This window comes from Podarcis vaucheri (assembly GCF_965113315.1).
Source record: "Podarcis vaucheri genome assembly, chromosome: 5".
Classification (NCBI taxonomy): domain Eukaryota; kingdom Metazoa; phylum Chordata; class Lepidosauria; order Squamata; family Lacertidae; genus Podarcis; species Podarcis vaucheri.
The window spans coordinates 56,988,270-57,193,804 of record NC_138763.1 but is presented as its reverse complement, the minus strand read 5'-3'; the positions used below and the strand labels follow the sequence as shown (position 1 = coordinate 57,193,804).

The window sequence follows — 205,535 nt, the reverse complement described above, 5'->3', positions numbered from 1 at the left end:
GGCTCATGTTCTTGTGAGTTTCTGCAAAAAAAAATGAAGGAATATTGTTCATCCACAAACAGTCCACTCATTGCAAAATCATCTGGGGATATGATCTCTCCAGCTTTTCCATGGCTAAGAAACCAGAGGAGATTGGATCCTAATCCATAATGTTTGAACAACGCAACCAAAATGCACTGGTTCCTTTCTTTGAACATAAGCAGACCTGCTTACCAGTTATAATATAACATACATTTAATTGAGTAAGCTTTTTAACACAATCTTTGTATTGTTTACCTTGACAATAGCACTATATGGGCAAGTGTTATCCTCATTTTAGAGATGGAGAACAGAGGCTGAGTGATTTCCACAAGACTACTCCTTGAGTCTATGGCAAAGTGTATGGTGGATTCTAAGATCCATTTCAAACACCATGCTATGGACAACATTCTCCGCCAGCAGAGAATATCATAAACACATAGGTCCACTCAAGTGATCTGTTCCACAGTCAGATGCTTCAGTGGGCACATGGAACTCTGTTACCCACAAAAAAATCCCATTAACTTCAATGGAAGAAGCTGATCCCCATTTAAAAATATGAAGCTGTTTATAAATGCTTATTTATAAACAAACAAACAAACAAACAAACAAACAAAGCCTATTTCTTTGTGTGCACAGGTTGGTCTGTTCCTGCCATCAAAAGGAATAGTTCAGTCAGCAGAGCTGTGTGTACATTGGGAGAACACTCAGGGATCTGGATTCAGGTGGCTGTGATTTGGAACAATTACTGGGAATGAATAAAGGAATTGAAAATCCAAAGCATGTCCCCCGTTTAAAATGACCACTGATCCCAGTTTTTATTATATTGTAGCTGCACATTGCCCATTTGCAGTTAAAAGCATAAGATTTGTAAAATGTCACCTCTAGAAGCGCTGTGGTTCAGATGGGCTGGCTGCTTCACACTTCTTGATGCATTATTTGTTGCTGGCATTATATTCCTTGCATTACCTGATCTGGATTGTGCATAGCTCTCTCTCTCTCTCTCTCTCTCTCTCTCTCTCTCTCTCCTTCCTGCACATTTCCATGATTTATACAAATACTTTTGCAGCTATATTGTATTTTATTTTTATCTTTCACATTTTATTGGCACCAAACTACTCGTGCATTTACAGTGCTCCCATGCGTATTTACCTATTTATTCCGTGATTATTTATTGAAAGCTATCTCATGCTCAGTTACTTTCCTACTTTCTTTTGCTTTAAACATTAAACAGATGCTGTATATTTTCATATCATTTCAACATAATACGTGATGAGCGAATTCTCTCTCTCTCTCTTTCGCTTTTGCTGTGTCAGTGGTTTAGTTTTCTGGAGTGTTTGCTTCTTTCTGTGCAATCATCATAAACAAATTGTGTGAAGTCACAGGCAGGGAAAGTAAAGCCAGCTGTCTGTCGTAAACAAACCAATGTTTCTGTTTATCAGATAAGTGTATTATTTTGGGGTTTGCTAAGCGGTTTCATTTCATCACAGGGGTGTTGAAAGCCTGCATGACTTTTTCAAACAGATTATTAAGACACTGGAGAAAGTCAGGCCTGCCAACATTCCACATATGAAAGCAGGTACCTGCTTGAAGCACCTCAGTCCTCATTGTTGCCTGAGTCTACCACCACCAATATTACTGCATTGGCTTACTTTGAACTTGAGAAGAGCCCGGCTGGATCAGATCAAAGACCAATCAAATTCAGCATCCCATTTTCACAGTAGCCAACCCAATGCCTATGGGAAGTCTGCAAGCAGGACATGAGCACAACTGCAGTCTTTCAACTTCTGCTCCCTTACAACTGATACTCAGAGGCATACTGCCTCTGACACCAAACATAGCTGTTTTGAGAGCTTTATCTTCTGTTAATTTCTCTAATCTTCTTTTAAAGCCATCCAACTTGGTGGCCATCATGATATCTTGCAGGGAGCTAATGCCATAGTTTAACTGAGCACTGCATAAAGAACTGATTTTACTACCTTTTCATCTGTCTTGAATCCATAGCTGTCAACTTTTTCTTTGTGAGGAATCCTATTCAGAATAAGGGAATTTCCCTTAAAAAGGGGGAAAAGTTGACAGCTATGCTTGAATCTTCCAACATTCGTTCACTGGGCACGAGTTTTTTTGAGATGGGGAGAAATACGTCTCTCTCTCCACTTCCTCTATACCATCAGCTCCCCACTCTCCCTCTCCCTCAGCTCCCCACTCTCTTTGTGTGCACAGGTGCACCTACTCACATGCAACAGTACACACAAAAGCACCTCTTGATAGTAGGCATGGCTGAGTTAGTCAATTCTGCTTTTTCTCAGCTTCTTTTCCCAATCTTAAGTTCAGTTCTCTGCCTTTCCACACGAGTTCATGATTCATCAGCGTTTTAGTGCAATATCCTCCCAATATATGCATTTTTAATAGCAATTTTGCCTTATTTACGTATGTTTACTAAGCAATCTCCCCCAATCCATGGCATTTTTGTGTGGCATTTGAACGATTGTGCATTTTTTTAATGCACACTTTGCCTTAGTGTATGCATTTTTGTACATGTTACTTGGCTGGAGGACTGCAATGCAGAATTCAGAAAATGCGAATTTTGAAAAATGGCTGTGTTTTGGTGTTTTCAGAAAGTGGGTATTAGGTTGATTCCCTTTTAAATGCAAACTGAATTGCATATGGCTCTAATCTGACCTCTTGTGAAATGTGGATGGTAATTTTGACCCAATAGTGATTCTTCTGAACATCCATAGGCTGTGTCCTAGTCTGTATCCCAGTAATGAGTATCTCAATATCATGCATGTCTGCAGCCTGGAAAATCCAGAAATGTATTACATAGAGATGCTTGGTTTGGGATACCCAAACTGCAATCCTATGCACACTTTCCAAGAGCTGAATCCCACTGAACCCATTAGGGTTTACTTTGGAGCAGACATGCATAAGATGGTGCTGTTAATGGGTTACTTGGTCCCAAACACCACCCAAATACTGACTCCGTTATATCTATATAAGGCATCCCTGGGAGAGAGAGAAACTTGGAGCTATTTACAGAAGAAGACTTATGAGCCAAACACAGCTAATTCTCAGAGGGCTCCTGTCAGCAAAAAATACTTTGGGGATTGGAGCCTAAATCTCATTGAAATTCACGCTGAGACTTTCAACAATGTTCCCCTTAATATTTTTGAAGGGTTCTTTGGGGAAATACAGCTGTTTGAAACTAAAACTAAAGATTTCATCTTACTTTATGATACCAATATTTCTCATCAGCAGTCACTGCAGAGTGACAATATTTTATTGTTCACCGGGCACTGCTCCTGAAATGTGACTTTCTTTATACAAGTCTCCAAAGAAACAAATTTCTAAAACTGTATATTTCTTGGGTGGGTGGAAGGAAGGTCTTTCTTGAATTCACTTATACCCTCTTCTTCCCAAGTACCACACAAGCACCCTTAATGGCCATCTAAGGGACGATCCTGAACACATGAGCAGTTGCCTCCTGATTTAAAGGGACTCACAAGGATGTCTGAGGTGGCAAAAAGGGGACACCAAAGACAGATGTGAGTATTTATCCATCTAAGGAAATACAAAAGGAGGGGGATTTCAGCCAAGGAAAAGTGATATGAAGGGGGCTTTCAGAGATGAAAATGAATGCATTTTCAAATTGGAGAGGGGAGATAACTTGCACACTCACCCTGCCAAAAGAATCACTTGCACACTTTTATACCTGAAGGAGCGTATCCACTCCCATCGTTCAGCCTGGACACTGAGGTCCAGCACCAAGGGCCTTCTGGTGGTTCCCTCACTGTGAGAAGCCAAGTTACAGGGAACCAGGCAGAGGGCCTTCTCAGTAGAGGCGCCTGCCCTGTGGAACGCCCTCCCACCAGATGTCAAGGAAATAAACAACTATCTGATGTTTAGAAGACATCTGAAGGCAGCCCTGTTTAGGGAAGTTTTTAATGACAGAGGTTTTAATGTATTTTTAATCTCTGTTGGAAGCCGCCCAGAGTGGCTGGGGATACCCAGCCAGATGGGCGGGGTCTAAATCAGGCATAGGCAAAATCTGGCCCTCCAGATGTTTGGGACTACAATTCCCATCATCCCTGACCACTGGTCCTGTTAGCTAGGGATGATGGGAATTGTAGTCCCAAACATCTGGAGGGCCAGAGTTTGCCTATGCCTGGTCTAAATAAATTGTTGTTGTTGTTGTTACTCCTACTGCATAGTTTGTGACAGGATGGAAATTTGTCAAGAACCAAAAGCCTTTTTGGTAAACAAACAAACAAACAAACAAACAAACAAACGGGAGAGACATGTGCTAACATGCTGTGGCCTGTGGGGAAGCCAAATCTCAGCCAATCATCCCTGTACCTCTACCTAAAACAAAACAAGCATATATGCTCGCAGCTTGGGGGGGGGTCAGCATTTTTTGTCTAGTGCCAGGAGGGGCTAGTTCAAAGGGGTGCAGGAGAAGGACTTGTAACACCTTGTATCTCATGTCACTGATCCCAACCAATAGATGATACTAGTGTGGTAACTTTCCCCCCAAGCAAAAGCATGCTAGAGTCTCAGTTGGCAGAGCAAATCGCTTACTAGCCACTTGGAAACCTGATTTGGACACTGCCGTGTCAGTTGTGATTCTGCCCCAATGGGAGCGTTTGCTGAAATGACAACACCATCTGATTTATTACCACCACCCCACCTCATATTACAACAACAGCATTTGGAAGACTACTCCCAATTATTATTACTTTTAAAGTCAATGGGACTTAAGCACTTCAGTCCCATTAACTGCAGTGTCTCTTAAACCTCTTCTGATTGTGCTACCGAAGTACAAAATCTATTGTTCAGTATGATGTAAATACATTGTTTGCTACATTCCCCCGCCCTCCTGTACCCGTCAGTTTCAGCTGATGAATGAACAAGTCTACAAGTCATGTCTCAGCGAAGAACTGCCATGGAGCAACAGCAAGAAGGAATACTTAAAAGAGGCACCCTGAGCAGAAAATGACAGCGTTCTGCTCTATACTCTGTCAAATGAGCCAATGTGTTCTCAAAAGTTTGTCTAGGAAAAAAGGGTTCGCCCTCTTAACTCTGTTTTTACGATAGAATATATGGTGTGAATTTAATGTTTTTGACAGCTGGAAGGTAGGAGCTGTACAACATTCACAGACACCCTAGAACTATGCACATAACAAGGGCATTGCAATACAGACAGACCCTTTCTGGCTTAATCAAAGCGTTGTCACAAGTCACAGCGGAAGAAAGCCATAACTAGTGTTTAAAAGGAAACAATAATGGGCCGAGCTGTCATTGCGGATCTCTTCTCTCAACTACCTCAGTCGTGCAGACAAACCTGCTTGTGTTGGTTCCCAGCGCACAGTCACAAGTGTGTTAAGTTTTAGACATGCTGCTGAAAATATTGCTCTTTGAGTGAGGGCTATGTTCTCCCTTTGCTATCAGAGGCAGGAGGGCTCTGGGCACTAATTGCTGGAAATCAAAGCTGGGCAGAGTGCTTTTGTGCTTGAGCCCTGCTTGTAGACTTCCCAAAGGCATCTGGTTGTTCACTGTGAGAACAGGATGCTGGACCAGCCAGGCCTCTGACTGATCTGGCTAGGCTCTTCTTATCTACTTAGGAGTATGCCCAAATCAAACCCCTGCACCCGTTTGCTGATCCTGAAATATACTCGGAGTCGAGTGTGGATTTCATGCTTTTTATTCAGCTCATAGCGGTGAGGAGGAATGGAAGTTCCCCCAGAATGTCTGCTTTATATACATTATTTACACAAGGGGCCCCATGTGATTGGCTAATTCCGGGATTCTCCTGTAGGGCAATCAGGTTGTGGATTCCCTTCCACCTGGAGCTGAATTGGGTGGCTCCTGTGGATCAATCAGACTGCTGCATTCTGGATCCTATTGTTCTAGGACTAATCAGACTGCTGCATTCTGAATCCTATTGTTCTAGGACCAATCAGACTGCTGCATTTTGGATCCTATTCAACTTAGTACATAACAGATCTGCACAGCCATCTCACCACAGGCAGAAGTGGATGGACACCAACACGAGGAAGGCATTTTCTGTAGCTGCAGCATGTTGTTGTGATTGGGTGGCTAGGCTTGGAGGTGGGACACAATCCAGGGAAAATGAATCCTGCTGAGCTCCTTCATTCAAGCATGCCCCATTGGCCTGTGTTTCCACTGGGAACTTTTACCTTTAGCAATGCATGGTGATACAGTCTCCCCTCTTCCTCTCCTTAGCCTGTTTGGTGTTTATCTTTCAGAAAAGCTTATTTCCTTGGCATGCAGAGGCTCAGGAGATGACATCATCAATAGAGATGAGGTCATTGCCCCTGCTGTAGAATAAGTGGTAGAGCTTTGTGTCTTGTGCCCTACACTACCCACAGTCATCCAGAGAGATAATCCACTTCCTGGAGGACAATCCAGTGATAGTTTTGTGTATGTACAATGTGCCTTAGATTGCAAGCTTATGCTCACTTACTTGGAAGTAAGCCCCATTAAACATGATGTGTCTCACTTCTGAGTAAACGTGCATAGGATTGGGCTGTTGAGGGCACAGTTAAGCTCTTTGGTTCCAGTGATTCCAGTGGTATTTATGGAAGCCTAAGCAGTGGCGGAGTTTCATGCTCCGGCACCGGGGGGCGGAGAGCAGGTGGGGGCGGGGCTGGCGCGCATCCTGGGGGCGTGGTGCACTGCCCACAGGGGCGGAGCATGCATCCTGGGGGCATGACGTGCCGTCTGCAGGGGCGTGGCACCCAGCGCAGGCGGGACGGCAGCTGCAATGGCACCCCACTGGGATTGCACTGCCGGGGGTGGTGCACTCCCCCCACACTCCTCTTCCTCTGCCAGTGAGCCTAGGTTTTCAGCTGTTTCAAGAGACTTCCAAATAGCCATTTAATTTGCAGATTGCTACAATATTTTTGGAGAAATTTTATCACATGACATCCGAAGCACATTCATTTGGAATTAAGTAGAGGTTGGGACAGGTGGAATTGACCTGCATTCCAAGTAATGGAAAGATGAAAAAGCTGTATGGTTTAAATGGCATCTTGATTTTGGAGCTTAAGTAATAGGCATTGGGTTCTCTCCCCACCCCCAATAGACTTTATTGTTGTTTAGTCATTTAGCTGTGTCCGACTCTTCGTGGCCTCATGGACCAGAGCATGCCAGGCACTCCCGTCTTCCACTGCCTCCTGCAGTTTCATCAAACTCATTTCAGTAGCTTTGAGAACACTGTCCAACCATCTCGTCCCCCAGTAGACTTCGTATTCTGCTAAAAATGCATTTATTTATTTTTTGGTCCCTTCTGAGGTGCTGAACTAGAAGTAGTCACTATATTTGATTGTATTTTATATGAAGTAAAACTCACGGGTTTTAAGGTCTTCAGTATTTAATCCAAGTACAGATGAGACATTTAAATTTTAGTAGCACTCAGTTACATACCTGACATAGAAAAATGGCTGCAATCCTTTTTATCAGATCAGAGAATTGGCATTAAATGACAAAATATTAGTCAGGCGATAGATCCACAAAGCCTATAAGTTCTGAAGCAGCTTCATTAAATCTATTTCTTTTTTAGGGGACAGAAGGGTATTGTCTGATGCTGCCAGTTATTTGAGGCACGGGGAGTGGTTTTCTTTCTTTTTTTTGAAAGAATGTTGCCAGATACTTTATCCATCTGTCCATTTTCATATTTATTGTTTTCCCAATCACTTTATCCATCCATCTGTTCATCTGTGTAAACCCATTTTTTAAAAATTTTAATTTTTATTTATAGACTGACCTTAATAAACTCTCTTCAAGTACCGTGTGTTTATCACTGTCATGGATGAAAACATTATTAATGACAGGCGAGTCGAACAGGGAAGATGACTACCCTTTAAATTCCTTTTCAGCTGACTGGGCCGGAGCAACTCAGCTGGTTAGAGGTGGCTCCGATCGATAAGGTCAGAGTTCAGTCACTGTTCCCATCACTTCTATCATCCCCATCATTGCCAGCTAACGATGCCTGCAGGTGGAGCGTTGCAGCTTTCTACATTTATGAATTGCCTGGCTTTCATACTGAAGTCTCATCAGCCCTGCAGGATTTAGAAACATACACGAGCACACACACTACATATTGCTATAGATACTTATTTTGAAATGTGTACAAGTAAAGACATAGAGGTCAATAAAGAGGAAGAAGAAATCCAGTGTGTTAGAGGGGGGAAAGGTGTACTGTAGTAGCTTGGAAAGCAGCAGTAATTGTACTTTGGGAAAAAGTACAAGAAAACTCTGGTTGTTGTATTCGATGAAATTCGGCAAGATTCATTTAAGTTCTCTACAGGATCAGGCTAGGATCCACAAACAACCCTGACACCTCTGGGCTTCCCCCAGACATCAGCTTTAAAGCAAGCAAGCAAGCAAACAAACAACAATTCTATGGCCATGATTTGGAGCCCCACCACAGAGAAGGAAGACAGAGGAGAGAAAGCCAGTGCTGAAACTGTGACTTGGGGAAGAAGAATGAGATTGGCTGTTATAGGGCATTCCTTCCTCAGCTCTGCCAGAGATCCATCAGATGTGTGGCTCTGTAGCTGAGGGAAGCTGTATGAATGGGGTGATGGTTGGGCAAAGCAGTAGCAGGGAGGATGGACTTCCCTGCACTCCAGGGAAGGCTCCTCTTTGGAGTTTTCCTTCTGCTGTCAACCAACTCCCCCTGCCTCCAGCTTCCTATTCTCCATGTGGGTGGGCTCCTCGCCTTCTGTATGGGATGGGAGTTCTGATTGTGTCTCCACTTTTTAATATCTTCTGGGTTTCTTTAACTAAAAGAAGCATGATGTTTCATAATTTCACACTGTATCTGTCAGGGGTCCAGGTTCCCAGCTTGATTACACAGTTGTTGTTGTTGTTGTTGTTGTTGTTGTTTAGTCGATTAGTCATGTCCGACTCTTCGTGACCCCATGGACCAGAGCACGCCAGGCACTTCTGTCCTCCACTGCCTCCCGCAGTTTGATCAAACTCATGCTGGTAGCTTCGAGAACACTGTCCAACCATCTCATCCTCTGTCGTCCCCTTCTCCTTGTGCCCTCCATCTTTCCCAACATCAGTGATTACACAGTATGCATAGCTAATTAAAAAGGAGGATTTATTGCAGAAACAAACAGCTAGCTCTGGACAACTCTAACAAAGCCTCCAGCATCATTACTGAAGATGACCCTTCTGAAGATTTCTTCCGGTTTCTGCGGAAGATATTGAACTTTCGCACCTTATGTCTCTTGTTTTGTTTCCTGTCTAACAGCCCTCCCATTCGCCAACTCTTCGGACTTATTGGACCAGCTCCAGCCTCTTCCTGTTCCGAGAGACTGTCTCTGTGCGTTCCTGTTGGAACTTCCTGAGAGCTTTGGCTGTGTTCCAGCCTGCTCTCAGCTACTGCTTTATCAGCCTGCTCGTCAAGGTCAGGAAGAGCTGAAGTCTGCAGCTGCTGGCTCTCCCCTGCCTAACTAACATCTAAGCCTCTCTGTTCCTGGCTGCTCTCTGCAGTTGGCTGCAAACCTTCACTAGGAACTGGCTCGTTCCTGACAGTATCCCTTGGCATTTGAATTTGAATTTCAGGACAGGGGGTGTAATTAAGATAACAGTAAGGTTAGGGTTCCAACAGCACAAAGGGTTTTCCTTTTGTGGTGGAGCCCTCTCCCCCTTTCCACCCCCTGCACACACCCATAATCCATACTGTGTGTTCCCCATACCCTCTAAAGCAGATCTGGGGAAGGCATGAGATGTGCATGGGGAGAGAAGGTAGGGAATTCCCATTGCACTAGCGAGAATCTTTGTGTCTTAAATAATTCTTGATTTTTATTTTTATTTTAAATTTTGCTTATATACACCATGACTCTGTTCCTCTTTCCTGGGAGAAAAACATCATTGAGCAAGCACACGTAGCATTGCACAGATGCGAATGGCAGCATTGACTATATCAACCTGAAGATGATGATGTTCCTTTGTCTCACAGTGTGCATTACAGGGTATCCATACATCCATATAGCTGTGTTTAATAGGAACTGACATTTTGGAGTGCCCATTCTTGTGAAAGTTCACAGGAGCCAACTCTACATTTTTCAAACTGCCACTTTCTCTACCAAGCTTACCACGAAATTTCAGATATGACTATAGTAGATGTTGCTTTTTTATTTTTACTGAAAGAAACTCTAATACAATAGCTCATGCAAAAGATTTGTTTCACTTCCACCACTGCCAAGAGGTGACTGGGGCTGCTGTGAGATCAACTCTTCAGCATCCAATTCTTACGGGGAAGCATTCTTTTACTGTAGGCAAGTTGCAGAGAGGATTGGTTATTTGACACTTGAGGGCATCTTTATATTTAAGCATTAGCCTGGGCAACAAGGACTTGCATGCAGGGAACAGGTTGATAGAGTAACTCCATCTCTCCTCTCTTACCAGCATAGAAACTAAAGAGGATACAAGAAGGGGGAAGCCCCCTCTTTGGTGCTCAGCATAGATATGGACCAACTCTCCACTCTCAGGCTCACAATCTACAAAGACACTACACATGAGGAAAAAGGAATGGGAGGGAGGAAGGGAATGCAAGCTCTTAAAGCTGCACCAATTTCAGGGGCAGTTTTGGCTGTTCTGCCTTTGATGAAGAGCAGTCTTCTCCCCTAAAGGACCTCCTCTTCCCCAGATCTGATTCAGTGGCAGAGCTGGAGACAATGTCCAGGCCAAGCTGACAGAGCAGTTCCTGCCACATGGTTCTTCCCTCAGACAGCTGACTTGAGGGCAGTTAGACTCCACACAGGAGGGGACTTGATGCAGTTACCCTCCTTCCTCCAGATACCAGTGACTTTTGTGGGCTTATTTACAAGGCTGCCATCAGCTTAAATTGCCATCAAAACTCTCGTCATTTTAAAAGGGGCCTGTGCAAGCTTCCCAGAGGTTGATGTACAAGGGTGGGGTCCCTGTAACCTTCCTGGTGTTGCTGAACTACAACTCCTGAGAGCCAGTGTGGTGTAGTGGTTAAGAGCAGTAGATTCGTAATCTGGTGAACCGGGTTCGCGTCTCCGCTCCTCCACATGCAGCTGCTGGGTGACCTTGGGCTAATCATACTTCTCTGAAGTCTCTCAGCCCCACTCACCTCACAGAGTGTTTGTTGTGGGGGAGGAAGGGAAAGGAGAATGTTAGCCGCTTTGAGACTCCTTCGGGTAGTGATAAAGCGGGATATCAAATCCAAACTCTTCTTCTTCTTCCTTTCACATTGAGCATGGTTGGGTGGGGAACCTGTGGCCCTTCAGATACAGTCAGACAGCAGTTCTCCACCAAGGCAGCCAATGGCTAGGGATAGCAGTCGTAGTGGCAATCTAAAGGGTCACATGTTCCCCATCCCTGTTCTAAGTAGACCAGCTGATGGGATGTTTTGCCCAGATTTTCTTGCCTAAAGCAGGTTACTGAAAACTTCAACTCAACAAGTCAAATTGGAACTTTCCCCTAACCCAAGGCAGATTTTCTGTTTTCATATTTTTCTTATCTAGCCCCGCCTCTTGACAACATTCAAAGCTTGCCCACATGGTGTTTCTGTAGATCAACAGATAAGGTCCCATGTAGGTCCTGTAGGATAATGATGGAATAATATATGATATTCTGGTAGGCAAGCTGACTGAATCACAACTGGTTTGTGGATATGGACGCCCAACAAGCTACATATCCTGGGGTAATCCTATAGACATCAATGAGACTATACCAGAGTAAGTTGTTGGTATAAGCTCCTGGGTATGCCCCGCAAAAAAAAAAGGATAAGTGACACTAGACCTACTACTTAATTACAGGCAAAAAATATATGCTGACAAAATATATCTCTGTAGCACCTTAGGAATTGTAGTAAAAGTCACATTAATTTCAAAATCATACATTTCTGGGGGGAGCTGAGTTCAGATTTATGGGAGATAATGGTTAAAAGGTGGCTATAAATGCTTTATGAGTTCAGTAGGTTGACATAAGAGCCAACCTTGCTGGGGAAAAAATTACATTTTTTATGCAGGCGGCTTCAAATAGGTTTGACAAATATTTGGTGAGACAACCTAAGCCTTGTGTTTTATCTTTGGGTGGTATAGTTGGGGACTTTATTTCCTGTTGTGGTGACACTGTTTGATTATTCAAGATATTGTGTGTGTGTGTGTGATGTTGTTTGATCCCAAGTTGTAGAGCAATCATTAGAATGCTGAGCTTCCTAGCATAGATCTTAATATTGGCAGCCGTGACATAAAAACTGAGCCCCAGACGTATTTAATCTAATATCTATAATTCTGACAGTGAAATAAGCAACACAAGTGCATATGATAGTTTGTGACACACAATTTTAACTTCATTCAGTCACTTTGCTCTTGAGCCATGGTTACCTGCAGGATAGGGTGATAAAACAAGGATGTACAAGAATGTGTCAAACGTAGGGCTTCCCTAAATTACACTCGGAGGCACAGATTAATACATTTAATACATTCCAGTCATGAGTGAAGTACTTATAGCAGCGGCAACGTGCTCCTTCAGTGATATCATTCATGGGAATGAACTACAGCTAACAGTGACAAGCTGGAAAAATGCCCCCACTTTTCAAACTGTACAAATGGCATTTGGACACAGTAACTCAAAACTGGACACTTCATTTCAAGTTTAAAGCTAGTGGCCCAGTCAAAAGCTATTACTCCATCTTCTTTATTTGTAGTCCATGCTTTTGTGCTCTTTAAGAATCAAATAAATACTGGTGTAATGGTTAGCAACTGCCACTTCGACGAAAAATACTGCTAAATTCACCAATAAGTCTTCTTTCTACACACTCAAATTTATGACACTGAGAACTGGAGCCGTTCCTATTACGATGTCTGGTTAGGGGGGGCCTCTTTTTGAATGCAGAAGGAGGCTCATTTTAGTGATAGGGTTTAAACCTGATCTACTTTTTCTTTGCTTCCTTATAATACATCTCTCCCCCCCCCCAAGGACTGTGAAATAAACAATCAATACCTGCAAGCAAAGGCATACAGAGCTAATCCAGTCTGCTTTGAGGTTTAGTAAGAAGCACATCATTTCATTGTTGGGATACTGGTTTCCTTGCCACCATCCGTATTTACGATTATTGAAAGGGTTCATTATTATCCCAAACACAGAGCTTTGAATCGGCCATCTAACACCACCATCGTTTTGCAAATATATGAACAATACACTGATGAGGAGGTGTTTTTTTAGCATGAGGACCAGAATTCATTTTAGGCAACCTTCTCAGGGTTGGAGGGATGTCACTGGTGGCCGTAGCCAGAAGCAAAAGTGGGTGGAGAAACTACAGCTAATTAAAAAATTAGAGGACCCTCTCTGTCCTCTGTCCAGGTAAGCAATTTGCATTAACAGAGGCCAAAGACACATTATAGCCAAGCATAAACACTCAAGGAAGATGCCAAGCAAAGCTGGCGAGGGGTATGTCCTGAGGAGAAGGTTGTGTCTGGGGAGGGCTTGGAGAGAGTCCTGAGGTTCAGATGGAGAGGCCCAGAGGACACTATTGGTCCCCAGGCCTGAGGTCTCCCATCCATGAAGTAGTAAGTAGAAAGGTGTGTGCACTGTTACAATTAACACTATGGTATCATGTTTTTGAGTTTTACCTGCATGCACCAACAGAGATGAGTCTGGAGACATGAAGCAGCATCCGAGTCTGTGTCATAATTTAACCAAGCAGGCTTGTTCCCTTTACTTCCATTGCTCTGTAGTTGTAGATGTTGGCCTACTTTGCCACACAGTTGAAAGCTAAGGAGACAGCAGAGTTGTAATGATTTTGAAGTATTTGTTGATCATAAAAACAGAAGGTCCTTCAGTGGCTTTCATGTACTCAGAATTAATCAAAGACATGCCGTTGTGAAGGAGCAGGTCAATACTCAACTATAAAAACCCTACATTGTGGAGAATACTTGGGAATAGAGGCACTTAGCTTGAAATTCATGGCGTGAATTCATTGATTAGAGAAGAAGGAGGGGTGAAAGGGTGGTGGAACATTACAAAATGTGTTGACATTACATGACTAGTATCTTCTCCTTAGTCTATGCTTGTACAGTGGTGCCTCACAAGACGAAAAGAATTCGTTCCGCGAGTCTTTTCGTCTTGCGATGTTTTTCGTCTTGTTAAGCACGGTCTGTCGCAACTGCGCCTCTTCAAGCGGCTTTTTAAAAAAAGCGCAAGACATTTTCGTCTTGCGAAGCAAGCCCATAGGGAAATTCGTTTAGCGAAGCAACGCAAAAACGGAAAACCCTTTCGTCTAGCGAGTTTTTCGTCTTGCGAGGCATTCGTCTTGCGGGGCACCACTGTATATTCAAACTTACCTCGTCCTACACATCAAACACATTTCTGCTTAACAATTCTCCCTGGTAATTGTAAGACAGTGAACCTGGTAAGCTTCTGAAATTTTTGCATCCTGAAAGGTGTGATGAAAAATGACCATCTTCTCCATTATTTCTCCAGCAGGTAATGTTGGATAAAGAATAGCAACTTGTTTGGAAAGGGATGTGGCTCAGTAGTCAAGCATTCTTCCATGCAGCTGGCCCCAGGTTCAGTCCTAAGCATCTCCAGGTAACATTGAGGAAGAAGGTCTCCTTATCTGAAACCCTTTAGAGCAGTGTTTCCCAACCGGTGTTCCGCGGCACACTAGTGTGCCGCGAGGCGTTGCCTGGTGTGCCGTGGGAGGGAGGCGGGTGAGTCGGGGGGCGAGAGGCGGGGCGGCGGCGGCGAGGAGAGGCCGCCCAGCGCGGGGCTCTCGCCGTCTGCCTGCCTGGCTGCCTGCGTGGCGCTGACGTCACGGGGCTGTAACGTGCCCCACATAGGCACACGCGGGGCGGCGAGCGAGCTCCCTCCCACATCCCATCGCCGCTCGCTTCGGACGGCCTACTGGGCTGTCGCAGGCGGAAGGCCTGCGCATGCGCGAGGTTTTCACGCCTTCGGGATTCCCTTCACGCCTTCCTCCTCCCGGGTCCTTGAGAACGCGGGAAGCGGCAGCGCGAGACCGGCGTTGAGCCTGGTAGGTATTGCGCTTGCCAAGGCAGTCATTTGGGAAATGAAAACTTGCAAAGCAAGCAACCAGTTCAATCTGAAGTACGTGTATGCTTAATATCCTGTATCTGAAACCTGTTCTGCCCCCTCCCCCACACTTGGTGCCATTTTCATCTACACATGCAGCAGAGTAAGTTGACCCAGAATAGTACCAATTCAGATGGCAGATGGGAGAATGACAGTGCTGAATGCTTTCCCATGTAGAACAGTCCCTGCAAATAAAAACCTAGCATATTTGGAAAAGGGATGCTAGCCTAACCATTACCTTCTATGCTGTTACTATTTTTTTATTTTTTTTACATAAGTAAAAAGTGACCTTTCCCCATCTGGCATGGTGGTGTGCCTCGAGATTTTTTTCATGAAACAGGTGTGCCTTTGCCCAAAAAAGGTTGGGAAACACTGCTTTAGAGCACAAGTCTTTGTAGCCACTATTGGATTAGATGAACCAATGGTCTGGTTCAGTATAAGGCAGTTTTCTGTGTTCTATGTTCATCAGCATAAGTATTTGAAAAGCTTTTTTTAAGTGGAGGGTCAGCTACCCATTGGCCTGAGGCCGTCTGGCGTGTTCTCTGGCCCAAGCTAAATAACCATTACTGAGCTATGGTTATCCCCTCTCCCCAGTTCACACTGGAACTGAATGGTTCATTCCATGGCATACTTAGTTTCACCTAACAGCAAGTCCAGCTTAACTCTCAAAGCAAAAATCTATGGATTTGCTGCGGCATATATTTGTAGTTATATGTGCAGCAAAAATCAGAACATGGTTTTTACTTTGAAGCTAGTCAGTCACTTGCAGTATGAATCCTGTCTTTGCAGGTTGATAGTGTTAGAATATGAGCTCTGGAAAGATTTGTGTCACTTGCCATGAATTTCACAGGCATTAGGCACCAGGTGAAAGCGTTTCTCTATAAACCAGGCCTTTGGCTGATTAAACAACCTACAGACCTTGAATTGTGTTACTGGTTTGTTGGTTGGTTTAGTTATGTATTTTCTGTTCTTGTTTTGTATTTTTTTGTTGTGAACTACCCTGTGATCTTCAGATGAAGGGTGGTATACAGATAATGATGATGATGCTTATCATCATCATCATCACATTTATTTCTCAGCTTTCTAGATAGTGCTCCATTGAATTGGTTGTGTTAACTGGACTCCAGCAATGATGCATCATGGTTTGAGTACTACAAAAGAAAAAGAAAATAGATTTCTGGAATAGAGGTGCTTTTCTGAGGAAAAAGGTACCTGGTCCTCATACCACACACAAGGAACAGCTGTACATTTGCTGCAGTATAAACTGGAAAGGCCTTTAGAAGTGATATGTGATAACTATAAGAGGAGAAAGATAAATCTGAAAAAGGAGAATGCTAAGCCAGGTTGTGTCAACCCATTTTGTAATGCTCTTCTACCTTTCCCTCTCATCTTAGGTAAGCAATGAATTCACATCCTGGATTTCAGATGAAGTGCTATAAGCAGTTTACAAGTATAAAACCAATTACAATTTTTTTTAATATAAATACAAATTCCACGCTATTCACTCAATTTGGGCTTTTTATAGTTGAGTATTGACACTTTACAATGGCATGTTTTTGATTAAGAAAGCCACTGAAGAACATTCTGTTTTTGTAATATACTATTACATTACTTAAAAAAATAAAAAAGGGACTATGTCACTACTGTCTCTTTTTTACCTGTAACGTAATTGTGACACCCTCACTCAATACCCAGATGCGTTTCACCTCATCTTGGGCCCACTGTGGAAAGTTTGAGAATAATTTATTTTTTCACACAGCATTTTGAAGTGGCATGACATTGTTTAATAGCTGTGCTACATTATGTTTTGTGATAGATGTGTTAGCTTTTAATCGTTGGCCTGATCCTGACATTTTCTGGGTTAATAACTGACCTTAGGCATACGATGAAAGCCTGTTTTTAAAATGGTATTTATTTTGTTTCTTAAGTAAACTGTTTCCAGTCTCCGCCATTAAGCATGATGCTAAAATAGCTGTGACTATGTTTGTTTTTTTAAAAATGGTTTTTTTAAAAACAAAAATTAGGATGATTTATTAGGGTCCAATCCTAAACGTGGCTTACTGCCTGGTGGAAGATAAAAGAGTGTTGGAGCCACAGCTGCCTCTGCAAGGTGGGGGGTGATTAGTTTGTTTGGGACAATAGTAATGTGCTATGACCAGCCTCCCATGTAACCTGTTTCTGAGAAAATATGCGCTGGATCATGCTGCATTGTTCATGAAGTGTAGGTGGGTTCCCACAAGGCAAGATACAGTGATAACAGCAAGAACCTGTATTGAACTAGCAGAACTGGAAAACAGGGGCAAAGCAACTGCTTATATACATCTCTGAAGGCCTGAGCCACTCCCACTCCCAACGTGACTGGCCGTCTAAACTTCCAAGCTGCGAATCCTGACTCAGAGTTTAAGGGCCAATGGCAGAGGCCCAAATCCTGAAATGTTCTGTGATTGGATATCATGTATTGAATCAGAACACAGGGGCTCAGAATCCTTAGTCCAGACTCAAGCTCAGGCAAACGCAGACCACTGAATACATAACAGTTCGTATCTGTGCTAAGATTCTCTACATTTCTAGGTGAGGCAGAACACAATGGCTTTGCATTGTGAAGTCTCACAATGTGAAGAGAATCTTCTTATCATCTCATTAACAATGTCCATTTGTAAATGACGCAGATGCTTCTGCGCTCTGACATCTTAACAGCTTTTTAACTGCAGCTAAGGGCATAACACTAACTGCCCTCCATTCTTTAAAAGCATAGATCCCTTTTGTCTTCCTCGCCCAAAGGCTGGTTGTCTAAAAGGGCCACTGACTATGAAACAGTATCTGAGCAGCTTTGATCCCAGACTAGTTGAGGGCAGTGCTTTAAAATTGCACCATCCTGTCAGACCTTGATGATGCCATCAGAGCCGTTTTCTCCCGCTTTCACTCTGAATGCTTCCTCTCACCTTCCCTCATTGTCTTCTTCTCTCTTGCCCTGGGGTTAGGATAGTTATTGTGTATGGCTGAGCAAAAGAAGTTCTGGCTGAGTGACTGCATTCAGCAGTTGAGAAATCAGACGCAAAAGAGAGGACTAGGAAAATGAAAAGCCACCTGCACTGCGCCACACACACCTTGGGGAATATTATGAGCAAATGCTGTATTGGGGATAAATCTGGGAATATCCATGGAAATGCTACAGCAGAAATGTGTCTGAATCAAGAAGAAAAATACATCCAGTGTCTAATCTGGAGAGATTTCTGGCAGAATGTAAAAATAAATACATGAGCACATGAATTTGTCTATACAGTCTCTCTCACAACTGTGTGTCTTTATATACAGTGGTACCTCGGGTTAAGAACTTAATTCGTTCTGGAGGTCCATTCTTAACCTGAAACTGTTCTTAACAGTTTAGCTAATGGGGCCTCCCGCCGCCGCCACACAATTTCTGTTCTCATCCTGAAGCAAAGTTCTTAACCTGAGGTACTATTTCTGGGTTAGCGGAGTCTGTAACCTGAAGCGTCTGTAACCTGAAGCGTTTGTAACCAGAGGTACCCCTGTATTTTAGTTATATCTTACCATTTCTCCATAGAGGGCTAGCTTGCACCAGCTGCCAGTTTGTTTCTGAGCCCAATTTGAATGGCTGGTTTTGACCTGTGAAGCCTTGCATGAAACACTGTGGACCATCTCTACCCATACAAATACAGTATATCTACACTCTGCCAACATTACATCTGAGGCTCTTCTCTGGGTGTCCCCTCTAAGATATTTTGGAGGGTGTCACTGAAAACAGGCCACCCTCACCCCCTGGTCAATTGCTCCCCAGGGAAGTGTGCCTAGTGCCAACTTTGTCATCCTTCTGTTGCTGAGTGAAAACATTGTTATGCTCCTGAGTATTTGGACAGCACTGATGCCAAGGCTATTTGCTGGCTATTGTGAGTTCATCCTATGTGGTAAAGGGACCCCTGGCCATTAAGTCCAGTCGTGACCGCCTCTGGGGTTGCGGCGCTCATCTCGCTTTATTGGCCGAGGGAGCCGGCATTTGTCTGCAGACAGCTTCCGGGTCATGTGGCCAGCATGACTAAGCTGCTTCTGGCGAACCAGAGCAGCGCACGGAAACGCCATTTACCTTCCCGCTAGAGCGGTACCTATTTATCTACTTGCACTTTGACATGCTTTTGAACTGCTAGGTTGGCAGGAGCAGGGACCGAGCAACGGGAGCTCACCCCATCGCGGGGATTCGAACTGCCGACCTTCTGATCAGCAAGTCCTAGGTTCTGTGGTTTACCCACAGTGCCACCCGCGTCTCATCCTATGTGGAGTGGGGCCTATTTTGTGCTGTTTCAGAAGACTATTTCTTTGGATGAGCACTTAATACATCCAAAGAAATAGTTAACTACATTTAACAAACAATATGATTAAATCTCACATGGTAGCTTAACACTGGATGGGGGCAGCACTTGTCTACAGGAACACAGGGCACAGTGAGGGGAGGTTTAAGCTAGAAAAAAGCACTTTTGGGGAGGCGTGGTTCACATAATTTGCAGACCCAGATGATGGCATCCTAGATTTGTCCTGCATCGTGATGGAAGTATGTTGGTTCAATCACCGCCATCTCCACAAACAGCTGGGAGAGAGCGCTGCTGAAGGCTTAGAAAGACATTGCCACCGATGGGCCAATGGATAAGGCAGCTTCTTATATTTTCCCTGTTTGCTAAGATCATTAATGTCATGTGTCATCAGGTCCTCAAAGATAGCCACCGGCCCCAAAATCACCCACTGGGTTTTATAGCTGAATGGTGATTTTAACTTGGGTCTCTTTCTAGTCAAAGCACTACATTAGGGGTAACTGTCATGGTGCCTTCTGAATGTTGCTGGGCAGGCTACAACCGCCATTAGCCCCAGCATGTTGGATCTCTGATTGGCAGTTTTAAAACACATGGTTTAATGACAATAACAAAATTAACTTGGTCAATGCACTTAACCTGTTACTTACTGCTAGTTGGACTGACTACTTTGCAGTGTGGCATCTTTCCTTTCCTTTGCATCACTAGAGGATAATTTTTTTTAAAAAAATGAATAACAACTTCAGATTTTGGGTTTCTCTAATCCTAACTGAGAAATAGAATGAATCAATATGCTTTCCAAAGTTATGCTAAAAGAGGTTTACTTTTGAAATGTGACACTCTTGAGAGACCAGTAGAATAATTTTAGAAAGTACTCTATGCACATTGATGTCTTTGTAGGAAATATACATTTGAGAATAAATTGATAAAATAATTGGATTTCATGCACAGAAATACAGATTTTGAGATAGTGAAGGTGCTCCCTCACTACTGATTTCTACAGAGAAGTCAGGTTTTCTTTGTTCGGTAGTCCTGAAGAGCTTGTAGTGCTTATTTACATATGAAAAGAGAAGTTTATAAAAGAGCTTTCCTCTTTTAAATTATTAACTATTAGATGGACTAAAATCTGCCACCATTATCATCCTATAGATTGACACAAACGGCATATGGATCATTTTGAAGCTGAGGGTTAGTTTCTTTTTAAAGAGAGAATTGTTTTAGTTTTTGCAGGAAATTAATCAGGGGAATGGGCTTTGTAGTGCTTGGAGCACATCTAATCTGTCCTTTGTTCAAATTTGCCTTGCTCCAATTCCTAGCAATTGTAGACAACATCGCCTTTTGTTGGCGAGCCACTTGTTACATGCATAATTAGAGACCTCAGTAGCTGTGTTTAAAGAAAAACTGTTTTCCAATGTAATGTGTGATCTTGATAATAGTATTTTCATCAAAGGTAGCAATTACATTCATTAAGCCAGGACTGGCATGGCAGCAAGGAAATTAAGTGGAAGGTGAATAAAAAGCTCTCCCATTTCTTTCTTCCTTTTTTCTTTCTGTCTTTCTTTTAAAAAAAACACAAAAAACCTCTCTTTATAAGTTGAAATGCACCATGTTGAGCTGTTACTGCAAAATACATACTGAATATGGCAAAAAATAATAATAAAGTCCCCTTAACCTTTCTGAATAATGATCCTGCAGATATCTCAGGGACATCTACTATAGCCGCACTTTTCAAATGAAAGGGCTTGAGTCTACATTAATTTCTTATGCAAGTTTTAAACGAGCTCAACATACGATGCAGGTCTTTAAAGGCTCCAGGGCTCAGTAGGATTAATTCACTGTTCTTTTCACACATAAATTAATTGTTTTGTGTTCTCAAAAACCGCAAACAGCACATAAATCAACCAGTTTAGAAGACAGGCAAGGCTTTCATTATCTGTTCAGAAATTATTATGGGGTACCTTTTAAAAGGAGAGAGGACGGGGAAACCAGAAGCACTGCAAAATTAGGCCTTAGTCTGTATTAATTAACTCTATCCTGAATATGAAGCAATAGCCCTGAGAAATTGAGCTCTGGAAAGGAAATGTTCTAGAACACTGATGGAAAACTGGACTCAGATAAACATGGAAGACTTGATGCTTCCTTTCCTCCCCAAAGGTAACTCAGGGTGTGGGGCCACATGGCTGTCCCCCAGCATATAGACAGAAATGGGCACAATATACACAGATTGGAAGAGGATTAAAGGATACTTACTTGGTGGCTAACTCCATAAACATGTTTAATGGAGCTGAGCACCATTAAAAAAACCAACAAACAAAAAAATAGCGAGGGGGAGATTTCAAGCAGTGAAGTGGTAGGAGAGGGTTTTCATTTTTTGTTTTACTTGCCCTTCAGCCATTTCTCTGCTCCAAATTGCCTTGTAGACACATCGTTCTCCCCTGTGAGTTTCAAAGCACGCATTGACCATCGGTGTGGATCCTGCAGCCTTCCAGATGTCATTGCATTTAAGCGCCCATCAACACTAGCCAGCAAGGCCTGGAGTGATGGGAATTGGAGTCTAGTGACATCTGGAGGGCAATAGTTTCCCCCATAGACCTGTGGTTTGAACTTTGCAGTGGTGCTGGAGATGTTACAACAGTTCCTAACTTTGTTGTGTGTTGAAAGGATGCCATGTTACAAGGGCTTTGCTCGGTCAAGCCTATGTAGACCTATGCAGCAAGATAGTTGTCAGAGGGGAGCATCTGATGAAGCTGCTTCTTCACGGGACACGGTTCTCTTGAATGCAACTTGACGGCACATTAGGCGTTTGATAGCCAGTCTCTCTTCTCCAGGGACACCTGAAAATGGCATACCCTCCAAGTGTCCCAATATTCCAGGGACAGTCCCAGAATTGTGAAAGCCACCCCGGCTTCTAATTTGGTCCTGGAATGTCCCTATTTCCCCTGCCAGTGCTGCTGCCACTGAACTTGGGGTGGAGGATGAAGAGAAGAAGAGGAGTTTGGATTTGATATCCCCCTTTATCACTATCCGTTCCCTGTGGAACGCCCTCCCACCAGATGCCAACTTTTAGAAGACATCTAAAGGCAGCCCTGTTTAGGGAAGCTTTTAATGTTTAATAGGTTATTGTGTTTTAGTGTTTTGTTGGAAGCCGCCCAGAGTGGCTGGGGGGACCCAGCCAGATGGGTGGGGTATAAATAATAAATTATTATTATTATTACTATTATTCACCCTTCTTCTTATAGGAAATGCTTGGAGGGGAGGGCATAGGGAGGGCCGAGGAGAGTCAGTTGTGGGGGAGTGAGAAATGTCCCTCTTTTCATCTGAGGAATATTGGAGGGTATGGAAAGATAGTTGAGGGTAGGTGGGCTGGAGTTTCAAGGAGAGTCATAGGAGCCAGGTGAGGGGGCCCCTGGGTGCTCCAACCCCCCACAATATTCTCCATGAAGGGGCCGAGCACCCACATTTTTTTGAGTCAGGGCCACACGTCATGGGGGCTAGCACATGTGACATCAACACACCTGCCGACATGCGCACCCAACACTGCAGGGTGTGCTGACATCACGCACACGTGCTGATGTCAGATGAATATGTGCATGTGGTGTGTGTGGCCCCAGGCACCCACGGTCCCAGGGCCAAGCTGGTGGGCCTGAAAAGGGTTCGCAACCAAACTACCTTCTGATCCCACAACTGTACCCTTGAGTTCTGTTTTGATGTCCAAATGCAGGCAGCTGTTAAAGTGGGAGTCTATCACTGAAGTTCTGCATAGCTCTTTAGGTAAGTGCTAAATTCCCCATTAGAATATCCCCCCCCCCCCCGCAAAGGCAAACACGGACAGTGCGTCACAGTCCCAGCCATAGCAATATCTGGCCCTCTCCAAATGTGAATTGTGTTTGCTTTATTATTTTTGTTTTATTCCTACAGTAGTGCTTTAGTGCAAAAATGAAATTATTTTTTAAAAAAGAAAGAAAGCAAACAATAGGTGGAAAATAAATAAATAGGGAAAGGACTATTTATAGGGCATGCAATGATACAGCTGCAAGATAAATCAAGTTAAAATGTTTGACAGGAAAGTATGGAATCTAGCTCTGTATCAAAAGAGTTTTGTATATTTTAACCTTTTTTTAAAGTCTTCATGGATTAAAAAAACAAGTAACGGTAGCAGTACAGTCAGGAAATGTAGGTGAGCCCATCATCAGTTGTGTTCTGAATCACTCTTTTGTTCTAGCTGATGTTAAAGAGGTGGGATAAAAATATATAAATGACCCATATCTGGTTTGACTGTAGGATGGCTCTAGTTCTATTCGTGGGACACTCTGCTGCAAGGAGAGAAGTGATTTCCATCCTTCTTTCTATGCGTGGCACCTTCCTAAAAAGAGAATTGGAGGATCTTCTGAAACAAAAAGGAAAGTGATGTGGGGGAGTGTTTGTGTGCATATAAAAACTGGTGAAAATTACCTTCTCTCCTTTTTCCACTGAAAGCTTCTACTGGATTGGAGTTCTTTTCAAGGTGTGTCTACATGCAACCCTATATATTGAATAGTTACAGTCAAAAGTCTTCTGTATTTTCAGGGGTCACCCTATTCTCCAAGAGCTAGCAAAATGAAATGTATTTAATGTATTTAAATGAGGTTTATTCTGCTCCTGACAAGTGAATTTGCATCTTCCTTCCTTCCCTACTTCCTTAAAATTTGACCTCCAGGAGTGAGATGTGGGTATCCAACCTGCCTGTAGTCTGCTCTTTTATTGTATTTTCCATTTAACAAATCACATTTTTTGAAGAGATGGCTATTCAGTTAACAGGATTTGTTACCAATAAGAGCAGATAAGCCCACATCTACTGCTAAATCAACTAGATAGGAGTAATTGATACAGAAGACTTTGCTTCTGGGTGAAAGCAAGTTGGACCAGATGGCCTTCAGAAAATTTGTAAGTTTATGCAATTGCCTAGTGAGATACGAGGTTCTAGCTTAGTGGTCTGTTGAGCACATGCTTTGCACACAGATATAATCATTGTTACCTGCAGGTAGGGCTGGGAAGGAAAGGAAGTACTGAGATAGACAGAGTAATGGACCAACTCAGTTTAAACCAGCTTCCTATGTGAGAGATGGAGGTGGGGAGCACACTTCGTCTCTCCCCTTCCCAACCCTGGAAGGGAAAAAAACCAGCTGCATTTTGGTCCTAATGAAAAACTGAAGCCTAACAGTAAGAAGAGGCATAATGAATGAACACTTCACTACATAAAAAGTCAACTTGCTCTGGTGCCAAAGAGGACTTACTGTTAACCTTAAAAAAAGGGAAAGGAATACATTTAATTATTTCTACACTGGCAGGCTTTCTTGGCATACTTTTCCACATCTTTCTCCCTCCGGTATCTTTGATGTGACAATGATTTAGGCATTTTTTTATTTAAAAAAATTGGCCTGTATGGAAGAGCTCCTATGCCCTCTACTGTATAGATTTGGATATGTTCAGCCTGTTTTCTGGTAGATGGATGTCCCTCTAGTGGCTGGCTTAAGACGGGGGAAAGGTAAGCAATCACACTCGAAACTAAAAAGTCAAGATTGACTCCAGTACATCATTCATGCTTATGCAATACCTTTTACAAACCATCCCATGAGGGGAAAACGTGGGAATGCTACATTCAAATAGGCTGCCGATGCAATTTGCCTCCCCTGCCCCATAAATAGACAACTTTAGGATCAGAGGTGAGGAAAATGTCTGCATCTGAAAATATTTATTCCACGTAAGTTGCTAGAGGCAATTTGCCACCCAATTTTGAAACCAACGTACAACCAACTTAACAAGTCCAAAATGACAAAACTGCCGAAAAAACAGTCCTAATGGATTTACTTTGTTATAATCATACATGCACCTGAAAAGAGTCAGCATTATTTGTGAATAAACAGGACTTACAGAACTATCTAAATGCCATAGCCAAGTCCATTTCCATTATTATTGCTTAGCTTCTCATTCTGAACCAAGATCACAAATGTATCCTTGCTGTTCAGTTGGTTTAGTATGAAAACATTTGGTCTCTTGTGTTAACATTACTCATAATCCTTTTTCTTGACTGTGACAGAGAGTAGAGTATTTTCATTTCATTTTTTTTAAAAAAAGCTTTTGGGGTGCCTTTAAGGGTACCTTAATGCCAGACAAAGAAAGAGTGAGCAGAGAAGAAACTAAGAGAATCCCATATGTGTGTTCTTGTCCGGGTGCAGAAAGCGATCTTGTATGAATTGCAAAAACCTTCCAATGTCAGCCTATGAAAAAATTAGGAAAGCAAGAGATAGCAATGTGTACCAGAGAAAAAAGGAGAGAGAGAGACAGTGAGGAAGGCATCTAGGCCTTACTGTGCCACACTAGATCATGCTTCAAGTACTATCTCCATAGAATGTAGTTGTAGGGTAGATGGATAGACAGCACACACTACAGTCAGAAGACATTATCATATGTTTTGTTGATTGAGAAGAGGATTTTACGTGTACGGCATTCATCAACCACAATCTTATTTTACAGTTTTATTCCACTTTCACTTAGTAGATGCATTTGCATTTAATCACTTTTACAGCCACTTTGTGGGGTGTACAATCATGGTAGAAGACATACAAAAATATTTGTAACAATGCACGCAGTAAGCGTGCTGTACAAAAATACTTCACGTTAGATGCTCTTTATACAAACTGTACCTTTAACTTGAAATACTCACCAAGGATTTTCCTTAATGTTTGGTTTAGAAGGAATCGGATTCCGATCAGCTGCACACAGCCCAAAGCAGATATAATAAACACACGGTTCAAAGTGATAAAAACTTGTATGCTAGATGCTTAATGCAAAAGCCATTTCAAATAAGGGTTGTAACATTCCCCCCCTGCTGAAAGTGGATTTCTGCTTTTTAAAAGCTGCCTCCTAGCTAGAATTTAAAGAAAGCTTTCCCAGGCATGAGTTGTTATGAGGAAAGTTGTGCCTGCTGAATCTGTGACTGACATGCAGATGTTAAAAGACCCAGAGCCCCTCAAGAAAAGAAAGAGGCGAATGTAAGTCCTGTAACAGGTATATAGCAAAAGTATGTTGAATCAAGTAGCTAGACAGTATTCATGAGCAGCATTGTACATTGTATAACTGGACTATGTGGCTATACTTATTCTTAACCCACAAAGGTAGCTCAAAGGTAGCCAGTGTGGTGTAGTGGTTAAGAGCGGTAGTCATGTAATCTGGGTAACCGGGTTCGCGTCTCCGCTCCTCCACATGCAGCTGCTGGGTGACCTTGGGCCAGTCACACTTCATTGAAGTCTCTCAGCCCCACTCACCTCACAGGGTGTTTGTTGTGGGGGAGGAAGGGAAAGGAGATTGTTAGCCGCTTTGAGACTCCTGAAGGGGAGTGAAAGGCGGGATATCAAATCCAAACTCTTCTTCTTCTTCTTCAAATGTAACAAAGACAAGCTTTCCATATTTTTTAATACAGCTAGATTGATTGAAGGCACAGTGGGGACCTTGTCATAGAAATGTTATAGCCAATTACTGCCAGCTTAAAGAGTAATGCTACCACTTATTACTGGGGCTGCAATGTTTTGTCAATCAGATTACTCCATCTGAAACATTTTAATAAATTTAAAAGATGGTTCTATTAAACTTTCAGATCTCTGCAATTATTTTTTTTAATACAAGCATTCATTTAAAAAAGAATACAGGCAGCACTCCCAGGCTGTGGAGTGAAGGCACATGAGGCCACCACCTTGTTGAAGCCAAGTAGGTCTGGGCCTGGCTGGTGGCCTGGAAACCACATGGACTCTGCCTTGGGTTCCATAAGAAAAGAAAGGTGGGAAATAAATGAATCATTGAAGAGAGATCACATCTTCTGTCACACAGAGGATATGCCTCTTTTAAGATGGCAGAAACATAAAATTCAACATGTGCCTGCTGGATTCCTGGTTTCTTCCCTTTTTTGGGGGGGGGGGTTGCCTTTTAATGTGTTGTGCTTCTTCCAAAATGTGTGCAATACCTAACAAACAAACTAGGCTTCCTCCCCCTGCTTCCTGCCTCCCCCAGTCATTCGCTCACTTCAGAACACTGCTTATTCTGTTCCAGCACTACTTCTGATTAAACCCAGCAGTATCATAAGATCTGAGCATACAAGGAAATGCAGTTGCCTTAACGTCCCCGTGCATGATCTACAATTTAGCCTCAGTATTTTTGCAGCTCAAGCTGCATTCCGCCGCTTGGACTCAGCAATGTTTCTTCCCCACATACACAGCCAAATGCTTGCCACCGACCCGATCTGATGGATGAACTAATATTAGTAACAGCAATATTTATTATGAGGGTGCTTTTCAAATGGGCATTTTCTTCCACTAATAGAATGGAAAGAAGTGTGTGTGTGTGTGTACAGTGGTACCTCGGTTTACAAGCTTAATCCGTTCTGGAAGTCCGTTCTTAAACCGAAACCGTTCTTAAACTGAGACGTGCTCTCTCCCTAATGAGGCCTCCCGCCGCCAGTGCCCTTCCACCGTTCGGATTCCATTCTTAGACCGAGGTAAACTTCTCAAACCGGGACATTCCAGATCTGCGGAGTTTGTAAACCAAATCGTTCTTAAACCGGACTGTTCTTAAACTGAGGTACCACTGTATTCAAGTTTCAAATACGGCACAAATAAAAAGAATGCAAGATCACCTTGGTTGGGTACTCTTGTCTGCAACAGTTTCACCCAATGAGGTGTGGAAACAAGGTGATCACACTTTACATGTATGTGACTTTGGCACAAAAATTAAAAATTGCAGTCTAAAAGCCAACAAAGAAAAAGGAGTTTAAAGGAAGCTGATAAAAACCCCATTGGCTTCAGTGGAACCAGCACCACTTTCTCACTTAATCACTTGCAACCCTGCACAATATTTCATGATACTGTAGTGCCACAGACACCAGAATCTTATCTTACCTTTTTATGTTCCAGTGAAGCAGTTCTATGTAAAATACCTTCAAGTGCCATGGAAATGAACATACTCCTGGACACATTGCAATAGCCAAGATTAACAGGACTATTCAAAAGCAAATGTCTTACTTATTGCTGTCTCTGAGGCCTGCATGCATTTTTACAGGATGCCCAGAATAAAGCATGAAGTACTAACTTTTAACCATCCTATAGAAAAAGCCCTGTATTAATTAGTTCCTTCATCGCCATCTTAACAACCATAGGACAAGTCTGTTCCAACTCCCCAAGTACAGCGTTGCAAATCAATCAAAGAGGTGGGTTATTCTGTCCATTATTATCCTGTTTGGGCCATGTTTTCAAGCACCGACCACTGATACTTGTGTAGTTCACCAACATGTATGGGTTGTAGGGTATTTTTTTTTAGTGTAGCTTCATTACAGCTCCCATGTGATCAGGGCCATCACACTTGTGTGAATAGAATTTCAGAGATTTCTTGGATACTTAGTTCTTTTTCACAGTTTGTATATTGGTGTGTTGGATCTTGATAAGCAGGTGCAAAAGTTCAAAGAGCCCACATGGTAAAGCAGAGAAGCCTTGATAGTCCAGAATCAACTGAAGTTATCAGTTCTACAAACCCCAACGTGTAGATACAAAAGAAGGTTGATTTTAACGCCCTGTATCATTATAGTTGGGAAAATTAGTTATTATGGTACATTACTGAAGTGTAACAGTCTAGTCACTTATGCTGCAGTCTTGTGCATATTTAAAATTACCACATTTTTTCTTATTTTGTCTTAGAAATTGGACATGAAGAAGTAGCCCGTGATTCACACCAGTACTGTAGCGGTAATTAAATCTCTTGATTTTCAGTATTCTCAGTATTCTTGAGCAATGCATTTTGCGATTGTGTTAAGCTGGATATTTGAAGTTCCTTCATATATGGTACCTGAAACAAACCATCAGGGTGGGGGAATAAATGAAGCAATAATATAAACAGCGATAAACAGTGATTTAAGCAAGTTATGGTAAACATTAGATATGAGGCAAAGGTATGTAACAGAGGCAGAGTGAAAAAGGTCTGATAATGCAGCGTCAAGTTCTACCGCTGGAGTATTTTTTGTTGCGATCAGTGCAGTATGTTAAACAATTTAGTAGAAACTTTGAATGTGGTGTGGTTTTATTACAAAGGAAGATGCAAGGGCAAGCTCACAAAAGTTATGGATTGACTCCAGCGGTGACCGTGTGCTTCCATTTGCAGAACAGGACTTTTGCTTCCTCTCCCCTTTTTCTGCAGCCACCCACACAATTGCTCTGAGGGACTGGGGGCCCCTCCAATCCAGATTTGGGAGGCACGTGGAGGCTGCAGGAGGGAGGTATAAGAAGTCCTGTTGTGCAAGCAGAAGTCTACTCATGAATGTTCAATTCCACCCTATAACTTGTATGTGTAAAGTAGATATTGCTTTCATATCCTCTAGTACATATTTTAGTGGAGAAAGTCCATTATGGTGACTGATGAGACTGTGATATCCACACAGATTTGTACAGCCTAACATAGATAGGGCTGGTCATAATTTTGCTGAAGAAAGCACAATGCATTTCCTAACAGAAATTAGTCCCTATATCTTCCACATCCAGAGGCATGGGGCCTGCTTTTCACTCATGCAATTCTGAGCAGCTAAGGATTGGAAGCGAATAATATAGCCGCATGGTGGGGCAGGTAGCATGGATTTGCCTATGCAGCCGTATGCGAAAAGACTATCAGATCTACATTCTGGGTAATGAACAAACTAAGGTATCTAATCAGTTTGCCTGTAGGTAGCTGGGACAGTGAAGAGGGTGAGGAACCTGGTGTGGCTAAGATTGTAGATCAAAACTTGACAAACAATCAGACTTCCAGATTCTTATAGACTTGCCACTCAATATCCATATCAGGAGATGGAGAACGGCAAATGCGCTTTGTTGATATCTTTCTGATCATTCAATAAAAATGCTACGTTTTCATTTTCAACAGATGATCTATAAGAAACTGCTACTTACCAATCTTGCAATCCCTGTAATATTTCTCAATAGGATAATCTTTTGTGAAGCCAACTCCGCCCATCCATTCAATACATTTACTTGTTGTTAGAGTAGCAACCTGCAAAAAACACATGAAGCATGCTGTGACTTTTGCTCAATTCAAATCAACACTATCCTGACCGTCAGAATACTGACATCACGTTGGTGCCTTCACTGTACTCTGTTTGTCAAGCCTATTCAGACATGTAAAGGTAAAGGTAAAGGTAAAGGTAAAGGTAAAGGTAAAGGTAAAGGTACCCCTGCTCGTACGGGCCAGTCTTGACAGACTCTAGGGTTGTGTGCTCATCTCACTCTAGAGGCCGGGAGCCAGCGCTGTCCGCAGACACTTCCGGGTCACATGGCCAGCGTGACTAAGCTGCTCTGGCGAACCGGCACCAGAGCAGCACACGGAACGCCGTTTACCTTCCCGCCAGTAAACGGTCCCTATTTATCTACTTGCACCCGGGGATGCTTTCGAACTGCTAGGTTGGCAGGCGCTGGGACCGAGCAACAGGAGCGCACCCCGCCGTGGGGATTCGAACCGCCGACTTTTCGATCGGCAAGTCCTAGGCACTGAGGCTTTTACCCACAGCACCACCCACGTCCCACCATTCAGACATGTAGAATGTTTCAATCCGGTATTTAGCTTATTGCTGATTGCTAAAATGTTTAAAATGCTGTTTTTAATGGGCGATTTTCTTGTTTCATTCTTTTTGTAAGCCACTTTGAGGTTGCATTACAATCAAGCAATATATATATCTTGTTCTAAATTGTGTATATGATTGTTTTATATGGGCAAATGTTTTAATTGTATTTATAGGCAATTGTTCCATATATGTTTTTATTGCAAACTGCAATAATAATAATGTCTCATGATAAGCTATCTGTAATAATATAAAGCCATAGTTCAGTTATGTTTCATTTAAAAAGAAAAGGCAAAAAAACCTCAAATACAGCTTACCTCTGCTGCATAATACTTGGCCATGCTGGACTCTTTTATAAATGGCCTTCCGCTTTCTGCAAGTCGAGCTGCATTGTAGGTTAACAATCTTGCAGCTTCTATCTGTACAGCCACTTGCGCAATCTGATGTTGCATTCCCTTGAAAGAAACAAGTTCCATGTAAAACTAAACTTGCAAGAGAAAATCATCCTCCCTTCCTCAGCTGCCAGATATAATGCTCAGTTCCTGATCCTATGAGTGACCGATATAGCAATTCTTTGTTTGTTTACTCAAGTGTAAATAGAACTGTATTCATTTCCAGGTAAGAAATGAAGTCTAAAGTGCAAAAGACTAAGCCAAAAACAACCAAAAAAGCAAGGGGAAATCATTACTATAATTACCATTTTATAAACACATCCTATGGCAACCACAGTGAAATATAATAATGCAAATATTACAGCAGTTAACCAAATTGTAGCTTGAATGACAAATTACAAATGAACTTTTAAACAATTCTACCATGATGCAAGAAATAACTGCATCATGGTAGAATTGTGTAAAAATTCGTAGCTGAAGGAGTTCTCACTCAAGTTATAGAAAGTTCTGCCACACAGAAAGTCAGAAAGGTATTACTACTTAAAATGTTTTCTTCACATTTACTACTGACAGGTAATCCTTCAAACAAAACGTGGCAGTGGTTAAGAAGTTATAATACTGTGGCCGACAAAATATCAGCTGTGATAAGCATTTCTTTTTGTTTTTAGACCCATTTTACAGAATGCACTCATCGCTACCTGAAAATCAAATGTGCTTTTTCCAAATTGGGACCTCTCCTTTGTATATGGGATGGTGTGGTCAAAACATCCTTGTGCTAATCCCAACATCTGTGAATGAACAACAACAAAAAGCAAATGTTACTAATGTGGTTGGAAAAGTGTCACAGTCCTCTTTAAAAGGGCAAGACAAGCTTTGTGACAATTGCCAAGATTGAGTTTGGTTGTTAGGGGCCCATAAGACAACAGCAGGATTGGAGAGCTTTTATATTCCAGAAAGACTAAAAAAACCCAATCAAACCTAGTTACATTCAGAATTCAAAAGGCAGTGAAAGAAGCTAGAAGTCGGGTATTTCTAAGAGCATCTCATCGTCACTTTCATTTTACTCATTTAATTTTCAATGTCCCATCACACAGCATAATAGTACCTAGTCAGTCGCCGGCAGTCCATTTCACTGCTTAATATGGAAAGTGATAATCTAACAACATTAATGTGTAATGCCTTGATAAGGTTACTTACTTATTAATACTGTTCTCTTAAACTTAATAGCTCAGGGTGGGTTTTTTTTTTCATAAAATGCTAATTAAATTCTAAATTAAAACCAGGTTTTTAATGGGGGTGGGGAGAGGAAGGGAACCTGGGTTTTAGCTCATGACATCTCTCTTTACTTCAAGATGTTGGAACAAAGTATTTTGTTAAGATACTCTTGGTGTGAGTGGCGAAGGGAGGCTTCTAAAGAAGGAGACTGAAACTGTGGCTAAAATTCAAAGAACTATGCAACTACTTCCATGTGCCCAAGGACACATAGAAGAGCAGCCTTCATTACAAAGCATTTCTGAAACCCAAGGGGCTATTCAAAAGCAGCTTGCGATATCACGTGGAAACCTCTTGTTCAAAGAAAAAAAGGCAAAACATCCCATTGGGCATGGCCAATAATTGTTGGGTCCGAGCCTATGTGCTTAAAGAATGTTAAGCCGTGATGAGGTGCACTTTACAGTGGTACCTCGGGTTATGTACTTAATTCATTCTGGAGGTCTGTTCTTAGCCTGAAACTGTTCTTAACCTGAAGCACCCCTTTAGCTAATGGGGCCTCCCGCTGCTGCCACCGTGCGATTTCTGTTCTCATCCTGAAGCAAAGTTCTTAACCCGAGGTACTATTTCTGGGTTAGCGGAGTCTGTAACCTGAAGCGTATGTAACCTGAGGTACCACTGTATTTCTCCAAGAGAAAGGAAGGACTGGGAGTGTGTAGGTAGGGAATTATGCACTCCAGCAGCCAGCTCCTAATATCTTTAACTACAGTTGTGGAAGACTTTTTAGCCATATTCAGGCTTTCAACCCCTCACATGATTACAGCTGGGTGAAGGGGAAGCGTGTGGCCCCACATTCTCTGCCACATTTTGAAGGGCCCAGCCCTGCTGCAAATCATATAATGGGGGGAGTCATGGGTTTTAAGTATACACACCTTCAGCCACAGGGTCTGGACAGTGGTGGCTCTCCTGATTCAGGTAATTGTAACTTGATGACACTTAAAAGGGCTTTTGTTACAATTCTGCAACATCCTTTTTGAGATCAGGACTGGTGGGGGGCAGTCAAAACTGTATACACTCTGTGTTACATCTGCACTGGACCTAAATACTTATAGCCATACTTACCTGTGCAGCTATTCCTATTCTTCCCGTATTGAGCATTCCAATGGCATACTTATAGCCCTGCCCAACCTGCCCAAGCACGTTGGTCACAGGAACCTGAGGAATTAAGCAAAATCAATTAATTGCTAGTAGCCCTTTACTTCCATCTCCACATTTATTTATTTAAAAAATATAGACCACCTTTCGAACATAAATGCTTCCCAAGGCGGTTTACAAAAACGCACACAGACAAAGCAACAAACCACAATACGACTTCAAAACCCGCAACCTCACTGTGCTGCTTCCATACAACTGCAGAGCCAAACGTGTATTTTACATTCAGTTATGAGGAACATAAAAAAGCAAACTACTGTATGGCTTTTGGTTGACAATTTTTTTGTAAATTTGGAGCAACCATAAATCCACAGACTGTGTTCGTGTATGATTCAAATCTAAATTTGCTATATTTCTAAAAGTGTTTTTTTTTAAGCCAACCTCCTGTGAGTAATGCACCATTCATCTTCCAAACGCATGCTAATTTATGCAACTGCATCCCACTGAGTTGTTTGTATTGAGTACAGTATTGCAACGACTTAGCCAAATTCCACAGCTTTAAAAGGACTACTGCACCTTCACATTTTCAAATGTTACAGGACATGTAGATGTGGCTCTGATTCCCAGTTTATCCTCCTTCTTTCCTACATGTAGGCCCTCTGTATTACGGTCTACTATGAAACAGGTAATTCCTTTATAGCCCTAGGAAGGAAAGACATATGGAAAATTAACTGTGCTGATAATAAGGACAGGGTGGAAATTCAATTCAGTTCACGTTAAAAGCAGATATACCTAATTCACACATTCTGAAAATGCAGCAATCTTTTGAAATCTGCACTTCTCTGATTTTTCAGGGCAGTTTTCCAACCAAGTAATGTAAGGTTAAGATTGCATGAAAATGCATATATTAGTTAAAAAACAGAAGACAAAACTCATTATATTAGGCAGTATTCCATACAAAAAAGGGTGTAATGAAATAAAATACTAGCACATGTTTGTGAGTACCTTTAAAAAAGAATTAGGAAACTTATGTAGAACTGTGCAGAACCAAACTTAATATTGGAAAAACGAGAAGCTGCGAGAAACCAGAACTCACCCTTCCTAGCTTGGGGCTGGACTCCTGCCAAGGCTGCCCAGTCGACTCTCTAAACCGTTCAAAAAACAAGGCGCAGTTTCTGATTGGCTGCAGGAACTTCCTGCACTCAAGCAGAAGCCGCGTCAGATGTTCAGCATCCGAAAAACGTTTGCAAACCAGGACGCTTACTTCTGGGTTTGCGGCGTCCGGGAGCCGATTTGTCTGGGAGCCAAACTGTTTGAGTACCAAGGTACCACTGTATATAAATAAATGTTCTGGATTGCTGGTTGTGCAATACAGTGCCTAATCATGAACAGTGCAAAACTGTACAACAGCTGTGTAATCACCTTTCTTTGTCTGACTGCATCCTGACTGCCCAAGAAGCTCAGTGGTTTAGACCACAGGACCACCCGCACCTTTACCTTTTTACCCACTAGTATGGATACTCCAGAGGGACGCGGGTGGCGCTGTGGGCTAAAGCCTCAGCGCCTAGGGCTTGCCGATCGAAAGGTCGGCGGTTCGAATCCCCGCGGCGGGGTGCGCTCCCGCTGCTCGGTCCCAGCGTCTGCCCACCTAGCAGTTCGAAAGCACCCCCGGGGGCAAGTAGATAAATAGGTACCGCTTACCAGCGGGAAGGTAAACGGCGTTCCGTGTGCGGCTCTGGCTCGCCAGAGCAGCGTTGTCACGCTGGCCACGTGACCCGGAAGTGTCTTCGGACAGCGCTGGCCCCCGGCCAATAGATGTGAGATGGGCGCACAAACCCCAGAGTCTGTCAAGACTGGCCCGTTCGGGCAGGGGTACCTTTACCTTTACCTTTTATGGATACTCCAGACAGGGCTTCTCAGATGCAAATAGGATAAGAAAAACACCAGAGCAGGCAGGAGGGATTGGGGGGCAAAGAGAAAGAGAGATCAAGGTTCCTAACTCTGCTCTTCTGCTGTTCTTAGAAAATTTCCAAAGCCGAAGAAATTCCTTAAATTGAGGATACAGGAAGTAAAAAAAGAAGACTGCCAGTATAAGCAAGGTACAAGTCTAGTTTATACCTTGTAATTAATCTTGATGCAATGCCTTAGTAAAATCAAGCGATAACTGTTTTAGCTACTTACTGCGGAAGGGTTGGCATTTGCCATCACCAAAAACACTCCTGCATGCTCAGCAAAGCTAATCCACATCTTTGACCCACTGATGATATAGTAGTCCCCCTTCTTTTCAGCACGAGTCTTCAAGGAAAACGCATCGCTGCCAGAACCAGGCTCTGAGAGGCAGAAGCTGCCCATCTATCATTTTAAAATAAAGTCAAGTCACTAGATATATTCACTCTGCAAACATTTTGAGAACATAGGTACAGCAGGGTAATCAAGTAAGAAAGGATTTTTTTTAACCAGTGACATATTTAATTCACAAGACAAGAAAATCCAAGTATTTACGCAATATAGTCTCTCAAACATTTTCGCACCACTCCAACTAGAAAAACACCCAACGCTTTCCTGGATGGCACTGGTTGGAAAACAAAGAAGGGCTGTTACTACTTATTGTTTCAATCAGAGCAAATGGTTTCCTAGAATTCCACAATCTCATTCATCCTGAGCATAGCAGTGCTATGGAGGAAAGGGGGAACAGCTGCTGCAATAACAGGGACACTGTTATGCTGTACATTGGCAGTGAGAAATATACAAAAAGCTCTACCACAGGCCAGTTTAGTGGCCTCTTTAAGGGTGATGAAAATAAACAGTTTAACTCCAAAAACTTTGAATGATTTGGCTGTAAACGTCTCTTTTACCCAACCGAAGACTCACATGAGTCAAAATAAAAAAAATTCCTTCCAGTAGCACCTTAAAGACCAACTAAGTTAGTTCTTGGTATGAGCTTTCGTGTGCATGCACACTTCATGCACACGAAAGCTCATACCAAGAACTAATTTAGTTGGTCTTTAAGGTGCTACTGGAAGGAATTTTTTTATTTTGACTATGGCAGACCAACACGGCTACCTATCTGAAACTTCACATGAGTCAATGAGACACGAATATGCCTAAACTCAACTGGTTTAGTATAACTAGGGCTAGGCTGTGGATGGAGCTCTTAGGCTGCAATCCTATGCACGCTTACTTGAGAGTAAGCTTCAATAAATTGGTGGAACTTACTCCTAAATAAATCTACATAGGTTCCTGCAGTTCGTTCCTTAAGGTGGAAATTCTGCAACTGCATATTAAACTTATGTGCCAATATACTTCACCTACCATGTCTTTTGCCAGTCTAGGCAAATAGGTTTGCTTTTGTTCTTCTGTGCCATACGTCGTGAACAATTTATTGGTTAAGGTATTCTGGAGTTCACACATAAGCGATACTGATGGATCAACCTTGGCCAACTCCTCAACCACCAGAATAGTGGAAAAAAAGGAAAATCCAGTTCCTCCATATTTGGGGTCAAGATCAATACCCATCAACTGAAAAAAGAAAGAACAAGCTGTTGTTAGGAGTGGGTGGAGAAACCTTATGAATTCTGACTTCTACTCAACTTCCATCATGTTTGCTAGAAAGAAGAGCTATTGGGGTGGTATTCTACTAAGTTTCACCCAGAGAAGGCCCAATGAATTTAACAAACATGACTCATTTCAATTAGTTTCAAAGGGTCTACTCTGTGTAAAATTTAGTTGAATACCATTCACTGATTCCGAAAGGAATTTTCATGTGTACCCTCCTATAATCACAGCCTCCCACTGAACTCTAAGGAAATGTTCACAAGATTTGGCTATCAGTATGCTCAAGTTTGAGATCCAATACTGTGATCCTACAGATTTGCTTGTGCTGTTGTACTCCTGAAACAGCAAATTTTAGAATCAGAGTTGCATAATACTAAAACATTATTGTTGCTTGTGCCTCTTATTTAACTAAAGAGTAATCAAAATGCCCCAAAGTGCAATCCTAGCCATGTCCACTCAAAAGCAACTCCTTTTGAATTCATTTGGGCTTGCTCCCATGTAAGTGGGGTCAGGATGTAATCTTAGTCACCAAATGTTTTCCCCTTAAATCTACCTCCAATGAAACAACTGCATAAATTTTCTATCTGCTAAGAAGAAGAAAAGCTACAAATATTTACAGAAAAACAGAATGAAAGCTAGCAGCCAGCCCTGTGACCATTTTTCAATTATATCATTAATCCTTTTGCTTATTGTTTTATAAATGTATACGTACAGTACTCAGTGTGCAAAGGGAAGAAGCTACATACTGCATTTAAAACACCAAAATATGTACAAACCCCTTGTTCAAATAGCCCTTGTACAATAGAATCGTCCATTTTTGCATCAGCATCCATTTTCTGTACTAATGGTAGCACTCGCTCATGAGCAAACTTTTTCACTATAAGGAAGAAAAGATATAAAGAATCTCATTGTTAGCCTTAAGTTGCAGTGAAGCCAGAAATTTAACAGATATAAAATTCACAAATGTAAGTAAGATAGCACTAGTGGCTACAGTTAGATTTAGGTCTTTTGGTTTACGTTTACCATAGTGGAGTGGGGGAAAGGTAACAGTATTTATCCCCTCTGCCTAGAATGTAACAGAGAATTGCGTACATAGACTTAAACCGGTATTTAATTCTTCAAAACATCAATTTTTGAAAATGAGCTAACCATTTATGGGTGGGGGTGAATTTCTTGCTTACAGAAGTGATTCGTTCTCTTCAGTGCATTATTATAAATCGCATGCCATGTAGAAAATAATTGATTTGGGCAGACTTTGCCCATAGAGATAGAATTCAAATACATTACCCATTTCTTTGATCATGATCTCCTCTTCTGTAAATGTCTGAAGCGGAGCACAAGTTACTCCCTCACTGGTTAGGTTTGGTAAAGCCTCAGATTTGGAAGATTTAAAGAAACTGGGTTGCCTCATGCAAAAGTTTATGCATGGAGGCATATTCCATCTCAGCTGTGGACAAAACATATTTTAAGAAGGAGAGAACAATACCACTAGAGAAAATAATCTTAGCCTGAAACTACAAATAAGATATTTCCATGAACTCTCAGGGAGCAAGGGCAGACTCAGACCAAAGTGACTAATGAGGACATCATCACTAGACTTTGGTTGTGAGCAAGGATGGATATTATAATTTGGATTACTGGGGAAAGAAACTGCTCCCAAGTGAACAAAAGTGTCCTACAAGGATGGAAGTCAGCCCTCTATCAGGAATAGTGCTCTCTGGAAGTTTTGGGTTCCTATTCCCATCAGCCCCAACTAGCAAAGCCACAGTCAGGGGTGATGGGAATGTGCAATAAAGTATCTGGACTGCACCATGTTGGCTATCCCTGCAATACAGTGTGCCCTTGACATGTGGGGGTTGCTACAGATGTTGTGGAAGTTGTCTCTGTCGATCATGTTAGATCTTTTGAGTCACACATACAGGTTATCATTTGATTTGCTTTAGTAATCAACTGATGAGCATGCACATGAACAACTTCAAGATCTTATACGGTGAAACAACATTTGCATAGTCCAAGACTGTAAATTCTGATTTTCATTCTTTGTTTTAAGCAATCTTATTTCTCTGGCTTTGTTGCTGAGAACACAAGTAAGACCGCTCCCTCCCCAATGTTAAGAACACTTAGGAAAGACACCTTTCAACAGAAATCTGTTTAGGATTATCGTGCAACAATCCTTTGACTTGCTTATATCTAACAGCATATGTGCTTAAATTTAACATTGAAACAGACCAAACTTAATTTCAGGCAGAACAGACTGAAAGGTAATTTCCATTTTGTTAAGGTAACTTCAGCCTTTTTGAAAAAACTAGATTATAAAGAATCTACATAGATTTTTGTTTAGTTGCTCTGTAAAGTGATGGTGCTATATAAAACTACAATAACTATAATATAAAAGGGCTTAGTACTGGAGCCTAGTGGCCTGATTTATGTTGTTAGGTCCTATGCAGATTTAAACACATTGGATACATTTAGATTCAATGCAAATGGTTTGTTTAGTTTAACTGTGGCTTGCTTATACATGCAAACCTGTTTCGGTGGGCTTAGATATGAGCTAAGTACACAGGATTGGGTTTTAATTTGCAAGTCAACCCACCTTCACATTAAACAAATTCTTGCTGACAGGCAAGTAGACCAAGATTGCTCTCACTTTATAAAAAGAGGCAACTCCCTGTAATGCTCTCTTCCACTATAAAATTTACAATGGGCAATATACAGAAACATTTGCAAATAACTCCTGAATTATGCAGAAAGTTCACACTCTAGGGTTAGGCCCTCGAAAGGGGTTGGCAAACATAAAATAAGTATACTGAAGTATTCTACAGCTCTCTTTTCAAAAATAGTGAAATTTGGGCTACCAAGTTCTCTTGTTCATTCCTACAATAAAGGACCTACATGAATGAAGTTTTATTTCCTAAGTCAATATTGAACAGCTAGTAGTGCTGGACTTAGTAGCTTTATAGTAGTTCCCTCTTTAGTTGGCAATGTGTATTAATTTTCTTCAGAAGGTGGTAAGCCAGGCTTGATGCACCTACCAGGGGGGCATCCTGCTTATTCTACACTTCTATCTCATAGTGCTGCCCTGATGATCACTGAAAGGACCATGCTTACACCTAGCTTTGCAGCAGAGTTATATGCATTTTCATTCAGAAGTCAGTGTTCAGTGGAGCTGACACCTTGATGTTTAGAACTGTTGCGTTAGGCTTATTATTATTACTGGCACATCTTAACAAAGGGTATGCAAATTTAGCCTACTCCACAGAGTGAAAAGGGGTGTGGGATGAAGGAGAGATCACTTCATGGCTCCCCTGCGCACAAACACACCCTTTATCCATTTCTAAAGAGAGTGAGAGGTGCCAGAACTCAGCAGCATCTGGAAATCCCGTTCTCCGATCTGGGAACTGTGCCTCCTAAATCCCAAAACGCATGGACGCCCTCTTGTCCAAGTAGAGTTTAACCACCTTTTCCCGTGCATCTAACAAGGGAACCTTTCTCCGTGGCTGGATCTGTGCTTGGACAAACCTCACCTCTACAGGTGAGGTTTACAAAGGACTCTCCCTCTTACCAGGGGCCAGACTACCTTGCACATCTGGACTACGCTCCTCTACTCGCACTGGCTTCCCGACTCATTTTGACTCAAGATGCCGGGATTCTAACCTGCGACCATCTGTTTGCAAAGCAGCCGATCGACCAGCCCACCTGCAGCCTCCACCTGCCACCTGCGTCCTGGATCTGAAAACAGCCCCCCCGCCCCGAGCTGAGCGCCCTGGAAAACAACGGCGACATTTACCTTCCCGCAGCGCCTGAGCGAAGACAGAGCCCCTGCCGCCGCCATCCCTTCTGCCGCCGCAGCTTCTCTCCCCGAAGGCCGAGCGGACACCGAACTTGCTGGAGGAACCCAAAGAGGGAACTTCTGCGCACCTTTACGGAAAGCCTGCCGCGCAATGCACTTCTGGTTCCCAATGGAACCCTCCTCCTGAGGGCCGGGAGTGTTTAGAAGCGGAACGACTCTCGTTCCCCAACTCCCCGCTTCCGATAAGGAGCAGCGCCGCTTTGATTTTTACAGGCGTTTGCGCATCCCCTTCGTTCTCGCCCCCGCACATTAAAGGCGGGAGCCCGACGGTATGCGACTGGATACCGGAAGTTCTACAGAACTCAAGAGGAAAATAAAAACAAGCAAACCACCCGCTTTGGAGAAAGAGAGAGCGAGAGCGCGCGGCTTCCCACGCCTCTCTTTGAGAACGGCGCGCGCCGGCCGCGCCTGTTGGCGGAGCTGGCGGAGCTCTCGCGGGATTTCGAAAGGGGGAAGGACGCGGGTTACGCCTGGGCTCCGGGAGACACAACAAACATGGAGGCGGCGGCAGCGGTGACGGCGGGAGTCGGGTCCACCTGCGGCTGGCAAGTGCGGCGGAGGTGAGGCGGCGGGGCAAGCAGCGTCCGGGGGGCTCCCTCTGCCTGGGCGGAGCAGGAGGAGACCTCGTCGTGCTCCTTCCCCGCTGGCGCCGCGCTCTGCCTGCCTGCCGAAGTTGGGAGCGCAGGAGGAGTGGCGCCGGCGAAGCCCACTTCGCCGAGGGTCGGTCGGGGAGGCAGCATGTCGGGAGCGGCGCTCCGGTGCGGTCGGGGAAAAGGCTGCGTGCTGCCCAGGAGGTGGGTCCGGTGGGCAGTGGGAAGCTGCCCCCCAGCAGCCCCCAAAAGGGGCTTGGAGTTTGGCTCTCTGTCAGGGTCGCGGGAGGAAAGGTGGCCGCAGGCAGCCTGCGCTTTGCCCGGGAGTCGCTGGCAGCAATTCTTGCCCTAAGGAAAGCAAGAAGAAGAAGAAGAAGAAGATGCCTGGGCTCCTCATGCATCCTACAGTTGTGCAGAAGAGGGGGTTTTCCCCAGCAGGTGCCGCTTGCATGACAAGCTGGCTCTGTGCACATCTCCACCTCTGCGCAACTATTAAGGGGCGGCTGGAACAGGAACACCCAGTCCGGCCTTTCCCCTCCTGGCCGCCCTTGCCCAGCGAGGGAGGATGAAATTGCCTCTTCCCCACACAGCTCTTAAGAGGGGCACACCTCTCCTGCGTTGCTTCTCACCACCCTGGCGGCGGGCTGCCTAGAAACAGTGCACACTTGGAAGGGGGGGTGGGTGTCCAGAGGCAAAAGGTGGCTCACTGGATTGTTATGGAGCTGACAGCTCTTTTTATCCTAAAACTTACATCCTCGAAGGATGCTAGCTGCTACTGTTGGGTACTCCTTTAGCACTACCTCTCGGGCCGCACAGGGTCTAGAAGTGACACTGTTTTTCTTTGTGATCACTCAATAAGCGACACCACCGAGTGGGAGATGTCTGACTTGAACTGCTTGGAGATGAGAAGAGTAGGTAATGGAAGCGGAAAGCTGCAAGTTGGGAGGTCTTTGCATGGGATTGAAGAGATGGAGGGCCGGGAGGGTGGTGTGCCATAGGCTGTGTGCATGGAGTTCTGTGGAATGAAAAATCTGAGTTCTATTCCAACTGCCTTCCAAACATGAGTTCCCTCTTACCGTCTCCTTGGTTTAATTCTTTAGAGTAATTATATGAGCCATAATGTTTAGGATTAAATAGGCAAAGTAACTGGGAGCAAGTGTTAAGAGATGAGAAGATAAAGTGGCATCTTCCAACAAGATTGGATCATACTGTATTTGTATCATAGTACTCTAGGCCGCTGATTTGCAGCATTGGACAAAGTTGCTGAGAGTTCTTCAGCTCTGCATCCCTTCAAGCCTCGCTGCTCTGATCTGCAAGGATGGGGAGATGGGTTAAGTGTTGCCAGAAAGGGCAAAAGTGACAATATACTGGATGGAAATTATTGCTCCCACAGTGCGGTTAATACAGTATAGCTTTGCTGCTGGTGAAATAGCAAGCTCTGTAAAGTTACTTCCTGCATTCTCAAGTTCTTCCTATGGTTTGTGTCCCAGTGCCAGTGGGAGCAGAGGTACAGTGAAACATTTTAGCTGAATAATATGGCTAAGTCTCCTGTAGAGTATGTAGCCAGCTCATTTTTGCTGTTGCCTTCGGGGTGAAAGTTGGCAAGTGAGAATAAGACAACAAATGCATGGTCATTCAAGGCTTTCTGGTGGCTGAAATGTTGATCTTCCTCCTTATAGCACTCATGTTCTGCCTCTTGCACATTTTAATGTATAGATTTTGCATACAGGTTTTGTCATGTTAACTTTTATGTTTGGCAAAAATCAATCTCTCTTTTGGACAATGTGGAACTGTGAAAATGTTAAGGTGTTATGTGAGCAGACTTGAGAAAAGTCTCAAATTTTTCTTTCTTCCTTAGATTTCTTATATATGAGCGTCAAATGTCTGTACTGCACAGAGCACACAAATGTGGCATGTACATAAACAGCTGAACCACCTGTTTCAGATATGTAAAAACAGCATAAAAAACTTTAGCATTCAGGCAATCCAGCATCTGGATTGTTTCCTGCATCTATAATTCATTGTGAATATCCTAAATGGGGCTTTGTACAGCAGTGTCAGCTAGAAAAAGAAAAGCATATCCTTCTTACATAGGAAAACTATTGCCTAGGTTTATTCATGTAGATGCTGTATTTTACAGAAGATAATTTTTTAGCATTAACTTGGTAAGGATTTTGGTAAGGGAATTATATTACTTAAGCATGAAATGTGAGTTATAAAACTAAGGTTTTATGGCTTTCCTTAGGTATAATGTACTCTGTGTGTATTTTTAACACTAAAGCAACACCATTATCAGGCTTTGTTATTTTAAGGCAATGGCATCTAATTTAACTCAGTTTGAAAATACGGAACTTCACATTTTGATTTCCCTTGAGATTGCTTCAAAAACAATATTGAGTATGCAAAATTATGTCTTTTTTTATTCTGCAGTGTTCAACTAATGGAACCCAAGTTAACTTAAATCTATAAGCTGATGACTACAGAAAGAAGGTAGGCAAAACTATTGTATAAAGGAAAATTTGAAGCAACTGTCGCTGAGAATGACACTAGATCTTGCTCAGCACTAACCTAGTGATACTTTTATTGCTTTATTTTTTTGTAAACAGCTTTGATGGTTTTTCAACCGATAAAGCAGTGAATAAATTTTATGAAATAAATAATAAATAAATAACCCAAGAACAGCACTGCTGGATCAGACTGAAGGCCTATCTAGCATCCTGTTCTCACAACAGATGTATATGTGAAGACCACAAGCAATCATGAGCACAACATCAGTCTGCCCTAGAAAGATATGGCTGCATAAAGCCTATTAAGGTTATTGTCTTGGTCATACGCTAAACCATATTGTTCCCCACTTAGAAAATAGCAAGAAAATGCCATGGCAGCACTACACAACTTGTGACCCATGAAAATGATCACATCTCTACTAGGATCTCTGCTCCTAGTAGCCTTTGGAGAGGGATGTTTCTGGGGTTGGTGTGTTCTCTGCTCTGCTGCCGCTCCTGAGACTTTGAGGCAGACATTGCCAATGCCTTCTGGCTCCCTGTTATGGGCATTGGGCGAGCTAGTCTGTAGTAGACGAGAACAGGGTTTCCCAAACTTGGGTCTCCAGCTGGTTTTGGACAATTCCCATCATCCCTAACCACTGGTCCTGCTAGCTAGAGATGATGATGGTAGTCTAAGAACAACTGGAGACCCAAGTTTGGGAAAGTCTGGAATAGAAGATGGACAAGCCCTCTCAGCCTGGAGACTGGCAACAGAAATTTTTGTAAGCAGCCTTGAAGACTTAACTGGTGGAAATGCTTTTTAAAACCAATGTGTGCCCTAATCTCATTTCCTTGTAGACTAGAAAGGCATTAATCAGAGAAGTGTATTTAATACACGATGGAACATATATTTCAAGAGTGGATTTTTGATGTCTGTTTCACTGATTTGAAGTTGATTTGGAAGATTAAGGTAAAACTGCTGCACACGCATTTTAAAGATCTCTTAAAAGTTATGTATCTTCATGTGTCAGTAAACTGTAATGAGCTACGCTTGGGTTTTTTGTCTGGAGGGAAGTACGGTAACGAGGAGGTTGTTGCAATATGCAGTGAGAAGCTAAGTCGGAATAAGGGAGCTAAGGGTGCAAGTGGGAATCCTGGTAGTATTACTATTTCTGAAGGCAGCACTGTATAGGGAAGCTTTTTAAAGTTTTATTTTGTTTTTATATATGTTGGAAGCTGCCCAGTGGCATGGGTACAAATAAATTATTATTATTATTATTATTATTATTATTATTATTATATGGGGTAGAGTGGGCTATCTGGGAAGAAGGAGTCTTAGAAGACTACTAGTTCTAATTACATTCTTATTAAATACTGTGGGTGTTTTTGAGGAATAATGAAAACAAATACTGTTGCTAAGCCTGGGTAACTGTCAATAAAACTCACACTTCAAGAGTTTGAAAATCTACCTTTGTCATTCCTCCCCTCCCTTCCCCACGAGTAATTTCAGTGGCAATGAGTCCTTCCAGTGCAGTCCAAAATATAATATTAATCTCTTTCCCCTACTCAGCTGAAAAGCAGAACAAATATACTCTTTTATAAGCCATTTTTTCCAAACATTTTAGACACTCTTTCTGGGTCACACCATTCAAAAACCTTTGACACCCATTTATAGGCAGGAAGACAGGATTTGTTGTCTTTGTTACTATTTTAATTTTCTCCCCAACCTGAACATAAAAGACTATGCCAGACTATTAATTTGACCATAATTTGAAACAGAATACTTGAATAGATAGGTCTTTTCATCTAATCCAGCAAAGTAATATGTGTATTTTCATTGCTTGCCTGGTGTTTACTGCAAAATTTTACAAACTAAAATTATTTTTCCTGGCAAGATTGAACAAGTATGCCTGTTCAAATATCTCTTAAGTTTTTAAAACTTCCAGGTGACTAGCTGCCTTACTGTGATGTCAACCAGTATGTGTAGAAATGTTTTGTATGCTGTCAGCCTTCAGAGAAAAATGATTTTCAAATGTGATTATATATACCACTGGTAAAGCCTTAACAGGACACAGTAAAAGGGATTTAAGATTGGGGTGAAAAGGTTGTTTTCAGAACAAAGTCTGTAAAATGGGTAACTGAAATGCTTCTGTCAGTTTTATATATGATTTTGATCTACCATTCCTGAAGCTTTCTTAAATTAGTTAATAAATGGTTGAATGTTTTCCCCCTTTCTTGTTGATAGGGAAAGTGGGACATGTGTGCTTTATTACTTATCTAATATCCTGAAGAAGAGTTCAAAATGTTTTCTACATAAAAGGAAAAAATTCAGGTATGACATGTCTGTAATGATTTTTTGGGAAAAGGCTGCAGTTCTTAGAACTTGCCTTTAAAAGTTTTTATCCACATCTAATCATTTTGCAGCAGTAGGTTGTATGCATCTCTTTTCTTACAGCACACCAATAAAATGGAATTACAGACATATTTGGTAGAGGCCAATGAAGTCTAACATGAATTTTTAGTAATACGTTATTAAATCTTGTGTAGTGATAAAAGACACCACAAATTGCACAAAATCATCGTCTGGTTAAGATTACATATCAAATGGATTTGATAGTCATTTCACTTTATTCCTTAAAAAAATAGCCAAGTGAAAGACTGGGTGTGAGAACTAGGAATTTGCTAGACTGTGATTATCATATATAAATCAAAGAAATATGATTATAATATTAATCTAGTGAGCAGAGTGATCTAAATTCCATCTGGGGAATGGTGCAGCCACTGTTATATCCAGTGTTTTATTGCTCATGCCCACCAGGGTAGCAGGGAAAAGGTAGCTTTTGATGCTTATTTGTTAAGGGGGGCAAATTGGTGGCAGTAGGTGGGCATGCCTGCAGAACCCTAATCCCCTCCACAAGTGTGGGTGAAGGGGTAGTGATTCCCCCCCTTGCTGTTCTGTGTTTGTCATTTTGTTGTATTGTATATAAATGTTTAGTTTATATTATGTATAAGCTTCTCTGAACATTCCTTTGGGGGGAAGAAGCAGAGTAAATCTAGTGAGTCAAAACAGAACCTGCATTTTCATCAGCAGCCCAAGAGAAAAATTTACATGGAGTGGAGACACAAAAGCGGAACCTTTGAAGTGAGAGGTGTCTTACTGAAGTTTCCAATCGCCAGTGCTTTGAGTATTTGTAGATTTCACAGTTCCACAGGCTACCTTCTTTCCCTTGCCCTTGTGTTGCAAAACACCAAATTCTAGTTACCAAGATGGTTCCTTAACAATATAAAATGAGCCTTGCTGGGTGAGACAAAGGGCCTATCTAGTTCAATATCCTGTCTCCTATGTTGGCCAACCAGATGTCAATGGGAAGCCTGCAAGCAGGAGTTCTGTGTTTTGTTTTTAGCTTAGTATCTTTTTGAACCACAAAAATTTAAACTCTTGGTAATGGATAACTGCCTCCTGGAAACCTACTTTCTGTTTTTTGAAGGCCTTGATGTAGCATGAGTAGGTTTGTTGATATGAACAGTATAGGACTTGGGCTTTTACTAAATATTAGACATCTTCACACAGTGAAACTTGATATGGGGAGCCCTAATTGCTTCCCGATTCTGCTTTGATGGCTGGCATTTTCAAGTCACCATCTACCATCCTAGCCTACCTCATGGGGTACTTGCAAGGCTAACATGCTGCTCTTCAAGTGAGAAATCAGTAATGATTTTCAATATTGTGTGGTTTTTGTTTGAATCTTAAGTTGGTTTTTTATTTTAGGCCCACAGGATTGTGAAGTTGTAGTATGAATATGGGTGAAAAGAAACCAGAACCTTTGGATTTTGTAAAAGATTTTCAGGAATATCTGACACAGCAGACTCACCATGTGAACATGATTTCAGGCTCTGTTAGTGGGGACAAAGAAGCAGAGACTCTTCAGGGAGGTAGGTTCACCATGGTACAATTCAGCTTTCACTTTATTTAACTGAAAGGCTGGTTATTGTAGAGGGGAGCTTCTTTCCACCTGTCTCCCAATAGCCTGTTATAGTATGCAAACTAAGTACAAGATAAAGGAAGAAACTTATTGGCGTTTCCCTTCTCTTTTTACAGCAGGGACAGAAGGTGATCAAAATGGACTAGATCATCCTTCGGTCGAAGTCTCACTGGATGAAAACTCTGGAGTGTTAGTAGATGGGTTTGAAAGAACTTTTGATGGAAAATTGAAATGTCGGTATTGTAACTATGCCAGCAAAGGAACAGCACGTCTCATAGAACATATCAGAATTCACACAGGTATGACTGAGTCTGCAGATTTTGTATCTCTCTGCTGGTGGTATATATACCTACACAAGCTTTCTTACTGTGTTAAACACGTGTTTTCCAGTCAGGAGAATTGTATCTATCTGTTAATGATAGATTCTATTTTTCCAGTAAGCAAACTTGATTCTTAAAATTTCAGCTAAATGTAGGAAAACCAGACTATATGAAATAACCTGTGTGACTGTCTAGGGAAATGGTTTTGCCAGCTCTAGATACTGCTTACACTTGCAATGTTGCTGATTCTTTTACTTGTTCACCTTACCCTATGTATCTTCCAGCATTTACTGGTCCTAAGACATGAACCATAAAACTGATCTCTTTCATTTGACTATTGTTTGTCCCAGCTAATTCTGTCCTGGTTTCCTCGCTGGCCCCAATAGGACTAATTTAGCCAGCTAGCCCTGGTGATCATCTAATGTTTATTGGATGGATTTCCCCCCTAAAATGATTTTTGAATTCTGACTTTATTGTTATTCACGTTTTATACTGTTTTATGCTGTTTTTGTTCCATCAATTAAGCTCTGAGCCCGGTTTTCTGAACTGGGAAGGGCGGAGTATAAATAAACATTTATGTTTTTTAACTATTATTAAGGATTTTAAATGGTAGCTTTAGATATTGTCGTGCTCTGTGACCCAACTCTAGCCACTCTTCTTCCATTTGTTTCTTGCAAAACGCATGGTATCAATACAATAAAATCTTGTATTCCTTCAGGTGAGAAACCACACAGATGCCACTTATGCCCCTTTGCATCAGCATACGAACGTCACTTGGAAGCTCATATGCGATCGCATACAGGTGAAAAACCTTACAAATGTGAATTGTGTTCATTCCGCTGCAGTGACAGAAGCAACCTGTCTCACCACCGCAGGCGCAAACATAAAATGGTGCCTATAAAAGGTACAAGGCCTTCCCTTAGTAGCAAGAAGATGTGGGGTGTCTTGCAGAAGAAGACCAGTAACTTGGGGTATAGTCGAAGGGCGCTAATAAACTTGAGTCCACCTTCCATGGTGGTTCAGAAGCCAGACTACCTTAACGACTTCACTCATGAAATCCCAAACATTCAGACTGAAGCATATGAAAGTATGACAAAGCCAACAGAGACTGGCGGGTTACCAAGAGATCCACAAGACCTTATGGTAGATAACCCTTTAAACCAGCTATCTACTTTAGCAGGACAGTTGTCTAGCCTGCCCCCTGAAAACCAAAACCCACCCTCTCCTGATGTTGTACCGTGTCAAGATGAAAAGCCTTTTATGATGCAGCAGCCGGCCGCGCCAGCAGCCGTTCCAGCAGTGTCGACCAGTATTCCTCAGAGTTCATCCCCTACAAGTCCTGATCCTCGCCCTGCACATTCTCAGAGAAACTACAGTCCAGTCGCAGGTCCCAGCAGCGACCACAGTGCTCATGCGAGCACCCCGAGCATAAGTAATAGCCAGCCAAGTACTCCAGCACCAACTCTTCCAGTTCAGGATCCTCAGCTTCTGCATCACTGCCAGCACTGTGATATGTATTTTGCTGACAATATTCTTTATACGATCCACATGGGATGTCATGGCTTTGAGAACCCTTTCCAGTGCAACATATGTGGTTGCAAATGTAAAAACAAGTATGACTTTGCTTGCCATTTTGCCAGAGGCCAACATAACCAGCATTGATTGAATATAAGTTATACCATGCATTCATTTATCTGTGTTTGTTTAAACACATTGCTGTCTGTCTCTTCGTTGCTACTGGAGAGGTTGCATGCCCTTTTGGAGGAATCCAGTTAAGCAGATTTAACATCAAAGGCAATTACCTTTACACGCTTTCATGATTTGCTAGGGACGTGCTTGTTTACCATGGCGGCATTCTTTACATGGTTCCTAAAATAAGAATGAGGTTTGTAGTGCAATTATTATTATTACTATTAATGGAATCAGTGCAACACAATATATACTGACCTAACATAATGTGGATCTTGTCGATCAACACTTGTGTCCAAGTACTTAACAAATACTTAACATTAAGCTGAGCTACTGGAGTAGCCTTTAGTTTAATTCCGTCATACATAATGTACTCAGATATTTTCAGTGTAGAAGCTATATGCAACTGTGTATAAACTGACCATCCCGTAAACTGCTATAAAATATTGTGTAAAGAGTAAACAAAGATAAAGTTGATGTCTGCAACAAAAGTTAAATCTAGGAAAAGTTTAATTGCTGTGAGGCCTTTAATAAAGCTCCTGTGGTAATAGTGAGTCATGATGTGGAAAACTAGAAGAGTAAAAATGTGAAATAGGGAACAAAGACATCCACTTTCCATTACTGCCGACCCCCTTTTAAAGGAATACAAGGAACCAGTGCCTAGTATTAAATGTCTGTAATTTTAAAAACTGTGTGCAGAAAGAAAACATTGGAAGAAAATGGGTAATGTGTTAAAATACTGTACCATAATCTTCATACCTAGCTTGCATTGCATTGCAAAGAACTTCATTACCATTTAAATGTTTATGTGTAAGTTGTTTTGTCTTTACCTTCTGGTAGTAATGTTTTTACCTGAAAATGAAGTGGCAAGGAGGTTATGAGATTATGATAATCCATTCAGATTTCACATGGGTCATTTTATCTGTGAATGATGAATGTACTTCTTGAAAAGAGTGTCCTAGTCCAGGTAAACAGCAGTCAAAAGAAAACATTCCATACTAGGTTTTTTGTTATAGTTCTGGACTTGACAAAGCAAAAAGTTTATATGAGGAATCACTGACTAATTACAGTGGATAAAAACTCTAAGACATAGCAGTCAACTGTTTCTGCCTTGATCTAGATAAGTGAATAGGCACTTTAAACGAACTATGCTAGCAAAAACTATGGTGCTAGCTTACAGCACATGAATCCTTAATATACAGGGGGAAACACTTTGACATGCACTTTTATTGTATATCTTCGTTATTTTATTTTAAGAGAAAGAGAGGACTTTATACTGCTGTCACTTGCATAAGAAGTAAATATGCACATGCACATACAAACTTACGACAGTGTGCTTTTATTGGTTTTGCATCCCAAAGTACGTGCCTTTGTGTGAATAATGGTCAAGTATACCCCTGTCCATCTGCAGCTCTTTTGTTACAGGAGCGTTCTTCTGATAGCCAAAATAGGAGCACAGATTAGAAAGGTCCTCTTGAGTCAGTTAAGTCATCACTGGTCAGTGCAAAAGAAAAACCTTATCAGTAGGATCCTATCTCGTAAGATGTAAGAAATCTTACGCCAAAGTCTACTTGAGCAGTTGGGTCCGTCCCGTTCCCCCCCCCCCACTCCTGTAGCCACATGGCACCACAAAGGTCCTAAACTATAATAAGGTGGAGGATGCACAGTATTTACTGAGGCAAACAACACATAGTTTGAGCAGGATAGGCTGCTGGCACTGTACTTAAAGCAGACTAAAAAACTTACCTTCCCTTGTTGGAATTTTTTGTCTCTTTAAGTTTAGATTCATTTTTCAGAGGAAAAGCCCTCTTAAGCAGCTATATTTAAGACCTTAATTTCAGTTCCTGACATTCTCTTAGGTATCTTTCTCAAAGTTAATGTTCAGTGTCTTAATACATTTGTGTAACCGTACTCAATGTTTGCATTCCGACGTATAGAAGTATTTCACCAGAATATTCTTGGAATTGCCTTCTGCCTCTCTAAAATGGCATAGCACCAAATTAGTCTTGCAACTCTAGTGCCATATATGTTGCACTCAGGAAGTCAGTGACAAACTTATCATTAGTCTTGTTTGATTGGGATTGCATGCAATGACAGCGGAGAACCTAAAATATACTATGTATGTTTTAATTACAGTGCTGGGTATGTTGAATGGACTAACACAGCTAAATAAAGGCTGCTTGTAAAAATCCTCACGTATATCTTAGCTGGGTCTTTATGAAATGTCTATAAATGATCTGATTGAATGAGCTGTTGTAGAGCAATGGACAACACCTGGTGGCAACTCCACTCCCAGCCTGTTCATGTCTTCCCTGGCCAAAACCAGACCAGCTGGTCTTAGCTGACCATGAAAGGGCAGCCATGCTGAGAAGGAAGACAAAGAGGCCGATTGACAGCATAGATAGGGCAAGAAGTGGCCATCAAATAAGGTCATGTTGAATAAGTGAGGGAAGGAGAAGCTTTATTGGGACATCTCTACTTTTTCCAGTGTGTTGGCAAACTCTGAATATTACTGTGTACTAGAAATACAAAATATTCTTTTTGCTGAATGTTACTGTGTACTATAAATACAAAATAGAATTGAGCCATAAAGGGCTATGGTCAGGGTCATGGCTTCTATTTTTGTAGAGTTCTTGTACTCTTTAAAATCAGGCAGATAGTCAAGAGGTGAGGCTTGGAAACATGTAGATAACCTGAGCAATTGCTACAGGTCATGGCAGCTTTTGAAAACACAAGGCCACTGTTATGGTGGGCAGTGGAAATGGAAACCCTGTGCACTACTGTTTTTTAGAGACCTTTCAGCCAAAGAGCTTGTAGCGACACCTGATCTGCAGCAGACACTTAGACTTAAACCAACAAGAAATGAGCTGGGACTAAAAGCAGATGAAGGCTCACAGATGATGTCACTTACCATTGGGATCTACAACGCCAAAATGCTCAGGAATGTTAGTACAAGGTATACTAAGTACAATAGAGCCTTTACTGCTTCCACTAAGTAAGGCATAAGGATGGGATGTTGCAGACTCTGGCTTTACCACTGATACAGAGCAGCTCGTTTCAGTAACAAAACATGCAGGACTGGTGTTTTGAAAAAGCATATTAGCCTCATTCTATGCCTCAGCATCAAAATTAATTTCTAAACAACATTTTCCACATTCTTTCCCCATATTCAGGTCCCAAATAAGAAAAAATTCAATAAGAACTCTTATTAATTAAAGCAAAACAAAGCCTTCATGTTATAAGGAGCTTGCATTATGTTTTAATAGTTTCTCCAGATGAATTTCAGCTTCTGCATTCAGATAAACGACAATGTGTGAGAGATGGTGATTGAAACCACAGCCCATAACCCACTTATTTTCGAATTGTCAACATGGCTTCAGTGCCTCTGTGGATTGTGGATCGCTGCCTTACTAGGTTGCTCTATTACTACTGTTAACTTACTATTTTAAACCCTTTGTTACTCACAGCACTGAAAACAAAACGTGATATACAGTCATACCTTGGTTCACAAACGCCTTGCGAGTTGAACATTTTGGCTTCCGAACGCCGCAAACCCAGGAGTGAGTGTTCCGGTTTGCAAACATTCTTTGGAAACCCAAACCTCTGATGCGGCTTCCAATTGGCTACAGCAGCTTCTGACACTTCCTACAGCCAGTTGGAAGTTGCGTCTTCATTTCCGAACGTTTTTGAATTCAAACAGACTTCTGGAACGGATTCCGTTCGACTTCCGAGGTACCACTGTACCTTTGATGGAAACAATTCACAAAATGTGGAATATATAGCCGGAAGTACTATATGCATACCCTTTGTAAATAAAAATGAAACAGCAGTCTGGGAAGCACTAGATGGAACAAATATGGAAAGGCACAATCCTTTTGATTCTGATGTTCTTTAATGTACAGTATTTTATAACAGTGCTAAAGCTACACACACAACTCAGCCAAATTGGTAAAGAAAAAGTGATTTATATGCATTGCATATGCAATATAACATTGTGCCACCAGACTGCACTGTAGAGTCCTGTCTTTATCTACAGTACTTGTTTTCCCTATTTAAATTTACAACGCTTTTAACTGGAATGCTTCTTTAATGTGTCTAGATCCAGCCATTGTTTGCCCACCATGCCCCTTGCCCTCCCAGTTGTTGGACTACAACTAGCATCGTCCATTAGATCTTCAGCCATGCTAGTAGGGGCTGGTGGGACTTTGAAGAATAATTAACATCTGGGTCAATGATCCTGGCTGCAGACATATTTCAAATTATAGCAAGGGTAAATTTCGCTGTATCTTTCTTCTCCCTATGGATCCTGAAGCTTCTTGGTACAACTGGTATTTTTGGCAGGCAGTCTGAACAGAGAGAGTGAGGGAATTGGCTCAGTTTTTTCCAATGAGACATCAGATGCCAAATCTCAGCAATATCTAGTATTCTTGCCAAACCCACATGCCACAGCGTTATATCCCCCTTCACTGAATGTATAAAAATGCTACTACTTCTCACTTAAATATTTCTTAACAATGCCATCTGCCTGTTGGCTGAATAAAGAGGTTACATTCATATTCAATTGGTTATTTTTCTCATTTTCTCTATGCCTCAAATCTTCCAAAAATTCCACTTTCAGCATATTTAGTTCATCTGCCAAGCTCTTCATCTTCTTTGGGGTAAGGTTATTATCTAGGGAAACAAAATATACAGCACATGGTGATTTACCTACTGTTATATTAAATTTATCTTAAACCAGGCAGAGGGCCTTCTCAGTAGCGGCGCCCACCCTGTGGAACACCCTCCCATCAGATGTCAATTAAATAAACAACTATCTGACTTTTAGAAGACAACTGAAGGCATCCCTGTTTAGGGAAGTTTTTAATGTTTGATGCTTTATCGTGTTTTTAGTATTCTGTTGGGAGTTGCCCAGAGTGGCTGAGGAGACCCAGCCACATGGGTGGGATATAAATATTATTATTAATTATTATTATTATTATTATTATTATTATTTTAAAGGGGAAGGAAGATCAAAAGTTTAAGAGGTTTAAGCAAAGCCACTATTTTTTTGAAAATGAATAGAGGCTTACCTCAGGAGTGGGATCTCCAAAAGAGGAATCTTCATAGATAAAGGACAACTGGCATGTATAGGGCCTTTGTGCATAAACAGTGTCTTTAAATAGTAGTCATAAACCGCTGCGCATGTATGGTTTTGTTGCACTGTGCCTTTCTAATTTAAGTGCATGCAAAGCAAGTTAAGCAACCTCTTGCAAATAAGCATACCTTTAGCAGTCTTCATGGTCTGAGAGACAGCTCGCCTGACAGCCTGGTCTGCTTGATGAAGAACACTGGCTGCACAAATAGCTCGATCCATTTCCTGGCCACAATCAACAACAAAAAATGTTTTTAGAACTGGGCTCATATATATATATATATATATATATATATATATATACACACACACACACACACACACACACACACACACATGCAAAGAGGAAGGTACACAAAGCTCACCCCAGTTACTGCATGTGCTCATAATGCCCAAATTTACCCTTTGAAGATATAGATAGATAGATAGATAGATAGATAGATAGATAGATAGATAGATAGTGTCAGGGAACTGACATCAGAGGGAAAGGAGGTGGTAGGGCTCCCAGAGACTGGGAGAGACTCAACAGCCAAAGCAGGGACCAGCAGGGGGAGCACGGGGTCTCTGGAGGGGAATCTCAGTAATACTGAGAGAGACGCAGCAACGCAGGCAGGAAGCAGGGGAGAGAAAGGGGTGAGAGACACTTCCAGCGAAAATAGTGGGGAGGTGTCAGAAGCAACTGCAGGGAGACCCATGCTTCGTCGGAAGCTGTCACGTCGTGAGTCCAGGAGACGTGTTTCCGTTAAGGAACTTCTTTGTTGGAGGCGTTTCCGCAAACAGCCACTGTCGGACTCCACCAGTGACTAGAGCAGACATGTCTGATGAGCTCTGTCACACACAGAGGCTTGTGGAGCCGCACAAACTCTGAAGGGGCACACTTTTAAGCACAAGCAGCTAATCAACCCCCTTGACAGCAGTCCGACAGTCTTTGTACGCTGCCTGTGCAGGAGAAAGCATCATGAGCGACCCAGCAGGAGCCGGAGCCGGAGGAGCTGGTCCAAGCTTGGAGGAAAGATACCGAGCATTGGAAGTCCAACTTGCGCTGCAGACGGCGAGGCTGGAGGAGAGGAGGGCGCAGGATGCTGACAAGAAGGGGAGAACCACTCAGTTCCCCAGAAAGGTACCAGGATTGGTGCAGAAGTTTGGGGGGGACCCCAAGGACTATCATGCCTTTAGGACAGAGATGCAATATGCCCTGAATGTGCAGTTTGATGAGTTCCCTGATGAGGAATCGCGAGTTGCTTTCGTAATTGGGCATCTTGAGAAGGGCGCGCGTGATTGGGTTCGGCCCCTGATGGCAACGCACAACGATATCCTAAAGGACACTATGAAATTCTTTCGTGCAATGGATATCATGTTTTCCAGCGATATTGAGGAAGGGGTGGTGCGCAGACAGCTGATGGCTTGCAAGCAGGGAAGCAGATCTGTCCGTGAGTACTGGACTGAATTTACCATGCTGATTCACAGATTGGGGTGGGATTTATCGGCAGCACCCATTCAGATGCTGTTTGAAGAAGGTCTTTCTTCGGCTGTGAAAGACGAGCTGTCCAGGAGCCCCAGGGCTGTGTCGATGGATCAGCTGACCAAGTCTGCGCTGACCATTGGAGCGCGCCAGGAGGCAAGAGCCTTGGAGAGGCGGGAAGGGAGAGGGGAACGTTGGAAGGAGTTACGCATTCCAGACATTCCTGAGCCAGCTTTCCCGCCGGCAGAGCCGATGGAAATCGGAACAGCCCGCGCGCGCGCAGTTTCAAAGCCCAGTGAGGGGGCGAAGAAGGAGGGAAAGGGAGCCCGGAAATGCTATCTCTGCCAACAGCCAGGCCACTTTGCCAGAGTCTGCCCCCAGAGGAAGGAATGGCAAGGGATGGTGGGCGCAGTGGAGGGAGGAGAGCAGGGAGAAACGGAGCAAGTAAAAGCCAACGCCTGGTTGCCGTCAGGGCACTGCAACCAGGCTCAAGAGCAGTGAAAGTGCCCGTACCAGAAGCTCCTCGACCTGCCCTAGTGATTGAAGTGTCGCTAGAGCTGCAAAATGGACACCCCCTACAAATAAAGGCGCTGTTGGATTCCGGCAGCTCTTGCAATTTTATGAGCAAGGAGTTTGCTGCTGAACATCAGATACAGACTATCCCTTTAAGCAACCCCCTGCAGGTGACCACAATCGATGGCAGGGAGCTGTTGGGAGGAGGAGTCAGCTTGCAGACCGTCCCAATGATAATGAGGGTGGCAAGGCACACAGAACTGATAGCGTTTAATGTGGCCACCTTGGGAGGCGCTCCCATTATTTTGGGAATGAGCTGGCTAGCCCTACATGATCCGCTGGTGGGCTGGCATCAAAGAGTGGTTTCCTTCGGTTCAGCACATTGCTTAGAACACTGCAGGGGGGAAAGGGGTTCAGCAGGGGCCCAAGCCACCCTGGCAGGGACTGAAGTAATGGAGAAAGGGAAGGTGCCACCACAGTATGCTGATTTCAACGACGTGTTCAGCGAGAAGGAAGCTGATCAACTACCCCCGCATAGGCCCTTTGATTGCCAGATTAATCTACTCCCTGGAGCCCAGCTTCCTGTAGGCAAGCTGTATGCCATGTCAGACAGGGAGATGCAGGAGTTGAGAGCGTTCATTGACAAGAACCTGAAGAGAGGCTTCATCAGGGAGTCTAAGGCAGCGGGGGGTAGCCCAGTGTTTTTTGTGGATAAAAAAAACACGGACAAGCCGAGGCTGGTATGTGACTTTCGACAGTTAAATGCAGTGACTGAGCCTGCGGCTTTTCCCATGCCCAGGATTGATGATATTTTGACCAGGGTGCGAAAAGGAAAGATTTTTACAAAGCTGGACCTGAGGGGGGCGTACAACCTGATACGTATAAGGAAAGGGGATGAATGGAAGACCACCATGTTCACCCCTTTGGGGGCATTTGAATATCTCGTGATGCCTTTTGGATTACAAACAGGCTCCGCGTGTTTTCAAAGTTTTATGAACCACGTGCTGGGGCCTTTGCTCTACAAGAATTGCGTGGCCTTCCTAGATGACGTGTTGGTGTATTCGGAGAACGAGGAGCAACATGTGAGAGACGTCAGGGAAGTGTTGAGCAGGCTGCAAGCCAACAGACTGTGGGTGAAACTGGAGAAGTGTCAGTTTCATACCAAGGAGGTGGAATTCCTGGGGTACCGCTTGTCCGATAAGGGGTTGGCTATGGACCCCAGCAAGGTTCAAGCGGTGCTGGAATGGAAAACACCCAAGACCAAGAAGGATGTGCAGAGGTTCCTAGGGTTTGGAAACTTTTATCGTAAGTTCATCCGGAACTTCGCCCACCTGACGGCGCCCATCACGGACTGTCTCAGCGGCAAAAAGAAGTTTGTTTGGACGGGGGAGGCGGAGAGAGCGTTTGAGGAACTGAAAAAGGCCTTCGCCTCTGACGAACAACTTCTACATGTGGATTTACAAAAAAAGCTGAGGGTCGAAACAGACGCGTCGGACAGAGCCATAGGGGCGGTGCTTCTTCTGCAGCCGGGGAAGGAGGGGTCAGAGTGGCGACCGTGTGCCTTCTTTTCGCGAAAGCTGAACAAATCTGAGAGGAACTACACGGTGTACGACCGGGAACTTCTTGCCATTTATGAGGCCTTCCGGAGATGGAGGCATCTACTAATTGGTGCACAACAGAAGGTGCAAGTGTGCACGGACCATAAGAATCTAGAGTATTGGAGAACTGCGCGAGTGCTCAACCAACGGCAGTTGAGATGGGCCCAGGAGTTCTCCAAATTTAACTTTGAGATTTGTTACGTACCAGGCCCGGAGAACGTTAGGGCTGACGCTCTCTCACGCAAACCTGAATATTTGGAGGGAGAGGGTGCACCCGAGGAGACCCATGTCATTCCCGAGGACCGCTGGGTGTGTGGGGCGGCATTGGTGGGGCAAAGGGAGCTGGTAGAGGGAACGGTGCAGGATGAATACGCCCAGGACAAACTCAGGAGTCTCAGGAGGGAGGGAGACAAACCCGGGGGTTTTGAGGAGAGAAATGGGGCATTGTACTACAAGGGAGCGTTATACATACCTGAAGGGGAATTGAGGGAAAAGGTACTCAAGCAACTGCACGATAACCCCGCAGCCGGGCATTTTGGGCAACACAAAACCATGTGGCTGGTCACCAGGGAATTCTGGTGGCCCAAGGTCAGGGAAGATGTGCGGGAATATGTGAGAGGGTGTGACAGATGCCAACGAGCCAAAGGGGAGAGGCGGGCACCGGCAGGTTTATTAGAACCACTACCCACGCCGGAAAGACCCTGGGAGGCAGTGGCAATAGATTTCATGACTGATCTGCCCAGGTCCAAAGGGAAAACAGCCATCATGGTGGTGGTAGACCTGTTAACCAAGATGGCCCACTTTATAGCCTGCTCACATGCGGTCACAGCAGAAGAAACCGCCAAATTGTTTGTGGAAAATGTGTTTAGGTTGCATGGCGCCCCCTTGAGGGTGGTTTCGGACCGAGGGAAACAATTTACTTCCAGGTTCTGGAGGAGGCTCATGAGCTTATTGCATGTAGAGGTCAATTTCTCTACTGCCCGTCATCCCGAAACCAATGGGCAGGCGGAAAGAGCCAATGGGGTCCTCCAGCAATATTTGAGGTGTTATGTTAATGACAGAGAGAATGATTGGGTGGAGAAGCTGGCGTTGGCAGAATTTGCCTACAACAATGCAGAGAACGTGTCCACGGGGATGAGCCCCTTTTTGGCCAATCACGGGTGTCATCCCCGAGCCTTCCCAGGGGGGGAGGGGGAGAACTGGAGCGTTCCAGCCGCAGAACAGTTCGTTGAAGAAATGGAAGCTATCCACCGCCAACTTCAACTTAATTTAAACCGGGCGAAGGAGGAATATAAGAGGCAGGCAGACAAAACCAGAAGGGAAGGGGAAAGCATTAGGGTGGGGGACCAGGTGTGGCTGTCCACCCAAGGGTTACCGTTTAAAGGAGGTTGTAAGAAGTTAAGACCCAGAAGACTGGGTCCATTTGAAGTCACGCAACAGGTCAACCCAGTGGCTTTCAGACTCCGGTTACCGAACCACATGAAGTTGCACCCAGTGTTCCACAGATCGTTGCTGTCACCGTATATAGGGGACAGAGAGGGGAGGGTCAATAGGGGACCAGCGATGGAGGAAAAAGAACAAAGCTACCATGTAGCGGAGATTCTCGATTCCAGGTGGAAGGGAGAGCAAGTAGAGTACTTGGTAAGGTGGGAAGGGGAACCGGAGTCGGAAAACACCTGGGTCAGGGCAGAGGATGTAGATGACGAGGTTCTGATTGAAGCCTTTCATCAGAGATTCCCTCGTAAACCCCAGCCAGTGGCGAGGTTCCGGAGGGAATACTTCGCCACCACCGACGAAGAAGAAGAGTTGGAGGGGTTCGCTGAGTCCGAGGTGGAGGAGGATTCAGCGAGTCGGAACGAAGACCGATGGAGGGAAATGTTCGAGACGTCTGAAGATGAAGAGGATTCGTTTCGGGGTTTCAGCTCCTCACCGCCCAGAGGAGAGGGAGGGGGCGGGGGGGAAGGGGGCCCTGGAGGGGAGGTGGATGTCAGGGAACTGACATCAGAGGGAAAGGAGGTGGTAGGGCTCCCAGAGACTGGGAGAGACTCAACAGCCAAAGCAGGGACCAGCAGGGGGAGCACGGGGTCTCTGGAGGGGAATCTCAGTAATACTGAGAGAGACGCAGCAACGCAGGCAGGAAGCAGGGGAGAGAAAGGGGTGAGAGACACTTCCAGCGAAAATAGTGGGGAGGTGTCAGAAGCAACTGCAGGGAGACCCATGCTTCGTCGGAAGCTGTCACGTCGTGAGTCCAGGAGACGTGTTTCCGTTAAGGAACTTCTTTGTTGGAGGCGTTTCCGCAAACAGCCACTGTCGGACTCCACCAGTGACTAGAGCAGACATGTCTGATGAGCTCTGTCACACACAGAGGCTTGTGGAGCCGCACAAACTCTGAAGGGGCACACTTTTAAGCACAAGCAGCTAATCAACCCCCTTGACAGATAGATAGATCTTCAAAGGGTAAATTTGGGCATTATGAGCACATGCAGTAACTGGGGTGAGCTTTGTGTACCTTCCTCTTTGCATAAAGGGAGGAGAGTTGAAGCTTCCAAAAAAAATTGCACTTTCAGACAAGTGTGAAACTACACAGAGGGAATTTCGGTACAGAGCACTCTTGAAGTTTGCCATAAGAACCCCTACTGAACATTCTCCACTTTTCAGAAATGCTGTGACACAAGAAAGCTTACAACCATAAGACATGTGAAGACACTTTGATTCAATGAAATGAGGTGAAAAAAGGCAGACTTCCCTCTTGTCTGCTACAGAAGGCTAGCACTCATTTCCTTTGCCATCCATTGTTGACAATGGGACCTGATGGTTCTGGTACTTCTCTCAGTTACAGCCACCGAATTGTCGCATTCAGAGTAGACCAATTGAAATGAATAAAGTTAAGTTAGACATGATTATGAACTTCAGTGGGTTTACTCTGAGTTAGGACTACCATTGGGTGGGATTCATCTAATGAACCCGACTAGCGGAAGCCCTGCATAATGACTTCCACTTGTGCAATGAGCCTTCCCCTATACCCCATTGGCTGAGGGGGGTGTCAGGTGAAGCCCCAGAACTGTGTGACAGGGGGAATTATTCCATCTGGAAAACTGATGTGCTTGTGCAGATGGAGTGTTTGTAATAGCACGACACTGAATTCCACCAATTGTCTTTACAGCACAAACTCCTTCTTTATGAGCAGAAAGTGAGTCTTAGATTTCCTGTGTAGGAAACGCTCTCCCCCGATGTGGAAAATTCTCCACTGGTGGATTATTTTCAGAAGTGCCAGGCATCAAATGTCTATTTTATAACCTATGTAATAGCTCCATATTACCTTTACTTCTGTATTCTCTTCCAGGGGTTTCACTGGATTTTCCAGAGCAGTAGATAGCAAATCAAGCACTTGAAGACTGAAAAAGTCAAGAAAACAAACATGTTAAAGAAAGACTAACTATGCACATGCAATGTAAGCACTCGCCTAAGGATGAGACACTGGCATCACAGAAGTGCCCAAGGCAAGAATTTTGCTGAGATCAATGAGGTTGGACAGCAAAGAAAAGAGTGAGCAAAACGTAAATTGGGATGTAATCTTGGATCTCAGGGTGAGCAGCAGTAGATTGGCAAGGGTTTCTTTTGTTTTCTGATTCTCTTTTTTATATTAGTTTTATAGTTTTATATTAATTTTTATTAGTTTTCAGTTAGAGTAATCCAATGGTAGCCTCATTATAACATTGCCAAATTATAATACAATTACTAATCCCAACCATTCAGATGCCGAATTATATAATTTAGATGGCCTCCCACTTGCTAGAATTGATGGTTTGGTGATTTACTTCATAGTTCTGTGTTCCAAAATTTTATTCATCTCAATTGCAATCCAGTCAAAATAACAATCCCTTATACAACTGTAACATTAACAACATCCATTTGTCACACAGGACACTGCCTTGCACTGAGTCAGACCATTGGCTGATCTAGTTCAGCTTTTGTCTACACTGACAGGCAACAGTTCTCCAGAGTTTCAGACAGCCCTGCCTGGAGATGCTGGGGATTGTACTAGGGACCTTCTACATGCTCAGCATGTCTACTATCACTGAGCTATGTCCCTTTCCGCAGCTAGGTGCCCTGCAAATTCCAAGGCAAATATCAATGAACAGAGAAGCGCTGCACAACTCCAGAGTTCTACACTCTGCTAGGCCCACAGATGTCTGTGAAGCCTCCATTTAATTCAATGTAAATAATTGCTTTCATACATACTTATCTTCTACTGAACATTCTGTAGTCTTCAGAATGAGGCTGTTCTGCTCCCAGGCGTATTTCTCTGGATTTGGAACTTCCATTTTTTGCACCATTGCATGGATGGTTTCTTCAGGTAATGGTTGTTTTCTCCGACTGTTTCTCTCTAAACAAACATCAGCCTGACAATCTAAGAACAACTGACAGAAGCCCAGGGTATCTAGACAAATATAAAAATATTCCTGGATGATAAGAGGGTAATTTTAATCTCACCATGGTTTCTGAAAAGTGTAGGCATAACACGCACACAGGAATTTTGCACAAAATGTGGTCTTCTGCATCACCATGAAGTAAGGATGTGGGATCCTAAGTATTTCAGAGTTAGTATTCATTATAAATAGAGCTTGCACAAGACTATGTAACACAGATTCTCAAAGACCTGTTGGTTGCCTATTTGCCACCAAGGCCAATGGGATTCCCTGAAAAAATAATGACATAGGCGCCAGGCAAAGCTGCCTGATGAGAGTTTTCCACAAGAGGGCACTGCAACTGAAAAGGCGCAGGCAGCAGCAGCAGCAAGATGTTATTGTCCAGGTGGCTGCTATGGTGGCAGGTAATCCTCCAGGTATCCTAGCCCCAAGCCATTAGGGCTTTCTAGGTAAAAATTATCACTCTGGAAACAGACCAGAAGCCAGTGAAGTTATTCAAACACTTTTGAAATGTGATCCCAACTTCTGGTATGAGTTAGCAGCCCGGCAGCTATGCTTTGAACTAACTTGCAATTTCCAAACTGCCTTCTGTAACACGTTGCAGTAATCTATTCCGGAAGTTACCAGAACTTGGACTGCTGTACATGTCCAGAGGCAGGTGTACCAGCCTCAGCTTGTGGAAGGCACTCTGTGCCACACAGACAAACTCTTGTTCTTCCGGTGACAAAGCTGGGGACAACAAGCACCTCAAGATGCAAACTCAATCCTTCAAGGAGAGGGCAGCTACATCTATAACTACTGAGCACCACCTTCCCACACAAACTACCCACCAACAGTACCTCAGCAATCCAGTCCATTACTGAGCCCAGACACCAGTTCAACGCTCATCAGAATCAGATGTAAAAGAAAGATGGTGCATATGAACTCCCAACTCCAAAATATTGGATGCCCTTGCAGTGATTGATCTAAATATTAAAGGGGGGGGGGGAGATGAAGCCCTATGGAATGATATAAAATAAATGTACCAAGAACCCAAGCTGTCATTATCCAGGACCACTTTCTGAAATTAGCTACTCAGTTAGGAACTACGCCATTGCTATTCAGGGCCTCCAGTTTCTAAACCAGCTACCCTGTTCAGGAGGCAATAGTCCAGAAAACAATTGAAAGTTCCAGACAAATTGGCTTGGTTCTATTCTCCATGTCTCGTTCCTGGCATTGGTCATGGCAGGTGGAAGGAAACCGACATCTGCAAGGAGTACAATCCCAGCTTCACTACCAATGCAGAAATGGCCAGTTCTGTATCACAAGTTGCTGCCCGGAATGCTATCATAGTTTAGGTGTTTTATGTAGCAGATTATTAATCTTTGGGACAGATAGGAATCCCTAAGAAACAACAAGAGAACTTTGTTCTCTGCACAAGGATAGGAATCCCTTTTAGCCATAACATCCCAAATCATGGTTTGCACTGCTGAGTCATAAGGCTGAGCTGCTCTCTTAAAATATAATATCAAACTTACACTGGCGAGCTAACTGGTACACTTCATATCTCATACTCCGATAATAAAAGTTGTCATCTAAAATAAAATATATTGGTCTGAGAGGGATAAAATCTATTAAATATTGACAAGATGCAGAGTCTTCAGTTCCTGTTCTTGGATATATTAATTCTTGTTCTTTCAGATAGCAGGCAAACCTTTTCCATGTTGTTTCAGTTCTGTTTGGAGGAGGAGAATAATGGCATCCTTTAATAAAATTTTGAAGGAAATGTTCAAGATACAGCAATAATTCATGACGATACAATCTCCAGTGTGACATCTATAAAGTAAAAAGACAATTATTAATGGTTAGAGTGCAAGATATTGGATAAAAACTGAAACCATTAACAGCAATGAAGGTTTTGCTATTGGCTGCTGTGTAAAATGGACAGCATTTGTCCTCTTCATATTTTAGATGATTTGCTATTCTTTCTTAGCATCAATCATGCCTATAATTCTCTGCATGGCCCACCCATGCCATTTTAACCAAAACTCTTCTCTCCTTACAGGCATTGTGCTGCAAAATCCCAGTTTAATATAATATGCTGCTACCAGTCTTCCCAACTATTAGTGTAACTACCACAAAACAATTGTTACTCTTGCAACAAACATGCTAACCCCTCTACAATGCATGTAAGTAGTAACTCCAGCAGGGTAACCATGTGAAAATCAAATAGTAATAATTACACACTATTAAGTTTTTATATACTACCACAGATCAACAACAGATTGAGTAGTACACTTTCTTTTTTCTTTTGGTGCCTTAAAGGCCAACAGATTTATAGCACAACCGTAACCATGCCTACTCAGAAGGAAGTCCTACTGAATTCTCCCAGGTAAGAGGAGTTAGGATTGCAGTCCTATTGCAGTGTAAATTTCATGGACTTCACTGAAGCCACAGGAATGTTCAAGAAGGGCTTATTTTGCAACAAATTTGTCTTTAAGGTAATAAAAAACTCTTGGTTGTTTCTGCAAATGAATATTAAGTAATTTCACATCTTCTAAACAGCTTGTGTTAGCAACAAATGCCCAGACTGAACTGACTGCGAAATACCACCACCACCACCACTGGTTTATTTATGTATTGCCTTTCAGCCCAAAGGGCCCTGAACCAGCAACCAGCATACTGAAATACTGTAAAACAAGACATAACACTATGCTGGTTTATCAGTCCGTACAGGAGGATCAAAACAGCAAAATGTTAAGATTCAGAAAGGGAACTTTCAGCAGAAAATAATAGGAAACAAGATGCCTTTTAAAAATATGCAGGCAAGTCTTGCTTAACTTCATGTTACTAAAATATACATAGATGCTTTAAAAACGAGCTCACTTTTCCTGATGCAAATTGAAATACGCAAAACCTTCTGTCGGCAGCTGGAGCGAATCACAGCCAATTTAGAAGAATGGTAACTTTTGTCATTTATCGCTGCCATGCTACAGCAGATTACTTTAATAAAGGATGTGGGTGGTGCTGTGGGTTAAACCACAGAGCCTAGGGCTTGCCAATCAGAAGGTCGGTGGTTCGAATCCCCGCGATGGGGTGAGCTCCCATTGCTCGGTGCCTGCTCCTGCCAACCTAGTAGTTCGAAAGCACGTCAAAGTGCAAGTAGATAAATAGGTACCGCTCCGGTGGGAAGGTAAACGGCATTTCCGTGCACTGCTCTGGTTCGCCAGAAGCGGCTTAGTCATGCTGGCAACATGACCTGGAAGCTGTCTGCGGACAAACGCTGGCTCCCTCGGCCTAGAGACCCCAGAGTTGTCCGTGACTGGACCTAATGGTCAGGGGTCCCTTTACCTTTAATAGGCTCCCTCAATACCCAGATTTTTTTTTACTATTTTAGCAAACTTGGTGAGCGCCTACTCAAGGCAAACCCCGCAGCTGACCCTAAAGCAGTAGATCTTCTAGCTGGATTCAGCTGCGAGGCGTCAGAAGGAAAAGGATCCTTGGCAATGACAGCGGTAGGAAGCTCGCACAGCGGCTGAAAATTAAAGCTGGGGCGCATCCTGCTGCCCACCTGGAGCTGCTGTGCTACCACTGAAAGATCCCGCGGGCAAGAGAAGACCTTTCCCTGGCCAATGAGAATCGCAAGACCACACTGGCCAATAAGGAGCAGGGGGAGGAGGCTACTGACCAACGGCTGCTGCTCGCGCTGCCCCGAGCTCTCCTTTGATTGGTCGAACGCTTCCGGAGGGATGAGGTCGTCGTAAGCGAGAGGGACACAGCGCCACCCTTTGCGCTCCCTCAGGACCCGGCTCAGGGCCTGTGCCGTCGTCGTTTTACCCGCGGCAGGTAAACCGCAAAGCAAGCACAGCCCCAGCTGGTGGCCTCCGGCGCGCTGTAGCTCTTCCGCCATGAGGCCCTGCGCTTCGTGCCGCGGGTTAAAACTCCCGTGCCTGGAGGGGACCGACGGCTCTCAGTTCTGCGCTTGCGCAGTTGACTCCGCGCGCTAGCACTGCGCAGGCGCGCTGAGGAGGGACTTCGGCGCAGGGAGTTCTAAAGAGACAGGGCTTCCTCCTACTTCCGCGCACCAGACTTCCGGGTTGCTTTCGACGCTGGGCTCTAGAGGGGTAAAAGCGGCCGTTGCACGTAGGAGACAAGCGGGGAGCCCCGGCACCCCTTTGTCGCTTGCAGTGATTGGGCAGCAGTTTAGGGTGGCCACATGCAATAGAGGACAAGGCAAGTTGGTTCTGATTGTTGGTTGCGCTGTGAGTTGCTTTTAATGAAAACTGCTAAACGGTATTGATAGAGCAGGCATATCGATCTATTGTATGAAAACAAATTACATTTCTAATGATTTTTCAAAGAGTTATTGCTTTTAAATATTACCAACTTGCAATAAAAAAAACACACGTGCAAATTAAATAGCAAAGTATTTTATTTCTTACAAAATAGTTCACGGAGATTGCCATTGAAATACAACTGTGTAAAGTACCGGCATTTTCCTGCCGGTATTTAATAGCGATTTGTGCAAAACTGCATATAAAATGGTTATAGGTATTGGAAAAAGTAGTAGTTGAAAAGTATTGTTAGAAGTTTGATTTCTGTTGGCATTTTAGAACCTGTAAGCAAACCTTACAGCCCTCATTCTCAGAAAAATGAGCTGAACTGTGGGGGTTAAAACCCCATGTTGGGCAAACGATTCCTGCATTACAGAGGGTGGGATAGATGATCCTTGTAGTCCCTTCCAACTCTGATTTGGCAGACATCTTCATTAAAGTGTTTTAAATGTCTGCTAAAACTTTCAGCAAACCTATCTGGGCATATAATTTCATTGCGTATTACTCATTTTTAAATGCAACTGCTTTTATCTATTGCTAATTATTTTATTGCTTTATATACACCACTTAGATATATTTTTTTTGAGCCAGCAAAATCTTATATTCAAATAAATACCCGTACAAATAATTTACTGTTTCTAACAATATAGCATTCACAGCAATTGGATTGTACATTCATTCACCTCCAAAACAAAAACACTGTGGAATGGGTGTGATTAGGTATAATTTTGACAGTGTGAGCTGTTCCTACAATATTGTAACCAAGATCTAAATTCCTATATATTAAAATTAAATAAGGAGGATGCATAATTATGCCCCCTGCCACAGGTTTGGAATATAGAAATGGAAGACCAGACCATTAATTTAGGAGTACTTTGCCTACTTTAGTGCAAAAAGGCATATTGAAAAATATCCATTTACAGTATTTTGGAACTTAACAACTGTGAACTTGGGCAATACCAGCTGAGGACAAACAACATTGGAATCAGCTCTTATTCTCAAACAAATTAATGTCCGCTTTGCCAACCATGTAATTAGCACTCAGGGTCTGTAAAATCCTGCCCCCGACCCAATTTTCAGTATCAGTTCTACCTCCATGCACTTCCTTTGGTTCTGCACTCTCAATTCCATGCATTGGCCACCCCCTTAGTGAATAACTCAGAAAATGGTTCCCCCCCTTCATTGTTTTTCATTCACAGTTTGTTTTATGTTTAAAGCAGCTGAATTTTAAGGAACAATTATTCACAGAAAAGCTGTGGGCAAAGCTAGATGCAGCATTAAGTGCATCATTAGAACTCGTGTCATGTTTTAAATATATATAAGATGGGCGTGTAGGGGAGTGATTTCCATCAGGATTGCAGTATAGTGGAGGATAGGTTTCACCTCTCTTTCCTCAGCTATGAAAATAGCCTTAGGGCAGGCGTCCTCAAACTCTGCCCTCCAGATGTTTGTTTTTTTTTGAGACTACAATTCCCATCATTCCTGACCACTGGTCCTGCTAGCTAGGGATCATGGGAGTTGTAGGCCAAAAACATCTGGAGGCCCGAGTTTGAGGAAGCCTGCTTTAGGGTGAAAGCTGCCTTTGTCATCAATGAGAGCTTTTTTCTAAGGCTAGCAGCTGTGCCTTAGGTGTGTTTTGTGTGCAAGCTATTTTAATCAAGACCTCCATTTCTTGTGTGCTGCAATCCCAGTGGTAAATCAACCCTTGTGCATCCTTAAAAAAAAAGATATTAAAATTTGGAAACCTAAAATGAATTCTAATTACACATTTAGCATTGCATCAGTTTGGCCCTGTGTTAGGAGGGATGTATTTATGTAAATGTCCTGATGGCTAATGTGACACAACACAAACAGTATTCTGCTGTCTAATACATGAGTTCTGAGACTGGTCCATGGACCACCAGTGGTCTACAAACTTTGTTTAGGTGGTCCGTGTGTCGGTATTAAATAATACTGATTTTAGATGCATTTTTATTGCTTCTTTAATTTCTTATATTGTATTTTAGTGTATTGTAATAGAGTAATGCCATAAAATACAATAGAAGAAGCAATAAAAATACAATTTAAAAATCATACAGCATCTAGCACAGCACATTACCATCATTATAACAGGCAAAAAAATAATCATTCAATGGGCCATCAGCACCCTCAGCAATTTTCAAGTGGTCTGCAGAAAAAAAATGTTGGGAATCACTGATCTAATGATTAAGGCAGTCTTAGTCTATCTAGAGATTCAGGGGGAAAAATCCCATATTCTTTTGTTACCGTTCCAACAGTTTTTTTAGAAATTAAAATGAGGTCTTCACTTGTATATCGATAAAAAATAATACTTTCAAAAATATGTAACAGGTTTAGCACTGGCACATTTCTGCTACCCTCTTAGATGTTTAATGTGTCCATCTAACCCTCTTGAGAATTTCTCAGGATGGAGTTGCGTAAACAGGTCTGGGTGGGATTGGTGGTCGTAAAGGAGGTCTTGATGGACGTGGCCCAAGGTTTGCTTGTATGGGTGGCCTAAAGGAGATAAAATGCAGTATTAGTAGTGTGTGTTTGGTGGCATATTTCAGAGGCTGGTCAATAGAGATAGACATTCTGGAAACATAATGAATACTTCTACCTCCCTCCCTCCCTCCTTCCTTACTTATTTTGACAATATCCTCTGTATGAATGACAGCTACTCTGCCAGAGTTCTACCCCTTTATGCCATGGGTAGGCAACAAGGTACCCTTGTTTTAACCCCAACTCCCATCAGCCCCAGCCAGCATAGCCAATGCTCAGGGATGATGGGAATTGTACTCCAATAACATTCTGGAATGAACCACGATTGGTTACCACCTGATTCACGTCAACTGTGCACTCTTTGCACAAGTGAAGCCACAGATAAATAGAGGTGAACAGGAGAAACGGGCAAAATACTGCTGAAGCCCTTGCTGATATTCCCACCAGGGAACCCAGGATTAAAGAAACCTTTCCCTGGATATTGACTCTCTGAGAAGGGATTCAGTGGGCAGTTCAAATGTTGCTGAATCTCCAGTCTTTGCTCAGTTTAAATGTTTGCCCCGATTGTAGGCACAGATGCCTGTAAAATTATGCTAGAAAGATTTAAAAGTGCAAACCTTGGAGCAGGGAAGTGTGATATCGTAAAGATTCCAGAATTTGACGTTGTAGGCTGCAGAGGGAAAAGAAATATATCGTAAGGAGAATTAATGGTTCTTACCACAGCAGTGAAACTTACTGCATCTTTTCATTCTAGCAAAATACCATGCACTGTTGTAATGTAACTGATCTAACCTTCTGCAGAATTGCATTTCTGAATGGAAAATCATTGTCAAATTCACAGCGCCTATGGAGAGCCGAAACATTAGCCCAAACTTCATTCATCAGCAGTAACTTCAAAGAAGACATTGCGATGAAAAAAATAAACATTCTTACCCGCCTATTATTTACTGGTGGCTTTGGTCCACCTGGAGTGCTGCTTTGTCTTGTTTGCCGTGCATTTTCAGCCCTTAAAACATAATGTAAACAGGTAGGTTAAAATAATACATGTCTTTCTCCATTAAAATTCAATTTGGTTCTGGTACACACAATCTTCTGGGAGAAGGCAGTCCGAAGCCCTGGGGCCACAACTGATTTTCATTATTTTAGGTACAGTATTTTGCTGCTGTTCACTGTTTTAACACTGCCTGTCTTAACCTTGTCACAGATGCAGCACACATTTCTGGTTTTTAAAAACCGATCTTATTCTTTTCATACCTTTGGCGTCTTCTCCGTCCTCTGAAAATACGTCTTTTAATTGCATCCCTCTTGACAATTGCAACCGCTACTATAATTAGCAGAGGCAACACAAGCAGAAAAAACACCAGCAGGCCATCACGAAGTGATGTATCTAAAGGAGAAAAGGCAATGAAAATTTCTTGTTTTGCTTTTAATTTAGGATTAATGTCATGGTGCAGCAGAAGAGAAGGTTCCGCATCCAGCAGCACCTTCTTCATACCCAGCCTAATCCCTATGGCTCAGGGATTCCAAAATTTAGGTCTCCAGCTGTTTTTGGACTACAACTCCCATAATCCCTAGCTAGCAGGACCAATGGTCAGGGATGGTGGGAATTGTAGTCCAAAACAACTGGAGGGCCAAGTTTGGGAAACCCTGCTCTAGCTCATACTTACCTATGTGAGTTGGGCCGCTGTCTATGCTACCACCGTATCCAGATTTGTCACAATAAGGAGGTGCCCATCCAGGATCACAGTGACAATTGCCTTTGTTGTTACATACCTACAGGAAAGAAGGACCAAAAAAGAGGTGAAGAATTAGGCTAGGGATGGTGAAGCTGTTGGTCAGGGATGATGGGAGCAGAAGTCTAGGAACAAACAGAGGATTCTCCACCCCTGCATTAGGCACCATTATGTTCTGACTTCCTTGAGGAAATGCTATGATGAACAGCTTTCCTTGACTTCGGAAGAAAAAACGCAATGAGTACAGCCAGAGCAAACGACAGATATGTATGCTATGGAATAAAGAGCACGGGCCTGATTTAGTGATATGCCATTTCTAAATATGTTCCATGATGCTAACATTGTCTGGCTCCAGATTGTGTCTGCTGAAACCAGCAGCATGCATGATAGTTCCCACGTACAAAACAGGTGGGCTGCCAAATATTTTAATGGTTCTTAAATGTTTCTAATTGTTGCTGCTAATCATTTTAATATTTCTTGTAAGTGGCTTAGAGATTTTGCTATAATCAAGTTGTATATAAATTTTGTTAAATAAAAAACAAACTGTTTTCTTATTTTATTAAATTTATATCGCACCTTTTCTCCCAAAGGAGCTCAGGGTGGCATGTTTGGTGCTACTGTGCAGATACATGGGAAAAGAGCACCAAAACAGGTTCAGAATTACGATTCTGTATAGTGCAGAATCCTGATTTTGAAACTGGTCTGAAAGCCATACTAAGAGGGCTTCACAAAATTGATGGCGAGATGCAGGAAATAGCTATTCAAACCACTCTTTTACAGCAATTGTTTCTGGTGGCAATAAAGACTGCAAGAAAATCTTCTCAATAGCTGAACTGTTTTTATAGCCAGAATATTGGAATATTTTTTCTGCTCTACCACTGGAATAATAGGATCATCATTTTCTTACTTACTGCACGGTCATTGCATGTTTTCTTTACATCACAATTGTAGCCAAGCAGGCTTGCATTGACACACTTGAAATCAACACAGGCCTGAAAAAAAGAAAAAGGAACGCAAGCTTTAAAGTTGGAAAGTATGTCTTTAAAAATACCAAAGTGTAATGCAGAAACAACGGGCAGGCTCAGACTTCACGCTAATGGATGTAACACTAAACCATAGCTTAGAATTACCTGCACGAACCACAATAAACCTTGGGCTCACACCATCCCTCCTTCCCCTGAACAACTCTTTTGCAACCAAGAAAAGGAGAGCAAAAGATTTCACATTCAACTATTTATTTATTTGCTGCATTTACATCCCACCTCTTTACTCTCCAAGGAGCTCAAGGTGGTATACATGGGTCTTCCTCTCCTCATTTAATCCTCACAACAACCCTGTGTGGTAGGTTAAGCTGAGAGGCAACGACTGGCCCAAGGTCCCCCTGCGAGCTTCATGGTGGAATGGGGATTTGAACCCTTGTCTCCCAAGTCTTGGTCCAGCACCGTAACCACTGCGCCACACCTTTGTGTTGGAATGTGAGGAAGTCTGGATACTTTAGTTGGTTCAAGCAAGCTAGAATCACATCACGGTTTAGGATTCTGATTTGTTTGGGTAGCCAGTGTTTTAACTAACCAGAGTTTGGGCACAGTGGGAGACTCTGCTAAGTTTAAAGATGGAAGCGGATGCTTCAAATCTCATCCTCTGGTGTGTGCTAGAGAGGGAAGGAGGCTGGGTGCCAGCATGAGGCTTGCTGCAGCCTGTGCATATAACTCTAACAATGGCTTAACATTACAGTGGTACCTCGGGTTAAGAACTTAATTCGTTCTGGAAGTCCGTTCATAACCTGAAGCTGTTCTTAACCTGAAGCACCACTTTAGCTAATGGGGCCTCGTGCCACCGCCGCACAATTTCTGTTCTGATCGTGAAGCAAAGTTCTTAACCCGAGGTACTATTTCTGGGTTAGCGGAGTCTGTAACCTGAAGCATCTGTAACCCGAGGTACCACTGTAGTTATAATAACAAAAGTGTGGCCAAAACCCAGATACCTGCAATCAGGTAACTTGCCAGACAGGAGATAAACAACGCACTCAGATTTCTGTTGTGGACCACCTTTTCTGTGATGTAGGTATGATGTATCTGGGGTGGTGGTCTTGGGCTACACCCCAAGGTAACCCGAGCTACCACTGTACATCTGAAACCTGAAGCACACAATTAAGGAACCGGTTTCTGTGGATGGTTTATTATAAGGTTTCCATGAGATACAAATTGGCTTTTTGTTCCCAGGCATGGCATCTGTGTCTTCTAAAGCTATATGGCAGGTAGCAGGTGAATAGTGGCAACTGTGGAATTGCTGCTTGTCAGGGGATAGGGTTAGAAAAAAATGGTTGGCAATACAAACAATACAGACAGGCAGTTTTGGAAATACAGACATAACTCGGACTGTAATTGAATCCTGTTTGCAGCTATATCCTCGAGCAGGGAGTTGGTGATGTGAAGGACACTCTCTTACCTTCCCTTCTGCACAAGCTGTGCCTCTGTTAACCAAAGCTGGATCGGGAACATCTGATCCCAGAGCAAAATCAGTAGTCACACACCTAACACCATTTTGAATCTGGCTGTATATCTGGGATGGAAGATTCTGTTGACTGACAGATGTGCAGTGAATCTTGCCACATAGGCTATTGCTGCAATAAAAGTGAAATACAAAAATTAAGAAAGTAGGGAACACCAGAGTAAATATCAAAATACCCCCCATCTTCTAATGTTTATACAAGCATACATGCTTTTGTTTGCTCCAGTTTTTAAAATGCCACTAATCACATGTTTGTACAAACTAGATGATCCATATTAGCAGTTTAACAGCGTAAAGTCTGGACCACATGTATCAGCTTCAGAGCAGCTATCCTGCATGGTTTATAAAGCTGTGGGAAAGCCCTGTGGCCATGTGTTTCTTCTTCCCATTGTGTGCCAGCTGCTCGACAGTCCTGCATTAATCCAGAGTTCCCTGTTACATCCAAACTGGGGGACTCTGGCTTAATATCATTTAGCTGATCAGGATAATAAACCAGGATTGTATTCCGATTTGTTAACCAGCATTAAGCTGGGGTCCCCTGCTTTAAACAGAATGGCTTGATGCCAACTAGAATCTGTGTCAAAACCAATGCATGATGGTAAAAGGGGAAGTGTGAGAGATGAGCATCAGTGGTGAACTTTGGGCCCTGTGTGATGCTAAAATTCAGCACCCCTGCCTCTTGCACTCCATTCTAAAAGCATTATTTTGTCACCCTCTGCAGCGTGGCACCCAGTGTGACTGCACCAGTCAAACCACCTAAAACTGCCTCTGGTGCTTGGCTACAGTTTCATAAACCATGGTTTATGAAGCCATTGCCTATCATCCATCAGGGTTTCAGCTTCCATGAAGCAACAGAGTATAAATATGACTTCCTGAGTACTTACGCTTGAGAACATTTAACAAACTCTCCTTTTGACATTCCACAGTTGCCGAGCCTGTCTCCATTACTATTGGCCGTTTCAAAACACGCATTTGGCCCTTTCTTTGCTCCTATAAAAACAACAGAACCGTATTTGTCAAAAAATAGTCTGTTTTCTTAATGTGTAACATAGCTGTTTCTGCTAACAATATCAGTTGTGTTACACGGGCTATAAACTGTTTAAAACATACCCTTTCCAAAGAGGGATTCACACTGAGAATCATAATTCTGACAAATTCCAGCATAGCAATAGTCTTTCATATTGTTGCATGGGTAGCCATCCATGATATACACATCATCTGGGCAGTTGGGATATGTTCCATTGCAATACTCGGGGAGATCACAGGCATTCATTTTTGGCCTGCACTGCACTCCTGCAACCTTGAACTAGAAAACAGAATTTTTTTTATTTCGTTTGCTTGGTAACCATAACAAAAATGCTATAACAATACGTGGAACTGACACGGGAGAAAGAGGAGTAAAAATGCCTGTGACAGAAGCTTGTAAAAAGGGAGAAGAGGCAGGAACAATTCCTTGTGCTCAGCTTCAATAAAAGGGTAAGTTGATAGGGTTGCTAGCTATACTGAAGGAAATATGGCAGAAGGTGCTGTTGTTCCAACCATGGCAAAAGAAAAAAGAAAAAGGCAAGAAGCAGGGCCAGCCCAGTAAATTTTGCTGCCTGAGGGGAAGAACAAGATGGAGCTCTCTGAACACTTCCCACTCCCACCAATTCCATGTTCTGAAACCAGGGATGTTGGCGAAATGCAAGCAGAAATTGCAGGTGTTTGCTTATTCATCCTATATCTGGAACAGAAATTGATGCAGGATGCAATCAGTATTCGCCATTGGTGCTGTTTTCAATGTGCAAATGGTATGTAATTTATTACCTCCATGCCTTCCATTTGCATTGTTTCCTTTGCAATGAAATTAATGGTGTAGAGTAACGTAATGATTACAAATGAATTATGTAAAATTTCACCATAGAGGGCACTGAAACGAATAGCATTGTTTTTGTCAGAAGCCAAACTGCAGTGGAATGGAAACAGCACTGCATAGGACAAGTACAAGGCGGAACAGAAATCAGTGCCTTCTTACATTCCTCACTGAACCAGCAGCTCAATGTTGCTTCAGCACTGGTTATGGGTCAGCACCCTCCACCACACTTAAGCTAGCTTAGGGGGAGCAGGACATGCAGGGTGACACACACAGCTCTGTTCGCTAACACCTCATGGCTGCTCCTTGCCCTCCAGTGGGCTTGCTTCTGGGTAAATAAGCATAGCATTGTGCTGCATGTGTACAGAAAGGGCAATCTAGCTTACTTGACACTTCTCACAGCACAATCCTTCAGCACACTCTGATCCAGCTTTTAGTTTGCACGTGGCAGCATCGCAACAAGGGTTGGTACACTCCTGTTAAGAAAAAAGACTTCAGTTGGACACTTGAGTGCTAAATTGTCAAAAGCAACTTATGTTAGTTGCCCACTGAATTCCTCCTTAGACAGCCCCCTTCAACTGGGGGGCGCACATGTGTCTTCTGTTCTTTTTAGAGGCTTTGATTGGAGGGCTACAATTCTAACCCCCCATTTTTCAGGTAGAAAGCCCCATTAATTCACTAGGACTTGCCTCTGAGTAGATCTGGTCAGAATCACGCTATGCGTGTTTTAGTTTATTGCTTGGGAGGGTGGGCAGAGAATTTGGGTGGGCATTTCGCCACACCAGTTTCCATTGCAGTGAACCAGTGCTCTGTAGGAATCTTTTATCTTGCTCCAGGGGCTTAGAAAGGGAACCAGGGGTGTGTGGATGTGAAGAGAGGGTGGTTTTTACTTGTACAGCTCTCTTTGTCTCAGGTGCGCAGGTAAGGTGCCTCTACCCCTTACACAGAACAAGGCAGAAGATGACTGAGGCACTGAAATTAAGGACTGTGAGACTAAAGATTTCCGGGGTGGAGGATGCATGCCATAATTTGGATGCTAACTAAAGCTGTGTGCATCGAGTAAACTAGCTCAGTAGGTGGAGGGAAAAAATCTGTTGCCCTGCTGTACTAGTCAACTACCGTATTTTTTGCTCTATAAGACTCACTTTTTCCCTCCTAAAAAGTAAGGGGAAATGTGTGTGCGTCTTATGGAGCAAATGCAGGCTGTGCAGCTATCCCAGAAGCCAGAACAGCAAGAGGCATTGCTGCTTTCGCTGCGCAGTGATCCCTCTTGCTGTTCTGGCTTCTGAGATTCAGAATATTTTTTTTCTTGTTTTCCTCCTCCAAAAACTAGGTGCATCTTATAGTCTGGTGCATCTTATGGAGCGAAAAATACAGTAATTGAAGGGACACAGTTCGACTTTTAAGCAGATCCTGAGTGGAGTCTGTATAGCACAGTCCACATTTATTCAGGCTGTTTACTGCCTGATGTGTGGAGCTGCTATTGATGTCGTGTCGTCAGAGTAGACAGCAGGGCCAGCTTACTTCCAGCTGTGGTGACACACATTGACATCTAAAGGGTGTTTGTTGAAAGTTGAGAAAATTGCCACTAGCAATATATCACAGTTTCTATAGCCTACATATAGTAGGAGTATTTAAAATGAGAGTCATCATAGTGTTTTGTAGTTAAAAGTGGAAGTTGGCAAATGTGTCCTCCTTTTTGCTCTTCAAAATATGGCAACCCTAATTTATCTCCATCTAGATAAGGGAGGTGTAGAAACCCTATTCCCTCCTGAAGAAGCATTATACCCATTGTCTCACCGAAAACACATATTCTTCAGCAACTCTTTATACATGCAAATGGTGCTTACAGGACCAGCTATGGCCAGTCAACTATGAATAAATAAACTAGTCTGACAAATTTAGCAGTTTCTTCTACTACAAACTACAGTACTGATGATACAAGATTAAAGTCTCAGTTGGTACCTATGAGCATCACCTGCACCACCCCCACCCCATTCAGTGTTATAAATGGCAGTAAAACTTCCTGTTTCGTGATCCCTTCCTTCTTGATGTGATTATTAAGTATTTACCTTTTGTTACACATGGATTCCTCCTTGTTCTCATAACCCTTTCCTCTATCCATGCCTAACAGAGCAGGTGTGAGGGAGAAAGGAGAAAGAAATGGTGCACATTGCCTAGAGCAGTGGTAACCTCCACATCTGTCAGGGTGACGGGGTGGTCAAACAAGATACAAAACCTCCTCTCCCCCTGCCCTATTCTTTGACTCTGTCTGGAGTAGCACTGGACAAAAAAATTCACTAACTCACTGTTGCACTACACCAAACACAGGGTGGGGGTAGTGGGAGAAACAAATTAATACACCAAATGCTATATCTAAATGATATTAATTCAAGAAAAACCTACTTCTGGTGTACCACAATCACATTCTTCGTTTTTATCCACAATGTTGTTGCCACAGGCGGGCTCTGTATAAATATCACTTGGCTTGGGAGGATTTCGAAGACAGGTTCCTCGGCCTCTCAAGATGAGGTCCTCAAAATCATTGGCGCTGCAGCTGCTGAAGTTCTTAGACCCACTAGAAAGCACAAAATTGCCTGTGTTTTGCATATCTATTTGTCCAGACTATGAAGTAGTGCATTTTGACACTAGAAATCATCGTCTTCTCAGTACCATCTACTTCCCATTTTAAGGAATGAAAACTGTGTGTGCTTTTTGCAAAAGAAAGGAATAGAGCTGGGCCACCCATAAGGCCCACCTGAGAAGAGGGATTGACTGTTAAATCACTCTGAAAATCGTAGCTCTGTGAAGGGAATAGAAGTCTCAGCAAATCACAGCTCCCTGGATTCTTTGAGAGGAAGACATGACTGTTTAAAGTGGTTTGGTACTGCTTTAGGTGTATAGCGCAGATGTGGCCTTTGATGGATCTTAAGCACCAACAGAAGATTGGCAGATAGACCCCCAATCTACGGATTAAAAATAAATAATACAAGTTGCTATAATAAAATAAGTAAGAGCTCTTACTTATCTGAACCGTGCATAATGTATTGACCTGGACATCTTCCGTCATCATGATTCATTCCCAAATTGTGTCCTAGCTCATGTGCAACAACTGTAGCGTGAGCTATCACAGCGTCATGGTTAAACTGGCAAAGAGATTGACAGTGTTAGCATTATGTGAAGTGATAGAACCTCTGGAGCAACAGGGGGGAAACCATACACAAATACCTCATTTATCTATTCTCTCTTCCCATGCTCTCCTTCTGACATTATAATTTAGACTGCAAATTCCCTAGGGATCTATCTACTACCAGGAGCAACACTTCTGGTTAATCAAGAAAATCCCCTAGCTGGAAGTTAATTCAGGATCTTGGGAGAACATGGTTTATATCATATACCATATCATATTTATTTACTTAAAAAGCATTTCTAAACTGCTTAATATTTCAAAGGCTTCCAAACAATGTATACTATTACATAGTAAATTTTGCATCCCATTACTATTTTACAGATTAGCAGCCCATTTCCCCACAATCCATCATAGTAAAGGCAGGAAAGTTCTCTTTTCTTCACTCCATTTGCTTAAATGGAACAAGGAAATATGAATACACATCTATGGTTTTATTCAGCCTAGTTCTATGGAGAATGTTCCATCTGTGCAAGGATTTCTCCTTGTGCAAGGGAATGTTTGCCCTGTCTCCTGTCCACTAAATCGGTTCTGGGGTTTTCTCCAACCCTCTGGAGCAGAAATGGTGGTATGCCAAGGGAGACAGTGTGAAATCCCCTTGTCTTAGTGCTAATGTCTAGTTAAATAACACCCATAGGCACAATCGTATGAGAGACTTACCAGAGTAGTACAGGAAGAGCCAACTCAAGGTATACTGTTGTCTAGGCAAAAACTAATTATCTGCCCCCCCCCTTACTGTATCTTTTTTCATGGAGGGGAGAGAGAGTGGTTGATTCTATTTAACACATCATGAATAGTTCAAATAGAGCATTATAAAAAGAATACTGTAATAAACTTCTGCCCTATAATTATTACTCATATTATAGAAGTCCATGTTCTACAATCTTTTATCAACTCATAATTAGCTGCATAGTGTTCTACTTCAAGTTAGGATTTGTCCAGCTTGTGTTGATTGGCCCTCAGCGATACCAGCAAGCATGGAATCTAGCATCTAGTACTTTCTGCAACACTCTTAGCTTCCATTTTTAACACTGTCATTTTTTTATTATTTTAAAGCACAGCTCTTAAGCATTGATTCTATAGACACTTATTGGAAGCAAGTCCCATTGAACTCAGTGGAGTTTGTTTCCAAGTAGAGATGTTGAGAACTGCACTGTGCAGTCCATGGAATATGTTTCAAAAAGTATAATCATGCCTTATAAAATCACAGAAACCTGTGCAAGAGGTTGGATTGATTTTAAAAATAAGAAAACATATACGGCTCTATTTAATTTTCATTTTTAATTGAAATAGAATTTGAGCGATCATAGTACAAAATTAGATTCTCTTTCCCATCGCACTGCAGATAGCTATACCAGAAATTATCATTCTGCTCACTATGATCCTTTTAAATGAGTGGTTATTTTGTTTTGCTGTTGACTGCAAGTCTAAACACATAATCAAGGCAAAAATTAGAATCATAGAATCATAGAGTTGGAAGAGACCACAAGGGCCATCGAGTCCAATTGACTGAAGCTCTGCCATAATCAAGAACTGGACTAAATGTATACAATGTAGATGTAGGTATGCCTTTGCTAGGACACTTTGCTAAGACATCTTGCTTTGTAGAGCCCTTCACTACATATTTGAAAAACAATTTTTTTGTAAACCAGTTTGAGATTCTGTTACTGTCAAGCAGTATGTGTATGTATTTAAATAAAATAATTGATAAATATAACGAGCAAGCTCGTGGCAAATCTTAAGGTCCTGTTGAATTGGCTGGATTTGGCACGGCAGGTGCAAACATTTTCTACTTAATAGGCCAACATGTCCACAACTGCGAGAATATAGTGTACTTACTGTGCTGATTGACCCTCCGTGATTCGGACTACAGACTGTGCCAACAAAAGCCATTCCAACCGTTGCACCAAATGCACTTCTCCCTCTGCAATGCAGGAAAAGAATGAATGTAATGCGTTTCAAATATGTTCTGGGCTGCGCAGTGCGATCTGTGACATCTAATATGGAATCTAACAGAACATACAAGAATTTCAACTTTCACATCAGAAAAAAAACATGCTGAGTCCTCCTGCTTGCAGGAATAAGGTCAAGACCTGTTTGTTAAAGTTCTTTCTGCTAAAACTCCAGGAATGTATAAAGCCCAGGTATGCGGAAGGGCTATGGTTCAGTGGCAAAGCACGAGAAAGGTCAAAGGTTCAAAGGTTTTTGGCATTTCCTTGCAGGGCTGGGAGAAACCCTGGAGAGCCACTGACCAGTGGTCTGAGCAGCTTCCTACATTCACATGTATTCTGTGGCTGGGTGATGGTGGGGCTGGGAGAAATGTTCTTCTCCTCACTTAACAGAACTATCAAGCCAGTCACTTTTGTTCTCAGCCCTATCCCTCTCCACCTTGGATTAATCCATGAACCACAACCTCTCTTTAAATAGCGGCCAGTTCCCAAGATAAAAAAACAAGAACACACACAAGGCACTCAACCCACATCTTCTGCCAAATTCTCAGAACTTAAAATTGCACACTCTGAAGGGGAAAACCAACACATGTGACCGGACAAAGCTTATGAAGCATGCAGGTAAAGTGTAGTTGGCGACATTTTCCTAAACTGAGTTGTTCCCTTGGGCAGCAGAATCTCAAGAGTTCAGGGTCCCAGTTGGTAATCACAGATAGGTTTATGTAGAGAGGGGGAAACCTTACATGATGAGGTGGCTGACATCATTTCGTGATCTCTTCAGGAGATTTGTCTCCCTCCAGGATGCGAATTTGCCCAGCACATCTCCAGCTGAACCACTATCCACATCTATAGGGTTTCCTTGAGTCCATATTTCTAGCCCAATTAGGACAACTTGTATATTTAAAGGACTGAACATCTGCACATACAAAATTGTCATTATTATGAAGATATAAGAATTTGATTAGGTATTGCTCCCCCAAATCCTTGGTGTTTGTCTACCTCTACCTCCAAAGGAACATCATGGTACAAGAAGCCACCTCTGCTTCATCTGCTCCCAGGAGTTATGGATTCAACACAGTAAAGACAACACATTTTTTGATGAATTGTGCTCCCCATCATGCATACAGATGTACATCTAAAGCAAGCTCTGCATATGATTCACATCCCAGTCACCCAACCTTTAAGCATTTCACCAAAGGCCATGGCTCCCAATGAGAATTGTATCTGTGTTGGGGAACAGGACTCTGCAGGAGTGTAATGGAATTTAGTGTAACAAGCACACATTCACAAATGACCTAAAGTACCGTGATTGCCAAAACTGGCTTCATGGGCTCTTAAAAACCACACCAGGTTGCTGGGTGGTGGTGCTAATATTTCTAAGTCACAAGGAACCTATGAGCAACTGTGGGGTTTGAGCTATTAAAAAAATCCACAACATACTCAATGCAAAGGGACAGGAGTAGCAATTGACACTGCTGAAACAGTAGTGAAACATGGCTCCGCAATGCCTTTCAAGATGTAGGGAGCTGTGGTGGTGGGAGGTTATTGGGCAGTCCTGTCTACCTAGAGTTAACAAGGCATTAGGCCAGTTGGCAGAGCTCTCCACCTGATATAATTCCATTTTACACTGCTATGGTGTACCGTAAGGAAAAAGGTAAAGGTACCCCTGACCATTAGGTCCAGTCGTGGACAACTCTGGGATTGTGGCACTCATAATGCTGTCTAATTTTTTTTAAGAACACCAAATAAGTGGGCTCTGGCAGCATTTTTATCACTAGTTATATCCCTAATTTCAAGAGTAATTTTACTATTAGGCAGGGCTGGCTAAAGCATATCAGGCGTTGTGGTGCAAAGCTGCCTCTGGTGCGTCCCCCCCCCCATTTCCCAGAGTTTTTTAGGGAGGACGGTGCTGCCGGCAGGGCTGGAGGAGGCATGCAGTGGCTGGAGGGCAGCTCCTCCGGTGGGGAAGAGGCGGAGGCTGGACGCGGGGCCTCCCAGCTCAGCTGGCCACTTTGTGCCGTGGTGGCCATGGCAGACGGAGGCTCCAGGCACAGCGCTGCTTCGGCGCGGCATGGCGGAGGCGGGCAAGGGCGGCGAGCTGATGCCGGGAGGTCTGCGTCCAGCCTCCACCTCTCCCCTGGCGCCCGCCAGAACTTGACGCCCTGGCACCCCGTGCCACTAGCCTCTTTGGGTAAGACGCCCTTGCTGTTAGGTAAATCTGTGGTGCTTTTGTGTTGCTGGAGAAAGACACACACACACAGAGAGAGAGAGAGAGAGAGAGAGAGAGTACAAGAAAGGACACAAGCTGCAAATCTACGGCAAACTTAGGTAGCCTTCAGGAGCACAGTGGGACCAATTTCAGAGTAAAGTTGCTTAAGATCAGCTGCTCTTAAGCCTGCTTCTATGTACAAACAACACTCGGGAAGATAATGAGAAAAGCTCTCCATTAGCCCCAGGCCATGGGAGCATAGCTGTTTATCTCTATTAGCACTATTGAAAATCTGTCTTCACATTAGATGCCCTGTGAAGCATTTTCCAATCTTAAAGCTCTCTCTTAAATTAGGAGGGCACACAAACCAATACACCGTTGACTGCAAGGAAGTAATAATGAAATCCTTGGTTTTTAAGTTTAACAGTGGGATTACAGATACTTGGCCACTATTAGGACTGATGACTTCCTGAATTAGTACCTGTTCTTCAAAAGCTCCCCTGGTTTGCCAAGTGAGTGTTCCAGTTTTCGAATGTTCTTTTGGAAGCCAAACACCCGATGGGGCTTCCGATTGGCTGCAGGAGTTTCCTGCATCTAATCAGAAGCTGCACTTTGGAAGTCAAATGTTTTGGAAGTCGAAAGGACTTCTGGAACGGATTCTGTTCGACTTCTGAGGCATGACTGTACATAATTTTTTAATTGGAGGTCACCAGAATAAAATATATTTTCCAAGAGATCTCTTGACTGGATTCATTTTCTTTCTTTTTTTAAAAAAAATGTATATGCATTTTTCAGTTACATTTATTTCCATTACATACATTTTCTCCTATCTCATCTCATATGGACTTCCCAGCCTATCTTTCCTTGACAACCTATTTCAGTCTCTTTGGTTTGCTGCAACTCTGAGTTTTCCACTCTTTTCTTCCTCTGTGCTTCACTCTTCGTTTTGTTTACTTGTTCATATGTTCATCCCTACTTACAAATTTATATTTATACCACTTTGTTTTAGATACCCTTCTAGTTGTCCCCACTTGCCTACCACTGTTTTCCTATTTGTATTTCTTATTTTGGCCATCCTAGGGGCTAATTTGACATATTCTGTTAGTTTAAGCAACCACTGGTCCTTTGTCATGATTTCCCTCTCCTCTCACATTTTAGCATATACTGTAGTAACCTTGCTGCTAGGGACACGGGTGGCGCTGTGGGTTAAACCACAGAGCCTAGGACTTGCCAATCAGAAGGTTGGCGGTTCGAATTCCCGCGACGGGGTGAGCTCCCGTTGCTCGGTCCCTGCTCCTGCCAACCTAGCAGTTCAAAAACATGTCAAAGTGTGAGTAGATAAATAGGTACCGCTCCGGCGGGAAGGTAAATGGCGTTTCTGTGCGCTGCTCTGGTTCGCCAGAAGCGGCTCTGTCATGCTGGCCACATGACCTGGAAGCTGTAAGCCGGCTCCCTCGGCCAATAAAGCAAGATGAGCGCCACAACCCCAGAGTCGGTCACGACTGGACCTAACAGTCAGGGGTCCCTTTACCTTTAACCTTGCTGCTGCTGTTGTGTAAAGGAAGAGGTTTTTAAACTTTATCTGGAATATGCTGTCCTATTATAGCTAACAAGAATGCTTCTGGTTTCCTGGGGAAGGAGCATTGGAGCATCTTCCTTACTTCTTCATAAATCATTCCCCAGATTATTATTTTTTGTGAGTTTGCATTGCCACCACACATGGATTAACATGCCCTCCTTGCCTAAACATTTCCAACATAAATTGAATCCTCTTTTATACATTTTAACCAGTTTACTAGGCATTAAGAACCATTTGAAAATCATTTTTGGATGTTTTCTCTAATTGTATAACATGCTGAAAATTTTATCATGTTGTTCCAGTTTTTCCCGTGCTGATAGTTCTATACTGTATCCAAAATCAGATGCCCAATGAATCATTGCCTCCTTCACCAACTCGTCCTTTGTCTCCCATTCCAATAAAATGCTATAGGTATTAGATAATAATTTCTTGTTCTTCCCTAGAATTATTTTCCCAAATCCTGATTCTTCTTCAAATATTTTCCCCAAGAGATGTCTTGATTGGATTCATTTTCATACATGCGTCCAGTATTTTCAGGCTCTCTTAAATATTCTGAAGGATCACAAACCTAAATCTTATAGTTTCGTATGCTTTTGTTAAGCACAATTTTTGCTGAAGTCCACAGTATGCAAAGCCTGGCAATAAACAAAACAATTACACATCTGAACGTGAGAAGAGCCTGATTCTGCTAAGGCAGGCCATGCAATTAGCCTCTGCATACTTACTGGTTTGATATAATCCAGTTGCTGAAGAAAATATTACTGTAGTGTTTTGACATTTTCTGCAAAGTAGTGTGATAAAGCACAGTCTAATGAATGTCTCTGTGATGACTTACCCCATCAACATAATTAGCCAGTTCTACTGTTTCCTTTTGTACAGCTTCAGCATCAGATTTCTTCCGCAAGTACTGAAACAATTCAAAATATAAGATGTTCTAGAGCAGGAAATTCAAATACTTTGGCAAAATGCATTGGGTTGAGAGAGAAATTACCCTGTTTTTATCAACAACCATATACAGTTCGACATATCTTTTCTCTGGCAGAACGGCTCGCCTTCTCTGTAACAAGGAAAACGACCACATGACATTACATATATTTCCACACTGCATTTTTTTTTATTTTGAAGTACTTTAAATAGATAAGCTAACTATAAAAAGTAAATAAAATGTTTTAGGAGGTGCCAGGCATTCAAGGAAAAGACCAATTCATTGGCTGAACTGGCATTCTACAAATTTTCTAATGCCCCGTTGGGAGGGGAGTCAGTCTAGATTATGTCCTTGGATCTCATCCTGTGATCTTGTATCCAGTAAGGGTTAGAATCTAGTAGAAGAGGCTGTGGAACCTGCCAAACCTTTTCCTTTGCTAAGGTAATGGCTTTGGCTGGTCAATTAAGTGCCCTAAAACCAGCATCTCAAAGAATAAGCAAGGCTGCAATAGCTACAACTAAGAGATGCTGGTCATTTTCCCCACTCATCTAGCTGGCTGCCACATGATTCTAGGTTATAAGAACTATAGCAGGGGTCAGCAAACTTTTTCAGCAGGGGGCCGGTCCACTGTCCCTCAGCCCTTGTGGGGGGCCAGACTATATTTTGGAAAAAAGATGAACAAATTCCTATGCCCCACAAATAACCCAGAGATGCATTTTAAATAAAAGCACACATTCTACTCGTGTAAAAACATGCTGATTCCTGAACCGTCCATGGGCCAGATTTAGAAGGCGATTGGGCTGGATCCGGCCCCCGGGCCTTAGTTTGCCTACCCATGAACTATAGTCTAAGTAGACTGTGTGAGCAAGAGAAACATGCCTTGCTCTGTGCTGAGCCTAAACTGGACTTAGGGGTTCCCTGGAAACCAATGGGGAAGAAAGATCTATTGCAGCGCAGTGCTGTAAGCCCTTCCATCCCATGTTCTCTCTCTCTCTCTCTCTCTCTGTCTCTGTGTGTGCGTGTGTAAATAAAACCATATATCTTAACAACACCACAATAATTTGACTCACCTAGGGTATGGAGCAAGCAGAAAGGTGTAATGCAAATTATCTGAGTTAAACTGAAATTAACTCAGTATGAAAATATCCTTTTCTATTTAACCCTTGCCCCTTTTTCATGGGAATATTTTAACTATGGAAATAAAGTATCACAGAGAGACTTGTTGGAAATAAACCACCAGTGTCAGTTAAAAACCAGAAGGATTGGTGCTAAAAGCTGGAATAAAGAGTTTAGACAAGGTGGACTATTTTGGAAAAACAATGTACGAATGCTTTTTACCCTTAGAATTTTGTCCGACCTGAAGGGACTGTGTGAAATATTTGTGTATTTGAGAAAAGTCTTTGTGCTCTGCTCGTGGTCATCATTTGGCACACCACATGAAAAGGGCTCATGGGGAGAGTTTTCTAATGCATAGAAGAAGTGCTCAAATCGATCTGATCCATTAACTGGTTCCAAGCCATATCGTTTGCTGCCAATATGGAGCATTCCCCTGAAACCACAGAAAGCAAGAAAAAGTTACCTGGCCGTGTCCTGCTCACCCAAATCCACATCGATAACAGTTCAGCCTAAGTTAACTACTGCTAAACCATTCGTAGCAATAGCATTTATTACAACAATATATAAAATGTGTTAAGTTTCTCGAAAGGCTAGTGAAGTTAACTGTCTAGGCTGCCTACACTGTAACCCATTAGTAGCACAAAAGTGTACTCCCCCCCCCTTAAACCAGGAACATTGATGCTCATATTCAACAGGCTGCATTCAATCTAGACTGATTCTAGATCCTGACATCTACAAGAATTGGGGGGGGGGGGTTCCTTGATGCACATTTGAAAACCATGATCAGGATATCCGTGCCTTTTTTCCCCTGCACAGGCCCCATGGGAATGAATGAATCACCCTGCTGGGATAGATCAGTCGGTAGAGCATGAGACTCTTAATCTCAGTGTTGTGGGTTCAAGCCCCACATTTTGCATTGCAGGGAGTTGGACTAGATGTCCCTTGTGATTCCTTCCAACTCTGCAATTCTATGATTCTATAAGAAGGTTGACTGTGATCTTGGTATACACCCTGTTATAAGAATTATAAGGTCATATATATATAAAATAAATGTTCATAACTGTATATATAAACCACATGTCTGAAACTCCATAGAAAAGGTCCTGAACAAATTGACCTCAAATATTTCTCTGCAAGGTCAAAGTGGGAAACCTCCCCATTGTCTCTTTCCTCACAAATCCTGTCCTCACAAATCCTGTCTTAAGGGCACATTCAAGATATGAACAGGGTGTGAGCCTGTGACCTGTGACCTAGATTCAGGAATTAAGTAGTTCTAATAACAAAGGAGTGGCCAAAACCCAGATACCTGCAATCAGGTAACCTGCCAGACAGGAGATAAACAACACACTCAGATTTCTGTTGTGGACCACCTTTTCTATGATATAGGTATGATGTATCTGAAGGGTGATCTTGGGCTACACCCCTTATGTGATGTATGTATGATGTTTCTGGGGTGGCCTTGGACTCCAGGGTGGGCAATTTAAAATGTCTATATAAGGGCGGGCACACCTTTGTTCTAGGTCCTTCTCCTCTCTCCTGCGTGTGGGGGAGCACCCTGTTGCAACAGTTAATAAAGATCAGGCTTACTAGCTGCTTTGCTTCTCAATATTCTCTGGTTGGTCTCTGTTATTTTCTCCTACCGATAGAGAACCCACAAAAGGACTCTATATGGGCTCTTGGGTACCCCATAAGGGGAAAGGAGCAGTTTTTTTCTTATATCAATCAACACAACACTGGGCAGGTGGGGTTACACCCCTGCACCGCAAGGACAACTTCCATTTGTTTTCAAACAGCTGTACTGTGGGCCAATGGAGAATCAATTTGCAATAAGCTCCCCTCCCCCCCCCCCCGGAATGAAACTGATTGTTTCCTGCTTGGCAGGGGGTTGGACTTGATGGCCCTTGTGGTCTATTCCAACTCTATGATTCTATGATTTCTCAAGAAGTGCTTTTCAGGGGCAAGAAATGGGCAATAGATCTAGATTGTGTGTGTAATATGTAGCAAAAGCAAGTGCTCAAACTCCCATTGATTCTAAAATAAAATGTCAAACAGATTAAAATGTATTTGCCTCAAAATGAAGTTAGAATGAAAAGGTAGTACCTAAGGCCATCACAGGTACTGAGAGCAAGCAGAGAGTCCTCAACCCCTTCAACAACTCCACGGTAATAACAGTGGGCCTGAAACCAAACAATTAATAGTGTTTTTCTTATGCAAACAACAGACGCAACCTGTAATTTGGTGTACACAACTATGCTATGTTTACTCAAATTGGCACATACACATACTATGTAGTTTTCTGGATTCTGATGCAACTGAAATGCCAGTGGAAAACAAAATAGGTTTAAAGATGCTCTCAATGCAATCTTTAAAAAAATGCGGTATAAGCATAGATAATTTAGAAACATGGCCAGCAAGTGCTCCAATTGGAGAATAGCCTCTACCAAAAACGTCATCTGAAGGCAGGCCTGTTTAGGGAATTTTTTATGAATGATGTTTTGATGTATTTTTAATCTTTTGTTGGAAGCTGCCCAGTGTGGATGGGGAAACCCAGCCAGATGGACGGAGTTTAAATAAATTATTATTATTACTATTTACTCTGAAGAAGCACGAGCTCAGGGAGAAAGGGAGAAACATGCTAAGAGGAAGGCATGTTTGGCAAATCCTCATTGTGATCAACTCCCGCCCAGAAACCTACCGTATGTCCCACTGTGGAAGGACGTGTGGATCCAGAATTAGCCTCCACAGTCACGGACACACTGTTAAGACCATATTCATGGAAGACAATCTTACTCGACTATGAGTGATTGCCAAACAAAGAAGAAGAAAAAAATGGTCCAAACCATAGCAAGGACTGTGTTTAGCAGAACACAATGCAAGGGCAGGTCTATAACCTCCCACTCCCCTTTGGAAATGAGTTGATCCAACCTCTCTCTATTCTCTCTTATTCTGGCCAGTAATATTACAGTTTCTAAGCCATGTTTTACCAAACTGGTGCCCTGCAGCCTGCCAGCCTCAAAACAACAATAACATTTGGAGAGAATCAGGTTGAGGAAGGCTGTTCCAGGTACATGAGGCATTTTTAACCAACCATCTTATAGCAGTTTAGAGCAATTTAAACCAAATTTAAGAGAGACAGTGTGGTGTAGTGGTTAGGAGCGGTGGACTCATAATCTGGTGAACAGGGTTTGTTTCCCTGCTCCTCCACATGCAGCTGCTGGGTGACCTTGGGCGAGTCACACTTCTCTGAAGTCTCTCAGCCCCACTCACCTCACAGAGTGTTTGTTGTGGGGGAGGAAAGGAAAGGAGATTGTTAGCCGCTTTGAAACTCCTTAGGGTAGTGATATAGTGGGATATCAAATCCAAACTCTTCTTCTTCTTCTTTAACAAAGGGCTCATCCAGACTGGCTCTTGACCAATGCCTAGAAAGCACTGTCCAAGCAGTTTTCTGCTTATCCTGCATTTTTCAGGCACGGGTCTAAGCAGTTTTGCCCTTGCTCCGCTGCTTTCCACCAGAAAACCTGCTCTTTAGTAATAAAAGTAAAGGGACCCCTGACCGTTAAGTCCAGTCGCGGACGACTGGAGTTGCGGCGCTCATCTCGCTTTACTGGCCAGCATGACTAAGCCGCTTCTGGTGAACCAGAGCAGTGCACGGAAATGCCGTTTACCTTCCCGCCAGAGCGGTACCTATTTATCTACTTGCACTTTGATGTGCTTTCGAACTGCTAGGTTGGCAGGAGCAGGGACAGAGCAACGGGATTTGAACTGCCGACCTTCTGATCAGCAAGCCCTAGGCTCTTTAGTAATAAATCAGGCTCTTTAGTAATAAATCAGAGCAATTGCCAATCTGGAGAAAAACTGATGGATGGTTGCTGCCATTCAGCAGTAAAGATCAGGTTTTCCGGCGGAGGGGGAGTGGTGAGGCAAGGGCAAGTCTCGATGAACCCTAAGTTTTTACTCTGCATAGACTGTTGAAATTACCAGACATGGCTAAGTTACATCCATTTATGTCAGCAGGCCAATTTTGAGTAAGACATAGTTGAATAGTGCCCCAGGGAGTTGTCTCTCTATCTCTCTCACACACATACCTTTTTCTTTTTGTTTAGCTATAAAAATACCTTTCTTGAGGTGGCCAAGAAAGATAAAGGTATCAGGGGTGTGAGACAATGCCCTGGGGCACTATAGCTGCTTCAGATGGGATTACATCACCTGCATCCTCATTGAAAGCAGCCAGTTATTAATCTATAGCAGCCTAGTGAATCAGTTGTTACTAAAAGGGGTCTCTCCATTAGGTAGGGGGTATTCCACCATCACTGTACCTTAGCTTTGAAGGGAGTAGTCTCCAATTTGCCATCTTTTCTGTAGGTATGTAGTAGGAAATTCTCACCTATAAGGTTTCTGAAAGCATAAAAATATATTGCATGTGATTTGATGGTGGATTTCTTTTTCTTACTGCACTATCTGCAGATCAGGAAAATCTGAATTTAATGTGGGGTAGTACAGGCTGCCCCTTGGATGAGGCCAACATCATGTGGACAAGAAGGAAAATATGTGAGCGTGGGTTTGAAACCGCTTTGAGGTTTCATTACAATCGTGGTGCATAAATATAGTGAAATAAAACAAATAAATAAATAAACGCATTGAATCAATTTTAAACTGGCGTGTTTACACAGCCACACTCCACTCTGACCACTATTAGTATTGACTGGTGATAATTTTAAGCTTTTCCAGGAACGGTGCCTTTCTGATACTGAAGACCTGGTTCATAAGATTGCTGTGCTTATTGCCTTGTGGGCAACTATTTGATCCGCTAACTCTTTGTTGTGTTGCCATTCTAGCCTGTTGATATGTTGCAGTTACCTGCTCCACGTTTATCAGGATGTGGTTTGGCAAGAACCTCATCTACCCTGGCGTTTTACACTTGTGATGAATAATTTTAGGACTCACTTTATTTCTGTGGTTCTGAACTGTTCTGAACTGTTTTTAACATTGTGTTTTAATTATTGTAACCCATCCTGGGACCTTAGAGTAAAGGGAGGGTAAATACTGATACTTATAATAATATTTTTTTTTAAAAAAAAAATATTGTTTTGCTTAGATCTCTTTCTTAGAGATCCTGAAATGATCCCAACAATTTCCCCACATCACTCTTTATGATACATAGCCTAATGGAGAGGGTATGTAGTTTAGGGGTATTCCTGGATTCCTTTGCTATGACTTGAGGCTCCTTCCCCTCTGTCCCCGGACCCCTTTTGAACCAAGGGGCGGCAACGGGGAGAAGCGATTCTCCCCGCTGCCCCTTCCCTTGCTTTAAAACAGGTCCCCTCTGTCCCTGGACGGTCTCCATAGGAACGCATTGATTGATTTTCAATGCATTCCTATGGGAAACCGTGCTTCGCAAGACGAAAAACTCGCAAGAAGAAAAAGCTTGCGGAACGAATTAATTTCGTCTTGCGAGGCACCACTGTACCGTACTTCTGCATGCACCCAGAAGAAAGCGAAATTTCTCCCTTTCTGGTACAGCCTCTCATTCCTCATAGTATGCTATGAGGCCACTGGAGAGGCACATCAAGGGCACTGAAGGCTGTTTCTGGAAGGAGGAAGCTGAAAAGTCTGCTTGCATGCACAGAGAGCACCGTACTACATGGATCCTGTTGCATGGGTCCATATTGGGTCTAACAGCTAAGTTCACCACAGATGGATTGTTTAATATTTTCCAAAAGAAAAGTATATATTAAGTATACAAATTAAAGAGCCATGTACAAATATAAAAAAATGTTTTCTCAGCTCCTACACCTTGCCTCTCATTCCTTATAATTTGTACACAAACACACATTTTAATACAAGCTATTAAAAAAATCCCTTCCCTTGTAGCCTGCCATTCAACAGTACTCGTCCCAATGAGATTTCATTGCAAATATTATATCAACTAAAATAAAACATGAAAAGGCCTTAGAATGGTATACGTAAAACATACTTATTTTTCTTTAATTTCAGGATATGTGTTCCATTTCCAGTTTGGATCAAGTAAGACAATTGATTACCTAAATGCTCCTGAAAAATAAATCACATGCAAAACATAATACGCAGTTCTTTAAATCTTCATAAAACCAGCAGTGCCTCTTATCAAAAACAAGTTGCTATAGCTTTGCTCAGTTTTCTAAACAGGCAACAAATCTGCAGAATTCAGTCTAGCAGGTCATTGCACACTCTAGCATTAATTCCTACCAATTAGTTCTTTATATTTACCCATTATAATAGATCCTCTGCATTTTTTTTGGGGGGGGGGTTACACGAGCTGCAGCTGGTGCACAATGTGGCTTCTACTGCTGACACAGCTACAGTAACAGCCTATTCGAAGAGCACAGCACAAGCACATTCAACACCGTGTGCTGCCTGTCAGCTAAAATTATAGATGTAGCTTGCTTTGTAAACCTACCAGGATACAGTACAGCTCAGCCTTCAGGAATGACATCGCACTCCTTCGGGCCACTGATCATGACCAGAGCACTGCATTTGGCAAAAGGCATGGTTGCCTTATTAATACATGTTGGAGTGCTTCTTAGTATCCGACAAAACAGAAACATGGGAAGCTGCCTTATCCCAAGTTAGACCATTGACTCATCTCCCTCAGTATTGTTGATAGTGACTGTCAATGGCCCTCCAGGCTTTCAATCAGGAGTCTTTCCCAGGGGATTAAACCTGGGATCTTCTGCAAGCAAAGCATTTGTATTTGTATTTGTATGTGTTCTACCACTGAACTATGATCCCTCCCTGGATCCATTCATGCCGGGGAATTGTATTATGCTGGCACAGCTCTCCTTTCACCTAATCCTTTGCTCTGCTAATGTGGTGGGACATAGATTGGGACCTGAAGTCAAACATGCTTATCTTGTTTATAAACATTATGGAAGAACCCCCTTGCAAACAAATCTGAAGGAAGGCTCAATAAACACCAGACATCGTATAACCTTCTCCCAAACTTTGTGCAAACAAATCATGAGGAACGCTCAGGAAGCAAACTCAGTTCCAAGATGGAGACCGCAACAGGGGCTGAATAAGGCTGTGTACGTACTCCTGTTTTCTCTGCATTCAGTGCAATTGTCTGGGAAGCAGTGTATATATCACTTTAGCCACAAGTCATCTATCCTGAATTTTTAAAACGAAATACCGTATTTTGCGCACCATAGGACGCTCCGGCCCATAGGACGCACCTAGTTTTTTTTGGGGGAGGGGGGAAATAAAGAAAAAAAAATTATTTCCCCCCAGGTGCGGGGCTGGAAGAACCAGGTCGGGGAACAGCGGGAAGGCGTGCTCTGCCTCCTCGCTGTCCCCCGAGTTTGTGGGGCTGGCTATGGGGAGAAGTGCGCTGATCCCGGGACTGCAGGCAGCTCTGCGTGGCCACCGGGAGCGGGGCGGGACTTGCCTACAGATAAGTGTTACATAAAGCTTCCTGAAGCCTGGAGAGTGAGAGGGGTCGGTGCGCACCGACCCCTCTCGCTCTCCAGGCTTCAGCGAAAGCCTGAATTCGCCCCATAGGACGCACACACATTTCCCCTTCATTTTTGGAGGGGAAAAAGTGCGTCCTATAGGGTGAAAAATACGGTACTGTGTTTTGATGCTTTGATCTGAAGAAGAAGAAGAACATAGCTGGGTTTTAAGCATGTAATGTGTACACAACCCTAGTCCCTGCCAGGTGCTATAGATATCAGATGATACACCTAGGATTCTGGGATAATGAAGAAATTAAGATAGGACTGGTAATCCAGTTGCAGCCCTTTCCTGGAGGGCCTTATTCAACCTGCTGCCTCCATTTGGGAGCTGAGTCTAGAAGACGACAACATCTAGCCTAATTTTTGTACTTTTTGAATACTTCCTTATCCTATCACCCCCTGCTTTGTCTAACTTCTAGTTTGATAAAGAGTTTCAGATAACTCAAACAAGTGGTACAACCCTGTGAAGTTTAGTTTGGTCCTAATAATGGTATTGCACAGCTATGGATTTTTTCTTATGGACAAACATGGCTGCTTTTGCTTTTTTATTTGCTTTGGACAAGTAGGACACCATATGAAGAACACTAAAGGGGGACAAAAATTGAAGGAAAAACAAACCTTATGAGAATGCGTCCAGCGCTTCACCCTGTCAGTCAATCTTTGAGGAATTACAATCTCATATGTGGAATGCCTAGAGATCTGATGAGCATACCCTCCTAAAAACAAGGTTAGAGTTTTTCAGTTTGTGTGGAGAGACCAGCCTGATCATGTCACAAGATTTATTTTATAATGCCCCAAAGGATCGGGACTCATCCTGTAAAAGGATTATAGAAAACAAGGTTGGGACCCACAAAACTTTAGCATACTTACAAGGTCAGCAGATTTTCTTCAAGCTTGGCCCTGCCAAGTCCAATAAATCTTCTTATCTCTCTTTAATTTTAGACAATTTCTAGCCTTTATGGTTTATGCAGGATCCACGCAAAAATTAAATGTTAAAAACAAATTCCTCAAAGCCTGCAAAAGGCTTTGTGCAAGATCCAAAGTAGCAGAAGCAGGAATCCACTAGCACAATGGTGCTTCTCCACCCTCCCCTCCTCTCTACAGCCCTCAGCCTATGTGCCCTCAAAATCTGCTCCAGAGGGTTGGGGCACCCTCCAGAACAGACTGAGGGGGGCACAGGAGAGAAACTGGGAGTCTTGTTGCACGAGTGGAGTTTGTTTTCCACAAGCGAGCAGACATAATTGGATCTAATCCTATAGTCTAAAGAAGGTTTACAATTAAAAAAAATGGAATGAAAAGAGCAAGTGAGCAAACAGTTGGCAATATGCCATTGGTCAAAAAATTTTTATGACCATCTGAAAACAAAGAAGACACTTGTTGAACAGGTTATCCAGAGACTGCCCAATACTAGATTCCATGGAACTGAGAGTTCTCTCAACAATTTTTTATTTCTGACATCCTTAAATGCCTTTGTGCAAAAATTGGGTGATAAATACGTTAAATGATAGATAACCATACCTATATTTTATCAACATTCTCAGGCACCCCTTACTTGCTTTGTCTATTATTACAAACAGGGTGAGCCCAAGACGTTTTGCTGTCTAAGAAGTATGGATATATTTGTCCCCACCCCCCATGAGCAGAAGCTGCCCAGACTGGTAGCTGTATCTTACTTCAAAACTGTTGATGGGATTGTGTCTTCTACAGCACCTGAGGGCTCCTAATTTGCTTGGGAAGTGCTGGGTAGTCTGCTTGGCCAGGCCCGTGTGGTGGTGGGCAGCCAGGTGCTTTGAGCCTTGGAGGGCTAAGCCAGACAGGAGACTTTGCCAGGGGCCTGGCGGTCTTATGCTGTCATGCCAAGAACACCCTGTGCCTTTCATCTACCCTGGGCTTCAGACAACCTTTGCATGGCTCAGCCTTCCACTTCAGCTGCCTGAAGCAGCTACCTCTTTATACCTAATGATAGGGCCGATTCTTGGTAAAAAATATCTTTATACTCTGGATCAGCTCCCTGTGGTAGTTTATTGTTGTACTTTGTTTTTAAATTTATTACTGTACATTCTTTTAACTGTTTGTTTTCCTTCTGTGATTGTGCCCCCAAGTGTGTTTATAAGCTGGTCTCCGACCGTAGTAAATTATCTATCTATCTTTATACAAAACAGTACAGTGGTACCTCGGGTTAAGAAATTAATTCGTTCTGGAGGTCCGTTCTTAACCTGAAACTGTTCTTAACCTGAAGCACCACTTTAGCTAATGGGGCCTCCCGCTGCTGCCGCGCCGCTGCTGCGCAATTTCTGTTCTCACCCTGAAGCAAAATTCTTAACCTGAAGTATTATTTCTGGGTTAGCGGAGTCTGTAATCTGAAGCATCTGTAATCCGAGGTACCACTGTACATACCTATAAACTACCTCAGTGATACAAAATTAACTGGTTCACATATTATGTTGGTCACTGGATGAACTATCAACACAAGTTGGAAGGGACCACGAGGGTCATCTAGTCCAACCCCCTGGCAATGCAGGACTCTTTTGGCCCAACACGGGGCTCAACCCCACAACCCTGAGATTAAGAGTCTCAGGCTCTACCCACTGGGCTACTGAAGCAACTATAAATCAAATGTATGAATTGCAGGCCTGACTCACTGGTGTCTGTTCTTACTTAAATATCAGGCAAACTTGCTTGGAAGAATTCCGTCCCTCTATGGTGCTGTATAAAGCCTGTTAATCAGTGTTTAAAGAAAGGTTCTCACTGAGTAAACAGCTTTTTTAAAACAAACCAAGCTCCACATCTTCTAGAAATGGTCTTTGAAATACGAAACAGTGGCTTTCCCTAAAAACCCCATATCTGACACAAAACTTGTCTTTGTTACCTGTAATTCTGCTCACGAAAGGAGTCTCCCTCCCCACTATGCACCAGCTTCCTTTTGCACACAGAAATGCACCAGGTTCATTTAAAAACAAACAAACATGCTACTAATGAACAGCTGGATGCTAATATAGAAAAAACAGTTTTTAAAGATCACAGGCTACTTTAATTTATGCACACACACCCTCTTCTGCATAATGATTTTTCAAAACAGACCCTAATGTCAGTTTGAACCATTTCCAAAACGCCACATTATTTAAAGATAAGTCCATCATCATGTGATCTTTCATACCTATCTTATATTACAGCAGCACACCATCCATTCCTATTCCAAATACCACCCCCCAATTTCTTTTTTGAACAATGGGATGTCAACTATTTGATGCGACTTTGTATACCCCTTGCTTCTTCAACATTGTTGATAATTTGACCGCACTTAATTTCCACAATTTCCTAACCAGCTCTGGTTTATTTGAGTTATATTTTACTTCACTTTCCATGTTTTGGCATAAAGATTTCTAGGTTGGTATATATAAAACCTGCATTTGTATTTAAACTTACAATTCAATACATATTACCAAAAATTGATCAGGACCAATACTCTGTTCCATCCTAGGAATCAGCATCCACACTGTTTGGTAAAGATTGAAGAGGGCGGGGAATGTAAACTTTTGCCACATAGTTATATAAATAAGGAGCTTAAACCAATGAATCTTTTGCCCAATATGCTCCTTTTAGGCTATGACTGGTTCCATTTCAGGAACTGCATCAAGAAATTCTAGCTGCCTGATTCACAATTTCTTCTGAGAGAAAGGAAGCATTCTTAAAACCCTGATCTGAAATGTGACTTTTTTGTTTGTTTTTGAAGCACGTAATAAACGTTTGTGCTAAAGATCACAGCCTAAACCAACCTCCAAGTACTCTGGTTTAACTGATTTGGGCATCATGCTGCCAATGTAAACTTCTAACTGCTTTTAAAACAGACAGAAAACAAAGCAAAACTTACCCATTGTTAGCACTGGTTTTCCAATGCTGGTTAGTCCTAGCAAGATTAAATAATACAGGCAATATTCTGACATGGTTTCTTCCTCCGGCTTCGCTGGCTAAGGTGCTCCAGCCTGGAATGCCCCAGCAATTTCACCTAATGGCCATAAAGCAACAGAACTGAATCTCAGGACGGCAGGCGACTGACATAGTAACACAAGAATTCAGATAACACTTCCAAGGAAAGGGGAAGTGACTCTCTGAGCCAACACTGCAGAAAACTGGTTTGTCAACTTACCATTTACAGGCAGTGTAACTGGAGAAATGTACCCTGTCCACTTCACTGTAAAGATGACAAAACTAGATTCCTCTAAAACTATTTTACAAAGCCCTAGGGCTTTTTTTCACAACTAAAGTGAAAAACATCCGCCTTTTAGCCTGGAACATGTCACTTGTGACTGCAGCAAATATAGGATAGCGAGCGGAAAAGAGCCATTAAGACATCCTAGACAGTGTATTATTTCAGAACTGTAGCACAGGCACTGGTGGGTGGGGTGGAGATGTTGAAACAAAAGACCAAAAATCCACGTCCAGCAGATTTAGTTTTATTATGAGATGAGTAAATAAAGTATGACAGCAATGCTGTTGCTAAAGTTGCAGCCGTGGACTCAGCTGACCAGGAACTGCACCAGAATGATTTCATTTGCAAGTGGGTCCCCACCCAGCCTTAAAAATATATTAAAATTCCTTTCAAAAGCAACTCTGAAGATGGAAAGTGATGTACCTACAATGTAGAAATACTTGGCAGTGATGAACTGAGTTTTTTTAATCAACACATTTGTATGTTTTGTGTTTGTGTATAATTCCCAACCTGGCGCAGTGATGTGTCACCATAGAAGCAGGTCCCACAGAGCAGCCTAGTCCCTGCCTTGAAGAATAGTGGGGGGAGGGGGGCATCAGATTTAGGGATGATCACTAAGATCCACCCCCCAAAACAGTGGTGGTCAATCCTTGGCCCTAGGCTACATTTTACATACTTTTTCTTAATTCAAAAGCCCTCTGCAACTTAGGACCTCTGACATGAGCAATCTCTCCTGGTAAGTCCACTATGCAAGGAAGAAGAGATAAAGAGATGTCAGGGAAATAAAGAAAAAGAGATTTAAAGGGGCAGGGGGGGTAAAAAGGGGTAAGAGAGAAATGCTCTCAGATGCAGTGGCGGCTGACAGATTTCCTCTGAAGTAACACAACCCTCTACAGGGGGAAAAAAGGTTTGTCCACATTCAAACATTATTTAGCTGTTAATTCACCTTCCTCCCATTTGAATTAGACCAAAGTAGTCCACATCCACATGTATTTGACTTTGTATACGAGCGACTTAAGTCTTTCTCGTTCATACCAGTAGGCGTTCCCTTTTGAGTATGTCCCCACCATCTAATTTGTTGATTCTCTCTTGCTGATTAAGTACAGTAGTGACAGGGAATCCATCAGATAGCTGTGTGCGCACCTTGGGTTTTCTTTTTCTTTTATCGTTGCCTAAGAAGTGTGCAGAGACACACAACTGTAAATGCACTTTCTTACCGAAAAAGGATTCACTTGAGACATTAGGATGGTGGCAACTGTAGAGAGAAATCCATAAACAGATCCCAACAAGGAACCTCTCCCTTAACATAACCCTATTTCATGCTGCAGGGAGTGCAGCAAGGATAATATGGCACCCCTACTTCTCTCACCTCCTGCAGCCAGACTTTTGCCATCACTTTCTGGGCCCCCAGAATTGCCACGACGGCAACATGCTGGGCACCCAAGCTACCCACAGCAGTGCACATTTCTGAATTCTAATCCCCAGCATCTTTCTTTTCTTGGAGAAGTCTAGAAAGCCATCAAATCAGACTAAAAAGTGAGCGGTGAGAGCTCCCTTACTATAGGCAGAGTTATAGGAAGGTGTGCCATAGAGTTTGCCAGAAATACCTAACTGAAAAAAAGGCTCTTGGCTGTCTCATGCCACTTTACAGCACTCACGAAAGCTGGCAAAATGCTCATCAGCCTTACCTGGAGTCCAACATGGCAGCAACAACTTTGCAAAACCCACCTGGGATTACATCAACCCATTGGTTGAACACCTATGAACTATACTTTTGCTCCAGCTCACAATAGTAATATATAAAAACCTGTTTCCACATTGGAAACTGGCATCAGCAAAATTCTCTGGAGGCCAGTGAAGACATGCAACTGAACAGTTCTGCTTCTCCTTTTGCTAACCACAAGCAGGCAGGAAAGATTTGTTTTTGATCTTATGACCGTTTTGTAAAATAAGGGCAGACAGGTTTCACATCTGGGGTCGGGGAGTGGCAGACTGTTCACTTTGTAGAATGCTAGAAGTTTGGAAGCAGTGTTGCTGTTCCACACCCGGTTTAAAACAGAACAGCAACGATAGGATAGCATTAAATTGTCTATGTCTGGGAGCAACCACGGTGTTAAGAGGGAACACAACATGTCTGCATATCATGAACACTGGCTTTTTCTTTTTAGTGGGGAGGGAAGAGAGACACAGGCAGGCAATTTAGGTAGATTTGCCTTTGCTGAAATTAGATGTGTATTTCCATACGGGATCTCCGTTGCTGTGTATAATAGCCTCTTTTCAACATAATTATGTGGTGATGATATAAAGTATTTTAGGCTGTAAGCCGAACTCTGAACCTCCATACCTGCAGGGTGCTGTGGAATAGTGTAGCCACCACCAGATTCACATCCACAACCCGCACACTTACAGTAGCAATGGTATTACGGGGTGGGAAGGACCATCAACATCTGTGAGACCAACTCAGGATCTAGCAAAACGTGGGCTGGCTCTGCCTTACCCTTTCTCTACCCTCTGAACACCCCGCTTCAGGGCTTCCTGCTGGCAGGAATACACCAGTGGGCCTCCTGTCTGCACATGCAGCAGGAAGGTAGTTCAATCGGGAGAGCCAAGCAGAGGAGCACCTCCACTTAATCCCAGCCAGTTAGGCATAAATGGGGTTTCAATTAATTGCTCTGCCCCAGTGTAACCCTATGCAGGTCTAGTCAGAATTGTCCCACTGAGAACTATGGAAATTATTCCCAGGAATAAGTGTATATAAAACTGCATCCTCATGCTGTGTACACACTATACTGTTTAAAGCATGTTAAAGGACATTTCCCCCCTCAAAAAATTCTGCAGACTGAAGTTTGTTAAGAGTTGCTGGGAACTGTAACTCTGCAAGGAGTAAACTGCTTTGGGGTGGGGGGAATGTGCTTTAAAGGTGTGTGTATACAGCCACAGTATTAGTGAAGTTCACTTAAAACATCATTATATCCCATTCCTGTATAAATGTCCTGCTGTTTCCATTCATGCTAGTGTTTGTATTGTACAGTATCGCAAACCTGCACCAGTGACAATATATTCTACAACTAAAGATCAAGCAGGTGATTTTTTTTAAAAAAAGATTTTATTAGAGTGCCTTTGTAAGCCACTATCTAGTTATACAAGCTTTTGTGGGGTCTAAAGATCAACAGCCGCTGCCTTGGGTCTACTTTCAGGACATGAAAGCTATCATGCACCTTTAGTGATGATGACAACAGCAATGAGAACATCTGCCAAGAGTGAGGCTTGATCCAAGTTGTTTCCTCTGTCGCCTAGATATAGCCAGGAGGGAAGATGCTATGAGGACGATCTTTCTTGATTCAAGATACGGGACCCTGGTGAAGTTATGCCTTTGCTTTTGGGGCTACAGTTGAGATCCAAGTGAGAGTGGGATGTCATTGAATATATTGAAGACAAAAGTGGGGCTTTCAGCTGGATATTTTGGTTGTGTTTGTTATTAAGCTTATAGCAGGTGTCCTAATATATAGCTTATATCATAATACAGAAGCCCATCTACAACATGGAGGTGCTTCCGTGTAGCTGTAATTCGCCCCTCCAGTTTACTCGAGTTTACATAGCAGGGATATATTGTTTGATATAGTGGACTACACTACAGGACTACCCAAATGCATTTATCTCTATATATGCACACACACACAAAAGCACGTTGCATTTTGGGAATGCACCGCATCACATTGCAGCCTTGCCCACCCACCCCTCAATTTGCAACGGGGGAGGCTAATGACACTGTCTGATCTGCGTCGTAGGGTTGTCGCAAGGCACATTTTTGAGACCCCATGTGCAATATGGAGTGGGTAATCCTGGACAGTTTATTTCCCTCTTCCGAGCGCGAGCAGAGTTTGCTGAGCGCTGAAAAGCCGAATCTTAAAAAACAAAACAAAAACAGAACAAAATACACGAATGGCATTTCCCCCGCCCCTCACACAAGAAGACCTGGGTTTCAACGAGAATGAACTTCTGTATCTGCTTCTACTGGGGCGGGGGGTGCGCGTGGGGTGAGCGGGGCAGGATACGGCCAAATCTCTGCAACGGCTTCCTCCGTGGTCTCTCGTGAGCGGCTCTCTCCGTTTCACCACTCAAACCAGAGGGAGCCGCGGCGTCGAAAGAAACCCGGGAATCCAGGCTGCGGACAGCCAAACTTCGCCTTTTCTCTATGGCCAGCTTTCATCCTATCATATGCGAATACGTCTACGGTTGAAGCTGCGGAAGGGCGGAAGTTTCTGCGGGGAAGAACCGTCCGGTGAGCCCCGCGATCTTGAGAAGCTGAGTTCCCCCCTCGAGAACCGCCCCTCTCCCGCCGCCCTTCTTCTTCTCCGCTGCCCGCGTATGATCCCGCCGCGTAGCATCCTCTCGGCGCCCAGAGCCCGGGGGGCTTCCTGCTTGCCATGGCGAGCGGCAGCAGCCTGGCGGCGGTAGCTGGCCTCGCAAAAGCTCCCGCCGCTGGAGGCCCCTTTGCGCCCGCCGGCCGCCTGTCGGCCGCCTGCTCCTGGGAGTGCCGGGCGGACCTGGCGGGAGTCCTGCGCCTCGTCCCGGAGGGGGAAACCGACGCCTGCGAGCCCCTGGGACCCCCGCTGAACGGGTGAGGAAGGCGCCCGAGACTGGGGGGAGGTACACACGCCCCAGGTCGCGGGCCTTCCTGTTCTCTGGAAGGAGCCCCGGGAGCCGTGGGAAGGAGGCGAGGGGCAGCCGAGACGGGGCCTTGAGGGGCTTGGCGGGGGGCTGCCCCTCTTCCAGACACCCCCCAACCCCCAGAATGACCGCCAAATGCTGAACAAGCATCAAACAACCACAGAGGCTTCCGCGTCGTGACTCAGCGGGCAGGGTGTAGGTGTGTTTTTGCACGAAAAGGATCCCAGGCACATCAGTTCCCGGCGTCGATCCCTGCCTTGGAAACCTTGGAGAGCTCCTGCCCTCCCAAGTGCAGACCCGCCGCTGTCAACTTTTTCCACATTGAACCCAAACACATTGCACTTGGGGGACCAGCTTCTTAAATCTTTGGCCATATAGTTTGCACGGTTGCACTTGGCGCTGCGACCCAATTTGGATCAATTGGAAGACCAGTGGGTGTAGCAGCAGCCTGGCAAGAATACGCTCTTGTCCTCATTCCACTTTTTCAATCCACCCTTCCCCCTCTGGGGTAGCTTTCTTACTTGCTCTAGAACAGTGGTTCCCAACCTTTTTTGGGGCCATGCCCCACCTAAACATCTCTAAAATCCTGCCCCCCCCCCGTGACGTATAATTCTTATTATTCAAAAAGTGAACTCCTATTCACGTGGAGGAAGCCTAAAAGGCCATTAACTTGGTCTAACTCATTCTTGAATTGTCCCCTCCCCCTAAAATACAACTTGCCCTCCTGTGGGGTGTGTACCCCACGCTGGGAACCACAGCTCAAGAACAAGTCCCTTTTATAAGTTAGGTTCTGAAGTCTCAGCTCCATTTTTCCATTCTGGCAACCTTGCAGTGACCCTTCACTACCTAAAACAGGGGTCCCAATTTACCCATGGTAGCTTCTGTTATTTTGGTTCAGCAGCTAGGTTTCCAAATCAGGGTAGTAGCCTGCTCTCCGCTGAGAACACAGCCAGGGGCTGCAGAGGGCAGAGGTTCTCCCAGCACTGAACTAATCCACTAGGGGTTCAGCGGACAGCACTGGGTTTGATGGGACCAGTGCTCTTAATAGGTATAAGGCAGTGTCTTATATAATGTTTATAGGCTCCAAAGCTGAGTAAACCTACTTTACTTTTGAGCAGACGGCCAAAGTTGTAGTACAAGCTTTTGTGGATCCAAGTACGAAAGCTTATTTTACAGTGGCAGTGTGATTGTGTACATGCACCAAAGTAAGTATTATTTCACTCAGTGGGGCTTGCCTACAGATAAGTGTTACATAAAACCTCACAAGACCTTTAGTTGTTTTTGCTGCAAGCAACTAGCACAGCTAGGCAGAGAACTCCTGGGTCTTTTAACAGTTTCCTCAGAAATAGATTTTTCTTAAAGGTACTGCTCTCTCTCTGCAATGGTTAGCCGCAGCTACCAAAATCATTCTTTTTTTAAACCGTGCCTATTAATGGTAGCACTAATGAATTGCAGCAGCTACAGTGTTGAACTTAGATCTGAATTCAAGTCCTCGTTTTCCAAAGCAGCTCATTAACTGATCTAAAACAATAGTTTCACCAAGCCAATAATGGTCAGATACTCTAGTATCCTATCATTCAGACATAGAAAAAAACTGTATTTGAACAATGTGGCAACAACAGGGGTAGATCCAGTCCTGTGAGGTATGTCACTATTCTCTCATTTATTATACAGATGCAGAGTTTAAGCTATATTGGTGATTATATCTTACCGTGCAATCCTGTGCACATTCATTCAGAAGCAAGTCTTGCTGTAAGTCCCAGTGGAGTTCATTTGCACAGTGCAGTTGGCAACCACAGGTTCTGATCTCAATTTAAAATGCAACACTATTCACCAACTAACACTTGTAAGATGAGTATTTTAAAACACACACGCACACACTGTTATGAGCAGTTTGTCATTAACAAAACTTTACTGTTTAGTAACTGGAACTGTCAGTGCTTTGGCTAAATGTATAATTCTAGATGGACTTTCCCACCTTCTAGTGAGAATGTTGTGGTTCTTGAAGGACGATTACACAATGACAACGTAGCTCCATGCTTACTGTACTTGCACTGTGACCCCCACGGTTCAGAAGAAATTATTGGTGTTGCCATTGTCAGTGAGGCTCGGAACATGGAAGTCTACGTTGGTGACGAGTACTGTGGAACTGGGAGAGGAGTGAAAGTCTTTACTGGCCAACATGACAGGTCAGTTGTTTTCTCCTTTTTCCTCCAGGTTGCTGACATGTTAGTTTTATGTGGCACACTGAAAGGAAAGAACTATATGCATTCCACTTCACAAAAAAACTTTTCTATCTAATCACCTGGAGGCAGCTCCAATGCAGCATAAGGCTAGCGTACTCATTTCTTACAAGAGAATCAGTTTTAAAATTGCATTTTTTTTGAAAACTCAGGCATGACATTTCAAGGAACTGTGGATATATAGGAAGTTTCTTTTAAAGAATGGATGGGGAAGCTGTTGTTGGACTCTCAACTCCCACCAGCCCTAGCCAACATGACCAATGGTCATTGATGATGGGAGTTGTAGTCTGGTAACCTCTGGAGGGCCACAGGTTCTCCACCCAAGTTTTAAAGCAAATGAGAGAGTTGCCATTTAAAAGAAAAAGACCCAGATTGAGATGGAAGATTTGGATATTAGATAAACCATGCTGTCACACAGCATAACCAAATTTTGTTGTTTCTACTTTTTTTTTTTTACCAACTTATGCATTTATATTGCCATGCAGACTGCTTTCTGCTAGTGCATTGAAATGCAAAGCAACATTTGGGATGCTGGTTGGGAGCTACTGTTAAAAGAAGTTTCTCCCCTGAAGAAAAAGTGTCTGCATCTGACTCACTGAAGGGAGGAGGATAGAGGGTGAGAGGTTAGCAATGAGTCACTCTGTGGATAGGGCATCCAGCATGCATCATGCCGCAAAAGAAAGAAAAGGCTATTGAGAGGTAAAAGTGTGGGCGTACTGGACGAAGCTGATCCTCCAACTACATGCGTTTCAAGAAGTTTATATGGGAATGACATTGGGACCAGAGCCTTTATTATGCTTGTGCCCCTATGGGGCATAGTGGCCTCCTTACCCCAGCAGTGGAGCATATGCCCACACTGCCCGGGGTGGTGGTGCGGTGTGTGGCGTGCGCCCCCAAAGGGGCCGGGGGCTGGAGGGCACCCTCCTGGGCATCACAGTCCGAGGGGGGCAGGGAAGCTGCCACCAACTCCCCTCCTGCTCTTGACCACCAGGTCGGGCCTGACCCGACAGCAGAGCTGCTGCGGCCGAGGAGGGTAGGCGGCATCATTACTGCCCACTCTCCTGCTCTCCTCCCTCAGGTTAGGTCTGACCCAGGGGCGGAGCTGTGCCCAGGCATGAGCGCTGTGGCCAAGGTGCAGCTCCTTCTTGCTCAGAGTCAGGCTCCGATGAAGGAGCCTGCTTTGTGGGCGCCTGTCTGTGCCCCCCATAGACCCCCCCTCTCCGCTACACCTCTGCCTTACCCTAAGTGTCAAGACGCCCTCTGGACCAGCATGATTGCATATGGGGTGAGGGGATGCCACTGAAAGGACCCAATTCGTGCATCCATGGAAGCCACACTTGTATATGTGGTTCTCTAGATCATAGTGATACATACATTTTTATACATTACTATGTTTAAATCATATTTGGACCCATCAAACCACTCAAAATATATCAAAGTTGTCGATATTTTCAGTCATTATTTTCTTTTCTTTTCCTGGGCATCAGTGTAAGCAGTACCTTGAAAAACAGCAGTAGGCTAATCTGTGTTGTGCTTCTTGTGAAAAGCTGTTGCATAAAACTTCATGTTGTTGTACAGAATTTCCACAGCTTGTATTTCTTTTTTATTTTCTAGCAAAAATGACCGGGTTTCATTATACCAAAAGTCAGTTAAATTGGAGTGCTCCGTAGCCTCTTGTAAGATTAAGGTAGGAAGTTACAGAAATTATTTCTTAAATTGTGGTTATCAATCTTATTTATTCAAAAAGTCAGCACCAATACAGTGTCATGCTCTGTGTTCTGTTTTGAGTACTGAAATAAAAGGAGGAAATATGATTCCTTTCAAAGAGCAATGAGAGTCTTGTCAGACCTAGTGTTGGCAACTGATGTGATCAGGAATCTCCTGGATGCCTTGCATTGACAAAGGGACCAGTAATCAATTTGAGCTGATGCTGGACCTTAAACAAGGAGCCTGTAGCAGGAAGCACACTGAGATTCTTACTTTACTGTGGAAATTTCTGGGAGAGAATTGAGAGGGGGAAAGACCCACCTAGGCCAGTCCAGTTCTGCAGCAATATCCCAGCCATCAAGTATCTGTGAGATGAAGAGGGGAACCACTAGGGGAAGAGGTGACCTACCCTGGCCTGCCAAAAGAAAAAACTAGCTCTCCATCATGGTGTTCCCTAGACAGCAACTCCATAATAATCACCGTTCAAAAAGGTTTTTTTTCCTAGACCAAGTTTACTGTTTATAATCCATAATATTTTGTAGAGATAAATGACTATTTAACTATTTCATCAGTTCACTCCTGTCTGTCCCCCTCCACCGTCCAGCTGCTGTCCATCCCTGAAAAACAAAGGGTCCTCATCAGTAAAATTATAGTGCAAGTCAAGCCAGTCTGTATGAACCCTGTGCCAGACATTGCTGTGCTAGGATCAGGAATAGACTTGGGCAAAGTGCAAACAATAGTGGAATCTATGGGATCCAAATTATCACCTGGGGCTCAGCAACTCCTGGATATGGTTGTATTTCAACAGAAGGTAAGTTATTATATTTATTTGAAGCTATAGATGAAATGACCATTGTCGATGGTGAATTAGGTGGAGAACGGACATGGGTTCCCTGTGAGGGATGTATGGCATTTGTGTACTGAGACAAATCGTATGAATGCACTTAGTGGGATTTCAGCCAATAAGGGCTGATATTCCCACTGCTTGGAGCGAGGGCAAGATTTGCCTTCTAGATTTCAGCTGTAGAACTAAGCTAGAATAGACAACAACATAGGCAGCCCTTATGTAACCTGCCAGACAAACAGAACAAACTCCTTATGCTGGACTGGGGAGAGGAGATGTGGGGTTAGGCAAGGTGTCTGTCTATGCCCAGCTCTCCCAGCTCCATCCACCTCCCACCTCCCACCAATGAAGTGATGCAAGGGGCATTCAGTTGGCACCAACCTCTCTCCCCCCCCCCCGAACATGTGGGCGGGAGGGCCACTGGCAAGTAGCAGTGGAAAGCCCCTAAAGGGTGCATTCCTAGGATGAGGATGGGGTAGGATTGTGTTGTGGCAAGATCCCACTGCTGTCATACAAAAGCATCAGACCTGTCCTGTCTCACCTTCTGCCATCTCTGCCATGTGCAGCGGGGGCATGGATGTGGTGGCTGCTCTGCAAAGCCTTTTCACTGTGTGCGGTTGGGGGTTGGATGGCACCCTAATGGATTTTATCACTGTGATGTTAATAAGAGATAGGCAGTCCTTTAAAGCACCTCTAAGATCCTTTGGCAAATAGGTAGTGAAGAGAAGAAGAGTGAAAATACTATGGATATCCAGTTGTGGTAGCCTGATTGTATGATAGAAATGCACTTGCGCAATGGGTCTTCTGGTTTCTCTTTCACCTCCTCTGGTCCCCCATACACCCCCAAAATCCACTCTGAAATGTCCCCCAGCCTTCTGGAGCAGAGTTTGGTGGTGCACAGGGGAACAAGGAAGGAAAAATACCTTTTGCACGAGTGGATGCCTTTTCACGCTATGTTGAATTGCGCCTTATATAGTTTCCTCTGCCTGCTGCCCTCTTCCTTTGCTCTGTTTGCCCACATTTCCAGGCAGTTTTGTTCTTCATTTATTGTACTACAGTAGAGGCTCCTAATGTAGTTGGTTGTCTCCCCATTCCAATTGTTGTGTTGTATACAAAATCATATTCACTATACATTTCTGTAAGCAATATTAATTGGTACCCAAGGTGAACAGGAACCAACAAGGAGAGCGGGGTGCAATTCGGGAGCAGAAGGTGGTAGATATGTGATCAGAAAACAACAAATGCTCTTCCAGGCTGAGAGAGTGTTAAACGGCAAGAGAAGTAGTCCCCAACCTCACGTTGCCTGTTCGAAATGAACAAGTCCAGAGCAATGTCTGATGGATAGGGCGGCATGTATTGGCTTGTTTGGGCTTCACATTTAACTTGTTAACATTCTGTTTCTATTAGAATGGTCTTCCATTTGGAGGCAAGTTACAAAATGTCTTTGGGAAAAACGGATTTGGGTTTGAAAACAATCATACCATTGATGGATTGAAAAAGGTAGTTGATATTGGAAGATTAGACCACTTGCCCAATGGGCCATCTCTTCCAAGAGCTCATGCAGCAGCTGGAATGGCTATAGAAGAATTAAAGAGGCACACTGATATGAACAAACAGATTCCTAATGCAGAAAATGTATGTGAGACTCCAGGACTTCAGGCTCCACAGCCCAGCTCTGTACTTTCTCAGAATGACTTCAAAGGTTTGGTCTCAACCTTTTTGCAAGAGCAAGGAAGTGAAAACCCAAACACGCACAACTCCATGCTGCTGCTTCCACTCCTTCAAACGGTATGCGGTCAAGTAAATCGGTTACGAATAGATGAAAGGAATAAGCACTGTGAGAACAAATCCGCATCTGAGGAGGATGGGATTCAGACTTTTGGGTGAGTCCTGACTGCGGAACTTCACAAACTACTTTTACTTTGGCAATTTCCCTAGTGGCCAGAGGAAGGAAGGGAGGGAGGAGGCAGTTGGGATCCAGGTCACCAGTAAATAAAAGCGGGTAGTACTGAATACTGTGGGGAGTATTAGTTCAGGAGTCCCATTGACGGGACAGAAGCAGCTGAGCTGGAGGGGACTCTCCTTAACCTGGGAGTTCCAGTTTCCCCCTTCAGCTGGGGGGATCTTCTGTCCTTTAGAGGCATTGCGTTGGAGGGCTACAATTCTAACTCCGCACTTTCCTGGGAGTAAGCCCCAATTCAGCGGGACTTGCCTCTGAGTAGACCATTCCTTGGAGGCTTTGCTTTTGGGGTTGAGGGTGTTTGGGGTTGAGGGTGAGCAGAGAAGAGAAGACAATTTGGCTGGGCATTTCCCCCCACCAGTTTCCATTGCAGTGAACCAGTGCTCTGTAGGAATCTTTTATCTTGCTCCAGGGGCTTAGAAAGGGAACCTGGGGAGTGTGGATGTGAAGAGAGGGTGGTTTTTACTTGTACAGCTCCCTTTGTCTGAGGTGCGCAGGTAGGACGCCTCTACCCCTAACACAGAACAAGGCAGAAGATGACTGAGGCACTGAAATTAAGGACTGTGACACTAAACACTTCTGGGGTTGAGGGTGCATGTCATAATTTGGATGCTAACTAAAGCTGTGTGCATCTAGTAAACTAGCCCAGTAGGTAGAGGGGGAAAACCTGTTGCCCTGCTGTGCTAGTCAACTAATTGAAGGGACACAGTTTTGATTTTAAGCACATCCTGAGTGGAGTCTGTATAGTACGGTCCACATTTATTCAGGCTGTTTACTCCCTAAGGTGTGGAGCTGCTGTAGTTGTTGTGCTGTCAGAGTAGGCCTTTCAGGTAGAAACTCAGCAAAAAGAGCAAGAGGGCTCCCAGAGACAGGAGAGACAGCGTACTTCCAACTAGGGTGACACACATTGGCTTCTAAAGGGTGTTTGTTGAAAGTTAAGAACATTGCCACTAGCAATATATCACAGCTTATATAGCCTATATTTAGTAGGGGTATTTAAAATGAGAGTTGTCATAGTGATTTGTAGGTAAAAGTAGAAGATGGCAAATGTCTCCTCTTTTTTGCTCTTTAAAATATGGCAACCCTATACTTAGAGTGAAAAGATGAATAGTTATAATTTCTAAGTTTGCGTTGTTAACTGTACAGTTCAGAATTAAATCATATTAGGTGTTCAGTAACATAGACCAGAAATGCACTGACTCAGTGCCTTGCCTTCTGTTGAGGCATTTTAATTTCATGTAGTTGATATGCACAGTCAGTTATATTTTGGGCTGGAGTAAATTATTTCTTGTGTGTCCATTTACTGCAGCTTGGAACAGCAGCCTGTTTTTCTGCACATGGAAAAGGTCATCGCCAGAAACATGGAACTGATGGAGAAGAGATTGATGGACCATATTGATCTGCGTATGCAGAAACTTCAGGAACATCTAGATCATAAAGTTGCTGCGCTGTTTGATTTAGTTCAGAATTCCAATAATGTTTCAAAAGAACATGATTCTGAAGAATGCTCAGATGGGAAGAGGTAAGCAGTCTTTGGGACATGGGAGGCTTCAATGTAAGTGTTTTCCAAGGGCAACTATTTATTTTGCAAGCTTTTCAAAATTATGTGTATAAGCTTGTAAATACTTGAGACCTCAGTATTTGTACTTGTTACTGTAATTTCCCCAAGTATTGTACACTAATGTTAGTGTTTGTATATCTGTAACTTGCAAAAAACAACAACCCAATATTTTTTTCGGTTCAGAGATCTTTTCTATATTTACTTAGGACTTATTTATTCATAAACATTTCAAAAAAGTAACTGTTTTGGGGTGTTTGCCCCTCTTTCATTGAACTAAAGAAAAGTTCTCCAAATAAAGTAGTTTGCAGGTTTAACTGTGGTGTCTTATGTCCTACTGTAGACAAGAATTAAATCAATTCCGTTTTCAGGCAATGACCAATTTACACACTTCCAATTGACACACGGCTGCACCTGCATACATTGCAGTGAGCTGGAAGGGACCAGAACGGGGGGCGTGGGCATAAGAGGGTGGAGCAGGCTTAGGTGTCCTCTGCTGTCATGCACAATGACCTGGAACACAACCCCCCTGCAACTTGGGGGTTGCCTGTATTCATTTATTTACATATATGAAGAGCCTTATTTTTTGAAAAGTGCAGATGTGTTCAATGTAGGGGTGGGTGTTTTATCTTGGCTTGTCTGCCACACTGATTCCTAGATGGTTCTTCTAAGGTCTGTTCCATTTCTTAGCCATCATTCACTCATTCCTTTGGCTGGTTCTGCAATGTGCCATACATGTTTGAGCACGCTGCTCCATAATTAGAATTGCACATAAGGTGATATGAATTTCTCTGGTCTTGCAACAGGAGCCAGCACAATTTCTAACAGTATAAGGTGCTTGGTTCTTTTGTGTTTTTGTCACATTAATTCACATTCTGCTTAAAAAACCAAGTAGAAACAGATAGCTTGAGTGCTTGTACATCTGCGTAAATGCCCAAGTTGAAATTGTGGATCCTAAGAAGTGAAGGAAAAATATCTCCCATCCCCTCCTCCCCTATAGCCTCTTGCACATCCCTGAAAAGCCACTCCAAAGCCTCCTTCTGAACAAAATGGGGTGGGGCACATGTGGCTGCTGGGGGGGGATGAGGGAACCTGAGATTTTCCTGCAGTGAAATTCCTTTATGGCAAGTTAGATGAAGATTAATGTCTGATTTGGGGCAGTTCTCCCCCACTCCCTCAGATGTCCCCAACACCCCATCCCCTTCTGACTCCCAGAGAAGCTCTTTGTGGAGGTGTGCAGGTGGATGCAGAGGAGAGGAGAATCTAGGAAACTTCCTTGAGCTAACATACCTTAAAATTCTAGTCAATAGTATATTTTGCAGTTTCTCACCCATTTATCCTTTCCAAATAAGTTTAATTTCCCTTAAACCCAGTGGTGGACAACATCTTTGTGATGTTTTTATAGGCTATACTTAATCTCTCCCCCCTTTTCCGTACATCACATTTTAGAGATAAGATTGATGAAAACACAAATCTTCCAGTGCGTCTACATAAACTTAGGGTTCAAACTGAAGCAAGGAACAGGAGTACTCTGTTAAGGGCTCTGCAACTTCTGGTATCTGTATCCTGGTTCTCGAGTGAATAAACGCTTTGATGCCAGACCAGCCAGGAGGACAGCATTTGTAGCCAACACAACAAACGTAAGGGTATACAGGCTCTTGGATGGTGTATTCTGGCTTTCCTCTGGATGAACTTGAATAGAAGAATCTGAATGTAAAAAGCAGAAAACAAATGGAGAGTAAAATGTAGTTCAAAAATTTATTACCTCTATACCAGCATGTACATGTACACCCACACACCCACACACCTGTATAATCATTGGGAAAATATCCCTTTCACTTTCATTCATTTGCTGGATCGAGTGAGAGATTGTTGAGGACCAAGGACACTGGTTTCCTGCAATTTGATGGCGATGCACTCTTCATCAGGACTGTTATAAATGTTCATTTTCCATGTCCCTCTTCCCTTCCAGTTTCCCTTTTGTGTCGTGTCTTTTACATTGTAACCATGCAAGCAGGGGCTGTCTTGTTTTATTTAACTGATTGCATATTAGCCAGCATGGAATGCTTTTCAGCTGAAGAATGGCACATAAAGGCTCACAATAACAAATGAGTAAATAAATCAGTGTTGGGGGACCTTTGGTCTTCTAGGTGCTGTTGGATCCAAACCCCTTCAGCTCCAACCCACATCGCCAATGGGATGAAGAGAGTTTGACTCCCAACAACTTGTGGAGAGCCATGGGTTCCCCATCGTTTCTTTTACTGATAGTATTTTAAGAACAGGGATATCTGTGTATATAAGATCACCCAAAGAAGCACCAGAAGGCAGTCTTCTTCTTGCAATATACACACCTGAGCGATCCATAGAGCTGAGATCTCTCTTCAGGATGATAGGTCCCACTGCAGCCTCCCCTTTCCATGTGTAGGAAGAAAGCTCTCTCTTATGTCGAGGGCGACAACCTTCAGTGCAGCGAGAATCAGGATCCTTGCTGTCACAAATCAAAACTTCGCAGCGGAGGTAAACAGATGGCTCATACCGTAGGAACCTGAAGGAATTGAACCGGAATCTCCCATAATGTTCAAGGACCGGATAAGCCACGTAAGTGTCGTCTTCTGCGCATCTGCAATAGAACGTCCACATCACTTTATAATGATTAGCAGTCGCTTGGTCCTGTTTGCAGTAATATTAGATGTTTACCAGATAGTAAGTTGGTGGACTAATGTTTTAAGTGAAGAAAATGTGGAAAACAAATTACTCTGTGAATCTGACACAGGACTACCTTGCCGTCAGCCTTACAGAAATAGCCAATTGAACAGAGGTTTGGCCTAGTGGCCTGCATTTTTTTTGCAATTGTATCTGTTTTAATTATTGTATTTTGAATTGTTTTCACCTGCCTGGGACCTTAAGGTTAAGGGTGGGTAATAGTAACTTGAATTATTCACCACCACCATCATCATAGCGTCAGTATTGGGCAGTATAAAGAGATCAGCTGTAAGAACACAGTCCATAATAGAATACTCCCCACCTATTGGTAGATAATTTTATTATTGCTATTATTATTTATTAGATTTATACTCCGCACCTTCTTCCAAAGGAGCCCAGCATGGCATACGCAGTGATACTAATGCAACTGAAACTTCTTTAAAAAGAGTTTAAAACAATATACTAAAACAGTTTAATACTGCTAAAAGCACTCACCTATTCTCAAACTAATGATTTCAAGGTTGCAAGGGTCCAAAGCCTAGGTAAACAGGAACACTATAAAAATTTCCCTAAAAGTTAATCACGACAGCAACGGACGCCCCTCACTAAGGAGTACATTCCGCAAATGTTTACAAATGCTTTCCTTCACCACACTTCCTGTTCCCTGAGTCTCAATCTTCTGGACTGTATTTTAGCCATGATAAACTACATAAATATATGTGCTTCTGATACTTGAGTCTCATTTTACCCTACAGTTTTTGTGATACTTCAAAAATGTACAGTTTTGCGTGTACACACCGTATTTTCGTTCTTTTCTCATTGGTCTACTGCTATGCAGGCTCCTTTAGTCTCAAATTAGTCCCATTTGTTTTCTTGTCCCACCCACATTCTCCAAACCTTCTGACATGCTGCTCCCTATGGCCAAAAAACCCCCACTTATCTCCTCTGTTCATCAAACTGTTCATCAAACTCTTCCACTGCCAACTTACAATCTCCACTATCCCTTAGTTTTCTTTAAGGGTAGAAATTGTGTCACTTCTTCACATTTGAATCCACCAAGAAGCACTTTAATTGTAAATGACAACCATACTGAACAGTTATAACGGCACTCACCCGCTTTTGACCAATTCATATTTTGGTGATGTAGAATCAAGGTTTGGTGACGCAGTGCAGGTATCCACAAACACTAACAGATTGGCATCACTGGAATGCAGACTGACTTGTGCATAGAGTGTTTGGTTCAAGTCCACGAAGTATGGTGAATCAAGCATTTGGGAGAAAGAATCGGAATCGTAGAAGGCCATGCTGAGATTGAATCTACCTAAAGCACTTTCATCATCATTTTCTACATTTTTTGTTTCATACATGACTTCTACAGTTGAATTGTTTTCCATTATACACCTCACAATGAGGTCAACCTGTTTGTGGCGGGTAATCACATTGCCATTTGGGGAAGCAGTGATAGTGTTGGTGTAAGTGATTGTGTGGTTTTCTCCCTGTGTAAGACAGAAACAAAACATTACCCACTTTCCTTTTGGGGAAGAAAGGATATTACAGTGAAGAAGAGCACACAGTGGGTCTTGGCTCAAGTTTTGGAATATAAAAACAACAACAAAGTCATCACATGCTAGCGTTATTCAGGCACATCTTTAAATGATTACAGAATGGCCCAGCCTTTTGAGTTCAGCCTCTTAGGTATTTAGCAGTTTCTCCACTGGAAGACAGTGAAGGTCTCTTGATAAGAAAAATGGTGTTTGAATGCTGTTAAAAAGCATAAAAGTTCATTTAATTTGTTTGATGAAGTTCTCAATGAAAGGTATTTCCACAGTACATCAGTTACACTATGATCCAAATGTCTGTATGCAGTAGCTAATCTGTACTCTATGTTTTGGGGTCAGCATAAGATAGGGAGGTGGAGGAGAGGAGAGGAGACACACCAGCACTTGCCACAGTATTGATAATCTGTTAATTCACTTTTTATGCTTTCTATGCTCTGGTGTGGGACGCGGGTGGCGCTGTGGTCTAAACCACAGAGCCTAGGACTTGCCGATCAGAAGGTAGGCGGTTCAAATCCCTGCGACGGGGTGAGCTCCCATTGCTCGGTCCCTGCTCCTGCCAACTTAGCAGTTCGAAAGCACATCAAAGTGCAAGTAGGTAAATAGGTCCCGCTCTGGCGGCGTTTCCGTGCGCTGCTCTGGTTCGCCAGAAGCAGCTTAGTCATGCTGGCCACATGACCCGGAAGCTGTACGCCGGCTCTCTCAGACACTAAAGTGAGATGAGCGCCGCAACCCCAGTCAGTCACAACTGGACCTAATAGCCAGGGGTCCCTTTACCTTTACTTTTTATGCTCTGGTGTGCATGTGTCATTATAAGGAATGCAACCCACAGTCCTGGAAAAGAAAACGGATGTGTGTCCTAGGGGACATTTACTTCCGAGGAAACGAGTGGTGGATTGGACTGCCCTCTGTCCAGTCCATGGAGCTCATTTCATAATGCATGCCTATTCGGAAACAAGCTCCTCTGAATTCCCTGGGACTTACTCTTATTATGCAAGTGTGTCTAGGATTGCAGTTTTAAATGTCTAATATTGGGATCATAAACACAGGGATGTGAACCTTAAGTCCCATTCATTTCAGTGAATCTTACTGAAGATATTCCAGCAGAATCCTACATATACCAAAGAAAAGAAAGGAGCAAATCTAGCCTGTTTTGTTCTGTGACATTTATGTTTCTGAGATGATATACTTCATGATATACTTTCTTATATCCACCTTCCTGATTCTGATGGTGCTGATTTTTCCCAGGCAATCCCAACCAAGTGGAGAAAAAATGTTAAGATAAGTTCAAAATTTGTCTGGGTAGCTCAGGCTTAAGTGCCTCTGGCAGTTTTTGTGTAGGTAGATAAGAATGGGCTGGAACAGGACAGACTTGGGTCCAGTCCTTGTAAGCTAGATTGTCAGGAGGCAAGCAAGATAGGAAACAAGATGGTTTGGCATAATGCGAGCTCCAAGGGACTGTTCACAACAGCATGGTTTGACTGTTTCCTTTTGTTTTGGTGATTTTTACCGTTTTAACTGTTCCGCAGCTGTTGAGTGGAAAAGAAAATGTCACTGGGTTTAATGCAACTGGTCTGCAAGATGGGTCATTTAGCATCAAGTCATTTTCATCATAGCCAAGTGCATCCAAATAAGATTTGCTGAGAATAACTGTCATCATGTCTGAAGAACAACTGATGGATTCTGACAATATAAGGAGGGAGGAAAGCAAAGAATAAAATACAATTCATACAGAACTGTCTCTGCTGTGGTAATGTCCTAGTTATTCTTTGTGGGCCCTAGCACTGCCTCCTTTTGCACGGGCAACAAAATCCACACTGCAAGGACTACAGTGCAGTGTCAAAGTTAGTTCTTTGCAGAGGATAAGTAATTGCTTTTATTGGCCTAATGAAGTTCTTTCAATAACTAGTGGGGTATGCCCCCCTCTAATCATTTCCAATCAGCAGCTTAACACAGGCATTTTGTACGAAATACATTTTCTGTACAGTCATCAAAAGCAGTCTTCCTGCCCAACACAATGCAGTAGTCCATTCTAGGTGTTACCAGAGAATGGATCATAATTGTGAACTGGCTACAGAAGGAGCAGTCATTCCTAACTGTCACATGGCTTTGCAGAATTTCAATCCCAGAGCATATGAAAAAGGCAAATTTGGCCAGACTGCCTGCCCTGTTTCAGAGACTAGAGATACTATAGATCATATTCCTCTCTGCTTATTTGTACATACCACATTAATTAAAAGACCGACATGTCTTCCATATAATGAATCTTCAGTCTCTCTATATACACACACAAAACAGTCAGGAATCATTCTAGAGAAATGAGACTTACTGTTGGGCTCTGGTGTTGGTATTGGTTCACTTGTGTAGTGAGCAGAAAAGCCCTTGTATGAATTGGCATAGTCTGTAGACAATGCAACGGTCATCGCATTGGAAGAAGACTGAAATGCAGCGGATTTGCGCCCACACACTTGTTCGATTAAGCCAGAATCAGTTGTTGCACCATCATAGATGGCGAGGAAATCAAATCTGCATTTGTCATCTAGTTCTAGACTACAGGCATAAAGAAAAATGTCAAATAACTGATGGTAGCAACAGCAGCAGCAGTTTTTATTTTCATCTATGTGGTCCTTCAGTGACTTCCAGGTAACACACCTTAACTTATTCTTTTTTTAAAAAAAATCCTAACCATTTTCCAAAAGAAGCCCAGAATGGTTCTTATCCTGTTTTACCCTATAGGATAGGGTAGACTAAATGGTAGCGACTAGCCCATGGTCACCCAGTGAGCTTTCCGGAGAGTGGGATTTGAACCTGGGTCTGGTGCTCTAACCACTACACCACACTGGTTGTTGATGACACGGTCTCCCCCCTCCAGTGGTACAGTATGTCATTACATTTTCATGCTGAGCAGGGGCAGGGCTATATAACATCATGAAGATGCACAAGGATACCACACATAACTCAACGTTTTAGCTGGGATCCAGAGAGCTGCATAGGCTCATGTGAGGGCCTTGTGTTAGGCCCAATGAATACTTGATTTTCCCGTGTTTTGCTTGTTGATCTATACAATTTCATCACCAATAAGGTAAGATGATATGAAATATGAAAGTATACTTGCAAAATGTCATTGAAAGTTAAATTTATCTTGGAATTTTCTTCTGTTTGAATGTGCCATACGCAATATGCAAATTCTGGATGTGGCTTGGGGTAATTGGGGCTGACGAATGATCCAACTGGGCCAGTAAGGAGACCCCCACAGTTTTCAATTTCGGCTGTGAAATAAAGTAAACAGTCACTAGTTATATTTATCATACTAATATTGTACCAAAAAAAAATGAAGAATTAACCAGAAGCAGGCCATTCTCCTGAATATCTATGACCCACAGATATTTAGCATTACAGCTGCTAAATGGACATTCTTCATTGGCTCACTGGCAAATCATCATGCGCTGCCTCGGCCTTTGACATGCTTGAAGTGTATGTGACAAATGTCTATAAAAACATAGTTCACTTGGAAAGTACAAATTCTGGAGGGTTGCCTTGTTAAGTCTTTTACAGCAAGCATGACAAGGTCTGGATTCTTGTGGCAACTTAAAGTGGCATTTGAGAGTGGAATACACAGGAAGGGCAACGATAATAGAAGGCTTGTTAAATACTGACTAGCTAGGCAAGCTGATTCATTTTCAAGAATTTCCCCCCTTATTGTCACTTATGAGGGACGTTCGATGATGACTCACGTGAATCTGGTGAGATGAAGTAATAAAATGCAAATATGGTCCGTGTAAATTCTGTCGAGTCTGTTGATATGCGAAATGTTAAGGAGCCAGAAGATGAGTGGAAGATGGGAACAGATATGTGGGTTTTGCACACTTGTCCCAAGAGAGGCGCATCCGTTGAAGGGCCATCATATACTTCAATATTTTCTCTGTCACATGTAGATGATGGATTGAATCTGGAGCGGCAGGGGAAAGACACCATTGGTTAATAAATAGATCAGAGGATCCAGCTTGCCTTGTATTACTTCTGTCGACTCAGAAGTACACCCCCTCATGCTCAATAGGGCTTAGTCTTGGGTAAATGTGTTCATTTATTTTTGGCACGTATAAAACACCAAATTTATCATTTTCACTGGGCACTTCGCAAATTTAAAAACAGTTTTAAAAATGGATGGTATTGAGTTACGTTTTTGCACAATGCAAGTAATAGTACTAGCACAGATAGGTTTCCTTCCCTCTCCTTCCTCTGAGTATGCCCTGTGCCATCCCCAGATCAGTTCTGGAAGGTCAAGTGAACAGATTTCCATCCAGGGAGGGGAAGTGCCATTGCAAAAGTGGAAATCCACTGACGGAACAATTTGCTTAACGCTAACATTGAATACAGGATTGCAGCTCTGGAATTCTAAATGAACAAAAGTGTTTGTTTGTTTGTTGGTTTGTTGTGACTTAACAACAATAAGCCATTTTGGAAAGTCCAGTTCCATAAGTGGTTCACTTTCTGCAGTGGAAGGCAGCTATTTGAAAATAACAAAGATACACAAAGACTAAAAGTAAAGGTAAAAAGACTAGCATTAGAGTCACACACAAACACACGGCTTGAATGTTAGTTCAAAATAAGAACCTGCCATTGGCTATCATTCCCTGTGAATATAGTGCGATGTTTCTCTTTCTCTTGCTATCCCTCCTTTTTATAGTTTACCTATGAGACCTGCGGGTGCTACACAAATTCAATAAATAATAAAAATAAAATAATGCCTGAGAAATTAAACAATTTTAGATGCAAGTGCCAATAAGGGCTGCAAGGGGGCTAAATCGAAAGCACCTTTGTGGCATGTGGAAATAGCTGTAACCTAGTTTGGAATACTTGAAGTATACATTTTAACCTTTCAAATTGTTGTAGATATAATATATTCCTTCCTTTTAATGAGATTGGAGCACATGAAATGTTATTTTATGGTTTTTAAGATTATGAGAATGTTTCAAATATATGCTGTGGCAAATAAACTATTTTTTTAAAAAAAGAAAAGAAAAACCAGCTGTTGGTGCAACCTTCTAAAATTCAGTCTTATCAGTGTACTTTAGCTGTACTTCAATCAATCTCAAAGTACTTGAAAATTAATCCCAAATATGTGCTTTTCAGCTGTACTGTTCAGAACCCATTTAAAGAATACTCACTCATAGGAAGAGAAGATGAGTCGGATTGTTTCATTCACATGCACAGTTGTATTAACATCTCTCTGTATTTGCCAGATACAATTTTCATTTGCCTTGAGTGTAAGCGGCAGTGCTTTATAGTTATTGTTCAGTATACCGCCGCATGCACTTTTTGCTATTTTTATAAAATCAGAAACCATTGGTTAATCTCAGTAAGATTTTATGGAAGACCTTGGCCTAAAACATCTAATGATCAATCACTATTAATGATAAATATAGATCTCATAGACCTCTCAAAACAGCTGTTTAATCATTTTATTGCATGCATTGCAATATGCTTTGAATTAGAGCACCACAATAGCTGTACTTCCAACTGCAGACAAAATCCTTATCAACTATTGCAGCAAAATATAATTTAAGCTGTTTCCCCTGTTCCTGAGCATCACTGTTTAATTTCCTAAAGCGGCAAATTGGATTTTTAAAATATGCTTTGCAAAATGTGGAAATGCCAAACCAAGCGTGAAAATTTAAAGTGACCACCACAGGGTGTTGTTGTTGCTTTTACCTACCCGAAATAAAATACTTAGTATACATACATACATACATACATACATGCAATGTAAACAGTTAAATATTTGGTCGCCAAACATTGTTCTCAAATAACATCTGGAAACAATTCAGAGAAAGTGAGAAAATGATTCTCATTCTTAAATCATGCCCAGTGAAATCAACAGGATTCAGGTTCTAAAACAGCAGACTTTGTTTAACATTTAAAGCAAACGTGATTTAGAAGCAGTTGCATCTTAATAGTGCATGGCTTTAAATCAATTTTTTTAAAAACAGTTTTTGAAATTTCCATACCTTGGACTTCGGTCAGCTTATTTTCAGCAAGAGTCAAACCAAATAAAAGTGGCAAGAAAATGCATTGCCTGAAAGCTTCCATTTTGCTGAAGACAGGAGGTTACTTTTCCTGGCCGTTTTTATATCTCTGCTTATTTCATAATCATTCTGGCCCACATGGTTTGATAACAGCTTGCATAATCTTTGCAGATCTTACTGGTGCTTTGAGCTGCGGCTGGAGATACCTGTGAGAAGGCCACAGGTGTTGCATGACATGCTAGGTGTGCTAGATAAGCAGGGGTGGGCAGGCTTGTGTTGCGTTATCTTCTGTGAAAATGAAAACGTAAAGACCAAAGACCTTGAAGGTCCACCAACTAGAGCCAGTTGTAAAATAGAGACGCAGGAGGCACAATTTAACAGTTATGGGACGGGGGCCTCTGAGCACATGGTCAGCGCAAAACAAATATACCCCTCCAGGTTTAGCCCTAAACATTCTTTCAGTTTTTGCGTGTTTTGCAGTTGCTCAACGTCACTCATTGCGACAGAACTGACCTAGAGTGCAGCCCTTCTTTGGTAAGAGATGGGGAAGGATTGGCTATGTTGCTGTATGTCAGTATAGCAGCATAAACATTATACCTTCCATGCACATTCAAAGCACAATTTGGCCCCTCCAAGAATTCTGGGCACCATAGTTTGTTAAGGATTGCTGGGAACTGTAGTTCTGTGAGGGATAAACTACATTGCCCAGAATCCTTTGGGGAAAAGAATGCGCTGGGAACGTGCTTGAAAGGACGTGCTTGAAAGGATGTGTGCATGCAGCCTATGTTGCCGTAGATGAAGGTGGGTGAATGAGTGGGTTGTCAATTAGGCCTAGTGTATTTTTGTAGGCTAAACATTGCTGTTTAATAACTGGTTGACCGGGGATTAGTTATCTGTACGGCTGGTGGGAATGCATGATAGTAAGACCTGGATAAGGACAATGTATTTGGGCGAGGTTACTGGGCAGGGAAGCGTGCTGCAGCTTCTATTTCTATTATTATATTATGAATTATGCCATTTTGTGTTTGTTGTATATGATTTTTATCCACAATCTTCTTCTAAGAGAATGCTCCATTTTTCTTTCAAATATGCCACTTTAGATGCGCGTTTTATACTTGACCTTTACTGGTATTATTTTATTTTGATATCTTGCAGTGTTATATTTGCTGCTTTAATTTAGGCTGAAAACTGCTTCGATATTCTTTCAGAATTATATATAAAATGATATAGGAATGACTTAAGTAAATAAGTAAATAAGACGGAGAGAGAAGTTCTTTTAAATTTAAGACCAGAGGAATGCAGGAGAATGTCAAGGGGAAGAGTTCTGTGCTATGACGACAAAGGTCCTTGTTACAGGTTTTCCATGATACCAGCAAATGTGCCTGCCAGAGCCACAGATGTGATGCTATCCAAAGCCTGAGCCACACTGCATTAGATAGTATATGTGTGTGCACATACTGGTGTGTGCATATGTACACTTGTAAAGATATTCAAGGCAAATTTTCAAGGTGGAATGATGCAATGTGTTTTCTGATTAGAAAGCTAATGCAGCTGTGTAAACATAAGCAATGCCCTCATAAAATGGGCATTCAACTCATCCACCAATGCAGCCTAAATATGTTCATTTTTGCTACTGCTTATATGACTATATGCATGCATACAGTCATACCTCATGTTACGTTTGCTTCAGGTTGAGCATTTTCAGGTTGCGTCCTGTGGCGACCTGTAAGTACTGGAATGGGTTACTTCCAGATTTCGCCGCTCGCGCATGCTCAGACACACAAAATAACATCACTCGCATGTGCAGAAGCGGCAAATCGTGACCCGTGCATGCGCAGACGTTGGTTGCATTCTTTTCAGGTGGCAAATAGGTCTCCAGAATGGATCCCGTTCACAACCAGAGGTACCACTGTATATTCTTTAATACTGTTTATACCATGTGCCACCTGTATAGCTCCAGCAGCGGTCTCTTTGACCTTTGACCATAACTGTCTTTGACCTTTGATCAGTTTCCTCCAAGAGCACCTGGATCTGGTCTGCAACCACCCGCTCAGTAACCTTGGATGAAAAGTTGCCTGCTTTCAATGGGGTTGCCCAGGTGGCCTGAATGTGTGAATTATGGTCTCGATATGATTAGATACACAGAAACATGTTTTTTTTTTTTGACAGCTAGCTTTATTTGTTTTGCTAAGTTGGTGAGCCAACTAATTGTGATGACTTCAAGCCAAAGGTTTTACAGATCTTTCATATTGACTACAAAGATACCAGATGATCGGAGTTACAAAGGCAGATCAAAGCATGTATTCTGGCATCTGAAGTGCCAGCTTCTCTATGGAACTGTCTACAGTGATGAATTACTTCAAGATAATGCCACAAACAGAGTCATTATGCAAGTATCCTCATTGACCTTGGTGGGCATTGCTAGGTGACACTACTTAATGAAGGTTAAATGGCCCAATAACTTGCACGTGTTCTTGACCAGCGCTTATTTCTCTCTTACGCCTGGGCAGGCAGCCTTGGTAGCATCGAGATCTAGAGTCATAGGCATTGCACACCACAATTTTGCACTGTAGATAAACTGTTGACCATTTGAAGTTGGGTTTAAAGCTGAAGCGGGTGACCCTCTGTCTATAAGAACCTGTATAGGTATAATCTTTAACACACCTGGGGGGAAAAAATGGAGAAGGAATGATAAGCAATTCCAATTTTGCCCAATAGACACATTGTTGCAAAGCCGTCTTCCATAATAATATAATATAATATAATATACATTTCTGTATGCTATTTTCCAGGAATACATGCATTTTTATTCATACTTGACCCCAGTATGTGCATTTTTGTACACTGTAGAACTGCACTGAGAAATTTAGAGAAGGGAAGTGGAAAGATGAAAAAAAAATCCAGGGAAAGAGGTAGGAGCGGATCGTGGCCAAATAGAAGGTAGAATCTATAGAGACAAAATAATAAAAGGATGGCTGTGAAGAGCTTAGAGTCCTGGCAGGATAGAGCCAGCTGAAGTGAAAGTTTGACACAGGGTTCCCCCTCCCCCCCCGTGTGTGTTTTCTAATAATTGACCCTGTCCAAAGTATGCAGAAATGTTTGTCAGCTTATTCTCCCCCTTACCCGTTCTGTATTAGAGTATGTGTTGTAGTTGTGAAGTCATGAGGGCTAGGCGAAGCCACACAGGTGTCTACGAAGAATATTTGCCTCCGATTACAGTTAGAGATTTCGACTTCGAAGTTTTTGTTCTGGTTTATCTTCATAAAGTAGGGCATGGAAGCTACTTGGTGTGCGGAGGAAGCTGAGTCATAAAATAAAAATTTCATATGGAATAATCCACTTTGCTTTCGGCCTTCTTCCGTGGATTCCATTTCATCTATGTTGTGCGTCAGTTCCTTCATGGCTCTTGGCTCCATTTTGCAGATGAAGATAAACTGAGGATTTACACCAGTTCCACGGCTGCTGACAGTATTGGAGAAACTGCTAACCCCTCCATTGTTCTGTTAAAGCATTAGATTAGACAAAATAGATGGACAGTAAGTTTAAATATACTGTAGCAAATAAAACCAGAGCAAAAACAAACCAGGAGCTATTCAACAAAGCATAGTTTCCTGGTTCAGATTAAACAGGAAACTACAGTTAATGGAAGACTTATTAGTTAGGTCATTCTTGAAAAGAGGAGTGAATGGATTGTATGCATGTCCGCGAGCCTTGTTCATACATGGCTTACAAAGCCAATATATGATAATTTGAATGCAAAGGGGCCCCAGGGGGTATAATTTGACAACTGTTTTATTTTTTGAAACTCACATCCTAAAAGTTCTCCAAATAAAAGCTATCAAATTATACTGATATGTCTTACGATCAGATATACACTTCCTTACCTCCCGTCTTGTCCCGCAACCATCATATGGTATATAGAATATAAATTCGTCTCTTGTAATCTCAGGTTTGCAGGCTTGGTCACTCAAGTACAGATTGCACTCAGAGCAGCCTTTTGAAGTAAGGTATTCTCTGCCAATAACTGCCTTCATGTATTCGGGCAAACATGTAAGTGTTACTGGACAGGGGAAGGGGGAAAAAAAGTATTGGTGAGTACTATAAGCAAAGAAAATAATAATGTAATGTTGTGTACATGCACATATGCCCATCGGTTAAAAGAAACATTCTCACAGTACATTACACAGTACATTTCCACTAATGCCTTTCTGTTGTAGCCTATGGTCACTTTATATTGTTTTTTCAATTATAGTGCTTTATTGGATTGTTTTTAGATAATTTGGTTTTATTTCACCCAGAGGACCTTGATATTTTGATATATGCACTTCTTTTATATTTGTTTAGCTATTTTGAGCTGTGAGCCATATTGTAAAATATAGAGAAGTGCAACATCTGAAGGACCATTAGGTTCCAAACTGTGCATTAGTCCAGCAGGTGCTGGTTGGGTCAGTTTGCTTAAAAAGGAGGATCAAACAAAATTCTTATCCATCTCTCTTCCCGGCTATATGTTCTTGTAAAGATTATTTCAGTCAACAAGTAGAGCCACCTTCCCTTTTCATACTTCACCATGGCCTCAAGCAACAGGGAATGGAGAAGAATGAGAAGGCTAATTTTGAGGCCTTAGGTAAAAACTATACATGGATTCCAGAAATGTTCAAAACAGGAGGTTTTTGAGTGGGTAGCATTTTTGTCACTGAAGGAGGAAACATCATGGTCCAAAATATTCTTATTTTGCCAAAGGCCCACAAAATGTCTTAGTGAAATGTTTTATAATACATTAATTAAAAAGCAACAATGTCATTTTTAACATTACCAGGATCTGTAGTCGTATCATCCTCAGGAGCTATGAAAAAACAAAGATGTTGTTGATGATAATGATGATGATAATAATAATAATAATATTTAGACCCCACCCATCTTGTCGGTTTCCAACACATATAAAAACATAATAAAACAGCAGACATTAAAAACCTCCCAACCCAGGGCTGCCTTCAGATGTCTTCTAAAAGTTGTATAGTTATTTATCTCCTTGATAATAGAAGATAACATATAAAGGCTGTTTGTTTATGACATTGTTTTAGTGCAATATATTTTAGGAGTGGTACCTAAATGGCTCTCCAACACAAGAGTTATTCCATGGTCAAAAAGACCAATGTAGGCAGCGGTTTCTTGACAAATATCAGGCATTCCTGATATTGTGAGACAGCACATATTTTCAACTCTAAAAACATGCATGTCTGAATTATTTGTATATCACAAAAATATTAATTGCCTGCTGTAGTGGTGGCTTGGGGGCAGCCTTTGCTGTTATATAAAAAAGGATTGAAATGAAATTACTCATTTTTTAAAGTTGCATACATATTTTCAACATATTAAAAGTTATGCACCACCTGCTTTTTTTTATGCTGCTCATTGGCAAATTCCTACCTGAGAAACCCACTCTACAATGTCCACAGAGGTAGGATATTATGAAATCACGAAACCTCATGACTCATAATGCTCACCTTAAATACAAGGAAAGCATTACGTCCTTGAGATAAGGTCCTCTAGGTTCCTCATTTGGCTTGCAGAGTGGTTTGGTCCAAACTATGGCTACCTATCAATCACCTGACATCAAGTGATGTCAGGTGTGGAACAGATAAATCCACAGAACCACACAGAAAAAAGGAAGAATCAAACGGAAAAGGAATAAGATTCTTTCCTTTCCAGCCACTGGTAGAGTTCAGCACTTTTTAAATTCAAGATACAAATGCAAAGGATGGGAGAACAAGTGCACTCCCGATTCTTCCTTTCAAGGTGAGTCACCTGGCATCATGTAGCATCAGTTGACTGACATGTGAAAGGCTTCACTCATCTGTTAACATGGCCTACAGGAGGTGGGGGATTTCTGGAAATGCTCCACTGGCCAGATCCAGTTCCCCCATCACTGCTTTGAGCAAATGACAAGATGGTGCCCTCCCACATTCTGTGTATGGAATCCCACTTACTTAAACACTGACAATGGGCAATGGGAAAGTGTCACCCACCACACCGAAGGGCCTACTGAGGGGGTTCAAGGCAGACTGTGTAGTAATCTGCCAACATTTCATTGCTATTCCCCACCCCTCAGCATCTACTGCAGCTAAAGGCTATGCAAAAATAGATTGACTGAGACCAAATCAAGTATTCAGATGCCTCTGTAACCATTATTTCAGATAACAACTTCTTGAGAGCCAGTGTGGTGTAGTGGTTAAGAGCGATAGACTCGTAATCTGGGGAACCAGGTTCGCGTCTCCGCTCCTCCACATGCAGCTGCTGGGTGACCTTGGGCTAGTCACACTTCTCTGAAGTCTCTCAGCCCCACTCACCTCACAGAGTGTTTGTTGTGGGGGAGGAAGCGAAAGGAGAATGTTAGCCGCTTTGAGACTCCTTCGGGTAGGGATAAAGCGGGATATCAAATCCAAACTCTTCTAAAATGTAATTTGAGACATTGATCTCAAGGTGTCACATATTAGGAAAGGGAATGTTCAAACCAACCTTTAAGACAAATTGTTTATTGGATACCAGTCACGTAGGCATTGACAGATCTTATTGTTATCCATTATCCAGAAACCCAAGTTTACCTGAGCACATGACAGCAGCATCTTCCCTATGAACACAATTATGTATTCCCCAGCCTCTGTGGGAGCACTGACTCAAGCTGTCTTCATTCCCAGTGCAGCGGACATCATCCATAAGAATCGGTCCTGAGCCTTCACCAAATGGCGCCTTTCCTGGTGCCGAGACAGCGTTTCCACAACCAAGCTTCCTGCACACAACTTGTGCGTGGGTCATGCCCCACAAATCGTCACAGACTGTCCCCCATCTTCCATTGTGAAAGATTTCAACCCGCCCTTCACATGCATGTCTTCCATTGACTAGTTTCACAGCACCTTCTAGAAAGACAAAAGAGAAGGATTGTTTGCAATGGTTAGCTCTATATAAATTTTGCCACATGTGCTGCTCATTGGACAATTCCTCCATGGGAAGCCTATTCCATAATATCTTCATGTTTAGAAGAAAGATTTAGGATTTTATTATAGAGAAGGTGAGGAGCCTCTTACCTGTTGGAGCAGGAGTGGCCTGGACTGGTTCTTAAAAAGAAAGAAGAAGAGGAGTAAATAGAATATACTTTCACTGGTATCAACATTGTAAATAGGACTGATGTGGTTTAAAATGTAGCAGTAGACGCTCCATATCAAGAAAAATAGATTAGATGAATGTCATGGGTGGTTCTTGTATTAAGAAGGGTGAAGAAAGTGGAATATAGCAATCCAATTTCTGCTTCAATTAGGGCGATGTTTTAGTTACCAACTTTAGTGGTATAATGTGAACAATATCTCTTTTAAGTTTTTTTTTTACACAAATAAAACGGTAAATGGGTGACTACAAGTGGGAAGCACTTTACAGTAACTGCATTTAAGTGCCTATCAAACCAGTGATTGTACGTGTTACCCAACCAATAGCATTTTACATATCTGTTCGATATTATGCAGATAATATAATTCCTCAAGAATTATTTTGTATTATATTCAATTTTGGTTATTATTAAAACAGTGTACTTTCAATCTAAATGGTCTTAAATGGTCACTGGCCCCTCCCCAGTGCTGTCCACATGTTTGGAATGAGTCAGCTTGGTGAACAAACACAGGCTGTCCTGGTTATTGGGAACAGTAATGGCTCAGGGTTTCAGCTCAGGGTTATAGCCTGAGCATGTTTGGCAAGCTGCCCCACTGCAGACATGCTCAGAGCACATCAGCTCCTCTATATCCATCTTTGCACCTCTGGCCCCCCAGAAGTTGCTGAACTACAACTCACACCCTCCCTGGCTACTGGCCATGCTTGCTGGAGCTTATGGGAGTTAGTTCAGGAACATCTGGAGGGCCAAAGATTCCCCACAATTGGTCTGTGTCAGGCTTCCTCAACCTGGGCCCTCCAGATGTTTTGAGACTACAATTCCCATCATCCCCAACCACTGGTCCTGCCAGCTAGGGATCATGGGAGTTGTAGGCCAAAAACATCTGGAGGGCCGAGGTTGAGGAAGCCTGGTCTATGTCCATTAATTTTTAATGGAACTATCAACCTGCAATTGGAAAATACCTGCGCAGATGACACTAGCATCTTCACTGCGGAGGCAATTATGAACCCCCCAGCCTCTGTGAGAGCACTGGCCCAAGTGCCATTCCTTCCCAGTGCAGGAGACATCATCCAGGAGGATTGTGCCTGGACCAGGACCAAATTGAGCCTGTCCTGGTGCTGCGATAACAGGCCCACATCCAAGCTGCCTGCATACGACACTTGCATCAGTTAAGTCCCACGCATCATCGCAGACCGTCCCCCACCTTCCACTGTAAAACACTTCAATACGTCCTTCACATCTGTGTCTTCCATTGACTAGTTTCACAGATGCTCCTTAAAAAAAGAAGAGAGAAGTATGGGTTCACTACTGGTATATAAAGAAGCCCAGTCACAATATCAGCATATGGAGTAAAATGTTGTTGCCAATATGAACTGACATAACCATCCCATTTAATTTTGCTTTTCAGTTTTTTGGGGGTGAGTTGGGGGCAGTGCTTTTTTCTGGGCGATGCAGGGGTACATATACCCCTAAACATTTTGTGAATCTTTGTACTTTTGTCCATTTATTTTCCCTGATTTGAACTATAAAATGGTGATTTTCTTGAGTCAAAATGAGAGTACCCATAAATATTTTTTTAATAGAAAAAAAGCACTGGTTTGGGGTGAGGGAGATCAGCAGAGAAGTGCCAGTTGAAGCGACTGCACAAACCACTGACATATTTATTAATGTGGTAACCAGAGGCATTCTGGCGATAGGTTACAGTAAAAACTGGAGGAATCCATATTTCACCCATACAATCCCCTCTGAGGGTGACAGAGGCAGCGCTGCAGCTCATGGACCACCTTGCAAATAACTTGTTTTATTCATCTTTTTTTAAAAAAATTTCATATTTCTGATTTTTCAGAATGTCCCTTTAAAATCTGCACAGGAATGGGATGGGACAGACTTAATTCCATCTCCAAGCAGAACTGGGACGGACCTGGCTTTTAGAGGGTCATCAATCCCTAGCAACTGTAGGGATGGGTGGTAGCATCATTGAGAAAAGCACCCTTGAGTCAATCGTGTGCAGCTGCCAGCACCTTTATTTCCAAAGAGGTGGCAGGGTGACATTGGGGGTACGGATGGTGCACGTGAGAGATGGCAACTCAAATCTAGTGCTGGCTGTTCCTATACATTTATAAATCATTTTGCATTTGTGGGCTATGCATTGGTCAATTCATCCATGGAAATACCTATTCTACAAAGCCTGCATAGCCAAAGCTAACATTTAGTCCGATATATCATGAGGCAGCTGAGGGATCTCTTACCGTTTGAAAGTGTAGTTTCCTTGCTAATTGCAGGTCCTTGAAAAACCCCCCACAAAAGATGGAGAAGGAAAAATAAAAGAGAAAGTAAGAGAATTATTGTGAGGAACACAGTTTTCCTGAAATAATTTTTACTGTAGTAAAGATAGAGTCAGTAGTTTAGTATGCAGTAATAGTTACTCCGTTTAGTGCAGAAGGAATCAATGGTTAAAACAGACTTATACATACAGAAACATAGGTGCATTTAATAGATTTAAATGCCAGTTTGAATCTGTATACTAAAAACTAGAATTTAGGCTTATATTATAGAGAAGATGAAATGTCCCTTACTTGGAGTAGGAGTGCTCACAGTTGGTACTTGAAAAGAAAGAGAAAAAGTGGAATAGCAGAGTAAATATAACTTCAGTGAAATCAAAATTGTACATAGAACATAAAACGTAACAGAATATACTTCTTATCGGTGACAGCCAGTCATGTTTTGCCACCTGAGGCAAAACCAGAATGTGCCGCCTCTTGCCCATCTATTGTCCTGCCCTGCCTGCCCCCCACTTCCAGCACCGCCAGAACCAACCCCCCCCCCACTAGGTGAGATCAAGGAGCTTTCCACAAGGCCTTGGCACTCATCTTCTATGCCCCAGTGGCAGGGAAGCGAAGCAGCAATACTGCACAGCAGAAAACTTCCCTCTTGCCAAAGCCTGGCAACAGGGGAATGTTCTGGCAGAAGTGGTGTTGTGAACCGCGTACTGCCTCTTGCACTTCCGCTGGTGGAAGCAGTTGCTTCACGTCACCTAATAGGTGGGCCAGCTCTGCTCTTTATAAGAAAGTGACTACTTTGAGTGCTTTGGTTCTTTTGTTTTTGTTCTTAGCCACAAAGCCTTAGTCTACTGGCTTGGACATCATGCCAGCCCTGTATGGCATAACATCAGTGTTGGTTATTATTATGATGAAGACTTTGCAATTTGTGGCATTTTGGGCCATGGCCCCAACAAAGAGTGTGCCCTGCTGTGTATTTTGAAGGTTTTCCAATGGACCAAGTCAGCTTTCTTTGCCTGGTGTGTGTTCTGGAGAAACCCATGAAACATCATTTGAAATACTGATCACAAGAAATTGATATTAGAATAGGGGATGTTCATTACAATTGGTTTCTTGCATGAAACCAGCAAAGGCAGACAACGCATGAAACAAAGGTAATTCCCCGACAACAGTCACTTTCAACACAATCCTATACATGCCTACTCAGATATAAGCCCCATGGACTTCAATTAGACTTACTCCCAGATAAGTGGATATTGGACTGAAATTTTATATACGTTTTCATTAACCAGGTGCCGACCAGATGTTTTGGATTATAATTACCATCATACCTAACCAGTGAACATGCTGGCTGGGGCTGACAGAAGTTGTAACCCAAGATATGTTGAGGTTGGCAAAGGCTTTGAAGCCCTAAACAGCCTCGGTTCAGTATACCTGAAGGAGCGTCTCCACCCTCATTGTTCCACCCGGACACTGAGGTCCAGCGCCGAGGACCTTCTGGCAGTTCCCTTGCTGCAAGAAGCCAAGTTACAGGGAACCAGGCAGAGGGCCTTCTCAGTAGTGGCACCCGCCCTGTGGAACGCCCTCCCTCCAGATGTCAAAGAGAAAAACAACTTTTGTTGGAAGCCGCCCAGAGTGGCTGTGGAAACCCAGCCAGATGGGTGGGACATAAATAGATTATTATTAATAATATTCTATCATGCTGCAATCAAAGAGTACCTGAGCAAATGACACCAGCATCTTCTCTATGGAGACAATTGTGCAATCCCCAGCCTCTGTGAGAGCAGTGTCCCAAGCTGATTTCAGTCCCAGTGCACCTGACATCATCCATAAGAATTGGCCCCGGGCCTTCACTAAACAGAGCATTAGCTGTTGCTGAGCGAGCGGGCCCACATTTCTGCTGCCTGCACACAACAGTTGCATCGCTTAAGTCCCACTCGTCGTCGCAGACTGTCCCCCAAATTCCATTGTGAAGTACTTCAACCCGTCCCTCGCATCTGTTCCTTCCATTGACTAGTCTCACAGTGCCATCTTAGAAAGAGAAAAGAGAAACCTTAGTTGCCTCCCACTGGCAGATCAAACTCTATGTAATAGACATATATATAATCTGCATTTACTTACTTACCAATTCCTTCATTATAAACTTATTCTACAATACTGTATATCCAAATTTGTAAACAAGATGATCAGGTCGTCTGTCTGATGTGTTAAAACTATTTATTTAAAAGTTTCACAAAGGCATACAAGAGGAGAAAAACGTACCTGGCAAAGCAGGATAGTTAGCTAGAAACAGCAAAAGAAGAGGGGGAAAGGACCAAATTAAATACTACGTTCTTTGAAGAAATGATTTCCAATAGCAGGACTGAAAACTACTAAGGCTGCAGTCCTATGCCCATCTGCCTGTAGTACCCCCTTCAATTTAGGAGGACTTACTTCTGAGTGGATAGGTGTAGGATTGCACTGTTATTAAATTGAATTATGCTGAGATTAAATTTCTAGCTGAAGGCTTACCAGAAGTAGTGGACGCCTTGGTGCTAGGCCGAGGTGCAGGAGTGGTACTCAGAGGTGTCAATGCTAGTTGAAAGAAAACAGTGAATTACAATTACCCAGGTCATATGCTCCCTCAGTTTTTATATCCCTACAGCTAATATTTGAAATAGAAAACCATCTATTCAATAGTTCCCAAGCCTAACTATTTCAAACAAAAGGAAAAGGAAAAAAGGATACAAGAAAAAAACCTTATATATTTAATACAATGTTAGTTTCTAGCAAAAAAAAAGGGGGGGGGAAGCTTTATGGAGCAATCCTATACAAGAGTTGAGTGGGATGTAGTTATACACTATACCTTTAAAGTACCGTATTTTTCGCTCTATAAGATGCACGTTCCCCTTCCTAAAAAGTAAAGGGAAATGTGTGTGCGTCTTATGGGATAGCTGCCCGAAGCCTCCGAAGCGCAGCGGGAGCTCCCGCTGCGCTCTGGAGGCTTTGTGTTGCTTTCGCTGAAGCCAGGAGAGCAAGAGAGTGCACACTGATCCCTCTTGCTCTCCTGGCTTCACTTCGCTGGAGAGGCACTGCGTAGCTTTCCCTCTCTGCGCAGCACCCCTTCAGCAAAGCGGGAGGAGAAATGGAAGGGGCTCCGCTTCTCCTGCCGCTTTGCTGAAGGGGCGCTATGCAGAGAGGGAGAGCTGTGCAGCACCCCTTCAGCGAAGCGGGAGGAGAAATGGAAGGGGCTCCATTTCTCCTGCCATTTCGCTGAAGGGGCGCTGCGCAGAGAGAAAGAGAATTTTTTTTTTTCTTGTTCTCCTCCTCTAAAACTAGGTCCATCTTATGGTCGGGTGTGTCTTATAGAGTGAAAAATACGGTATATTCTTTTCATCTGGCAATTCTACCCCACACAGAGTTACAATTAATGGAATGTGCTATAATTATAAAATACCTGGTGCCTTTGTTGTTGTAGTTCTTGCTGGAGCTGAGGAAAGAATTATAATAGTATCATAGATAAAAACAAACAACAAAAAGGAAATACAGGCACAGTTGTGGTTTCCACAGCCTGTTAAGGACTAATCTTGTTTCATCCTTACTTTTTTATGACTCCAGAAACATTGGTTTCTAGAGAATTCTTCTGTTTCCTTTTCAGGTTTTGACTACTGATATTTACCAACATAGCAAAATATTGTGAACTCAACTAGGTTTTGCTTTGTGAAAAACACGCATAACGAGAAGGGATTTTGTACTTGGATGTCAACATTAAGATGTATGAGTTCTATTAAAATAACTTACTGTGACATTATTTATGTGTACCATTCAGAGAGAACTGCTTCACTGGTGTACTGATACATGATAATTCATGCTATCTATACCCATCGGAGTAAAAACCTCAGTGAGACTTACTTCTGAGTAAACGTGCATAGGCATTGCACTGTAGAAAAGGTTCTTCCATAGTACTAGGAAGATGGAACTTGTCCCATCAAACCCTAGTAGTGTTAATGTTCACGTTCAGTTGGGAGAGGGAAGGGACCGACCAACCGGGCAGAGATTCAGCTTCAGAGAAAATACACCTGCCAAGATATTTTTGGTGGGGGCATAGGTCTCCCAAATCCCAGGTTTCTTAAAACCCATTTTCATGAAAACATTATATTGGGTTGGGAGTACAATCCCATTGAATCTAAAGGTTTGGGAATTCCAGTTCCTATAATATCTAGCCCTGTTCAGAAGAATGGGCCATACATTTGATCAATCTCCAAGTGTGGAACACAGCCAGGCCAATTAGATTTGCCCCAAACATTGCTCACTCTGATTGGCTCCTTTTCCTATCATCTACACATACAGTGTGAACATCTGCAGGGTGGGGAGCCTTTACTCCTACTGTGCCATGCTTCCTATGTATAAGCTTTATGCATGGATGCCAGGGGATGGGTCTTCTTGGGGTGTGCAACATCCAGGGATGGTCTGGTTGTGTGGCCTTCCTCACGCACTGATCAATCAAATGAGCAATTCTTCTGTAAAGGCGTTCTCAATTCCATGGAGATGGTCTTATATGCAAAAGAACAGTATTTAAAACAACAACAAATCATAATGCTCTCAGCTTTCAATTAATACTCACTACTTATAATGGGGCTCCCTGTAGTATAGGAAACATTTCCTAAAACAATGAAAGAAAGAATTTAAAAAAAATGCATTTATACTGCAGAGAGGTTTCTTGCAAATATTATTACAAATCATGAATACTGCATAGTATGTAATGTGTGAAAACCAATAGAAATGTACATTACCAGAGCAAATGACACTTGCATCTTCCTTATGTTTGCAGTCATGGACTCCCCATCCCTTATGGGAGCATTTCTCAAGAGACAATTCATTCCCTTCGCACTGTACTGCATCCAGGAAGATATTACCAGAGCCTTGGTCAAAATGGGCACTTAGTGGAGCTGCAGTGGCTTCTCCACAACCAAGTTCTTTGCACACAACCTGAGCATCCTTCATGTCCCAATCATCATCACAGACTGTTCCCCAGCTCCCATCATGGTAGACTTCAACACGACCCTGACAGCTGTTCTCTCCATTCACCAATCTTAGGGAGAAAGGATTTGCTGTTGTTTCTGATGAAGAATCATCTGCAAAAGTTGAGGAAAAATGTAACTTTTTCTAATATATAATACTGACAAGTGTAAAAAAAAATGTTATAACCTCACATTAGTTCTTACCAGTTGTAATGCTCTGTCCTGTAGACTGTGGTGGTGGAGTTCCTAATTTAAATATATACAAGAGACAACACTAAATGTTTAAATCTTTGTCTACATATTTATTTCAGTGGTGTTGACTACTGCAGTCAAATTGCAGTCAAACATAACTAATGCATGAATGCTACTTAATGCATGAAGGTTTTAAAACCACAGAGCTGTGTTCCTAGACTCACTTAGGTCAAAGGAGGATGTGAAGCTTCTTCTCTTCCTTTCTCTCACTATTTTCTCACCACGTAATATACCAGAACGGACTAATAATAATAATAATAATAATAATAATAATAATAATAATATTTTTATTGTCATTGCCCCCTTCGGGGCAAGTCTGAACTTGCTCAAAGTTCAGACCACATGTTTGAAACTATAGTGTGTATTTTGTACCCAAATGTAATCTACCTGTGTTCTCTTTGCTGCTGCATGGAACAGTGCATGAATTAGACTTTTGGATTTAGTAAGGAAAGCTTTTAAACGTACTCAATAGCATGCTAGAGAGAAGGGGCAAGCATTTTAAGGCTCACTAAAAGGGATATGCAAAAGAGTTTAACAACCTATATTCCATGCTATGCTGCTGGTTAACTTTGCTGGGGGCTCTCTTCTGCTGGAGGATGTGCACAGTCCTGCATTTTGAACCTCATTGTTAATTACAATGGTACCTCAGTTTACAACCTTAATCTGTTCCTGAAGTCCGTTCTTAAACCAAATACATTCTTAAACCAAGGCGCGCTTTCCCTAATGAGGCCTCCTGCCGCTGGTGCCCTTCCACCGTTCATCTTCCATTCGTAGACTGAGGTAAAGTTTGCAAACCGGAACACTACTTCCGGTTTTGCGGAGTTCGTAAACCAAATAGTTCGTAAACAAGATTGTTCATAAACTGAGGTACCACTGTACTCACAAGTGGATCAGATCTACTTTCCACCTCCACATAATATACAGTGAATATACAGGGTTGCTTGCAATAACTATCTGGTGTTTGCATTTTTAACCTCAGCCTTGTGTTATTAAGTGCTTCTTTTTGATGTCTTCAGATATAACATGCTTGTGTTCTCTGTTGTTTCCCACTTACAACAAAAAAACCCTTCCATTCTCAGTTTGTGTTTCCATTAGAATTCACAAACCACCACTTGTTCCTAGTTTGCACCACTGATTTGGGTGCAGCCAAGGAAAATTAAATTTGTGCAACAACACTGATTCAGCTCTGTCCTTCACCCTTGCAACAATTTCCTGCAGAATTTTACCAACCAAATGGCAGGAGGGACTGCTGTTAATACATACCAGATGCAATGGCTGCTTCTGTGGTGGCTGGAGGTCCTGAAAATGGAAAGAAGGATGCAAAGGAAAACAGTGAAACTTATTTAAATACTCGATGAGAGAAACTTAAAGTTATAGGGTCCTAGTTACGACATCTTAGCAGATAGCTATTGGAGAAATATAATGTTTATAAATTGATTTATTCTGATTGTGCTATTCTAAATCCTAGATTGAGTTCCAGATTGAGCTAGGGTACCTGACAAGCAGATACAGTTTCCAAAGTTCTCACTTCCTGCCTTTAAAATATAGAATCTGCAGTTTCCTCTTGTGGTATTTTTTAGATTTGGAAGATGTCAGGAAGTGATCCCCTTTCGCTTAGCACTCTGGCTTCAATCTCATCCTTCACAATAATGGAACATCACACCATCTAATAAAGGGGTTTGCGGAAGATTCAAAATGGACCGGACATACTACTTCTTCCCACTACCTTTTATGAAGCCAGATGACTTGCTACCACAACATATGCCCTGATGCTAATTGCTATTGAATAAGATTCTAAAGGGGGAAAGTAAATTAGATGAATTCCAGTTGCACTGGTTTCTCATTGTCTATTATCTATGGAATATTCAGAACCAGTATTCCTTAGAATATCACTTACTAGCAGGCGATGGCTCCAAAGACATAGAGCACCTGTCACTTGCAGTATATTCCAATGGAGCTCCAAGACTTGTTGTGTTATGAGCTTGAGTGTGCCCATATATGTCTTTAGATTCTAGCCTATGTCTTTATTATTGAAATTAGGGCAATGGTTGTGCAGTCCTCAAATAAATGTATAATCAGATGCAACCCCCCTGCCTTCAGAAGCTTCAGCATCACTTATGAGATGAAAGAATATTCTCTGTGGTGGATGGAAGGGTTTTTAATTTAAAAAACAGAAATGAAAAAGCATAACTGTGTCCTTGCAATACAGGCAGAATACATATATTTGGAAATATCTAGAAGAGATGCTGCAAACACATATGGAAAATAATTGGAGGTACCTGAGCAGATAACGCTGGCATCTTCCTTATGTTTGCAGTCATGAACTCCCCATCCATTATGAGAACAGTCCTCAAAAGAAGATTCATTCCCTTTGCAATGTACTGCATTCAGGAGGATGCTGCCAGAGCCTTGGTCAAAGTGGGCACTTAGTGGGGCTGCAGTGGCTTCTCCGCAACCAAGTTGTTGGCACACAACCTGAGCATCCTTCAAGTCCCAATCGTCATCACAGACTGTTCCCCAGGTCCCACCATGGTAGACTTCAAGGCGACCCTGGCAGCTGTTCTCTCCATTCACCAGTCTTAGGGAGAAAGGACTTGCTGATGTTCCTGATGCTGCATTCTCTGCAAAAGTTGATGAAGAATGTTACAGGACTATTTCTCGTTCAGTAATATATAATAATAACATTTGTGGGAAAATGCTAAAACTCCACATTAATACTCACCAGTTGTCACCCTCTGTTCTGTAGATTGTGGAGGTGGAGTTCCTAAATTAAAAAGAAACCAGATGCAATACGAAATATATTAAATCTTGTCCACATATAATGCCATTTGGTTTAAATATCTAATGAAGTTTTTATAAATTAGCTCCCCAGGGTTGTTTGCAATCTGGCCTATAAATCTTTAACCTCTTCGCTGTGTTACAAATATGTCACTGTGTTGCCTCCAGGTGTAACATGCATATCTTTGACCTCCTCTGCTTACGTAGAACAAGCAAAAAAGTCCTTTCTCAGTTTGCGGTTTCATCAGAACTCAGAAACACAATCTGTTCCTGGTATGCAAACTGTTTTCAGGGCAGATTATGTTTTGCCCATTCCACAGTTTATTGGATTTGGAGATAATGGAAAACTATGGTTTGGTGCAAATTTAGAAGCTCCTTATGTAGTGGGGTAATGAATGAAAAAGCTCAAGGCTCATAGCTGCTGATGCCCATAATGTTGATTCGTGATTTGTCATTATGTTTCAGTTCAGATTGTGCATATATGAAGAGTAATTCTGACTTTCATTTACCTATAGATACCAGATTACTATGAAAGAAATCTGGCTAAAGAGTCTTTGAATTTCCCAATGGCTCTCTTTTAAAATAAATTCATTCTATGGAAGTGCACACTCTTCTTTTTGCTGCCCCACGATACATGAAAACCAGGGGCATAATGTACACCATGTTATTTTCTCTGGAGGGCTGTGCCCTGAATCTATTTCTCTTTATATACTAAACAGCTGCAGGAGACAGCTTAAGGGAGGTTGGGCATTGGGCAACCAGGGTGAATGGGGGGAAACTACAAAAGGTGCTACTGCTATCACACTCAAGCTCTCTCCTTTCTGCCCTATGCCAAGAGCCATTCCAGAAGAATTATGCTAAACAATCGCAGCAGGGAATACTAATCTATTGGTTGGTCCTCCCCCCTTTTTTATAAAACATGATAAAGTCAAAAAATACATACCAGATGTAATGGGTATTTCTGTGGTAGTAAGGGGTTCTGGAAATAGAAAGAAGCACAGCATAAAAATAATTCCCATTTAAACACCAGATGGGAGGAACTCGTTGTTACTGGATATGGTTCTTAATTATGGCACCTCATCAAGCAGATATTAGAGAAATTTAATGTTTAGAACCTTATCTGCATTGTTCACTCTACTATAAGTGCTAAACTTGATTGAGCAAGGGAGCCTGCATTTTAACTTGCCAATTTAGTTTCTAATTTTCTTATTTCCTGTTGTGGAACCTTCACCAAAATGTATGGGTATGTATCCATTTTCATTACATGACAAATCTTTGCTTTGTGCTTTACTGTATACTGGGAAAATGGCAAGGATTAAGCCCACTTCACTCAGTACTATGGCTCCACACCTATTCCTCACTATTCTGGAATACCAGACCATGTAAGGAAAGTGAAAAATAGACTTATAATAGAGCCAAAGCAAATATTCTCCTCACCACCTGGGATGAAATTAGAAGTTCTTCTGTCATGGGATGTGCACTGCTGCTGACAGCTATTGACTATATCTCTAATGGAGAAATCTAAATTAAATGAATTCCAAGTGAATTGGTTTGTTCATGTATATTAGTGATCATCAAATCCATTATGTTCCTCAATACTATTCATTAAAAGTTGATAGGATCCAAAGGGTTTGAGTTTCTGGCCACTTGCAGGTAGTTCAAGTCCTTGAAGTCCTCTGACCTCATGCATTTAAGCATTTCTGCATGCCCCTTTAGCTTTTAAACTATATATTTATTATTGAAATTAGTTCAATTGATGTGCAGTGTACAAAAGCATAAGCAGATGCAAAAACAAACAAACAAATGCACAGGAAGAATTCCAATGCGACTTATCATATGAAAAAATGATTCCCTGCACTGGATGTAAGAAATTCTAATTAAAAGGAGAGAAAAGAGGAAGTTGATTCATGGATTTGCAATAGGCACAAAAGATTTGCAAATGCAGATCTAGAAGTTAGCACATTTGGAAAATAGTTTGAGGTACCTGAGCAGATGACGCTGGCATCTTCCTTATGTTTGCAGTCATGGACCCCCCATCCCTTATGGGGGCAGTCCTTAAGAGAAGATTCATTCCCACTGCACTGTACAGCATCCAGAAGGATGCTGCCGGGGCCTTGACCAAAGTGGGCACTTGTTGGAGCTGAAATGACTTCTCCACAACCAACTTCTTTGCAGACAATGCGAGCATCATTAATGTCCCATTCATCATCACAGACGGTCCCCCACTCCCCATTATGATAGACTTCAACACGACCCTGACAGCTGTTCTCTCCATTCACCAGTCTTAGGGAGAAAGGGCTTGCTGATGTTCCTGATGGCGAAGTCTCTGCAAAAGTTGATGAAGAATGTTACAAGACTATTTCCCATTCAGTAATATATAATAATAACATTTGTGGAAAAATGCTAAAACTCCACATTAATACTCACCAGTTGTCACCCTCTGTTCTGTAGATTGTGGAGGTGGAGTTCCTAAATTAAAAAGAAACCAGATGCAATACCAAATATTATAAACCTTGTCTCCATATCATATCACTTTTAAATATGTAGTTAAAGTTTTGGACCCTACCGCTTCAGAATTGTTTGTAAGTGCAAACTCGCCTGTACACCTGTAACTTCACCCTTGTTTTAGTTAAAAAGATAGCTCTGCTGTGAATCTCTTTCTTTCTAAAACAATACAGTGGTACCTCGGTTTTTGAAAAAGCTTAGTTTCTGAACAACTTGGAACTCGAATGTTGCAATCCCCGAAGTCATTGTTCCGGTTTGCGAACTTTGCTTCGGAAGCTGACTGTGCTCCTGAACCTCCAGTTTCACTGTTGTGCTGCTACCGGTAATTTGTGCCCCCCCAACTATAATCAAAACCCTTTCCCTCCTGTTTTTAGTGTTGCGCTGCTAATTTGCACCCCCCATTGTAACCAAAGCCTTCCATTTCCGATTGAGGTTCTGAGGTGATCTTTGGTGCTTTTGTTTTGTTTTGTTTGTTTTGTTTTGCTTTGTTTTTTGTGTTTTTTTGTGTGTGGCTTTTTTGTTTTTGTGACTGTGGCTTGTTCTTCGTATTATGATTTGATTGACTGATTGATTGTGTGACTGCGGAAATGGATAAAAGCCCCCCATCCAAACAATAACTATCATCAGTGCTGGTAAGAAATTTTTTAGAATTTTTTTTATCATCTACAGAACTGTCTTATTTATTTTATAGTACAGTACATTGATTATTGCTTTCATTTTATGAACCAATGGTCTCATTAGATGGTAAAATTCATGTTAAATTGCTGTTTTAGGGGTTGTTTTTAAAAGTCTGGAACGGATTAATTCATTTTGCATTACTTTCTATGGGTAAGCGTGCCTTGGTTTTGGAATGCTTTGGTTTTGGAAAAGACTTCTGGAACAGATTAAATTTGAGAACCAAGGTAACACTGTATACAACATAGCTTGTAGAGAGAACTAAAGGAGGTTTAGATATTGGGTGGCCAGATTAATTGACCAATGAAAAGGTGAATTGTGTGCAAGCAGAGAATCTGAAATTAGTGGTACTGTATTGCCATTTGATTGGTTCCTCATTTCTGCTGCACAATGAGGACCATTCCAGCGGAATTATGCAAGCAATGGCAGCAAGGAGTGCCAGTATGTTTTGTTTTGTTTTTAAAGTCAAGTGTAAGTCAAGTGAATACATACCAGATGTAATGGATGTTTCAGTGGTGGTGATGGGTCCTAAAATGAAAAAGAAGAAAGCACAGAATAGACAATATAACTTCAATGTGTTCAATGCAGATGTGGAAGAGATGCTTTAGAAATAAGAATATACAGAGGAAAACTGGATGTACCTGAGCAGATAACACTGGCATCTTCCTTATGTTTGCAGTCATGGACTCCCCATCCATTATGAGAACAGTCCTCAAAAGAAGATTCATTTCCTTTGCATTGTACAGCATTCAGGAGAATACTGCCAGAGCCTTGGTCAAAGTGGGCACCTAGCGGGGCTGCAGTGGCTTCTCCGCAACCAAGTTGTTGGCACACAACCTGAGCATCCTTCAAGTCCCAATCGTCATCACAGACAGTTCCCCAGGTCCCATCATGGTAGACTTCAAGGCGACCCTGGCAGCTGTTCTCTCCATTCACCAGTCTTAGGGAGAAAGGGCTTGCTGATGTTTCTGATGGTGAAATCTCTGCAAAAAGGTGATAAAAATTTTACAAGACTATTCTTAGTTCAGTTATATATAATATTGACAATTGTAAAAAAAACAACAGCAACACCCAAAATTAAAAGCTCATATCCATACTTACCAGTTGTAACACTCTGTTCTGTAGATTGTGGTGGTGGAGTTCCTAATTTAAAAAGAAACAGATACAATACTGAATATTATAAACCTCGTCTTCATATCATATCACTTTTAAATAATCTAATTAATGTTTTAATGACACCCAACTGTTCTCTCCTTTCTGCCCCATGCTGAGGGTCAGTCCAGCAGAATTATACAAAGGAATGGCAGCAGAGAGTGCAAATTTGTTGCTTAAAAAGCAAGATAAATTCAAGTAAATACATACCAGATGTAATGGGTGTTTCTGTGGTAGTTAGAGGTCCTAAAAATTGAAAGAAGGAAGAACAATATAAAAAGAAAGACTGTTTGAACACCAGAAGAGAGAAATGCATAATTCTATGGTTCTTAATTATGGCACCTAAGCCAGCAGCTATCAGATAAATTTAATGTTTAGAACTACATTTGTATTTGGGGTTGTACTCAACGAAGCACTACATACGGTAACTCCTACCACAAGTGGAACAACTTCTGATTGTGCAATGGAACTTTCTTCTCCACCTCCCATTGTCCACCCCCTAAATCTGTTAGGGGGGTTTCTCCAACCACCAAGAGAAGGTTTGGGTATGAGACAGACTACATTTGTGGTAAATGATGGCACCTCTGGAGGAAGCGATCAGAGTAAGTTGATGTTTAGAACTCACATTGCTCGGGTCCTAGACTGAATCCCAGACTGAGCTAAGGAACCATTTTCACTTGCAGATTTAGCTTCCAAATTTTATACTTCCTGTTGTTGTTGTTATAAAAAAGATGGACCCTGCACTTAACCTATGTGTATGTTTATGTTCCTTTCATCACCCATAACGTAAACCTTTGCTTTGTGCCATATTACATACTGAAGAAATGACAGAAAGTGAACCCCTTTCACACATTATGGTCCCAGTATAATTCCTCATTATACTGGGACATCAGATCATTTAGTGAATGTGATAAGCAGTACATTCAGGAAAGACCAGATACATTACTTATCCCCACCATCTGAAATGAGCTCAGGTGACTTTCTGCCACAGGATGTGCACTGCTGCTGACAGTTCTTGGGCATAAGGGTGAATCCAAGTGAATCAGTCTACCGGTGGCTATTAGGCATATTACCTGAATGGAGCCTACACCATCATATCGTAGGGTTGCCATATTTCAAGAGGTAAAAATCCAGATGCAAAAAGTTGGTGAGGGTTTTTTCAGGGCAATTGCCTGATAGCCCCCCCTGCATCGCTCTGCCACCACTAAGCCCAAGCTGCCCATGCCTGAGCCCTAGCCATAACCTGGGCCACCCAGGCAAGAGCCTGAGCCTGAACCAGGGCTGCCTGTGCACCACCACCAACAACAAGCCAAACCCAAATCCAGGACATTTGCTTTAAAATGTAACATTCCCCACAGAGGAGCATGTGGGACACCCAAAAGAGGACATGTCTGGGAATTCCTGGACGTATGGCAACCTTATAAAACCCAGTGTGTCACTGAATACTAGTTACCAGCATTTTATGATGCCAAATAAGAATTTCTATCCCCTTGCAGAATATTCTAATAAGTGCTCAAAGACTTGTGATCTCATGTGCTTGAGTATGCCCATATCTCTTTCAATTCTAGCCTATTCATTTATTATTGACATTAGTTCAATGGGTGTGCAGACCTCATATAGATTAATAATGCATTGCAAAAAAGGAAACTTGCACAGAAAAAACTACAGCAACCTTTTGTAAACATGAAAGAAGATTCCCAGAAGTGCACTGAAGAGAGCATAAAAAGTAAACCATGCTATTACTGTGTAGACACAATAACTTCAATGTGTTTAATGCAGCTGTAGAAGAGATGCTTTAGAAATAAGCATATACAGAGTATAACTGGATATACCTGAGCAGATAACACTGGCATCTTCCTTATGTTTGCAGTCATGGACTCCCCATCCATTATGAGAACAGTCCTCAAAAGAAGATTCATTTCCTTTGCATTGTACAGCATTCAGGAGAATACTGCCAGAGCCTTGGTCAAAGTGGGCTCTTAGCGGGGCTGCAGTGGCTTCTCCGCAACCAAGTTGTTGGCACACAACCTGAGCATCCTTCAAGTCCCAATCGTCATCACAGACAGTTCCCCAGGTCCCATCATGGTAGACTTCAAGGCGACCCTGGCAGCTGTTCTCTCCATTCACCAGTCTTAGGGAGAAAGGACTTGCCGATGTTTCCAAAGGAGTATTCACTGCAAATGTTGATGAAGAATGTAATAACACTATTCTTTCTCCAGATACATATAATACTGACAACTGCATTTATTTCCACTAAAACCCAGCATCACTACTTACCTGTTGTAACACTCTGTTCAGTAGATGGAGGTGGTGGAGTTTCTAATTTAAAAAGAAACAGATACAAAGCCAAATATTTTAAACCTTGTCTTATATCATATCACTTTTAAATATCTAATTAAGTTTTTCAAATCTGACTTTTCAGGATTTCTTGTAACTGCAAATTGGCCCATAAACCTTTAACTTCATTTTTTTTTATAATAATTTTTTTATTAATTTTACAGATTTTTTATGAACAATACAAACAAATAAAAAGACAAACAAACATGTATAATTTCATATCCTTTTTTTCATAAACCTCACTTCTCGGACTCCCCCAAACCTCCCCTTTCTACATCCCAATTTCAAAAATTATTTCAGCAAATCCTAAACTTAATTTTATCAAATGTGTTCCTTATTCTTTTCTTTAACTTAACCTTTGTCGCTGTAATCTCCTTTTCTTTCTAAAAACCTCAACATTTTAGCATTCATCAATTTTATAATATTCCTTAAGATATATTTTGAATTTCTTCCAATCTTCTTCCGCCGTCTCTTTCCCCTGATCACGGATTCTGCCAGTCATTTCGGCCAATGTCATATAGTCCATCACCTTCATCTGCCATTCTTCCAGAGTGGGTAGATCTTGTGTCTTCCAATACTTTGCGATGAGTATTCTTGCTGCTGTCGTAGCATACATAAAAAAAGTTCTATCTTTCTTTGGCACCAATTGGCCGACAATACCCAAGAGAAAGGCCTCTGGTTTATTGGGGAAGGTACATTTAAGTACCTTTTTCATTTCATTATATATCATCTCCCAGAAAACCTTAATCTTCGGGCACGTCCACCAAAGGTGATAGAAAGTACCTTCAATTTCTTTACACTTCCAACACTTATTATCAGGCAAATGATAAATTTTTGCTAGCTTGACTGGGGTCATGTACCACCTGTAGATCATTTTCATAATATTTTCCTTTAAGGCATTACATGCCGTAAATTTTATACCGGTGTTCCACAACCATTCCCAGTCCGCAAACATAATATTATGACCAATGTCCTGTGCCCACTTAATCATAGCTGATTTAACTGTTTCATCTTGTGTATTCCATTTCAGCAACAAGTTATACATTCTAGACAAATTCTTAGTATTGGGTTCTAACAGTTCAGTTTCTAACTTTCCTCATAAACCTTTAACTTCAAGTGTTTTGCCTTCAGATATAAGATGTTCATATTTTATCATGTCGCCTCACAAAGAATGAACAAAAAAAGTCATGTCTCAGTTTTTTGTTTCAATACAACTCAGAAAATACAATTTGTTATTGTTTTGCAAACCTGGTTTGAATGTAAATTATTGGCTCTTATTTTTGGCGTCAGCTAAAAAGATTTTTCTTTAGACTACGCAACTGAGCTATTTAGTATTGATGAGCATTTTAATCTGTTTTCAGTTTACTATTGATTTTAAATAAGAATAAAGAGGCCTGATAAAAGTGTGTTTGAACTTCCCAACAGCTTTGTTTTCAAATTAATTCATTCTATGGAAGCGCAAACTCTTCCTATTGCTGCTCCATGAATGTGAAAACCAAGGGCAGGAGTTAAAACATGCTATTTTCCCCAGAGAAGAGGGATGTACTGTAAATCCCTTTCTCTTTAAAATAATATGCTAAATAGTATTATTAATGACTGAATGAATTAAATTTGTATATTGTCCTATATCCACAGGTATACAAATAAATAGTCAGAGAGTTAAAGGACGGTATAGATATAGGGTAGCCAGACCAATGAAAGAATGAATGGGTGGAAGAAGGGAAATTGCAATATATGCTGCTGTTAGGAAACCCAGCCTTTCTGCCCAACACTGAGTATAATATGAGCAGCATTATACCAAGAATGGTAGCATGGATTAAATCTCTCTCTGTCTCTCTCTGTCTCTCTCTCTCTCTCTTTCTCTCATACACACACCCGCACCCACACACACAGAGCCAGGTTAATACATACCTGATGTAACAGGTATTTCTGTGGTGGTTATGGGGCCTATAAATGGAAATAAGAAAGCACAGCATAAAAATAAAGTACATGTAAACATTAGAAAAAGGAAACTCATAGCTGTATGCTTCTTAGTGATGGCACCCCATGAGGTAGATGTCAGAGAGATTTAATGTTTAGAACCTGATTTGTCTAAGTCCTACCTTATGTTACGTATTGAGAAAAGGAACCACCATCTTGACTTGCAAATTCAGCTTCCTAATATTTCAGGTTGTGTCTTTTAAAACATGGAACCTGCCCTTAAACCTCTGTCCTACGAATCTCCTTCCGCTCCACAAGCAAATCATGGCGAGCCCCTTTCACTCCACACTATGATCCCATCTAAATCCTCACTACTTGAGAACATCAGTGTATGTGATGAAAGAGATAAGCAGTAGATTCAGGATAGACCAGATGAATTTTGCCACCACCTAGAATAGACTCAGAATACATTCTGCTGCAAGATATGCACTGCTGCAGACAGGTATTGATCAGGAGAGTGTATAGAACAAATTTCATGTGAATTGATCTATCAGTGACTATTAGCCTTATTACCTTAATGGAGTTACACCATCAGATTCAGTGTACTACAGAAGTTACTAGAGTTACTGAGTTACAAGAAGTATGTGGAGACAAAGCTATAGACTTTTTGACATTTCACAGGATATTCTAATGGCATTCCAAGAATTGACTTTATGTGCTTAAACATGCTCACATTTGTCTTTAGACTCTAGCCTACACATTTATTACTGAATTCAGTTCCGTGGGTGTGCAGTCCGCACATAAATGCACAATATAATGAAAAAACGAAAAAACCCTGCACTCCACCATCATTTATCAGATGAAAGAAAATTCCCAGAAGTGAATGGAAGTGAGAGGAAAGAAATAGTGTCCTTACAGTATAGTAAAAACAACAACAAAATAACTGGATATACCTGAGCAGATAACACTGGCATCTTCCTTATGTTTGCAGTCATGGACTCCCCATCCATTATGAGAACAGTCCTCAAAAGAAGATTCATTTCCTTTGCATTGTACAGCATTCAGGAGAATACTGCCAGAGCCTTGGTCAAAGTGGGCTCTTAGCGGGGCTGCAGTGGCTTCTCCGCAACCAAGTTGTTGGCACACAACCTGAGCATCCTTCAAGTCCCAATCGTCATCACAGACAGTTCCCCAGGTCCCATCATGGTAGACTTCAAGGCGACCCTGGCAGCTGTTCTCTCCATTCACCAGTCTTAGGGAGAAAGGACTTGCCGATGTTTCCAAAGGAGTATTCACTGCAAATGTTGATGAAGAATGTAATAACACTATTCTTTCTCCAGTTACATATAATACTGACAACTGCATTTATTTCCACTAAAACCCAGCATCACTACTTACCTGTTGTAACACTCTGTTCAGTAGATGGAGGTGGTGGAGTTTCTAATTTAAAAAGAAACAGATACAAAGCCAAATATTTTAAACCTTGTCTTATATCATATCACTTTTAAATATCTAATTAAGTTTTTCAAATCTGACTTTTCAGGGTTTCTTGTAACTGCAAATTGGCCTATAAACCTTTAACTTCAAGTGTTTTGCCTTCAGATATAAGATGTTCATATTTTATCATGTCGCCTCACAAAGAATGAACAAAAAAAGTCATGTCTCTGGAGCCAAGTGAGGATTCCTAGGTAAGATCCTCCCTCTATTGTGGGGGCAGGTAATCCCTCCCCTACCTGGCCTGGTCTCCTTGGCAACGCTTCCCCCAGGTGGGATTGGACAACTGACTGAAGTAGGCGGAGACCTCCAGGTATCACACCTGAGGGAAGGGAAAGCCAAGCCTATGCTGTTGGGGCTGCTCCTGATCTAGGGGCTGCACGCGTCCACGCAAAGGGCACCCCCCATTTTAAGCGGGGAGCGGTCATTGTTTTGCAAACCTGGTTTGAATGTAAATTATTGGCTCTTATTTTTGGCGTCAGCTAAAAAGATTTTTCTTTAGACTACCTAACTGAGCTATTTAGTATTGATGAGCATTTTAATCTGTTTTCAGTTTACTATTGATTTTAAATAAAAATAAAGAGGCCTGATAAAAGTGTGTTTGAACTTCCCAACAGCTTTGTTTTCAAATTAATTCATTCTATGGAAGTGCAAACTCTTCCTATTGCTGCTCCATGAATGTGAAAACCAAGGGCAGGAGTTAAAACATGCTATTTTCCCCAGAGAAGAGGGATGTACTGTAAATCCCTTTCTCTTTAAAATAATATGCTAAATAGTATTATTAATGACTGAATGAATTAAATTTGTATATTGTCCTATATCCACAGGTATACAAATAAATAGTCAGAGAGTTAAAGGACGGTATAGATATAGGGTAGCCAGACCAATGAAAGAATGAATGGGTGGAAGAAGGGAAATTGCAATATATGCTGCTGTTAGGAAACCCAGCCTTTCTGCCCAACACTGAGTATAATATGAGCAGCATTATACCAAGAATGGTAGCATGGATTAAATCTCTCTCTGTCTCTCTCTGTCTCTCTCTGTCTCTCTCTCTCTCTCTCTCTCTCTCTCTCTCTCTCTCTCTTTCATACACACACCCGCACCCACACACACAGAGCCAGGTTAATACATACCTGATGTAACAGGTATTTCTGTGGTGGTTATGGGGCCTATAAATGGAAATAAGAAAGCACAGCATAAAAATAAAGTACATGTAAACATTAGAAAAAGGAAACTCATAGCTGTATGCTTCTTAGTGATGGCACCCCATGAGGTAGATGTCAGAGAGATTTAATGTTTAGAACCTGATTTGTCTAAGTCCTACCTTATGTTACGTATTGAGCAAAGGAACCACCATCTTGACTTGCAAATTCAGCTTCCTAATATTTCAGGTTGTGTCTTTTAAAACATGGAACCTGCCCTTAAACCTCTGTCCTACGAATCTCCTTCCGCTCCACAAGCAAATCATGGCGAGCCCCTTTCACTCCACACTATGATCCCGTCTAAATCCTCACTACTTGAGAACATCAGTGTATGTGATGAAAGAGATAAGCAGTAGATTCAGGATAGACCAGATGAATTCTTTTGCCACCACCTAGAATAGACTCAGAATACATTCTGCTGCAAGATGTGCACTGCTGCAGACAGGTATTGGTCAGGAGAGTGTATAGAACAAATTTCATGTGAATTGATCTATCAATGACTATTAGCCTTATTACCTTAATGGAGTTACACCATCAGATTCAGTGTACTACAGAAGTTACTAGAGTTACTGAGTTACAAGAAGTATGTGGAGACAAAGCTATAGACTTTTTGACATTTCACAGGACATTCTAATGGCATTCCAAGAATTGACTTTATGTGCTTAAACATGCTCACATTTGTCTTTAGACTCTAGCCTACACATTTATTACTGAATTCAGTTCCGTGGGTGTGCAGTCCGCACATAAATGCACAATATACTGAAAAAAACGAAAAAACCCTGCACTCCACCATCATTTATCAGATGAAAGAAGATTCCCAGAAGTGAATGGAAGTGAGAGGAAAGAAATAGTGTCCTTACAGTATAGTAAAAACAACAACAAAATAACTGGATATACCTGAGCAGATAACACTGGCATCTTCCTTATGTTTGCAGTCATGGACTCCCCATCCATTATGAGAACAGTCCTCAAAAGAAGATTCATTTCCTTTGCATTGTACAGCATTCAGGAGAATACTGCCAGAGCCTTGGTCAAAGTGGGCACTTAGCGGGGCTGCAGTGGCTTCTCCGCAACCAAGTTGTTGGCACACAACCTGAGCATCCTTCAAGTCCCAATCGTCATCACAGACAGTTCCCCAGGTCCCATCATGGTAGACTTCAAGGCGACCCTGGCAGCTGTTCTCTCCATTCACCAGTCTTAGGGAGAAAGGACTTGCCGATGTTTCCAAAGGAGTATTCACTGCAAATGTTGATGAAGAACGTAATAACATTATTCTTTCTCCAGTTACATATAATACTGACAAGTGCATTTATTTCCACTAAAACCCAGCATCACTACTTACCTGTTGTAACACTCTGTTCAGTAGATGGAGGTGGTGGAGTTTCTAATTTAAAAAGAAACAGATACAAAGCCAAATATTTTAAACCTTGTCTTATATCATATCACTTTTAAATATCTAATTATGTTTCCAAAGGAGAATTTGATGCAGAAGATGATGAAGAACGTAACAACACTATTCTTTCTTCAGTTACAAATAATACTGGCAATTGCAATAAAAAAACTAAAACCCAGTATCAGTGCTTACCTGTTGTGCTACTCTGTACAGTAGATTGAGGGGGTAAAGTTCCTGATTAAAAAAGAAACATATCTAATACCCAGTATTATACACCTTGTCTTCATATTGTATCACCTTTAAATATTAGGGCTGCTTGTAACTGCAAACTGGCCTATACACATTCAACCTTTGTTTTATAAATAGATCACTGCATTGTCTCCAGATATAACATGAATATGATTTATCTTGCCGCCTGTCATAGATCAAATGAAGTCATGTTTCTGTAGTTTCATCAGAACTCAGAAAATCCAATATGTTCTTGGTTTGCAAACCTTATTTGATTGCATATCATGGGTGCATTCAGATGTACGAAAAATTGTGTCATTTCTGCACATCCCTACTTTAATTCCTCCATGATTTACCCATGAAAATGGCAGGAAAGAACTATATGCTGATATATTGCCTCAAATTTGGTTACTTTACTTTTGCATTTTTCTGGGAAAATGCCCCCCCCCCCCTCGGAAGCAATGAACATGGAAATGAGCACTAAATACCTGATATATTCTACTAGTTTTCTGGAAGTGTTTTTAATATATATTCTGCAAAAACTCAAGTATAATTTGAAAATCAACAGATAAGGAAATGGAACGCACTGTCTTGTGAATGCAGCCTATGTTTTACCCCAGCCACAGTTTGCTGGATTTGAACATAACGGAAAACCATGGTTTGCTGCAAATTCAGAATTTGCTTATATAGTGGAAGGAAGAATACAAAAGGTCAAGGCTCATGACCAGGCAGCTTTTTTAAAAAATGTATTTTTATTAAATATTTTTTTGGTTTACAAAAGTATGTGCAATCTCTCTCTCACTCTCTCTCTCACTCTCTCCAAGTAACATTTTTCACAGATCAGTTTTGTTTGCTGAGACATTAGGAAGAAAATTGGGAGAGAGGTGGAGAGGGGAGAGGTGAGTGGGTCGGGTGGCGATGTTTCTATTTTACTTAGTATATGTGTGTTTTTTTGTCAGCGCCGCTTGTATAGGTTCTTTGCTATTCACTTGTGTTCCTTGGGTGGTGAGAGAGGTTGGGGTTGGTTGGCCTAGGGTATGGTTGTTCATTTGTGATTGGCTGTGGTGATCTTTGTTTTCATGTGTGAGCGAGGTGTGTGTGTGTTTGGGGTCAGGTTAGCCATATTGATTTGTATGCTGTTGTTGGATTTTTGTCACTGTCTTGTTGGGCTGTGTATGTGATGAAGGGGAGCCATAGGTGTCTTCTTCTATTTGTCCCCGTGTCAGTTTTAGTTTATTGGTTAATTTTTCTAGTAAGGCTGTTTCCCATACTATTTGGTACCATTGGTCCATGCCTACTCCTGACAAGTCTTTCCAGTGTCTGGCTATGATGCTTCTGGATGCTGAGAGTAACTGGGTTACCAGGCAGCTTTATTTATATTTTTAAAAGCAAGAGAAAGTAAATACATACCAGATGTGATGGGTTCTACTGTAGTGGTTATAGGTTCTAAAATTGGAAAGAATGTGTTAGAAGCTCCAAAAATTAGAAAGGAGAAAGCACAGCATAAAGCACTAGAATCGAGAAACCCATAGTTACCAGGTGTGGTGGGTACTTCTGCGGTGGTCAGAGGTTCTAAAAATTAGAAAGAACAGGTTAGATGCTCTAAAAATTAAAAAGGAGGAAAGCAGTGGAGGTAGAATAAAGCTATCAGGATTAGTAGCCATAAATAACCCCATGATTCCTCACAACAGTGGACTCTCTGCTCATTTAATGGTCATGCCAAGGAAGGTACTACTTCGTATGACCCATTTTGAAATCATATGAGTTGCTGAAATAAGCAGTAGTGATAGCTGTTAATTATGGGATGAAAGGCAGCAATAAAGAAATTTTTACTTATTTGTAATTATAACAGTATTTCTAAACCACTACCTCATTCCAAAACACACACACACACATGGCAGTATTCAGTAAAACTCCAACTGAATCAGTCTACTATCAGTGCCTGCTACCCATCTTAACCTGCTAGAGCCTATATTTTCAGATGCCTCTGAATACCTCCTATTTGCCATTTATTTACTTGGAGCTGCACCCCGACCTGCTCTTCTCTGCTCTCCAGCTCCCTGCTGCTATTTCCACTCTCCTTTTCCAACCCCATGGCAACACCAGGGATGGGGAACCATTTTGCAAGGACAAATCTGACAGCTGAGCGGGGCTGGGCACCTGCCAATCAAATGGTATCACAAATAACATAATGGTTTAAAGTCCAGAAGCCAGGGCTATTCTTCAGGCTGTTCTGGTGCTAGCAGTGTGTGCAACCCAAAGAGCCAAAGGTGGAGCTTCTGTCCTCTCACAAAACCTTCTAAAGGCACTCCAAGACTGCACTTAGGCACCCACACATTGGCCTTTGGATTCTGTCCTCTGGGTTTATTCTTAAAATTAGTTCAAAGGGTGTGCAGTCTTCAAATAAAGGGATAATACTGGATGAAGGGGAAGCATGGAAAGCTTCAGCACCATTTCCCAGATGAAATAAGATTCTTTGTAGTGGATGGAGGAGTTTCCAATGTAAAAAGAGCCTAATCATGTTCTTACAATACAAGCCATTGTATTTACATCAACAATTTATATACCTCAGTATACAATGAGGTTACCAAATAGATAGAAAAGATTGAATCACTACTATACAGTGGTACCACGGTTTTTTAATTTCTCCATTGATGAACGTCTTGGTTTTTGAACGCTGTAAACCCAGAAGTAAAGGCTTCGGTTTTCGAACACTTTTCGGAAGTTGAATGTGCCATGCGGCTTCCGTACTGAGTTTTCTATAAGTATATGCTTCTGGAAGTAAATGCTTCGGTTTTCAAATGTTTAGGAACTCAAACGGTCTTCCGGAACGGATTATGTTCGAAAACCGAGGTACCACTGTATTTGCCAATGTAGATCGAGAAGCCATCCTGCAAAAATTAACACATATGGAAAATAGTTTGTGGTACCTGAGCAGATGACGCTGGCATCTTCCTTATGTTTGCAGTCATGGACCCCCCATCCCTTATGGGGGCAGTCCTTAAGAGAAGATTCATCCCCACTGCACTGTACAGCATCCAGAAGGATGCTGCCAGAGCCTTGATCAAAGTGGGCACTTAGTGGGGCTGCAGTGGCTTCTCCGCAACCAACTTCTTTGCAGACAATGCGAGCATCATTAATGTCCCATTCATCATCACAGATAGTCCCCCACTCCCCATTATGATAGACTTCAACACGACCCTGACAGCTGTTCTCTCCATTCACCAGTCTTAGGAAGAAAGGATTTGCTGATGTTCCTGATGGCGAAGTCTCTGCAAAAGGTGATGAAGAATGTGACAAGACTGTTTCTCATTTAATAATATGTAATCTTGACAATTTTATACAAATGTAAAAAAAGAGATAAAAACAATCAATCCTTAACACCACCACCACTTTTTTGTGACTGCTGGGGCTCAGTAATTTTCAGCCTACTCTGAGGATGCCAAATCCTTTTATAGACACTTTACCTTGTGATGGAGTCTTTACTAATCTAGGCTCATTTAATGGATTCAAAAGGGGGGAAAGAAGAAGGAAAAAATTACCCGAGGTGCTAGGAACTTCAGTGACAACAGAGGGAGCTATTGCAGCAAAATAAAAGAGTAACCATTAAACAAAAATAGTTGAAAAGCAGACATTTCTGTGGCTGATTCCAATATACTTAAAGCTGTATTGTGATAATTTATTTATTGGGTGTTTATACCCCTTCTAAATGCATGAGCTCAGGAAAGTTTACAATATGTTCTCCTTTCATCAGATTGTACATCTGTTTACCTGAATTCAAGGTTCCTGAAGAGTTTTGAAATTTTCACTCTTGTGGAAATGTCACTTCTACATGTACCTACATGTACCTTCTCATGTCACTTCTACATGTACCTACATGTACCTTCTCATGTCACTTCTACATGTACCTATATAAGGTTGACCACATATATCCCAAGAGGAGCTGGAAACCTCTGGGTCTGTTTTGTTGGGCAGCACTTATGTAAAACCAAACCATAAACCAGTTTTGTAGCAGACATATTAACTGTTTGCAGACAGCAGCTTCCAGCAAAACTAGTTGCACAACTTGGCGTCGCATCACACGTTGCAGAGCTGGCAAACACACCATGCATCAGATGCAGGGCTCTGCATGATGCTGAGCAAAAATAAATGCATTCGTTACCTCATATCTTTCTGGGTTCATAGCAAAATCACATGGTTAACATGTGGGGAATGTGCTGATCTGTAATGTATGACTTGCTTGTTACTTGAACTCATTAATATTCTCACCTTCCATTGTGATTAATGGAATAAAGAGATTCAGAGGTCAATAAAGAGATTCAGTCCCTATGTAAGTTACAAATGCACAGTAGATACCCACCCTGATTGGATATGCCCTAATCGTGCTTTTTGTCTTTCTCTATCTATTAAATTTAAATAATTGAGTTAAGCCACACAGTACCATGCACAGAGGTCAGACTAATTTTCTCAGACTGTTGTGTACCTCCTTGAGTTGTGGTTGGCATCTCAGGAGTAACTGTTTCCTCAGTTGTGCTTATTGCTTGGGTGGTTCCTTCTGTTGTCAACAATGTTGCAGTGGTTCCTTCTGGTGTTGTAGAATACGTGTGAGCTGTCAAGAGACGAAAATAATTTTGAGTTTCATAAAGATAAAGTCCAGAAGTGATAACTTTTGGATTGTGTCTATGCACAAAGATAGCATTTTTGGTACAGCTCCAGGATGGAAAGAACTGATTCTTCTCATAGTTTCCATGTCCTTGAGTGATGTCAACTTTGTGGTGTGGATAGACTAGGACTGGGGAGACCCACGATAAAATCCCCACTAAGTTATGGAGCTCATTGGGTTATCTTGGACCAGTCTTTCAGTCTTACCTACCTCACATGGTGGAAAAAGAGGGTGGGGTGGGGATAAGAATGTGTGGCATCTCAAGCTCTTTGGAGCACACATTGGATACAAATGGAATAACTTACTAAATTAACTTGACATTTAACAAGGACACAAAGGGCAGTCCTGGAAACTTGGAACATGTAGCACTTCATGTAGCTTCTCAAGACTTCTTTCCATCTGAAAAGCAGCATCTCCTACTACCTGACTAGCCTATCTATGAAGAAACAGCAATAGGAGGAAAATAAATATTATTCAAGAAGCCGTGGACATGCATGGAAGAACTTGCATGCTGCCATGAGGCTCGTTGGCTCTTGCAAATTATTTTTGTAATATTTCTTTTTTAAATGTCAGACCTTTTTGTACAGCCCCCCCCATTGTACTGCTGTCATACTTTCACTACTGTTATGCTAACTGAAAGAAGCACCCTGTGTTGAGAGCCACTTTTGTTAGCATGGAGTGTACCATTCATGTGATGAATGGCAAATCACCATGTTAAATGCAACTATTCAACTCCCATCACCAAGCGTTATAGTGGTATGGAAAACGATGGTTCGTTTCATTAAAGAACTGTTTAGATGTCATGTGTGAAGTGCAATCAACAGTGCAAAAATAAAATGAAAGACAACCCCCAACCCTCAGTCATGTGCAGAGAGCTTGTATGAATAATCCCCTATGGACTGTTCCAAGAAGTTCAATGCTGTGGCTTTAGTGCTTAAATTGTAAGGGGGAAAGGTGTTGGGAGCCCTAGCTTGCCTAGACCAGTCCTTTGGACCTAAAAACATGACTTTTTAGTTCTCAAATTTTGAGAACTATCTTTCTTTGGTTATTTAGCAGTAATGGGCAAACACACTGTGCATGCTCAGAGGTATTTTCACCCCTGTGTTTACTTTATACGTTCCAAACCTGATCCATAGTGAGATCATCTGGGCTCTCACAGACCACATTTACCTGAACAAATAACACCTGCATCTTCACTGTGATTGCAGTTATTATTATATAATCCTTGATGGTAGCATTCTCCCAGACTTGTCTCATTTCCATCACAATCCACATTATCCAGAACAATATCTCCTGTGCCATGGCCAAAAGGAGCACCTCCCAGAGCCGAGACGGCTTCACCGCAACCAAGTTGCTGGCATACAACAGTTGCAGCTCTTATATTCCAGGTGTCATCACACACTGTTCCCCATTGGCCGTCAGAAAGCACTTCAACGCGGCCTTCACAGCTTGAGCTTCCACTGACCAACTGGACAGGCAAGTAACCTGTTGAAGACACAAAGAGCAGGAATGTTGAACTGTGAATCAGACGGAGGTATTTGGCACGAAAAGGAAGCCTGCTAGGATTATTTGCATTGCCAAGTTTCCAACAGGGAAATCCATAGTAGCCACTACAGGTGTGGCGGAGATGGGTATGGTTTGCACAGTGCTATAATAGGGAGTGCTATAATAGGGAGATTCTATAGCCAAGAGATTGTGCAATTTAGGGTTTTGTTTCACTTTCCTCCCACGGTACTCGGGCACAAGATGTAAAATGGCCCTTCTGTGATCATCACGTGCCCTCTGCATGAGGAAGGACACGCTTGGACAAAAGCCATTGCAGCTTCACAAATACCATACAGTTTGGCATACTCTTCAGGTACAGAACACAAAAGAGACACTGTTCCTGGAGGGCTTACAATCTGCATCAGACAAAAGAGCAGGGAGAAAAGTTAGAGAAAGAAAGAAAGTAAGTGGGGAGAGAAAAGTCATGTAGAAAAGGAGAAGTTGAAAAAGAGAAGCAAGAAGAGCAGGGAATGCTTTTGCTAAAGAGGTTACTGTGAAAGGCATGGAAGAAAAGGAATTACTCTGACGATGGGTCATTTAGCACTGTGCATTGTGGGCAGGATGACAAAAGACGGAACAAAGTAACGGGGAAATGCAGCTTACGCCAACAAGCAGAAACAAAGCAGATGGTTACCACTACCATGGAGAGCAGAATAGCCCTACTCCTTTAGGGATATTCTCACTGACAGCATGTAATACTCTTCACAGCCAAGGCATCATCATGGGAAAGTGAAGTGTGGTAGGAGTGGATGTTTTCTTCTTTCACTTCCAAGTGAAAGAAGACTTGCAAGAAGAAAATAATAAAAAAGAACTGTATGGTATGAATGACATCAGGCATGAATGATATTATCACTACCACCCCCAGCGCAAGGATGAATCCAACTAACATAAGCCCTAGCCAGCATAGTCAGTGGCCAGCAGTAATGCGAGCTGTCATACAACAATTAATGGAAGGTCACAAATTCCCCTGTCCATTCCCAGGATGTAATTGAAATCCCACTGGTTGCAACCTAGAAAGGAACATCCAACAATCTGGTGAATACTTTTGCCTATGCCACAAATAAACAGACTCACCTGTTGGTTGATCACCAGCATCTGTAAATAAACAGAAATTGTTATTTTTATGGTTACTGGACTGTATCTGTGTAAAAATCACAGTGCTGTTAATATGTGATTTTAATGAAAATCCTTCTAGTTAAGCATGCTGCCCTGACACCTTTTGTACTCTCATGTTGCATTGATGAACATGATCCCATGGGGTTGTGATTAGTGTCATGTAGTTGTGCATTGCTGTGTATTGTATTGTTGAATTTTTTATTCATTCTTATTACAAAACTGAAATAAACACATGTGTCATTGATACTTAGGTTAACTGAATTGTATAACTATCAAGACATGGAGTTAACCTTTTAATAGCTTTCTGCTGTCTCTTGCTTGCAACTCCCCACCCTTATTGAATAGGTAGTGTCATTAGAGATTACAAGTCTGTCATAGCTCAGTTCCAGATGAATTCGTTTTTCTGTGCCCTATTCCATCAAAATATCTGCTTCCTTGGGGTATCTCAGCTTCCATAACAGTAAAAAAGTTTAGTACTGGTCATGCTTGATCTGCTTGTGCATTGAAAGCTATGCTCTTTGATTCTCAGGCAGTCATCCAAATATTTTAATTGTCCACAGTCATTTGTTCTGTATGCAGCCTAACCCTATTCAAATTGCATTCCCAATTATTCAACTCTCTGATTGTTCAAATTGTATTACTCCCAAATCACCTGAATAAATTGAAATTGTGTTGTGCCTATAGTAGGTGGTTTGTCTGAAGCACTCAGCTTGCAACCAGGGATGGACAAATTCATCATTTTCAGTCCCTCATTTTCCCAATAATAAGTTCAGTTGGGAACTTTTCCACATCAGTATATATATATATATATATATATATATATATATATATGCAGGTTTTGGTGTCTTCGGGTGTCTTCCCGTGTAAGAGTTGGGGTGTCTGGGCGACGTTTCGACGAGGTCTCACTTGTCATCTTCAGGCTGGTGCTTTCGGCTTCTTGTTACTGGAACAGAGCAGAATCTGGTGTTTGAGTTCCTATAAATACTGTTGAGGGGTGTGGTGTATAGCCTCCAACGTTCTGGGCAGAGAGGAAGTTCCTAGATTAGTGTGTCTTTTCTTCTTTTGTTCCTTAATTACTTGAGGGATATCTTGAGTGATTTCATGAGTGGTATTCTGATTACCACTGGGTGGGTCATTAAGTGTAGATTAGTTGCTAAAGCTTTCGTGTCTTGACCTCTTGAGCTTGTGAAGAGTTTTTCTGAGAAGATGGCTGTGCTGCATATAGTTGTGCTCTGGCTTGGCTTCGTGTATAGGGGCGAGCTGTGATTTTGTGCCTTGTGCCAGCCAGATCTGTGTAGGGATTGCAGGGGGGTGCAGCATCCGGAGGTGCCACTATAGTTTGGCTACTGGATGGAGTCTGTAATATGTCTGTGGAGAGGGTCTGGGTTTGGGTCTGGTGTGGTTGATTGGTGACGGCGTTCTGTGTGCCTCTGGTTCTGGTGTCGGTTTTTGTGGGGAGGGCTAATTTCCAGATGTCTGGCAGGCGGGACGTGTCGTCACGCTTGTTCATGTTGTAAGGGTGTTTCTCTATCTCGATGGCTTCCATGATTATTCTCTTGTGGTGATGTTCCATGTTAAAGAGCAATTTGGAATCTGCAAAATTAATTTCGTGTCCTGTTTCTTTCATGTGTTGGAAAAGAGAGGAAGTTTTTTCTTCTTTTTTGACGGCATTCTTGTGTTCTGCGATACGTGCATTTATTCGTCTGTTTGTTTGTCCAATGTACGTGGCTGGGCAGACTTTGCAGGGTATTTCATAGACCCCTTGGTTTTCCAGCTGGATTTTGTCTTTTGGGTTTCTGAGGATATTGGCTATTTTTTGGTTGGTGCAGAAGGCTGTTTTGATATTGTGTTTATGGAGGATTTTGCTAATTTTGTCTGTAGTGCCCTTGATATAAGGAAGGAGGGCCATGCCATTGTTTTCTTCTGTGTCTTGGTTTTTGGGGGGTGTTTCTTTTTGGATTAGCTTCGTAACCTTGTTTTTCTGGTATCCATTGGCGATTAACACATTTGAGAGATTCTGTAACTCAGTTGTCAAGTGGTCTTTGTCAGCCAGGCGTTTGGTTCTGGAGATGAGAGTCTTGGCTACGGAGTTTATTTGTGCAGGGTGGTGGTGTGATTGAGCATGTAAGTAGCGGTTGGTGTGTGTTTTTTTTTCCGGTAGATAGTGTGTCCTAGGGAGCCATCAGGTTTTTTGTAGATTAGGACGTCAAGAAAGGGGAGTTGGTTGTTGTCTTCTATTTCCATAGTGAATTGTATTTTGGGGTGTAGGCTGTTGAGATGTGTGAGGAAGCTATCTAGTTTTTCTTTCCCGTGTGGCCAAATTACAAAGGTGTCGTCAACATATCTGAGCCAAAGTTTGGGTTTGTGTTCTGACTTGTCTAAAGCATTGGTTTCAAAGTGTTCCATGTACAAATTTGCGATGACCGGTGAGAGGGGTGATCCCATAGGTGCTCCTTCTATCTGTTTGTATCTTTGTCCATTGTGGATGAAGTACGTGTTGGTTAGGCAGTGGTTGGTCAGGTCCAGGATGTATTTGGGGGGATTGTATTTGTTTTGAATGGCTGTCAAGGCTTCGTTAATGGGCACTTGAGTGAAGAGAGATACAACATCGAAGCTCACAAGTAGGTCATCGGGATGTAGGTATTGCTTCTTTATTGTTTCTATGAACTGGAAGGAGTTAGTAACGTGTGAAGCGATGGATTCTGCATAGGGCTGAAGTTGCTTAGCGAGAAATTTAGCGAGATTTTGTAGAGGTGAGCCTATGGAGCTGACTATTGGTCTGAGTGGTGTTCCTTCTTTGTGTATCTTGGGGAGACCGTAGAGTTTGGGGCATCTGGATGATTTTTCTCTGGGGATGATTCTTAGCTGGATTTCTTCACTGATAGGAGAGGCTTTTATTTTGGATTTGGTGGTTTTTTCCAGATAGGTGGTGGGATCTGTTTTTATAGGTTGGTAGGTAGGGTCTTGGAGTAGATTTGATAGTTTTGCTTGGTAGTCCGATGTGTTCATCACAACAGTGGCGTTGCCTTTGTCTGCTGGGAGAATGATTATGTTGTTGTCTTTCCTCAGGTTGGAGAGTGCTTTCTGTTCTTCTTTGTGTAAATTGCTTCTGGGTGGTTTGCTGGAGCAGAGGATGTTGGTGACTTCAAGCCTGATTTTATTGGCTTCATCTGGGTCGATTTTGGTCAGGCTAGCTTCGACTCCGCATATGATGTTTTCCGTGGGGATGCGTCTCGGGGCGACTGCAAAGTTGAAACCTTTGGAGAGTACTTTGGTTTCAGTTGGGGTGAGGATCCTGTCTGATATGTTATGTACTGTTTGTTTCATGGGTTGTTGTGGAGGGTGGCTGGGCTTCTGGCGTTTCTCTAGTTTGTAGAGTTTGTTGGTGTGTCTGTCTGGTGTGTCCAACAAACTCTACAAACTAGAGAAACGCCAGAAGCCCAGCCACCCTCCACAACAACCCATGAAACAAACAGTACATAACATATCAGACAGGATCCTCACCCCAACTGAAACCAAAGTACTCTCCAAAGGTTTCAACTTTGCAGTCGCCCCGAGACGCATCCCCACGGAAAACATCATATGCGGAGTCGAAGCTAGCCTGACCAAAATCGACCCAGATGAAGCCAATAAAATCAGGCTTGAAGTCACCAACATCCTCTGCTCCAGCAAACCACCCAGAAGCAATTTACACAAAGAAGAACAGAAAGCACTCTCCAACCTGAGGAAAGACAACAACATAATCATTCTCCCAGCAGACAAAGGCAACGCCACTGTTGTGATGAACACATCGGACTACCAAGCAAAACTATCAAATCTACTCCAAGACCCTACCTACCAACCTATAAAAACAGATCCCACCACCTATCTGGAAAAAACCACCAAATCCAAAATAAAAGCCTCTCCTATCAGTGAAGAAATCCAGCTAAGAATCATCCCCAGAGAAAAATCATCCAGATGCCCCAAACTCTACGGTCTCCCCAAGATACACAAAGAAGGAACACCACTCAGACCAATAGTCAGCTCCATAGGCTCACCTCTACAAAATCTCGCTAAATTTCTCGCTAAGCAACTTCAGCCCTATGCAGAATCCATCGCTTCACACGTTACTAACTCCTTCCAGTTCATAGAAACAATAAAGAAGCAATACCTACATCCCGATGACCTACTTGTGAGCTTCGATGTTGTATCTCTCTTCACTCAAGTGCCCATTAACGAAGCCTTGACAGCCATTCAAAACAAATACAATCCCCCCAAATACATCCTGGACCTGACCAACCACTGCCTAACCAACACGTACTTCATCCACAATGGACAAAGATACAAACAGATAGAAGGAGCACCTATGGGATCACCCCTCTCACCGGTCATCGCAAATTTGTACATGGAACACTTTGAAACCAATGCTTTAGACAAGTCAGAACACAAACCCAAACTTTGGCTCAGATATGTTGACGACACCTTTGTAATTTGGCCACACGGGAAAGAAAAACTAGATAGCTTCCTCACACATCTCAACAGCCTACACCCCAAAATACAATTCACTATGGAAATAGAAGACAACAACCAACTCCCCTTTCTTGACGTCCTAATCTACAAAAAACCTGATGGCTCCCTAGGACACACTATCTACCGGAAAAAAAACACACACCAACCGCTACTTACATGCTCAATCACACCACCACCCTGCACAAATAAACTCCGTAGCCAAGACTCTCATCTCCAGAACCAAACGCCTGGCTGACAAAGACCACTTGACAACTGAGTTACAGAATCTCTCAAATGTGTTAATCGCCAATGGATACCAGAAAAACAAGGTTACGAAGCTAATCCAAAAAGAAACACCCCCCAAAAACCAAGACACAGAAGAAAACAATGGCATGGCCCTCCTTCCTTATATCAAGGGCACTACAGACAAAATTAGCAAAATCCTCCATAAACACAATATCAAAACAGCCTTCTGCACCAACCAAAAAATAGCCAATATCCTCAGAAACCCAAAAGACAAAATCCAGCTGGAAAACCAAGGGGTCTATGAAATACCCTGCAAAGTCTGCCCAGCCACGTACATTGGACAAACAAACAGACGAATAAATGCACGTATCGCAGAACACAAGAATGCCGTCAAAAAAGAAGAAAAAACTTCCTCTCTTTTCCAACACATGAAAGAAACAGGACACGAAATTAATTTTGCAGATTCCAAATTGCTCTTTAACATGGAACATCACCACAAGAGAATAATCATGGAAGCCATCGAGATAGAGAAACACCCTTACAACATGAACAAGCGTGACGACACGTCCCGCCTGCCAGACATCTGGAAATTAGCCCTCCCCACAAAAACCGACACCAGAACCAGAGGCACACAGAACGCCGTCACCAATCAACCACACCAGACCCAAACCCAGACCCTCTCCACAGACATATTACAGACTCCATCCAGTAGCCAAACTATAGTGGCACCTCCGGATGCTGCACCCCCCTGCAATCCCTACACAGATCTGGCTGGCACAAGGCACAAAATCACAGCTCGCCCCTATACACGAAGCCAAGCCAGAGCACAACTATATGCAGCACAGCCATCTTCTCAGAAAAACTCTTCACAAGCTCAAGAGGTCAAGACACGAAAGCTTTAGCAACTAATCTACACTTAATGACCCACCCAGTGGTAATCAGAATACCACTCATGAAATCACTCAAGATATCCCTCAAGTAATTAAGGAACAAAAGAAGAAAAGACACACTAATCTAGGAACTTCCTCTCTGCCCACAGTATTTATAGGAACTCAAACACCAGATTCTGCTCTGTTCCAGTAACAAGAAGCCGAAAGCACCAGCCTGAAGATGACGAGTGAGACCTCGTCGAAACGTCGCCCAGACACCCCAACTCTTACACGGGAAGACACCCGAAGACACCAAAACCTGCATTCCTGTACCCGTGAAAATCTACGAAAGCATATATATATATATATATATATATATATATATATATATATATATATTCTCATGAAAATCCACCTGCAATTTAGTGTGAATTTCTCCTAATCTATGCATGGTTGCATAGATTACTTGATATACACAATTTTTCAAGGCATTTTCTCAAAGTATAATGGTTGTTTGGATGTTATTTTAGCTAATATATGCATTTTATGCACACTTTGCCTGGCATATTTTTGTGTGTACATATTTCTTGGTGACAGAGTTGCAAAGTTGAAGAAGCAGAAGTTTAATGAAAGAGCTGCTTTTAGGCTTGCATATTGTTTCAGAAAATGTGAATTACTTGGTTTTCCCATTCGAATTGAATCTAATTTCTTCCCCATCCCTACTTGTAACATCATTCTTTGATGCGTTTGAAGTTTGTTTGCAATTGAAAAACCCTACATAGTGTACAGAGAGATGTTACCTGAGCAGACGACACTGATGTCTTCATTGTGCCCACAGTCATTTACCAACCATGTAGCATGAGGACAGTCCCAGAGGTAGAGTTCACTTCCTGTGCAGTTCACATCGTCCAGGAGTATGGGTCCAGCTCCTCGGCCAAAATAAGACCATCCATACACCGTGGTTGCCTCTCCACAATCAAGTTGTCTGCACACTACATGTGCATTTTTCTTATCAAAGTTGTCATCACAAACAGTCCCCCAAGTTCCTTCGTAGTTGACCTCAACTCTCCCAACACACTTGTTCCATCCATTCACTAAACGCAATTGCTGAGCACCTTTGTAAAACAAAAAACCCAAAATGGTTGTTAAGTTAAATGCAAGTATACCAGCTCTATAATGTTCTGTATTATAAGGAAACATAAAGTCTGCAAGTTTATTGAGTGTTTGGGAGGAGTGCAGGAGATGGTGGATACATACAAGTTTTATGATGTCTTAATTCCTGGGAGAACTTATTTTACCCACAAAAATCTGTAGACAGGATTCTACAGGAGCAATTTTGTGAACTTCATTAACAATCTAAAGGGACAGATTCTACCTCCCCCCACCAACGTACAGCCTGATCATCAACTACTCCTTGATGCATATTCATAGAATCATAGAATCATAGAGTTGGAAGAGACCACAAGGGCCATCGAGTCCAACCCCCTGCCAAGCAGGAAACACCATCAGAGCACTCCTGACATATGGTTGTCAAGCCTCTGCTTAAAGACCTCCAAAGAAGGAGACTCCACCACACTTCTTGGCAGCAAATTCCACTGTCGAACAGCTCTTACTGTCAGTTCATCTGACCCAAATCTATTTCTCGACTCACAATTGCCACCCTTTAAAATAGCCTTTCTTTAAACATCAACACACTGCTAAGGCTTTTATGCACATTCATGGGTAATGTGTAATTTGCTCTTAGGAATCACCAGTGAACTTCAGAAGGTGGGACACACTCCTAATAGTTAAGAAACATAAATTTGGCCTCCTGCAGCTTTCGTCTGTTCACAGAAGGCTTTTGATCCAGTGGAGAAATCACACCGGTGAAATAGATGAGGAGACTTTCTCCTCCCCCCCCCATTCCTTCTTCATAATTTCCTCCCAAAATCTGGATGGCTGGAGGAACCTCTGGAAGAGTACGGCTTCAGGAGGAAGGAGGAATTGGCAAAAAATTACTCCCTTCTTCCTTCCATTGGTGGGAGCATCCTGGGCAGAATTCTGCTTTGGAATTGTTACTGCCAGTTGAGGGTAAGTCTGAGTACAACCCAGTTTGCCTGAATAATCAGTTTTTATAATTCATATCCTTGGACTTTTCATCCTTGGAGTTCTATCCTTTTGTTCCTGTATGCCCACGGAACCAAGAGATAAAATTTAATAATCGTTTTAGTAGACTTAATTGCTGAGTGGTTTCCTGCACAGTTGAATAGGCTCAGCTGCCTACCAGTTTCATGCAGGCCCACTTTTGCTGGGATTTAAGCAGAGAAGCAACCCATCCACAAGCCCAAGGCAATATAAGCACAATACCTGATTCACGTAGGAGAGCAGAAGGTATCAACACCATCCAAAATAAGCGTATCTGGGCACCCATGTTTCGGGTGGGTTTCTGCTAAAATAAAGAAATGGTGAATTTCAGAATTTATAAGCATTCTAATCTGCTCCGGAAACCACGTGGTTTGCAATTTGATCTTTCTTTTTGAACTCCCAGATCTATGTCACGGAAGTCCGGGATATTTTCATTTCACAATCCATATCCCTGGAAATAGACAGTTACTGATTATTATTGCTTTGGAGAAGCCAGTGGGAACGTAAGTGTCCAACACTCAATAAATCACATATAATGCCATCTGATTTAACTGCTCCAGGAAATACTAGTGTTTCCCCCCAGAGGTAATGGTGTTGTTTAATCTGCTTTACAAATACCAGCATGTTATCCTAGATGTAGAGATAGAGTGCTCAGGTGAGAAAAGAGAAAGGCTCCTTTTACTATTAATAATTGTGTAGATGAGGGAATTTCAGCAAACCTTGCTTGTATGACAACTATGAATTGCATTTCCTCTGTCTTAGTTTATTTATCTATCTAGATTTGTAGACCACCCTTCATCACTTATACTGATCTCAGAGCAGTTTTTAGAATATTATATAATAAACAACAGCTACAGAAATACACTTCAGTTAAAACAATAATTAAAACTAACAAAGCCACAGAAGAGCCCATGTTTCTTTGGGCGGCAGAACTGCATTGCAGAGTTGGAACAGTACCATGTTTCAAAGAATGGCTGCTTTTTGGTCCCCATATTGTTCCAGAAAGTGCAAATTAGTTGGTTTACCCATTCAAATTGAATCTAATTTCTCCCCCATTCCTCCTAACATTCTCCACAGAATAGGTACACATTTTAATGTCAAAGAAAGTGTTTGGCTCTAAACCAGAGGTGGGAAACCTTTTCCAGCCCAAGGGCCACATTATTTCATCTTCTGGGGGCCACACACCAGTGGAGGGCAATTGCCGAAGGAAAAATGGGCGTGGCTAGTGGTAGTAGATGTGGTCAGAGGCAGTAGCAGGTGAAACAGCAGTTGTGACACTAACCCTTGCATAGGAGACTGCATTCTAAGTACACAAAAACCAGATGTTTCTATACACACAACTCCCACCCAGCACCAAGTAAGAAGCCATATAGTGCAAAGTGCAAAGACGCAGTCAAACCACTCAAGGGGAACTCAGAGTAGGGCTGGTGAGAGTGTGTGGCCTGGGTGGGGTGGGTGGGGTGGGGGGAATCCTAAGGCCTGGAGGGGCCATACTACTGAGCAAACTACAAGAAATTCTGCTGAGATAAATCAAGTTTTGTTTGGGACTAATCCACAAAAAACAGGTGTTAGTGACTGCAATCTTTATTTGCCAAGTCTTGCTCAATAACAGAGAGAAAAGCTGATCTTGAGCAGATAAGCTTGTGAGCTGGGAAATCCCAGCTTCAAGGTGTGTCTCACCCCTTAAGGCACTGGAGAGGTTGTGACTACATGGTCCCAGGTGAGCTGCCGTTCTTTCAACTTCGCACCTCCCCAATCTGCAATCTAGACTAAGAATGCTGATATACTTTATGTGGTAGTATGAAGATTCCTGAGATGTAAGGGGGGAAGCTGAGGTTGGGCAGTGCTGAATAAATGCTAAGAATTATTTCAAACCCCCATTTCTATTTCAGAATGGATTGGTCATATACATTAAAAGTTGATTGGGCCTCATGCTAGTTTCCCCCTTTTGATTTTGTTGGAAGAGATGAACGCCTCGTCCCCAAGTGCCCTAGAACGTGTGGAAAGCAAATCCATATTCAGAAAGGGTGGTGACCTAATAGATCTGCATTAATCCCCCCCCCAGCTGCTACCGCATTGCTTCACATGCAATACCATTCTGGAGGACCTCTTACATGGCTTGGGGGAGCGCAGAGGACTGCAGTGTGAAGGACAAGGCAGGAAAGCCTCATTCCACAAGCAGAACACCAATTGCTCTGCTAGAGATTGCTGGGCCAAATCGGATAAGGCGCCACTCATGCCTCTAGCAATTTTCTGAATAGCTTTTTGAAAAGTAAATAGCAGGTGTAGACCTCCGACCTAGATCAGAGGAGAAAATGGCTCACCCAGTAGAGTGGAGCTGCAAGGCTAGTTCTCAGCAGGTGTGTTGCTGACACTTATGGAAAGGGTCAAGGCGGTGAGGAGGTCAGCATGGTGCAGGTGCACCAGCAGAACCAATCCAGCCCCCTCACGGCTTGACCTGCACCTCCCCAGCTTCCCCAATGCCTCATCTTTCTCCTTCTGGATAAACAGCACCAAATCTGGACCACAGTGGACAGCAAAGGATTAAAGCCCCTTATCTCCCACATAATGTTCCCAGTCTAGGTCAACCCGCTATTCTTTTGCCAGTGCTGAAGTACGGTAAGTTTCCATTGCCAGCCTGGTCGCCATTTGTAAGTGGAATGAGAGGTGGGAGAAGCATCTTGTACCTTGGCCCAGGCAGAAAAATGTATTAAATCATCTCTGCTGGAGTGTGGCAGGGAGACAAGCCGAAGTATCCACCATGATGTTCAGTTAATGCAGGAATCAGCTCCTTAAGTCTCAGTCCCCGTGAAGGACAGTCATTCTCTGTGATGAAGTTAAATTGAAAATTAGCCTAAGCTTTCAAGCTTTGCTAGTAACATGCGTTCAGACTTTGGTCACATCCATTTAAAGCACTCTCATACCACATTAACCTTTAAAGAATTTCCCAAGATTCTTTGTGGGAAGCCATGAGTAGGGTCACTGTGATGTAGTGGTTGGGTGTTGGACTGAGACACAAGAAATCCAGGTTTTAGATCCTGCTTGGCCATGAAACTCGCTGGGTGACCTTTGGCCGGTCACTGACTCTCACAGGGTTGTTGTGAGGATAAAATGGAGGACAAAGATTATGTAAGTCATTCTGGGTTCTAGGGAGGAGAAAAGACAGACTATAAATATAACAATAAATAAATGTGCATTCAATGTATGGGTGGTATTCTACCAGGTTTTCCTCAGAGTAGACCTACTGAAATTAATGGACCTAATTTACTCCTGTTCATTAATTTGAATGGGTCTACACTAACTTGTCTGACTACCACTCATTGTAGAACATAAATATTTGGTTTATTTGCGGATACAATTGGTGAATGCATTGAATTTGGGAACTAGGGCCTAATCGCCCACTCCCATCTCTGCACTTCCTTCCTTCTATTCTCTTATGAGCACAATGACATGATCAGGTATGTTGTCTACACTGCATCACAACCAAGCTGCTCTGGTGTAAGGAACAAGATATTGACATCATAAAGAAAATTTCAAATGCAAAGAACAATAAATACTGGGCACTTTGGCTTCTTGCAGAGGCATGAAACTCAGGGTAAAAAAAACAACAAAGGTGCTTAGTCATTAATCCGGATATGATAGACAGATTTAATTTAAATAAGCAGAAGGGGGAAGGAATGCAGGTGACATCAAGGTTGACCTTTGTGGACATGGCATGGTTGTTAAAATGTTTCCTGTAATAACACCTGTTTTGAAAATATCAGTCAAGCCTACCTATGAAACAAAGGTGGCTTGTTAAAGTTTAGTTGATTGGCAGGAATCAGCTCTCTCTCTCTGTGTGTGTGTTGCTCAGTGTAATCCTGGGAACTACCTGTTCTTTCTGTCTTTCAAGACTTCCTTTCAATGCTTGAAATTAAACACGTGCCATATATATGAATGGGAATACAATTGCCACAAGGCATTTCCTTGCCTTTTAGTGTTTGAATTGCAAACCTGGTAAGAATAGGACAACCTGAAGTATTATCCTATCCTATAATCTGGGGTGTTTTCCCCAAACCATGTCCATCTGCAGGTACCAGACACACCTGGGTCAGCTGTGCAACTGAGGAATGTGGTAAAAAGTCTCCCGTTTATAATGCTGAGTTTCCATGAATTTCCAGTCAAATTTAAAGAAGTGCATAATTCTGATAAATGTTTAAAAGTGGCATAATAGTATCGCTTTAAATTTTCTCCTGGCAAAGTTCCCACTCAAAATAGCATGAGGAGGAAACCCTGTCCCACGTTGAGGTTTTTTCAGCACTTCAAGAAGAGGTGAAGAGGTTTGGCCTTTATTGTTAACTCTGCTCTGTTGGGCAAGGAAGGATCAGGAAATGTCCCCATAGACCTTGCATAAGGAAGCAGGAAGAAAATCCTGGAAGGTCATCAAGAATTTATTCCCTGGGTATTTAACTGTACACAATGGAGGGCCAAAGTAGGGCCAGACATCAGACACACCATGAGCAATTGCATGAATGGCTTTTCCTCCCTTTTGTAGCAAGTAACGGCAAAGTAGCCTGGTTTTTGCAGGTCTAAAAGTACAGTGGTACCTTGGAAGTTGGACGGAATCCATTTTGGAAGTTTGTTCGACTTCCAAAATGTTCAGAAACCAAGGCGTGGCTTCCGATTGGCTGCAGAAAGCTCCTACAGCCAATTGGAAGTTGCGAAAGCCTCATCAGACATTTGGGTTCCAGAGAACATTCGCAAACCGGAACACTCACTTCTGGGGTTGCGGTGTTTGGGAGCCAAAACGTTCGACTGGCAAGGCATTTGGGATCTAAGATACGACTGTATCAGTATCACACACAATCTCTCTGAGGCCCTGCAACAAACTGTTGAAATGTGGAATGTGGATCCACTAACCCTCTGAATCCTGAGTTCCACAGCAATCACTCAGCATTTTGTCCCTACCGAGCATGCTTTCTCCTCCTTGGGATCTTTGGAGTTAGGAAGAGGAGCACCCAGTCCCACCTGCATTGGAATCCTGAAATTCTCCATTGATTTTTATGGGAAGATACACTTAAAAATAGTATCTAGTCTACTTGGGAAGCCCTTTATCACAGTTGCAGGCCCCGCGTGAAGCAGCCACCATGGGGAAGCAATGTTAAGCAGCAGCCCTCGCTTCTGTAAGAACAGATCTTAGGGTAAAAGATGAGAGAAACTGAACGTGTCCCATGCTGCTATTTCACACAGAGTAATAGTAAGATGGGACGCGAGTGGTGCTGTGGGTTAAACCACTGAGCCTTTTGGGCTTGCCAATCAGAAGGTCGGCAGTTTGAATCCCTGCGACGAAGTGAGCTCCTGTTGCTCAGTCCCTGCTCCTGCCAACCTAGCAGTTCGAAAGCATGAAGTGCAAGTAGATAAATAGGTACTGCTCCGGCAGGAAGTTAAACGGCGTTTCCGTGCACTGCTCTGGTTCGCCAGAACCATGCTGGGCACATGACCCGGAAGCTGTATGCCGGCTCTCTCGGCCAATAAAGCGAGATGAGCGCCGCAACCCCAGTGTCGGCCATGACTGGACCTAATGGTTAGGGGTCCCTTTACCTTTAATAGGAAGATCTTGAAGTAAAAGCCGCCGTGTGTGGTTGAAACATTAAAGTATTATGTTTTTTGCCTTTATCTCTGAGCACCTAGGCTAGAAAAGTTCCAGCATGCATAGCTATGGAGAGGTTTCCTAGCAGTGATGTTACCCAATGTGGGTAATTTAATCTTTAGGCTATAATTTGTTTGCTGTACTCAATTCTGCTGAGCATTCTAGTTTATAGTGTATGAAACGTGTTACACAATATATTTATTTTCCCATGCGTAGAAGGAAGCTGATCTACCCAAGTGAGAGATAACTTCTGATTATCTGTCTTAATTGGGTAGTTTGTTGCCTTATTTTATTTAACAGATTAAGGCTCAATTCAGCTCCAAAAGATAAGACGCCACTCATCTCTCTTTCACCCCAAAGAGATTAAGGCTCTGACCTTGTAGGTAGTCAGTGGGACTTATTTTTAGTAGACATGCATAGATAGTTCTGTACTGCAAGTTTCACAAGATAATGAGTAGTGGTTTTAGGCCTGCTCTGTACAGGAATCATATTTGCCAGTGTGTTCCCCACAAGGAATGTGATGGTAAAGCAGCACTCATCATGACTGAACCTCTCCCGCTTTAATCACCCAGTGAGATCAGCTGATTGGCGGAAAATGCCTGCTGACTCAAAATGGATCTGCTGACAAGACAAGATTGGCCTGAGACTAGAGGTTGTCTATCCCATTTTAGAGGAATCTCTAAAGTCATGGAATGACTTCTCATCCAGAACCTGGCCCAAGGCCTTGCCCAGCTACCAAAGGACTCTGCTCCATGTTTTCCCCAAATACCATAACTGTTGAATTCAAGAGTTGCCAGTCCAAGCGGGGGTGGGGATGGTTGGCATTTATGTTTTATTCCATCTGTTTTATTATTAGTATTTGTTTGTTTGTTTAAAGAAACCATTCACACTTAAATAGCTCAAAGGTAAGTCTTCCAGAAGAAAGTACAATGCAAATATGAGTTCTCCTCCTGTATTGCTGATTCAAATTCAGTGGTCCCCTAAGAGCTAGAACATAGGTTAATTTAATTGCTTGGCTGCATTGCTCAGTTGTATTATTTGTATTCTATATTTTTGCTATGTGAACTGGCTGGGGAATATTGATAGAAGGGGAGATTATAATACAGCAGCCACATCTTTTTAAAGTACAAGCATCTGATTCCTCACACAAAGGAAGTCATATGTTGAAGTAAAACACAAGAGTCTCGATCATGGAAAATCCAGTGAGCTTTGCTCATTGGTGGTGGGATTCTCTGCCTCATGAGACCAGGGCCCTGCAGGATCTGATTTCTTTCCACAGGGCCTGTAAGACAGAGTTGTTCCACCTGGCCTTTGGCTTGGAGCCAGTTTGATTCCCTCCCTCCCTCTCTTTTTTTCTTTTCCTTCTCCTCCTGCGATGAGGCTACATTTTAATATTTTAATGTTTCATTATTTTAATGTTGTATTTTAATTTTGTTTTTAAGTTGTATTCATTCAACTTGTTGCTTGTTAGCCGCCCTGAGCCCGGCCTTGGCTGGGGAGGGTGGGGTATAAATAATAATAATAATAATAATAATAATAATAATAATAATAATGCACATTGTAATTACAGTTGTTACTTGAAAGACCAAACCAGATGTTCTGTAAAAAGCGGTCCTGGAGGAGCTTGTGAAGCATCAGGACTGTAGGCCAAATGGAAACTTCCATCCCAATGCCAACAGCAGCTTGGCGAGGGGTGATTCGACTGAATCATGGGTAGCCAACATGGTGCCCTCCACAGCAGGGAGGAAAGGTTCAAACTGTCCCTATCCATCCCCTGCAGTCCTGGTCTCCCCAGTCTCTCTGTCTTCCCGTCTCTCTCTCTGTCTGTCTGTCTCTCTCTCTCACACTCTCTCCCACCCGCTTTGCTAGGGCCACTTTCCAAGTAAACATAACCATGAAACATTCACACTTCCACAGCTGGTGCATGCAAATTGATGCTTGAAACATATCTTGATCTCCAATATATTCTGGTTTGGGAGCATAACCAGGTGTGAGAGGGAACAAGGCAACACAGAGTTAGGTTTTTTTAAAAATTTAGAAAATGGAAGATGGAACTGTATTGATTAGATTCTTCCTGGATATGTAGAGTGTTAGTTGTTTCTTTTGTTTTACCTGTAAGACAGTGTGTGTCTGGATCCCTTTCCCCACCATACAAGCACCAGTACAGGGGCTTGACAACAAGAGTTAAGATCTAGTAATACAAGACTAGTCTTGTCTCCTGTTGCTCTCATTTGTTTAAGTGTCCACAAGGTGGCATTGTTCAGCCATAGAAAAACTATTTACACAGGGGCCCTAAGAAATCCAGAAAATTAGAAATCTTATTTCCTTTTCCTTCCCTTATTCATATTTTAAGAATGGTTTAGTACTGGGCCATCAGTGTGTGGAAATGAAATTTGGGGTCTCTTATCTGTAAGCCATGTTGTATGAGGAATTTGATTTCTTTTCCAAAGTGCTTAGTAAATATCTAGTGCTATGTATAAATGTGAGCTACTGAGTGCATGTGGATGATGCTTTGTTAGCTGGAAGAGCAGTAGGTTGCTACACAGTAGGTTCCTATTAGAAAATCTCCACAATCCTATATACCTGTATGTATACCCAGAAGAGAGGTAAGACTCATTGAGTTCAATGGAACTTACTCCCATGTAAGTGAATATAGGGCTGAAATCGTAAGGTCATCTATGTTGTCCCCCAGTGCACCAATAATTTATTTTAGGTCATAGATAAGAATGCATGGTGTTCACTGATTCAGTATCATTGGCTCTGCTCCTTGGCCATGCTGGTAGGGGCTGATGGGAATAGCAATCCACAACATCTGGAGGGCACCATATTGGCTACCCATGATTCAGTCAAAAAACAGAAGGGTGAGTGCTTCATAACACTGTGAGACCACATAACACCGGTCTTGAAAGACCCACATTGGCTCCCAGTACGTTTCCGAGCACAATTCAAAGTGTTGGTGCTGACCTTTAAAGCCCTAAACGGCCTTGGTCCAGTATACCTGAAGGAGCGTCTCCACCTCCATCGTTCAGCCAGGACACTGAGATCCAGCACCAAGGGCCTTCTGGTGGTTCCCTCACTGTGAGAAGCCAAGTTACAGGGAACCAGGTAGAGGGCCTTCTCTGTAGTGGCACCTGCCCTGTGGAACGCCCTCCCACCAGATGTCAAAGAGAACAACAACTACCAGACTTTTAGAAGACATCAAAAGGCAGCTCTGTTTAGGGAAGCTTTTAATGTTTGATGGATTATTGTATATTTTTTTTACTACTACTACTACTACAACAACATTGCAACCCAGCAGTGTCTATCTCTCAGCAGAATGGACACCAATGGCTGTTTTCCCCTTTTTCTGCATGCCTCATGTTGGACACAATGCAGTAAAAGTAAAAGGGAGAATATCCAGGCACATGAAGGAAGAGATCAGTTTTAAAGGGTTGCATTGTATAAAAGGCCAAGTTAGAGGCTCACGGGGTAAGTGGTCTGCGACTGAGCCACTTATGGTCTCCATCAAGCAAGGCAGAGTCATATCAGCACCTTGGACAGAGCAATGTTTAAGTGTTCTGGCTGGAGCCCTTCCCATTACACTGAACTTGTGTAGGGTCCTATGGTTTGAGGGCAATGGTTCCAGCTCAGCTAAAAAGGCTCATTAGTAATTTTTGGTCAAATCAGTCTCTCAATCTAGCTCATCTCAAGTTGGTTGTTGTGAGATGAACATTGCAAACCAGTGTGCACAGTGAAAAGTGTGACAGAAACAACAACACCCAGCAGGAACTATAGCAATGCGTTCTTGTTGCACACCACAGTTGTGAATATGAAATGGAGAGTCTCCCATTAGTACAGAGAACTGAAACATATATTTATGAAATGCTTTTATTTAAAGGCTAATAATTGCACAATCAGTATGCTCAGAGCTGATAGAAACCTGATTAAAGTAGCCCATAAATCAATTAATTTTGGCATTCTGAAGTGGCGGTCTGCAAGATCAACCAGAGGCAATAGGTGTATCAGAAGTACCAGTGTGCACACATCTTAATTTTCAAATGGGAATTATGAAGTCCGTCCTGAAGAAAAGAATAAACAAATAATGCCATGAATGACTAAAATAGGTGTAAAATAGGTGTCAAACAGCAGATTTTTCCGGACAAATTCAGAAGATTTTGTCTAGACAGATTTTGTTTAGACAAAGGATGTGAAAATCTCACTATCCTAACAGTTTAAATTTATCATGTTAAAATATTGAGGCTGCTGCACTGAGGACAGCATCCCAGGGGCCATAGGATTTTGTCTGACACTTTCTACTGGTGGAGAGGTTGACTTTTGGACAGAGAGGTCCTCGTATGACTGACTGTCTGCTGTTGGTGCTCTGGTGTTGGAGAATGCAAAAAGAGGGTGTTCTTGGGGAAAGTCAGGAGTAGAGTGAGGTAGGCTTTGGACTCCAAGTCTTCCCCATTTTCCCGATATGCACGCAAGAGAGGGGAAATTATGCCTGGAGGCAGCATAAACAAGGTTTGTCAGTGTGAAAGCGAACAAAGGGCAGTCTTCGAAACTGGAACTGAAAAAGAGACACAGAAGCCTATTTTTACTTTCTGCACTGGATCAAGTTCTATGGTGTTGGGAAGCCCCTCTCCTCTGGAAACCAAACAGAGGAGCCAATGTGAGTGAATTAATCCTGAGGACCTCATGTTCACGGAAAACATAATCTACCTCCAGTGACCTGAATTCCAAGGAAACCAAGCCAAGGTGATATGCTGGCACTCATAAGACCTCTACACACACACACACACACACACACACACACACACACACACACACGTATGTGTGTGTAAGAGAGAGAGAGAGAGAGAGAGAGAGAGAATGTGCATGTACACACATTTACACACATATATGCAAATACCACCCAGTACATGTATTCTCCCACCCCTTGCAGGCTAACAGCATTTTTACAATAGGTGATTTAGATCAAGGAACAGGACAGGGAAATTGGTGACATGCTCATTCCTCTACTACCATTGGTCTAATCAAAGTCTCTTAATTAAAAGAAGGACTTGCAGTAGATAGTTGCTTTAAAATGATTGTATTAACTTTCCCATAGCAATCTACAAAGATTCAAAAATCAAATCATCTTTAAAAGGACAAAGTACTCAAGGAATACACTTTCATTATACAGCTTTAGGCACCTGGCAAAAATGTTCCTTTTTAACCAGGCCTTTGGTTGATTTGATTGAAATCCTATACCCTTTAAAAAAATTTTTTTTCCCTGGAAGGGTGTTTTCATTTTGATTGTGTATTTTGTGGTTTTATATTTTAGTTTTATTCTGGGACTCACCCTGAGACCACCGGGTATAGTAATAGTAGTAGTAGTAGTAGTAGTAGTAGTAAAAATACCTGAGCAGATGACACTGGCATCTTCCTGATGACCACAGTCATGTGTTCCCCAACCTCTGTGAGAACACTGAAGCAGGGAAGATTCACTTCCTGTGCACTGTACATCGTCCAGGAGGATGTTGCCCGAGCCTGGACCAAAACGGGCACTTCCTGGTGCTGACAGAGCTGGTCCACATCCAAGCTCTCTGCAGACCACATGTGCATTATTCATGCTCCAAAGATCATCACAGACAGTCCCCCAGTTGCCATTATGATACACTTCAAGGCGACCTTCACACCTGTTTCTTCCATTAACTAATCGCAAGGAATGTTCTTCGGGAGATACAAAATACAGATTTGTTTGTTTGTTGTAAAAATGATACCATGAATCATTAACCAATCAGGACACACAAAACGTTTATTTAACATGATATCATTGGTGTGAAACATTAAACTGAGGAACATGTTGCTAGGCATATGCTTGACCTGGTATTTGCCAAAGACTGAATTGGTAATATTTGGTTGATTGGGAGTTTATTGTGAGTCCATTGTCATGGATAGATGACTCCAGAGAGCTGCAATTTGAGAGTGGTTTAAAACTCACTTCCCCTTCCCAGGGCACTTTGTACCTCTGTGAGGAGAATAGGGGTCTCCTAATAACTCTCAGCACCCATGAAAACTACACTTCCCAGGATATGTTGGCGGGGGGAACCATGGATGTTCAAAGTGGGATTATATTGCTTTAAACGTACAGTGCAGATGGGGCCTATCTTTCAAACTTTGCATATCAGACTAAATGAAAAAAAATGAAGGAAATTAATATTTGTTAGTAATAGACTAATTCATTTGCAATTTAAACTGGAGATTATGGTGGATATTTTCTTTAATAATTCTACTACAGTGGTACCTCTGGTTAAGTACTTAATTCGTTCCGGAGGTCCGTTTTTAAGCTGAAACTGTTCTTAACCTGAAGCACCACTTTAGCTAATGGGGCCTCCTGCTGCCGCTGCGCTGCTAAAGCACAATTTCTGTTCTTATCCTGAAGCAAAGTTCTTAACCCGAGGTACTATTTCTGGGTTAGCAGAATCTTTAACCTGAAGCATATGTAACTTGAAGCATATGTAACCCGAGGTACCACTGTATATGTTTCCCAAAGAAGTTTACAAAACTGCTTTTGATCTATTGGCTAGATAACCCAGCCTAGGAGTACCTGAGCAAATGACACTGGCATCTTCAGCATGACCACAGTTATGCGTTCCCCAACCTCTGTGAGAACACTGAAGTAGGGAAGATTCGCTTCCTGTGCACTGTACATCGTCCAGGAGGATGTTGCCTGAGCCTGGACCAAAACGGGCACTTCCTGGTGCTGACTGAGCTGGTCCACATCCAAGCTCTCTGCAGACAACATGTGCATCATTCATGCTCCAAAGATCATCACAGACTGTTCCCCAGCTGCCATTATGATATACCTCAAGGCGACCTTCACATCTGTTGCCTCCATTAACTAATCTCAAGGCAGCTAAATTGGAAATATTCAAATATTTTAAAAGGTATTTATTATTGTCAAACAAGTCAAAAATATGTTGGTTATTTCCTTTTCCCACCAATAAGATTAACCCAATTGTACAGTGAAAGTAAATAAAGACTCAATGAACATTAATTGTGCATATTGTACATTTTCCCATTAGATGGCACTGGAGATAGTTGCTTTGAATTAGAGATGATTTACTGCAGCTCTCGACACTGTTCGACTCCAACCCCTATGAGCCCCAGCCAGCATGGTCAGTAGCCAGGGATGATGGGAATTGTAGTTTAACAACAACTAGAAGGCTATACTTTAGCCACCCCTGCTTTAAATACTTACTTCTTTTTTCATGAATTTTTCAGGAAAGTCAGGAAAGTTGAGGGACGTAGCCTGGTAATATCCTACACCTGCAATTCTCCGTTTCCCATTCATTCTACTGACCAACTGAGCAGAGGCTTTTTGATTCCTGGAACTGGAGTGCAAGAAGCCTTGGTTGTGAGTCGAGGACCCGTTCCCCGCATTATTGAAGAAAGAAGACACGTGGAAACCAGTACTTTAGCTTAATGGGCTAAAAAAAGGCCACGGCTTTATTGGTTACAGAATGTGAGTGGTATTGGCTTAGGTACTGGATCTGAATCAACTATATTTGACTCCTGCCCGCCCTGCAGGAAGTCACAGAAGGTTAACAACCTGTAGGGGGAGCCTGTTGATGCAGATCACCTGGAAGCTCCCCCTAGAGTCACCGGAGGGTTGAGTCATGGCCCTAGCCACCACCTGGGCTTCGGACAGGAACCACAACCACTGGATTCCTTTAACGGAATACCCTTCAAAGGGGTGTGTGTGTTAGGTGATGACCACAACTTCCCCTCCAACACACAACACATTTTCCAATGCCTAACCACTAAACTGATCCGTGCAAGCAGGAAGCAAACAGAAGGAGCCCCAGTCCCGCGGCCACTTAAATGCAGCAAACCACACCCCCAAGCCAGCCGGACTGGCTGACTGAGGGCGTGACACAGGCTGGGGACTCCCTGTGATGCAGGGGGCCTAGGCACGCCCCCTGCCGAGCGCAGGAAGGCGAAGCCTGCTCGCAACCCCTTCCCTCTGGGAAGAGGGCCGACCTTCCCACTGAAACATTGTGGGAAGTGAAAGCAACACAGAGAGCACACACACTCTTCAAAAACCACTTAGTGTGCTGCCAGCAGTGTGCCACTGGAACCCCAGTGGGTTTCAACTCCCTTTGGCAAGCCCACTTCACAGAAGATTCCAGGCCCAGGCAGAAGACTGAGTGTGACAACTTTTTGGTTTTTGTGAAGGCAGCTACCAAGAGCTTTTCTTTTAGATTAAATGTCTTGGAATGGGTAGAATTTTACTAATGCAGCAGGCTAAGGAGTGTTTTTCCATTTTGGATTGTTTTAAATATTTCAAAGGTACTATTTTGATGGGTTTTTTGCTTTGCAACACCCATTTCCCCAGAGAAATCTAGACAGATTTAGAGACGGAATTCCTTTAATAAGGATGGCTAGAGTTCTTAAGTAATACCTGAACAAATGACACTGGCATCTTCATGATGACCACAGTTATGTGTGCCCCAACCTGCGTGAGAACAATGAAGCAGGGAAGTTTCATTTCCTTTGCACTGTACATTGTCCAAGAGGATGTTGCCTGAGCCTTCACCAAAACGGGCACTTCCTGGTGCTGACAGAGCTGGTCCACATCCAAGCTCTCTGCAGACAACATGTGCATGATTCAGGTTCCAAATATCATCACAGACAGTCCCCCAGGTTCTACTGTGATATACTTCAAGACGACCTTCACACTTGGTACTTCCATTAACCAATCGCAAGGGCGTTTCTTTGGGAGATATAAAAAACGCTTTTTTAAACAAGAAATTAAAACTCTACATTGCAAAACTGGTCAAGAGACAGAGATGACTTGATGACTGCACTCTATCCTTTGGGAACTTCCAGATTAGAATATTACAATGTATTCTCCATGAGGAAGCCCATGAAGAGCACTCAGAAATGTTAATCGATTGTATCAACCAGGTTCCTTTTTTGGGGTTACCTTTAGAACTCTGTTCTAAAAAGCTGCATTGGCTTCCAGTTTGTTTCCAGGCCTAACTGAAGGTGTTCACATTAATCTTTAAAATCCTAAAACACTCTGGCCACAAAATCTGAGACAACACCTCCTTCCCTACAGACTCACCCAGGTGTTAAGATTGCCAGATGGGGTCTCTTGGTAGTTCCACTACCCTCAAAATCTTGGGGTGCTGGTTGCACAAAAGAGGGCACTGTCCCTGGTAGCCTCTGTGTTGGGGAATTCCTTCCTTACAGAGGTGTGCCTGCCACCTTCAATATTCAGGTTTCAGCAAGTGGTGAATGTGTGCCTCTTTACCCTGATTTGTATTCTCAGGACCCACCCTATTCCCTCGATTGCATTAGCGAGCTAGATTAGCCCAGCCTAGGAGTACCTGAACAGATGACACTGGCATCTTCATGATGACCACAGTCATGTGTTCCCCAACCTCTGTGAGGACACTGAAGCAGGGAAGATTCCTTTCCTGTGCACTCCACATTGTCCAGGAGGATGTTGCCTGAGCCTTGACCAAAGCGAGCATTTCCTGGTGCTGACTGAGCTGGTCCACATCCAAGCTCTCTGCAGACAACGTGTGCATGATTCAGGCTCCAAATATCATCACAGACAGTCCCCCAGTCTCTATTATGATACACTTCAAGGCGACCTTCACACCTGTTTCTTCCATTAACTAATCGCAAGGAATGTTCTTTGGAATATGCAAAAAATAAATATTATATAAACAAGAGAATGAAAGACTGCATTGGATAACTGGTCAATACAATGGGCACTTAGCACAACTACATCTTGAGATCTAATGATAAGAAAATGCTTGGTGACTCAGGTGCTTTAGCAAGTGTGTTTTCCAAGTGAATTTCATTGATCCATTTCTGAACAATGTTGCTGGAGGAATCATGAATTACACACAACTGCATCTTGGGTTTTGATAATATTAAAATTCATTAGATATCTAAGTGGTTGTGTCAGAACCAAGCATATTCTTATGTTAAACTTTAATATTTGGAAATCATTCATTTCTATGTATATTAGCAGAGCTACAATTCCATGATGGTTTAATAATCACTCTACCTTCTTAGGTAACTCAGGTATCATCAATCTATGAGGACACTAGTGATCTCTTATACTGCTTTAAATGTAGAGTGCAGATGGGCCCTACATCTTAAATGTTTTATACCTTACCAGGCACAAACTACAAAGGAAATGAACTTGTATTAATAACAGACTAATTCATGTTTAATTAAAACTGGAAACTGTGGTGGATATTTCCTTTAATAATTTCACTATATGTTTCCCAAAGAAGTTTACAAAACTGTTTTTAATCTATTGGCTAGATTAGCCCAACCTAGGAATACCTGAGCAGATGACACTGGCATCTTCACGATGGTTACAGTTATGTGTCCCCCAACCTGCCTGAGAACACTGAAGCAGGGAAGTTTCGCTTCCTATGCACTGTACATTGTCCAGGAGGATGTTGCCTAAGCCTTGACCAAAATTGGCCCACATTAATCTTTAAAATCCCAAAAGACTCTGGCCACAAAACCTGAGACAACACTTCCTTCCCTACAGACTCACTCAGGTGTTCAGATTGCCAGATGGGGTCTCTTGGTAGTTCCACTACCCTCAAAGTCTTGGGGTACTGGTTGCTCAAAAGAGGCCACTGCCTCTGGTAGCCTCTGTGTTGGGGAATTCCTTCCTTACAGAGGTGTGCCTGTCACCTTCAATATTCAGGTTTCAGTGAGGGGCCTCTTTATCCTGATCTGTATTCTCAGTCAGGACCTACCCTATTCCCTTGATTGCATTAGCAAACTAGATTAGCCTAGCCTAGGAGTACCTGAGCAGATGACACTGGCATCTTCATGATGACCACAGTCATGTGTTCCCCAACCTCTGTGAGAACACTGAAGCAGGGAAGATTCATTTCCTGTGCACTGCACATTGTCCAGAAAGATGTTGCCCGAGCCTTGACCAAAGCGAGCATTTCCTGGTGCAGACAGAGCTGGTCCACATCCAAGCTCTCTGCAGACCACATGTGCATCATTCAGGTTCCAAATATCATCACAGACAGTCCCCCAGGCTCTATCATGATATACTTCAAGGCGACCTTCACACCTGTTTCTTCCATTAACTAATCGCAAGGAATGTTCTTTGGAATATGCAAAAAATAAATATTATATAAACAAGAGAATGAAAGACTGCATTGGATAACTGGTCAATACAATGGGCACTTAGCACAACTACATCTTGAGATCTAATGATAAGAAAATGCTTGGTGACTCAGGTGCTTTAGCAAGTGTGTTTTCCAAGTGAATTTCATTGATCCATTTCTGAACAATGTTGCTGGAGGAATCATGAATTACACACAACTGCATCTTGGGTTTTGATAATATTAAAATTCATTAGATATCTAAGTGGTTGTGTCAGAACCAAGCATATTCTTATGTTAAACTTTAATATTTGGAAATCATTCATTTCTATGTATATTAGCAGAGCTACAATTCCATGATGGTTTAATAATCACTCTACCTTCTTAGGTAACTCAGGTATCATCAATCTATGAGGACACTCGTGGTCTCAGCCGTACAGTTTTCAGGATACACACACACACACACACACACACACACACACACACACACACACTGCCAAGCACAAACTATGAAGGAAATTGAATTTTATTAGTGACAGACTAATTCATGTTTAATTAAAACTGGAAATTATCGTGGATATTTCCTTTAATCATTCCATTCTGTTTCCCAAAGGAGTTTACAAAGATTGAAAAACTGCATTTGATCTATTGGCTAGATTAGCCTAGTCTAGAATACCTGAGCAGATGACACTGGCATCTTCACGATGGTTACAGTTATGTGTTCCCCAACCTGTATGAGAACAACGAAGCAGGGAAGATTCCTTTCCTGTGCACTCCACATTGTCCAGGTGGATGTGACCTGAGCCTTCACCAAAGTGTGCACTTTCTGGTGCCGAAAGAGCTGGTCCACAACCAATCTCTCTGCAGACAACGTGTGCATGATTCAGGCTCCAAATATCATCACAGACAGTCCCCCAGCTTCTGTCATGATATACTTCAAGGCGACCTTCACATCTGTTCCTTCCATTAACTAACCGCAAATAATGTTCTTTGGGAGATACAAAAAAAAAAAAATGTTATATAAACAAGACAAACTCTGCATCGGAAAACTGGTCAACCCAATGGACACTAAACACCACTGTATCTTGGGTTTTGATGATATAAAAATGCCTGGTGACTCAGCTTCTTCTAGCGATTCCATTACCTGAACTTGCCTTTAAATTTCAAGGTGAATTTCTTAAGTCCATCTCTGAACAATGTTGCTGGAGGAATCATGAATTACACAAATTACACAAATACTATGTCCCAGGGCCAAGTATAATCTTGTCTTAAACTTCAGTGTTAGGCAATCAAACACCTGTTAAGTGCCGCAGACAAAAGGGACATCCCATTTTTTCCACACAAGATTGCGGTAGCCATTTTGGGCGCTGCACTCTTGCATTGTGCTCCCGCCCAGAAAAAAGAATCCCCCCCCAGGGTGAGAGCAAGGTGTGGGTCACATGACTCACCTGGGAGCACTTCCTGGAAGAAGCACATCCTGGTTTTGGGTCGGAAAACCTTGGGCAGTATGAAATCATTCATATATATATATACCGGTATATATTAACAGAACTACAATACTATGCTGGTTTAACAGTCAATCTCCCTTTCTCAGGTAACTCAGGGAATTATAGCTTTGTAAGGAGACTAGTGGTCTCAGCACTACAGTTCATAGTTTTTTTTTGGGGGGGGCAGGGAAACATGAATGCTCAAAGTGATATGATACTGCTTTAAATGCGCTGTTCAGATTGGTCCAAGATCTGAAACTTTGTATACCTCATCAAACATGCACTTTGAAGGAAATAAACTTTTATTAATAATAGACCACCTAATTCAAATTTTAATTAAAACTGGAGATTGTGGTGGAAATTTCTTTAATAATTCTACTATATGTTTCCCAAAGGAGTCTACAAAGACTGGAAAACTGCATTTGATCTATTGGGAAGCTAGATTAGCCCAGCCTAGGAATACCTGAGCAGATGACACTGGCATCTTCATGATGACCACAGTTATGTGTGCCCCAACCTGCATGAGAACACTGTAGCAGGGAAGATTCGCTTCCTGTGCACTCCACATTGTCCAGGAGGATGCTACCCAAGCCTTGACCAAAACGGGCACTTCCTGGTGCTGACAGAGCTGGTCCACATCCAAGCTCTCTGCAGACCACATGTGCATCATTCATGCTCCAAAGATCATCACAGACAGTCCCCCAGGTTCTATCATGATATACTTCAAGGCGACCTTCACACCTGTTGCTTCCATTAACCAACCGTAAGAGAGGTCCTTTGGGAGGGAGAGAAACTTTTCAATCTGAAGACTAAATTCTGCATTGTGAAACTGTTCAAAGCCATGGACACTAAACACATATTCATCTTGGGATCTGATAGTATGAAATTACTTTGTGACCCAGCTCCTTCTCGCTTTGCTGTTACTTGGACTTAACCTCAAATTTCAAAAGGATTTTATAAAACCATTTCCAAACAAAGTTGCTGGAGGAATCATGAATTACACAAACTCTAAGGGATTATGTCCATCACCCAAATATAATTTTATATTAACATTCAAAATTATGAGATGTTTTATTTCTATATATTTCAAACTGTTTGGAGAAAATACATGGATCCCAACATTAAATGAATTTCTTGCTGATCCCTACGAACAAGAAATAAAACTTACCACGCAGTTGAAGACGTCTGGTAGCTGTGAAAAATGATAAAAAGTCATTTCCTTTTAGCAATGATTTTATACACACACACACAACCAATAATTAAGTAATTTTTACAGCTGTTGTTATTTAAGGATTTGCTACATTACTTTGGTTGCTGAGGATACTATTAGAATATGCATGATCCATATCAGTTCAATGAAATCTTCCCTGCAATCTGATTTGGTGCCTGATTTGGTCTCATTGGCCTCCAGGAATAGCTTGAGGACAACCACAATCTGGGAGGCAGTGTCCACATCCCCAACCCCGCCTGCTTCTTCCACAATGGCCCACTGCCCTTCACACTGTGGCAAAAATGCCCAGCAACCCTTCTGCAGAAGGGTTTTGAGGAGATCATGGATAGCGAAGGAAGGAGGAAACATGTCACCTAAACCTAGGGCACCCCCCACAATTAGGTGGAATATGTGGGTGATGTGGTGGATGCCCACAAATCCACTTTTATGTGCCATATTTACCATATTCACTTCCCCATCCACCAATATTTTCCTAATATTTATCATTCTCCACATTTCCACATCAGTTTGCAATGGAAAAAAAGGAAAGTTCTTAGGGAAATTCACCACTATTTTCCTGCAAATTTCTAATATGCATGCTTGTATTAAACTTTCCCTAATGCACACATTGTTGCAAAGCAACTTCCCCTAAAATAACACATTTCTGTATGCTGTGTGTGTGATTGCTAATATAGGCATTTCTATGCACATAGTTATCTAAGTATATGTATTTTTGTATAAAGTACTTGGCTGGAAAATTGCACTCCACGATTTGGAGAAGTTTGAATATAAAAGGATGGTTGTTTTGGTTTGTGTAGTGTTTTGAAAAGTACAAATTAATTAAGTCAGCCTGGATAGCTTAGTTGGCTGGTGCTGTTAGGATATTTCCATTCCACCTTAAAAAGGGAGCAGGTTGTTGTGTCACAGCCTGTGTATTTCCTGTTCACAGGAAGTTTCTGTTTGTCTATTGCTTTCGTTTTCTCTCTGCGCCTGAGACATCGAAGCAGGCAGTCATGTTCTTTCTTTGTTCTGACCAACGCTGAATAAACTTGTAAATATGCTCTCCTGAGTGCATCTTTCGCTGTACGAACTCTGCTGATAGAGCGTGCACGAGCTCTGGAATGTGGCAAGCTATTTCTGAGGCTTCATGTTGCAAGCTGCAGGGGGAGCTGACTGTGATGTCATCCCAGGCAGCATTCCAGCCTCCAGGGGGAGCCAAGGAGTCGGCAGCTGAGAGCTCTGTTTCTCTTGGGAGCCAAGGCCATCCTCACAGATACCGGAAGGCCAGAAGTAAACAGAGACAGATGCCTGCAGATGGCCTGAAGCAGAAGGGGGGTGCAAAGCCCACGACAGTGGAAAACAAGGCTTTGTTTGCTGGCACAGCTTCACCAAAGGCTAAAGGCAAGTTTGATGGCCAGGAGCAGGGGGGCAAGCAGCAAAAGCCCACGCTGGTGGAAAACAAGGTTTTGCTTGCTGGAAAAGCTGCTCCAAAGGCGAATGCCAGATTTGTTATAGATTCGGGAGCGACCCGCCATTTGGCCAAAGATAAACATCTATTTATTTCCTTCACGCCTCAAGATGGAGAGATCCACCAGGCTGATGGAAAGACGTTGCGAATTGCAGGAGTCGGGAATGTGAGACTGGCAAGTCTGCACACTACCATCAGAGATGTACTTTATGTTCCAGGTGCTGCAGACAATTTGCTCAGTGTCCCACAGCTGACTGGGCGTGGCTTTGAGATTTCCTTCAAGAGGAGCGTCTGTTTCATCAGGAAAGGCAAAGAGGATATTTTGCATGCAAAGTTTATAGATGGTTTGTTCTGTATAACTTATGATGACAATGGTGCTTCTGTGTCTAATGTTGATTCTTGTTGTGTTGCACAAACTAACAAAGTTCTTCATGCAGGTTGTATTCACGAGGCACACAGAAGATTTGCTCACATGTCTTGGCAGGCGCTGGCCAAGATGCCTGAGTTGGTTCAGGGTTTGAACATCAAGCCCTGTAAGTTTCACATGAAATGTGTATCTTGTGCAGAGAACAAGGTGAAGGTTGCTCCAAAAGGCAAGGAGTCTAGCAGGCAGGCTTCCAAACCCTACCATCTAGTCCACACAGACCTGGTTGGTCCACTTGCTCCCTCTTTGGGTGGAGCAAGGTACTTCATGGTTTTAATTGATTCTTTTTCCAGGTACATTCATGTGTTTATGCTCGAGCAGAATTCGCAAGCATTTCCTAGGTTCAAGGCATTCTGTGCTTGGTTGGAGAATGCTCACAGTAAACGTATTGGCTGTTTGTTTACTGATCGAGGCGGGGAGTTCACTTCTCAGCAGTTTGAAGCTTTCCTGACTGAGAAGGGAATCCAGCATGACCTCTCAATGCCTAGATCGCCATGGCAGAATGGACTTGCTGAGCGAGCAAATCAGACTTTGCTTCAAGGCCTAAAAACCTTGTTGCATGATGCCAATCTCCCTGAGAAGTTTGGGGGGAGACTCTGTCTACGTTTGTTTACACTTATAATCGCAGACTGTCATCACCTATTGGTTGTACTCCCTATGAGAAGATGTTTGGTAAGAAGCCTTACGTCAAGCACATGAGAATCTTTGGTTCTGACATGTGGGTACACACCCCACAGAGCAACAAGCTTGGGAAGCGTGGGGCACATGATTTGTTCATGGGGTACGAAAAAGGTTCATACAGGGTATGGATGACTGACTCCATTAAGTCCATTAAGTTCACAAAGAGTGTTGAGTACAATCCTAAATGGGTGTGTGTGTGTGTGTGTGGGAATTTTCCAGAGTTACCCAGAGGAAGATGAAGGTGATGAGAAAAAAACATGATGTTGAGGTAGAAGAGGAAGCTGCTGCTGCTGCTGATCAGAGTTCGGATTCCAGCTCAGTGGGCGGCGCTGCTGCTGATGTCAGTGACAGTGATGACACAGCAGACTACAAGAGCGCAAAGGCCTCAGTCAGACCATCTGATGCGTCTGACAATGAACTGGAAGAACCACTGTTCACCATTGGTCACTTTTCTCCTAAGAAGGAGGAGATGAGTCAAGAAGACTTGCGTCTAGTTCGCAGGTCTGAAAGGGCCACGAAAGGCAAACCTCCAAAGAGATTTGCTGATGAGTTTGCTAAGACAGCAACTGCTGTTCTTAGTAGCTCAGAGAAGGTGTGGGAACCTTCAAGCTTCAAAGAGGTTCAGGAGTTAACCTCTAAAGATGCTGAGCCTTGGCTTAATGCCATGAAGGCTGAAGTTGATTCCTTGAATACGAACCAAACTTGGGAGCTGGTACTGGTAGTCCCAGGAATGAGACTGGTTGGCAGCAAATGGGTCTTCAAGGCCAAGACAGACCAGAATGGCAAAGTTGTCAGACACAAAGCCAGATTGGTTGCCAGAGGTTTTTCACAGGTACCAGGACAGGATTACCACAAGACCTACTCACCCACCGTCAAGTATGAGAGCATTCGGCTAATGCTCAAGATTGCTGCAGAGGAGAAACTGCACGTTTCCCATCATGACATTAATACAGCTTTTTTGTATGCGGTTTTGGGGGAGGAGCTGTATATGCTTCCACCTGACGGGATGCAGATACAGAAGGGAATGGTCTGTAAACTGCGGAAATCCTTATATGGTCTCAAGCAGAGTGCCAGGTGTTGGAACACAAAACTCACTGAGACGTTGCTTTCTCTAGGTTTTCACCAGGGCAAAGCTGATCCATGTGTGTTTGTCAAGGAGGAGGGGCAAAACAAACTGTATTGTTTATGTTTTGTTGATGATCTTCTGATGTTTTGGAAGAATCAGGCTTTGTACCAAAGCACCCTGGCTCAACTTTGACATGAAGGATCTTAGTGAGGTATCCAACTATCTTTCTCTGCAGGTGGAGAGGGACCAAGCAGGTAATTTTCTGGTACACCAAACACAGAAAATTGCTGATGTATTAACCAGGTTGAATTTGGTTGATGCAAACCCAGCAGACACACCAATGGTGACAGGTTACCAGGTAGATAGTACTGCTGAAGCGTTTTCTGACACTACGCTGTACAGATGCATTCTAGGCAAGTTGAATTACATTGCTAGATCTTCAAGACCTGACATAGCTGTAAGCACTAACCTGCTTAGCAGACATGCCAACAATCCTACTGTTCAGGATTGGAAAGCTCTGAAGCGCATAGCCCGCTATTTGAAAGGGACTTTGCACTACAGGCTGAGGTTCACCAGTCAGAAGACTGGAAGTCTTGAAATCTTTGCAGATGCAAGTTTTGGAAGTGACACCACGGATGGTACAAGCACTTCTGGAGTATGCTACATGTACAACCACTGTCTGTTTGACTGGCTGTGCAAGAAGCAGATGACAGTGAGCCTAAGTTCCTGTGAAGCAGAACTCAATGCACTGTCATTTTCACTCATGGATTGTGAATGGTTGATGCAACTGTTTAAGGACATCAGAGTTTCTGTGAAATGTCCTATACAAGTGTATCAAGACAATAGATCCTGTTTGGCTTTGCTGAACTCAGAGAGTTGCAAGCAAAGAACCAAGTACTTGCAGATTAAGCTACATTGTGCAAGAGAGTGTATTCAGAAAGGACTCATTCAGGTGTCCTACATGCCAGGAAATGAAATTCCTGCTGATCTGTTGTCTAAGGTTGTTAACAGAGAACAACTTAAGGTTTACGTACAGAGGTTGCAATTGAGTTGAACCACAGGTACTACAGGTTACACGGAAAGGGGGAGGATGTTAGGATATTTCCGTTCCACCTTAAAAAGGGAGCAGGTTGTTGTGTCACAGCCTGCGTATTTCCTGTTCACAGGAAGTTTCTGTTTGTCTATTGCTTTCGTTTTCTCTCTGCGCCTGAGACATTAAAGCAGGCAGTCATGTTCTTTCTTTGTTCTGACCAACGCTGAATAAACTTGTAAATATGCTCTCCTGAGTGCATCTTTCGCTGTACGAACTCTGCTGATAGAGCGTGCACGAGCTCTGGAATGTGGCAAGCTATTTCTGAGGCTTCGTGTCGCTAATTGACTGATACTGTATCTACGGGAGATCGATGGATCGTCCGGAGGCGACGTGGAACCATGATGGCCTTTGTCTCCCTGGCAGTATCCCAACAGGCGCTTGGTGCTGATAATGCCAAGGCTGTGGGTTTGATCCACACATGGGACAGCTGCATAATCCTGCATTGCAGGGGGTTGGATCTGATGAGGTGAGGTTGAATTATTATTATTATTTATTAAATTTATATACCACCCTTCATATGAAGATCTCAGGCTGGTTCACAAGATAAAAATACAAGATAAAAGCACAAATCTATAGAACGAAGACATTGAATCCCCTACCCTATGAGAAAATCAAATTGGTGCAGACTTAATCACAACATGAGGATTGATAATTATTTCCTTTGCTGGATCAAGGTATGTTGAACTAATAAAGTTATCAAGAATGTGAATTTACATGGTCTACTTGGTTCTTTATTGCCTGTAAATAACAAACATGATACACTGTTATATATAGATATAGACAAATAGATATTTAATGCCCTAATCCAGATCAGTCAAAACGCATGATTCTTCATCTCTAACCAACAACCTTAGCTTTAACATACTCCTCTGCAAGTAAACTGAAGGGGAGGGGAAAGTGGAGTGTATTTAGTTCTCATCACTCTTCCCTCTCTGATGATCAGCGCAGGAAACCTTTCAGATATGGACATGCTCCCAACAGAAAAATAACTGGGACATTAGAAGAAACTGCAAATTTGCTGATACATGGATTTCATCCATGACATCACTGTGTGGGGAATGGCTGCAGTTCAGTGGTAGAGCATCTGCCTTGCTTGCAGAAAATCTGTTTTAATCTCCAGCATCTCCAGGTAGGTCAGGGCAAGTCCACTGTCAGAAACCTTGGGTTGCCACTGCAAGTCAGCATAGACCCTAATGAGCTAGGTGGACCAATGGTCTGACTTGGTATAAGGCAGCTTCCTATGTTCCTATGGACACCTGTCACTTAACCTGAGGATATTTCACTTAGATATAAGCAAGAAAAAAAAATTAAAATATTACTCTCATCTGAATCATAAATGCTAAAATTAGAAAGAAGCATTGATTCCTCTCCAGTCATTCAGACATTAAACTTACATATATGCATAAAACCATCTTTTTAAAAAGGAAAAAAGAAGAGTATACCTGTGCAGATGACACCAGCATCTTCTACATGGACACAGTTATGGATTTTCCATCCTCTGTGGGAGCACTGCTCAAGAGAAGTTTCATTTCCTCTGCACTGCACATCATCCAGGAGAATATTTCCAGAGCCTTGGCCAAAATGGGCGTTGGTTGTAGCTAACAGAGCCCGGCCACACAGAGCTTGTCCGCAGACCACATGTGCATCATTTATGTCCCAACCATCATCACAGACGCTCCCCCAACTTCCTCTGTGGTATACTTCAAGACGGCCTTCACATCTGTTGGTTCCATTGACCAGTCTCAATACAGCATCTTTGAACAAAAAATTAACTTTGTTTTAGAAGCTATGCTTTCTGATCTCAAGGAGAAAAATATTTCTTATCCTAGTTGCATTTCACTGCCAGGCCCTAAGGAATCATAAAACTCTCTGGGAAAATATAGATATAAACTAAATTATTAATTTACAGTTAATTTATAGGTACTATATTAATTTACATTTTCAGAAGGGTGTGTTGCATATAGTGGGTTGGATTCCAGACTTACCTATCTTCCTTGGAATGCGAAATGAAGAGAACTTAAATTAGTCATAGTTAGATTAGTTCCTATTGATTTGAATTGTCTACTTTGACTAAGTTTGGTTAAAACCCTCTCTTTTGTACAGCTCCTAAATTTGCAGACAACCCGTATTAGCAATCATTGTTAATTTTTCAGAATTAAAATCCTACTTAATTTTGAAGAAGTTAGGTGTTGGAGAGGAAAGATATACAGATATATATTCTGTGGAAAGTATGAAATATCATACACCCTGTTGTTGTTTAGTCGTTTAGTCATGTCCGACTCTTTGTGACCCCATGGACCAGAGCACGCCAGGCACTCCTGTCTTCCACTGCCTCCCGCAGTTTGGTCAAACGCATCATACACCCTAGCTATCGAATTGTTTTAGACAGGTGAATATCTTTTCTCAACTCAGTTTGCACATGGAAATAGAGTATATCCTATGATTCTGCTTCTGCTTATACTCATTGAATGGGTGCTATATCTTGAGGTGTCAGACAAATTGATTGGCTGATTGCAAGTTTGTATCTTTGAAATAAAAAGAGACATACTAAGTTCCAGAACAACCCAACTGGTGATTAGTGTAACAGTGGATTTTTTCCAGCCCCCTTCAAACTACTTTCCTCATAACAACTGAATAACTGCTCTTCAGTGTTCAGGAGTAAGATTCAACACAATGCAATGGGGCAGTTTATTGGAAGAGTGGTGGTTATGGAATTCTTTATTATTTTATAATGAATGCTCCCCACATCAAATGGGGGGTGCTGTTTGCATGGTCGCGCACAGCCCCCTGAATCCCATGTGGCTCCTGGCAGTACAGGCTGGCTTCGCCCTCCCCAGGCTGGATACCTGGAGATCTCCACCTACCTCAGCCAATTGCCCAATCCCACCTGGGGAGGCGTTACCAGGGGATTGGCCAGGTAGGGGAGGGACCACCCTGCCCACACAACAGAGGGTGGATCTTACCTGGGAATCATCAGTTGGCTCCACATTTCTAAAATAATAATAAATAACCTATCCAAACTTGGGATACTAAGCAACTGATAATGTTTTGATAGACAGAATAAAAGAGACTACACTAAGATATATGTAAGATACATTAACAGGCCAATTGATACACTAATCTAAACCACACATGATAAACAATGTGGATGTGAGAAACACTTATTCCTTTACAACTGATCCCCAGTCATTCAGAAATTAAACAGACATGTAGGAATAAAATGATCCAAATTAAAAAAAGGAAATAAGAATAGTGCACCTGTGCAAATGATTCCAGCAATATCCTGATGGCCACAATTATGAATTTCCCAATTGTGATGGGGGCAATACCCAAAAGAAGTTTCATATCCTCCACACTGCACACCACCAAAGAGAACATTGCCAGAGCCTTGGCCAAAATGGGTGCCTTTTGTAGCTGACAGAGCCCATCCACATCCAATTTGTCTGCAGACAACATGTGCATCATTTATGTCCCAACCATAATCACAGACTGTCCCCCAATTTCCTCTGTGGTATACTTCAAGGCGACCTTCACATCTGTTGGTTCCATTGACCAGTCTCAAGGACCCATCTTTGAACAATAAAAAGAGTATCAATTTAGAAATCAGTTTCTGTTCTCAAGAATTTCACAAGGAGAAAACAGATTAGATTGCATAATAAGACTCTAATAAACAAGGCCTTTCCTATCTCTAGGAAGATATAAACTAAAGCAGTGGTGGTTAAGTCACGGTCCATGGACTGCATCCCGCCCTGAAGAGACCTACTTCAATATTTTGCACAGTGTCAAAAAGGAGATTGATTGATATGCATTTTAGGAGAGAGAAAGATTGAATCTTAGTCCATTCAAGTAGATAGTCCAGGTGCCTGGAGGACCAAAAGAGCTGATTTGAGAATGCAAGTGTCTACCCTCCAGGTTCATACTGTCTCCAAAATATATTTATTGTATTGCATCAGGAATGGAAGTTCATGGATTTATTAGAGTGGATTACGAAAGCATCATATAACCTCACTGTTTTAGCTCAGAATAATCATACTGGATCTCAGATTGATCTTCATAACCCATTTAAATGAATTGGAAGCACAGAATGAGAATTCTCAGTGATGAAATGTGTTGGATTCTACTCCCCTACACACATTAATGAACACATCACAAATTAAATTTCACTGTCTTCATGGATGTTTTAGGGTGACATAAATTAGTGTGACTCCAAATGCTGCTCTTCTCATGCACTGCCGTACCTTGTCTGCACACAGTGCTACAGCTTGACATAGTGTCACTAAGCGGCATTTCTGAAATGAACTTTCGCAGGTAAAACACATTTATATCCAAGCAGCAGATGCTTCACATAGCCAAGTTCATGAACAAGAATTTGGCTCTCTAGGCTACATCCACATCAAACATTTAAAGCACATTTATGGAACTTTAACAGTCATGATTTCCTAGGAAATCCTATGAAGGTTGGAAGGAATTTAAATGCATGGTGTGGATATGGACAGTCAATAAATGAGAATTCAGGAAACAGATTCATTTAAATGTGTGTTGTGTTGACATTTGCATTCACCAGATGGCTGAAACCAAGGTTGCTGTTCGTCATGGATAGGGAACCTGTAGCTCTCCAGATGTTGTTGGACTACATCTCCCATCATCCCTGACCATTGGCTTTGCTGGCAGGGGCTGTTGAGCACTGAAGTCCAGCAATATGTGGAAGGCCACAGGTTCCTGGTGTAAGTCTTCAACTCTACTAATATTAGGATTTCAACAAGCTTGCTATTGGCATTTCATCTGAAGTGTAGTTTCCATGTAGTTCTAATGAATTAATAAACAATTAAACTTACCAAGTATTTCCGGTTCTCTATTACCTGTAAATAATAAATAAGATATATTTGACATTGTTTCATTTAAAACAAAATAGAACTCTGATTGAAGTTTTCGTGCATGTAGCAAGCAGGCCCCTGCCTGGAATGAAAAAAGGACATTCTTCCTGGACTAACCTACCAAAAATAAGATGAATAACATGTATCTGATCTCTCTCTATTTATAGAATCATAGAATAGAATCATAGAGTTGGAAAAGACCACAAGGGCCATCAAGTCCAACCCCCTGCCAAGCAGAAAACACCATCAGAGCACTCCTGACATATGGTTGTCAAGCCTCTGCTTAAAGACCTCCAAAGAAGGAGACTCCACCACACTCCTTGGCAGCAAATTCCACTGTCGAACAGCTGTTACTGTCAGGAAGTTCTTCCTAATGTTTTACCTGAGCATATTTCAATCAGATATAAGTAAAGAGAATTTCACAGACTGGCACAACCTTTTAATCTAGATTACCTGTAATATACTATCAAGAAACAGTAATTAACTTTGACTATCAGTTGTTCAGAAATTAAGTAGACTTGCAGGATTAGAAAGAACAGAAATGTCTAATGAAGCACACATAACAAAGGAGTACCTGAGCAGATCACACCAGCATCTTCTACATGGACACAGTTATGGATTCCCCATCCTCTGTGGGAGCACTGCTCAAGAGAAGTTTCATTCCCTCTGCACCTCACATCATCCAGGAGAATATTGCCAGTGCCTTGGCCAAAATAGGCACTTCCTCTTGCCGATAAAGCCAATCCACATCCAAGCTGTCTGCAGACAACGTGTGCATCATTTATGTCCCAATCATCATCGCAGACTGTCCCCCAGTTTCCTTGGTGGTAGACTTCAAGCCGGCCTTCACATCTGTTGGTTCCATTGACCAGTCTCAAGAAAGCATCTTTGAACAAAACAACAACATCCTTCTAGAAGCAATATTTTCTGCTCTCAACACTTGGTCCCGTCCCCCCACCCCCAATTGTAAAGGCGTCAAAGTACACACATTCACATTAAAACAAACATTAGTTTCTTAAAGTATGTTTCATGGTCAGAAACCAAATTGAATAAATCGTGATAATTTCTGGGAAGATACATTTTAAATATTTAGAATTTCAGAGCATTCTGCTGAGCACAGTGTTTTGTACATATCCAAGAATATAACAGAAAAATTATTCAAATAATTTGGTAAATAAGAAATAAAATGTACCTGGTATACATATCTGATCCTATAGAAGGTGTGGATGATTTAAAAACACCCAGTTATTTAGTTCTATATTATACAAACACAGAGTTATGTCCATAAATACATAGACTGTATTCACAATGCAATTTATTCAATTTCCCAGTGTTTCTCTATTAATTTCTACATTGTAAAAGCTACTTCTAGAAATTTAGCAGAATATAGAGAAACTTTATTTGCTTGTGTTCTAATTTTTTTAACACAGATTACGAAGAGCTTGCACAATGGAGGTTTTCTTGCTCTTTGAGTGGTTTTGAACTTAAACAAACATTAACATTCCCTTGAGAGGATCTTTTATAGCAAGCTTTTATAATATGTTCTAGATATGTTCAAATTACATTAAGAGTGATACTGATTAATTCAGACATAAAATGGATTTACATTGTTAGAAAATCTAGAAAAATCAGATGATAAATATATTTTGCTTAAAGAAGACAAACCTAAGAAATCCATATCATCTTTCAAAATATATCATTATCATTGTGATTGTGCCCAAAGTGACATGCAATATATATGAAGTGAATTGAGTTTATTCCCCATTGTACCCCTAAAGCCAATATTCCCAATGGTGTGCTAAAAGTAGCGCTTGTATCTACATCTGCATTTGTATATACACTTATCTGGAAATTAGACTTCTTTGATCATAGTAAAAGGTAAAGGTAAAGGATCCCTGAATGGTTAAGTCCAGTCAAAGGCAACTATTGGGTTCGGCACTCATCTCACTTCAGGCTGAGGGAGCCGGTGTTTGTCCACAGGCAGCTTTCCAGGTCATGCGACCAGCATGACTAAACCGCTTCTGGCACAATGGAACACCGTGACGGAAACCAGAGCGCATGGAAATACCATTTACCTTTGATCATAGTAAACATGCATAGAATAATGTTGCCAGTCATTATATCCACGTGTTCCTCTTCATAAGAAATATCCTGCACTTGTTTGTTTTCAATTCCCAATTCCACCTTTCCTTGTTGGATTCCCTAAGTATCTTCCCAACTTATTAATTAATAACTTATTAATATTTCAGAAACGGGCAGGATTTTGACAAATCCAAAATGACCCCCACAATTCAAAAATTGAAAGCATCTTATGTGTTTTGATGGAGCCATAAATACCCATGTCATCTTTATGTGTTCCCTTGCAACAAGCTCTTCTGATCATTCACTGGCAGTTTGTAAGGTCTTAAAGAGAGGGAGAACAAGAAAAAGAAAAGAGAAAGAATGTTGATAATTTAAGACGTATTACCTGATGAACTTAGACATCTTCCATGCAACAGTAACAACAAAGTAAAGATCACCAAGGAATCCATTTTCGCCAAATTGGCTTCTAGGTTGATTAGACATGCACCAGAATATATAGAAATAAGATCTGAAAGGGGGTGTGCCATGCAATTTGATATATTTACTTTATCTCTTGTTAGAGGAAGTAGTTTAGGTAGTTTTATGCTGGTAAGGGATTGCTTACAGTAACGGTACACTTTGTTGTTCTAAGTTTTTAAAAATTAGTTTCCTGGTCCAGAGATGTAGAATGCTTTGTTCAATTCTGATAACAAAAATATAATAATCACTTGGGTCAAATGCAATGCGAATATTGGCAGAATGTTCATGAAACCTTGCTGTGGTCCCTTATTGATGTTGGCACAAGACATGAAAAATGCCTTTGATAGACTGGTGGGAGTTATTGTACAGCACAGTGCAACTGCATCTACTATTACAATACCTATGATTCATACATTATTATGTAGAATTCCATATCCGTTGGTTCATTGGTATTGGTTAGTGGAGAGTTTAATTTGCTCTTAAACACACTCTAATTACTGTTGCTATATACATGAAAGGACTTGCCCAGGCAGGCACATTATGTAACCTGTTTTGTTGTTGTTGTTTAGTCGTTTAGTCGTGTCCGACTCTTCGTGACCCTATGGACCAGAGCACACCAGGCACTCCTGTCTTCGCATTCAGGGCTGATTTCCTTAAGAATGGATAGGTTTGATCTTCTTGCAGTCCATGGGACTCTCAAGAGTCTCCTCCAGCACCATAATTCAAAAGCATCAATTCTTTGGCGATCAGCCTTCTTTATGGTCCATCTCTCACTACTGGGAAAACCATAGCTTTAACTATACGGACCTTTGTTGGCAAGGTGATGTCTCTGCTTTTTAAGATGCTGTCTAGGTTTGCCATCGCCTTTCTCCCAAGGAGCAGGCATCTTTTAATTTTGTGACTGCTGTCACCATCTGTAGTGATCATGGAGCCCAAGAAAGTAAAATCTCTCACTGCCTCCATTTCTTCCCCTTCTATTTGCCAGGTGATGGGCCCAGTGGCCATGATCTTCGTTGTTTTGATGTTGAGCTTCAGACCATATTTTGCGCTCTCCTCTTTCACCCTCATTAAAAGGTTCTCTAATTCCTCCTCACTTTCTGCCATCAAGGTTTTGTCATCTGCATATCTGAGGTTGTTGATATTTCTTCCGGCGATCTTAATTCCGGCTTGGGATTCATCCAGCCCAGCCTTTCGCATGATGAATTCTGCATATAAGTTAAATAAGCAGGGAGACTATATACAGCCTTGTCATACTCCTTTCCCAATTTTGAACCAATCAGTTGTTCCATATCCAGTTCTAACTGTAGCTTCCTGTCCCACATAGAGATTTCTCAGGAGACAGATGAGGTAGGAGCAAAATAATAACACTGTACAACAGTGGTTAGATAAAATTGGGCCAAATCTTTATTGACAACAGCAGGCAGGGTAAGGGTTGGTATGGCATTTGGTCCCAAGATCACTTCAACATTCCACAAGACCCATGTTGATGGACTGGATCCACCAGGTTTCGTCCACCCCAAACCTGTTCCATGGGAGTCAGCCAGTGTTGAACCTTGCCGTGATGCAAGCCAAGCAAAGACTCCAGGGTGCAGATTCCTGCTAAGCAAATACCTCAACACTGAACTTGGGAGCACTGTGGTTAATCTCCCCTCAGGCCCCCTATGCCCCCCATACTTTGTTGATCTTACCCAATGCCATTTCCGCCTTCATGCAAACAACGTTCTTTGCCTAACAAAGAAAGTATGCCTAACAAGGTTTTGCCCAGTATTTTGCTGCAATATATGGAACACAGTGCCACTAGGCAAAAGTGTCTTGTGCTTACTGGGGACAGAACAAGGCATAAAAGGCACACAGAGAATTTGGATAATTACATAAGAAAAAATAAGCAAAATTCAGAGGGATATATATAAAGTAAAGTGGAATGACTAGAATTACTATATAATTCAGTTCCCAAAACAAACAAAGAGTCTTGTGGCAGCTTCAAGACTAACATATAATCATCAGGTATATGAATTGTTAGTCCAAATTGTAGGTACAGTGGTACCTTGGTTTACGAACTTAATCCGTTCCAGAAATCCGTTCTTAAACCAAAGCGTTCTTAAACCAAGGTGTGCTTTCCCATAGCAACGGGCGACTCAATTTACAAATGGAACACACTCAACAGGAAGTGGCACATGTTCTTAAACCAAGGCAAAGTTCACAAACCAAAACGCCTACTTCCTAGTTTGCAGCCTTCTTAATCCAAGTTGTTCATAAACTAAGCTGTTCTTAAACCAAGGTACCACTGCATATGCACACATGGTTGGGGACTTCTAAACAGTGCAGTAGAAGATCCTGAAAATACAGTGAAATTGGGTAACACTTCAGAATGAATGGAATCAACTAATAATAAAAAATGGTCAAGACTATTCTATGAGTTGATCACTTGCCATTAATGAATATAAAGGGCTGTATCCAATTCAGCCCTAAGACAGGGTTCCATCAACATAAGGATTGCTGTTGGCACAATTAGCTGTTGGCACAATTAGCTCTCTTTTAAATCAGAACCAGTGAAGGTGGTGAAGGTCCTGCGTGAGTGTCTGGAGGCGGTTGGAGGATGGATGGTGGCTAACAGATTGAGGTTGAATCCTGACAAGACAGAAGTACTGTTTTTGGGGGACAGGAGGCGGGCAGGTGTGGAGGATTCCCTGGTCCTGAATGGGGTAACTGTGCCCCTGAAGGACCAGGTGCGCAGCCTGGGAGTCATTTTGGACTCACAGCTGTCCATGGAGGCACAGGTCAAATCTGTGTCCAGGGCAGCTGTTTACCAGCTGCATCTGGTACGTAGGCTGAGACCCTATCTGCCTGCGGACTGTCTCGCCAGAGTGGTGCATACTCTGGTTATCTCCCGCTTGGACTACTGCAATGCGCTCTACGTGGGGCTACCTTTGAAGGTGACTCGGAAACTACAACTAATCCAGAATGCGGCAGCTAGACTGGTGACTGGGGGCGGCCGCTGAGACCATATAACACCGGTCTTGAAAGACCTACATTGGCTCCCAGTACGTTTCCGAGCACAATTCAAAGTGCTGGTGTTGACCTTTAAAGCCCTAAACGGCCTCGGTCCAGTATACCTGAAGGAGCATATCCACCCCCATCATTCTGCCCAGACGCTGAGGTCCAGCGCCGAGGGCCTTCTAGCGGTTCCCTCATTGCGAGAAGCAAAGCTACAGGGAACCAGGCAGAGGGCCTTCTCGGTAGTGGCGCCCGCCCTGTGGAACGCCCTCCCATCAGATGTCAAAGCGATAAATAACTACCTGAAATTCAGAAGACATCTTAAGGCAGCCCTGTTCAGGGAAGTTTTTAACGTGTGATATTTTACTGTATTTCTGTTTTCTATGGAAGCCGCCCAGAGTGGCTGGGGAGGCCCAGCCAGATGGGCGGGGTATAAATAATAAATTATTATTATTGTTATTATTATTATTATTCCCCCATGTGTTCCTGAAATCTATTCTAGGGGTTCCTCCAATCCTCTGGAACAGATTTGGGGAAGGCTCAGGGAAAATCCCATTGCACTCACACTGACAGGATGAGTTCGTAGAATACCACCCTATAGGTACTGAAGAAAACAAGGTGTGTGGAAGAGAAAGGATGCTTAGGTTTGCTTCTGTCATTGTCAAAGTTGCTTCAGACCACAGATTATATCAGTTTCCGAAACTTGAAAGGAATTTAAAATGGATTGATTGACATTTTCATGTTGAAAAGGATCACATTGAAATTATTTGTTCCCACCAGAATTATGTGTAACAAAATTTTGTGTTGCATATAGAAGCATAAAGCTATCCTGTGGAATTTGAACTTCTGCTCTCAGGAAGAAAAGTCAAAAGAATGTACTGGAGTATTTTCTTGTGTTTGCGTTGTGAACTTTGCTTGTCAAAATTATGTTAATAGTAAGGACATATCTGAGTTGCTTTGACAGCTATTGAACTGGGGACAATAACAATATTTGGAAATTGTCTTCAGTGTGCTTACAGAGTTCAAATTCATGCCAACAAAGTACCTCAATTGTTGTTTTACAAATTTGAACACTGAACCCATTTATCTAGGGCAGGAAAGGACTCAGTACTAAGTGATACAGAGTTATTAATGTGAATCTAAAGCAGTGTCTGGCTTTGGGTTTATAAACATCTGATCTAAAAACTCCATTTGTTTCTGCACTTCCAAAAATGACAGTCCCAGAATGACAGAGAAAAAGATAGACAAAAAGATGATTGGATAATCTCTCTAAACCATAATAGCTAAGAATGAAGTATATGTAGCCAGATGTACTATATTTCTGATCACAAGTGGCTGGTGACGGACAACAGGGGCTGTCTACCTCCATTCAGCTTCCAATAAGTTTGTAAATGGCTAGTGTTGGAGCTCTGGTGTGGTCAAAGGAAACAACAACAACAGCAACAACTTGTATTCTTATTCTGATCATGTAATCATATTCAATAGTAAAGGTAAAGGGACCCCTGACCATTAGGTCCAGTCATGACCGACTCTGGGGTTGCGGCGCTCATCTCGCTTTATTGGCCGAGGGAGCCAGCGTACAGCTTCCGGGTCATGTGGCCAGCATGACTAAGCCGCTTCTGGTGAACCAGAGCAGCACACGGAAACACCGTTTACCTTCCTGCCGGAGCAGTACCTATTTATCTACTTGCACTTTGACGTGCTTTCGAACTGCTAGGTTGGCAGGAGCTGGGACTGAGCAACGGGAGCTCACCCCGTCACGGGGATTTGAACCGCCAACCTTCTGATCGGCAAGTCCCTGTGGTTAAACCACAGAGGCACCCGTTTCCCAAATCGGATCCTCCTATTCAAGGGTCTGCGTTGCATGCAGGTACTGGTGGAGGAAGAGGAGTGCGGGGGGAGCGCACCGCCCTCGGTAGCACAATCCCATTAGGGAGCCATTGCAGCTGCCCCCCCACACTGGGCGCCCCGCCCCAGGACATGTGCCAGCCCCGCCCCCACCTGCTCTCTGTCCCCCCCCCAGTGCCAGAGCATGAAGCTCTGCCTCTGCGTGCAGTCCCAGGGCACCTCCCCTACACCCATGGAGAGAAGAGGGGGATGATCCTGAGCCCGCACTGGCCCCGCGATTGCGCCACCGGCCTGTTGGCCAATTAGAGAGTGGTGGCGTGATCGTGGGGTCCTTTAAAAGGCAGCGGCGCTTTGTCAGGGCTTCATCTGGCTTCGTGCCGCCAAACAGTGCACCAGAGTCCCGCTTCTTTGTGGTGCTCGTATGGCGGTTAGGCATTGGCTTATTATGATGTGTGGGAGGGGAGGGGAGGCCATCACCTGCCCCTCCAGGTACAAGGGCATTCTGTTAGAGGAATCTGTGGGTCTGGATCTTGTCCAAACTCCGCTTGAGGGGCTAGGGCCATGCCAGGACCCAAAAGGAACTCCGGGGTGAGCTTCAGTCGGTCGCCATCGACAGACCTCCCTCTGTTGGTTGTTTACATTTTCAGACTTCCTGAAAGGCAGGCAGGAGTCAGTTATAGTTATTGCCAATGCCTAAGCCAATACCACTTACATTTCTGTAATCAATAAAGTTGTGGCCTAAATTTTGCCCATTAACCTTTCAACTAAAATTCTGTGTCAGTGTGTTTTTTATTATGCCTGGGGGGTGCAGCTGGGCCTTGTCGCACAATTAGGTTGTATCAACATGTGCACTACAACGCATCCTATGATGCAGTGTAGCAGTGAACAATGTGTGCATGCATGAAAATGTCATGTGCTTGAAAAGTGCATTGGATGTGCTTTAATTTGGATGCACATCCACCCTGAAAGTATGGTAATGCAAAGGTGAACTATCAGTAATTTATGGGCCAGATGACTTTTCTGTAGTAATGACACCTACTTCAAAGAGCATGAATTCATGTTTTCTACTGGTATGGAATTAGCTGGAGGAAGTATGGCTTCTGTGTGGTTTGGAGCTGAGTAAGAGAAACATAGCACAAGGGAGGAGACTGGAGCAATGCATTGAGAACAGGCACCTGTTTAGTGGTGGTGGGGAAGTGGACCCCGAGATCATATAACACCAGTCCCAAAAGACCTACATTGGCTCCCAGTATGTTTCTGAGCACAATTCAAAGTGTTGATGCTGACGGCCTCGGTCCAGTATACCTGAAGAAGCGTCTCCATCCCCATCGTTCTGCCTGGACACTGAGGTCCAGCGCCGAGGGCCTTCTGGCAGTTCCCTCACTGCGAGAAGCCAAGTTACAGGGAAC

The 205,535-nt window shown here is 42.4% G+C and overlaps 8 protein-coding genes across 19 annotated transcripts; 2 read left to right on the top strand and 6 right to left on the bottom strand.

Annotated features, from left to right (window-relative positions):
* Positions 1 to 28,861: 28,861 nt before the first annotated feature.
* Positions 28,862 to 41,308, bottom strand: ACADSB (acyl-CoA dehydrogenase short/branched chain). Its single transcript, XM_082222790.1, has 11 exons — positions 41,158 to 41,308; positions 38,658 to 38,817; positions 38,147 to 38,247; positions 37,128 to 37,334; positions 35,997 to 36,167; positions 34,392 to 34,517; positions 33,786 to 33,878; positions 32,153 to 32,242; positions 31,380 to 31,517; positions 30,398 to 30,497; positions 28,862 to 29,306 (listed from the first exon to the last, which is right to left on the bottom strand). Exons 1-11 carry the CDS (start codon positions 41,200 to 41,202, stop codon positions 29,236 to 29,238), a joined length of 1,302 nt encoding a protein of 433 aa, XP_082078916.1. The 5' UTR covers positions 41,203 to 41,308; the 3' UTR covers positions 28,862 to 29,235.
* A 321-nt stretch (positions 41,309 to 41,629) lies between these two features.
* IKZF5 (IKAROS family zinc finger 5) lies at positions 41,630 to 52,479 on the top strand. 6 transcript variants are annotated; one of them, XM_082222797.1, is made up of 7 exons: positions 41,630 to 41,780; positions 44,241 to 44,300; positions 45,155 to 45,266; positions 46,542 to 46,628; positions 48,066 to 48,229; positions 48,396 to 48,578; positions 49,318 to 52,479. In XM_082222797.1, exons 5-7 carry the CDS (start codon positions 48,091 to 48,093, stop codon positions 50,259 to 50,261), a joined length of 1,266 nt encoding a protein of 421 aa, XP_082078923.1. In that variant the 5' UTR covers positions 41,630 to 41,780; positions 44,241 to 44,300; positions 45,155 to 45,266; positions 46,542 to 46,628; positions 48,066 to 48,090; the 3' UTR covers positions 50,262 to 52,479. The 6 variants fall into 6 exon arrangements, with proteins under 6 accessions (XP_082078923.1, XP_082078925.1, XP_082078927.1 ...); XM_082222798.1 differs by lacking the exon at positions 41,630 to 41,780 and adding an exon at positions 41,792 to 42,014; XM_082222799.1 differs by lacking the exon at positions 45,155 to 45,266.
* A 1,682-nt stretch (positions 52,480 to 54,161) lies between these two features.
* Positions 54,162 to 67,386, bottom strand: PSTK (phosphoseryl-tRNA kinase). The gene is made up of 6 exons (XM_082222810.1): positions 67,090 to 67,386; positions 64,940 to 65,237; positions 63,235 to 63,433; positions 62,312 to 62,387; positions 55,551 to 55,644; positions 54,162 to 54,959 (listed from the first exon to the last, which is right to left on the bottom strand). The coding sequence occupies exons 1-6, from the start codon at positions 67,309 to 67,311 to the stop codon at positions 54,775 to 54,777; spliced, it is 1,074 nt and encodes a 357-aa protein (XP_082078936.1). The 5' UTR covers positions 67,312 to 67,386; the 3' UTR covers positions 54,162 to 54,774.
* Positions 67,387 to 67,815: 429 nt separating this feature from the next.
* LOC309532471 (disintegrin and metalloproteinase domain-containing protein 9-like) lies at positions 67,816 to 103,192 on the bottom strand. Of its 5 annotated transcripts, none has more exons than XM_082222763.1 (23): positions 102,934 to 103,192; positions 98,657 to 98,791; positions 95,404 to 95,501; positions 93,270 to 93,346; positions 91,612 to 91,690; positions 89,396 to 89,472; positions 87,518 to 87,728; positions 86,246 to 86,311; positions 86,090 to 86,161; positions 82,210 to 82,382; positions 81,357 to 81,441; positions 79,355 to 79,476; positions 78,737 to 78,908; positions 76,717 to 76,806; positions 75,589 to 75,784; positions 75,363 to 75,468; positions 74,416 to 74,590; positions 72,879 to 72,959; positions 71,902 to 72,007; positions 71,489 to 71,621; positions 71,168 to 71,240; positions 70,852 to 70,904; positions 67,816 to 70,249 (listed from the first exon to the last, which is right to left on the bottom strand). In XM_082222763.1, exons 2-23 carry the CDS (start codon positions 98,727 to 98,729, stop codon positions 70,156 to 70,158), a joined length of 2,412 nt encoding a protein of 803 aa, XP_082078889.1. In that variant the 5' UTR covers positions 98,730 to 98,791; positions 102,934 to 103,192; the 3' UTR covers positions 67,816 to 70,155. The 5 variants fall into 5 exon arrangements, with proteins under 5 accessions (XP_082078889.1, XP_082078892.1, XP_082078888.1 ...); XM_082222766.1 differs by having other exon boundaries at positions 102,971 to 103,192; XM_082222762.1 differs by lacking the exon at positions 102,934 to 103,192 and adding an exon at positions 100,684 to 100,896.
* Positions 103,193 to 103,297: 105 nt separating this feature from the next.
* On the top strand, positions 103,298 to 112,295 carry LOC309532479 (ATPase PAAT). Its single transcript, XM_082222781.1, has 6 exons — positions 103,298 to 103,616; positions 105,652 to 105,855; positions 107,524 to 107,596; positions 108,221 to 108,427; positions 109,868 to 110,343; positions 111,730 to 112,295. The coding sequence occupies exons 1-6, from the start codon at positions 103,423 to 103,425 to the stop codon at positions 111,944 to 111,946; spliced, it is 1,371 nt and encodes a 456-aa protein (XP_082078907.1). The 5' UTR covers positions 103,298 to 103,422; the 3' UTR covers positions 111,947 to 112,295.
* A 181-nt stretch (positions 112,296 to 112,476) lies between these two features.
* CUZD1 (CUB and zona pellucida like domains 1) lies at positions 112,477 to 122,918 on the bottom strand. Of its 3 annotated transcripts, XM_082225089.1 has the most exons (10): positions 122,861 to 122,899; positions 122,246 to 122,469; positions 121,406 to 121,559; positions 119,972 to 120,186; positions 119,353 to 119,506; positions 118,567 to 118,787; positions 117,748 to 117,920; positions 115,795 to 116,177; positions 114,330 to 114,598; positions 112,477 to 113,685 (listed from the first exon to the last, which is right to left on the bottom strand). In XM_082225089.1, exons 2-10 carry the CDS (start codon positions 122,325 to 122,327, stop codon positions 113,513 to 113,515), a joined length of 1,824 nt encoding a protein of 607 aa, XP_082081215.1. In that variant the 5' UTR covers positions 122,328 to 122,469; positions 122,861 to 122,899; the 3' UTR covers positions 112,477 to 113,512. The 3 variants fall into 3 exon arrangements, with proteins under 3 accessions (XP_082081215.1, XP_082081216.1, XP_082081214.1); XM_082225090.1 differs by lacking the exon at positions 122,246 to 122,469 and having other exon boundaries at positions 122,861 to 122,918; XM_082225088.1 differs by having other exon boundaries at positions 122,246 to 122,907.
* Positions 122,919 to 123,439: 521 nt separating this feature from the next.
* Positions 123,440 to 128,872, bottom strand: LOC309532493 (scavenger receptor cysteine-rich domain-containing protein DMBT1-like). Its single transcript, XM_082222821.1, has 6 exons — positions 128,866 to 128,872; positions 127,536 to 127,567; positions 127,077 to 127,106; positions 126,148 to 126,323; positions 125,387 to 125,763; positions 123,440 to 124,927 (listed from the first exon to the last, which is right to left on the bottom strand). Exons 4-6 carry the CDS (start codon positions 126,295 to 126,297, stop codon positions 124,699 to 124,701), a joined length of 756 nt encoding a protein of 251 aa, XP_082078947.1. The 5' UTR covers positions 126,298 to 126,323; positions 127,077 to 127,106; positions 127,536 to 127,567; positions 128,866 to 128,872; the 3' UTR covers positions 123,440 to 124,698.
* On the bottom strand, positions 127,574 to 199,274 carry LOC309532972 (scavenger receptor cysteine-rich domain-containing protein DMBT1-like; the record flags this gene model as incomplete). Its single annotated transcript, XM_082223751.1, has 51 exons — positions 127,574 to 129,375; positions 130,382 to 130,693; positions 131,669 to 131,704; positions 131,996 to 132,022; positions 133,418 to 133,729; positions 133,961 to 133,981; positions 134,210 to 134,272; positions 135,135 to 135,167; positions 136,302 to 136,340; positions 136,471 to 136,812; positions 136,903 to 136,944; positions 138,214 to 138,249; positions 139,230 to 139,571; positions 139,673 to 139,714; positions 140,672 to 140,707; positions 141,713 to 142,054; positions 142,156 to 142,197; positions 143,401 to 143,436; positions 143,550 to 143,891; positions 144,010 to 144,051; positions 144,271 to 144,306; positions 145,893 to 146,234; positions 146,338 to 146,379; positions 148,309 to 148,344; positions 149,271 to 149,612; positions 149,716 to 149,757; positions 150,945 to 150,980; positions 151,911 to 152,252; positions 152,356 to 152,397; positions 154,045 to 154,080; positions 154,171 to 154,206; positions 155,565 to 155,906; positions 157,118 to 157,243; positions 158,468 to 158,782; positions 159,917 to 159,937; positions 166,362 to 166,676; positions 167,908 to 167,989; positions 178,638 to 179,008; positions 179,886 to 180,194; positions 181,743 to 182,054; positions 182,674 to 182,985; positions 184,129 to 184,440; positions 185,117 to 185,428; positions 186,391 to 186,702; positions 187,096 to 187,119; positions 192,584 to 192,607; positions 193,312 to 193,623; positions 195,128 to 195,439; positions 196,705 to 196,728; positions 197,318 to 197,629; positions 199,211 to 199,274. The coding sequence occupies 51 exons, from the start codon at positions 199,272 to 199,274 to the stop codon at positions 129,308 to 129,310; spliced, it is 8,400 nt and encodes a 2,799-aa protein (XP_082079877.1). The 3' UTR covers positions 127,574 to 129,307.
* Positions 199,275 to 205,535: the final 6,261 nt, after the last annotated feature.

Coding starts and splice junctions, on each gene's coding strand:
- CUZD1 (XM_082225088.1), bottom strand. CDS start 122,327: ATGGAAGCTTTCAGGCAATGCATTTTCTTGCCACTTTTATTTGGTTTG. Junction 117,921..118,566: donor ACCAACACCAGAGCCCAACA/GTAAGTCTCATT, acceptor TTATATTGTCAG/AATCCATCAGTTGTTCTTCA. Junction 114,599..115,794: donor TATGAATTGGTCAAAAGCGG/GTGAGTGCCGTT, acceptor GTTCTATTGCAG/ATGCGCAGAAGACGACACTT.
- LOC309532493 (XM_082222821.1), bottom strand. CDS start 126,297: ATGAAGGCAGTTATTGGCAGAGAATACCTTACTTCAAAAGGCTGCTCT. Junction 125,764..126,147: donor GTTGCGGGACAAGACGGGAG/GTAAGGAAGTGT, acceptor ATGCTTTAACAG/AACAATGGAGGGGTTAGCAG. Junction 124,928..125,386: donor CATACTCTAATACAGAACGG/GTAAGGGGGAGA, acceptor TTTTCCCCCCAG/GTGTGTTAAAGATTATACCT.
- LOC309532479 (XM_082222781.1), top strand. CDS start 103,423: ATGGCGAGCGGCAGCAGCCTGGCGGCGGTAGCTGGCCTCGCAAAAGCT. Junction 107,597..108,220: donor TAGCCTCTTGTAAGATTAAG/GTAGGAAGTTAC, acceptor TCCACCGTCCAG/CTGCTGTCCATCCCTGAAAA. Junction 110,344..111,729: donor GATGGGATTCAGACTTTTGG/GTGAGTCCTGAC, acceptor CATTTACTGCAG/CTTGGAACAGCAGCCTGTTT.
- IKZF5 (XM_082222801.1), top strand. CDS start 48,091: ATGAATATGGGTGAAAAGAAACCAGAACCTTTGGATTTTGTAAAAGAT. Junction 48,230..48,395: donor AGCAGAGACTCTTCAGGGAG/GTAGGTTCACCA, acceptor CTCTTTTTACAG/CAGGGACAGAAGGTGATCAA. Junction 48,579..49,317: donor ACATATCAGAATTCACACAG/GTATGACTGAGT, acceptor GTATTCCTTCAG/GTGAGAAACCACACAGATGC.
- LOC309532471 (XM_082222763.1), bottom strand. CDS start 98,729: ATGTCAGAATATTGCCTGTATTATTTAATCTTGCTAGGACTAACCAGC. Junction 86,162..86,245: donor TGGTTGTTGATAAAAACAGG/GTAATTTCTCTC, acceptor GAATTGTTTCAG/TACTTGCGGAAGAAATCTGA. Junction 79,477..81,356: donor ACGGAGGGTCAATCAGCACA/GTAAGTACACTA, acceptor TCTCTTTGCCAG/TTTAACCATGACGCTGTGAT.
- PSTK (XM_082222810.1), bottom strand. CDS start 67,311: ATGGCGGAAGAGCTACAGCGCGCCGGAGGCCACCAGCTGGGGCTGTGC. Junction 65,238..67,089: donor AGCGCGAGCAGCAGCCGTTG/GTCAGTAGCCTC, acceptor TTTACTTTATAG/ATGTCACACTGGAGATTGTA. Junction 62,388..63,234: donor GAATGTTCAGTAGAAGATAA/GTATGTATGAAA, acceptor TGACTTTTTCAG/TCTTCAAGTGCTTGATTTGC.
- ACADSB (XM_082222790.1), bottom strand. CDS start 41,202: ATGGCGGCGGCAGGGGCTCTGTCTTCGCTCAGGCGCTGCGGGAAG. Junction 37,335..38,146: donor AAGGGCTATTTGAACAAGGG/GTTTGTACATAT, acceptor TTCTTTTTTCAG/TTGATGGGTATTGATCTTGA. Junction 33,879..34,391: donor TAACATTTGAAAATGTGAAG/GTGCAGTAGTCC, acceptor TTAATTCCTCAG/GTTCCTGTGACCAACGTGCT.